The following is a 288,358-nucleotide window of genomic DNA, read 5'->3' as shown; positions in this document are numbered from 1 at the left end:
TTTTCTGAAAAGTAGATCACAACAGGGGACAGAGTTGATCTGACTAATGAGTGTCACTAAATGGTTTGAGAGGGATAGTTTCAATCGTTCAGGGAAGTTAGTGACCTGTAAATGGTCACGCAGCTAGTAAATAATAAAGGAATGAGACTGGAGAAACAGAAGCCCTTGATGGCTCTCTAAATCTATGAGCTTGGATATAAGAAGTAAGATTTGAACCTGGCTTTCTACCTGACTCCAGGTTTCAATACTCTCCATTGCACCCCACTGCCTCTTATGATTAGATACATTAATTTGAAACATGGCCACATCTTATAAAATATTGTATGACTTTGAACAAGTTACTTTACTTAGAATATCAACTTTCACATCTAGAAAACATTGATCTATGACTGAAGCTTATTATATCTTTAAATAATTAAATCTCAGGGCCTATGGCTCTGGGTTGAGAGGTGTGATAATATGGCAAGGCATTACTGTATGTATTATCCATCTACTTTAAAATATTCAGTATCATTATGTCTTTAAAATGTTCTTAGGAATTATGTTGATTATACATGAGCATGTTCTGAGTGATTCCAGGAATGTAAATGATGGCTTGGTTGGCTAACTCCAGCTTGAATTACTTCAAGAAAGATAAGCCAGAGGAGAGTGATGAAAAGTTTAAAATCTTCCAACCTCTATAGGCAGCTGTCATTTCATTTTATATTCTTTGGATAATGGGCAACTGCGGCAAAGTCTGCTGCCTCAAAGTTTGGAAGTAGAATTGGAACATTTCCTCAGCCTCCCCTTCATTCCTATTACAACCAACACATTCCTCTCTGAGGATTTAAGAGCTACTACTTGTCACCTTTATATCCCCAATCAGGAAGGAAACACACATACCACAGCATTTAATCATTAAAAGATTTGAATTACATTCTCCTCAAGGATGCATATTTTATCAATAGAATGAGACAAAGGATCATTTCGTACATTTTAATATACTTGTGTCTATAATTTGTACAGGTTTATGTGTATCTTTCAGAATAACTTGGGTTCCTTATTGATAACAGAATTGCAGTTTCCTCTCCCTGTTCTTTTTTTCCAATTCATGAATTTGATGATAAATACAGTGTCCCCTAAAATTCCTATCTTGTTGCCTCATTATTCTGTGCTTTCTCTGTTCACAGAGACATAGTTTTAAAGTATGTTCTGCATGAAAGCTAGTTGTGTTCTTTCCTTTTTTTCATGTTGTTTAAGACTGTATGGTTAAATAGAAATTCTACTCTAGTCAGAAAACTTGGTTTCAGTCCCAGCTATATTGCTTCCTGGATGTGGGACTATAGGTAAGTTCCTAACCTTGTCTCTGTCTTGTTTTCCTCAAAAAGAAATGCGGGTGATCACCCTGTTCAGATCCTGTCCTTTCCCTTCTTCTTTCTTTCCATCCCTCCATGATGATGAGCCAAGGCCAAGATTCTGCTATTGCCTTCCTGAAGTAATTAGTTGAGTGAAGCCAGGATTCTGGACAGGCATCAGGTGCCTCTTTTCCTGCCAGTGCCTGGAGTTTCAAGCTTTCCTCAACCTTCTAGAGAACACCTACCATCAGCAATCCTTTGCCAAAGATCTATGTTTTCAAATCTCTGATAGGAATCTCTTGGCAATAGCCCTAGTTTACTTCTAAAAAAAAGCTGGCCTGGCGCAGTGAATATACCCACCGCAACCTCTTCTTAACCTTGCATATAACAAATGACATGAAGGAAGACAAAGAGAACACAGAATATGAGATTTCACCCAGGACCCTGGGTCAGGGTTAGTGGAAGCTTGTGTCCAGCGTCCTTAACTAGAGGTAATAGCTGTGGGCACAAATGGGCTATCTGTCCACTGTCAGTTGGCATTGTTATGAAGAGACCATTGCAAAAGAACCATCCCATTAGACTTGGGCTAGAGGAAAACCAGTGGTAAGTTAAAATTAATATACAATAACTGCAAACATTATATTTTATAAGATTTATTAATAATCACTAGAAGTAAAGAAATAAAAAGGTAATTATCTAATAAAATAAAACCATGTGCCCAAGCTAATCAACATTCTCAAAAGGGACTGCTCCACCAAAGCCACCACAGGAAGGAAAGAGGAAGAGTGGTGGAAACAGGGAGAATTTATATCCTGCCAACATCAGTACATAAAGACAAGAGGAGAGTGGAGTGCTGGGTAATGTAGTTCAAAGGTACAAAATATCAAATTACACAACCCCCCCCCATGTTTGTTTGAGAGACCTGTCTCTCCAAAGGATCATTTTAAAAATAATCAATTTAAATCATTACATTCTGATGTTGACAGGATATAGATTGGGTGAAGTTCCATGTCTAGCACTATTTCCTTCTTGTTGGCAGCTTAGGTAGAGTGGAGATTTTGAGGAGTATAAGGATAATTTTAGTGTTTTGACTTAAAATCTAAATAAGTGGTCACCATGGGAAATTCCCAAATATGAAAATACCCCAAGTCAGCTGGGGATTATGGAGATTTTAATTAATAACAAAAGAAGGAATTAAGGGAAGGAGAGAGAGAGAGAAAGAGAGAGAGAGAGAGAGAGAGAGAGAGAGAGAGAGAGAGAGAGAGAGAGAGAGAGAGAGAGAATTAATTTAAACTGCTCTGGCTCAGGCTGAGCCAAGCAGTAGTTAAAGACCTTGGCCAAAGTGGCCTCCCTGAGCCTAAGGGAAAGGGAGTCAGTCTTATCACTAGCCACAAGATCATCCCCAAGCAAGCTCAAGTCCTCCACTGAATCTCCTGAACTGAGTTCAGAATCCAATTTCACCCCAAACTCAACTTCAGCCTCCTTTTAAAGAAAATTTTCTCTTATATCATCTCCCCTAAATTTTCACATCTACCAATCACAGTAGACACTTTTTTCCAGGACTATCCATTCTTAGTTCTCACCTTCTTTGGTTCTCACCTTCTCTGGTTAGATTATTTCTTCTGAGTATTTCACCTCTTTGTTAAGTTTGCCTTTTGTAAGTTACTTGACCTTTTTGTGATTAATTTAACCTTTACAGGTACTTTTTGTATTAGATCTAAAAATAGACCTAGCTTAAGGTTCTAGCTTCACTATAAGGTATGAGTTAAGTACCTTCATTGTTCAATCAGGAGTTTACAACTTTTATCTTCCCCTAAAGTATGTCTAATTAGGGTAGAGTAATTTTTAAAGTTCCCAATACATTCCTGATTCTTGTTAGAACAAGTATCTCCATTGTTACAATAAGGGAGTAGCTAAACCAAATCTTCTAAGGTATAGTTTGAGTAGTTTTTAAGATTCACAGCAGGTAGATTAGCTTGGGCTCATGGTTTTCTTTTGTTAGATGATTACCTTTTCATTCCTTTAATTCTAGCGATTGTTAATAAATCATATGAAATATAATATTTGGAGTTATTGTATATTAATTTTAATTTTACAACAGTTCATCATGGCAGGGGTCATTGAGGCTCCCCAAGCAGGACCAGAACTGCCCTTCTTTCCTGTCCCATGTCTTAAGACTCTCTCCACTGGGCTGCTCCATTTGTGGTTATTGGGTCTAGTAGGGCCATTTCCCATTTCTTTCCAAACAGCCTTCCTTTCCCCAAGCATAACTCCCTTAAACAGCATTCCCCCTATTCCCCAGCAGCAATCTCCTAAATGCCCTCCTCCATCACAGTTTCCTCCCATGCCTTCTTTGGCCCTTTGATATGGGAACTTTTCCCTCATCCTCCCTACAATGCTGCTACTATAACCTGAAACCTGTATATTGCAAATCATGCCAGTGCTGGCAGCTGCTGCCTCCCATGGTTCTTGGCAGTCAAGGACTGTCATTTCTGTGTGGGGTGACTCTCCTCCATGACTTCAGGAAGGCATAGGTACTGCTCTCATCTTCTTTCTTCAACTTCCCTGCTTATTAAACCTTAGATTTCCTTGCTATAGAACTCCTATCTTTCGTGACACCACGGTGGTCTTGGTTTCTTCTTTAATAAATTGGAGAAGAGAAAAAAAAATATTGTGTATATTGCTCCCTCATTAGAAGTGAGGAGGGGATTCATTGATCTGACATGAAAAAGTAGGAGATATGATGTTATTCCAGGGAATGCATTTTGGGCATGTCAGCTTCATGGCATGAAGTCCATAATGTGACATCAATAACTGACAATTTTATAGCACTTTAATGATGGCAAAGTGATTTTAATAGGGTATGGTATTTGGCTTTCATAAAAACCCTTTAGGTTATTGCTACAGGTATTAGTATTATTATCCCTTTTTTACAGATGAGGAAACTAGTGGGTCAGAGAAGTTAATTGTTTTGCTCATAGTCATACAAATAATTATAAGATGTAAGATTTAAAGTCCTGTCTCCAAGTCTAGTGATTCTTCTGCATGTCCATTATGATTTTTACTTGTGCTAATTAATGTTGAGAGAGATGACATTTCCAGAAGGTATCTCGAGGGGAAATGGCTAGGGATTTTCTAGACCTGGGCACATAAAATGTGTAGGAGTTAAAGTGTTTTGTTTTGTTTTGTTTTTTATCATGCCTACTCTTTGAAGGTGGGGAATTTAGAAAACAAATTAGGTCACAGGAAGTGAATGGCTGGCTAAGAAGATGGTGTCACTGAACAGGACTGATTTCTGGATCATGGCCTAAGACTCTGATGTGATAGGCTCTTGAATGGGTATGAATTGCATATTTGAGAGGCAACAGGGCATAGTATGGAGAATAATAGATATAGAATCATCAAGACCTAGGTTCAAATCCTGCCTCTGACATTTAGTAATTATTATAAACCTGAGCAGATCATTTCATCTGTTTTTATTACCTGCTGAAATACATGACATCTAAGGTCCCTTTCACAATAAAAGCTTATTCTAAGGAATATCTGGGGTGGGAGGTGGGGGAAAGTGTTTCCATAGAAACCCACTGTTTTAAGAAAGATGTAAAGATTAAGGAAAGAGGGAGAAAAGACCACTATACCAAAACCAAATATATATAGGAAATAGAAAGTTTGACATATAAAGAGGAAGAGTAGTCATGGATCAGCCCATGAAACAAGATGGATCTTCATCTCAAATCACTAGGTGTCTTCCCCCCAAATCTTCATTCACCCATTTTACACTAGCAAGATGGCACTTCTTGCCAAGGCAATACTCTCTACCTATACCTTTGATTCCCTCACTTTTCTTCAGAAAATCGTCCCCTACCTTCCTTAATCTCTCACTATTCTTGAATTTCTTCCTACGTACTGACTATTTCCCTTGCTGCTTACAAATAAACTTATGTCTTTCTGATTAAAAATATAAAATAAAACAAAAGAATCCCATTCTTGATCCAACTATCCTTGAGGGATATTTTCCTAAATCTCTTCTCCCATTTATGTTGAAACAAATTGAAAAGCCAGTCTATATTTGATTCCTCCACTTCCTTTCCTTACACTCCTCTCAATGTCTGGCTTTGGTATTTATTATTTAAATTGGGATTGCTCCATCTGAAGTCACCAGAGATCTCTTTACTATGAAATTCAGTGGCCCTTTCTCAATCCTCAACACAACAGATCTTCTACTGGATAGTCTCTATTCTTATGACACTGACATTGCTTTCTTTTGGTTCTCTTAACTGTTCAAGTAATCCTTAGCAGTCTTAGTTTTTAGATTTTCATACAGGTTATGCCTACTAACTGTAGGTGTCTCCTTCCTGACCAAAAAGGCCTGTCCAGGGACCCCTTTTCTTCTTTCTCTAACATGTTTTGCATATTGATTTCATCAGATTCAGTAAAGTCAATTGCAATCTCTATGCAAATTATTCTCACATCTATTTATCCAGCCCTAATATCTCTCCTGACCTTCTGTCCCACATCACCACCTATCTATTGGATATGTAAATTGATTGTCCTATAGCAATTGAAACATGAAATGTCTAAAATAAAAAGACTCATTATCTTTATACATACCTTCCCCTTTCTCCAATTTCCTTATTACTACAGAGGGTAAAATAATCCTGGCAGCGACCCAGACTCCCAACCTAGACATGATTCTCAATTCCCCTCTTTCATTCTATATATCCAAGATGTTACTAATATTTTTTAACTTTAAAATAATTTATGATTTACATATCTTTTACAATCTCATAGCTACCATACTGGTGCAAGTCTTTATGCCTTGACTAATGTAATAGTCTGCTATTTGAGCTCCCTTCCTCAAATCTCTTCCAACTCCAGTTTATTTCCTACTCAGCTGCCAAATTGAACTTCTCTTTTTGAAAATGTCACTATCACTACTGCCAACTCCTACTCAACAAACTCCAGTGATTCCCTATTACTTCTAGGATCAAATAGAAAAGCCTCTGGCTTTTAAAGCCCTTCACAATTAAGTTTCTTCCTCCATTTCCAGGCTTCCTTATATATATATGTGTGTGTGTATACATACATGTACATATACATATATATTTATATATTTTTATTTTATATTATATGTGTAAACATATATAGCCTTAATTCCCAGTATCTTTTCATTGCTAGAGCCTTTTCTTTGAAATTATCTCCATTTATGATGTATGTATATAGTTGTTTGCAAATTACATTTTTAATTTGATTATGACATCTATCAAAGATCTGCCTGTTTTATTATTTGTTTTGGATTTTTGCTTTTTATATTTGCTTTTGTATTTTATATTGCTTTTTTGTATCCTCAATGGTTAATAATGTCTGATATATTATAGAAATTTATATGTACTTGATGGTAACTTTATTTTCAAAATTACAATAACTGTGAAATAAAGAAAAAGACTATGGCTAATGTTATATAATTTTTAAAAATCCTTACTTCATATCTTAGTATTACTTATAAGACAGAAGAGCAGCAATGGCTAGGCAATGAGTTAAGTGACTCACCCAGGGTCACACAGCTTGGAAATATCTGAGGTCAGATTTGAACCCAGCTTGTCTAGTTCCAGGCCTGGCATTCTATTCACTGTGCTAACTAGGTACCCCAAGTTATATAATTCTAACATTAAGGAACCATTACTTCATCCAGAACCCATGAGAGCACTCTATCAGTAAAGTAGCATACAATACTGATGAATGTTTCTACACAGCCAAATTTCGCTAAGATCTTCCACAAGAACTCATGAATGACAATATCAAGGGCCTTGTTCAGGTCAATAAATGTTTTGTATAGACCTCTGTTCTGTGCCTGGTACTTCCCCTGGGATTGCTGGGCAACAAACATCTTATCAACCCTTCCTTAGATCTTTCTGAAGCCAAGTGGCTATCAGGCAGATGACCCTCTTGCAGGTGAAGGATCAGTCAATTAAAGAAGACTCTGGTATGAATCTTTCCAGCAGTGACTAAGAGAGAGATCCTTCTGTGATTGTCATAGGACAACCTATTTCTTTTTCCTTTATGGAGACAAACACTGGAGGCTTCCATGATGTCCTGGCGGATACCCTCCTCTTGCCATTCAACTTAGAAGAATTCAGTCAGCTCCTAGCTTGTGGGTCTCTGCTGGAATGGATTTAGCACCATGTGCTTTTCCATGGGAGAGGAGCCTAATGGGTTTAGAATATGCATATATGGGCATATATATATATATGTATATATATATATATATATAATACACATTCACATTCATGTGATTGAAAGAAACATCAAAAAGCTGTCTAATTCACTTTAGATCATTTATTTGGTATCTACAAGTAACAGTTTAATAGAAACTATGATAGCTACTAAAGGAAACATTTTTATATGTGTGTGTATATGTATGTATATAGACACAGATATGTCCCTAAAAAGCAAAGAGAACAAATAGAAATAATACTACTAGTGAAATGAACATATTTATCACAACACTTTAAGCTTTCATTAATGCTTTCTTCAGAACAATTCTATATTCTTCAGAACAATTCTATCAGTTAGATAATGAAAACATCTTTATTCCCATTTTCCAAATGAGGAAACTAAGACTCTCAGAGGTTAATTGAGTTAGATGTGGACAAATTATCATTGGTATCTGAGGGAGGATTCATCTTCAGATGCCCTTAATTCACCTCCAGTCTAATATAATGCAATCTAATAGGCAGTGATTGACCAAGAATCCTCGACATCAAGACCCTTTGTTAAACACCATGGCTACAAAGACAATAGAAAGATTTCCCTTCCCCTTGCTCAGGAGCTTAACCCACTCTCAAGAAACCAAAGATGCAATGATGAGAGCAGTAAACAAATGTTAAGGAGATTAAAATTATGGTGAGACTAGCATGGGGTAAGGTTAATTGTGGAAAATATTTTTTGTAAGAATTACATCTGGACTTGGATTTTGAAGAAAATGATTACTTACATTTTCCTTTTTTATTTCATCTAAGTTGTTTTATTTCCTTATTCTGAAAAAACCCAAAGGGTTGTATTAATTAGAATCTTGAACCCTTGATTTTAGTTATTATTCATAAAACTTAATCACTACAGGGCAAACATTCAAGCATCAGTATTTCCATTTGACACATGAAGATATTCCATCTCTCTGAGCTTTCGTAACTCAACTTTTATAAGAAAAACCTTTGCATTTGACCTCACAATGCAAATATGCATATGTGCTATAACCAAGTAACTCAGAAATCTAGTAGGTATTTTGAGGAGAAGGCCAAGAGGTCAGTGTCACTTGGGGAAGAAGACAATTTAATTGGAAGGTAGGAGAAAGAAAGAATATGCTCAGGAAACATGAGTCACCTACACCAAACTGTACTATACTGATTAAGAGTTAGGCTATAGCTAATTACTGTTCTGTTTTGTTTTGTTTAAAAATCCCTTTTTGTTAGATTTCCAATGAGATGTCCTTGGGATTACTTCTGATGGGAAAAGAAAAGAATTACTACATATACCATAAGCATATCAGTTGGTAAAGCGTTTTTCTATTTTTGAGACATACCTACTATAAAAATACCTTCTCATTGTTTGTCAAAGTACCGACTTCCAGATGATGCTTTTAGTAAGATTTGTTACTGAAGTTCCTGGACTTGACAGCAGATGGCAATATGGAACTTTTTCTCTTAATAGGAGCCCAAGGAAAATGAAGGAAATTAAAACATAAAGTGAAAGTATACTTGTGCCTAAATTTGGCATTCATTTCTGTTTTTCTAAAGATAGGGACCACTATTGTTCAATGCGTATTTCAGTTATATGCATATTTCATTGACCACTCCCCTTCTTCCCTTGAAATCGCCCCATCTCAGTGCAGCTGAGTAACTAAATCAGTTCCCTCTAGTTAAAAAGTCTTGGACGTCCTGGATTTCACAATGAGATACTAAATTCTCTTAGATTCCCATGCCATAAATGCCCATAAGGTAGGACTTCTTAAAGTTCTTCCTTAGATGCAAGCAAGCCCCATTCTGGATCAGTTCAGGGATTTGCCAAATTGAGCTTTTATTTGTGGATGCTACGACTTCATCTACATTTTTTAATCATCTGCCTAGTTTTCACTTAAAAACAAGGGCACAGATCAGCATAGCCTCAGAGTTTAAAACCACGTGCATTACCCTTAAATCTCGGTCTTTTCTCATCTTTATAGATTCTGAAAAAGTAGAGACAATGCAGAGAAATCCTACTTGGAAGGAGGATCTGGTTTTTAGGACAATTTTAAGAATCTACCCTAGATGGTTAAAAGAACAGAGCAACATTAGGATTAATAACAAACAACAATCTACCTTCTCTTCAGTTTTCTTCAATCATTTGTTCAATTTCTCTTTCTTTAAATAATGGCCTTCATCTTTGGTACAGAAAATTGTATTTTCCATTACAGTAAGAACAAGATTGCTTTGCTATGTATTTGGATGTTAATATTAGCAACACAGACTTACAGTGACAAAATGAAGAAAGTAAAGGCACATTTTTTCTTTTGCTGTTTAAATTCATTATTTTACATGGACAGAATAATGGAATATTAGGTTTTTGTAAACAAAAATTATATTCACCTTGGGGATATTTCAGTTAATATACTATTCATGCATATATTCATTCATTCATAGACTAAAATATTTATTAAGCACCTACTATATGCAATAATGAAGCATATGCCCCATTTAAAAACTACTGCCTTTCTCAACTGCAGCAGGTACTAATTTAAAAGCTGCACATTGTTGAGTGAGGAAATATATTTTTGGAAATAGTCTCCCTAAATAGTTTATGTTGGAATAATCACATTTAGCCTTTCAGGGTATATAATGCTTTATGGAATAGCAGTCTAGGGAAACAAAACAAATGGGAAAAAATAGAATGGGAACTTAAAAAAATTTGCTATTATAAAATCCATAATTGTTTTTCTAACAAAATAAGCAAAATATTTTCCATTCTGTATGTTCTTATATCACAGAGTCTAAAGAATGACTAAAATACCACTGACTTTTAGTTATGTAACTTAAGGGTAAGTATGGTAGATGTCTCTCAAACTATAAAAAGACGTAATAAAAGATTTTCCTTCCACTTGACATTCTATAAATAGGACTTCTATAATGGAGAGCTTTTTAAGATAAAGGGAAAACAAGACATACTGCTTATTTGGATGTTTTGGTAGAATCAAGTAAAGGTTACAAGAGAAATAAGTTAATGGACTGAAGTTTATAGCTGTGTGTATAACTGTCAAATCTTTCTGTAAATTACCTTTCTCTTCTGCTGGCTGGAATGCAAAAATCCAATAAACTGTTAATAAAAATGGAAAGGTCATATGTAAATTATCACAGATCTTGAAAATGAACCAGAAAAGATGATAGTTTGCACAAAAATATCATTTCATATTCTGTTTCATTGTATTTCAAATGTGATTTGAGTTGCTATATGCGAATGCCTTAAAAAAAATGAATGAAAAAGTTTCTATTAAAAAGAGATTAGCTTCCCATCTGGAAAACAGGAGTTTGAGTACTAATTGGCTGTTGGTTTCTGCAACTTCAGAAGATTGCAAACAATTAAACGCTTTGATATTTTCTCTGATTAAGCAAACTCCTAATAGGGCCTCGTGGAATTATTCCAGTTAACTCTGAGAGAACAAAATCTGTATGGGGTGTACCCATGTGATGGGAAGTTCATTGCTAAGGGCCTAGGAGGCTCTTCTTCAGCCTGCAGTCAGACACCTCACAATCCTGTATTAGCTGGCCAGCTTCCTGAGTTTAGAGGGAGACAGAAGCTAAAGAACGTAGAACAGCAGCGGTCTGTGCTTTCTCCAAATAGTTTGTCCCTCTCCTTCATTCATCCAAAGGCAAGATAGCTTTCTGGGAAGCTGATTTGAAAGTTGTACTCTCATAAAGGGAATGCTTTCTGACCTCAGGGGAAACTTGGTTTGAAGACTGGCTGGCTTTGATGTGGCCATGCATCATGCTCTTGATCTCCAAATTCTCTAGAATTTAAGATATATATATATATATAATATATATATATATATATATATATATTTATATATATATAGAGAGAGAGAGAGAGAGAGAGAGAGAGAGAGAGAGAGAGAGAGAGAGGACTGAGAGAGTGCTAAAAGTAAAAAAGGAATGATTATGTTCATTGACTATTTTGGTTAAGAGGAAACAACACCTTTTCTCTTTTACTTATATGTATTTTATATTTGCTCACAAATCCAATCTATATTTGCTGTTCTGGAATTTAAATTGAATTTTAGTTCTTCATAGTACTATACTGGATTGGCTTATTCATTCATCCAATGATAAAAATTGAAAAATGGGAAGGGATCTCAGAGGTCAGTTATTACAACTCATACCCAGTTGTCATTTATAGGATGACATTAAACTGAAGAGACAAATTCTTTGGATAATTTAGGCAAAAAATTTCATGTGTTCTTCAGTGATCTAAATGAATAAAAATGCTGACTGTTGGTGTTGTAAAGAAGACTGATACAGTGTTACAGTAGATTTGTAGTTAGAAAATCTGCATTTGTAGTTAGAAAATCTTTCTAGTCTTCACTTGTTTCTTTTATGACCTCAGACTTTTGACTTAATATACAATATATATGGTTCTCCATTTTCTTTTATCTAAAATAAGGGAGATGTACTAGGCAGTCTTTTAGATCCCATACAGCTCTAAATTATGACTTTACAAAGATATATTTTTCAAATCTCTTTTTTACCTAAATTCTATTACTCTAAATTCTTGTTTTCTCAAAGGTTTTTAAATTGTACACTTTGAAAATAAACACAGGTAACAGTAGTATGAGAATTAATTGGGTTATCTTGGACTCTGATGTTTTGATCAATTAAACAATAAAATATTTTTAAGGTATATATCATGTGCCAGATACTGTGCTAAGTGTTACTTTAGAGGAATAAGCCTTTTCCCTTCAACACAGAAGGAATACTTGACTCTCTTGATTAAGCATCACAAGATGCCAATCATTTCTCAAAACCCTATTGCATTCATTTATGTTTGATTAACTAAAAAACTGAAAATTATATTTCAAATGGAAAAGTCACTGTACATTTACAACGTAAATGAACATTTTCAAGTTCCTACTTTATATGTGGAATATATCATAGATTCTAGGAATAAAAAGGTAAAAGACCAAATAGTCATGGCCGTCAAGAAGCTTATATTCTACTAGAGGGCTGGATGTGAATTCAAGTATGAAAATACAAGGTCTCTACAAAGGAAATAATTTCATGTGAGAGAAACTGCTTCATCTTAGAGGTGAGAAGATAAGAAAGATCTCCTGATGAAGGTAAAACTAAACTAAATTGAGTTAAAGGAAGTTGGGGAGGGAGGAGAAGTACATTGGTGATTAAGGAATTGAATATTCAACATAGGGAACCACAAGCTATACCATCAATTATCAAAGTGAGAAAAAAATCACCACAAAGTACTGAGGACTGCCTTATCTTTCCTGAAGGCTGCTGTCCATCATCCTCTTCTCTGTGGTACTTTCTTCTCTCCAGGATTTCATGAAACTAATCTTTCCTGGTTCTCCTCCTTTCTGACTTGTCCTCAGTTTCCTCTTTTGCATCTTCCTCCAGGTTATACCTATGAGTGAACATCAAATCTCTGTGCTAAGCCCATCTCTTCTTGTATGCAATACCAGTTCACAATCATCAGCTTTTATACATTCAAATATCATCTCTATGCTGATGATTCTCAGATCTATTTTTCTAGACCTTTTTTTTTTTAAACTGAGCTCTGTTTCCAACTGCCTATTGGACATTTCAACTGGATATCTCAAAGAAATCCTGTTCAACATGTCGAAAACTGAACTTGTCTTTCCCAAACCTTCCTCCCTTCTAACCTTCCCTATTACTTTTAATGATATCAAACATATTTCTCATCATGCAGACTCAAAACCTAGGTGACATCTTTAATACTTTATTCTCCCATTACTCTGTATCTAATCAATTGCCAAGTCCTGTCATTTCCACCTTTATAAAATCTCTCCTGTTTGGTCCCTTTGTTGTTCTGACACCTCTGCTATCCTGGTGCCAGATTTTATCATCTTACTGATGCAGTTCATATTATTTATTGCAATAGCGCATCTTAAGTCTGCACTTGTTATTGGCACTGTATAAGTTAATGGGATAGAAAGAAAAGCAAAAAAAAAAAACTTCCTGCTCTCAAGGAACTTGTAGGCTAAAGGGAAATATAGATGTGTAAACAACTATATGATACTAATAGGGTAAATTAGAAATAGTCACAGAGAATAAGTATTAAAGTTAAGGAGTATTGAGTGAAGAATTTTTTTAGAAGGGATGGGAGTTAGTTGACCAACTCAGTTTCAAGTCTCTCCCTACTCTAGTTGATTCTTCATTCAACTATAAAATTTATCTTCCCGATTTGAAAATCTCACCATGTTACCCTCTTTATATAAATAAATATATATTTTAATAAGCTACAGTGGCTTCTATGGCAACTGTAAACTCCCCTGTTTAAGTTTTAAAATTCTCCAAAATCTAATCACTTTCTACCTTGCCAGTCTCCTTATATCTTACACCTTTCTGCACCTTATACTCTATGATCCAGTGACACTGGCTTCTTTGTTGTTCCTTGATCAACACCAGTTCACTTCTCCACTCAGGTCATTTTCAATGTCTATAGATCTCACTCCTGAAACTCTACCCTTTCTCATCTCTGCCTCTTAGTTTACCCCAATTTCTTTCAGACTTTACTATTATTACTATTATTTCCTATTTTAAACCATCTAATTGTGCAATGAAGGAAAGAAAGAAAGAAAGAAAGAAAGAAAGAAAGAAGGAAGAAGGAAGGAAGGAAGGAAGGAAGGAAGGAAGGAAGGAAGGAAGAAGAAGGAAGAAGGAAGAAAAGAAAGAAAGAAAGAAAGAAAGAAAGAAAGAAAGAAGAAAGAAAGAAAGAAAGAAAGAAAGAAAGAAAGAAAGAAGAAAGAAAGAAAGAAAGAAAGAAAGAAAGAAAGAAAGAAGAAAGAAAGAAAGAAAGAAAGAAGAAAGAAGAAGAAAGAAAAGAAAGAAAGAAAGAAAGAAAGAAAGAAAGAAAGAAAGAAAGAAAAGATTTAAGGTTAAAAGAAAGTGGAATCTTTCACTTAAAAACCTTGCTGTCTCCCTGTGATCACTTTTCAATCAGACAATGGAAAACAATTTAGTTAGTGCTCAGCTTAATTGGTCTGCTTCTACACTTTGACCTCCAGGGCTTCACTTACATATTCCATGCAATATGCTTGTACAATTATCTGCCTCTTTAGGATGCACATTTATCATGATTTTGGTGCATGCCTGTCTGGTTTCAATCACTGTTAAATATTCTGGCCTCCTTTTAGAGAGGGGATTAGTGTTCTGAGCACTGGAAAAGAGGACTTTAGAGCTGCAAGGGACCTTAGAGATTATAATGTGTAACTCCTTATTTTCCATGTGAGGAAAAGGGCCCTGCAAGGGAAGTGGCTGGCTCAAGGTCACAGAAGTAAGGGAAAAACTGAACTGAGATTTGAACCTATGTCTCCTGACTCCAACTCTTGTGCTCTTTTCACTTTACCACATGACCTCTTGGCTAATCAGTCAAAAGAAAGAGCACATAAAGGGCAGTGAAGTGAAGGCTTATTTTTTTTATCTTGACAATTACTTTATTCAGATAGGATAAGATAAATATTGCATAGTAAAACCTAATTGGTTCCAATATTAGTCAATTTCCAAAGAATATATAATTTAAAGCAAATGAAATTGCTTACTAACTGGTTGCCCTATTTATGTTTAATAGATGCATTAGATAATATAAATGTGGTAAATTAAAAACTAATTTTTTTGGTCTCTTTTTGCTGAAAATTACTGTACTAATAAAATGCTACTTAGTAAAACCAGTTTTGAAGCATTTCTTCCTATAGACTATTATTATGTGAAAAGTGTTATGTCTAGGATATGCTACACATTTGGAGTAAGTCTTATATATATACCCAAATGTATTTGGGAAAACTTAAATAAGTGCTTTAAAATAAAATTAAAGGCTCTCATTGAAAATTACCCTTAATCGTGTAAAGATTTTCACACTGAGAAAAGAGTGGTAAAATATATTTGAAAATGCTCATCCAGTTTTCTTCTAGCCTCCAATTTACTCCCTAGGAGAAGATTGACTTCAGTAGAATATCCCAAAGACCTTGGAAGTAGATAATACACTTCCCCAAGTATCTGTGCTTCTGAGGAGTGACCTAGCAGTGAAAATCCAATATTTGTTGGTTAATTTGTTGGTCTATTTATTTTCCTTTTTCTAGCTCCTGCCTTTTTGCTTTAAGTGTCTCTGATTATATAACTTTTATGTGTATGTCTTATTTGGTACCAGTAAGACAATAATAAGACTCAGGTTCAAGTTATGGCTCTGCTACTTACTATAATCTTAAAGGGTAAGTCCATTTAACCTCCAGTGTCTCAATTTCCTTATTCTAAAACTCTAGATATGAATAACATTACCTACTTTACAGGGGGTTTTGTTATTGTTTTTAAAACAATAAAGTTTTATTCCATGTTAACTTCCTTTTAAATTATTTCTATGTGAAATGTACATATAATGTAGAGTTCATCATTATTTTCTTTCAAATATATATGTACACATATACATATATTTGTCATGGGTTTTTTTTTCTTGACTTGTCATTTATTTAGCCTTCTTTTCACCATTTGAATTGATCATTTTAAGTGGCATATTGGTACCCCCTGGGATACTAGGAGTGAAGTCTTCCACCTACTGGGCAGATATCTACAGATGATTTTTCAGTTGGTAGCTCACACTTTAAAAATCACTTGTATCTATGGTATTTTGACTCGTTTTATTATGTAGCTTGGGCTATAATGGGTTGCAGTTGCCATACTTTGAGCATCTATACCTCTTCTGCCAAAGACTATAGGATCCACCCAAGTTATTTCCATGCAGTTACAACTGATTCTCAGAGTCCTGTGGGTAACCCTGGAATAGGGGAGCTTTGACTAACTGCTGTTAACTCTTGAGCTCCACTTAAACAAGTCAAGGCAATGTCATTGCCTCTTAATTGAAATTATTTACCAAATTCAATGTAAATCAAGAATAATTATAAAATATACCTTAGAAACAGAGGCAATCATCTCCCACAAACACACAGAGTCCATGGGGGAGAGTAGAAACAAACTTACTGAAAACCCAGCATGAAGTTACATGAGTAGGCCTATAGGCAATGCAGTTCATAGCTATAGACTACAAGCTTTGATGATCTTTTCTTCTTCAGGAAACCATCTAAACCTATTACTAAAGGCCACCTCTTTGGTGGGGTGGACTCCTCTTCTAGGACTCTGCATTTTTCTTCTCTTGTTGACTTATTCTCTGGCCTTTGAAATAGTGTTAAGTTCTTTTAAGTGAATGAAAACAGAGACCCTAAAGCCAGAGTTATAATTAAGTATATTCTTTTGTCTAACCACTGATTTATCATCAGTTTTCCAAGAAGAAATGAAAACAAAACACCAAATTTTTTAAAAGACAAAAACAACTTTTTAGATAAATTCCTGTGGGGTTGAGGGTTGGCAAGCAATATAGGGCAATACAAATAAACGTCTTACCTTTCTCACAGTACAAGTGACAGCAAAGGGCAATGCAGATAAGCCCCTCCTTTTACAAGTCAGCTCTTGTTCAAGAGTAGAAAATGTATCCTCCCTCTCTTCCAATCAGCTCTGAGTCTAAATATTTTCTCCCCAATTGACTTAGCTCTAAGAAAGATGCAAAGTCCATCTTTTTCCAATCTTCGTGTGTTTAACGATTTTCGTGGAGCAAGGGTCAGGTTTGCTCACCATCTGCTTATATCTTGTTCTGCTTCTATTTTCTGCATTGGGCTTTTTTTTTTATTATTCTTGACTTCCACAAAGCAGGATCTTCTCATGTTTAATGACTTATGGACACATTACAATTAAAATCTGAAATTCACATTTCTGCCTTATGCTATAGATTAGCAAAATTTAAGTGCCACGTGATCACCAAAAACTCTTTGGTGAGTCATTTCCAAGATCTTACTAGCAAAGTTCTTATAAATGAGAAACTCAGAAATATGTCACTTGCCAATTTATGTGTTCCGTAGCCTATTCTCCAAAGGGCAACTATTTCATATTAGTTCCTCTCAGAAATAATCTATTGGTTTTTTTCAGATAATTTTCTTTGTGAAGCTGTTTTTTCTCCATGTTTGGTTCACAGTGATCACACTTGGTGTATATTAATGCTAGCTTAAAAACTAGGAAGACCTCAGGTCAAGTACTACCTCTGGATATACTGGCTCCATGACACTGAGCAAATCTCTTAACTTCTTAGCAGACTAGAAAATTCTCTTAAGGACAAAAAAGGGTTACAGAGAATGTGGTGATCTGAATTGGTAGAGGGAATTCTCAATATCTGTGAAGTCATGGGTCCAGTGATTCTTCTTCTTTTTTGTATAATATTATTTTTCCCCCTGTGGCTTTCAACAAATAAAATTTATAAAATCCAAATAGTAAAATGATACCTTAAACATGTATGTCATCTATTTGGTAGATTATAAACTCCTTGATGGAAAGAAATGATTCACTATTTTCACTTCTGTCATGGTATCCCCAACATCTAGCTACTGTCTGACACATTTTAATTCAGTTACTTAATAAACATTTCTGATTAGGTTGTGGTTGATTGTTCTACACACAGTGAAGACCCAATAAATAGCATCCAATTGTACATACAGATTTCTTAAATATATCTCCTTCAAATAAAAAAAAATTATATATCATTGTTTTATAGTAAATGTGTTTAAATAAAAAATGAAATACACACCAAAGAAAACAAGAAAAATGTCATGTCTTTTCAGCAATGTCTTTTGTACCTTTTGGGGTTAAATCTTTGATGAAAAATATATCTTTTGACACCAATTGTAACACCTTTAAGAACAGATTCTATTTCGCATTTTTTTAAATTGGTATACTACAGGCAATTAACATAACTAACTAAGTTATGTAACATATGTAACATAACATATGTAACATAACATAACTAATGTTAAATTTCTCTCTTAGCACAAATGTAAATATAGATGTAATATAATCTGTTAAGGCTATGATTCTTATCATGTTTTGACCATTTAGATTCTTCACTAATTATAGGTTAAGTATATAACAAAAAAGAACACAATGGAAGAGTTTATCCTAGAAGTCACTAAGCCTATGTTCTGGTACACTGCATGATGGATGGTGGTGATCTCCATAAAGGACACTGATGGAAAGAAAGTCCTACTTAGATGTTGTTTTCAATCAGGACTCCAGAAACAACTCTGGGTGGGAGAAAACTCCACAGATCTCCAATTAATCTTATAAATATCCTTTTTCTTGTTTCTCTATCCTACATGTTCCCCTAAAAGTTACCCAAATGAAATCTACCTAAAGTGCTAGGGGCCTTCCTCACATTCTATAAACATTTCAAGATAACAATAGAATATGTAAATTGTCTACAGATGAACCTTGTGTATTCCAAGATGACCAAACAATCTTCATTTTTTTGGTCATGACTTCCTTTGATAATTTCCTCTCAACCTTTATATACAAATCCTTTCTTATGTTATGTTGCCATTTTATCACTCCTTATTTTTTTAGAAGAACTTGAGAAAACAGTAATCTCATTGGTGAAATACAAGTATATCCTTGAAAAAGAAACAAAAGGGATTACTCCATGACGTTCTTTAAAAGATTTTCATGCAGAAAGAATCTCCATTAGAGTCATAAATTTGAAACTTGAAGAGACCTTTCATGTCATTCTAACCAATATCTTTAATTAACATATGAAGAGACTATTTTTGAGATGGGAACTTATAGAAAGTGATAGAACAAAGGTATGAACATAGTGCCTCTGATTCCAACAAATTTAATTAATAAATCAATGAGCCATATGGTGAAGCCACTCCCTTACCAAAACAAACAAACAAAAAAGTAACCTAGAAATACAAAAACAGCAAGAATTTGTTGTGTGTGGTATGTTTGTGATTTAATGAATAAAACAAATCAATCTTAAAAAAAAGAAAAGAAATGGTCTATCATGTGGTCCTATGGAATGGCACAACAGTTGGAGATACTAAATATCTTATTCCTTCACATACTAATTGTTTAATCATTCTAATCTTTCCTATTCATCTTACAATGTGAAGAATAAAACCTGTAACATCTAACTCACGGCATTATGTGGAAAAACTAAAAAAGATAAAGTGTTAAAATATAAATTTGAATCATCAAACTACAAGTCTGATTCAGGGCTAGACTTTTTCTTGTGAAGACACTGTATATAATTTAATACATTAAGTTAAATTCATTAAGCATTTAAGAAAGAACCATGATATATGAGGGACTGTGTCAATCATGTCAAGAGCCCCTTCAGCTAACATTAGGAACAGAGCTTTGTGTCACTTCCCAACACTATAATAGGGTCTTCTCTATGGACATTCTTGAAAACCAAATAGAGTTGGTGACTATTTTCAATCAATCAATTCACTTGTCTCTTCCCGATATGTAAAGTTGAATATAGTATGACATGATAGAGAAAAGATTTGTCCAAAACTCAGGCTTTCTACATTGAAGTGACCTTGGGCAAGTTATTTTAACTTGAAGGGTCTCAGTTTTCTTATCTATAAAGTGATAGAGCTAGATTCTTACATTTGAATTTCCTTTATATTCTAAATCCCACAAACCTATTAACCAAACTAAAGGTTTATACACAGACACACACACACACACACACACACACACACACACACACACATATATATATATCAATTGGTTTCTTGAGCTCTAATGATCTCCTAATTTATCAACATGGACTTAAATACACATGGTGTGTACAATAAAGTACATTGGGAGTATTTTATAATATTATTTCTCAATATTAAATATAATAGAGAGAAGCTTAATATAAAATCCCAGAAAGCAACAGTGGAGATTTCATTACTGGAATAAGAGAATACTATTAAAAAGTAATTTTACCCCCAAAAATGCATTTTCAAATGGGAAAAGTTAAAGTGTAAACCTATTGTATTTATTGCAAAATAAAGAATTCATTCTGATTAATTCAGAAATTTCCCTTTCTCTCCTGGCTTTGTGGAGCAATACAATGCATCTGGGATCCTTTGACTGTCCCAGAAGTAGTCAGCAGTATTGTTAAAGCACTCTCTGAAAGGCTATCCAGGATTCAACTCTGAACTCTTCTTATAATATAATTATATGAAAGCAGAGCTGGATTAAAGAATGCACCTCTACTCTAAAGCTTTTTTTTTTTATTGTTGTAGACCTCTGAAATCAATGACACAGGGAATTCCTACAGAGAAAATATCATCCATCAATGCAGTCTTTTAACTAAGGATTTGTAAGGTTAAGATCTAGTTAGTTTAGATTAAATGCCTAAAATGATACTTAGTAAGTTATTCAACAGTTAATATAAGAACATTCACTTAGTTAAATCATAGAAAGAGTATCAAAGGAGTATATTGAAGCATTTAACTTGGAGAAATAGTTCACTCACCTACTATCATTTTGACATAAAATAGAAGGACAGAGTATAACTCATCCTCCAAGTATTGCGGGTCCAGGTTCCATGCAAACTTTCAAATTCCCTTATGTGACAAGGAAGCCATAACCATCAGCTAAAGAATACTAGGAAGTCTCCTATCAGGGAAGGTTGATAGGAAGTGATGTGAAATATATAGGTGGTTCCTTACATTATTTCCTGTGTCTCACATGTACCAATGGTAACTTAAGCTTGACTTAGGACTGCCTGGGGGGTCAGTCAGTTGTTTCTGATTTGTCACTTGCTAGCACATGCTGGTCATAGGCCTTCCTCCCCAACACTTAATCATTAAGTGGGGGTGTATACATTCCTGGTTGCTAAAATTCTAAAGACAAAGCAGGGTGAAGTAAATCTAAAATTCACAAGATAAAGGTTGATCCTTTGTCTCTTGGGTTAATCAAGTCTAAGTGACAGTTTTGCCACCTCTCAAGGGCAAATAAACCTTTTTCCCCTTCCCATTGGAGAATACTTGGGGGGGGACCCTTAAAGGTAGCTTTCTTATCAAATGAAGTGGCTGGAAAAATTTTGTTGGGATTGTGTTGATGTTGACTTGTTTTTCGGTTGTGTCTGGCTCTTTGTTAGTTTTTCCTCCAGCTCATTTTACAGATGAAGAAACTGAGGCAAACAGGATTAAGTGAGTGCTAAGTATCATACAACTAGTACATGTCTGAAGCTGTATTTAAATTGAGGAAAAGGAATTTTCCTGAATCCAGACCTAACATTCTATCCACTGGGCCATCTGAACAGATAACCGCATTATTTGAAAATAAGGAGTGGTTAAAAAATTGCTCAGAATTATACAACTAGTATGGATCAGCATCAAGAACCCATAGCTTCCTGACTGAGTGGTCAAGTCTTTATCCACTATACTATCTCTCCTTCCTCTCTGAAACATGTCTTGGAGACAATACAATTTTTAAATATCCATTTTAATGTCATTTCCTCTACTATATTCTTAGTTTCATTCCAAAGTTGTTTTTTTTTTTGGGGGGGGGGCTTTTTCTGAGCTCAAAATAATATTCTTACCCCTTAGTTGCTATGACATTGAAAAAAATGGTCAAGGGTATGGGGAAGCATATGTAGTTTATAAGCTAGGAAATAAACAAGGGCTAGAAGTACCTTCTGTTTCATCCTGTCTCTTACATTAGCTTCCTTTGCAACCATGGGCAAACTACTTGTCTCCCTATGCTTCAGTAAGCTCATCTGTAAAATGAGGATGGTGGAATGTCATGCTTACTGAAGCACTTAGGTCAGATGATGATAGGTGATGCTTCCTAGTATAGAGGTTTGTTTTAGAAATAAGGTCCTGGGAAATTTAAAATTAGTTGATGTCAATATAAAGAAGGTGGTGCTGTGAAGGATTTGGCTTCTAACCATTTTTTCCCCTCCAGAGCACATCAGCATATAAGCTCTCTGACTGCTTTAACTCCAATGAATTAAAAACATAATGCAAATAGCAGAACTGTTTTCTTCCTTTAAAATTTAGATTGCTAGCATTACATGCATTGAATACTGGAGAGAGGAGAAAGCCTGTTGATCTTTTCTTTTTCTTCTTTTGCATCAAGTAGGGTCAGTAAGTATAAAAGATACATTTTCTAAGAAGGGCAAAAGTCAGCTGGATTTTTACTACATTTTGCCTGTGTTATCTCTTGACTATTTATCCAGGCTTCTGATGCAGCACAATATGGCTAGCAGGGCAGAAGGAAAAGGAATTTGCTGGTTTTCATTATTCTCTGGGGTAGGAAAAATAAGCCAAAGTAAAGTCACATGAGGTAGTCTAAAATGAATTAGACTCAAAAGCACCTGTATATAAAAGCGTGGAAGGGATTTTAGAGATCATGTCATTCAGGGTTTTTTTTTTTAATTTTACAAATAAGGAAACAGAGCCCTACAGGGGTGAAATGTCTTACACACAGATACATACATTTGTGGCCAACACATAAAAATAACTCTATCGTTATCTGAATCCCTCTTTGGTACCCTGCTCATCATCAATACTGTATCTTGAATTTTTAGGCGATGGTACATAAAACATTGATCTAAAGCTAAAAAAGACCTTAGAGGTTGTCTAGACCATTTGCTTCATTTTAAAGACTAGGAATCTGAACCACACAAAGATTAAGTTATTTGCCAATGATCACACAGGTAAGCCTATCAGAGAAAGGATTGAAACTTATATCCTCTGCAGAGTCAGTACTCTTTCAAGTATACACCACTAAGCAGAAGGGAGACTTAGGAATCCTAGGGCCATAGATCTAGAGCTGATAGGCACTTCCAAAGCTAAGTAGTCCCCTCTTTTTACAGATGAGAAGACTGAAGGTAAGGGACTTGCCCAAGGTCATATTGTTGTGGGGGGTGTAGAGGTGAACCCCTGGGATTCGAGAAGGATGCCTTTTGCAAGAATGAAAGTCTCTGAATCTTAGCTTAAAAATAAAAAGAAAAATTAATTAATTTAGAAAGTAATGTTGAGAATGGCCAGAAGGATAGTACAGATGGAACAGCAAGATGGAAGGCTGCTCCTTGGGTGGACAGAATGGATGGAAAAGCTGTCCCCAAGATGACATAAATTCTGGGGATTTTATACTCTTTACAACAGATGATGTGTCATGGTGAGGACATGACTCTAGAGTGGTAAACTCTCAGGCATTCGATGGGGGGGTATCGAACTGGGGTCTACCTGGAGTCATAGGGAATGATCCTCATAAAAGACGCTTTAGTTTTAGGGAACAGACGGATGTCCAAGACACAGCCCAATGGTATTGAGATGTAGCCTGGAGGCACATCTCTCTGTCCATCTTAAATCTAAAGGAGGATTAAAGGAGGACAATTTTCTCAGGGTTTTATAAGTTATTAGATTTTTTGGGTTAAGAGTCACGAGGATGTAAAGAATCAAAAGAATTTTCCTGATAATAGTTGACCTGAGTTTCTGGGGTACAATGCCCATGTCAATATAAACAATGTTTCAGAGGAGTCAACTTGATCCTCAGTCCTTTGTCTTAAGTGTTCTTTTCATTATTCCAGAACAGAAGAGAGACTTCCTTCCCAGTGTAGAAGCATAGGGATATTCCATGGTAAAGTTTTTACCTAGATGTATTCTCAAAGGGCGACTGGGCCTGGGACATATCAGGTACTAGATGTGATAGAGAAGACATATGATAGCTAGAAAAGGAATGTTTCAGCTATGTTGCCCATAGGAATGGCAGCAACAGTCATAGCTGAAGGGCTACTTATTTAATATTTGGATAGTTTGAGGATCTGTAATTTTGGCACTCTGGATATGCCCTTTACTAATACAGATCTCAACTTCTCCACACCACCATAGATGGCCCTCATAAGCCACTAAAGAGAAATATTATTCAACTGATATCCAGGCTTTTGGTGATGAGTCTCTCCAAACTTAGTTGGAAGATTATCACATATATTTCTAAAGCCTCTCCAGTTTGGTAGATCCAGCAAGTTTGTATATGACACTAATTTAACTTGGAATTCAAGATCACCTCTAAACTACAATGAAAATTCCTCCAATTTAGGAGAAGATATTGGTCATAATAAGAGATGAAAATGGATAAGGTTCTATAGTGGGTCTTATACTGAGGAGGACTATTTCCAGTCTTGTATCAATCTCTATATCCTCACATTCCTCTAAAAATACCATTTTTTTCTGATGAAAAAAATATTCATTGAGAATTCTTTGATAGGTTCCTTGGCAATGTCAGACAAAATATAAATAGAATTAACACTCAGTTGACAGAATAGCATATAATGATGTTAATGATAGTTGATATTTATACAACGTATCCCATGAGTTTTTAAGTTTATCCTAAAAATTTAATACAACCCCTAGCAATCAATAAGAACTGAGTAAATGTTTGTTGAATGAATTAATGAATGAAAATGAATAGGTAAGCTCTGGGATCTTGTTTATTTTGTACTTCTTAGAACTTCCCCTTAAGTACCAGGGGACTTCTCACCCAGGAACAGTCTTACATGGCCAATCTCTATCGGACAAGTTTAAGATTAAGTAAGCTAAAAACAACACTGAACCTTTTGAGACAATGTATAATACTTTCAAGTTTGCAAAATATATACATAATCTCAATTTGCGACTGAAACAAAGCCTGTGGGTTAGTGTTGTTTTTTGTTTTTTGTTTTTTTCATTTCTATTTTATAGCTAAAGAAACTGAAGTTCTATCTAGTAACTTTTTCTTCCTCACTCAAAGTCTGTCATTTTATCCATACCATGGTGGCTTTCTAAGAAAGGGAATGGATTCTGTGAACAGAAGGCAAACATTTGAATGCTGCCATGTTCCTTTATGTGTGCTGTGTTTGACCTTCTATGACTTGGGTCTCAGGATCCTCAGTTATAAAATGAGGTTTCAACTAGACAGTCTTCAAAATGGTTTCCAGTTTTAATTCTGGTCTTTTCCTGAGAGGAGTTGACTTGGTATCCATTCTCCCCTTCTGGTTTCTGAGAGAGAATACAAAGATTCTGTTGGAGTTTTTAACATTGGGGCACCCTTAAGGAGTCCATAGATAGATTTCAGTAATCTGCAAACTTGGAGGGGGCATTTAGGTAGAGCAGAAGATACAGAACTAGTCCTGGAGTTAAAAAAAAATATCTTCTTGAATTTGAATCTGCTGTCATTTACTATGTGTTCCTTGGGAAGTCACTTCACTCTATTTGCCTCAGTTTCCTCATGTATAAAATGACCTGGAGAAGGAAATGGCAGTATCTTTGCCCAGAAGACCTCAAATGAGGTCAGGAAGAGTCAGACATGACTTAAATAAATTAACAGCAACAATGAAGAAGGAAGATAAAGAAAAAAGAATGACTCTTTAGTTGTATTAACTTCTAACTGAAACTTAACATTTACCTAAATTACTTAAAGAACTATTCTGAGAAGGGGTCCATAAGCTTCATCAAATTTCAAAGAGGTCCATGATAAAAAGAAAATAAATATTGACTCTACAAATGCTATTTTTACATACAAATTCACTAGCTATATCAAAGTGTAATACTTTCAAAGATATGCAAACTCTCAGGAAACACTAGAACTTTATATGGAACAAAAATGGCCATTGCTTTAGAATTTTTAACTTTCCAGAAATTTCAATTCAATTCAACAAACATTTATTAAGTGCTTACATTGTGTAAGATACAGTTTCCCTGGACAGTAGATACTAAAATTTATTTGGAAGCTCTATACACTATTCCATTAATTCAGTTTGGTTTTGGTCTAATAATGTTCTTGGTCTATAAAAGTGACTAAATCTCTCTCTCTCTCTCTCATTGGCATATTGAAATGTCACCATATGGAGATCTATAGAATTTCTATCATATTGATCACCTGAGATCACCATTGCAACAAAGCATGGTTTATAAGAGCTGAAACAGATTCGAAATCCTCTTTTCAGAAATAAATATTTAAAGAAGTTGTAAGTTAATCAAGAAGATAGGATAAAATATTCTATTTGATCCTGTACTCACATTTGCCACTGCAGAATGGCTGAGAACTTCATTATGGAAACAAGTTAATACCCTAGGTTTGGAGTATAGAGCCCCAATGTCTAAATTGTGAGACAAGTTAATAGGTGACTTTCTAGATGTAGCTAGTCTTTCCTATGTGTTATTTTATGTTTTATTCCTATCTCATGAAAATTATCATGGTTTACCTTACATCATTGTTGTTTGTGTACAACTCATCTCTCCTACTAGAATATAATTTCCTGAAGAACAGAAATAGGTCTTATCCATCAACAGTCATTTATATAAGTGAACCAAAGTGGTACAGGACTCTAGGTTTACCTTGCACCCCCAAATTATAGAAGTGCTTGAGGTCAAACTATAATCAGGAAAATCACTTTCCTTCCTTGCATTTCTTATTAATGCTGAGGAAAGGGTAACCTTGGAACTTCAAAGACTTAATGATAAGAAATACCCTTGAGAGATTTATCCACCTTGGACTCTTCCCTAGGCTTTGAGATGGACATAGATATACATATTCTGGTTATGTCCCCATATAATCAGTTGTAATCTAGGACATCTACTTGCCTCCTAAACTATGCCCAGCTAAACCCTATGTCTTCAGGACATAAGGCAACACTCTGAGTCATTCAGGGGGACCAACCTACCCCCACTTTTGCCTGAATTCATACCCTCATTAAATAATGTATCACCCGCTATCAACAGAATATTAAAAAAAAAAAAACAGAATTCTTCTCTTTGAGAAGGCAGCATCCCATCTATGCTGACCTCCCAGACAAATACAACATAAATTCCAAATTAGTAAATTTCTCTTTTATATTTCTAAGCTAAATTATGGAGTCTTTCATTCTTGCAAAAGGTACCATCCTGAACTTCAGGGGCTCACTTCAAGCCCCCCCGTGAGAAATACATGGGGAACTAGATCATTACATATATATATATATGTATGTATGTATGTATATACACATATATGTTACTTTGAATACCTATTTGCATTGTCCTTCTTAATTTCCTGCAATTGTATAATATTGAGATTTCTAGTATGGATCCTGCAACAAAAGGATAGTCATGTGAAGACCTATTGGTCCCTTTCTAGTAACTGATACCTGGTATGATGATAACCCATAGTTCTTTGTACAAACCCTGGCATTTATTAAAAACTGAGGAAATGCTTGTTGAATGAATAAATAAATGAACAAAGAGATAAATTCATGGATTTAGGTTATTTACTTTGTGCCTCTTGGAACTTCTTTTAGCACATGGGATTTCCTCACCCAGGAATAGTCTAAAATGACCCACTTAACTATAAAATATCCTTCTGCATGTTTTAATCCTTTTTGTCCCTTTAAAGATTCCTCCCAGAGCCTCCATTTTGTGGAGGAGCCCATGCTAGCTTTTTTCCCCCTCTTTTTATTTCTCTACCAGTTCCATTCCTGACTTTCTTTTTACTTCAAAATCATGCATGAATCTCTGAGGATTATTATCATTTCTCCTTTCCCAGCTGATTCCTGGATTTTCATCACCATTTTCTGTGTCATCTTTCATTAGTATATAAAGTTTTTTTGAAGGTAGATAATGTCTTTCATTTTTTTTTGTGTTATTACCCCTAGTACCAAGCACAGATTCTAGAATATATCTTCAATAAATCCCTTCTTCCTTCCTTCCTTCCTTCCTTCCTTCCTTCCTTCCTTCCTTCCTTCCTTCCTTCCTTCCTTCCTTCCTTCCTTCCTTCCTTCCTTCCTTTCTTTCTTCTTTCCTAAAGCATTTAGTGCTTTATATAGTAGGAATTCAATAAGTCCTGCCAAAAAAATGCAGCCAATTGACTCCAGAATTGTTATGAAGTTGTCATTATTCTAATAGGAAATTTGTCTTTTTCAACATTTGTATACTATGATATATTCCAATTTTAGTAACAAAATAAATTGTCCTCTGTAATTGGTAAGGTGATATTGAGCGTTAATTCTTATAATATATGTCAATGTATGTAATGGTGAAAAAAATCACTAATGACCAGTATTCCTTTCTGTATCCTTTTTATATTTTATAACTCAATGATTCAAGAAGGAAGGCATTATTTTGTAGTGCTCATCAATTCCACCCATTTTCAGCATTGTTTCATTTGGAACTTGGTTATAGTGTATCTAATTTGTTTATAATAAAATTCTACATAATGCAAGAAATCATAAAGTGACAGGAATAACAGTGAAATGGAGACATAATTTTTAAAAGAGGTAAAGGTATATTCCTAAAGATATAATGTTGTTGTTACAGCCCATAGCCCAACACTATAGAAAAAATAGGACCATGGGGAGGTTACCTCTGAATACTGTGAAATAACTCCTTACCTCATTTCAGACACACTACTAATCAATTTCAGCAAGCAGTAATGGTTAAAATATAAATAATATTCAATTCAATTCAATAAACATTTATTAAGCACCTGCTTATGCCAGGCACTGTGCTAAGCCCTGGGGGATGCAAATAAGAAAATGAAAGACAGTTCTGCCCTCAATGAGCATCTTATTATTATATTCATGTTTTAATTCTAGTATTTTATTCAGAGCAGATTCTAAATGGAAGAAATACTTATTCCTTATTCATGGAGAGATTGACCAGATAATTCTTTTCTTAGGTGACTTTGTGCTGATTACATCTAGTCCTACATTACTGAAGAATGCCTTGCAATGTAAGGTTCATAATCTTTCCAAAGAATTAGCCCTAACCATCAACACTAGGGGGGAAAATGTGACTGAAGGATGCCTATTATAGAGGATGCACAACCTATAAAGTATCCAATGGCATATATCCTTTTCTGACCAACTTATGATTTCTATATTCAAATATATTTGAAGTCAGCTTGCCCTCTACTTGTGTATTTGTAAAAGGATCCAATTTCCATCATCTATTTTATTATAAACCTCAAAGCACTTTAAAGCCTCAGGGCATGAGGAATGTTTGGACAGAGCAAGGTTGTAGTTAGCTCTGTATCTCTATTTTTCAAAGGAAAGCCAAGACTGAGACTAAGTATAAGGAGGTTGGTGGGGAAAGTAGAAATGCATTCTCGTGTATTTGTTTTACATGATGTGAGGGTCCCCCCATTGTTTTGTATGCTGTCAATAAATGCTTTAGTTAGTTGAAGATGATTGTAACTGTGATTATTTCTCCATTCCTTCACATAACAAATCTGCCTGGCAGACTTGATTGCATACACTAGAATTCATATGAGGAGGAGATGTCACAAATCAGCCTGTTACCATAGTATGAGATGGGCACCTATTATTTAGAGCTGTATGGTTTTACTACTGAGCACAGGTCTATATCAGATTTGGACAATGGAGTCTTTCAGAGACATTATCCTTTTAATCTTACATTTGTATCAGCAGTGAGAAATCCATGTCCAAATCCTTATTCCCTCATTTGGTTCACACTTTAAAAAAATAGATTCTTCTTATCTGATATTGAAAGAATAGCATTAAGACGCCAGAGCTCACTGACTTTTGAAAGCACAGGAAGCAAATTGATTGAGTAATCTTCCTAGCCACAGATCAGTATTGTGTATCATTTTGGTCTGAAATTATCTATTTGATTCAGCTGCTGGGAAATCAGATGGAACAATTTAGGTAATAACAATCAAAATTAATGAATATGTTTTCATTAAATTGAAAAACATGGGATGTATTGCCATTGAAATAAGTTTTCTATATCCAGAGGGATACTTTTCAATGCCTTTATTTCTAGTTTATCTTTCCAATAATTTTCAAAAATAATAACCTAACATTAATCAAGTTAGCCAGGTGTTTGTGGAACTAGGTGTTTTCTAGTCAAATATTGAGACTGATTTCTGAGTCTCTTCTCCAGAACATACTGTAAATATCTTATCTTTAATAAGATAAGATCTTGTATAACCTCAGTGCTTTTCCCCCTCTATTCACATTTTTGGCTATTTCTAATTTTAAAAATCTAAATATTGATAATACTACCACTACTACCCCCCAACAACAGTGATAAATCATCTGCCTGTGAAGCAGGGAGGATGAGTATTATCATTCCACTTTTATGAATGAGGAAACTGATGTTCCTCAAGTTTAAATGATGGGCCTTGTGACACTTTAGGACTATAGCATTTGACTCCTAATAAATTATGTTAGTCCATGTGACCTTGACATATAACTCTAACCTGCTCTTGCTATTGAGGGTTTTTAAATTAATATTCAATAACTAAGTATTATATTTTATAAAGTTTCATAAAGTTTTATTTATAACAACTAAAGTTAAAGAACTAGCTAAAAAAAGGTGCTAAGGCAGTCCACTTGCAAAAGAAAAATACAAGGGAGGAGTCACAGCAAACCTAAATATAAGCACATAAACTGGAAAAGGGAAAAATGATTCTAGGTAATACAGAAAGGAATTTTGGGTAATGTAGTTTTTAGGGGTTCAAGAATTTCCAACTGTACACTACCTTTAGGACTGGCAGGATTGTATTTGAACATAGTGTCATTCTGGGAAGTAGGAGCATTATTTCTTTGCATTGGCCAGGGTGATATAACATATCTCTTCTCCCAAAATTCCTTGTATGTTTGCCATAATTTACCCTATGTTTTCTGTGGGATATGGGATCATTAATAATTATGACCTACATTAAATAAGGAAAGCAATTGTAGTCAAATGAATGTCATTTGACTTGGAAGACAAATTGGATTATTTATTCTAACACTGAATCTTAAGAATTGGCAAAAACCTTAGAAGACTATCTGGTCCAACTACTTTCAATTAGACATGAAACAAAATTTACTAAGCACTGTGTTCAGAGCAATACATAAGGCCCCACCCAATGTAGATATATCACATTTTTTTTAAAGGTATTGAAACTCTACTCAAGATTAAATGCCTTGGATGAAAATCCATCATCTACCAGATATTAGGTAGGAGACTGCAAGTCATTTAATCTCTCCATATTTTAAACAATTATCTAAAATGCTAATTTGCAGAGAAGAGTGTCATCTGTAATTGTTAGGAGTTTCCCCATGCAGGACCTCTCTAAACCACTGAAAACACAGGTACAACCCTTGTCCGTCTTTGTCTTTATAAAAACATTCAGGTTTTTAAAGGTCTGGAATTCCTTTCATCAGCTCCTGAACAAGTGACAAATACTTTCTTCCCCTGATATGTCTAAGTGTGAATTTCAAAACTATTCCACCCTAATCAGACCATTCTTTAGAAGATCTGATTTAGCTATTTCCTGATCAGTAACAATGGAGATACTTGGAATAACAGAATCAGGTCTTGGAAACTCTACATTCTCCACCCTACTCAGTATAACAAGATTTTGAAGGTCTGTATCAAATTTAAGATTTAATTATCTGAGGAGATGGCCTTCAACAGACGTGCAAAAAAAGGACAGATCTCTGGGCTGTCCCAAGTCAAGCTAAGTCCTCACTGGTACAGATGAGATGCAGAAAAGTGATGTAAAAATGTCCATATAAGGCACGGCACTTCCTGGCCCCTCCTCTTTCACTGGAGAGACTACTCTGGCTGGCAGCATTCAGACATCTTGGAGTATTTGGTGGTGAGTTTTACCCTGGAGCTGATTTCAGGTTCGGGCATCTTAGCTTAACCCAGGTGGAGGGGGAGAGGGGGAAAGAGGGAGAGAAAAAACCTACTCCTTCTTCTTCCTTCTTCTTAATCTTCTCCACTATCAATTAAATCACCATAAAATTTGGCAACTGACTTGGGTATTTTATTATTTGAGATTTCCCTTGGCGACCACTTAAATTTAGATTTTTTTTAGTCTCAACCATAATTTCACCCTTTATATAAGAACATCTCCATTTTTTTTTGTTTTTTTGGCTGGTAAATATTCTATGGATATCTAGGTTGTATAGTAGATAGGGCACTGGAATTGATATCAGGAAGACCTGAGTTTAGATCCAGTCGTGTACACTTATTAGCCATTTGTTAGTTACTCTATGTCTATTTCAATGTCCTTATCTAAAAATGGAAATAGTAATTAATAGCATCTGCCTTTCAGGGTTGTGTGAGGATAAAATAAGGTAACATTTATAGAGTGCCTTCCAAGCTTTAAAGCAGTACATAAATGATAGCTATTACCAAGTGTTTAATTTTGTTCACAAGTCCATTCTAAACCACCAAGAAACTGGCTTGAATAAGACCTGACCTTCCACAATAACTTTCTCTGATTGTAACTTTGTGTTAGGCAGCAGGAGCAGTACTCCAAATGTATTCTCTGGTTTTATGGCTCTTCCATTTCAGTAGAGGCATATGCCAGAATCTCTAGAGTAATGCAGGAATACTTTCAACAACACCCAAGAGAGGTGATTATGGAGCTCATGCTAAATTATTTCCAATCCCTAGGAATCTCATGAGGTAACCTGATCCATTGATGGAGAGTTTCAGTTGTTAGAAATGATCTCATACTATAATTAAAACTAAGTGTAGAATAAAGAAGTTACTTTCCTATAATTTATTTTCATTGGTCCTAGTTTTCCCAATGAGGTAAAATAAAACACTTCTCCAGCCTCATAAATGATAGCCCTTCAAATATAGAACAGTATAACCATGCATCTTTTTTTTTTAATTTTTTTAGCCTTTCCTTCTTTAGACAATTTTTAGGATCCTGTGATTTCAAGTTGAAAGGAGGCTAAGAGATCATATTGTCCAAAAACTTCATTTTTCTGGTGAAGAACAAGAAATCTCCAAAGGTAATGGATTTGTCTAATAGTCATACAGTTAGCCCCAGGGAGACCTGACACACGGCCCTATACCTTGCATTCTAACTCCAAATCCACTGATTTTTCTCTATGCCAGTCACCAACAAATACCAAGGAGAGGTGCTCATTTTTTCAGGGAGTATTTAAATTATTTTTATCTTGTCTATAAAAATTTAGCCAGTATATTTTTAGCAAAAGAAAGCATAATTCAATAAAAAGTGGTTTAAAATAATGGGGAAATAAAAATAGCATTGTTTGGTTTTATTCAGGAAGCATTCATATGTTTATCTTCTGCTTCTCTGTGGTTGTGGTCATATTTTATCTGTTTGCTTTCTACTGAAATATCAATTTTTGTTTATTCTCAGAGGCATAATAATAGATTAATATTGATATCTTGTATGGCAAATTCCAAGTACTTATCTATAAACAAACTGTGGGAAATGAGTTGAAAAATGTAGTTGTTCCTAGATTATCTTATTGAGTCTTAATTATCTTCTCTAAGTGCACCTCTGTGTAATTTTCTAAACCAGTCAGCTTGAGGAATTGTTATCATAGCCTTAGCATTTGATTTTTTTTTTTTCATTTTCTCTTTCTTTAGCATTCTCATGCAAGAAAGACATAAGACTTACTAGTCACATATTTTTTGTTCTGAGCTTTTAAGGTTCTGGTTAAGGTAATATTGAAACTATTGTCATAGTAATTTGGTTTCAACCTTTGAGAAAAATGTTCTATGGAGCCTGAGTATGTTGTATAGCTTTCTGCAGGCCTAAATCAGAACTATTTTAAGGACAATTTAGCATTAAGCTACAAAATGCTTTGAATAGCAGTGGCATGTCTACTAAAGTTAATGGCTGTATAACTTCAATCACCAACACTCACTCAGATTCTCTCTCAAACTGTAACCTTAAGGAGCAATAAGCATTCCAACTCATTGAAATTTTGAAGAAAGTTTTGCACTGGATATTGTGTCATTCATTAAGTTGAATCCAATTCAATATTATTGTGAATGTCAGGTTGAATTTGGCATTGATACAGCAAATATTTTGCTTGAAAAAAAATGTGTATTTAATTAGCTGAGCCAAGGAAGCAGCATCTGGGTAGCATGTTACCAGCTAGAGCCCCAGAGCAGGTCAGACTTGGGCCTCCTAGGCCTCATGCCAACAAAGCCTTCTGTGCTGAGGATGAGACAGGGTCAGTGTCTTGGGAAGGGTGAAAGTACTAGCCTTGCAGATTCATTGGATGCTATCTCCTGCTGTGTGATGCATAGGGGATGAATGAGGTAGGAGCTAGCTCCAGATGGTGAGTTTTGGATAGAACTGTATGAGATCAGTTTTGTTGTGATGATTATTTTTCCCTTCATTTCAGGTAAAATATAATGATTGGAAAAAGAAAATTGGGGGCCAACACATCCAACATACTAAAAGGCTAGATCAGACCCCTTCATAGGGATAACTGGAATCATTGATAAATATTCATGAGCACATCCCATGACTCCAGCCAAAATCTATGAGTTCCTATCTTTAATTATCTTATTGACTTGAATGGGGTATTCAAACTAGTCTGTGGGGAGGAGGAAGGCCTAGCTTCTTCTAGGTCAGGACATCCAGCTCCTTTTTGTATTCAATATAAACCCTGAAAGCCCCTGAGTTCTGTGGGGTTCCTGGTAATGGGGATATTATTTTCTGGTTAGAATCAGCTTTCCTGAAATTATGTATCCCTTGGCCTTTGAAGGATAGGGTCTCATTGGAAGCATACTCATTCTTCATGCATGAATGGATGTTTCCACCTTGTGTGTGTTTGTGTGGGTATGTATGTGTGTATTCTCCTAGAGTTAAATTTAAGTATATCTTTCTTGTAATCTCAAAACATCCATCTGGTTAGGGTTATATCATCTTTTTTAGAAGTCACAAAAGAGAGATTAGATCCCTATGGGGCCCAAAGCCTTACCACCAAAAGGACTTTGGTACCCTCTAAATGTGTGATTAGTTAGTAAGTAGAAAAATATGTCCCACCCCTCCCCATGATAGTGAATCATGGCCTTGTCACTGATACAACTATATCTACCCTTCTCCCCCAATACCACTCCACAGTGGTTTCACACTTCCATATGCAAATTATATTCTCACTCCTTTTGAGGGGAATATATCCCCTCAGGGCAGCAACTGTGTAGGTGTCATTGAGAAAATTCTGTGTCCTACTCCACCATATTACTCCACACCCTATATCAAGTGTCCCTTTGGCAATGGAATTATGCTCTAGAACATGCATTCTTTTCATTTGGTCAGGAAAGAGTGAGCCATACTGGATAATTAGACATGGAAGAATTGGAACAGTTTGTCCCTCTCTTACTTCTTTCTCAAACACACCTCTCTTTTGGAATCCCAATTATTTTATAAGAATATCACCGGCCTTCCAGGCATCCAGATTCACATTAGTTTCATCTTTTGACCCTCTCAACTAACTCCTCTTCTGACATATCCAATCAGTTACTAAAGCTTGTATTTTTTTTCTCATATCCTACCCTTCCAGAAGCAGTTATCTTATGCCTACTGTTAACCTGGAAAAACCACAGAACTATTAAATAGTTTTTTTTAAAAAAAAACATGTATTTAATCAGGAGAGGAGTGCAGTATAATTTCCACAGGCCTCCACACAGAGTTGAGTGCTGAAAACCCACACAGAGCCCTGAGACTCTGGCTACTCTGGCTACTCTGACTACAGACCCCTGGGAGTACCATCCATGCTGGATGGAGAGCTCCAAGGAACCATGAAAATTAGGAAACTTATATATCTCTTAGGAACTAAGGATGGGAGAGTATAGTTGATAGGCTTTACAATGGCTACAAAGAAAATGAGGAGTGCTGGACAGGATTATAAGGGAGAGGCTGTTGCTTTACCATGGACACAAAAGGAGAAGATCCAGCCAAGGGCAGGGCTACCTTAGAAAGGACTTTGACACAAAGGGAGAAACTACTCGGACAGAAAGAAGAGTACTTCACACTTGAGTAAGGCAGCTAGCTCTACCTAAAGGACTTTTAGGTCTATTAGTCTTAAACTTTTGAAGTTGGAATTTCCCTGAGAAATTCTCATGGGACGAAATCAAATTTGAAGTCTTCAACTTTCAAGCTGACTAAACTGGAGGGGGGTTTTCAGATCCCAAGTGGCTACAAGTTTGGGGGTTTATACATCCCAAGTTGACATTACTATGTGTCAGGCACTGTTTAAGTAACAGAGATTCAAAGAAAAAAGAAAAAAAAAGAAGAGAAAAACAGTCCTGCCTTCAAAGAGCTTATATTATAATGGAGGTGACAACATGCAAATGTCTATGAACAAACAGCAAATATAGAGGATATATCAATGATCATTTCATAGGGAAGGCATTAGCATTAAGAGGGCCAGAAAGTTCTTATTGTGGAAAGGGACATTTTCAATTACACTTGAAGGAAATCATAGAGGACAGGAATTGGAAATGAGGAGGGAGAGTATTCTAGGCATGTGGGGTGGCCAGTGAAAATTCCAAGAGTTAGGAGATGAGATTATATTGGGGAAGAACAGAAAGGAGGTCAATGCCATTGAGTTACAGAATTTGGGAGGATGGGAAATCAATAATAACAATACTGGAAAGGGAGGAGGAAACCAGGATATTAAGGGCACTGAAAGCCAGAGAATTTTATATTTGATCTTAGAAGTGATAGCTTCTGAATTTTATTGAACAGTGAGGTGACATTCAGATATGTACTTTAGGAATATTGACTTAATAGGGTGAAAGATGGACTGGAATAAGGTGAGACTTAAGATAGAGAGGCTAACCAGGAGGTTATTATAATAAATAGGTTTTAGGTAATGAGGGCTTATACCATCATGGTGTTGTCAGTGCCAAAAGAGAGGAAGAGGAATATATGAGAGATGTTACAATGATAGACTTAATACTACTTGACAAAGGATTAAATATGTGGGAAGAAAGTAAAGGGTGACAGCTAGGTTGGGAGGCCAGGGAGGATAGTGATTCCCTCAACAATAAAAGGAAAATTAGGAATGGAATAGGGCTTGGTAGGAAAGAAAAAAAAAATTTTTTTCATTTTGAGGTATGTTAAGCTTAAGATGTCTATCAAACAGCCAGTTCAAGATGATTAAAATGTAGTTGAAGATGTGAGACTAGAGACTAGTAAAGAAATTAGGGCTAGATAAGAAGGTCTGAGAATCAGCAGAATAGAGTTGATTATTGAATCCATGAAAGTTATAAGATTATTGCATAAAATAGCATAGATGAAAAAAAAAAAGAGTACCCAGGACAGAGCCCTAGAAGATAACTACTGTCAATGGGCATAACTTAGATGAAGATATAACAAAGGAACCTGAAAAGAAGCAGTTAAAGAAAGAAAATCAGGATAATGTCACAAAAACCTTATGGATAGAGAATATAGAGTGTGACTGAGTGCCAAAGGCTGCAAAGAGGTCAAGAGATTGAGAAGGATAAGGATTCAGAAAAAAGCTATTGGATTTGGCAATTAAGATTTCATTGATAACTTTGGAGAGAGGAGTTTGGGGAATGATGAGGTGAGAAGCCATACTGCAAAGAGGTTTTTTTTTTTTTTTTAAGTGACAGAAAAGTGTAGCCAACTGATAATAGATAGCCATCTCAATCAACCACTAGATGAAAGAGAAATATGTGATGATAGTCTATAGATATAGATGATATAGATATAGATATAGATATAGATATAGATATAGATATAGATATAGATATAGATATAGATATAGATATAGATATAGATATAGATGGTTCAAATGTGGGTTTTTAAAGAACAGGACATTTATGTAGGCAGTGGGAAAGTAGAGATTAAAGTCTAGTGAAAGAGTAGAGACCATAGAGGGGGTAATCTGATATAAAAGATGAGATATAGTAAAATACATGTAAATAGAATGGGATAGATAAGGGCCACCTCTTCATGGGAAAAAAAAAGGGTGAAGGTAGTGGCAGAAAGCATCTGAATTATATGAGGTTTGAAAGGATGATAAGAAGGGGTCCTTAGTGAATAGCCCCATAACTTTTCAATGAAATATCAAGCAAGATTCTTAAAAGAGAGGGTTGGAGAAGAAAGTTTGTTTGGGAAGGAGTAAAAAAAAATTAAAGTTTTGTAGTAAGTAGGATAATGAATCAATTAGGGAGATAAAAAAGAATTGCTTTGCCACAATGAGGAGTCAATTGTAATGGGTCTACTCAGCATTATCCCACGATTTTCTTGAGCTTCATTCAGTGGTACCTAAATAAAAGTGAAAGCAGAGCATATTGGGAATAATCCAGGCCCAATGCTTAGCAGTGGAAAATCATTTTTAGGTTAAGAGGAGAAGATTTTCAACAGAAGAGAACAGTTTAGAACTGGAAAAGTTGGGTAATGTTTCGATATGGGGAAGGAAAAGAAATAGGTGTGTATAAAGGATTTTGAGATTTTGGGAATATGGAATCAGTACATTTGTGGTAGATTACAAAATCAAGGATTTGACTCTCTTTATGTGTAGATGTGGGATGGATGAGTAGGTTTTAGGAATTGGCCAAATTGAGGAATTGGAAGAATAGGAGTTTTGAAGTCTCTTTGTATGAGGTCAGGAACCAATGTCTCTGAGTCAACAGGGGGGAAAAGAGTATATCAGAACCTTTATTGAATATTAAATATGGATTTAATGAACCTCCTCAAAGGGGAGAGCCTATTGCCTAATATAGATAGAAGAGCCTGAAAGAGGAAATGGAGAGTAAGGAATGTTCTAACTCCCTAACCTGGACCAGTAGTTATCAAGGTATAAGTAAGAATTGGACCAATGCTAGAAAATTGGTCAGGAAACCTGTCATCAGGAAATAGCCAGGTTACTTTGAATAAAAGAGGAAAGAATCAGGAAAGCTAGTTTTAAGATAAAAGTAAATGCATCACTTATAGAACAGGCATTCCAAATAGTGTAGTAGAAGGTATGGGTAGCTTTAAAATGGGATACTGAGTGAAGTATGAGGGGTTGGATTAAAAATCAAGGGAATAAGAGAATGGACATTCAGTTGGAGATAACCATTTTAGAATAATAACAGGTTGGGGATCCGAATCAGTAGAATGGGGACTTCATGATGGAGAGAATTTGTTAAGATTTTAGCAATAAGTTCAGTTAGAGTATCGACATCTATAGGCTTTTGGCCTTAGAGTGAAAAATTCTCAAAGTGTTATGATAGCTAAGTATAATTAGAAACATATAATGGTGGTGGGCCTCATGAAGGGGATCAGCTCAAGCAAGTGACTGAGGAAGTAACTTTGATGGAATGGGGTTTTCCTCCTTCCACTCTAGTTCAAAACTTGTCATTTTTTCTAATGGATTATTCTTATAGCTTTCTAATTTATTTCTGGTCTCAAGTTTCTTCCCACTCCTATCCATCCTTCCCAATGTCACAACTGTAACTTTCCTAAATCTTAGCTTTTACCATGTCTCTTCCCTATAAGTAAAATCAAGTAAGTATCCAGTGATTATAGGTTTAAAAATAATTTCATATTGTAATAAATAAAATTGAACTTGGAGACTTATAATATTTATCATTTCCTTTAAAATGATTAATGCATGTATTTGTTATGTTCATAACTATTAAAAGAAGAGAATTTGTATCTAATTTATAAATAAATATACAGAAATTGGGAGGGAGGAGTAACATTTTTTTGAACTGATAACTTTGAGGGATCAAAAATATTTAGAGGCCAATAATGTTAGACACATTGCTCTTTATAAAACTTTATTTTTTCCAATTATCAAGGATTTAATTTTCCTTCTCCCACCTCACCTTCCTATCTCCATTGACTAGTGTGATTAGACTTTGCTTAGAGAGTATTGCCATTTTGTTCTAAATATCATGTCTAAATTCCTTGTCTAATGCTCTTTCAAAAATGCCTTGACAAAATAAATATTTAATATTTGTAAAAAAAAAAATCAAGTACCTTATAGATACAATGTATTCAGGAAGCAAAATGAAGACTTTAGAGGTAATCCAGTTCAATCTCTTCATGTTTGAGATGGACACGTAAACTATGTTAATTGCAGTTAGGTAAAAACTAAATTTACCTTGAAAGATTAAGTTGACTTTCTGAAGGTTAAAGTGGTGCATAGTGGGAGAGCTACTTTAGACTATATAACTAATGTGGTTATTTACAGTTCTCAAATTCTGATTCTTTGCAGAAAAAAAAATATCTATGAGAACTTACTTTGTTCAAAGAATGATATTAGTTTCCTGAGATAAAGCAGTGTTTAGATACTTTGGCAGAAAGTATCTATAGTAATAGTCTTGTTTTTAAGATATATAAACAACTCATTCAAATTTATAAGACTAGAAATCTTTCATCAATTTTTGAGTGGTTTAAAATGAATATGAGAAATTTTCTTTAAGAATTTGAATGATCTCAGAGTTAAACTAAAGCAAAAAATGCTGAAATAAAAAGTGCAGGAGGAGCAACCATGATATCAGACAAAATGAATGTCAAAAGAGACAAAAGAAATGAGAAGGAAAAGTACAGATTGCTGAAAGGCATCATAGATGATAAAGTAATATCGATGCTAAAGTTATATGTACCAGATGGCATACCATTCAAATTCTTAAAGGAAAAATTAAATGAATAGCAGGAGGAAATAGAAAGTAAATTTATGTAAGAGGAAGACCTCAACTTTGCCCTCTCTGAGCTAGGGAAATCTAATCACAAAATAAATAAGAATGAAGTTAAAGAGAAAAGAGAAATTTTAGAAGATAGAATACTGTATAAAATTAAATGGGAACAGAAAGGAGTCTACCTTTTTTTTTCAGTGATATATGGCATCCAGAAAAAAAAATGACAATGTATTAGGACATAACAACATCACAAGTGACTTCCTGGTAAACATGGCTGCAATCTAGACACGACTCGCTTCCCCTCCCCGGCACCGAAGAAAATAGACTACCTCAAAAGAGCAAAAAAATCACCTTTGGAAAAAAAGAGGGACTCTGCAGTACCCCCAAAGAAACAAAAGTACATGGGGTTTGAACATTCCCACACTATAAGGAGGAAGAAAAGCTCGCACAAAAACGTGAACTGAGCCGCCCCTCCCCCCTCTCCCCACCAAACCAGAGTGAGCTCTCAGAGTGCTCACTGGGACAGCGAGTGAGTGAGGAGCATCTCTGTCTTGGGGAGCACACCAGGATCCTTGGGATCTAAAGATTGCAAGGAAACGACCTCTCAGGGCGGTTTCAAGGGAGAATCTTGCACTGAGCGCAGGGAGCTGAGGAGCTGAACTCCGGGAGGTTGCGTGGAGTATCTGGGCGGAGCTAAGGGCAGTGCTGATTGCCTGGGCAGTTTTGCTGAATCCTCTGCTCTAAGAAACCTCGGAGGCTGGGAAGAACTAATCTGAGGCAACCTAAATTCTCAGAAAACCCTCCCATATCACCCAGACCCCAGACCAAAAAAAGAAAGTGTTATAAAACCACTAAAGGGATGGCTCACATGTCCCAAAATCAAGCCTCCAAGAAGAAAAGAGGGGAAAAGTGACTATTGAAAACTTTTATGGAGGGAGTACCCAAGGAAAAGAAGAGAATGAGAATGAAACCCAAACAAAATCAGAACATGCCTCCCAAAATGGAAACTATCCACAAGCTCTGGAAGATCTCAAACTGGAACTTAACCAAAAGATGGAAACCTTTTGGAAAAAAAAATGGGAGAAAGAGCTCAGCAGTCTGTTAGACAAGGCTTCAAAATTGGAGAAAGAGCTGGAAGCATCTAGTAGAAGGGCAGACAAAGCTGAAAAGCAAAGCCAGTCCCTAACAACCAGAATTAAGCAAATGGAAGACAGCGAGATCACAAAACAGCAAGTATCAATAAAGCAAAGCCAAAAAATTAATGAATTAGAAGAAAACATGAAATATTTCACTGAAAAGGTCACAGACTTGGAAAACAGAGGAAGAGACAACCTTAGAATTATTGGTCTCCCCAAAAAAAACAGAGATAAAGAAAAACCTCGATGCTATTCTACTGGAGATTATAGAAGATAATTGCCGACATATTCTGGAGCAAGGGGTCAAAATAGAAATAGAAAGGGTTCATAGAACACCCTCTATACTAAATCCCCAAAAGACAACCCCAAGAAATGTAATTGTCAAATTCAAGAGCTTCCAAAAAAAAGGAGAAAATATTACAAGAAGCCAAGAAGAGGAGCTTCAGATATAGGGGGGCTCCCATAAGGATCACACATGACTTAGAGGCTAACACACTAAGAGACCACAAAGCATGGAACATGATATTTAGAAAGGCAAGAGAGATAGGCCTCCAACCAAGAATCAACTACCCAGCAAAACTGACCATATACTTCCAGGGGAAAGTATGGGCATTCAACAAAATAGAAGAATTCCAAGCATTTGCTAAGAAAAGACCAGAACTTAGTGGAAAATTTGACATCCAATCACAGAAAGCAAGAGAAACATGAAAAGGTAAATATGAAAGAAAGGGAAAAGGAGAAAAATCTTATCTTTTTTTTTAAGTCAAACTCTCTTCTATAAGGACTACATTTATATCAAAATATATATATTAATATGTGGGGAAAATGTATTTTTTAACTTGTCAAAATTGTATTCATCATAAGAGTAGTTAGAAGAATCATACATAGGTAAAAATTGGGGCATCAAGAAGATTTGGTGAAAGGGGGGCAAAGAAACAAAAAGGGAGGGGGGAATTGTCGATAATACTAACATTTACTTCAAGAAATGGGGGGGTGGACTAAATAGAATAATCTTTCCCATACAAGGATACACTTGGGAAGGGAAGGGGAAGAACTCTCATATGAGAAGGAGAGGAAGAGAGCGTGAAGTGGTATTACTTAAACCTTACTCTCGGTGAAATGAAATCTGAGAGGGAAGAACATCTAGATACAGTGGGATCCTGAATTCTATCTTATCCAACAGGGTAAGAAAGAAAGGAAAATCAAGGAGGCAGTGGGGGGAGGGAGTATATAAAGGGAGGGAAAGAGAGGGGGGAGGGGAAAGGAGCATAAAAATGGAGGGGCCAGAAAGGGAAGCATATCAAGGGAGGGGATTAGAGGGACTGACCTAAAGTAAATCACTGGTTCAAAAGGATATAGCTAAAGAAAAAAGGTCAGAACTAGGGGAAGTTATCAAAATGCCAAGGAATCCACAAATAACAATCATAACTTTGAACGTGTATGGGATAAACTCACCCATAAAATGTAGACAAATAGCAGATTGGATTAGAACCCAAAACCCTACCATTTGTTGTCTTCAAGAAACACACATGAGGCGGGTTGATACTCACAAGGTTACAATTAAAGGATAGAGTAAGACCTTTTGGGCCTCAACTGATAGAAAGAAGGCAGGAGTTGTAATCATGATATCAGACAAAGCCAAAAGAAAAATAAACCTGATCAAAACGGATAGGGAAGGTAAATATATTCTGTTAAAAGGGAATATAGACAATGAAGAAATATCACTAATCAACATGTATGCACCAAATAATATAGCATCCAAATTTTTAATAGAGAAACTAGGAGAATTGAAGGAGGAAATAGACAGTAAAACCATATTAGTGGGAGATTTGAACCAACCACTATCAAATTTAGATAAATCAAACCAAAAAATAAATAAGAAAGAGGTAAAAGAGGTGAAAGAAATCTTAGAAAAATTAGAGTAAATAGACATATGGAAAAAAAATAAATAAGGACAAAAAGAATACACCTTCTTCTCAGCCCCACATGGCACATTCACAAAAATAGATCATACACTAGGTCACAGAAACATGGCACTCAAATGCAGAAAAGCAGAAATAATAAATGCAACCTTTTCAGATCACAAAGCAATAAAAATATCAATCAGAAAGAGTACATGGAGAGCCAAATCAAAAATTAATTGGAAATTAAATAATATGATACTTCAAAATCAGTTAGTTAGAGAAGAAATCATAGAAACAATTAATAATTTCATTGAGGAAAATGACAATGGTGAGACATCCTATCAAACCTTATGGGATGCAGCAAAGGCAACACTTAGAGGAAAATTCATATCCATGAGTGCATATATTAACAAATTAGGGAGGGCAAAGATCAATGAATTGGAAATGCAAATCAAAAAATTTGATAATGAACAAATTAAAAACCCCCAGAAGAAAACCAAACTAGAGATCCTAAAAATTAAGGGAGAAATCAATAAAATAGAAAGTGATAGAACTATTGAGCTAATAAACAAGACTAGAAACTGGTACTTTGAAAAAACAGACAAAATAGACAAAGTACTGGTCAATCTAATTGAAAAAAGGAAAGAAGAAAGGCAAATTAAAAGCATTAAGGATGAAAAGGGGACCTCACCTCCAAAGAAGAGGAAATTAAGGCAATCATTAAAAACTACTTTGCCCAACTATATGGCAATAAATATACCAACCTAGGTGATATGGATGAATATCAACAAAAATATAAATTGCCTAGACTAACAGAAGAAGAAACAGATTTTTTAAATAATCCCATATCAGAAACAGAAATCCAACAGGCCATCAAAGAACATCCTAAGAAACTATCCCCAGGTCCTGATAGATTCACAACTGAATTCTATCAAACATTCAAAGAAAAACTAACCCCAATACTATACAAACTATTTGACATAAGAAGCAAATAGGGAATTCTACCAAATTCTTTTTATGACACAAACATGGTACTAATTCCAAAGACAGGAAGGCCAAAAACAGAGAAAGAAAATTATAGACCAATTTCCCTAATGAATATAGATTCAAAAATCTTAAATAGGATACTAGCAAAAAAACTCCAGCAAGTGATCAGAAGAGTCATTCACCATGATCAAGTAGGATTTATACCAGGGATGCAGGGCTGGTTCAATAATAGGAAAACTATCCACATAATTGACCACATCAACAAGCAAAACAACAAGAACCACATGATTATCTCAATAGATGCAGAAAAAGCCTTTGAAAAAATACAACACCCATTCCTACTAAAAACACTAGATAGCATAGAAGGTTCGTTCCTAAAAATAATAAACAGTATATATCTAAAACAGTATATAAATCTAATATCATCTGCAATCGGGATAAACTAAATCCATTCCCATTAAGATCAGGAGTGAAACAAGGATGCCCATTATCACCTCTATTATTTGCCATTGTATTAGAAACCCTAGTAGTAGCAATTAGAGAAGAAAAAGAAATTGAAGGCATTAAAATAGGCAAGGAGGAGACCAAATTATTGCTCTTGGCGGATGACATGATGGTCTACTTAAAGAATCCTAGAGATTCAACCAAAAAGCTAATCGAAATAATCAAGAACTTTAGCAAAGTTGCCGGATACAAAATAAACCCACATAAGTCATCAGCATTTCTATATAATTCCAACACAGCTCAGCAGCAAGAACTAGAAAGAGAAATCCCATTCAAAATTATCTTAGACAAAATAAAATTCTTAGGAATCTATCTCCCGAAACAAACACATATATGAACACAACTACAAAACACTTTCCACACAACTAAAACTAGACTTGAACAATTGGAAGAACATTAACTGCTCATGGGTAGGACGAGCCAATATAATAAAAATGACCATCCCACCCAAATTCATCTATCTATTTAGTGCCATACCCATGGAACTTCCAAAAAATAAATTTTACTGATCTAGAAAAAACCATAACAAAATTCATTTGGAAGAACAAAAGATTAAGGATATCAAGGGAAATAATGAAAAAAAAAATTCAAAGGAAGGAGGTCTTGGAGTCCCAGATCTCAGACTATATTATAAAGCAGCGGTCATCAAAACAATTTGGTACTGGATAAGAGACAGAAAGGAGGATCAGTGGAATAGACTTGGGGTAAGTGACCTCAGCAAGACAGTATATGACAAACCCAAAGATCCCAGCTTTTGGGATAAAAATCCACTATTTCATAAAAACTGCTGGGAAAATTGGAGGTCAGTGTGGGAAAGATTAGGTTTAGATCAACACCTCACACCCTACACCAAGATAAATTCAAAATGGGTGAATGACTTGAACATAAAGAAGGAAACTATAAGAAAATTAGGCAAACACAGAATGGTATACATGTCAGACCTTTGGGAAGGGAGAGGCTTTAAAACCAAGCAAGAATTAGAAAGAGTTACAAAATGCAAAATAAATAATCTGGAATACATCAAATTAAAAAGCTTTTGTACAAGCAAAACCAATGTAACTAAAATCAGAAGGGAAGTAACAAATTGGGAAACAATCTTCATCAAAACCTCTGACAAAGGTTTAATTACTCAAATTTACAAAGAGCTACATCAATTGTACAAAAAATCAAGTCATTCTCCAATTGATTAATGGGCAAGGGGCATGAACAGGCAGTTCTCAGCCAAAGAAATCAAAACTATTAATAAGCACATGGAAAAGTGCTCTAAGTCTCTTATAATCAGAGAGATGCAAATCAAAACAACCCTGAGATATCACCTCATACCTAGCAGATTGGCTAACATGACAGCAAAGGAAAATAATCAATGCTGGAGGGGATGTGGCAAAATAGGGACATTAATTCATTGCTTGTGGAGTTGTGAATTGATCCAAATATTCTGGAGGGCAATTTGGAACTATGCCCAAAGGGTGATAAGAGACTGTCTGCCCTTTGATCCAGCTATAGCACTGCTTGGTTTGTACCCCAAAGAGACATTAAATAAAAAGACTTGTACAAGAATATTCATAGCTGCTCTCTTTGTGGTGGCCAAAAATTGGAAAATGAGGCGATGCCCTTCAATTGGGAATGGCTGAACAAATTGTGGTATATGTTGGTGATGGAATACTATTGTGCTAAAAGGAATAATAAAGTAGAGGAATTCCATGGAGACTGGAACAACCTCCAAGAAGTGATGCAGAGCAAAAGGAGCAGAACCAGGAAAACATTGTACACAGAGACTGATACACTATGGTACAATCGAAGGTAATGGGCTTCTCCATCAATGTCAATGCAATGTCCCTGAACAATCCGCAGGGATCTAAAAAAACACTATCCACAAGCAGAGGATAAACTATGGGAGTAGAAATACCGATGAAAAGCAACTGCTTGACTACAGGGGGGAAGGGGATACGACTGAGGAGAGACTCTGAGCACTCTAGTACAAATACCAACACCATGGAAATGGGTTCGAACCAAGAACACATGAGACACCCAGTGGAGTCGTGCCTTGGCTATGGGAGAGGTAGTGGGTAGGGTGTGGTGGGAGGAAAAGAGAATGATCTTTGTTTCCAGTGATTAATGTTTGGAAATGACTAAATAAAATAACGGTTAAAGGGAAAAAAATAACATCAGAAACAAATGTAGAAAAACAGAAATATTAAGTGCATCTTTTTAATACAATAATATAATCAAATTATTCAATAAAGAGCCATGGAAGCATAGGACAAAAATAATTAGAAACCAAATAATCTAATTTTTAAAAAATGAGTCAGAGATTAAATCACATAAATAACCAATAATTTCATCAAACAAAATGACAAAAATGAGAAAATATATCAGCATTTCTGGGATGGCATCAAAGTAGTAGTGTAGGGGAAAATTTTAAAATTAAATGCATATATTAATAAAGAGAGGAAAAACCAATCAATGAATTGGACATGTAACAAAAAGAAAATAGAAAAAGAACCACTTAAAAATTCACAATTAAAAGCCATGATGGAAATCCTGAAAATCAAAGGAACGATTAATAAAATTGAAAGAAAAATAGTCATGGAACTAACAAATAGAATGAGGAGCTGTTTTTTTTTGAGAGGTGTGAAATGCACCATGGATTAATTCAATTTTTTTAAAAGAAAGAAGAAAACTAAATTAAAGTATCAAAAATGAAAAGGTTGAATTGTCCAATTGTATGCCAGCAAAACTGACATTCTAAATAGAATAAATGAATATATATTTTTAAAAAATAGATTTCAAGAGCAGAACCCAAATGTCAAATTAGAGGCAACCAAGCTAAACCTTTCAGCATTTCATTCCAAATAACTTTAAAGTAACACATCAAATTAAATTTTGGAGTGGAAAGTCAAAAATAGATTGCAATGATAGATATATCTGGCCTGAAAAAACTTGGGATATCAGCAAAAATCTGTGACAATGGACTGGAAACTTGTGCAGAACTCATAGAAGCAGCAACAATAGCAAGAGCTTTGGAAACTCTCCACCCAGAGATGGTATTGTGAAAACAGGAACTCTCCCCTTGCCTATTTTTAGCTAATCAAATTAAGAACTTAAAGGACCCCTAACTGCCATTAAGTAGGAGAGTTCACAAGTCACTTATTAGAGTAAGCTCACATCTCCAAAAACCACTGTCCTCTAGGCAAATTGAAAGACTGCCACTGAATTTTGTGAAGAAGGGGGAGTGACAGGAAGTGACATGGAAAAGAGGAGCATAAAAGAAGAGACCAGCATGGTCTAGGGATCACTCCTTCCTGGATTTTGGAGTGAGTGGCTGAGATCCCTGCCTTTGCTGGGAGGAGACTTTTTCCCTGCATTCTGCTTTGGCTTGCTGGCTGAGTGACTGAGATTACTGCCTTGGCTTTTGGAGAAGGCTACACTGATGGAACTCTGACTGAAGAGTCCACAAGGACTTCTGACTCAGGATTACTGAGAAATCCATGCAGAGACAAGGGACTTGGGGAAGCCCCTGCAGGGGCTGAGTCAGACTTCACCAGAGAAACTTGTTACTGGAATAAAATAAAGTAAAAAATTATTAAATACCTCCTTGAAAAAGATAGGCCAAATGGAAAACGAGATACAAAAATTCACTAATGAAAAGAATCTTAAAAACAGAATCTGCCAAATGGAAAAAGAGGTACAAAATCTCACTGAAGAAAAACATTTCTTAAAAATTTTGAATTGGGCAAGCAGAAGCTAATGACTCCATAAGACATCAAGAAACAATAAAATAGAGTCAAAAGAAGAAAAAAAAAGAAAATGTGAAATATTTCACTGGAAAAATAAAAACTGTAGTGCTGAACAAAGATGGAGTAGTAGAAACCAAACTCTCTCAATAACTTTAAAATAATATATCAACCAAATTATGAAGTAGAATATTCAACAAAAGGTCAGGGTGAGACATTTTTATAAAATAAGGAAATTTAGGAGGTTGATAGGAGAGGTCTATTACAATAGGGGAATGATTGGCCTAGAGTGCATATAGATAGCAACACCAGCAATGGGCCTTAGAAGAGTTAAAAGGGGTAGTTATATTATCAAGAGCACTCAGCCCAGAGATATTAAGGGAATTGAACAACTTGTCAGGAAGAAATTACAGATGGTTAGGTGGTTCAGTAGATTGAGAGTCAGGTATAATTTTGAAAGGTTTTGGGGTTCAAATATTTCTTCAGACACTTCCCAGCTTTGTTACCTTGCGCAAGTCATTTAAATCTCATTGCCTAAGCATTACCATTCTAATTCCTTGGAACCAATACAAAAATATGTATAACAATTTTTTTTTCAGAGAAAAAGAAGTAGAAACTAAGGGCACACCTTGGGGAAAAGCTTAAAAAATTATTGAATATGAATATTATGTAGCAGTATTGTGTCATTAGAAGTGAAAGTTACAGAAGAGATAGTTACAGAGAAACCTTGGAACAGTTGTATGAATTTAATATATTAGGATTAGAATAATTTACATGACAACAACAATATTATAACCACAAACTACTTTAAAAGACATTTAAAATTCTGATCAATGGAATGACCAACCATGATTCCAAAGAATCAGGGATATAGAATTTTGACTCCTTCCTGACAGAAAAGTAATAATCTTAAGATGTAGAATGAAATGCATTTCTGAATATGATCAATGTGGGAATTTGTTCTAACCACACATATTTGCATAGGAAATGTTATATACATATAGTTTATGATTATGTCCAAGGGAATCTATTTCAATGCAGCTCTCAAGGACACCTAAGTAGATATCTCTGGAATTCTCCTAACCCCCTCCAAAAGGCATTTTGATTCATTCCAGAAGGGGAACAGGAGATTCTATTGTTCTGCTCCCCTAAAAGCTTGGTGATGATTGATAAGAATTATGTTTATCTGCCTCTTAAATATTGTTAGCCTAGGAAAAAATAATTTCTAGTTTTAGGCTACTCTTCTGATAACTGTATTTTAACAGAGTTCCTCAAGCTATATCAAAAGACTTAACCCCTTCCAACCAAATGCCAATAAAATAATGAATATCGCATCATAATAATGGGGGAATAATCCCATTTATCCAAGCTGATAGAAAACAGAAATCATAGAAATTATATACATTAGAATATACCAAAGTGAATGAGCTCAGTTCCTTGTGGCAAGATATCTCAGAGAAATGAGCAGGCTAGAAATAGAGATATGCTTGAGGCACTCTGGTACTAGAGGATAGCATTATGCAAATGCCTAGATTTGAGCCCCAAGTTATTTTCATTATAACTTTTTTTCTTTCCTTACCCCCCTCCTCCATAGAGAACTGAAGGTTTTAGAGAGAAAAATAGATCCTTGTTGATAGATTTTTTTAATTAAAAAAACAAAGTTAATATTGTACCCTCATAGAAATTATACATAAGCAGGATGACATATTTATAAATAATTATGATTCATAACAAAGCAAAATGAATGAGTTTATTAGAGAATTTCAAAAGAGAATTGTATGAGTTTTAAAGGAAAAAAATAGTTAACCAATGAAAAAAATTGGAGAAGGCTTCATGGAAGGAAGTGACATTTCTGTTAGTATTTTAAAATTTAACAGGCAAATTTAAACTGGAATTTAACAGGAAAAGAGAGAAAAAGACACTGAAGTCATAGGAAAAATGCTGCAGACATAGAATGTGTAGGGGTGGCAGAGAGGAAGTTTAGTTTTGTTAATATACCAAATATGTGTAGAAGAGTAATAAGGGATTATATATATGTGTGTGTGTGTGCATCTACATATATATACATACATACATATATTTATATGTTTCAAATGGAAAGGCAGGGTGGTTCCTGAATGTGGAAAGTCTACAATGTCAGAAAAAAGTATTTTAATTTTATTTCATAGACAATAGGGAATTACTGAAGATTTTTGAAGAGAAGTATTACTAGAACTGATCTATGCAAAAGTAATGCAAATGACTATAATTTTGTCTCTTTAACCTTTCCTCTTTCATCATTTACTGGTAGAGATCAAATTTAGTGGGGAACTGACTAAAATAAAAATTAAATGATCAGTTACTGAATCACTGAAAATTAGTCTGCTTATGATTATACTGTTCCCACTATAGAAAAAAAAATGTTGGTTTCAATTTTTTGTTTTGCTTTTCTCATTTTCCATTCTGGAAATGCTTCTAAACTGAGTTTTTATAGCTAAAGGATCTAAACTAAACACAGAAACAAATAACAATATCTAAAGCTGTGATCACTTGATCAAACTATATTGGTTATAACCATCAACAAAGCAAAGCAAAACACAGATGAAAGCATTTGACCTTGGTAAGATCATAGCTAAGATCTATCTAGGACTAGGGAGCACTGCTTATTTTGATTTTGAATTAATTTTCATTGAAAATGTTAAGATGTGGTCTAGTGCTAGGTTTAATATTGCAATTAGGCAGTGAGCCAATCAATCAGCATGAACTGAGCACTTCCCTATGTATGGAGTGCTTGATCAGGACTGCCTTACTGAAGATGTCCTTCCTATTACCTTAAATAGTTTGAGGACAACAGATGTATCTCTGTGAGTCTTTCCCTGACACAGAACTTAATGGTAAAGCATAGGGAGAGAAAGGGAATAAAAAGAAATTTCCATTCAGAATTTTAAATCCAATGGGTGTTAGCACATCACTGACTCAGACACAGACTCCTTCCTTTCCCCTGGGATATGAACAAAGTTTTTTTTGTTGTTGTTGTTGTTTTTTCCAAATAGCTTGCAGATGTAGTGGGAGGATGATCTACAAATAGGGGTCAATCATATGGTGACTCTCATCCTAGTGCCAAATAAGCTTTTCTCTTGGTGAGTTAATTATATGAAAGGAACCTAGAGTGTACCATCTTTCCATAATGTCCACATCTAATCAGCCAGTCTTGACAAAAGTAGCTAGACATATGATCTATTTTGGGTGAATTCCTGTTGGTCTTTTTTTCTAGCACCACACCATCTACTATTGATCCTTCACACTGTCTATGCTTGAACTGTGTACACTAAAAATTCTGTTAATCCCCATTCCTGGAACTCTCATTCATTCTTATGTTTCCTTCCCACTTCATCAACAGTCTCCTGAAACTTCATGATTACTTTTTTCTCTGTTTGCTGTACTATTTCCTGAGGATATTTTTCTTCTTATGACATGACTTTGATATTTCTTGTGGCTGATGGAACTTGCACATTAACTGGAATTGGAATGGCAGAAGAACATGAAGTTTTCATCCTTTTTTATTGCCTAGTAATGGTGGCTATAGTTAAAGTTTCCAGAGCAACACAGTTTGTTTGCATTCTTCTCACAAAAAAGAAATAATCTGGGTATTTCTAGTCACTTGTTTATGAAGAACATGGTCCCATATTTGCAGTAAAGGACATATAAAGTGCTGTAGATCAAGAGGATTATGTTTCATCATTTGGAAGTTTTCCTTAGAACCCATGTCTGAAGAAGACTGGCATTCACAGGAAAGAGGTATGAGAGCTGTGGAGTGGAGACAAGAGCAAACTCTACAAGGAGTCAAGTGACTAAGGATTCTAGTTATTCTAGTTTTATTTCTGGAAATAACTAGCTCTGTGACCTTGGGCAATTTTATTCAATCTTTCTGGTCGTCATTTTTTCTTCACTTGAAAAATGAAGGAGTGGGACTCTTCCAAATCTGACCATTTTTGAAAAATGAAAAACAAATTGCTACATAACCCTATATCAGGCATTCTATTGGTGATAATGGAAGTGTCAGATTAGCTTGTGGATAAAATCTAAAAGTTTGGGTTGTTTTTTAAGTGAATATCACAATTTAGATTCTTAGAGAAAATAAAATCTTGGGAAAGGCAAATTTATTTGAATTTACATTTTGTATGTCTTCAGTGTTTGAAATTGAAATTGAAAATATGAGTACATGACCTACACGGTTTGCTATGATGGCAAGTTCCAGGTAATAATCAGGAATTAGCTTTGAAAGACCTATATCATTAATCAGGTAAAGAGAAAAATAATACAGGTTCAAAATCTTAAAAGAATTGAGGGCAACAAGCCACATACATAAGGAGAAGAAAACATTGATCTTATCTCATAGTCTTTCTTTTGCTATTTTTTGTCTTATCCCTCTCCCTTGTTCTTCCATGGGAGATCAAAAGGACTGTTATTTTTTAAACTGGGTAGGAAAGAGCATAGGATAGGGGAATGAACATTAAGATCCCTTGGCATTTTGTCTGGAAGGTCCACCTCTAAACTGAAGCTTGGTGAATACAGTATAGGAAATATTGCATAAATTAAACTGGGAGCCAGATGGCACTTCTAACCTTCAGTCAGAGTGAGTCCTCTATTAAAGATCCTCTTCTTGGTAAGTAAGGAAACTGAAACTAAATCAAGTAGTGTTAAACCTGAATATTTGTTAACTATATAGTTGAAACTGTTTTGTACCTTGAAGTAACAATGAATCTTATGATGCACCAACAACTAGAGACCACTGTTGGACAGAGAGTAGACATGATCATTATAAATTGAGTAAAATAGACTTTTCTAACTGAGACTATATGTCTCATAGCACCTATACATTATGTGAGATCATCTTTCAGAAGGAGAATATATATTGATAATTTTTATATTCTATTTCTTTAAATATATTTGCTTTGAATTGTTTCCTCTGAATGACTAAGAAAAATCAAAGTATTGATCAGGGTTAATCTTGCTAAAATTCTATCTTGTTATGTTTGCACCAGACACCACCTGAGCTAATATAATAAGGAGGTCTGTGAATAGCCAGTGTGAGGTAACAATAAATAAGGAACAGGAATTAAGAGTCTAAAGGGGAACATAGCAGCCACTTGCAAACACATACTCCTAAATTAATTAAGGTCACCTCTGAAACAAAATTAGGAGAAGGCAACTAGACCCCAGTCTGAGAGCCTTTTATTCCCAATAACAGCCCTTCACTCTGTAAACTGCAGATAATCTCCAGCCATGCTGCAATAATACCAGAGAAAATGTCATGCAATCTAAGGAATACTTAGTTTGAAGCTGGCAGTGATTACTTTGAGGTGATATGGATATGTACGTAAGTGAAGCCCTAGATGGTACAGATCAGAGTTAGATTCTCTCCCTTTCTAGGACCCTATAAGAATGAGACCTCCCCTTAGAGCTGGGTTACAAGAGAACTCTGGTAAAGTCTATTTTCCTATGTTTAGAGTACCTGAAACTCCACAGAGCACTTTGAGCCCTTGGATTAGCCTTGGGGACCCAAATGCAAGTTGGGAGTGTTAATGTGAGAATCTAGCATTTATACATGAGTATCACAGAGTGACTAGTGTTGAACTTCATATCATACTGGGGTTGTACGGGAACTTCTAATATCTACTAGATAGATATGCAACCATAGCATTTCCTTATCTATAAAATGAGTATTAATAGAATAGAATGTAATATAATATAATATGATGTATAATATAACATAACATAACAATATATTATGTTATGATATGACCTAATAGTATAACATAATAAAATATAATATACTTAACTCATAAGGTTTTTGAGACTTAGATGGAATAATGTCTAAAAAGTACTCTGTAAACCTTAGAGAACAATGTGTGTTGACTATTATTATGAACTGCTGAGCAAGGAGTTATGAAGGTTCAAGAACAAAAAGGACTGCTTTATTCATGAAGGAGTAGAATCAAAAAATAAGCTGACCTGTTCAAATGCTTGATGCCTTAAAAGTCTTCCAGTAGTTGTAAGCTTTAAAATCTTCACTAAGACTTTTGGGTCTTCCTGTAACTAGTCAACAACAGAAACAAAAAATTTTGATTCTAATGTCAAGTTAAGGAAAATATTTCACTTCAAACCAATATTTTACTAGAGTAATACACTCTTAGTTTAGAAGAGGTCACATCTGCCCCCATGATTATACATTTTCTCTTGGATAAAATATAAATGCCATCCTTTGGTTGGCATTTAATGTCCTGCACAATCTGGTGCTAGCCTGTTTTCTCAGGCTAATTACACATTATCCTTCCACTAAACCTTTACCTTGTATACCCTCTGCAGAATCCAAATTGGATAGTGTACTATTGTTCAGTTCAGCTCAAGATATTTCCTTCAAGAAGACTTAAATATATTTTGAATATGTTCTGCATATATTTATCGATGGTCATGTTTTATTACACCTAAGACATTTTCCTTTCTGAAAGTAGGGCCATAATTTTTTTTTTAGCTTCTACTCTAATATGGTACCTGACACATATATTCATGCTTTATTTGACACTTTTAATACTTATAAGTTGATTAATTTAGTCAAACTTCCCTTTTAAAGTAAAGTTTTTCTCTGCAATATCCCTAACAGCTGACAGTCATACTTTGTTTTAATATCTTATAGAACGGTTTTTAACCTGGCGACTGTGAACTCTAAAAAATATTATAAATAGATAGAACAATGATAGATAGCTACATTTTTTCTTATTGTACTTTAATAGATTACTTGATTTTTAGCATTATATATTCTGCATTAAAAAACCCAATTTTGAGACAATTCTGTAGATTTCACACAAGTGCCAAAGGAATGCATGGCCCCAAAAAGTTAAGTGCCACTGCTTTAGTGACTTGAGGACTCATTGTTAAATAGCAAAGACAGCAGTCCATTTTAGGAGATTTTAAGTTAGAAAATTCTTTCTTCTTTGGAATGGCAAACTGCCTTACTGAATCTTGCCTTAAGTTTAGCATCATAAACTCAATTTAAAGCTACTAGATTTTCCTTTGCATGCTTTGGTAAGCATTTCCCATTTTGCTTTCTTTTTGTTATTTATTTCTCCATGGCCCCTCAGCCACTGCATTCATTTCTTTTAGGTTTTCCACTCTTGGTTGGAACTTATTTCCCAGGCCTACCCTGTTATCAATTTAAGGAGTCAATTTTTAACCTAGGGAATTAGTACAGACCACACCATTAGTGATCTGAAACAAAGAGGTATGTTTTATAACACTTTAAAGATTAAATATTTTTCAGTGGACAAAGAATATGGATCATATGGCAGCCTGATATAATCCAAAGTACTAAACTATATATGTGTATCTATGAAAGCAAATTAGGATTCCAGATCTATCATTTGCTAGCTATGTGACCTTGGACAAGTCACTTGTTTGTGCTTCTGATTTTTTTTATTTGTAAAAATGACATCAGTACTTGTACTCTACTTCTCAGAGCTGTTGAAAAGAAAGGACCTTGTCAATTATTAATAGGCATATAGGGGCAGCTGGGTGGCTCAGTGGATTGAGAACCAGGCCCAGAGATGGGAGGTCTTCAGTTCAAATCTAGCCTCAGACTCTTCCAAGATGTGAGACCCTGGACAAATCACTTAACCTCCATTTCCTAGCCCTTACTTCTCTTCTTTCCTTGGAGCCAATACACAGTACAATTCAAAGACAGAAGGTAAGGGCTTAAAATAAAAAAAAAAAAGAATTAATTTCCAAGAGCCAATAACTCACAACCTGTATGTTAAAGGTCATACCCAAATTCTTTTAAAAATTATTGAATTTTGATCCTATATCTCAAAATTAAAGAATATCAAGTTAGGTTTTATAATCTATAACTGTGTTATAACTTAATTCTTCTAATAAAATACTTAATATAATTGCCATGATTGTGGGTATAGCATAGGTTTAAAATTTACCCATGTATTATTTTTATGTTTTTGTGAAAAGTTAGTGTAGAATATGTACCTTTTTTAAAAAACTCAAATAATAGGAAGAAATTTCACTCTATCCTTTTTTCAAACTTGTTATTCTATTGCTCAAGGGAGGCCCATGGTGACAATGGTCACTATGTGGCAGGTATTCCTGATATGGGATAATAAAATCCCAATGGGGAAGCCATGTATTATCTGAATTTCATCTCCCTGGCTGCTCCAGCTTTTGCATGATGAGTGTCACAATTAAAACTGTTGAGTTCGGCATAACATTACCAGCCTCAATCCTATTTCCAATTATGGAATCCATAATCCACTCATGACACTATTAAAAAAAATTCTGAAATCTCAAGCCTTGACAGAGGTCCCAGTCACCAACATCCAAAACCTGGTCATTATCCTTGACTTTCCAAAGTCTTCAGATTTTAAATCCTGCCTTAGATAGCTGTCAGCTTTGTGATCTCCTCATTATAAATCTATATCATCTATAAAATCAAGATAATGACAGAATTTACATTATGACAGAATTGTTGCAAGGATCAAATAAGATGATATTTAAAATACTTTGCTAATTATAAAGCTTTTTATCAATGCTAGCCATCAATATTATAATAGTTACTACCTTAGCTTTCATCTCACTCTTCCCATAGTGAGTTGAAAATCTTTTCTTCTATCATACATGTGTGTCCCTTTCTATTCAATTGTGCAATCACTACCATCTTTTGACTAGACCATTTCAACAACATTCTAATTTTTCTCCCTCTCCAGGCTCTCCTGATTATAATTCATTTTCTACACAACTGCTAAGATGCACTTCCTAAAATATAGGCATATATATATATATGCATATATATATGTCTCAATAAAATTTAAGATCTTATAATTACTCCTAGGTTATAATATAAACCTCCTGTCATTTAAAGCCTTTCTCAATGTGGCATCTTCCTATTTTTCCATTCTCCTTCCATTTACTTGCCTCTACACACTCAAAGTTGTTATTCATAGCTGCCATAGCTGTAAAAGCTACTTTACCAAGATAATTAGATTGAAAGGAAGAGATGCTCATCAGCCACATTTTCTACATAATGATGATTATTTCTTTGGTCCATCCAACACTTTTACAAAGATCTATGCTGAAACTTTACTATTAAATTCTTGAGACCCCTGATATGTAAACCTTAAAATTTCTTAGACTTATAAATGTTGGAAATTTCACCATTGGGAAATTTCATACTTGGAAAATTTCTTACTGATAGTCTATTGGAATGTGAACCCCATTGGCATGGGAGGTTCCTCCTCCTCCCTTCTTAAGATTACTTTAGGACAGAAACCTTTTGCTGAACAATGGAAAGGGCTTTGACCTAGGCTTAAGCATAGAACAGGAAGTTCTTTGAGTCATGATTGATTTTAGAATTGATACAATAGAGATACTTGGAATGACAGAACCAGGTCTTGGAACTTACAATCTCCACCCTACTCAGTCCTAACAGGATTTAGGAAGGGCTGCAGCATAAATCAAAATTTAATTATTCCAACCTCCACCCTACTCAGGGTAACAGGATTTAGGAAGGGCTGCAGCAAAGGATCAAGATTTAATTATTTGAGAATATGACCTTCAACAGACATGTGCAAAGCCACAGACCTCTGGGCGGTCCTGGGTTAAGCTAGAGCCACCATTGGCACAGGGAAGACATGGACAGTGATTGGTAGATGTGAGAACTGAGGGGAGGGAACTTGGATGGTTTCCTTAAAGGTAGCGGGATCTGAGGACTAGTGGTTGGTTGGAGAGGTTTTGCTCTGAGAGGTTGTGCTCTGAGAAGCTTGCTCTGAAGGAAGCTGGAGGTGGAGGCCCCTGAGACTGTTTCTCCATTTTGGTCACGTGAGTGATAGGGACTGATCTCTTTCTTTGCCTCAGCTATCTAAGGGCTTGGGCCTTTTGGCCCAGCCTAAACAGAAGGGGTATTTAAGCCCTATTCCCTTCTCTCCCCTTTCTCTCTCCCTCTCTCTCTCTCTATCTCTAATACCTTTCTTCCTCCTGTTTGTAATTAAACTCCATAAAAGGTTGACTGCTGACTTGAGTTTTCATTTAGGAATTACATAGCTGAATTCCTTGGAGACCTTAAATTAATATATATCAGTCTTTTAAAGTGATTTCCTTGTCACAGATACCAATCAGTTGTTCTTGCAAAATAATTAAGTAACTTTTTTTACTTATTGTTTTTAACTTATTAACAAAATGATTCAAAGCAACTGAATGTCTTGATTTGTAATATGTACAAGTAGTTTAGAATTTTATTCTACAAAGTTTAAGAAGTGTATAGACAGAGGTATTGTTTTCTAATAGATTATATATGTTGCTTTCAGCAATGCAAACTTAGTTTTGAAATATTTTCCTAATTACGCTAGAGTTTATAATCAATTAACTTTACCTTCAAGAATCCAGAGTCACTGCCATAAAGGATTTTAATAGACTATCAGTTTTTGCATAAACTTATTTTTAAAGTCACTCCAAATTTTTCTATTAGTGTGATGCAATTTTTTCTTTCTCCTACATGTTTTTCTCCCAACTCCTCTATTTCTTCAACATTTTGTATTTTTTTGTAGATCCAGCATAGCATAGTGTTTGAAACATCATAGATATATAATAATTTTGTTAATTTTGTTGATATTCACTTTACTTATATGTACTGAGCAAAAGATAAAAGGTTTGATCTGAGTAGAATGATTTATTAAACAATACATGCCAATTACCTAAGAAATTGGGACTGGCCCCTTCATTTTAGGGCTGGATGCTGAATATATGAAGACAGACAAAATTATATACATTAAAACAATCACATGGCCAATTAGTTAAAATAAAAAAGGTAATCTGATTTCTAATTGAATGAAAAGATTGGGCATTTTCCAAGTTGGAAGGGAAAGAGTGAATAGTTAATCCCTTAATTCAGGAAAAGAGATGCCCAAGAATATGTAAACAATCAAAGAAACAGAAAAACAATAACTAATTAGTCAGTATGTGGAAATTTTTCAGATAAGACATATAGGTTTCTTGGGATGTACAAATATGAGAAAAACCCTTACACCAGCCTTAGGATTTGATTGTGTTTCTAGTCAACATAACCTACATCCTCAGTGAACAGAATCTAAGGAGAAGATACAGGTGGTCTGATTTCCCAGTCAATTAGGGCTAGGTGCAAACAAAGCAATAAGGTTTTCTCCCAGTTCCCACGATTGAATAAATTTCCTCACAAGACAGAATTTATACTAGGCTTATTATTCAATCGAAAAGGAATGGACCTATCTCCAGATCTGAATATAAGATGGAGTCATTATGGTTCACTCAATTCCAACAATTAAGCAGTTGCTGTCCTAAATTCCACAATTTCCTTGCAGATTACAAATTTCCTTGAAATTCTTTGAAATAGTTTTAGATAACATCCTAATCCTTCATAGGAATAATGTATAAGTAATGGACTGTGCCTCCCTTCACATCACCTACTAGGGGATATAATGGATAGAGTACTGAGCCTAGATTCAAGGAAGACAAATCCAAATCTAGCCTCATACTAGATGTGTGACTGTGAACAAGTCAAAATCTTTTTGCCTTTGGTTTCTGACCTTTTAAAATGGATATAATAATAGCACCTAACTCCAAGGGTATTATGAAGATCAAAGGAGATATTTATAAAGTGCTCAGTACAGTGTCTGGCACATAGTAGACATTATATAAATGCTAGCTATCATTATTAGTATTATTCTCCTTTTTGGTTTGATCTGCTTTGAAATGTAAAAAAAACATAGAATTTATAAAAGTATTTTTCTCAAATTTATTAGTTGCAAATAATAAAATATGAAGAAATGAACATGTATCTTTATTTGTTCAAATTTTCTTCATTACTAACTTTTTGCTAATATACAATCATATGTTCCATTTAATTTAGCAGTTCTCTCCATTGATATAATTCCACTGAGTTATGTTAATTCCATTATTTTTAATGAAAAACATTTATTGATCATAAATCCTATTATTTTGTTATTTTAAATAACCATTGGCTCTGTTCACATTATCTACATGTGATAGGTAGTTCCTTATCTATAATTAATAGAATCCATAATTAAAATAAAAATGAAATTTTTTCATGAAGATATAATATTCAAAATTATTATTTATATTGAATGATGTTTTAGTGGGTCTATGAGTTTGTTTGTGTTATGTCTACTTTAGTTCCCAAGAAGACTGACTACTTTATTAATCTAAGGCTCTCTTGTTGTATCCTTGTCAGAGTGGATTTATGATTTCAAATACTTCATGGGGACCCTTTTCAAATTTTCCTAAATCAGTAAAGAGTTTCTAGATCAGAGAATGACTCTAGTTTTAGTCACTAGTATACAAATTACTAGTTTATGTATAAAATGCTCTATTTTGATTTTTGCCAAAGAAGATGATTTTTTTGGCTTCATTTTTATAACATAAATTTTGAAACACAGATGTAAAGAAACCATAGTGAGCAATTTACTTTTGTAGATGCTCAAGTGCATTCATTTCAAGAACTTTCTTCAAGGTGGGGAGCATGGAGTGATTTCATGTGAGCATACTTCTCCTATAAGTCACAGGACAACTCCTCATCTCTGGTTCACTACTTTGAAAACAAACCTTTACCTTTAAACCATACCCTTTTTACTTTCCCATATTTTTTCATTGCTTTCTAAAACTCATTCTCTCCTTGAACCTAATATTTTGATTTTATTTTCACTTAAAATCATTAGTTAGATTAAAGAGAGAAACTTTTTGAGACTACATGGCCTTTGAAACATTTTTTTAAATTAACTGACATGCAGTTTTCAGCTGATCCATAAGTAAACTGACTATAAGATAGGAATACTTCCTCAGTTATTAATAAGTGACAATATTACCATAGAAACATTGCTTAGCATATCAGAGCAATGGAGTCTTAAATCTTAAGCTTTATGTATTTTTCTTCTTCCATGTGAAGGCTTGTGTGCTTGAAGCAGGTTTGGGGGTGATGAGAAAAAAAGCCAAGGGACATAAATCACTGTTATCCCTAAGGCAAGTTACTGCAGTATGTTGGCTGACGCTTTGGCATCAGTATTTCACTTGCATATAAAAAAGAAACTTGATTATGAGCTAAGCAATTTAACCAGGCTCAGAACTGTTGAGACAACTTTTATGTGTCCCTGTTTAAAAGGGCACATTTTATCACTGCTTTGTTCACAATTAACTCCTTTCATCTTTCTTTGAAACTAAGCCTGGCTGTGTTGGCTGGCACCTTGCAGCAGATTTGTACCTCAGAAATCAAGTGCTTGTCATGTGTAGGAACCTGACGTTTCTTCCTTTTAATTATAAGTTCATGCCAGTGCAGTGTGCTGATGTGAATATTTTGAGAAATTTCTAAATGACATTCCTATTGATTTGTTTCATGTATCATGAGCAAAGATCTATTGGATTTCACGCAGAGAATTATGTAGCATAAAAGGAAAGAGAAAATACTAGGGTGAAGCTAGTTACACTGTAATTGTTTGCATAGCAAGAATGTCACATATTCTGGAATGTATATTTTATATTTTTTAACCAATTAAAATTCCATAACACAAAACCATAATGCAGCGTAATTATCACTTACAACAATCCTACAAAGATTAAGTATCCATTTTACTTTCTTTGCGCTTTTCTGTAAAGTTCTAAGAATAAGCTATCAGAAGGGCACTATAGGATAAAGGATATATAGATAGATAGATAGATAGATAGATAGATAGATAGATATAGATATAGATAGATAGATATAGATAGATAGATAGATAGATAGATAGATAGATAGATAGATAGATTTATGAATTTTCATATTATCATGGCCTTAGAAAAGGCACCTTTATAGAATGGTACTATTTCCGGTGCCCAAGACCTCCATCCTACTTTTAAAAAAATTTAGAATAGCATCTGAGGCTCTGGTGGCTCTACCCCCTACCCCCACCCCATTCCTCCAAAAAAACCTAAACCAGATTCCAGATAATTTGTGGATCAGCACCTTCCCAAAACCAAAGTTCACATCTCCCCCTGTGCATTTATTTATATTGATGAATGTGAAGACCCATTAGTTCAAAAGAAAAAAAAATAAATTAAACAACAGAACAAATAAAATGAACAGACATGAGATATATGCTCTTAGCTCCACGTGCTCTCCAGACTTTCCTGCCTCTTGACTAGAAATCTTCCCACTCTGGATGGCTCTTTTGATTGGTGAGTTCTAGCCTGAACTAACTTTGAGGGAACCTAGCTATGTTCATTTTGCTACCCAATTTATATTCTGGATTTCTCTATCTCCTCAAAAGCACTTATTGTCTCTGCTCAGATACCACTACCTTCTCCATCTTGCTATTCACTTTTATGTCTTGTTTTTAACTATTGGAATGTAAGGTCCTTGACAGTAGAGATGGTATTCTCTACTTGTATGTATATCCCAAACAATTAAAGTTCCTGACTCATAGTAAATACTTAAAAATGGTCTTTCTGTTTTATCTCTTTCTGTGTCTCTGTCTCTGTATCTCCCTCTGTGTGTGTGTCTATTTCTTCCTTTCCTATCTGTTATCACATTACCATTGTGGTAAAAATATGAAACACACAAGAAGATATCAGATAAGTTAGACACAAGAAAAAATGCATTTAATCAGAGACAAATATGTATAAAGGGCCACATTCAAAGAGTCAGTGAAAGGCCTACATCTTATGATGGCTTATGCCAATAGGGACAAATATGGGCTAGCTGCATGGATGGTGGGGAAAATTTGCATTTTCAATATCACAATGTTACTGCTGTCCTCTGGGAAGGTAAGCACAAAAGGCGACAGATATTTTTAGAGCATGGATAAGGACTAAGAGTCATTATACCCAATCAAGAAGCTGCATGGGCCAATAGCAGACTGACTGAGTGAATCTAAATTTATAATTTTTTAAAAAAATAATAAGTAGTATTTGTGTTTTTAAATTGCATTTAATTAGTCAATTTAGAACATTTTCCACTGGTTAAAAGAATCATGTTCCTTCCCTCCCCTCTCCTAAGCCCCTCCGATAGCCAACATGCAATTCCACTGTGTATTACATGTGTCTTTGATCAAAACCTATTTCCATGTTGTTGATGTTTGCACTAGGGTGATCATTTAGTCTACATCCCTAATTATATCCCCCCATCAACCCATGGGATCAAGTAATTGTTTTTCTTCTGGGTTTCTACTACCACAGTTCTTACTCTGAATATGGATATGGATAGGGATCTTTCTCATAAATCCCTCATGATTGTCCTGGATTATTGCATTGTTACTAATAAAGTAGTCCATTACATTTCATTGTACCACAGTGTATCAGTCTCTGTATACAATGTTCTCCTGATTCTGCTCCTCTCATTCTGCATCAATTCCTGGAGGTCATTCCAGTTCACATGGAATTCCTCCAGTTCATTATTCCTTTGAGCACAATAGTATTCCATCACCAACATATACCACAATTTGTAAAGCCATTCCCCAATTGAAGGGCATCCCCTCATTTCCCAAAGTTTTGCCACCACAAAGAGCATAGCTATGAATATTATTGTAAAAGTCTTTTTCCTTATTATCTCTTTGGGGTACAAACCCAGCTGTTCTATGGCTGGATCAGAGGACAGATAGTCTTTTAATGCCCTTTGGGCATAGTTCCAAATCGGCCTACTGAATGGTTGGATCAATTCACAATTCCACCTGGAGTATATTAATGTCCTGACTTTGCCACATCCCCACCAGTATTCATTACTTTCCATTGCTGTCATGTTAGCCAATGTGTTAGGTGTGAGGTGATACCTCAGAGTTGTTTTGATTTATATCTCCATAATTATGAGAGATTTAGAACACTTTTCATGTGCTTATTAACAGTTTACATTTCTTTAACTGAAAATTGCCCATTCATGTGCTTGCCGATTTATCAATTGGAGAATGGCTTGAGTTTTTGACCAATTGATGTAGGTCTTTATAAATTTGAGTAATTAGACCTTTGTCAGAGGTTTTTATTATGAAGATTATATACCAATTTGTTGCTTCCCTTCTAATTTTGGTTGCATTGATTTTGTTTTTACAAAAACTTTTTAATTTAATGTAATCAAATTATTGATTTTACATTTTGTGATTTTTTTTCCTAACTCTTGCTTGGTTTTAAAATCTTTCCTTTCCCAGAGATATGACACATAAACTATTTTGTGTTCACTTAATTTACCTAGACTTTCCTTCTTTATAGTCAAATCATTCACACATTCTGAGTTTATCTTGGTCTAGGGAGTGAGATGTTAATCCAAATCCAATTTCACCCATACTGTCTTACAATTTACCAGCAGTTTTTGTCAAATAGTGGATTTTTGTCCCAAAAGCTGGGATCTTTGGGTTTATCATAGACTGTCTTGCTGAGGTCACTTACTCCAAATCCATTCCACTGATCCTCCTTTCTTTCTCTTAGCCACTACCATATTGTTTTGATGACCACTGCTTTATAGTATAGTTTAAGATCTGATACTGCTAGGCCACTTTCCTTCACATTTTTTTTTTCATTATTTCCCTTGATATCTTTAATCTTTTGTTCTTCCAAATTAATTAGTTATTTTTTTTTCTAATTCAGAAAAAAAGTTTTTTGGTAGTTCAATGGGTATGGCACAAAATGAGTAAATAAGTTTTGGTATGATTGTCATTTTTGTTATGTTAACTCATCCTACCAATGAGCAATTAATGTTTTTTTTTTCAATTACTTAGGTCTAGTTTTAATTGTGTGGAAAGTGTTTTGTAGTTGTGTTCATACAGTTCCTGTGTTTGTATTGGCAGATAGATTCCTAAGTATTTTATATTGTCTAGAATGATTTTAAATTGAATTTCTCTTTCTAATTCTTGCTGCTGAGATGTGTTGTAAATATATAAAAATGCTGATGACTTATGTGGATTTGTTTTGTACCCTGCAACTTTGCTAAAGTTGTTGATTTTTCCACTGTCTTGTTAGTTGATTCTCTAGGATTCTTTAAGTAGACCATCAAATTATCTGCAGAGTGATAGCTTGGTATCCTCATTGCCTATTTTAATACTTTCAATTTCTTTTTCCTTTTGTATAAATGGAGATTTTGAACCTTAGAATTCATTCCCCAGAAGCCTTGTTATTTCCCAGAATTCCCTATAATCTCTCCTGCGTCTCCACATTGGCAAGATCACAATTTAACTGGCAGTAAAGCCTCCCACATTCTTCCTTCCTTTGCAATGATGCAGCATGTATAGTGGTAAGCTAGGTGTAGGGATTTTAAATGGGCTAATCAGTCATAGACACATCGTTTTTATTTTGTATCCTCTTTATTCCTTGATTTCTAATGATCATTTAATAAACCTCCTAAAATATAATATTTTATTATTAGAGATATAAATTTAATTTTTACAGGTTCTAATTCCTACTGCTAGTGTTTCTAGTACAATGTTAAATAATAGAGGTGATAATGGGCATCCTTGTTTCACTCCTGATCTTATTGGGGAGGCTTCTAGTTTATCCCCATTGCAGATGATGTTTACTGATGGTTTTAAATATATACTGTTTATTATTTTTAGGAAAGGCCCTTCTATTCCTATATTTTCTACTGTTTCCAATAGGAATAAGTATTGTTTTTTTAAAGGCTTTTTCTGCATCTATTGAGATAATCATGTGATTTTTGTTGGTTTGCTTGTTGATATGGTCAATTATGTGCATGGTTTTCCTAATACTTAAGCATCCTTGCATTCCTGGTGTAATTCCCACCTGGCCATAATGAATAACGTTCATGTTTACTTGCTGGAGTCTTTTTGCTAGTATTCTTTTTAAGATTTTTGCATCTATATTCATTAAGTATATTGGTCTAAAGTTTTCTTTCTCTGTTTTTGACCTGCTTGGATTTGGAATCAGAACCATATCTGTGTCATAAAAAAAATTTGGTAGAACTCCTTATTTGCTTTTCCTGTCAAATAGTTTGATTAGTATAGGGATTAGTTGTTCTTTGACTGTTTGATAGAATTAATTTGTGAATTCTTCTGGTCCTGGGGTTTTTTCTTAGGGAGTTCTTTGATGGCTTATTCAAATTCTTATTCTCATCTGGGGTTACAAAGGTATTTTATTTTTTCTTTTGTTAATCTAGGAAATTTATATTTTTGTAAGTATTCATACATATCACCTAGATTGCCATGTGTATTTCCATATAATTTGGCAAAATAGTATTTAATGATTGCATTAATTTCCACTTCATTAGAGGTGAGGTCTTCCTTTTCATCTTGAATACTGTCCATTTGGTTTTCTTCTTTCCTTTTTGTAATTAGATTGTGAGATTTAAAATGGTTGAGGTCTTAAACTGTAGTGATTAAAATAGTGGAAGATATAAATTGTGAAATATTTAAGAGAGGGTGAGTAAATTTGACCACAGAAATATGTTTCACTACAATGTCTTGGGTTTTAAAATCAAATATAAGGTGGTCGTCAGGGAAACATTCCCAATTATTCAAATACCCAAGTCAATTGGGTTTTATAGAGATTTTAATTAACAATACAATGAGTAATCAAAGAAAGAGAGAGAGAGAGAGAGAGAGAGAGAGTAAGAAAGGAATAAGTATGAAGGGCCTCAAGCCAATGTGGCCTAGACCTAAGTCCTGAAAGAGAAATCAGTCAGTTTTTTTAGTACTCACCACAAGATCTATGTAAGGATTTCTAATGACACCAGGCCAGCAGCATCTCAGCTGCTTTCACCAGCTCCCTCCTCCATCTGAATGTTTCAGAATCAGTCTCCTCAGAATGAGTCTCTCCAATCTGAATGTTTCAGAATGACTTTCCAGCTCTTCCCTGAGCACTTATTTTTTAAGGGCAAAATCTTCTTTGTCACCTCCCCTAAGTCCTTACATCTACCAATCACTGTAGATGTTTCTAAAGGACCGCCCATTCTTAGTCCACACCTAAGAAGGTGTGGATTTTTGAGTAATTCACACCAGGAAAGCTCTGAGTAAGTTTTCCAGTTCTTTGTTCCTTGTAAATTCACAAGTTGCTTGACCTTTATAGGTACTTAGCTTAAGAAAAGTATGGGTTTAAGTACTTTTCATTGTTCAGAAAAGAGTTTACAACTTTATCTTCCCCTAGGGCAGACCCAAGTAGGTAAAGTAGAATTCTCACATTCCTGCTTTAAGTAGAGTTCACTGCCCAAATGGGGAATGGTCTTAATCCAATTTTATAAAGTAGGGTCTGGGAAATTTTAAGGTTTACAAGATTGACCAGTATTTTGTCCATTTTATTTCTTTTTCCAAAGTACAGGCTTCTAGCCTCATTTATTAATTCAATAGTTCTTTTACTTTCAATTTTATTAATTCCTCCTTTGATTTTTAGGATTTCTAATTTAGTCTTCCTCTGAGGATTTTTAATTTTTTCACTTTCTAATTTTTTAATTTGCATGCACAATTCATTGACCTCTGCCCTCCCTAATTTGTTAATATATGAACTCAAGGATATAAATTTCCCCCTGATTACTGCTTTTGTTGTATCCCATAGATTTTGAAAGGTTATGCCATCATTGTCATTTTCTTAAAGGAAATTATTAATTGTTTCAAAGATTTGTTCTTTAACTAACCAATTTTGGAGAATCATATTATTTAATTTCCAATTAATTTTTATTTTCCTCTCCATGTAACTTTACTAATTATTATCTTTACTGCACTATGATCTGAGAAGTTTGCATTTATTATTTCTGTTTTTTTGCACTTGTTTGCCATGTTTTTATGCCCTAGTACATGGTCAATCTTTGTGAATGTACCATGTGCTGCTGAAAAGAAGGTGTATTCCTTTTTGTCCCTATTTATTTTTCTTCACATATCTACTAACTCTAATTTTTCTAAGATTTAATTTACATTTCTTACCTTTTTCTTATTTAGTTTTTGGTTTCATTTGTCTAGATATGATAGAGAAAGGTTCCGGTATCCCACTAGTATAGTTTTACTATCAATTTCATCCTTGAGCTCCACTAGTTTCTCCTTTAGAAATTTGGATGCTATACCATTTGGTGCATACATATTGAGTACTGATATTACAGCATTGTCTACCCTGCCTTTTATCAGGATGTAATTACCTTCCCTATCTCTTTTAACTAGATCTACTTTTAGTTTGGCTTTGTAGTCCTGCCCTTTCTTCTTTCACTATTTCCTTCTACACCAGTGTTTTGTTTTTAATCAATCCCCCTATTTCCCACCTTTTTTTGGTTCACTTCCCCTCGTCCTATCTTATTCCCCTCTTATTTTTCTTTAGGGTCATTTTAATATACCCCACATACTCTACCTCCCTTGTATTACTTTGCTCTCCGCCAGTCAGTTTGTTACCCTTCTACTTCTCTATAGGGTTCAGATCAATTCTCTGATCTAATAGATCTGATTGTTCTTCCTTATTTGAGTCAATTTCAATGCACTTAAGAATTAAGTATTTCCTGTCTCCAACCTCTTTACTCTTCCACTGTATTAGTATTCTCCCCTATATGTTCTTCATGAAATATAAATTTACACCCATTTTTCTCTTTTCCCATTTCTTTTAGTATTAACCTTTTTACCTCTAGTTTGACATATATATATATATATGTATATATATATATACATATATATATGTATATATATATATACATATATATATATATATCTTGGAATTTCATCCTATGTAGTTTGTCACTGTTCCCTTTAAGTATAATTCTTCTAGCTACCCAGATAATAATAACAATTTTTAAGTATTACCAATTTCTTTTCTTGTAGGGATACAAAGCATTTTCACTTATTGGGTCCCTTAAAAAAAGTTGATTTTTTGTTTGCTTTTTCCACTTTCTTAATTATCTTTTCATGATTCTCTTGAGTTCTGTGTTTGGGTATCAAATTTTCTGTTCAAGTCTGGTCTTTTCTTTATGAATGCTTGAAAGCCTTCTATTTCATTAAATGACCATACTTTCCCCTTCAAGAAAATAGTCTTGTTTGTAGACCTAGTTCCCTTTCTTTCTGGAATATCATATTCCATGCCTTTTGATCCTTCACTGTAGGGGCCGTGTGAATTTCAAATGGTCACTTTGGTACCCAGGGCATCGTGGACTCTGTTAAGAGAGTATGGATAGCCCCCGGTATAACTACCATAGTCTCTAAAGTGTGGTTAGTCTGTTCTACCTTCCAGCCATATAACCAACATGCCTTTCATGGCAAAGTCTTTGGTGGGTGTCCTGTGGCTTACACACCTTTTGAGCACCTGCAGATAGATTTTCTGTAGTCTTGGCTGCAAATGGGTAAGTGAAATATTACTGCATTCTGTCCTACAGACTTGTGGGATAGAAAATTACTTTAAATTGGATCTGTACAAGGGCCTATTATGAATTTATTATTGTTTAATAAACATTTTATATACATATATTTGGTACTTTGATTCTGATTTTGAATTTTATTTTTTGTTTCTCCCAAAAGTTTAACTTTCTCCCATATTTTTTCTCTATATATGTTTTTGTTTTGTTTTTATTGTTTTTGAATGCTTTTAATAACTGACTCATACACCCTCATAACTCAATAATGCATCCTGAGTTGAACTGGATGTTTTTTTTTTTAACACCCATTTCAAGGGGGGATTGTATTTAAATAAAAATCCAAGATTTTGAATATTTTTTTGTTTGTTTGAGAAAAATCTTCAAGGACGAAATTTGCTAACTCCTAAATCCAGAGAATGAACTGTTGCAGAAATGTGCCAGAAAATATACATTAAATCAAGATCAAGAATGAATCTTGGGGTGTGGTTGTTTGAACTGAAGGATAATTGAACATATATTTTGAATGTACACTCTTATGCCAAAGGGGTCTGCCCCCTAATTGGCTTTTGTAAATGCACCCAGAAAAAAACATTGTTTTTGTCATCTCTCTCTATCTCTCCTATTTTCCCCTTATCTCCAACTATTGTAATTTCACAGCTGGTATGTTTACAAGACCCATCAGAGAGACTAGTCTTCCTTGGGCCTCAAGGGGAAGGTGAATTTCAAAACTATTTCACCCTAATCAGACCATTCTTTAGAAGATGTGATTTAGCTATTTCCTGATCAGTAACAATGGAGATACTTGGAATAACAGAATCAGGTCTTAGAAACTCTTCATTCTTCACTCTACTCAGTTTAACAAGATTTTGAAGGACTGCATCAAACTCAAGATTTAATTATCTGAAGAGATGGACTTCAACAGACATGTGAAAAAAGAAAGGACAGACCTCTGGACTGTCCTAAGTCAAGCTAAGTCCTCATTGGTACAGATGAGACACAGGAAAGTGATATAAAAATGTCCATATAAGGCATGGCACTTCCTGGCCCCTCCTCTTTCTCTGGAAAGATAACTCTGGCTGGCAGCTTGCTAAGCGTTCCAACATCTTGGAGTGTTGGGTGGCGAGTTTTGCCCTGAAGTTGATTTCATTTCAGGTTTGGACTTCTTAGCTGAGGCCCTTTGAAGGTCAGGCTGATTCCTTCCTCCTTCATACTCCAATGCCTTATTCTCTTATCTCCTGATCTCCCTGCCTGAAACTAATCAGGGTGGGAGGTGGGGGGTGAGAAGGAGAAAAAAAAAACCTACTCCTTCTTCTTCTTCCTTCTTCTTAATCTTCTCCTCTATCAATTAAATAACCATAAAATTTGGCAGCTGACTTGGGTATTTTATTATTTGGGATTTCCCTTGGTGACCACTTAAATTTAGATATATTTTCAGTCTCAACCATAATTTCACCCTTTACAGCAGCCAGGTTCTGTATTATCCTAACTGTGGTTCCATTATATCTGAATGACTTCTTCTTAGCAGCTTGTATTATTTTTTCCTTGGTCTGGTAGTTCTCAAATTTGGCTGTAACATTCGTGGGTGTTGTCATTTGAGGATTAAGTACAGGGAGTGATTTATGGATAAATTCAATCTCCACTTTTCCCTTTTGCTCTAGAATATCGCATAAGTTTTCTTGGATAATTTCCTGTTGAATAATGTCCAGGATGTTTTTTTTGTCATGATCTTTTGGTAGTGCAATTATTCTTAAGTTGTGTCTCCTGGACATGTTTTCTAGTTATTTCATTTTGTGGATGAGGTACTTCATATTTGCCTCAATTTATTCATTCTTTTGATTTTGTTTTATAGCTTCCTGCTGCCTTGCAAAGTTATTTGCTCCTCTTTGTTGGATTCTAGTTTTTAAAGACTGAATTTCATCCCTGGCTTTTTGGTCATCCTCCTTCTGATCTTTCATTTCCTTGGCCTCATTTTCAAGCTAGTTAATTGTGGCTTTCAAGACACTGTTTTCAGTTTCCAGATGACTTATTTTGCCTTTTAAGTTTTTTTTTTTTTCCCCAGTTGTCTTCAGCCTCTCTTAATTGTTTTTTGAATTGTGTTTTGATTTCTTCCAAAACCTGTGTCCAATTCTCTGGAGTTTCTGTGATTTTGCTTGGTGTTCCTTGAATATCTTCCCTTCCATTTGCTTTTTGTTTATTGATGGGCTAGAAGCTGTTGATTATAATTTCTTTTTTCTTTTTCTGTTGTTTACTCACATTTTCCCCCTTCTTTCCTCCCCCTGTAATTGCCTGTAGTCTTACTCCTCTCATTATTTGCTGAATCTGTGGTGTTGTGCTGTTCTGACTTGAAGGGGCTTCTTCTCTGCTCTGCTGATTGACCAGGTTAGGCTGATGGTATTAATGAGCCCTGAGTGTTAACCCTGAGGTCAGATCTTTCCCCAGATGACTGAAGAAACTGAAAAGGAGCTAGCCCTCTTGCTTGCCTGTAATTTGTTGCAGCCTTTGCCTTTGAAGCTTAGTCAACAAGGCAATCAGATCAGTCTCTGGAGGAGGGGTGTTGGAGCTTGAGCTTCCCTGCCCTCTGAAGGCTTCTAACCTGCCCTATTGATAAGATTTAGCCAAGTCAGAGTTGATCTATAAAGCTGGCTGTGCACCGAGGCCAAAACCTCCAGAAGGAAGGGGGACAAGATGGAGTGTCTTGGCTGTGACTAGGCTGCCTGCTCTGCTCTTTTCTTCCATATGCCTCTATGCTGCCTGTGTTCAACACCCTGACTCTGGCACAGTTGTGCCAGCAAGGTACTCCCTTTGTACTAGAGCCCTTGCCCACCCAGAGATTCCAGCCACTGCTGGAGGCTCAGCACTGTAGGTGGGGGTGGGGTCCCCTTAAACCCATGTGTTCTAAAATTCAGGGTTTTTTTGAGGCCTATCTTTTAAATTGGATCCATCCAGAGAATTTTCTAGCTCTCTCCTGTTGTCAGATTTGGTTTGAAGCATCATGTTTTTGATTCATGAGGAAGGGTTTGTGGAGGTCTAAACTTTTGTTCTCTCTAATAAATCTCAAGGATATTTTTGACTGATATTTTTCTGATATAAATTTGAGGTCCTAAGTTGAAGCCAATCACCTGACTTTTGGTGTTTATATTATTTTTTAACTCCTAATCAATCCCTAATTATGAATCTATGTCTCCCAATAAAGTTTGGGAGATTTCATCACCAGAAATATCACTAGAGAGTTATAAAGGGGAACTCCCTGATCTGTAAGAAAAAAGATATTAGAAATAAAGACAAAGGCTAAATGAAGCAAGGAAGACCATCTCCCTCTATACTCCTGATATATAATCCTGCCTTTATATTGCTTAATTTCCAACAACAAAAATAATAATTTTATTTTTCTTCTGAATTTAGGCTAGTAAAAATCTCACTGTTCTCTTCATACTGTCACAGTTTGAAGTATGCTTAAGACTTCATATTTTCACTGGGTCAGAAGAGAATTAGAGATAAGACCCTGAAGGCTTTTGCCACTTTGAATGTCCATGTTCCTTAAATAGAATCTTTAAACTTTTTATTTGTATTTACACAAAATATATAGGACAAGTGGGTACTTCAGTGGATACATTATGCTTGGAATTAGGAAGACTCATCTTTCCAAGTTCAAATCTCTCCTCAGATACCTACTAGTTGTTTGACCCTTGGCAAGTCACTTAATCTCTGTCATAGTTTCCTCAAATGGAAAACCACTATAATAATATCATCTACCTGCCAGCATTGTAGTGAAAATCAAATAAGATATTTGTAAATCAGTTAATATAACATCTACAACATAATATGAAATTAATATGTGTTTATTTCCTTCTATCTTTAATCTTTAATAACTTAAAGTGGTACAAATGCTAAAAAATTTTCTCAAAGACATTTGAAAACAAATTTATTAATGTTTTGGAGAATCATGGTCTGTATTCTTTTATTCAGATCCTGCGATAAACAAAAGATCTCTACTATAAAAGAGAAAGCAATATGTAGGTAGTTCAGCATTTTCCAGAAAAGGGCAATTTGAAATATATATCAGCAGGTAAGTATAAATAAAGATTTAATATTATTCAAGGAACTCAAAACTCAAGTTTTGTGTATACCCAAAGAGAGACCTGGGTGAGATCTAGGTATTCCTTGTAGCTGTCTGACTTCTCTGGAGCATCTCTGAGAACAGCCTGATGTCGATTGTAACCCTTGAGTTAGACAAGTTCTAGTCACATAAAGTTAGGATCAAACAATATCAATAAATAATAAAGTATTTTCCCACAGCTATGACCAGCAGAATGGAAGTATCTAGGGGTATGAGAAGAAAAGTGAATTTCCTTTAAATTACATTCACAGGTCATCTCTATCATGTCAATAAGCTCTAGTCACCAAAAGTAAAACACTACATAAGGACTTCATAAAGACAATGTATTTGATCCAGGATATATTTCTGAGAATAGAATATGCCATGTGGCAAATACATTTCTAGTCAGTTTAGTCAGATTACAGTCAAGTGCCACACATTGACATTTTTAACAGATGAGATAAAGGGCCAGCTTTGAATTGTCACTCTGCCTCCATGTGCATATAGATCCAAATATTTGAGCAAAATGGTTTCAAAGTCTTTGTCATTGATTTGGTTTTCCAGTTTTTGTGAACCTATTTGGAGCTTTTTTCTTGGTAAAGATAATGAAATGGTTTGCCATTTATTTCTTAAAGTCATTTGAAAGAAGAGGAAACCGAGGCTAACAGGGTTAAGTGACATGTCCAAGGTCACATAATTAGTAAGTGTCTAAGGCCAAATTTGACCTTAGGAAGATGAGGTTGCCAGATTTCAGGCCTGGCATTCTTTTCAATGTTCCCCCTAGATGCTCCTGCTATTCATATACACTTTCCTATTTACATGAGTTTTTATCCTTTTACAATAAAAAAGTCTTTTAAAGGCGTAGCATTAATAGGAAGTAAAAGTTTATTTTCTTTCACAGTGTCATGAATCTAGAGCTGTAAACCCTCTGAGTCCTTCAGCTCCCCCATTTTACAGATGAGAAAATTCAGTCTCAGATAGATTAGGTGATTTATTTAAGGTCATATAAGTAAAAAGCATGAAAACATATGAAATTGTTTTGTCAATATTATAAGAGAATGCTACATAAAAGTCTTGGAACTGTTTTAATTATTAATTTTATGTATAAGGGATACATAAGGGATGTGATCTCTCCTACTCACTCAATTCAAATGGCATGATTCCCTTGTAACTAAGCTGATGTAGTTAGTCACAGAAGATCCAGAATATAATCATGAAGGTGATAATTACATGTTCAACTAACTGTAAAAGTTGTTTCTACTCCCTGTTCCTAGCAGAAGGCACGTGTACTTCTCTGATTAAGTCAAGGGAACAAATGGATTGGCTTAGCAAACAAACTAGCCATACCTCTGGAGAATTCAAATAGCAAAGCCCTTGAGGAATTATGGTAAGTAGGCTAATTGAAAAAATGGAAAATATTTTCCTTAAATTATATCTGGTTATAATCACAGGATTTATAGATAGTTCAACATTTTTATTTTGAGATAAAGAAACTGAAGCCTACAGAGATGAAGTTGCTTGCTTGACTTAACACAGATAACATTTTACAGAGCCCAAAATTAAAACTTGGGTCTCCTGACTCAAATTCACTACTCACTTCACTGTACCTCACTACTTCCCTTATATTTTGAAAAATACAAACCTTTATCAGAAAACCATCAAGAAAACAAATACACAATAATATTTTAATAGATGATGGTATTAGTCAGTGTATAAAAGTTAGAGCCCTTATATTCACCTCTATTGTTTTCTTTTACTTGGCCCCAATATTATGGCAATATGACCTGGAACCATTGGCACAATTTTTGATGGACTTTTTCTTTTCATGATTCCAATCTACTGATCCTTTTAATTGGGCTTTAAAGATATTTTTTCTCTCATTAGATAGCTAATATAACACAGGTCTTTATATTCTTATTAGTCTTCATATTTCTGTTTATGATTGCATCTTTGATTTTCATAGTTACCACCTTCTAAGATTGATTTTTTACTAGTGTATTTTACAACAGATTCTCTTATCAATGTGCTTCTCTTTATCCATTACCTAAAAAAATTGGTTATTAGAGTTCAGGAAGCTACAACTCAGAGTCATAGGGAAAGCAGTCAAATCTATTGAAAGATGAGTCATATTTTTATAGAATGGGACCCAAGAATCGAGTGATTAGCACTTATGGCTCTAGACTGTATTAGGGGATTATTTTAAGTGGGAGATGATAATTTCAAGATCAAATCTGACAATCTCCTCCCTCCTCCCTCTTTCCTCCCTTCAACCCCACCTGTCCTACCTCCCTCTTCCCTTCTCCTCCTTAATTGATTCTTCTGTTAGTAACACTGAAGTCAGCTCAAAGTGAGTGTCTCGATATACTAAAGTACTCCCTCTCTTTTCTAAATTAAGTAAGGGGCTTTATTTGGGAAAAGGAGAAAGGTAAGTAGTTGAAGGGAGAGAGGGCTTAATGTTTTCCTAATACTGAAACAATTCCTGAGTTGGAGGATGGTGGAATAGAGTTCAGATTTGGGAAAATGGTCAACAGTTTTGAAGATTCAGTCACTGTAGTATAGTAGAGAGAAACCAGAGAGCAGGACGTTTGTCCTTCCTCCTTTCTGTCCCAAGGGCAAGAGACCAAGTTTTTCAGTTTGCCTCTTCCTTTTTCCATGGTCCTTCCTTGTCCCCATTCTATTTAGAATGTCCATCTTGATTGACAATTTCTACAGTCCTGGCTTCTCCAGCTCTACTGCAGACTTTTCCCATTTTCTCTCCTCAACAACATTACAGAACCAAATTACATGAGTGGTCTAAATATCTACAATGTACATGGCCTAGGAAACAATCCTGTAAACCAGTCTTAGGCCATGATTGTAATGGCAGTTTAATGCAGAGACTGTAGCCACAATAAATTATGTTAGAAGCAGAACATGAATGTCAATGAAGATTGATGTTAGATAAAGCCAGTGGTTTCTGTGAAGAAGATGTTCATTCACCTCTGCTACTCCAGGCAGAAACTCAGCATCAAGTTCCTGGAGACATGATGTTCTCCGAAGAGGCATCTTTTCTATAAGTGTGCATGCATGCACATGCACACACAGATATATACACAAATATGTGCTATAAAATGACACACATTCTTCCATAAGTCCCCCATAAAGAATCTACCCAAAACATTGAAGACCTTCCTCTAGTTTAGATCATAAATGCTTTTAATATTTTGTTCATACCAATGAAATATTCAAGCTGACCATAAGTAATCTCATGCTTTCATTTTGTGACTGAACTACTTCTATTTTTGGTCCTGCATGTCTTTGATGGTATTTACTATACTACATCATACATGCGAGTCTTGGGTTATGGAAGAGAGATATTGGAAAGGCATGCAGCAAGCAGCAAGACAGGAAACAGCTGAGTGAAGACCTAGCAGTCAAATGAGTGTATTCTGATTTGTAATGTGTAAAAAATAGACTCGAATACAGGACTACAATCCCCACGAGCCTTTGCTCCACTTCCCCAGAATGCCTTGTAATCTCACCTGGGCCGAGATGGAGAAGATATTTAAGCTGATTCAAAGGCTTTTGAGGGGCTCTCTTGGCTCTTTTTGGACTTCCATTTTGGAGCAGGCACGTCTCTTGCATGATGTGAGGTTATTTTGTCTAGGCCTCTGGCCTAGGCACATGTTTCTTACTTGTATATTCTTTAATCTTTAACCTTTAATAAACCTCTAAAAAAGATAATACTCCTTGCTGAGAGAAACTAATTTCTACCTGCCTCAGTCTCCCCATCTCCCCTAAATTTTAACTGTTACAGATGGCAACCACGAAGGGATGAGAACTTCTCAAAATTTTTTTAGCCTAGAGAATTTTTTTTTAAAGCCAAGGTTCTCCGAGATGCTCTTTAGAAAACCATCTTGATCAGCTCCTGCCTGCGGCCCTCTCCAGCTCCTGCTTCTGCTCCTGGCCTCTCACCTGGTGCCCAAGCTGTGCTCCAGCTCCCAGCCCGACCCACCCTGGTGGTCTGTCTGTCACCCATCTGGCCTCAGACCCAGCCGGCTCATCACCCAGATCCTTGGAGCAGATCGCTCAGGACTCATTGGGACCAGCTGGTAACAGTATTGGCCACATGGGCGGAGGGGAGAGGAGAGGGAAAGGAGACCGGGTAATTTTCCCTTAGGCTAAGCCTCCACGTGGCTGGGGGTATTGGCCACAGGGGTATCAGAGAGGGGAAAGAGAGAAAAGATGTTACTGGGAAAGGCAGTTTAGAGACAGACCAACTATGAATCCTGGTTGCCTTGTATCAGGGAAGAAAGAAGCTTATTTCTCTCTTGGACTTGGGATAATCAAGCTGGAGGTGGCCTGGTGACTTTGAAGGCAGAAGAAAGAAGGACAATCATCCAGATATCTCTCTGACTTACTCTGCTCATCATAGTGACTGAACTCTAGACTTATCAGACATTTTTCTCAATATCCTCCAACCTGTGGTATAGGGAAATCCCCAACCCTCTTACCTCCATTCTCTATCTTTTCCTGTCTTCCCCAAATAAACCCCTTACTTAAGATAAAGAAGAGAAAGACTATTTCATTTGAAACATCATAGTTCACCCTGAGTGATTTAGAAAGAAGAAAGGGGGAAGGGGAAAACTACATCATACATGCGAGTCTTAATGATACACTTCAGTTGGCCCCATCATATACTTTTCTTGGTTATATATTTAGTCCCACCATGTTTCTTTCCTTTGTTCTTTGAGATCATCTGTAATGATGATTCCATTGAGATTGTTCTGTACAATGAGTTACAGTCATAGAGCATCTCTCAGTAGCAGAATATTAATGTTTGAAGGGGTTGCTTTTAGTAGTAAGAAGCAGCTTGAAAAGAAATGGAATTTTAGAAAACTGGAAATTAGCAAATGCCCTATACCACAATTTTATTTGTTGTGGAAAAGAACATAAGAATTCATAGAAAGATATGAATGTACAGGTCCATATAAGTGCTTGTCTGATGGACACTGATAAGTTTATTTGTTTTCATGTCAAATAAGGAAGGTATTCATTAAAAAGTCATTTGTGGGGATTTACCTGTTAAATTAATGGATTAAACTTTAGTCAAGCCACCTCATTCTGCCACAGCAGAACTGTTAAGCAAACAGATATATATTAGACAGACTAAATGGGTTTATTCAGCTGGTAAGGCAGGGATCTAAAGGGATTTTCCTCTCCCACCATAACTCAGGGGAAGGAGATTCCTGGAATTTCGGAGAAAATCTTAAATAATCTTACCTTCTCAGCAGTTTGCTAATTGACTAGATATTTATTTTCTACCTTCTACTACTTTCCACTTCAGCAAAGCTCATCTTTCCTCTTAGCTCTATTACCAGATTGATTGATAAACTTATTACTCCTTTTATTAAGAAAGGCTTTTCCCTCTTCACCAATCTCAACATATTACTTCTTTCAATATCTACCTCAAAACTCATCTTCTCTAAGAATCATTTTCTAAGTAGGAGTTCTAAACCTCTAATATCTTAACTTGTTTTTGTAATAATTTGGTAACTATTTTAAAATATCTCATTTGTTCTATTAATATATTTTATGCATTTAAAAATATTGTTCTTGAAGGTGTCCATAGATTCTTCCAGAAAACTAATGGGCTCCATGACATAAAAAGACTTAAGAAACCCTCATGTAAATGAGCCTATATCACTTTGATCAGTCATTGTTAATCCCCTCAATTCCTTAAAAAGTGAGTTCTTCTATCATTCTATATGCCAAACGATCTTGTAGTTATCTATGTGTCACTTTATAATTTTGGACTGTTTAATATGTGATGTGTACCTCATATTTGAATTGACTCAATGAACAAAGAATCTGACACTTTGTGATTGATATATGTTTCTGTCCTATATCTGAAACATAATAATTGTGTGATTATGAACAAATCACTTAACCTTTCCCAACCTTAGTTTCATCTGGTGTAAAATGGTAATGAAAGTAAAGAAGTTCATATAACTCAAATATAAATGTGACATGATTATATCAAGTTTTACACTGGTTTCATGTTACTTTGATCAATATTTTAATATAATGTCAGTCCCAAATATTTTTCATAGACTTAAATTGTGCTTTATTATCTTAATCAATATGTAGGGGATGTGTGATATAAAAAATGATGACTCAAATAAACAAATAAACAAAATCTGGAATCAAGAAGATAGGAGTAAAAAGAGGCAGTTTATTTCCTTCATAAAAGAGGCCACTTCAATGATGGGTTAAGAAGTGCCAACTGACTAGGCAACACAACAGTCAATATGTACTATATACATACATATATATATATATATATATATATATATATAAATATATATATACACACATATAATCCCAACACAAGGCTTCTCTCCTCTCTCCTGTCAGGTCCCCACATCTAAACTCCAATCCAAAACAACTTTAAGTGGGTTGTAGATCTTCCAACTCAGTTCAGGTGAGGTAAGGGGAGCAACTGAGTTGTTCATTGCCTTTTCTCTCTTTCATCAGTCTTCTTCCCAAGTTTGTCTCAGAATTCTCAATCAACAAAGGGTAACAAACTAGCCTTTGTCAGTTGAATACTCCTTCTGAGAATAACACACTCAATTCTGTCTCACACAATGATTCCACCATCAAATGTTATATTACCCCTCTATTTGGAAACAAAATCAAAAAAGACATCTTTGAAAAATCATGTAAATGGTACATTTTGTATAAAAATCATTTATATTCCAAATATGAAAGAAAATCAGATAACCAAAACTAACCAACATAGTAACCAAAATTGGCAGTATGCACATTTTTCCATACTTCCACTTCTGCACAGAGTATTATTTGTAATAATGAAAGCAATAAAAATTGATATACAATAGAAGAAATGAACCATTTGCAATCATATCCTAACCTGGGATTATTTATGAATTAATGACTTGTGAACCAATCATGTTTCTATATCTTATCAAAGAATTGGGATAAAGGTCAAATTTGATCAAAGAAATTAAAAGGAAATTCATGCAATATAAACTGGCATCTAATCTGAGAGTTTACAAGACTTTGCCAAGGTCATCCAAGTAGTTAAGCGAGAGAATGTAGAAAAACAAAAAAACAAAAAAAAAACCTTAGTGTTTACTGGATAAAGGAATGATAGCCCTGTGCTTTAAAATACTTAGAAAGTTCTATGGCTGATGGATATGAGAAGGGAGGGATTTGAGACAGAGAAACTAATCATGAAGTCAGGAAAGACGTTATAAAGACCTAAAATGGAAGCCATGTGAATAGTAAGATGTAAGAAATCTTACAGAGATAGAAAAGGAGGAATTTCACCATTATTATATGTTTGATTCACTTCCATTTTTTAAATCCACATACTCATATGTAAAATGAGAAGGGATATTTGGATTAGGTGGCCTCAAATGTTAATGTTTTTTACTTTTAGTTTTTTCTCTTTCTTTTGTTTTCTTCCTCTCTTTCTCCCTTCCTTCCTTCCTTCCTTCCTTCCTTCCTTCCTTCCTTCCTTCCTTCCTCCCTCCCTCCCTCCCTCCCTTCTTCTTCTTCTTCTTCTTCTTCTTCTTCTTCTTCTTCTTCTTCTTCTTCTTCTTCTTCTTCTTCTTCTTCTTCTTCTTCTTCTTCTTCTTCTTCTTCTTCTTCTTCTTCTTCTTCTTCTTCTTCTTCTTCTTCTTCTTCTTCTTCTTCTTCTTCTTCTTCTTCTTCTTCTTCTTCTTCTTCTTCTTCTTCTTCTTCTTCTTCTTCTTCTTCGTTCTAGGTCCATAATTTCATGAATTTGTGAATCTGGCTAAGGTGAATCCATTCCAATGTGAATGGAAGCTCCTTCCAAGATCAATTGATTAAATCAGATTGCTGAATCCCAATATTATAGAGATCTTTGATTTCACCAAGATTCAAGATCCTGTGTCAATCTAAAATAAAGAGGCCAACCAAAGTAGCAACAACAAGGGTCTTTAACATAGGCAAGGGAATTCTAATTCAGGATCAAGAAGCACCTAAGGACTTAAGTGCTTGAGAGGGAAAGTAGAGACAGGGTTTAAATACATTTTCACTGAGTGGGAATCTCATAGAATGCATAGTCTCTCATAGCTGTTACTAAATTGTTTTGCAAAATAGCTGAACATCCAGGGAAGACTGGGAGATTCCAGAATTGATTTTGCCTCCATCTGAACAGCTGGCTCCAGGTACAAAAATAAGAAGTTCCAGAGAAACCTCAAGACCAGATCCAACTAGTTTGAAACTCCTCAGACCATGGGGTCAGGGTCAGGTAGCCCCTCTAATGGCTGCATTCAACACTGTGATGTCTATCTTAACTACAAGAGCTTTCTACCCATGAGTTCCTAAATTCTTAGACCTATTTCTTTCATAAATGCATAGTAATTTCTGTTTGTGGGGAAGGAGCATGGGCAATGCCTTTGCACTAGAGGAAAAATTATGCCTTTACTACTACTTCTACAAGATTCTTGAAGTCAGGGCTTTTTCATATTTAAATTTGGATCTATCCTATACTGAAACTTCCCTACATATTTGTTGATTGTGTTAAAAATACTTAAAGACTAGCACTCTCTACACTTCTCCCAATTAAGCATACTGGTAACCTCATTGTTAGCTGGCTACACCTCCTATTGCTATTGTGAAGGTCTGAATTTGACTTATCTGTTTTGTAGCTCTCAGTCAACTAACATTTATTAAAACCTACTATGTGCCAGACACTTTGAGAATCTCTGGATGTATATATAAAAGCAAAAATCTGTCACTGCTTTCAAGGACCTGAGTCTAATTGGGAAGACAACATTCAATCAACTGTGAGCAAATAAATCATATGCAGGGGGTTGTAGTAGGGGAAAAGGGCCTAATATTAAAGATCTGAGATATGGCTTCTTCCAGAAAATGGGTCTTTCACCAAAACTTGAAGGAAATCTGGGAGGCTAGATAGAGATCACTCTAGCCTTGGATTATAGCCCATAAAATCTCCCAGAGAAAGAGATGAGATGGATTGTCTGGTGCACAGAATATATGGAGGAGAGTAAAGTAAAGTAGACTGGAAAGGTAATATGGGGATCTGGTTTTGAAGGGATATAAAAGGGGAATAAAGGATTTTATATTTGATCCTGAAGGAAATGCAGAGCCATTGAAGTGTTCTGGTCAGATCTGTGTTTTAGGAAGATTAATTGACAGTGTGTGGGTGAAAAATTGGAGTGGGTAGGAACTTGAGGCAGGAAGACCAGGTGGATAAGCTACTGTAATAGTCCAGGTATGCGGTAATGTCTCTTTTGGGATAATAATCTCTCAACTATATAACTAAATTGGGAATTGAATATATTTGGATACCTCCTATAATAAAAATATAAAGATAATCTGGGATTTTGGTTATCATGGAGAACTTCTTGTGTAAGAACTCCCAGCACTAATGCAGATTACAGTCATCTCTGACTTACTATTGAAGGTTAACTGAAGTATAAACATAGAGGTTAAACAGCATGTCCATGGTCATATAGCTGGTATCAGAATGAGGATTTTAAACTAGGACCTCTTGACTCCAAATCTATCCCTTTTATCCTCTACACCATTCTGACCCGTGTTTTTTATAAAATTACATTGCATTTTGAAGCTGAGTATGATTTGTAAATTTTAATAAAAATTTCTTCTCTCCCAATATCAATGTCTATATTCATATGTAGAATGTTAGAATCATGTAATATGATCATTTATTTTTTAATTAAATAAGAGAAAATGGGAGAGGTGGAATATTGATGGAGAACTCTATAAGCTTGTCCCAGCAATATCTTAATATGTAGCTTTGCTTCAGCTCATATAACATTAGGGGAACTGGTTAGAATTCTAATACCTTTTATGATTACCATACTAAGCCCACAAAATGCATAAATGCTTACTGCCAAACAATCCAACTGTTTTACAGCCAAGTTCTAACAAAGGAATGAAAAGATCCAGCCAACCACCAAACCATGTCAGGAAAAGATAAGCATTTTCAAGTTGATTACATGCTTGTCATGTCAATTAACCCAATGGCTCATTAAGACGCTACTCATGTGGATTTCGTTGCATCATCAGTAGCACAACCACCAATTTTGCTGCCAAAAAATATTTGTAAGAGGTTGTTTGGACTAGAATTTTCATTTCCCAATAGAAGAGTGCATTTTAAAACTTCTCTATCCAAATGTTGCCAACATGTTGCATATTATTATTATATGATCAGGGAGTCCCAGGTACTTCAGTACTCCTTAAAGTTAGAAAGACAAATTGCCGAGTTGATTTATTTTAAGAAAATAGTATAGAGCTGCTTTTAGACAAAAGAAACACAGACTGAGGACTGGACTTTGACATTAGGAATTCTTTTTAAGTAATGTTGGCTAGAATAAAGAAAATCACAGATTACTACATATATAAAAACATTGAAAGCCACAGGAGGCATTCCAAAACCTCTTCAAATTCATTCAGTTGATTTGAGTCAGAATCATCTCTTGAAACAGAACTTAAACTGCCAACACTCAACTTCTTAAAAGTGAAGCTGTTCACAGCTTCCAAAAGAAATCAAATCTGTGTTAAAAATCACTAATAATTAGAGAAATGCAAATTCAAACAACTCTGAGATTCTACCTCCGCACCTATCATATAGGCTAAAATGACAAAAGGAAAAAGGTTATATTGGAGGGAATATGGAACTATTGGTGGAGATGTCAACTAGTCCAAGCATTCTGGAGAATAATTTGAAACTGACCAAAAGTCTATAAAACTAAGTATATCCTTTGACCCAGTAATACCACTAGTAGGTTTCCACATCAAAGATATCTAAGGAAAAGGATAAGGACTCAGATGTACAAAAATATTTATAGCAGCCATTTTTATGATGATAAAGAATGGGAAGTGGGGGAAATTGAAGGGATATTCGTCACCTGGGGTTGTGGTATATAATTGTGATGATATATTATTGTACTGTGAGAAGTTATGAAGGAGATGATTTCAAAAACATTTTACATACTTCACATACATAATGGATATTATATTTCTTATCTTCTCAGTGGACAGGGAAGGGGTGGAGGAAGATAATTTAGAACTGAAAGTCAAAATTTAAAAAAAATTAAAAAAAGAAAATGAAGCTGTTCCATCAAATATAAATACACTGATATGTTCAATAATTGACCAGAGTGACACTCTGGATAGAGAAGTCTAATGTTATTGTTTCTTAAAACCTCTTTTAAATCAAGGGCCACAACATGTTACTAATGCCACAAGACATTTCTCTGGTTAATAAAAAAGGGCTGATGTGGAGCAGTCCACATTATATTGCCTACTCTAGAGAAGAGATGCAAAATGTGTGGTAAGAAATTTTTAAAGTGGATTCTCAATTGCTTAGTATCCTCTATGTTTATGTTATCAATACAGTGAAGAAGTCTTACTAAATAACAATAACAGATTAATAGACTATATACTACTTAAGGTCAGGGACCCTGTTTTAGTTATATCCTTGGGGGAAATGAATATTGAATTGCAATGGTTTTTGTGATACCTTTTTTAAACATTGGGCTTTGAGGGACACCCAGCTTCTAAGATAAAGTGATTTACTCGTAGGCCTCAGTGCATCTCACCGGGTTTGTTTTTGTTGGAAGCATGGTAGACCTTCTTATTTATCTGTAAAGAAAAAGTCTCTTTGATGTGAAAGTTCATTAGGTTCTAACCACTATTTTGGACTGCAGTGACTAAGCCACAGGGTCAAGAGCAAGGGGTGTCCTTAAGACTCATCTCTTCCAATTATGAAGTAATGGGAAGAAATTGGGGTCCCTAAATCCATCTCCTCCATGGATATTTATCAATCAGAGACCTCTAGGTGGTTACTGGCCAGTATGAGAGGAGAGGTTCCATTTAACTCCTTTGCTATTTTCTTTTGACTGAGCTCTCTTGGGTCCCTCTTTTTTTGACCTGCTCACACTCTTTGCTAGCTGTTTGAAGAGTCCACTGGCTAGTTTAGATTGTTGTGGGGGTCAGTTAATAAATTACCTCAAAATTAAGACTGTCTCTTGAGAATTTCAATCATTACACTCCTTGGTCTTTAGCACAATGTCTTGCACATGGAATGTATGGATAAATGAGTGAATAATGCAAGAATGAATGAATGGTAACTGTTATCAGCAATGCAAAGACTCATAATGAAAAAAAGCTATCCACTGCCATTGAAGGAACTGATGGAGTCTGGTTGCACATTGAAGCAGGTCAGTTTTCACTGTATCTCCTTAATTAGTTTTTTTCCCTCTTCAGTAAGTGATATGTGTCTTCTTTCACAACTTGACTAACATAAAGATATGTATTAAATGATAGCACATTTATAACTTATCTCATATTACCTATCATATCAGGGAAGGGAAAGAAAAGAAGAGAGGGAGAGAATATGGATTATAGAATATCAGAAAATAATAAATAAAAATTGTATCAACATATACTCTAGAAATATATATATGTATAAATAATTTTAAAAGAATGAATTAATGGATGCAGGAATGAATAAATGAATGAAAGAATGAATGAAACAATGTATTAAGCAATCCATGAAAAACATTGTGCTAAGTCATAGGGACAAATGGTAAGAGCTCTGATAATATGGACTTCAAATTTCAGTGGGGGAGATAACACATATAGGTTTCATTTAGTAGTTAATAATACCAATGATAATAATTGATTATTAAACAAATGGATGAATATGTGAATGAGTGAATGGACCACAGGGTAAGTTAAACATAATATAGGATATATTATGAAATAATATCAAAGTAGTATTATTTGGCCTTTATCTTTTAAAGTAATGAACATTACTTTGCTACTATGAATGCAAACTCCAACAGATTAACAAGAAGAGATGGATGTACTTTTTAAAGGAATAGACCCAATGTTCAGAGGGTGAAAACTTTGAAAGAAAAGTAGCTCTGTAGTAAATGCCAAATTTTCATCATTGAAATCTGACACTGCACTTTCTTCATCATTTTCAATAGACTTCATGCTGGTCTTCATTTTCATTTTGGTACTAGTTAGAATGTTGTTCTTAAAGTCAAGAAGGACTAGAGTCAAAGTTTACCTTTGATACTGACTAGATCTGAAACCAAGAACAAGTATCTAAACTCTCTGAGCCTGTGGAAATTTAAAAATAGCCTGAACCCCTGTTCTTTTTCTTGGTACCCAAAGATCACTTTTGGATTTTAAAGGGGGAAATATCATATTGTTTGAATACAGCCCGTTCTCAGAGGTTGCAATTCAACTGCACCTTTTGATTGGATTAAGAACAAACCCTGGGGCTTATCTAAGGCAGACTCTGGGAGATATCAGAAGCCTCTTGGAAACCCAGTACTTGGAAGATGATTGCCTCTTCTTCCATGTGACACCTAATTTCTGAAAGATTGACCTTTGGTCTGGACTGAGGCCATCTCCACCAAGTCAGAGGGACTAGAAAAAGTGATGCCACTGACAGATATAAGTTTGAGTCTGGAAAGGAAGGAAGTTTCTTTTGTTCTGGAATCACATTGAGAGGAGGCAGGTAGGGGAGATAACACAGCAGACTAGGGGAAGGTAACTTGAAGTCAGCTAAGAAATTGTGAGCTCTGCCAAGGGCTAGGTAGGGAAGGAGACTTGCAAATACCAGCCAGCTACATGTGACTGAAGCTTTTTCTTTCTCTGACCTGCTCTTTTAAATTACTCAATAAATTAAAATAAATTAAAATACCATCTCCAGAGAATTTTAAACTAAAGAAGTCTCAGTTTCTTCACATGTAAAATAGAAGAAATGTCCATTGTATCTATTTTAGTGGGTTGTTGTGAGATTTAATAAATTAATGTATATAATGTGCTTTACAACTGAGGTACAAGAGTATGGATCAATTATTTGCTGTTTGTGCTAATTTTGGCCTGATAATTAGCAATAAGAAAACAGAGGTTCTCCACCAGTCAGCACTATGACATTGTTATGTAGAACCCTCAGTTAAAGCAAATGGATGAATTTTGAATACTGTAGATAAATTTACTTACCTTGGCAAGATACTTTTGAGCAACGTACATACAAAGGGATGATGCTGGAGTGTTTGGGAGGTTTTGAAGAAAAATGTATTAGAAAGAGGTATCCTTTCTAAATGAAAGCCTACAGAGTCATTGTGTTGGCTTCATTGTTATAAGCACATCCAAATTGGACAACATATCATGCCAAAAAGGAAAGTTGAATCTCTCCATTTGAATTGTCCAAAGACTCTGAAGATCACCTGACAAGATAAGATATGAGCCTCTGAGGTCCTCTCTTGAGTTGAACTGACAAGCAGAGAGCACAACTCTTGATGATCTGGCCACACTGTTTGAATGACAAATATACCTTTGCCTAAAAGACTATTTTACAGAGAACTCAAAACATCAGAGCAAGTGTTCACCTAGATGTCAGAATAGTGATATGGAACAGGACTGCCCAGGAGCATGACATCATCAAGGAAGGCATTGTGTTCCCTGAGCAAAGAATTGCAGTAGCTCAAAAGAAATGTGAGATGTGCAAATCTAGAGACATTTTTAACCCAAATGTTCATTCTGGTTATTTATGCCTGAAGTGCAGTAGAGCCTGACTAGCTTATACTAGCCTGATCAATTACAGTCAGATACACCCTTCATTGATCTCAACATCAAGATGTCATTTTTTTCTTCCTCTAGAACAAAGAACAACAACCAATATAGCAACTAAAAAAATAATTATTGGGCCTTGTCCTTTGTGATCTAGGCTTGATCAATGACTTTCGGGAGTAACTGCTAATTCAGGTGAGAATTAATTCTTCTTGAACAATCTTTCCCAGTTGGAGTCAATATAGTATTCTACCATTTTGATCTGATTATATACCTTCTCCTTCTATTAGCACCCACCACAAAATGCAATATTTTTAAAAGAAAATGTATATCCTCTCTCTCTCTGTCTCTGTTTCTATCTCTCTCTCTGTCTCTCTCTCTCTCTCGCTCTGTTTCTCTCTTCTTCTTTCTTTTTCTTTCAGGAACAGGTTGGAGAATAAGTTCAATCATATACATCACTCAGATTTTATACAAGCCAGATTTTGTGAAAGTATGTGTTGAGACTAAAATGGTAGTATCCTTTTGCCCTGTAAAATTAAAAAATTTAAAAAAAATTTAAAATAAAAAAAATTTATATGCCAGGAGAGTTTATTCCCCAGTATTTCTGAATTTTATTCATTTTATTTACCATAAGGACCATTAAAACTGATGTCCACTATCTGTATCTCTGCATCTGCCAACATTACATAAAAAATGGAAATGATCTTCAGCTCAATACAACAGAGACATTTTCATAAAAAATAAGTAACATTAATAACTTTAATTCTTCTATCAGCATACTTGTTTATAATGGGATTTCCTTATTATACACATAAATATAGAAGGATAGAGTGGGCACTAAGAGAACATTCAGCTTATTTTTTCATTTTTTCTTAAATGTTTTCTTTTCTTTTCTTAGCATATACCCGATTCATTCCAAATTGTCAACATAATCTTTGCTTAACATTGAATATTTTATTTTTCCTTCTGGCTTCTTCCTTTATTAATATTTTTGCTTTATCTTGAATTTATGCAAAATCTTCAGGGAAATAAAATAGGTACACAGTCCAATTTGCTGCATTTGAATTGACTTATTCAGAACAGATATAAAATGAAAGAACACTCTAGCTAATGTTATTAATTGATTCAGAAAAAAAAAAAACAACTTTCAAGCGATGTTCCTATGGGACAATAAGTTCTACAGGAAGAGTATAATGAAAAATATTATGAAGAGATATGTTTCTAGATGACTAAAATTCAAATAATTAAAGCTTGATAATGGTCTTTTCAGAGACCTCTGATGGTAACAATTAAGAAACCTGTACTGAGGAGAGTAGAACTTTTTAGGGACAAGGCTCACTTTGTGTCAGGAACTATGATAAGTGCTAGAAGAATACAAAAATTAATATAATCCCTGACACCAAAGAGTTTATATTCTACTGGAAGGAAAATAAATGATTGGGATTAGTTGAGATTCTAGACTGAGTTAACTAAGGATGCTGGCTTAGTTTGGTTTAAGTGGGGAGTATCAGGCAAAAAAGGGTTGTGTGTCAATCATTGATATTTATAAATAGCCTTTTATCTTTATCTATTCATTCTTTGTTTTCAAAGTGGACCAATACTATCATAAGGGTTCGATTTCAGTTAGAGTTGCAGAAAGTCATTGACATCACTATATCTTCCAGAATCTTCAAAGTCCAGTGGCAGGATAAAGATCAAAATGACTGGCAATGCCCAGGGATACAATGGATCATCTTGGCATCTTTGAGGTCTGACTGAGCTCTAGCATTCCACAGTTCAGCCACCTTCATGACATTTGGAACAAATTGTTCTCATCTGCCAATTCCAATATGCTTAGGGTGGACATTTTCCTAACTGAAATGTTTGAGGTCTATTCTTTACCCTCAACCTGGCTTAGCTGAGATGGCCAGGATGTGGTCTCTGGGCATGCTATAATAGCTTTTTGAAGCCACAGGTAAAAGTTGGGTGAAAAATACATACTAAAGTTAGATGAGCATTTATAGTATAATGGAAGTAACACTAAGGCCTTGAAATCTTAGTTTAGATCTCTGGATTCAATACAATAATTGTGTGTTCCTTTGCAAAGTCCTTTAGCATTCCTAAACTTAAGGAAATTCCTCCTGGGAATAATTATAACTGTAGTATCTATTTCATAGAGTTATTGTGGCAATCCCAGAAGATTATAGAAAATGCTTGACAAAATGGACAGATTTATAGAAATACGTGAACTTTATTACATTTTGAGAAGAGGTAGTAGAGGAGGGCTTGAATGCAAAAGTAAATAAACAAACAAATGTGGAAATGGAACTCACAAGGCTTAGAAAATAATTGGCTACTGTGTGGAGGAAAAGGGAGATTTGAATGGACATTTTGAACCTAATCATCTGGGAGAATAATAGTGCTATCAGTAGAAATAAGAACCTTGGGAGCAGGATAAATTTATATGGAAAAAATAATGGGCTAGTTTTGGGGATTTTTTTAAGTTCTAATTCTAGCAGGATATCTTTGTGTAGAGGTGTCCAGAAGACAGGTAAAGAGGAAGAACTGGAAGTCACGAGAAATATTGGTGTTGGCTACAGGGAGATAGGCATAATTTTCTTAACTGAAGTGAGGGGATCAAATGAAATTATCAAAGGATGAGATGGAGCCTTCAGAGGAATATATTGTAGTAGAAAAACAGTTGAATTTATAGTTAGATGACATTGGTTCAAGTATCATCTCTTTTGCTTAGGATCAATGTGACTTCGAGAAAGTCACTTAATATCTCCAGGCCTCATTTTCTTATCTATAAAGATAGAGTGGAAACTGATGTCCTCTAAGTTCGCATTCAGCTCTAAGTCTTCAAAACTATAGCATGATACTTAGGGGCAACAAAGAAATGATTTGCCACAAAAGACTGTGAAGGAAGAGTGATTAGACAGATCAAAGAACCAAGCTAAAACTGTATGTTGGAAGGCAAAGGAAATAGGAATAAATGGAGAAAAGCAGGAAATGCTAAGGAAGTTCACTTTTGAAAAATAAGAGTTTGATCTTACACTTCAGCATTACTTGAATAATGTTATAGCAATGCTTTTTATATAATCATTTTTATTTTGTAATCATTATTTATAATATGTTCTGGACCTGTGATTTTCTTGTATTTAAAACTCCAGGTGTGAAGATACCCCAACAGAATCAGATCTATAACTCCTGTATAATTTCGTATTTTCATTGTCTAAGGAACTGAGAGATTAATTGACTAGTTGTTTATAATTCATCTATCATTTGTCAGAGGCAGGATTTGAACAAAGGGCTTTTGATTCTTTAAAGTCTAGAATGACCATACCACTCAATGAAGAATTCAAGCTCAATAAAATCAACTTAAGGAAGCTTCCATTTCTGTATTTGGTAGCTGGGTTTTATAATTGATAGAACTCTGGGCTTGCAATAGGAACATGCAGTTCAAGTCCTGCTTGAAATATTTACTTTCCTATGGACCAGAGGAAAAACTTTTAACATTTTTTTTCAGTTGAAAAATGGGTTAGTAAAATCATAGACCTCTCAAGGCTTTTGTAAGTATCAGATGATAATATTGGTAAAACATTAGTAATTATTTCTTTCCTCTTGTCTCGGTTTATCTACTCTTCTCTCAACTGGACACCAAACTCTTTTATTTCTCCCTCTTTGTTCTCCACATCATATCTAGGTAACAGCTAGTCAGCTTCTTCAACTCCCACAGAACAATGATTTTCTGTTTGTATTTGACAATTTCTCTTTCCCAAACATGTTCTAGCTTCTGTTATGCTTCTGCTTAGTTCCTGTTCAGATTTTTTCTTCTTCTTCATCTTACTTATAACTTATATACGTTCATCTGCCTCAGACTATCATAGATTCTATTGACCAACGGCAGGAGTTTCACATTGGTCTGTCCCAGCCACAACATACTTTCTGAGAAAATGAATGGAATGTTCATAGATACTATTAACTTTTATTTCAAATATTTGCTGCATGCTTTGGTACCTTCATTACACTTCTGTCATTAAGCTTTAAGTAACAAATGTAGTGCTTTTAAAACTACTAAGTAATGCAGTATTATAAAGTTTCTAAATCTAATTTTTAAAGACTTACAAGATATTTAAAAAGAAAATGGGCATTTTAAGCCCATTATAGTCTTGTTGCCTGTTTTTGTATTGAGAAAGACTATTTCCCAAAAGTTAATTAGATAGTAGTGTTGCGGAGGTGAACCCCTGGGGTTCAGGAAGGATATCTTTTGCAAGAATCCAAGACTCTGAAACTTAGCTTAAAAATAAAAAGAAATTTATTAATTTGGAAAGTAATGTTGAGAATGGCCAAGAGGTTAGTATAGGTGGAACAGCAAGATGGAAGGCTGCTCCCAGAATCCATTAATTCTGGGGAGTATATATTCTTTACAACAGTGGGGACATGATGCTGTGTTATGGGGAGGATATAATTCTAGAGTGGTGAACACTCAGGCATCCGGGGGGAGGGGGGTTGGTCATCTGACCAAAGTCTGCCTCAATATCCTCATAGTTTAGGGGACAGATGAATATCTGAGATACAGCCCAATGGTATCCAGGTATAGCTTGGAGGTGCATCTCTATGTCCATCTCAAATCTAAAGGATGGCCTAAGGATGATAATAATCTCAGAGTCTTATAGAAGTTATCAGATGTTCTTGGGTTAGGAGTCACAAGGACAAAAGGGAACAAAAGAACTTTGCTGCTTACCGTTTGCCTGAGTTTGGGGGTATGATGCCCATGCCAGTAGGACTGACTCCACAGCAGTCTGTAGATGGAGAAAGGATTTCTCTCCCCCAACACACATATACATGTATACATGTATGCAGGTATGTATAAATACACATGTATACATATATACATTCACATACATATAAAGACCTTCATTCATCTATGTAAACATATATGCATGCATGTGTGTGTATATTTTATGGGCAGGATACAAAGTAGGTAGCAGGCAGAGGAAATTCCACATGTTCAGCCCATCAGTTTATCTGTCCTAGATATTTAGAAGATAAAATATTTGAGCATCTGGAATTATTTAAAAGTAGAATAATTATTCAAATCATTAACATTCCATAGGCATCTTAATTTTCTATGCACAAAGAAACACAGTTCATTTATTTAAAATCATCCCTTTTCCCTGGGAGAAAAAAAAATCAAGGTCACATTCCTTTGCTTCCTTGGTAATTCATATCTACTTATTTCATTTAAAATGCATTCATTTTCTATAATCCATTAAAACAAAGTTTTTTTTTTTTAAGGGACCATTTATCAAAGTGTTCAAAGACCCCATAAGACTACTGAACCTCTTGATACTTTTCAGGTCATGTGTGCTATTTGTGGTCATTAACTATTTAAAAATTCTACCTGAAGCCCTTACCAATACATCTCTATGATGGACCATAAAAACATATAATTCTTAAAAGCAAAAGGCATTTTATTGCAGAAGAATAGGAAAGTAAATAACAGGGGAGTGTATCAGACAGTAAATATTCTGGATTCCCCTCTACAAAATGACTGAAATATCCCCATTCCTGTGAAGGAGCAATCATTCCTCTTTGATTGCTCTTTTTTCCCTTCTTGAGAAAGAGGACACAGTTCAGAATCATCACAATGGTGAAGGCAAATAGAATCTGACATTGATACCACTGTAGTTTCTTTCCTTTCATCCTCATTGAGACAGATTGGAGCAATATGATCTCCTCCTATCTTCTTAATAGCTTCCTGCTGCTCTTGTGCCAGCTTTTCTCTTGTGAAAACACCATAGTTTTTACCATGCTTAGCTATCATAATTCAAAGTCCATATCCTGAATAATAATTATTACTCTAAGGTTCTTCTTTTTTCCTTCTTCTGAGTCTACATTTCCTACTTTCTCTCCACTGAGCCATGTCCTTACTTAGAGTCTACTGACATTCCTCACGTCCAGAGACATGGCATCTCACAGCTATCTTCTGTGAGATACAACTCCACTTGAATTGGAATGATGGAAAAATTGAAGGTTGTCTAAGTGGAGACTACATTCCCCCATATGACAGGGGTGTACATGTATGCCTATGTAAGATATTTATCTGTCTACAACTTTGGAGAAGTTAAATGAAGAATTTCAAAATTTTAAAATACAGTACTCAAAGGAATACACCTTTTAGAAATATCCTAATTAGGTACCACCTTACACCTAGCATAGAGGCTAAAATGACAGCAAAGTAAAGTGATAAATTTTGGAGGGGTTGTGGCAAAATTGGAACTCTGATATAGTGCTGGTGAAATTGTGAATTACTCCAACCATTCTGAAGGGCAATTTGGAACTATGCCCAAAGGGTGATAAAAGACTGTCTGCCCTTTGATCCAGCCATAGCACTGCTGGGTTTGTACCCTAAAGAGATAATAAGGAAAAAGACTTGTACAAAAATATTCATAGTCATGCTCTTTGTGCTGGCAAAAAATTGGAAAATGAGGGAGTGTCCATCGATTGAGGAATGGGTGAACAAATTGTGGTATATGTTAGTGATGGACTATTGTGATGAAAGGAATGATGAACTAGAGGATTTCTATGTGAGCTAGAAAGACCTCCAGGAACTGATTCAGAGTGAAAAGAGCAGGACCAGGAGAATATTGTACACAGAGACCGAGATAATGTGTCACAAGTAAATGTAACAGACATTTCTACTAGTAGCAATGCAATGATCCAGGACAATCCAGAGGAACTTATAAGAAAGAAAGCTATCCACATCCAGAGAAAGAACTGTGGGAATAGAAATGTAGAAGAAAAAATATATGATCAATCATGTGGTTCAATGGAGTTATGATTGGAGTTTTGGTGTTAAAAGCTCACTTTATTGCAAATATAAATAATATGGAAATAGATTTTAAACAATGACACACGTTTAAACCAGTGGAATTGCTTGTCAGCTCTGAGAGTGGGGAGGGAAGAGGAGAGGGAAAGAAACATGAATCATGTAACCATGGAAAAATGTTCTAAATAAACACATTTTTAAAATATCCTGTTTGCTTATAAATATTTCATCTACATAAAGGTGACTATGAAATCCGAAGCAATAAATGGGACAAAAGATTATAAATAAAATATAACAAAATATCTCCTGAACAAAGCTATACAATCTTAACCACAGAAAGACACAGTGAAACTAACATGAGGAAAAGTAAAAACTTAGAGAGTCATTGTTAGAGAGGTTAAAATATGTTCATAATGAGAAATTCAATTTATAGCAAAAGGGCCTGGGAACGAAATAGAGAAAGATAGGAAAGGAGATTTCTCTTAATAAATAAAGGCCAAATAGAGTCACATTCCCAGAGGAAGTTTTTACTGAATCTCCAACCATCGAGTAATTTAAAACACTACCTGTCATCAGATACAATACAAAGCTAATAAATCTGGTTATTTTCAGCTAATGTCATAGTTCTCTTAAAAGATCCTGAGATGTTATTATCAAACTTCCCCTTCAGGCTTCAAGATAAACTAGAACAAGGCAGAGGTCATGAATTCTATTTACTTTTTTTTTTTCTTTGCCTGAATAGTATATCATTTGAAGCCCAGAAAATACAGGCTACTTCAAAATATAGGTGTCATCATGGAATTGGCATACACTAAAACTGATTTGACCAGTTAACCTGCTTATATTTTTCCTAATTCATTTCTTTTTATAAGCATCCATCTGTTATTACGTTCTGTTCTATTCATACTTTTTTAGTATTGATTTTCTAAAACTATAGTCATTGATAATTTTCTGATTTATTAGTGATATGGAGCTGAGAGGATTAGTTAGCATATTGGATTACGAAGTCAGGATGTAAAAAAATCTCAAGAGCCTTATAAATGGAAAGAATATTGAATCTATAGTGAGATCTGCATTCTGAATCTAGTTATGCTACTGAATTATCTGTATGAGCTAGGTAAATCACAAACCCTGGATCTTGGGATTCCCATTTTTAAAATTACGGTTTGCCTAAATGTTCTCCAAATTTTGAATGCTAAATTTTACAATGAAAGGAAATTAAAAGAAACATATATAATACATATTTATATATATTCCTACCTAAGTTCAAAAAATCAATCACATAGGTAAAAGAGGAAAGGTTTAGAAAAATAACAGTTCATATGATGACCTGAGGGATTATTTGAATGCACTCCCCATCTTCATTAATAAGGTATAATTAATGTCAGCATAACAAAAAGTTAATACCATTTTAGACTACATTAATAGAAAAAAAATGTTCAGAATAAAAGAGACGATAGTCCACTCTACTCTTCCCTCATCAGATTATATATCAAATACTATTCAATTTGGGTGCAAATTTTAGAAAGGCCATTAACAAACTGGAGTAGTATCTACAAAGGATTGTATGAGGGACAGGATGAAAAAAGATTTGGGAAGATATGAATTAATCCCTTGAAAATTCACAATATCATCCATAACTTTTTTTGTAAAAGGAAGTCATAATATAAAACTGAGGCAGATGCAATTAACTTTTTCCCAAGAGGATTTATATAGGATCCATCCTAAGCCTTATTGGATCCTAAGAACATAAAAGTAGTTTTTTAGGATTTTAGCAGGTAGATCCAGAGTTTCCAGGGAATCTGTTTTGTTCAGTTATAAACCTCCTTGCCAGTGGCCTTAATCTGTTCTTATCTTTCTAAACTGCTTTCTGTCTCAGAGACTCTTTTACTTTCACATATACATATGAAAGTAAAAGAGTCTCTGATACACATATATATACACATATATAAGCATGTATAATATATACATATATATGAATATATGTGTGTACAAATATACTACACATATATGTATATATAGAATATAATAATTTGTTTAAGCCCTAATCAAGACCAGAGGTTTCAAAATATGCTACTGTGGATCATGCTGGGGCTTACAACACTCTCAAGTGTGCCCTAGACCAGATAAAAATGTCTTTGGGAAAATTTATCAAAATAAATTAAAATAAAATAAAACACAGGCAACATTAGTATTTCATTTTCTAAGTCAACATAATAGTCCTGATCATGATCACTTGGTTCGGATACCTGTTCCTATTATCTACCTTGCAGTACCTCTCCCTATCTTAGGACAAAACCTTGACATATCTTGTTACTTCTAAAGACACATATGGAATGTCATTTGAATGAGAGATAAAATGATCCCTTATATTGACCTAAGGAGAAAAACATATTCTAATCATGTACCAAAGAATGATTGAGCCCCACATAAAGAAGTAAATTGATGTCTGGGTTCTTGGTTCATTCAAAAAATCAATTTCTGGACCATTCTTTAGGTTGTATAGACTAACCAGCAGGAAGTGAAACATCCCTCTTTATATTCCTAGCAGAGACAATAGTGCCCCCTTGTCCTTGAGCATTCCCTATCTGCCCTCAGTTTTTGAAATTATACCATTAGGAAATGATTTTTTATCTCTATCCCTACTCCTAAACTCTAAAGAGACTGAAGGTCTCTTAAAGAGGTTCTATATTCTTACCTGGATAGATGATTCATTTATTTTCAAAGCTTTATTACTAAAAGGGGTATTATGGTATAGTAAAAAAAAAACTCACTGAATTTTAAAGTAACTAGGTTTGAATGAGAGATCTGTTGCTTACAAATGTGACTGTGTAAGTTTCTTAACCTCCCTGAGTCTCAGTCTCCATCTCTGAAATGAGGAGCTTGGGCAAGGTCATATATAATCTTCCTTTCAGTGTTAAATCCCGGATTTATTTAAACTGCTCATTCTTATAATTGACTTCCATGGAAACACCCAACAGCTGTTCAATAGCCATTTAGATACTTGGGAGTTATTATTAAGTCTCCCTTCAGTTGTACTTTATCTCCAAGTCAAATAATTGTAACTTCTTTGACCTTTTGTACTAGGGCCATTTTTTTGTTCTTTATTAAATTTTGTTGATGTCCTGTGGACCCTGAAGAATAATACTGGATCACATTAAAAAAAGAATTATCTTTAAACAATTTTTTTCCTGATTCTGCTAAGTAATTAAATCCTACCCAGACTAAAACAAGATTTAATTTGTGCCAATTGATACTAAGGGATCTTACACAAATGTTCAAATATGGTGCAATTAGACTTTTCTAATTTTTCTTAAGCTTCTTATATGAGGTAGTGAGGTTTTTAGATTCTTTTCCAATCAAATCAGGAAATCTGTCAATGAAAGCCACAGTCAGCAGGGGTTCAATTTCTGTTTCAGTGGGAATCAAAGCCCTCCTCCAGCTTAAATGAATTGACACCTAAAGTCTCAATATATTCTCCAAACATGAACAAGAATTAAATATGATGTTTGGTGGAGTTAAATATAAAGCTTGTTAAAACTTCCAGATGAATAGCCCTCAAAACTGAAACACCAATGAATAGGAAGGTAGCAAATCAATGAGGGTTAGGGTTGAGAATGGGGTAGAGAACCCGCTGAAAATGGCAATGAAAGATTTTTTACAATGAAAGGGAATTCAGATTTGTCAACTAGTTAAGTAATCATTGCATATCATTTAACATCTTTGATCCTCAGTTTCTTCATATGTATAACTTGGAAAATAATGCCTATTATATTACCTAGCACACAGGGCTGTTGTCAGGAAAGAGGTTCCTAAATTTCAAAGCATCACATAAATGTGACAGTGTGACTTATTGTTGTAAAGTAAATATTTCGTCTTAAAATATAGAAATTTCTTGAGAGTTGCTCTTTATGCTTTATATGTAGTGGTTCAAGAAAAATCTTTCACATTAATATTCCAAAGGGTAAAAAAAAAACTCATCTCCATTCTCCAAATATAGAGACAATTTAAAGACACGTTCTGTTTTCACATTTTTTTTTAGGGAATGAGTGAGGGGAAAGATTAAAAGGGGGAATTCCACTGAACTTTAATCACATTTTTTCCAAAGACTATTGAATTAATTTATTTTCCCTCAAACTCTTCTCTTTTCATTTTAATTCAGATTATTTGTCAATTTAGCATACTCATTTTCAAAATTATAATTTCATCAATTTGATGTAATAATAATAATAAAGTATAAAATAATTACAAAAAGGGATGGGCTAGTCAAAGGGCATGATAATAAAGGACCCTTCGTATCACAGATCATAGAATAAGATATTTGGAACTACAAAAGATTTCAGAGGTCCAACCTCTTATTTTATAAGAAAGGAAACTGAGGCCCAGTGACAGTCAGTGTATCATGAGTATCATGATTCCAGAGGTATTAAACAGCAAAGGTAGACTTTGGACTTAGGTCCTGACTCCAGAGACAGTGTCTTTCTCTGGTACTATACGTGCCAATGATTCTCATTCAATTTTTTCATTAGTTTGTTTGTCCTTATCCTTCTCTTACGCTGCAGTCTAATTATTTCTATGATGCATATCTCCACTGCCATTTGAGGGCCAAGAATTTTGATTTCTTGAAGGTTCACAGCATATTAAAAATAAGAGCCTCTGTTTCAGACAGAAGCTCAAAGTAATAAACAATATTAAAGTTCTTTAATATTAGTCCACTTTCTTCTTTCAGTGAAATTCTCAATCTAATTTTCAATCTATACCTTTTTATCCCTTATAGATTTACTGATAGATGATGTGCTTTGCTCTGTGTTTTTAGATCTCAGTATCCCAGACTGGAGAACAGACATTCTTTATCAACGGTGTTTGTTCTGTGGCTTTCTTTTACTTTCTGCTTCCATTTTTATCACAATAACACTGGTAGGAATGCATGTATATTGCCAAGAAGGGTAGATACAATTGGTTGGCCAGTGCTCACACCATTCCATTCTCTCCTCCTTTCCAGAATTATTCTCTTTTTTCCGGGCAGTGGTTTAGGTTGTGATCTTGTCTCTAGTCACCTTTTAATCCCCATCCCACCTTTTTCTTTTTTCTATGGAGAATTAATTAACCATATCCTGTTAAAACAATTGCTCTAGAGACAATATAATGACTCTCTGATACATATGATTCCATCCTCTGCTGTTTAAAGGAGTGTGTATCAGATCAAACGGTAGTAGTACAATAAGAGTTGTACAGAACCTCAGGAAAGAAAATTACTAGCATACATACAGATGTCCTATCTCATTTTAAATTCATGTTTCTATTCTGCAAACTCCTGACATTTTTATGTTTGGGGAAAAAGTCAGGACAGGAACTATTTAGACAAAATAAAGTAAAAGCAAAAATCACAGTGTTTATTAATGGACAGGCACAGGATGATGGGAAGTTGAGGAAAGGGCAGACCTTTTTTTTTAATGAAACTTCCTTCAGTCTTTGAAGAAGTGGGTATAACTGCTAACTTCAACCTGAATCTGTTCCTATATGCTTATAAGGAGGTTAATGGCCCTCTTTGATCTCACCTTTCTCTGTCATAGTTTAGCCCTTCTTTCATTTTTACAGTTCAGGTTTTTCTTTTAATTTTTTCTTTCAACTGTTTTTCCTACACCACCATTTCTATCTGATTCAGTTTATTAAGCCCTCTCTGGGCCTGGAGGTGCTCTCTCACCACTCCAGCTCCTACTCAGCTCTTAAAGTCAATATTCTTTCCTTTCAGTGTGTTTCACAGACTATTTGTACCTTTAAAAACTCCTGGCCATAACTCAAGTCTGCTTTTCAGTGCAAAGATCTCAATAAGTTCCAAATTATAATTAGAAGTGAGAAGGATTGATTGTCCCAAAATGTCAGTTATTTCTCCAACTCCTATTATAGCTAAAATGGCAAAGTTAGATTCATTTCCTACCATAGAATACCAACACACTAGATAGATGGATTCTATGCTTAGGGCACCAATAGTGAAATAATGTTATTTTTTGTGTGCTTTGTTTATTCACTGTTATGTCACCATCAAGACCAATGCTACATAAACTGAGCCATTTGAGGTTTGCAGGGTTTTTTTGGAGGTTTTGATGGCCAAATGATTCATTGTCTCATGACTGGCCAGCTGAGGGTCTCTATATTTTTAAAAGAATGACTAGTTTGGCTTTGAAGGCAGATACAACATTCCAGCATGGTAGATAGTGTCTGCTAGAGTTTATTGCTGCTAGCATAGAGAATGCAAGAGTAGCTCCATACCAGTAAGAAGTAATGGAGTAAGACTTTCATGGATATGAAATGGGTGTCCAAAATGCCAAATTCAAATAATTTAGTTCCTCACAGGGCATCTGAGCAAATAAATATATTATAATGACATAGTTTTGCCTGAAATAATTCAAGTTGCTAAATTCCCTAATTAATTCCCAAATTACATAGTTGATTCATTTGCATGTATTTATGTATTTTAAAGTATGGCTCTTGAATTAGTGAATTTGAAGGTAACTGGAAAAGTGAAACTTTTATGCTATAACTTATAAATTACACAAAAGTTAAAAGCTAAAGGGAATGAGAAATCACCTTGATAATTGACCCAAGGTACCCAAATTCCTAGATGGCATAGCAAAAGTTGCTTACTCTCATTGGCATCTGGAAGCTTCTTCTACAGGGTATAGAACAATCATTGAAAGTTGATGGGAAGGCTGATGAGAAGGGTTATTGATGGCAACATTATTAACTGCTCTCTAGAATTCTCTGGAGCAGAGAGCAAGATGTTCAACCTTCAAATATGTCATTGTGTGACAGGATATAATAACATATGACAAATTACTCAGATGTTAAACATCTGTTTTGTTTCTTTTTTTTTTTAAGCAGTACGCTTAAATCCTTTTTTGGAGATAGTAACCATTGTTTTACTCTGCCAAATTCTTCTTTGTTTTACTTTGTACTAGTTCATGCCTTCAGCATTCTGGAAGACGAAATAAACAGTCAATAAAGACTACTAAATGGAAAAAGTGAAAGAAGTAACAGTTAACAGCTTTGAGATAAAGTTAGAAAGAGGCAGAATAATTCATTTTGTATTTGTTTTTTCTCTTTCAGCTTGTAAAATCAATGGATAAAAGTCACAAGCCAAACCATTCTTTGTCTTATGTCCATTAATGAAGATAATGTTCATAATTAGTAATAGTCAACTAATTAGCATGATCTTATTATTAAAATTAAATAGCTTGTTTTCACACACAATTACCTGGGTTACCAGGACTTATGCTCTTGCCAAAGTGGAAGGTTTTCTTCATGAATGAGAAAAATATTTTCTTTTATTTTTGCTGATAAAAATAGTATTTCCCTCAGTTAATTATATTATGCATTTCACTTGACTGATTGCATCTTAAATATTTAAATATAAATGAGAGATAGCATGTTTTACTAAATAGAAGGCTATCTTTGGATATAGGAAGACATCCATTCATTTTTTTTTCTGTCACATATTAGCCATGTGGCCCTGGATATATTATTTGCTTTTTCAGGCCCCAGGTCACTCTTTAATAATATAAATTGCAGACTTGATTGTATTGATCTGCTTCAGTAAAGAGAGATTCCATTCAAGAGATCCCTATGAGAATTAACTTAGCAATTTGGATATCAGAGGAAGTAACTATAAATTAGAAAATAATTTCATGAAGACAATGGCCATTCTCTATTAGAAATTGCTTTACATTTTAGAGATCTCTGTCCACCACTTCTTTGTAGAATTTTTACTGTATATTTTTATGACATAAACCCTAGGATTTCTTATTATTCCAAGTCATAAGAGATGCAGGTGCAGGCCTACTTTTACTGTCTTAGACAAGAGTCCCCTAAAGACTTTGGTCTGAAGGAACAGTAGTTTAACTAGAAAATCATTTCAGGTATATTATATTATGGTGCAGCATCTCCTACTGGGATCACCTGCAAAGATTGCCTGCTGAAGTAATGCCATGGATCATTCATCCTTCAGCATTAGAAATCATCAGATTGAAAGAGTCATGTAGAGCAGTATATTCAAAATGGATATCTATTTTGTTGCAATTTCCTTCACTCCAGTATAGAATGTAAATGATAAACTCTGATTTTCTTTTTAAAGTTTGAGGAAGGAGAATAAGCACCATCATATTTATTTTTCCATAGAACTCCACTATGATAATAAGCTAATATGGTGAGGAGAAGGGAAAGTTTTGTTTATTGTTTCCTATCAACTCATGCCATAACTGTTCTATGGCAGTGATTATATCCTAAGATGTTGCCTATGGCCCTTCTATGTTAAATGACTCATTCAGGGTCAAATGATTAGAAATAGCTATTGGTACAGTGGATAAAATGACAAGTTTCGCATCAGAAAAACATGAGTTCTAATCTGGTTTCAGACACTTATTAGCTATGTGACTCTAGGTAAATCCCTTAATCTCTCTTTACCTCAGTTTCTTCATATATAAGATGAGGAGCACCTGCTTCACAGGGTTGTGAGAATCAAATGAAATAATACAAACTAATCCAATCAAATAAACATTTATTAAATGATCCTGGGGGACACAATTAATCAAAAGAAAGAGTCCGTGCCCTCAAGAACCTCACAATCTCAAAGGGGAGACAGCACCCAAAAGGAGTAAGAGGGCAGGGCTATTGGTGGCTGGACACAAAAGGCTGCTGGTATGGGGACATCTTGTTCTGTGCAATTGAAACCAGGAAGAACAGCAGATGCAAAGTAGAATGAGCTGGTGGTCCAATTTCTGCCCTTATAAAAGAAGGAATTGAGAGGAGTTTGGTACTCTGTCCTCCAATCAGAGAGAAGAGATGACTGAAGGAGAGAATGCCAGGGGAGGCTTAAGTTAGCAACAGTTCAGAAATGATGAACTTAAAAGGGAGAGACAACTTGCTCTGTAAAGTTGAAACCAGGTAGAGCCGCAGATCCAAAATGGGAATGGTATTTGTAAGAAACTTAATTCAGGGTCTGACACATCATGATAAGAATTATAGAAATGTTTATTCCTTTTCCTTTTCCACTCCAGGGGCATAGAGTTAATAAGAATCACTTACAATACTTGAACATTGCTATGTCTGAAGTCAGGAAGACTCATCTTCCTGAGTTCAAATCTGCCCTCAAACACTTATTGACTGTGTGATCACGAAAAAGTCACTTAACTTTATTTGCCTCAATTTTTAAAATGAGGTGTCAGACAACTAACTGTCTCAGAGTTTGCTTTTGTTTTTGTTATATAGGCTCAGTTGAAACATTGACCCATATTAAAATGACTCTTATCAAAGTTAAAATTAATGGGAAAATTGACAGTGAAACAAATTACATCTTTAGTATGTTTTCAATATTTTGATAAGCCATAGGATGTTCTTCATATAATGTTGATGCCATATCTTCAGAGCAAAAAAATCATCAGGGAATTTCTCTCCTAACTACCTGTAAGAGAAGTAATAGTCTCCTAGAAAGAGAGGGGAACTCAAAGGTTATTTTGCCCAGCCACATTATTTTACAACTGAAGAAACTAAGACTTTGTGGGGTGATGCAGTTTGTCCAAGATGACACAGTTAATAAATGATGTGGTGGAGATACAAACACAAATAGACTGATGATATCAAACACACACACACACAGACGTGTATCTAATTAGCTACATGGAAATAAGATAGTCTTTTTTTCTTTTAATCTAGTTACCATTTATATGCTTTTTACTATTTTCCTTTTCATTTAAAATATATGATTTGCATTGGACTAATAAAGATATGCAATACGATTTGCTTTCAACATTTTTTTTAGGGTATGGTTACCTATAGGTACTAAAATACAATTATAAACTCACATTATGAGTGAGAAGAATTTTTTACCCACATTCATGAAGTAGGAAGTTTAAAATTTGTTATTTTTGTCCAGTGAAAAAATGAAAATTCCTTCAGTAAGTTGATTTAATTAATAATCAGAGAAGTGCCGATACAGTGCAATTGAAGTGTAGTAACAAACAAAATTGATACTTCACTTTTTTCCTTTTATATTTTTACATGTTGATACAAATTTTAAGAATTGTTTTGAAACATTTTGCAATCCTTGTTCTCTCCCTCCCTCCCACCACTCTTTTCTTTTCATGATGTAAGGAATTATGTAGGTTATACATGTGTTACCATGCAACACATTCCCATATTTGGCATGTTGTGAAAAAAGACATATTGCTTACACTGAAGAAAAATTCATGGAAGAAATAAAGTAAATAATGGTAGGCTTCAATCAGCATTCACACTCCTACATCTCTTTCTATGGCGGTCCATTGTGTTTTCATGAATTTCTAAGAGGTATTCTGAATCTTTGTATTGCCGAAAATAATTAAGTCATTCATAGATGATTATTGTACAGTATTGCAGTTACTGTGTACAATGTTTTCCTGATTCTTTTCACTTTATTTTGAATCATTTCATGTAGGTCTTTATCTTTTTTTTGTGACCATCTTGTTCATCATTTTTATGGCACAATACAAACAAATTATATAACACAACTTGTTAAGTCATTCCCCAGTTGATGGACATTCCTTCAATTCCCATTTCTTTTCCACCAAAAAAAGAGTTTCTATAAATATTTTTATATAACTATGTCTTTTTGCCAATCTTTGCTCTTTTTGGAATACAAGCCTTAGGAGGGGTTTTGTTGAGTCAAAAAGTATGCTCATTTTGATGGTCCTTTGGGCATGGTTCCAGAGTGCCCTCCAGAATGGTTATATCACTTCATAGCTCCACCAACAGTGTATTAGTGTCTCAGTTTTATCCCCTCCCTTTAAAATTTATCACCTTCCTTTTTTGTCACATTAGCCAGTCAAATAGGTAGAAGATGGTAAATCAGAGTTATTTTAGTTTGCATTTCTCTAATTAATAGTAATTTGTAGCAATTTTTCATGTGACTGAAGATAGTTTTAATTTCTTCATCTGAGAATTGCCTGTTCATATTCTTTGGCTCTTTGTCAGTTGGGGAATACTTTGCGCTCTTATAATTTTGACACAGTTTTCTAAATAGTTGATACATGAAGCTTTTGTCAGAGATACCATGAATTTTCCCTCCAGTTTTTGCTTTCCTTCTAATCTTCATTGCAGTGGTTTGTTTGTGCAAAACCTTTTTTAATTTAATATTGTCAGTTATCTATTTGACATGTAATGTTCTCTGTTTTGTTTGGACAGAAATTCTTCCCCTATCCATAGACCTGATATGTAAACTATTGCATGCTCCCCTAATTTGTTTATGGCATCCTTTATTTCTAAATCATTTATCCATTTTGACTTTATTTTCTTATATGGAATGAAGTTAGTTTGTGCCTACTTTCTTTCATATTGTTTCAAGGGTTTCCAGAAGTTTTGAGAAATAGTGAGTTCTTCTTCTAAACATTTGGATCTTTGGGTTTGTGAATTGTTAGGTTACTATGATCATTTACTAGTGTGTGTTGATTGCCTGTCTATTCCATTGATCCATTACTCTATTTCTTAACTAGTTCCAAATTGTTTTGATGTTTGACACTTTATAATACAATTTGAGATCCACTACAACTAATCTACCTTCATATTTTTCTTCATTAATTTCTTTGATTTTCTTGATCTTTTATTTTCCAGATAAATTTGTTATCACTTTTTTTCTATTTTTATGAAATTACATTTGGGTAGTTTGGTATCAGACTGAATAGATATTTTAAGCAGAATTGTCCTTTTTATTATATTGGCATGGCCTATCCATAAGTACTTAATATTTTTCCAATTATTTAGATCTTATTTTATTTGTGTGAAAAGTGTTTTATAGCTGCGAAATTATAGTTACTGGGTCAGGCTTGGCATGTTGATTCCCAGGTATTTTATATGGTTTAAGGATATTTTAAATGGGATTTCTCTTTCTATCTCTTGTTGTTGGACTTCACTGGTAGTGTGGAGAAATGTTGATGATTTATGTGGGTTTGATAAATCTCATCATTTGACTTTTAGTCTTGCTTTCTGAACAAAGGAAGACAAAACGATGGTAGGAATCAAAGGGAAATGTACCTAATGATAGAGTAATGCCTTTCTCACATTTATAGTGGAGTATTTGAAGATAATCCAAAGGAATCAAGTGAAATTGATTTGAGGTCTTGTGGACAAAGGCCATTTTTCAAAAGTTCAGTCACAATTTAAGCATCTTCCAAGTTCTCTCCATATATCTTATATAATCTACATATAACAGATATCATTTAGAGGCAATGTTTTCAACTTGCTGGAATTTTTTTTTTCAACTCCAAGTTGCAGAAGAATTTCACGAGTCTCAGTTTCCATAGACAATAGACCCAATCCTTTTGTTACTGGGAGGGGATCCAACCTCCTTTAGGAATATAGCAGCTGTAGCTGGGGCTCTACCATCCAATCTCATTTTGATGTTCTGATGGAGGATAGAGAATTTGAGGGGGACTCCTCCATATATCCCTGTTCTTAAGAAGCTATGTGGTATAAAAATAATAGCTAATATTTATATAGTGCTTTATAATTTAAAATACATTTTTACATATATTATCTTATTTGAGATTCAAAATAATCCTCTGAGTTGGCTGCTATTATTATCCCCAATTTAACAGATGAGGAAACTGAGAATGAAAGAAATTAAGTATCTCGCCTATGGTAAAATAAGTGGTGTCCAAAGGAGCAATGAAATGGTGGTCCTCATGATCCAAAGTCAAGCACTCTCTCTACTATAACACTGATTTTGGAAATTAAAGAATATTTCAAATCTCAGATTTGCACCTTTACAAAAGATTCTACTTTGTGCAAGTTGGTTCCCCTATCAGAACTTTAGTTTCTTCATCTGTAAAATGAAAATATTAGATTAAATGATCTCTAAGCTTCCTTCTAGCTCAAAAACTCTTTGATTATGATTTATGATTATTTAATTGGAGTGCTCCCCAGTTTCAAGGACCTCTCCTGATTACCATCTGATTCTGACTCTTTTATAATATGCTAAGAATTTCAATGCTTAGGTGGAAATAGAGGGCTTTAGTTGTTTTGATAACTTTGTATTAGCATTCTATCTTCCCAAAGAAGCAAATGAATAGCTGTTGCCAGTGAAGATTAGTCAATTTGTTGACAAGTTTGTTCCTAAATAAAACAAGGATAAAAGCAAAGTCCTTTACTTGGTTCAGTTCTCTCCAAGCCTATTGCCACATGAATTGAATTTTAAATGAGAGCCAACTACAGTCTTATGATTCTATGAACAACTTCAAAGAGACATTATTGTTGAAAGAGTCAAAGGACTAAGGTGCCATTCCCATGAAGGTCTTGTCTGTGACTGTATTTCATTGGCAGTGTTAGTGGGATTGCTATTGACTTGGCATTAAACATTCTATTTGATCTCTGTGTAGCTTAATTCCTCCATTTCTATTGGCTATTCAAATTCAGCAGAGGATCAAAAATGTAAATTGAGTGCTGGGATAGAACAGTATAAGGGATGCCACAGAGATGTTCTTCAAAGAGACAATGTATCTTGGCTTGCAGAAATTGTCTCAGGGATGTGGCAGTGCAATGATGAGGTAAACAATTCTGGGAAGTAGAATGTGGGGGCTCAAATGAGTTTTTCATCTATTTCCAAGCCCAGAAGCTATTTCAGCAGCTTTTATCACATTTAATAATACCCTTCTCTATATATGAGGTTCTATGAAATTATATGAGGTGGTATTTTTTTTTTCTTATTGGATGCATCCTTGTTTACTTTAAATAGCAAGAGATAAAACACATACTAGTCAGGTCTATCAAATATCTTCCCAAAATAGTGATAGAATTTAATTGGTTAGATGAAGTAAACTAGTAGGATTCACATATATTTTTCCACTGGAGTTTTTGTCATTTCTTCTTTTTTTTTTAAGGGAATGGAATAATGCATTTTATTTATTTATTTATTTATTTTTTAAATATATTTTATTTGATCATTTCCAAGCATTATTCGTTAGAGACATAGATCATTTTCTTTTCCTCCCCCACCCCCCATAGCCGAAGCGTAAACCCACTGGGCATTACATGTTTTCTTGATTTGAACCCATTGCTTTGTTGATAATATTTGCATTAGAGTGTTCATTTAGAGTCTCTCCTCTGTCATGTCCCCTCAACCGCTGTATTCAGGCAGTTGCTTTTCCTCAGTGTTTCCACTCCCATAGTTTATCCTTTGCTTATGAATAGCGTTTTTTTCTCCTAGATCCCTGCAAATTGTTCAGGGACATTACACCGCCACTAATGGAGAAGTCCATTACGTTCGATTATACCACAGTGTATTAGTCTCTGTGTACAATGTTCTCCTGGTTCTGCTCCTCTCGCTCTGCATCACTTCCTGGAGGTTGTTCCAGTCTCCATGGAATTCCTCCACTTTATTATTCCTTTTAGCACAATAGTATTCCATCACCAACATATACCACAATTTGCTCAGCCATTCCCCAATTGATGGGCATCCCCTCGTTTTCCAGTTTTTGGCCACCACAAAGAGAGCAGCTATGAATATTCTTGTACAAGTCTTTTTGTCCATTATCTCTTTGGGGTACAGACCCAGCAGTAGAGTTTTTGTCATTTCTTAAAATATCCTTGAAACAACCCAAGAAATACTCCATTTAGGGGCTATTACAAAATTAAACAAACTCCTTTATGTATACATTATGAGACAGTAGGAATTTTAAAATTTGATTTTTTTTTGTTCTAGGAATGAAAATTAAAAGGGAAGTTTATTTAATCTTAAGAGCAGCTTACTTTATAGAGGAATATACTAATTCTATATCTGAAGAGAAAGGGATTGTTAGAGCAAAATCTTTAACCATTGGTATTGTTATATCAGCAGAAACAGGCCCCAGCACATTAGTTGGATCTTCCTGCATTAATTATGGAAGAACATAGACAGAAGGGGAAAGCCTATAAGAATTTGATCTGTACCCTTAGAGGCAGTAGCTCTAGCAATGAGACCACCAAATATTTGAATATCACATTATCAAATCATATTGAGCTTGTAGTCCAATAAAATCCTGAGATTTTTTTTTTCCATTTGAACTCTGATGTAGTCTTGATACCTCCTTTTATAAAGTACTAAGTTGTTTTGTTTATTTAAATGTATTTGTTACATTAAAATATCCAGATAACTGTTTTCCTTCTCATTTGAGAAAACATATCATTTGAGAAAAAAAAAAGGTATATGTAGATAAAGAACTATGTCTTGATTATTTCTATTTATAGGTTCTTTCTTGGGAGGTGGCTATACACAAGTCATTCTTCAAACAATATTTCTATTGGTGTATATAAGAATATTGTTTTCTTGGTTCTGCTTGTTTCATTCTTCATAACTTATGTAGGTCTTTCCATGTTTTTCTTTAAATTAATTTGCTCATCATTCCTTATAGTATTGTAGTATTTCATCATAATCATATTGTTTAATTTCCTATTTGTCACCATGAGGAGAGATGTTATAAATATCTTTGAACATATAGACTCTTTTCTTTTTGCCCTGTTCGGCCTAAGAAATTAACCTATTAGTGGTATTGCTGGGTCAAAATGTGTAGTGTTTTATTACTCTTTGGGCATATTTTTTTACCTCAAGTATATATTACATTAATTCTGATGAAATTTCATCTTATAAACTAATTGTCAAATCTGTCAAGAAACTTTGGATTTTGACTGCCATTTCTTGGCTTATATCTTCTATAAATTCTTAGTCACCATAATTGCTATTTTCCTGTATTTTACCCGTACCCAATGGTATCCTGCTCCTTCAAGGAGCTCAGTACCTTTAAAATTAAATTAAAAATAAACTACTTCTTCCTTTAAATGATGATGTTTAATATAGTTATATGGGTTGTTTGAGAATAATATTTGAGAATTCCTCATTTTGTAGTCTTATTTATATCTAGTGTCTTGCTCTGGTTTCTTTATTACCTATGTGTGGATTTATAGGTCTTTAGTATTTTTAATGATTTTGGCATTATTTTTTTGAGAAGGTAATATTTAATGAGTTGCAACTTGAAGCTCAGAAAGCTCTTATGTATTGGCCCAGGTGGACCTCATCTTGATAACTAATTGGGTTGTAATTAACTTTCCTTTTGATAACTGTGAACTATAATAGAAAAAAATATAGATATGGCAAAACTCCTGAGAACAAAGCACTAAAACCATTTCCTCATAAAATTGTGGAATTGAGTTGTCTTGTTTCCAGGTTCAGTGATGTTGAATCTTTCCTTTGTACTCCTTTGCTAATGTTGTGAATCCAAGATGGTAGCCCTGGGAAAACAAAAGTCCCTGGGATATTATAGAATGGAAATTTGTGTGGGATCAAGCTGGTGTTAATTAGTCTATAATTTAACTGCTTTTACTTTTGCTTCCTTTCTTAATAGTTATCTTCAACTGAGGATAATAGAATTCTCCATAGTTATTAACTTTTTAATTTTTTGAAAAACATTTACCTTATGTCATAGAATCAATACTTGAAATCTAAGGCAGAAAAGCAGTTATAGCCAGGCAATGGAGGTAAAGTGGTTTACCCAGAGTCTAGGAAGTATCTGAAGCCCAATTTAACTAGGATCCCTATCTAGGCCTGGCTCTCAATCCACTGAGTCAACTAGCTGCCCCCTACCCATTATTATTAATGAATTCTTCTTAATCTTCCTTGGAAGTTTATAGGTAATAAATATATTATAAGGAAGAAAGTAAAAGTTCAAGAAATGAACTAATTTATATTGGTTTTCACAGAGGCATATAAAATAATATGGAGACTTGTTAATTATCTAATTAATTTTCTATTAATTGGTAGATAATTCTTATGACTCTTTTCTGTCTTTTTTCTTTCAATTATCTTAATAATTCAAATGTGAACCAGTTCTAAATTTTCCCATCCCACTAACTCCAGGCCAATGAGCAATGGAATGTACTAATTTAAAGTTAAAATCTTATGGAATCAAAAGCTTTTAGAGAAAAAGACCTAGAGGTATCTATCATTTTTTTATTTCTTTTAATTTAATTTTCCCCCTTTTGTGTGTCATTTCATGTGAAATCAAAATTAGCTTAGTTTTCTACATAAGATATATTTACAAGGAAAATCTAATTCTGTATTACATTACAATTACGTTACATTACAATGTATTACATCGTCTGTTGGGTACCTGGCATAAGATCTAGATTAGGTTATATCCTTTTGGAACCTGGTCTCTAATGCAAGGAGTTACTTTCCTTATTGTCACTCCACTTCAATTTATCAAAATCTCATCCCAGAATGCTGAGATTTATTATATGTTTTGCCCATTACCTAAAATGTTACATATGTATAAAATCAGTGTACAATATGAATTAGGCAAGAGATAGGTAATTTATTCATAGCCCAAAATTATTACCATGGCCTACATTATGAGAAAGACTAAAAAAATTTAGTAACTTAATATATACTTACTCTTACAATATGATGAGATACTGAAAATTAAACCTCATAAGAAATAGCAATTTATAGAATTATTAATTAGGTATTTTACATTTTACCTCAGATCTACTCAGTCTACACATATCAAGTAGCTATCCACTGGTAAAAAAGCAACACTTAGCCAAATTGTCTTGCCTCTAGCCATATTATCCATTTCAGGATCTTTTGCTTCCACCAGAAAGTTTAGTCTGATGGCACTGAGGACTTCTAGATTTCTCAAGCTCAGAAGATCCTTATAAACCCTAGTAAATATTAATGCAAAGAAAGTCCCTACTCAGGAAAAGAAAGAGAGGTAGAAGAGGAAGCTAGGGGTCTATGTGCATTTTCAGATTGTTGAATCCATGCATCATATGTCAACAATGATGGTGTAAGGGAAAATTATGTCACCTATTTTCAAATCTCCCTTCAAAAGCCATCTAAAGACATAAGACATGATATGTCATGGGGGCAGCTGGCTAGCTCAGTGGAGGCCTAGAGATGGGAGGTCCTAGGTTCAAATCTGGCCTCAGACACTTCCCAGCTGTGTGACCCTGGGCAAGTCACTTAACCCCCATTGCCCAGTCCTTACAGGGTTTAAAAAAGAAAAGGCATGTCACATGAGAGAGTTAAAGCAAGAACACAAATCAGAATCTTGATCTTTTGGCTAATGGAGCATCACTCTCTCTCCCCCAACTATCACTGTCACTGGAAGGAAGATTAATAAACAAATAGATGTCCCTTTTACGAGTATAATCATGTCTACCAATATTTTGGGTATAATGATAAAATAATCAAAAAGTAGGATGAGGTTAAAGTTGATTTTAATTACAAATGCTTGAATATAAATATGTTTCATTAACTATTCTATATGATTCCTATCCATGAGAAACATTGTAACATAATGGATCAAGAGATATTACTAGGGTTAGGAGAACATGGGTTCAAATCCCATTTCTTAGAAAAACTGGTCATTTGTCAGTTAAACTTTTAATGTCCAAGATATTTATAATAATATAGACTACAATTTATAGAATAGTAGTAGATTGTATTGATGGAGCTGTTTTCCACACTGGAAGTTCCTACACTGAAGAAATCACTACTCTGTCCTTATTCCTACCCAGCCCCTTTCTATTCATTTTCCCCACATATGTATACAACAATGGAGATCAAGTTTAAATAATACATGGTCAAAAGTTCTCATTTTAATCTAATTTTAATAGAATATTACCCATTCAATATCTGAATTAAGTGCTACTTCTTTTGATCCTTAGAAGAGATAGTCCCTTATGATATGATATGATAGAGAACTTGAGAAACTTTTATTGAATTATAAGACTCAAGCTGATTAGTAGCTGTTGATCAACTTTAATTTTTGGTTTGGGGAGTTAAAACAGTCTCTTAAAATATATTTTCATAAGACTTTGTTCCTGCACCAGTATTGTTTAAACATTTTGGATGAAGAAGTAGATGACATTCTAATCAAATGTGTTGTTGGAACATACATGGAAACATAGTTAATATGAAATATTAAAGAATCAGCATTTTAAAATATCTTAAAGAATAGATAATAGACTCAACAAAGAACACTAGCGATAAAATAAAGGTAAATACTTGAATTTTTAAAAATCTATTGTACAATCAAAGCTTTAAGGATAACTAGTTTAATGGTGATTCATGTGAGATAAATTTATTGAACTCCAAGTTATTCAAACACTTGGGTTTCACTAATCATATGCCCCATAGTTAGCTTTCGTTCTGAGATGCTTTTTGGGGACCATGGGATTCAAGTTTATATGTAGGTTATTATATATTTTTTCTTCTTTATATTCTATTAATTAAATATTGTTAGGGATTACTTTTCTTGTCTTTTTATTTGGCAAAAGTTTCATGTTTAAGAGTTAATTATATCATTGTGACTACTTTATATAACTTTGTATAAGCCCTGCCAGTGTTAAGGCAGGTTGGGTGTGAATAAGCCAGCACATACCAAGAAAAGGATGGCAAGCTGGATACTATAGTTGTGGAGTGCACTAGCAGTGAGAGTGGTTGCATAGTCAGTTAGCCATTCTATACAAGTAAATAGAGTCTAGCATGTAATAAAACCTGGTTCTAGACCATTCTCTGACAAACTAACTATATGATAAAGGATTAGCTAGAAGGAATTAGGCGGTATGGTGAATAGAGCACCATGTCTAGAGTCAAGAGGACTGAAGTTCAAATCCAGTGTCAGATATTACTAGACAAGTCACGTAATCTTTGCTACCTCATTTTCCTTTATTGTAAAGTGGAGATAGCATCTTCCAAGGTTGTTGTGAGGGTCAATTGGGGCAATATATGTAAAGTGCTTAGCACAATGCCTGGCACATAGTAGGTGCTTAATAAATACTTATTTCCTTCTTTCCTTAGTGCCAATTTATCACTCAGTCCCCTAGGAAATTCTCTGAAACTCTAAGTTACCAATGAGCTATAGGTCAGCACTGAAGGAGGGGGTTACCATACCAAGATGTCTTTGAATGTGTAAAATTTAAATTAATATCAATAACTCCAAGTATAAGATTTATTAGTAATCACTTGAAGTAGAAGAAGTGAAAAAAAGATGTACAAAGCTTAAGTAAAACCACATGAGAAAAATTCTCCTGCCTGGTTCTTACTCAGCCTCCACAACTGCCTTATTGGGAGCAGAGAGAGAGGAAGGAGCTATACCCATAAGTTTATCTTGAAAGTGTAAGCACATATCATGAGAAGGAAAATGGAAAGCTGGGAAAGGGAATTCTGGAGAGGAAATTCTAATCATATACATGAATACAGTCAAAGTTCTATATTAAAAATAACATCCAGAACAAAAGGAACAGATATCCCACAATATTCTTCCATGCCGAATGGACCACATTCATAGTATTCAGGTTGCTAAAATTTAATTTGGCAAGCAGGAGAATGACCAGAATAGTGAAGGGACCTTAAAGCCATGGCTTTTGGAGAATGCTTAACAAAAAAAAAGGCTACCTAACCAGGAAAAGAAAAGTCCTAAGGGAAACAGAAATAATAATAACTTAGGCAAATAAATAAATGTCTTTTGAAAAGGGTTTAAGACTGCATACCTTCAGAGTATAGAATGAAGACTTAAAGTAAAGGGCAAAGACTAGCTAAAGATACATAATACAACTTTCTGACAACTGGCAAAGATAATGGGTTGCTTATGAAATAATGAGCTCTCTATTTCTGTTAATTTTAAGGTCAGACTAGATGATCATCTGTCTTCCATTTTATATATTTAATGTTCGTCAATTATTTGAGAAGGAGCCTAGTAAAACTGAGCTAGGACATCAATAATACATGGAAATTAATTGTTGAAGAATTAACATTCTCAAGCACTTGCTGTTTAGTGATCCACACCCCCTGCCCAGATTACTGAGCTTCATGCCTCCTTTAAAATCAATATACATAGTCACATTCCTTCTATTTTTTTTCTTCCTTCCTTTTCTACTTGCTTTAAGAGGTGGTAAAGAATATTTCTTCATACTTTGGTCTGACCTATTATCTCTTCTTAAATATTACTTTTATATTTAAATGAAATTGCTTCCTTTCTGTTGATGACCAATGAATGACATGCTTAGATCCAATTGTTGATGAGGCATATGTTTCTGGATTTAAATTCTATCCTATGCAGACTCACCAGTTAAAAAATGGGGGGAAGAGCATTAATTAAATGACCTTACAGCTCACTAGACAGCATAACAAGCTCATGTGTGGGAGAACAAGATTTGACAGCCAACTTTAGTCTTTTGATCCTTGGGCTAACAACTCCTTAGCCCTGGTATAAGAATATGAAGTGACTGACTGAAAGCTAGCTAAATAGTTTTTAGACTAAAGATTTGGAGAAAGGTGATACATGAATAATGTCACTAAATTCAGCCTGGGGGTGGGGCAGAGAGGGCAGGGAAGCTCTATTAAAGAGGTCTGAAGAAAATCTGATGATTTAGTAGAAACCAATAATATGAAATATTTGAATTGAAATGACTGGCAACCTTTATTATAGTTGCCATAACAGAACTGGTGTTATCCTTCCTTGACTTTTATTACTTTGTATGGCTGTGGCCCTGTAAAAAGATATAGACCAACTCCATACCTCAGATAGAAAAGCTGCCATATGTCCTTTCATGTGTTTCCTTTGCTTTCACTGTCCCCTTATGTGCCTATACCGTATTCTTTGTCTCCATAAAATTCTTTAGAGTCAGTTGCCTTTTTGTTGTTTGTTCATTTTTCCTATCTGATTATAGGTAGGCTTGGGGGATGATATGATGGTCTGAGGGATAAGAGTTCTGAAAGCCCCTTCCCCATGATTATTCAATTAACCCTTCAGATGATGATGGCTTAATGACTTGCCTCAGGCTTACATATAAGCTTTTGATCTCATTCTGAACTTGATCAGATCTGGGGCTGATCAAATTCTGGCCCCAGGCTTAGGCTCAAGTTTTTGATCTCACTGTGCACTTGAACCAATCAAGCACAGCCTTGATTGTCCTATCTTGGAGCTCCACCCTAAGCTTTAGGCAAAATGATCAGTACTTAGTACTTAGGACTATCAACCACTCCAAACTATGTACTATATCCTTATCCCAAGCCCAGACTAGAATTGCTGGCTTAGTTCTGGACTGGCCAATTAGCCCATTTCAACCCTGACTGCCCTGGGCTGGGACTCTGAACTTCTTCACAGTTTTGAAATTTCAAGCAGTATGGGTTGACTTGTACCACCATTTGTCCAGGCAGGATCTGAGGTTCTGGATGTTGGCTTGGACTTACGTTCCTGCACCTGGGATGGCAGATGTGGGGTGGGTGGGTGTGGCTTGCTCTTGGTTTTCTCTTTCCTCCTTGCTACAGCCTCTTGCTGGCTCTGTTCTCCTTTCATCACAGTTCCCCAGATGATCTCTGCCTAACTTTTGGGTTTTCTTTTTTTTTGAAAGTTGTTTCACTCTGTCTCCTTGTTGATTCTTTCACTCCTGTATTCATTTTGTGGTGATATTTTAATATTGGTTGGAGAGGATACTCATGGTGGCACAGAGCTGCTCTGGATTACTCTGCCATCTTGGCTCCACCCATGGAAGTCTTAGATGCCAAATATAATATGCTGTGTTTCTCCACCATGATCCAGATTTTTTTCATTTGTGATTCCTCCACTTAAAAAAGAGCTACATTTCTTGTCATAAAATAGTCCATCCTCTACTCAGTTATCAAAGTGATCTCTCTAAAACTTAGGTCTGACCATATTACACCTCTATTTAAAAAATTCCCCTGGCTATCTATTATTCGTAGAATCAAAAATAAAAATTTATAATTATGGGTTATGAAGGGCTTTAAAATTCTATAATCTTCCCCCTTCTTACCTTTTCATTTTTCTTACAATGAAACTTTCTTACATATCCATATACATTGTGATTATCTCTGATTATTATCCCAATTTTTATCCCAATTCTACTGATTAATTAAGTTCTGTATACCACATCTTCATATTGTTTTGAGCCCCATTCAGATTCATTCTTCCTAAAATTAACTGTCAGTGTTAAGTGCCCTAGTTTCATAACCAATTCAATAACCTGAGTTAATTTTTCCAAAGGAATGCTTTGTAAAAAAAAAAAAAAGTATCACAAGAACAAATATTCCTCAATTTTTTTTTTGGTACACAGTCTTCTCTAGACCTCTTTAGTCCCAATGGAGAATGATCTCAACAATAAATCAGTTTCTATAAAAAAAATTAACTCCCACCATATTCAGTGCTCAATTCCTTGCTAAAGAAAGGATGGGTATGGTCCTCTCTTGGCAGTCTTCATCCTATGCTGTTTCACAATGATTTCATCAGTATTTTGTTCCTCATTGTTTGGAGTGGCACTGATTTCAGACCTTTGATGACTTGTCATTCTAACCTTCTCCAGTACTCATTCACCTAAAAGCAAGTAAGGAATCAATCAATAAACATTTATTAAGTCCTTGCTCTGTGCCAGGCACTATTGTGGTAAGCACTCGGGATACAAAAGGAGCTTATAATCTAATGAGGGAAACAACATGCAAACAACTATATTGAAAATAAGCTATCTATGAGATGAATAGAAAATGACAAGAGGAAGAAGAGAGGTTGGAGAAGTCTTTGTGTAGAATGAGGGATTTGGGGTGGTACTTAAAAGTAGCCAGGAAGGTCAGAAGTTGGCAAAGAGAAGAGAGAGCATTCAGTGCATGGGGGAAAGTGAGACAGAATGCCCAGAGCTGAGATATGAAGTATCTGGTTTGTGTAGCACTGAGAAGGCCAGTGTCATGGTACCAATGAGAACTTATTAAGGAGAAATGTGTGAGAGGACAGGAAAGGATTGAGGCAGCTAGGTTATAAAGGGCCAGGCAGAACATTATGTATTTGCTCTTGGAAGCATTAGGAAGCCACTGGATTTTATTGCATGGGGAGAGGAGTAGTGGTAACATAATCAGTTCTGGGCTACAAAAAAATACTTTAGTGGCTACATGGAACTTAGATTCAAGTGAGGAGATATTTGATGCAGACAAGGTATTGCAATAACCAGGAGGTTAATGCAATTACCAAGGCCAGAGATGATGAGGACTTGTGCTAGAACAGTATTGGCAAGCCATTTAGAGATCAGGTGCCCAAATTGCACCCTCAGATTGCCTTTGAGCCCCCTGCATTACCTCAAAGAGTGGAAGGAGGAAGTGCTTGCATTGGGATGCTGAAAAGAGGGATATGGTATGCAAAAATGTCAAGAGAGGTGAAGAGGGGGGATGAAGCAGCCCCTTTTGGTTCATATCTTTATCGACATGCCACTAGAGTGTTGACAGTGTCAGAGGAAAAAAAGGGGAAATGTTGGGGAGATGTTGGAAAGATGAAAGCAATATAGGCCTTGGAAACAGATTAGATATAGGGCAGTAGAGATAGTAAGGAATCTAGGATGATTTCTAGGTTATGATTCTGAGGAAATTAGAGGATGATGTCCTACAAAGTAATAGGGAACAGTAGGAGGGGAGAAGAATTTAAGGGGAAAAGACAGTGACTTTGTTTTGGATATATTGAACTTAAGATGTCTAATAAACAAGTATTTTTAGATGTTTGTAAATCATTTGGGATTCAGAGATTGGAGGTCATCAGAGAGATTAGGGTTGGTTAGGAAGATTTGAGAAATTTCAGCATAGAAATTGCAACTAAATCCATGGGAACTAATGAGATCACAAAGTGAAGTAGTAAGGTGGAGAAGAGAAGGAGGCCTAGGCTAAGAACCCTGATGGACACTTGTATGATCTATACAAGGATCCAGCAGTGGAAAAAGAGAAGGAGCAGGTAGGCAGAAATTCAGGAGAGAGTGGGGTCCTGAGTAGCTAGGGAGAAGACAATATCAAGGGGGTGAAAGTGATCCACAGAGATCAAGGAGAATGACTGATTCAGTAGCTAAGATCATTAACAACTTTGGAGAAAGTAGTTTGGGTGGAATGATAAGGTCAAAAACCAGATCATAAGAGGTTAAGAAGTGAGAAAAGAGAAAGTGGAGCCACCAATTTTAGGTGACCTTTTCTTACAAAATGCAGAAGATATAGGATGATAGTAGACATGGGAGGATCAAGTGAGGGAGAGTAGGCAAGAAAGGGAGAGAAGCAACAGCAGGAGAATATTCTCATAAGGCACAGATATCACTTTAAAAAGCAACAGGAAAGAGTAAAAATAAGTACATGCTGCTATACTTACACTATGTAACTTACTCCTAAAAGAACTTATCAAATGGCTAAGATATAAGAATGGAATCAAAAAGCTGTTTTTAGAGAAACAGAGAGCTCTGTTTAAGATGAGAATTCAGGATCAGGACACTGTCATCAGAAATTATAGAAAAATTAGTCAGTCAATAAACATTCATTAGGTTCCTGTTTTGCACTAAGCACTGGTTACACAAAATGATACAAATAAAGGTAAAAAATAGTCCTTGCTCTCAAGGAATTGTAGGAAACAACATGCAAATAACTAACGGAAGCTAACTGGAGGATAACTATAAAATAATCAACAGGGAGAAGGCACAAGAATTAAGGGAAGTTTGGGGGGGAGGACTCCCTTTCTAAGGTGGGGTTCTAACTGGAACTTGGAGGAAGCCAAAAAAGCCAGGAGGTAGAGAATTCTATGGTATGGGGAGCTGATTAGTTAAGTGGAAATGCTATCTCTCTTTTGAGAAAAGAAAAAATAAAAAGAATGGACTTGCCCTATTGCCAGTAGACCATTAAAGTCATGTTGGCAAATGAAGGATAGCACTTAGGTTTTATTACATTATTGCCAGGTTCTAAAACATGATTGTCTTGGTCTTCAGTGAGTGTAGTTCAAACAAGGACTAGAGGTTTCTACTGAGAGTTAGGAAACAATCATGGCATTTGATCAATTTCAGGATGAATCAATGACAATTTCACTTTGAGGTCCTTTCTCAACTCTTTTTGATCATGACCTTCTACAATGTTCAGAAACACTGAGCTACCCCAAATCGACCCACTGTCATAGAAGAAAAAAAATACAGTATCTGTAGTGACTGTGAAAAGTAAATGAAATATCCAATTATACAAAAGGTTGAAATTGTTCAACTCCCCTAAACAGAAAATGTAAATGCAAAACTGTTAGACCTTGGCATTTCAGGGTTTTACTGAACTCCATTCAGAAAGCATCCCTGAAAATTTATGACTAATATAACACACTAATTGAAGGTAAATCTTAGAAACACACCTGGAGATTTCTGCTAGTTACCTTTAACTTCTGTTATAGTGAACTCTAAGAAACTATTTTTGGAGATCAAATGGGTAGTACTTTGAAAAGCTCAGCTTGATTAAGAACAGACAACACACATTTAGGAAATGAAAGGAATTGCTCTCTATCTCTTTGAAATCTGTTAGGGACCTCACTCCAGGTAGACAAATGGGAGAAAAAAAGTTAAAGAGCATTTTAAACTTAGATGTTTGGAAAACCTTTGACAAAATTCTTTACTGTCCTGTAAGATCTGAGGTACACACCAATAAAAGTAACAGGAAATTGTCTCACTGGACAATGATTTATGGAAAGGAAACAAAGTTCCTGGAAATAGCTTTTCAGGTTCAAATCTATTACCTTTTTTTTGGGGGGGGGTCAACATGTGTAGTTCAGGATTTAGCAATAAATGTCCAGCCCTGTAATAAAAAGAATAAAAACTTCTGTGATTATTGCTCCTAAAAATGACTTAAAAAAAAAAAAACGTACCTTCAGTCTTAGAATCAATACTATGTATTTGTTCCAAGGCAGAAGAATGGTAAGGGCTAGGCAATGGGGTTAAGTGACTTTTCCAGGGTCACATAGCTAGAACATGCCTGAGATCAAAGTTGAACCTAGGACCTCTCCTCTCTTGGAATGGTTCTCAAACCATTGCGCAACCCAGCTATCTCCTTAAGACATGACTTTAAAGCATATAATAGTTTTTAATATCAATATAATTATAGCCTCATTTATATAACACATTAAGATTTAAACATTTTTTGTATATCATAATTGAGGTGACCCTCATAACTCTGTAAGGAAGATGTGACTACCCCATTTTAGAAATTATAAAACTAAATCCCCAAGAGATTAAGGTACTTACCCAGGATCACACAGCTAATAATTGTTTTCAGCAAGACATTCAAACTCCCTGATGCCAAGTCCCACAATCTATTCACTGTGCCGTAGCTGCTGATTTGATTAAAAAATAGTGATGCAAATGATTTATATATCATTTTAGATAATATAAGTGATAAAATATTATTAGATCATGAATCAATCAATAAACATTTATTAAATGCCTTTTATGTGCCAGACCCTGAACTAAGCTAGTTCTCTTTAGGATAAATTGGAAGTTTTTACTAGAGGGAAGGCACCATGGCTAAATGGAGAATGGATTGGAGTGGTGGGAGACTCTTACTAGGCAGAACCATAAGTAGGCTCTTATAATAATTCAGTCATGAGATTATGAGATCTTACATTAGGTGGTGAGGTGTGTCACAGAATAAAAGGAGCCGTATTGGAGAAGTCTTGCAAAGATTAAATTGATAGGCATTGGCACTAGACTCCAGGAGTAAGAGAAACATTCCTCAAAATGATGCTGGGTATTAAATTCTATTATTATCCCCACTTGAAATTTAGGCTGTCAGAGGTAAAGTGACTTGCCCAGGATCATACTTCTAGTATGATCTGATGTTGTATTTAAATTCAGGTTTTCCCAACCCAAGGTCTAGGACTCTATAGAGTATGACTATAGATGACATTTTTATCCTTGGAAACATTACAATTCTGAGAGGTTTGGAGCTCCCAAGTGCATGCTGCCTAAAAATGTGGGGGGCACTTTTATGAAATTATTATACTTTTTTAGAAGACAAGATGATCACTGACCTTGCCTATGTGTACCTAGAATCAATTCCCCTCCTTCCAGCTTGTCCTATCTTGATGTGTGGCTGGATGTCACATGAACATTCCAAACAGAGGTCACAAGTGAACAGCCCTATGAACATGACCCAGAACTAAAGGTTATGGGTCTGGGTTCAAGAGAAAGGATAAAGGTCTGGTGGGAGATGCAGTAGACCTCTCTATTACCTTGGAGGAGATCAGGTAGGACCATGGCTGAAAGAAAGAGAGCCATGTGAAGAACCACAGGGTCAGAGTTAAGTTAGATTAGGCATAAATCTCTACATATATGCTTTTTTCTATTTCTAGTGATTATTAAGAAACTTTATGGAAAATAAGAAACTGGAGATATTAATTTAAAATGCAACAGCTGGCTTCTATGCCAAAGGACAAAGACTCTGAGAAAGATAGAATGAAGCCAGTCAAAAGTGAAATTTTGATTCAGCAGTGCTCCAAAAATGCTTCGTATGCTTTTAGTGTTTTATGTGTCAACTTCTAGGGAGATTATAATAACATTGTGATTATGATTATACTGTTATTTTAATCAGTGCTCTGAGCCAGAAGCTTTGTCTCTTATTTTGCCTTAGTACAGGAACTTCTACCAGCAGACATTTTAGGACAGGGCAACACTGAAGCAGGAATCAGTCCTTGGATAGAGATATATAGTCACTGGCAAGGCATTGCATCTTAAGTCACACCTCTCACTCTTCTCTGCTTTTGAACATATCCAGTTGTTAAATAGATTTTCCTTCACTCTTTGCAATTTATGGTATCATAAGGTTATAGATCATCGCATTATCTTCCTGATGGGAAGAAAGTTGCTATGAGGAAACAACTCTTTTTTTCCCCCAAACAATCAGCCTCTACACTGTTCTATTGCCTTCCAAGGGGATCTATAGAAGGGAATGGAGCCATGAAGATGCTTTTGTCAATGGTGCATGAATTAAAACAAGGAAAAAGATGATCAGAAATTCCTAAGTTATAGAATTATAAAAAGGATGAGTTTTTAGGACAAGTTTAGTAAGGAAAATATTTGCTGATGTGGGTCTAAGGATATGAGATCAGGCTTACAAGATCTGACCGAGTACACATGGTGGCTAAGAAAATAAAGGGTGGAAGGGCAGTGGATGTCTTTTACCTAGATCTCAGGAAGACATTTGATAAGTATTTATGAAAGATGTAACAAAGGGAAATCAAGGACTAGGAATTAATGATCTAGGAATGAGTACCCCTTTATGAACTGGAGAAAATGTTTGCTTGCTTGTTTTCTTCTTGGTTTATCTTTGAAATAAATGCTTTCTTGTAAAAACTAATTGTTGACAACTAAATAGAAGGGGACCAGTCACTTTTATCTAACAGCTGGAAGAACCTACTTAGAGTGAAGGCTAGTGCTGATAGCATTGAAGAGACTCCCTAACCCCACAGAGGCACCACTAGAATCATGAAGGGGTGATATAGACAACCTGATTCTGGGGAAATGTGCTATAATAACACACTATAATATTTGCTATCATAGTTTATATTTCTTCTTTTGAGAACTTTTTATTCACATATCTTGATCACATCTATTGAGAGGAGATTTTTGATCTTATAAATTTTCATTAATTTCATTTAGATTTCAGAGGTCAGAAATTTAGGAGTAGAATGTGATGTCTTTGAAATTATGGACTTTTATTATTTGTCTTTGTCCCCCATTCTAATAATGACAAAAGAACTTGCAACAATAATAATATAGCTAATATAGTCCACAAAATACTTGGCATGCTCTCTCAAACAATCCTTAAAACAACTCTATATCATAGGTACTCTAAATATCCCCATTTTATAGATGAGTGAACTGAGGTTGAAAGGTGAAATATTTTATACAGGATCACACAGGTATTCAGTGTTTGAGAAAGGAAAGGAACTCAGGACTTTTTGACTCTAAGTCCAATAATCTATCCATTGTATCACCTAGTTTCTTTCCTTCCTTCCTTCCTTCCTTCCTTCCTTCCTTCCTTCCTTCCTTCCTTCCTTCCTTCCTTCCTTCCTTCCTTCTTTATTTATTTATTTCTCTCTCTCTTTCTTTTTCTTGCTTTCTTTCTCCCTTCCTCCCTTCTCCATTTTTCCAAGTACCAATGAAGATCCACTATATATTCCATTAATATGCATTATGAATATTTGCATATGAATATCAATAAAGGATGAGCCTCACAGGGCCAGCTCTCTCTTTCCTTTCTTCCTTCCTTCCTTTCACTCCTTCCACTTATCTCTCTTGGAGCTCCGCTTCTGGCCATGCTCTGCTTTTCTTACGTAGTTTCTTTTGTCTCTCTGAGGCACCTTTCCTGCTCTAACCCCTAACCACTAGCCGTAAAAGTCCGTGCATCAAGCGAGGCTTGATGGGACTGGGCTTTGCTCTTTACCTATTTCTGAACACAGTTCTGATTCCCATGGTGTTATAGTCACCCCATGGTCTCCTGTCCTTGGGAAATGGGGGGCTGGCTGAGCTATCTATGTGGCTCAATTATCATTTATGATTCGGTGTCTGATTCTTTCTTCCATCCCTCCCAACTTCAGATCCTTCCCCCAAGCGGTAAAACTCCTATCTTTCCTTTCTTGAGGGAACTGCTGGCAGTCTCCCTCATATTTCAACTTCATATTTCATCCTAATTTATTTAAGGATGATAAGGCTAGCTATGAATATTGATTTATTTTTTACTTTATTTTTATTGTTTCAGTTACATGTAGAAAAAAATTTTGACAGTTGCTTTCTAACATATTAGGATTCATATTTTGTCCCTTTCTCCCTTCCCTCTCCTCCTCAAATAGGTAGTCAGATATAGGTTTTAATAGTGATTTTGTGCAATATATATTTCTATATATACCTCATTCCATGACAGAATACATGTATCACATGTGTAATAAAAAATTCATGGAGGACTTCGCTTTGATCTGTAACAATTATTTCTTTGGCTATGGATATTTTTCATCATGGAGCCCTTGTGGATGTCTTGGGAACTTGTTTTACTGATAATAGTTCAGTTCTTCATAGTTGACCATCCTATAATATTTGTAGATATATATATTGTTCTCCCAGTTCAGCTCACTTCACTGTGCATCAGTTCATATAAGTCTTTCTAGATTTTTCTGAAATCATTCTACTTGTCATTTCTTATGGTATAATAGTATTCTATTACAAACATATACCATTACTTGTTCAATCATTCTCCAAGTGATAGACAACCCTTTAGTTTCTAATTTTTTGTCATTAAAAAAAACTGATAATTTTTTTTTTTTGGTATAGGTAGGAACTTTTCCTTTATCTCCAGTCTCTGTGGAATTCTGAGCTAATAGTAGTATTGCTAGGTCCTCTGACCGTTGTATGTATAGTTCCATATTGCTCTCCAAAATGGTTGTATCTGTTTACAGTTCCAGTAACAGTGTATTAATGCCCTGATTTTCCCACATCCCCTCCAATATTTATCATTTTTCTTTTTGGTCATGGTAGCCAATCTAATGTATATATACATTTACAATTAATTACTAAAATATATTTAAAATAATATGTGACATTGAAATTAATATGCATTAAGTTCATAGAGGAATAACCTATCTATAGACATGAAAAAAACTCCAAATAGTTTTGATTACAGAAATGAAAATTAAAACAAGTCAGAGATACCACCTCATATCTATTAGATTGGCTACCATGACCAAACTATTTTTTTAAAAAATTAATTAGTTTGTTATATTAAAATATCAAGTTAATTCCCTCCCTCCTTTCTTCCTTCCCCCATTAGAAGTATCATTTGATAAAACAATATTGAGACATAAAACTATAGGTGGACATATACAAGTCATTCTTCAAACAATATTTCTGTTTTTGTATATAATGTTCTCTTGATTTCTGTTTGTTTCACTCTTCATAATTTCATGTAAATCTTTTCATGTTTTTCCAAAATTAACACAACTATAGTATGTCGTTAGTAATAGGAAGAGCACTGGCCTTGGGGTTGCAAGGCTTCGGTTCATATCCTAACTATGCTATTAACCTGTTATGTTACTACTAAAATCAATTTATGTCTCTGGGGCCTCAGGTGCACCATTCTTTAAGACTGACCTATAGGATCCTTTAAATGTCAACCCTATTGTCTCCACAAATACATCACATATTGCTATCCTTCACATGGGACAGCTGCTTTCTAATTTAGGTTTAACATAACAACTTGTGTGAAGACATCCAGACTATTCATTCAATTCATATCAGTCTATACCAAAGGAGCACCCCATCCCATATGCTGCCTGCAGTTTTGATTTGAAAGGATTTGCTTTAAATTCCTTTAGCTCATGTTTAATATAAGTTGTTTTGTTATCATTTGTATATGGTAATCAATTGTTTTTTTGTTTAATGAATGAATGAATGAATGAACGAATGATCTGCCTAGTGCAGGAAGAGGTGTGGTAGGAGTGATTCTGCTACCAACTTTATTAATTTGACAATTGAAATATCCATTTTGGTGAATATGGCAGGGATTAGCTATAGCTATAGAATGAAAATTGGTGGTGTTTTGTCATTTATCTATGTCATAGAATAAGATTTCAGTTCAATTCAATGAGTATTTAATTAGTTTATACTATTTGGCCCTGATGAGCTTATAAACAATAATTGTGGAAATCATAGTATTTAGAAATGCATAGGGAATTAGAGTCCAGCCCCCTCATTTATAGATGAAGAAATTGAGCACCAGGGAGGTTAATGACTGGCCTAACATAACACAGGTTGTAAATAGTAAAGTTAACTTTCAAATCCAAGTTTTCTGACTTCATACAAAATTGGCTATGATTCAGGGATTGCTAAAAACTCACTTAAGGCATCTGATATCTTAAAGGTGGCCTAATGGCAAATTTCTTTTGGACTTTTTAGTCTTATTTCTGAGCCAGCCAGTTTCTAAGTGAGGAAGTAAAGGGAGGTAATGACAATATTTTCTAATAGAATATTGGTTCCAAATCTCAGATAAGACCCAAATTTGTCAGTTACATTTTGGAAATTAAAGTGGTCAAGAAAAAGCTTTAAAAAGTGCTTGAATACATCTGACCAAGGTAATTCTTGGATCATATATAGGAAGGACATTAAGCCAATGCTGATTAGGAATTCCTTTTCTTTCCTATTCTCTCCCCTCTTATATGAGGTGGAATTAGATTCCCTGCCTGAACTGAGGCAGAAATGAAGGTAACTAACCTTTCTACTGATACTGTGAATGTACCCTCAGCCTTTTTTTTTCAGTTTATAATCTTACCCCTTATTGATGCCTGCCTCCTAGGATGTCAGTTTGGTTCTATCTGAACAAAATAATAAATGACTTAAAATGTGTCTGAGTATTGCATATGCATCTGGACACTAATTAAATCTAATTCTTCCTTTTATAAATTATGGCTAATGGTCATGTCACTGATAGGTAATTACAATCAATATTTAATTAGCTTGGTCAGTTGTGTTTTTATAATATTTGTCCTCCGGAAAATTTCTCTGCTTCATAATAAGGATGAGAAATCCTATAATTAATAGCTCATTTTTTTTCTGATGAAAAATACATTGTAGAAAATTTTCTAGGAAATTTTGGAAATTGACTCCATTTACAGGTTTATCCCCCATAATGTTTTGCTCTCAGAATTTAAGTGAAAGTGTTCAGATTTCTTGAAACTTAATTTAAGTCTGAGATCATGAAAATAATCTAATCTTTCATTATAAAGAATCCTCTTTCTATAATACTTTCTTTTCATGTCATGTATCTATGTTTCCATTTGATGTCCTGCTCAGATTCAGGATGGATAGAGGGATGATGGGAGGGTGAGGCCAAAGAGGAGGTTATACATATTTAACAAGGGACTGGCTATGTAATTTTCCCTGACAAATACAACACTGTGTCTTCTGGAATTTTGCAGGAAAGGCATTTAGCCCAGTCAGCACTGCTGTAAATTTCTAAACACCAGCTAGACAGAATTGAATTCAATCTTTTATGTGCCTTGGGACACATCCAACCCATTTCTGATTTTTCTCAGAAATCCTGCTGACTTGGAGCAGGTGTGCCTTAAAATAACAAGAACTCATCAAGGCACGATTGTTATCATTCTGACGGCTTCTTCTTAACTCCTTCCTGTTGCGCACACCTGGTCACACAGGCATCATGAATTTTTTGGAGTGAACGACAGTCAACCCCACAGAAAGATCTTTTATTTTCTTTTTTTGTGGAAGGATGAAAGAGATTGTTGTATTAACAACTGATGATGGACATTGAAAGTGGAATTGAGCTAAAAGGGGGAAGTTTTCAGGAGAGTTCCACCTGTGTTTGGTGTGCCATACTATCCTGACTTAGCGCTTCACTTTGGGATAGCAGGTGCGGATTCTTTGCTGTATCAAGAGATCTCATAAGCCGTGTTCTCATTACTAATTATATAATTTCTTTCATTTTAATTGAAGCACTTAGAAATCTTCTCAGTCTAAACATCATAAAATGTTATTGGAAACTAGTTAACATTGTAATTCTGTTTTTAGCTGATGTAAACAAAAGCCATATTCCTTACCATTCCCCAATCGTGAAAGAAAATAGAAAGTAAAAGAGAAGGACTTAAAAAAAGTAGTCATATTAATTTAAGGCCTAGCTTCTTCTTTCATTGAGGGTAAATTGAAGGGAATAGATCTTTAACTGGTTTTGAATTTCAGTGTTAGGTAATGAGAGACAGCTAAATAATACAATGGAGAAAGTGCTAGGTCTGGAGTGAGGGAAACCTGAATTTAAATCTAACCTTACATGTTAGTTCTATCATCCTGAACAGGGTTCTTTCCTCTGTATGCCTCAGTTTCCTTTCCTGTAAAATAGGGATAATAATAGCAATTAGTTTCTAGGATCATTGTGAAGAAAAAAGAAAGTAACATTCGAAAAACATCAAGTACTATGTAAATACCCATTTTTATTGTTAGTGTTATTATAATCACAGCTTAATGAAATGCTGAGTCACAATAGATGTGTTTAATGTTGCAAACAATTGACAAGTTGATTTATAGGAGAATGTGGACAAGAAACATTCAAGATAGTGAGGCATGGATAGGCTTGTACTGACTCACTGAAGGATACAAATAAGTTTTACAAAGCCCTCTCCTCAAATTGATACTTTGGCGTAATCAGAATAAGTATAAACACCTGCATCTTTGCAGATGAGTTCAAGTGGACTGAGAAGGACTGAATAACTTGCCCATGAGCATGTAGCCATTTTATCATTGCTATCTCATTTACAGATTTCTCCTCCATTCTAAGAATTTCAAACAATTATGCTTTTCACCCACCTAAATTGAATAAAGTTATTAAGGCTACTTAAAATATACATATTATAGACTCTTCAGTACCTAAAATAATGGATAGGAAATCAAAGGGGTATCTACTTGAGTAAAAGCGAGGGTCATTTTATGTAGATAGATAGATAGATAGACAGATAGATAGATAGACAGACAGACATACAGATAGATAGATAATTAAATAGATGGGCAGTGTTAGACAGAGAGATAGATAGTGATAGACAGGCATAGATGGACAGATAGATAATTAGATAGTGATAGAGAGGCATAGATGGATGGATGAATAGATAGATAGATAGATAGATAGATAGATAGATAGATAGGTAGGTAGATAGGTAGGTAGGTAGGTAGTCCTAAATTAGGAAGCGTCTGAGCCAAGACATAAACTTGGGTCTTTTGATTCCTACTTAATCCATTGCTCTTTCTACTACATAACCCTCTTATGTTCATGATAATTTGAAAAAAATGGCACTCATCTCTGCCTTTACCCAGATACTATTCAATGAATAGGAGAAAAGACTAGGTTATGTTTTCAGGTGATAGAACATTTAATTTGAGATCTGAAAGACATCTTCCTAAGTTCAAATGTGGCCTCAAACACTTACTAGCTGTATGACCCTGGATAAGACACTTAATCTTGTTTTCCTCTCTTTCCTCATTTGTAAAATGAGCTACAGAAGGAAATAGTAAACTACTCCTTTCCCCAAAAGTCCTAAATGAGTTTACAGAGAATAGGATACATTTGAAAAAGAATTAATAATGTTGCATTTAGAAACAATCTAAAACAGAATTTAATGCCTCAAGCTGCCTCCTAATCCAAGAGTTTTCATTTTAATATTGGTCTCTTCCCAGGAATATCAGAGGGCAGTGAGTCATGAAGCACTGTAATCTCAAAAAAAAAAAATTCTAGCTAAAAAAATGCAAAGAAATGTGTGAAATTATTATTGGGAGACTGTAGCATATTAATAATGATGACTTACACATGAGAACTCATGTTAAAAACAGAAGTGAAATGTGTTAAATCTGTCAGGTATGTTGCAAGAAGGTGGATTATGAAATGAATACACTTACTATTGCATTTGTATTAAGAAAATATTAAGGTTTTGAAAAAAATGCAAATGAGTTTAAAAACGTCTTTGTAGATGACTTAAGAATAGATATAGTCAAGCATGTTACAGATTGAGAATATCGGGATGATTTGTGATCTGAATCATTTCCAGGAATCTACAGGTCCATTCTTTATTAAACTAATAGAATTTCCTTTCCTAATCCTGATTTTTTGGTATCAACCAAATCATGTGCATACATATGCATATATTATGTATCTACATGTATACATTGTCAACACAGATATAATATTTACATGTATCAGCATGTTTCAGTATGTGTGTTTGTGCATTATACATGTGTGTGAATATATGTACACACATATAAACATTTACACACATATCTTGTGAACTTTTTGTAAACTCCTTAGGGGCAGGAATATTTTCATTTTCGTCTTTTTATTCCCAGCACATGATACATAAAAGGCTCCAGAAATTTATTTTTAATTGAAATGCATTATTGGAAATATTACCCATACTCATGAGATCATGGATATAGAAGTATATTAAGAATAAATGAGGAAAAGAATGAATGAACCTATGACTGAATTAAAGAGCAAAAAAATACACAAAGAGAAATTTTATTCAGTGTCATATTGTGGAACAGCAGTAAACTCTACCCAGAATCAGAGCAAATTAGTACAACATGAATTCCAAATCAACTATATACTCTGTTCAGGGATAAAGTTAAAGGTACTACAATAAAACATATAGATTTGAATAAAGAAAAGAAAACCTATGAGGAAAAAAGAACATAAATTTGAGACCTACAGTAGTATGTTAACCACTGAAAACAACTCTTACTTCTTGAAGGCCAAACTTCCTTACTGCCATTCTAAAATACCTTTAATCCTCTAAATTCTTACCTGAAATTAACTCAGTATGCTGTTTTAACCAACCATGTAGTTCTAGGAGTCTGACAAATGTGAACACACCTTCCATCAGATGAAAATTATAGAACACATTTTGTTCTAAGTAAAGCTGAGAAAGATATAAGACACATGGGGGTGGTTCTGTATTTTCTGTAAGGATTTGAACACAAGAGGCATAGTATTATATTTCATTTTGATACAGTAAACATTTGAGGAAAATAAGTGGAAATCATAAGGGACTTAATGTTTCTAAAAAGAAGTACTATAATATGTTCTTTCCACTTGAAACATAATTAATATAAAAGATCAACTTTGAAGAGAAACAACACAGTAAATTCTTTGTAAAAATAGTTTTAATCCCATCACTAATCAAAATTGTTAGATGTATAAAGGCACAATAGTAGTTCAAAATGGCTTGGTCATGTTTTAGTAATAGTGCTTGAGTGAAGCATTTTATTTTATTTTTTGTTTTCTTAACTGCTAGAAAAAAAAAATATACTGAATTACCACTTTCCTGGCAGCTGGAATTCCATGAATGAGGATTATACCTTCTCTCCCCACACAGTGGGGAATATATTTGTTAAATGATGATACAGTGATTAGAGTGCTGGGCCTGGAGTCAGAAAGACCTTAGTTCAAATAAAGGTTCACATTCTAATCACAGCCCCCATTTGCCTTGTTTTCTCATTGTAAAATGTGGATAATAATAGCACCCGTTTCCCAGTGTTATTGAGAGAGTCAAAGGAGATGATAATTGTAAAGTGTTTATCATAGTTCCTGGCACATAGTAAGTTCTATGCTAGCTATTAGAGTGAGCTATTTTAGTTAATTGATCTCCAGATAGAATATGCAATCCTTGAAGACAGGGATTGTTTTATTTTACTTTTCTTTGTAGCATCAGAATTTATTACAGTGCTTATTATTTAGTAGGCACTCAATAAATTATTATTGAATGAATGCATAGACATTGTAATGTGTCTAATATTAATTATTCCAACTGTACCAGTAGTAAAAGAGTTTTTCTTAGTTTGAAAATTTAGTTTGTTTTTTTTTCCAATTTGGGATTTAACCTTCTATTCTCTTAATATGTGTAAGAGAGAAAGTCAGATTCAGCATGGAAAAAGAGCAACCCAAGTGGGGGAAGGCGAGGAAGACAAAGATTTCCAGGAAAGAACAGAGAAGAGCAGAGGTAAAACTGCCATATCACCTCACTTCTCTTTGGGAGCTCTCCTGAAGTGGTTGGTCTAAGAGAAACCTCTGAGACAAAGGACCTTTCTGAGCATTGACCGCCTCTCAGTGAATGCAAACCCCCTTGGGTCCAGCTGAAGATAAAGGAGTGGATGGGACTTTGTTAGAAAACCACTCACCCAAAGGAGAATTCTCTCCGTTCCCTAAAATTTGTCCTGTGAATTTCAAGCCACAATTAGGGTAGATAGAAGTAAGGACAGATCTCACAACTGACCAAGGAGAATCAGGCAGATAGCCTAAACCCTCAGGAACTGGAACTGGGGAGGGGGTCAGTTGTTAGCTCATAGGGATATTTCCCAGTTCCCACTTTCCTTACCTTGTGTGTCCCTTAGAATAAAAGAGTTATTCCTCTTAGATCAAGTCTGTCTGCCTCATAACATCAAGGAAGGGAAGTGAAGCTTGGTGGGGAGAACTATACCTTTCTTCTCAAGGGGGGAGAGCCAGCTCCAGTCTTTAACCTCTATACTCAACCCAGTCTCTAAGGGGACATATTCTGTCCTAAACCCTAAGGAGTTCATGAAAAGTTCACAAGTAAGAAATGTGTGTACATATATAAACACATGTGTATAATGCACAAACATATATAGAAACACATACTGACCTGTTCAAAAGATATACATTAGATACACAATATATGCATATGTATGCATATGATTTGGTTGATACAAAAAAATTCATGTACTTTTCCCAAGGGGAAGAGAGGGGAAGACCAATCTCTCCCCTCTCTCCATGTCTTGGACTGTTTCATACCTATCTCTCTAGTCCCCAAATTAAATGTAGGTGACCCCATTCTGCTTATCTATTACATATGTGACTACTTTCCTTTTACTGTCCCACCATATCTTTTCCCTCTAGGACTGATATTTAAATCAACTTTGCTATTAAAAAAAGAATAACAAGTTACTGTCTTCTGCCTTATGCCCCCTTCCTCAGCATCCCTATGCTTCTGAGCTGGTAGAGGGCTAGGCAGAACTTCCTTTTTCTGAACATTCTCCCACAAACATCTATCATCTATCAACTCATCCCTCTCTTGTCCTAAATGAATTCTTCTCTACCCTTTCATTGTGTCTTCTAGAATCCTCATTCTGCTGTTTTTAAAAAAGATGCCTTTAACATTAGATCTGTGTCCTCCACAAAAGAATGTCTGTATTCATGCATGTATGTTCATATAAGTATATACATATATATTGTTTAATAGAAATTACTAGGTATATAGGAATAAATACATATCTACCTATTTACATTAATTTAATATATGCATATTTTAAATATTCCTATCTTTGGGGCAGAACACAGATCTAATATTAGAAGCAGGATTTTTGTTTGATTTTTATTGGTTTGTTTAAATAAACATTTAGAACAAAGATGCTAGATGGCACAATGGAAAGGTAGTGAAACATGTATAAGAACATGAAAGGGATGAAAATGACATAAAATGTGTGTGAAGGAGGAGTGAGGAAAGGGAGTATCTTCCTAGTCAGTGAACGAAGAACAGCTAGAAGCATATGTGTATGTATACACATCCATCCATACATACCCAAATATATTTATACACATACATATACATATGACTCTATAAAATAAGTATGAATTATATCTGTTGTATGTATTTATATATATGTCTGTAAATATATATATATATATATGTATATTTCCATATATATATGCATGTATACTTAAGTGGACTTGTTTCCCTGCCTTTTCAGTTGATTCTAAGCTCCTTTAAGTAGGCAGAGACAAATAGAATTTGAATTCATTGTCCAACACTTAACCCAGCACATAGAATTATAGATGTTAAATGAACGTTTGTTGAATGGAATTGAATTTAAGAACATCAAAGCATAGAATTTTCAAGCTCCAAGGATCCTTTGAGGGCATCTAGTCTAGGGATCTCAAATTCGACTTGTACATTTAAAAAATAAAGCTGATTCACTAAAGTAAGCTATACCATTCTTAATAATTTATTTAAAAATGTATTCTGTGAATAATATATTTATCTGAATAGAGGGTAAATTGCTATCCGATATCACATGGGATTGGGCTCCTGTAGGTAGCTCAGGCTCTGTGTTGGATTTCCATGATGTCCAATGCCTTCATTTTACAGGGAACTACATTAAATCTTGGAGAGATTTATGTAAAATTATTGAATTGAACATCAATGAAATAATGACACAGGGCAGACACATATGGTTCTTTGGATACTCACTGTGAAAGAGCATGATGGGCAATGGGAAGTGAGGCAGCAGTCACTTTAATAAAGCAAACTAAGTAGCCATGGAAGAAGTTCAGAGGAAGGTGGCAATGTGGTAAGGATGGCAGGATACAGGAAGGAGACCAGCTGGGAAAAGTAGGAGTTGGAGGTCTCTTTTTATAAAGATTTTTTGGGAAACAGACTAATTCCCACATATTCTGCCTTAGGGTCAGTTCATTAATATATTCTAATCATCTCAAAGTCATGGGCAAAATTTCAAAGTCAGTATCTCAACATTCTCAGTACCACTGGTCTGGAAATGTAGAGGTCTCGATTTTATCTGGAATTTCCATATCAAAAGGATGATCATTTTGAAAAGAAGCACTGAGATGGTTTCTGCTTATTCCTCACATATTACCAGGATGTTCATTTTGGTTAATATATGATGAAATTATAAATTATGATCCTTCAGTCTCTGGAATGGTTGGTACATGATTTCTAAGTTGCCCTTTGCCACCTTCTATTTTTTAACTATATTTTTTTCTTCCAGATTACATGTTGTTACAAATTTCAACATTTATCATTTTCCTTTTTTGCAATGCCAGTCTGATAGGTATGAAGTGGTAACTGATAGTTGTTTTAATTTTAATTTCTTTAATTAATAATAATTTGGAGGGTCAGCTGGTACCATCATGAAGGATGGTGCTATTTTTTCCTGGCTCTGTTTTTTTTTTTAATTGCTCTTTGCTCTAAGTAGATTTTAATAAATAGTATTAACATAAAAATAGTAATTTGGAGCATTTTTTCATAAGAATGAAGACAGTTTTAATTTTGTCATCTGAGAATTGCCTGCTCATATCTTTTGACTATTTGTGAATTGAGAATACTTTGTGTTCTTATGAATTTGACTCATTCTCTATATAGTAGAGAAATGAGAACTTTTTCAGAGATACTGGCTATAATTTTTTTCCAGTTTGTTTTGTTTCATTCTAATCTTTGTTGCATTGGTTTTGTTTGTGCTTTTAATTTAATGTAGTCAGGGTTGTCTCTTTTTTATCACATGTTTTCTGCAATCTTATTTCATGCTACTTCCCCTTCCTATTATCTATTTATAAACTTACTATGTTGACTAGAAGGGAGTGGGACAGTCAGGGATCCAAAACAAGACACAATTTTAATATAGTGTTAAAACCATATATTGGCACGGCTCAAAGTAGAACCTACAACTACTTGTTAATGACCCTTTTTGCACCATAGATCCCTGTTTCAGTAGGATTATTAAATCTCAATGGTAATGATAACACCTTAGTATATTACAAGAAAACATTTTTCTTATTTCTAAAACTTATATAAGAATAGGAATTGAACCTGCAATCTTTTAGGCATAAGAAAATACCAACTGATGAAATTACTTGAACTAATTAAAATTGGTGTCTTCTCTGCAAGTTAGAGTTGCCTAAATGTCCAAGCAGTGAGGTGACTAGCCCAGGGTCAGCATAATATCTTTTAGTCATGAGACTTGATGAAATTTGCCCTTGCTTTAAGGGGCCAATTCTCTCTCTACTTTCTTTCTATTTGTTAGATAGTAGACCTATTTTTATTTTGTAACTATTCCATATTTTTAAGGTTATTCTTCTTTAATATAATTTACTTATCTTACTTTGCCTTAGTTACAACAACTTCTTTGCTATCCTGTGTTGTCTGACCTGAGGCTTACTGTCATATAAGGGAAAACAACATTTTCATAACTCTATATTTAAAAAAAAATACTTTTGAGTATATGTAGCTTTAATGATCTCATGCTTCATTTCCTTCCAAAATTCTCTTTTTCCACAATATATATATCATCTGTAAAATGGGTATAAGAAACACTAGTATTACCTACCTCATAGGCTTATGATTAGGAAATCACTTTGCAAATCTTTGAGTTTTATAATTTGAATTACAATAAATTATTTCCTAGACTAGAGAACACTCCCTGACAACCCTATTATTCTGACCCTTTCTTAATCTGATCTAGTTAAAATTCCTCATCTAACAAATCTACATTTCAATATCCATTCATAAAATGACTGCTTTATAATAAAGAGGTGAAATAGTTTCATCTTTGAAACAGAAGGTGGTCTATCTTTGGTCTTCTTTAAAAATTCAGTTGTCCTGGAAATAAATTCTATTAGTATTTTTTTTAAAAAGTATTTATATGGGAGTCATTGGTATTTGGAAAATATTTAATGAGAGGTTTATAAATTTAACCATTCATCATTCATCTGCTTCAGTCTAGGAAACCTCCAAGCTACCATTCTTGCTTATGCATATCCAAAGTTAGTCTATTCATTATAGTATAAAGGTTTTGACCCAAGAAATAAAAGTGGAAAGACCAGAATTTCATTGGAGTATGGAAAATAAAAAATAAATCAGGATTATAGATTTATAAATAGGAAGGACATAAGAAACAATTTGATCCAACCTCCAAGGAGGTTAAGTGATTTCCCCAAGATCATATAAGTAGCAATAGGAGAATAGGCATTTTAATAGAAATTTATAGAATCGAAATGCAGCACTAATTCTACTTTACAAAGTTGTTTCTTAGTTCATAACAATCCTTCTGTTTTTAGTATATTTTGAGTTTGGGTAAAAAATGTCTTCATTTTCTTTCCACCATATTAGGAGCACAGGATCATAGATCTGGAATTGAAAAGAACCTTAGAATTTACTATATCCAACGTCCTAATTTTAAGTATGAGACCAGAGAGATTAAGCTATTTTCCCAAAGTCACACAATATAATAAAAAAAAATTCAAATTTGAAACTAGATATTCAGACTCAAAATGCAATGCTCTTTCTAACATTCCATGCTGATTCTAAAACATGTGTCAGGATTGTGGAGCATATATTTAACCTTTCTAATGCCGTGACCCCGCAATACAGTTCCTCATGTTGCAGTGACCCCAAACCAAAAAATTATTTTGGTGGCTACTTCAAAACTGTAATTTTGCTACAGTTATGATTTGGAATGTAAATACCTGATATGCATTATGTATTCTCATTGCTACAAATTGAGAGCTTGAGAACTGCTGATATAGATGATCTCATCTTGTCCCACTTTAATATAGTAGAAAAAGTAGTGGGCAGTGGCATGCACTTTGTGGAAGAGGCATGAAGAGAGAAAGGTTTTGAAGGACAAGACAAGATGCAAGAGAGGAAACTGGGGACCTGTCTTGTCAATCAAGAGGAAGATTCTAAAACTGAATGTTCCCAGGAGGAGTGGCAGTTGAGCTGACAAGGAGGAGGGGCTGGGAGTGCTTCTTTCTCTCTCTCTGGCAGTTGAGGCTGGCAGTTGAGGCTGGCTGAAGACCCTGATTGTGCTGGCTTGTTTTTGAGGGCTTTCTGATCAAGGGGAGACCCCTGCACTCTCTGAGATTTTGACTGACCAAGAGTTGGGGTTTTTCTGGTCATAGAGAGAGGAGAAGGAGAAACTTAGCTTTTGAGTTGGTTGTCTCTCTCTGAGAGTTTAAGCTGGCCAGGAGAAAGTGAGAGACCTTGATGGTGTTGTAAAAGAAGAAAGAAGATCTTAGCTGTTGTCCTCCATTTATCTAACTGTTCCTCTTCTCACCTTTGTCACTGGACTATTTCTATAACCCTCTCAAATTCCCCTCATAGATTAGGGAAACCCTCATTCTACTTTCCTCAGTTTCCCATCCTGTTATCCCAATAAACCCCTACTTGAAAAGGGAAAAGAAAAGAAGATCTTCATAGTTCACTTAGGGGGGAGGGAAGAAGCCAAAGGCTTCAAGAAGAATTGGGAGGTGAAGGATGACAGGGAGCAGAGGGTTGGAGAAGGGAGAGAGTGAAAGGGAGGAGGAGGTTAGAAAGATATACTGATCCATCAGCCATCAGTAGGGATCAGTAGGCAAACCCCAGAGTATTCCCCCAGTATTTATCTAGAGCAGTGGTTCTCAACCTCTCAATTTGTAGCAATGAGAATACATAATGCATATCAGGTATTTATATCCCGAATCATAACTGTAGCAAAATTACAGTTTTGAAGTAGTCACCAAAATAATTTTTTGATTTGGAGTCACTGCAACTTGAGGAACTGTATTGCTGGGTCATGGCATTAGGAAGGTTGAGAATCATTGATCTAGAGCATTCCCCTGTACTAGCAGTGTCTCTCATCTATCACCATTGTGACTAGGAGATACTCAGGGTGGTTCCCCTCTAGCAGCTCTCTCTAGTCATAAGCCAGAGGACAGCAGTCAGTTCAAGAAGAAACAGTTTTCTCTCAGTTTACTTTTCTCTATCTCAATCAGTAGTAGTTTCCCTCAGTTCCCCTCAGTTTCCATATTCTATTTCAACTTGTATGTGTGCTAATACTGTATCATTTCAAGAAGATTTGGCATTTCTTCATCATAGATTCTCTCTAGAAAAACAGATTATAATCTCCCATTCACCATCTTGGTAGATTATTTTATGGATTGTTATGATGCATTTCCCCTCAAATATCCCCCCCAAAAAACTACCATGTTATGGTCATTTTTCCACATAGAAGACATATATTTATTTGCCTGTGTGTTCTCATACATGTCAGGTATCCAACTGTAATTGAATTAGCAAGCACTTCTACACTTCAAATAGGACTGAAATGTAAAATTATGTAGAAATCTAAAGTACCTCCACAAATAGTGAAATTATTGCTTATCAATTGTAATCTGGTGTCTAATACTAAGGCCACATTAATAGAGAGAGAGAGCATAGTATAGAGGAAAGCTGTGTTGAACTTTCCCGTAGAGTATGGAGTCACAAGACTTGAATTTAAATCCTGCCTCAGCCACTGCCTCCTTTCCTGGCTTTAGAAAAGTTACTTAAGCTTCTTGGTCTAAGTTCCCTTAGATCATCTGAAATTAGGGCTAGAGTAGATGACCTCTCTGGTTGCATCAGGTTCAGGATCTGTGATCATTTTAGCTTCAATACCAAAGAGAAGTCATTTATGCACAAGAACTTTTGGGAGATTTTTTTTTTCACTCTCAATTTAGTCCTTGTATCATGTTTGATGTGACCATGAAGTCATCGCCTAATGCCTATTGAATGATAAATCTCCACAGATGCCTTTAACTTTGGTTTCCCTCAGGTACCTGCAAATAAAGATGATCTCGAGAATCTGGTTTTGACTAATTAAAACTTACCTGATTCAGGTAAACCTTTTAGGCCAGATTAACCTAAACCTGACATGAGTTTACTTTTTGTTGAAGATAGCTTGGTCACACAGTATTACACTCTATCATAGTCTTCTCTTATATTGAAGTTGGATCTGGCTCTACTGATAAAAGTAGGGAATCCAGCTCATATTCATTAACTAGCTGCTAACTTTCCTTAATTCTGCACATGTACTTTAATGAATTTTATTTTGATTGATTACTCTTTATTGAGAATGGGTTCTGAATCTCATTCGTTTATGCTTGTTCTCATAAAGCCCAAAAAAAAGTGTTTTGCATTTAGTTCATTATCAAGAAAATTCTGACAAATACTATTTCATGTAAACTGATTAAAGTCCAAACAACTATTGAATGGAGTCTTAGAAAACAACAGAAAAGTCTCTTTCTTAGGAGAAAATCCATCATGACTAGTCTGGGTAATAAGTTCATTTTTTCTACAAAGAGTAAAATGATTCATTTAAAATGTCGTGTGATTTACTACTTCCTGAGAGAGATAGAAATGTGATAAAGACTTGTCTCCTAACATGGAGACAACCCACATGGAAACAGATATAAATAGTAAAAGTTCAGATATATTAAAACTTTGAGAGATTACCTGTCTACCTCACGGAGATTTATGGCTCTGAAAAAAAAGGAAATTAATACATTTTCATTTGATATTTTTAGCAATTCTCTAATGATAAGTAAGGTTCTCAAGGACTAGAAAGTGGCAAACATAACATGATTATTCAAAAAGTGGGACATAGAATACAGCAAGCAATTATAGATAGGTTAAACTTTCATTAGCTGTGGGAGAAAAAATAGTAGAAACAATTTCCCAAACTATTTTGAGGCATTACCTTCATTGGCTGATCTAATTAGAAGCAATCAAAATGGATTTATCAGAGGGACATTTTCACTGTTTGGACGTTTCTAAAGTTATTAAATACTGCTAGACATGAAGAGGTACCTATTTTTCTACATGGATTTTCAGAAGACAGTGAATTTATTTATTTTAAATAAAGAGAAAGAAAACCCTATCTTTAAAACAAAAGCTAGTAAAGCATTGTGTGAAAAAGAATTGAAATAGATTGAAAAAGCTCTTCTTTGTTAGCGAATGCATGTGAATGATTTGGATAAGAATTACAAATGCAAAATAACCATGTGCTACTCAAATAATTAGGATTAATACCATCACAGTAAAGGGCTTTATATCTTGGGGTTGATTTAGACAGGACACGGAAATGCAGTATTACATAGACAAATGTGAAATAATTAGCTTCAAAATAAGAGAGAATAGAGACTATGTATTTAATGAAATAGAATAGCCATGCAGTGTGTTGAACAAAAATGGGATTATTTGCAGCAATCAGCAATTAAAAGGAAGGAAGAAAAATGCCTGTCCCACACCCCCTCTACAAGGAAAACAGATCAAACTCAGAGGAATAGAATGAACACAAAACAAGAATGCCTTAGGGTAAAACTAGAGCTTCTCCTCATTTAGAAGTGACATTCTCTCTCTGTGTTCATTTTGTTTTTGTAGAAATAAAAAGAGCCTATAATACAGAATTGGTAAACAAAGATCATTCATCCTTAAACACATGAGACAACTGTATTGAAAATGGCCCTGAACTTTAGATGTCATATGACCATTCAGTCCTATGAACCAAAAGACTACTACTGGCTTCATCTCTGTACAGGAAATAAATGGAAAATAATATACATAGGGCAAATGGGCACAAGAAGAGGAGAAAAAAGAAGTCGAACAGAATGCACCTTTAATGCAGTCGACAGAGGAAGCAATGTCATTCTAGGGCATGCATTATTGTTCAGTAGTTTTAGTTATGTCTGACTCTTTATGACCCCTTCCTGGGGTTTTCTTAGCAATGATTCTGGAGTGCTTTGCTACTTCCTTTTCCAGCTCATTTTATAGATGAGGAAAGTGAGGCAAGTAGGGTCCTAAGTGACTTGCCCAGGGTCATACAGAGAGTGTTTGAGGCTGGATTTGAAATCAGGACTTCCTGAACCTAGATCTAGCACTTTATTCATAGTGTTGCTTACCTGTACATAGGACATATGAAGTTTCCACATTCCTGAAGTATTGACTGTTTCTGTGGAGATAGGAACGACCCAGGCTTGTGTGATGCTGGTTGAATTGGAGCTCAACTGGGGTTCATACACTGGGGAAAGCATTGTAAAAATGAAACCCAGAGCTGGATTTGAACTCAGTTCTTCCTGACCTCCTGTCTTGCTTCAATTTCCTTATCTGTAAAGTGAGCAGTAGAAGGACATGGCAAACCACTCCAGTATCTATGCCAAGAAAATCCCAAATGGGGATTTATGAGATAGAAGGCTATCCACATACAGAGAAAGAACTGTGGGAGTAGAAAAACAGAAGAAAAAGAATTGCTTGATCATATAGGTTGATGGGGATATGATTGGGGATTGATCATCCTAATGCAAATATTAATTATATAGAAATAGGTGTTGATCGATAACACATGTAAAACCCAGTGGAATTTCACAATGCTAGGAGAGGGGGGTTGGAGGAGGGGAGGGAAAGAACATGAATCATGTAACCCTGGAAAAATTGTCTTAATCAATTAAATAATTCAATTAAATACAATTTTTAAAATGGGGTCACAAAGAGTTGGGCACAATTGAAATAAATGAACAACTTCCTGACTCCAGGTACAGTAATCTCTTTACTTCACCACCTAGGTTCTCTTGAAAAGTCTTTGGACAGTTTCCTAATCAAAATGGTAACCATCGTGTTAATGAAAACTTTTTTAACAATGTATAAAATCTTTTGAACTAATAAATCACTCAGTGAGTGCCTTTATATTGTTTCAAAATTCAAAATCCTTTTTGGGGGGCTATCTTTTAAATAACCAGTCTTTATAGTTAATATTCCACTATAATTTCATTCAAGTTCTGCAAAATGAAGGCAAATTTGGGTTTGGGATAGCAAAGTGATGTTTGGGGAGGCCTTGGAAATGGGAAGGCCTTGGGAATGTAATGGTTCATCACCAGATTAGCTTATGATTATGTTTTGTTTTGTTTTTTGGGAGGAGGCTATGACAACTCTTAAAAAGTGACTATCAGAATTAGATAATAAAAACATAAATGTTCTAAAGAATCAAAATATTAAAGAGATAAAGAGGGAGAAAGACAGGAAATATAACTCAACATGAATGAAAAGAGAAAGGAGACTCCAGGTAATAACACTGTTATATACAAGATAGAATCTTACTCTTTTAGCAGTGATTTCTAATGGTATATAATAGAAAATCATTTGAAATCATGTAACAAACAAAAAGGCAATACATGAAAATATGTACCTGAGGATCACCAGAATGGACTGTAGAATCAACAACAATGTTTATAGAAAAAAATTGACCTGTGAAATTGAGCAAATGGTTTTACTGTGAATTTTAGATTTAGTCCACCCTGCTTAGTCTTTAGAATTTTGGTCATAACCCGCATGTGCTAGCAAATGACAAATCAGAAACAACTGACTGATCCCCTGGGCTATCCTAAGCCAACTTTAAGTCACCATTGGTACATGTGAGACACAGGAAGTGTTGTAAAGAACTGCCTTTATATTTCATGTCACTTCCTGTGAGAGAGACTTTGGCGGTCTTTGGAGGTGGAATGGGACTTCATGGTGCATGGGACCTCAGACTGCTTCCCTGAAACAACCATGTGGTAAATGATAAGGCTGATTCCCCTTTCCCTTGTTCTTTCTAAAGGTACACACTTCCAAGGAGGCCCCTCATCTTTAAGGAAGCCTCATGACTGGAAGCCAAGCTAGATTTAATCTTCTGGGAAGGCCCCTTGACTCAGGCCTCTGAAGTCCCTGTGGCTCAAACCAAGCCAGAGTAGAATTTTTCCTTTCTCTCTCTCCCTCATTCTTAATTTCTTCCTTCTATTGTAAATAAACCACCATAAAATTCCATTCTGACTTGAGTATTTCATTGAGATTTAGAATTTAAATCCCTGGAGACCACTAAAAATATATTCAGTCTCAATCCCTAAATTTTACCCTTAACATTACATTTAAGTAACACTTTTTTTTTTTTTTAGTTTTGTGGAATTCCATGGTTGTGGACAGATTTAGTTTGTAAACACACTCAAGAACATAAAAAAAAATAAAATGATTAAATAATTTTTAAAATCATAGTATATAAAATAAAGAAATGAAACCCAAAATGTTTCATTTTCATTCATCTATTTTTCAGCAACCCAGAACAAAGACCTGTTGTCCTGCGTTAGCAATAGTTCAGGTAGCTGTTAATATTTTTTCTTTACAAAAAATAAAAAAAATGGCTAATAGAGAAAGAAGGCACCTCAGAAGCCCTTTACTATTTCTTTTTGACTCTTACTTTCTGTTTTAGTAATAACTCTAACTCTTAGACAGAAGGACAAAGGCTAGCCAAAAATGGTTAAGTGACTTGCCTAGAATCACAGTTAGAAAAGAATGTCTAGGAGGCCAGATTTTGACTGTAGGCTCTATCCACTGAGCCAGGCTTTTACTATTTATATCTAATCCAATACTTGCATTTTACAAATGACAAAACTACAGCCCAGAGAAGTGAAATGATTCCTGTTAGATGATCAGTGACAAAAGCAGAATTTGAACTCAGGTTTTCTGACTCTAAATATGATGGTGTTTATACTATGATTAGTTTTAAAAAAATTATTATTTTAACATATATTAAACTGCTTCTGATTTTTAATTCTGTTTCATTCTCAGCTCATAGCAATATTTTTTTTTAAACTGTAGGATGGTATAGATTAAAGAGTTGTAATGACACTCAAATAAATCCTCACTTTATTTCAGTCTGCTTTTCTCACATTATTTAATTTTAAGCATTGCCATTCAGAGACATATTAGGAAAAAAAATATATATACATATATATCACTTTCTCCTCCCCTGTTTTTGAGGATTTATAGATTCAGTTTGGTGGAATTATATAGTTAAAATTATTTTAAATACACCACAAATCAACAAATCTTAATATCATGCTACTTTCCCCCATATAATTCATTGGGCATAATTTAGCCTTTAGAATAATGGAAAAATTTACCACCATAAATGAAAACTTAGTGAGGATATCCCATCTCACCCCCCACACAAAAAAGAAATGTAAAATAAGTTTGAATTTTAAGAAAGTATTAAAGCAGGTCACCTGATATTTGAGAGTCTCCACAAAACTCATTGAACTGTTCTAACTATAAAAAGAGACAATAGACACGAATATATTTTCAGAAATTAAATGGGATTATGTAAATTATTATTAAAGTCAACTTTCTCACAAATAAACTTTTATGGTAATTATGGACTATATAGAAAATGAATTTTTTAAATGACTGGAAAAATATCTCAGCTCAATATTAGTTATTCCTTTTACCCCTTGGGTTATGAGTTGATATACAATGGTTGCTTTATAGAAATCTGTTAAAATTACTTTTGTTTGGTAAATTGTAATATAAGAGATTATAATTAGAATAGGTATTGTTGACTGTAGCTTTGCAATGGGATGTGATTGATTATTATCTGATAAGATGAAAGTTAAACCATAAAGACAACTTTCAAGAATAAAATAATTCACAGTTGGAGATAAATTTGTAGTTGCAGAATGCTTTATGTCCATTGAAAAATTCACTATATCATTTGTTCCTCACATTTACACTGTGAAATAGGTCATACAAATGATTTCTCCACTTTATGGAGAAGGAAACTAGCTGAAAAAGGATCAATGACTTACTTTAAGTTATTCAATCAGTAAGTAGAAAGTGAAATGGACTTGAACCCATGTCTTGTATCTACATCTCCAGTTCTCGTTCTTCTATTTCCATAATCCCAGAATTTAAAATTGTAAGGCCCCTCCAAAATCATGTTCCAAAATACCCTTGAAAAATTAGTTATCCAGGTTTTAAAAGAAGAAAAATTTTTGTCAATCAATAAGCAGTTCAAGTGCCTAAGGGTCAGTGTTAAGTACTTAGTTAAGAGTATCTTATTTGTTCCCCATGACAACCCTGTGAAGTAAGGTGCTATTATTATTATTAATTATTATTATTACTATTATTCCCTCTTCACAGTTGAAGAAAGAGGTAGAGGTCAAGTGATTTTTCTGGACTTACACAGATATCAAGTATCTGAGGCTGGATTGGAACTCAGTTCTTCCTACCTTCAGGCCCAGCATTCCAGTCACTGTGCCATCTAGGTGGCCAAGAAGAACTGATTTAAGCCTTTGCTATGGGGTCTGACACTGTTTAGAGATGAGGGGTTAAAAAAAAGTTATACTCTAATGAGGGAGGCAGTAAGCAACAATTTAATAAATCTAAGCTATATAGAGAGTAAGTAAAAAGCACTCTGAGAATGCGCAACATTTGCAGCTGGGGGTGGGAAAATGTTCTGGAAAAACTGTCTATTCCTCTTGGGGATTACGTCTTTTTTTTTTTCTCCCTTACAACCACAAATTTGCTTCTTGCCAGATTTCTTCTTTTTATTCCTAGTCCTGTTCTCTGGGACCAAACATAAAAGTCGAATCCCCCCTCCATCTAACAGCCCTTCAAATATTTGAAGACAAGAATCATGTTCTCGGCTAGGTCTTCTCTTTTCCAGGTAGGATATCCTCACCTCCTTCAACAAATCTTCAAATCATCCATCACCCTTGTCACTATCCACTTGTGTAGCTTTCCAGTTTATCAGTGTCCTTGCTATAAAATGTAGTAGTCTCAACTAAATCCTTCAGGACAGAATACAGTGACACAATCACCTCCCTAGTCCCAGAAACTGTCTCTCAATAGAACCTAAGATAGCAATGTTCTTTGACTGTCATGTCACATTGCTGACATACTCTGAGCTTCAGATCTATGGAAGACACTAGCTCTTTCCCAGATAGCCTGCTGTCTAGTCATAGCTTGTCTTCTTCCCTACCATGCTTTTCTCTCTCTCTCTCCCTCTCTCTCTCCCTCTCTCTCTCTCTCTCTCTCTCTCTCTCTCTCTCTCTCTCTCTCTCTCTCTCTCTCTCTCTCTCTGTCTCTCTCTCTGTCTCTCTCTCTCTTTCTTTCTCTCTCTCTCTCTCTCTCACTGTCTCTCAGTTCAAATCAGTTACATTAAATGCAAAATACCTAAACACTGATATGCTATTTTTGGTGGGATGGGGTTTTGCTAATCCCAGATCATTTTGATAAATAATACTTAATGATGTCATATATAGTCTGACAAGGGAAATATCTTCTCTGACATTATTGTTCACTTTTCACCATTTGCAATTTTGTGTCATTTTTAAATCAGTTATATAAAATAACCCAATAAGATTTTAACCATCTTTGTAGTTGACTGTTACTTGGGGTGAAGGTAATGCAGAACACATTGATAAATTCTGTTTAATGATGCTTTATATATATATGTAGATATATATGTAGATATATAGTGTGATACTCTCATTTTGTTTAATATTTTATTTTAATGACTTTTAAAATTATGAGAGTTAAACCTTATGGTTCTGTTTTATTTTATTTTCAGTTATCTGCCTGTTCATGACCCTATTTGGATTTTCTTGCCTAAGATCTTGGAATGGTTTGCCATGTATTTCTCCAGTTCGTATTACAAATGAAGGACCAAGGCAAATAAAAGTTGCTCAGGGTCACACAGCAATTACTCTGTGGCTACATTTGAATTCAGATCTTCCTGCTCTACCCATTGTATCACTTAGATGCCCATTTCTTAATGATCAGTTTTTTTCCGTCTTGCATAAAACCACAATTTTCTTTTTCTTTTTGTAAGTTTTCCAATGGCTTATTAGAAATTTATTTCATATACTGTTTCCCTAATGTTTGATGCTTCTCTTAAGGAAAAATGTATGGACTTCCAGGGGTGGAGTCCAGATGGAGGAATAACTAGGGAGCAGCCCTGGTTCACTATGACAATCCCCACAAAATAAATACAAGAGTGAAGAAATCAACAAAGAGAGAGAGAGTGAAACAACCCTCAAAAGAGTAGAAATCCAAAAGGTAGGCAGAGACCATCTTGGGAAATGGGGTGAGGTGGAGCAGAGCTAGCAGGAGGCATAGCAGGAGTGAAGAGCAAGCCAAAAGCAAGCCAACACATCTGCTCTCATAGGTTCCAAGCTTAAGGCCTGTCTAGCAGGCAGACCCTGAGATCCTTCTGGGCAAGTAGTGGTCCAAGCCAACTGACACCCCTTGAAATTTCAAACCTATGGAGAAGTCCAGAGTCCCTGCCCAGAGCAGTCTGGGCCAAAGGGGGCTGATCCATAAGGGCTCAGAGTGAAGCCAAGAATCCCAATCTGGGTTAGGGGTGAGGACATAATCAACAATTTGTGGTGAGGCACAGTTCTCAGGGGGAGCCTCTCTGGGATCTTTTTGCCCAAAACTAAGGTTAGAGCTCCAGGACAGGGCAATCAAGAGTATGCCTGATTGAATCAAGAACACCTTGAGATAAAATCTGAGCATATTCCTTGGGCTAGAATTTTATCAGTACCTGACCTGATCAAGTGCAGAGTAAGATCAAAAGCTTATACTCAACCCTGAGGAAGGTCTTTAAGCTAACAACATCTTAAGGGTCAATTGAATCATCAGGGGGAACAGACTATCAGAGCTCTTAGCTCCCAGATCATTTGGTAAACTAATAAAAATCCAGAAAATAAAAGTAAAATAGCATCACGGAAGGACTGAAGTTTAAGAAGGTACCCCAACTTCCCAGAAAACAGAGTCTACCTATAATTAAATAGGAAAAAAACTTCTGATGGAGACAATGAGCAAGGTACAGACACAGAAGGGGACAGGGAAAGGAAAAGAAACACACACAAAGTCCAAAAGAAAAATATGGAATGGACAATAGTCTGGAAGAGCTAAAAGGTATCAAAAATCAAATAAGAGAGACAGAGGAAAAGTGGTGAAGAGAATGAAAGTGATACAAGAAGAAAGGAAAGTAATGCAAGAAGAAATGAAAGTGATGCAAGAAGAAATGGACCACCAGAATCAATAAAAAGTCTTCTGCCATGCAAAGTTGTATGAATTTAATATAAATTTGTATCCTTATTTCCTTTTAGTAAGGAAAGTTTTGACAATATTTTTTGGTCTCAGTTCTACTCTTTGAATGTGCATGTATGCAAACTATGAGGACACTAGAAGACTCATGACTCCCTGGTGTCCTGGAAGATGCTCCTTGTCACTCTGCCCCACGTGACTTCTAATTGTCTGGATGATTGGCCTCTGAGAAAAACTGAGAACAAGTCTATCTAATCAGGTAACCCCAGAAAAAAGTGACATCACCAGGGTTATGTTATGGATCAAGGAATTTTGTGGTCTCTTGGCTAGAAAGCAGTGGGAATGAGCATAGATACTAGGTGAGCAGCAAACTCAAAATGTGGAATATGTGGCTGAATTCTCTCCAATCTACTTTCATTACCTAATAAATAATTATAAATTAATATATAGTCTCTAGAGAATTTTAATCTTAACATCCTTTATAACTTGCACCCTCTCCATGTTTCCAGTCCTCTTACATTTTATACTCCACAATGGACTTTTCAGTTCAGTGCCTGGTCTTTTAAACTAACATGAAATCTCTTGACTTAGAGCATTTTTACTGGCTGTCCCTCATGACTAGAATGCTCTCTTTTTTCATCTTTATTTCCTGGTCTGCTTCAGGTTCCCACTTAAATCTCATTTTCTATAGGAAACCTTTCCAGCTGATCCTATTTCCAATATCTTTCCTCTGCTAATTTTTCTAATTCATGCCATGGAGAGCTTGTTTGTACACAGTTATTTGCTTTTTGACTCCCCTATTAGAATGTGAACTATTCAGAAGCAGAGATCATATTTTGCCTTTCTTTGTATCCCTAGCACTTGATCTAGTGTCTGTCTTATAAAAGGTAAGTAATAAATATTTATTGACAGATTCACTGACATAGAAAGAGGTATTCTAGTAAATGTTTAACAACCAGTGCTGGGAGGTGTAATTTTGGGGGACCCTCTCTCCTTAGATGGAGAAATAAGGTTTGAAGGCAGTGAGGAAAGGGTTAATGAAATGGCTTCCTTACTACCCACTCATGGAGTCCCTAAATTACTTGAGGAAGACAAAATGGAGACCTCCCCTCAGTGAAGGATTGCCCTATGGTGGCCCTGCTGGCCCTGAACGGCAGCAGTGAAGTCTTCTCTACAAGGAGATGTATGAGGGACCTCAATCCGGATACTTGTTAGTTTGGGGCATTCACAAGCCTCCCCCTCATGTATTCTTGAAAACTGGCAACAGAATGGAGTCTGCCAATGGGCTTATTTTCTAGATGTAAATAAACAAGATTGAATTCACTATCTGACTGCTTGTTTGATTTAATTGTTGATTGGGGCAAAGGGTAAAGGTTAGAGAGGTTTTGGGTGGCCCTAAATTTCTTTCTAAATAAAACCAATTACTGAAGTTAAAAGTTTTCTTGTAAGCAGGGGAGAGGTAGGGTGCTGCTCACAGATTTGGGTCCAGTATCTCAATAATTCATGGAAATTAAAGTCTTGGAAGAAATTAGGTTTCTTGACAGGAACCAGTGTTTTTGTAAACAGGAATCCTCAATGCTAGGATTTCTGTCAGTATCAGAAATCCCCAAAAGTGATACTGAATGGCCTTGAGAAACAGGTCCTCCCTCCAATCCCCTCTGTGTCTCTGCACTCAAGACCCTGCTCATCAGGAGAATTTCCCAGAAGTCCTTGTTCAATTTATAACTGCTGTTTCTGCCTCAATCTCTGTAACACTCTCCAAATGGTTCTTTTTTCCCCATAGTCCCCATCATTACAGAGGGTAGAGTATTTGAGAAATACTTTGAAATTTATTCTGTATTATTGGCATTTTTATGATTTTCCTATTGTCTAGACAATTAAAAATAAGCCCTGATTTAAAACATTTTATTATTTCTGATTTATAAATGTTCACACTAATTCTCAAGAACTATTTCAAGCAGGCTCCAATAAGTACATCCTTGGGTCATATTATCTTTCCTACAGTTTCAGCAGTTATTCATGTAACAATCTCCTTCCTTCTTTTACTTATTCTAGCACTATTTTCAAGGCACACAAGTCTTTTAATTCTTAAGTGATGTCTGTATTGAATCTTCTCTGAATATGACTACTTTTTTCTTGAATTTTATCTAAAGTAGTTTTATGTATCTTTCCTTTCTCAATTAGTGAAAATTTTAGTTTTAATTTAATTCAGTCACTTGAAGGAACAGAAGCAATGTGTCTTCCTTTGTTGTTCAGTCACATCCATTTCAATGCATCTTTGCCTGGGAAAAATGAAGAGATGGAAATAGATTTGTAGTTTATTTGAATGATACTCTAAAGAAACAACTCTTGTATTATAATAAGACCTGAAGTACTTTTCCCCCTTGGTTTTTATTATGAGAATCTGACAGATTTAATAGCTGTGAGAGTTGATTAATTATTCTTCAGGAAAAAAAAAAACTCTAGAAAGCTGAAAGTGTAAATGATTCAATGATCCAAAATGGCCATTTGTAACTTCCAAAGCATTCAAGAAAGAGAAAAGCAAAAGACTAAAGAAGATATTGTTAAGGGTAAATTTTAAAATTCTAAATCCCAATGAAATACTCAAGTCAGAATGGAATTTTATGGTGGCTTATTTATAATAGAAGGAAGTAATTAAGAATGAGGGAGAGAGAGAGAAAGAGAAGATACGTTGTGGCCTGGTTTGAGCCAGGGAGAGTTCAGAGCCCTGAGCCAAGGGGACTTCCCAGAAGATTAAATCTAGCTTGGTTTCCAGTCATGAGGCTTCCTCCAAGATGAGGTGCCTCCTTGGAGGCTGGTGCCTTCATAAAGGTCAAGGGAAAGGGGAGTCAGTCTTATCACTCACCACATGGTCTTTTCAGGAAATCAGTCTGAAGTCCCATACTCCACAAAGTCAAGTTCCATCACAAAAGGCCCTCTCACAGGAAGTGACATAAAATATAAAGGCAGTTCTTTATATCACTTCCTGTGTCTCACATGTACCAATGGTGACTTAAACTTGGCTTAAGACAGCCCAGGGGTTCAGTCAGTTGTTACTGATTTGTCACTTGCTAGCACATGCAGGTCCTAGACCTTCCTCCCCCACAGTTAATCCTTAAGTGGGGGTGTATTCATTCCTGGTTGCTAGAATTCTAAAGATTGAGCAGGTTGGAATAAATCTAAATTTCACAATATTTTAAATTAGAAATCTAAAAATGAACCCACCTTTTTATACTTACTAATTTGGTTCACATCAGATAGGGAGTCACATGCACAGAAATGCTTCAGAAGTAATCTGCTATTTTGTTCATCAACAAATATTTATTTTAAAAAAGCTTATCTTTCCAAAGAAAAATCAATTCATTAGCAATATACTATTAGCCTGCACCTAAATAAATGTTAATCCTATAATATTTTGACAGATTAAAAAAAAGGTGAATATGAAAACTCAGAGAGGTATCATATAATAGAAATCAGAAAACTTGTATTCTAGCACTTGATGCATAACTTGTACCATCAAAATTTGCATATGGTCTGTATCTTACATTTTAAAAAAATCATTTGATTTTTCTTGAACAGGGCAGAATTGAAAACAGTCTTGTAATTCTCCATAAAGATTGTACTCCGGCTTGATATCAACCCATAAATTATCACTTGAAGGAGGCAGTATAATATAGTGGTAAGATTCAAAGGATTGAGAGGCAACAAATTTGGGTCTGAATGCCTACAGGATCTTTAAATAACTCACAGTTAGACATTTGGACAGTTACCTTTATGAGCCTCAGTTACTATATATTGACAATACTGATGTTTACATTACCAGGAGTATTTGTGAAAAGGTTGTTTCTTAAATTTTATAATAATGATTGATTGGTAATTTTGTAAAGCTGTCCAATGATTATAAATCCCAATAACTACATTGCCATTTAGCCCACATCTCTTGATCTATTTCAAATGCTTAATATTCAATTCAATCTGATTTAATAAGTATTCAATAAACACCTACTATATTCTAAGTTGTGTTAGGTATTGGTAATAAAAGACGAAAATGAAGAATTTCCTACCCTTTATTACTTTATACTATAATGGGTATCCTCATATTTGATATTTATAAGATACATTTAAAATAGAAACAAGATAAGCACAGAAGACTGAAAATAATATCTGGGCAGGACTGAAAAAGGAATCTAGAAGAAGTTAATGTTCAAGCTGAGTCTTGAAGGCAAATAGGTGTTCCAAGAGGCAGAAGTGAAAAGGGAGATTATTCTACGGATGTAGGATATGGAAAGTGGAACATATGTGAGGAACAAGTAAATGAATATAGACTTGCAAGGAGGGAAGTAATTTGTTAGGAGACTGGAAAAGAAGGGGTCAAGTTGGGAAGAGCTTTAAATGCCAAACAACAGAATTAACAGTTGATCTAAGAAGTAATGAGGAGATACTAGAATTTACAGTGTAAAGAAGTGGTGTCAAACTTAAACAGAAACAAATCTCTGTGGGTTGCATATTGACTTAAATACAAATCAACATTAGTAATGCTATATTGTATTTTAGTTAATTTTATTAAATATTTCCCAATCACATTTTAATCTGGTTCCAGAAATATTCAGGAATCTTTCTGGCTCTTATCTGCAAGTGGGAAAGAATAAGGTTTGGATAAGGGGTGATAGTCAAACCTCCTTTTAGGAAAATCACTTTGGTGGATTCTTGGAGATCTAATTGGAGTAGAGAGAGACCCTTGAGGCATGAAAACAATACTAGAACCACTCATGCTAATCCTGTTTCTACACAGGCTATTACAAATAGAACAGAAGAGAGACGATAAGTCAAGAACAAGGGGTGTTTGTGAGGCCTTATATGATAGATGTAGGATTTAGCAGCTGACTGGATATGTAAGGTAAGCGTGAAGTGTGAAGGAGAAGAAGGTTGCAAGCATGGGCCATTGGAAGGGTGGTCAAAGTGGCATAGGAGTACAGTATAACATATACAGATAAAGAAATGTAAACATATGAATAAGATAAATAAAATGGAATTTTAGGGGATCAAGAGCTAATTTATCATTTGTCTTTCCAAATCCAAATATACTATGTCTTCAATATGCTTTATCTTCAAATATCATTAATATGAAAATGATGCAAGGCAAACCGTCTAAATAAGGTATCAGGACATCCAGATCTCTTGCTCAGATTAGTGCTTGAAAGTATAAAGAATTTCTCAGATGGTGTCAAAGTGGTCGCTTCCATTGGCCTTGGTGACTCTGACTGATCTTAGTTAATACTTTCATTATTCTGCAGAAGCTCAGAGGCATATATAAAACACACAATTTACCATTAGGGAGCACAAACATACTGTTAGCCATATTCCGTTTTTTTGTTAACTTTCATGATGGACTTTAACAACATTTATTGCGAGATTTGGCTGAACTTTACTGAGACTGAGAAAGAAGCAGATGAATTTTAGTCCAACTTGCTATGGGTCTTGACTACAGGAGGAAGGAGGGAATTATGACTGAGCTGTTCTTAGGCTAGCCATTAAAAAAAAGTGTCAGACGGAGACATGTGGTTTCTGGTAAGGAGAAAGAAAGGGAATGGAGCTGAAGGGAATACTTTCACAGAGCTAAAGCCCTATGTGTATCCTCATCTTTAACATCTCCACAGCAGTACTTGCAGTCAATTAAGATCAGAGGCTTTTCTTAGTTTTCTACAGCCTGTTCCAAAATTTCCTCCAGAGAGCTGGAAGATAGATTGAGCCATCCACATATTGAATTTTATTCTCTATTGAGGGTCATTGAAGATACTGATCCATTTTTTAAAGAAACAATTTGAAGTTTGAACTTTAAAAATATTATTAAATTTCTTTCTCGATACATTTTCAAAATCTAGAGTCCTTCTTCCAAATCTTATTGTGTTGGCCAGTGCTGAATGAAGTTTATACTATGTGGACTGAAAATTAAGAAACCAGAAACCTTATAAGAATAGCCAGCAAAGGGGTGTGGGGGGGAGAGGAGAGGGGCAGCTGAGGGGGGGGAGGAGAGGGGCAGCTGGGTAGCTCAGTGGATTGAGAGCCAGGCCTAGAGATGGGAGGTCCTAGGTTCAAATTTAGCCTCAGACACTTCCCAGCTGTGTGGCCCTTGGCAAGTCACTTGACCCCCATTGTCTAGCCCTTACCACTCTTCTGCCTTGGAACCAATACACAATATTGATTCCAAGACAAAGGTAAGGGTTAAAAACAAACAAACAAACAAACAAACAAACAAACAAACAAAAAAAACCAAGAGGTTTGACCTACTCTTTTTCTCCCCTTTAAGGACAGCCAACTCTTCAATAGGAAAACAATGGACCAGGCTATTTAAACTCCAGAAAAGGCCAACTTTTTTCACCTTTGATGTGATGAGTGCAAGTATCTCCTTTGAGTGGACAAGGTTAATGCCCTATTGTAGGTGAATGATAGTAGTGAATGACCTTCTCACTGCAAAAATTCAACTGCCTCATGACACTTCCTATACTGGACAGCAATGGATTTAACTGGGAAAAGCCTTGCTATTATCAGAGAAAAAAAAATCCTTTCAGCTTTTCTTAAATATATTTTTCTTTTTTATAGAAAATTAGAAAGTTATGCAAACAACTCTAATTAAGATACTTTTTTTCAGGTTTTTAAGGCCTCAGGAATTGAGAATAATTTACTAAATGTGCATCTAGCTAAATTTCAATATTATTATAATTACCATTTGAAACAAAACATCTTTAAAAGTCCTTTAAACTAATCTCTTCACAGAGCTTCAGGAAAAGAATGCTGCTTTGGATAGGACTTTTTTTTTCTTCCTCATTTTCATTTTTTATTGTGGATTTTTTTTTCAGAAACCTCCAGCAACTCCCTTCTTTTGTCTTTTACCTTTAACCTCTGGTTTTCAAGGGCCTCTTCAATTTTTGAGTAGCAGCAACAGCACAAGGAACAACAACAGGGAGATTTTGCCTGGGCAGCAATGAGAAGCATTTCTGTAATGAAAGAGATAATTGTGGCTCCCTGCCTCTGCTATAATTGAAAATCGAGGATAGAGTCTATTCCATTTAACTTTATTGCCTGAGTTCAAACCACTGTACAGGAGGGAAAGCAACACTAGAGTAATTCCTCTAATGTCGCTTTCCTGTCCATACACCAGTTTGAAACCCAGCATTAAAGTTAAGCAGAAGAGGCAATTAGATTTATTCAATTACAGCTGTGTGAAAGAAGCATAATTATCCGTTTCATTATTGGAAATGCACTGCTTGCCAAATATTTTCCTTGCTAGCCTGGCTACCAAATTCACTCTGTCAGACTAGAAAACTGATAACACGTCAACAGTATGGTCCAGCTAATGAATACTGAATTACAACAAAAATCCTGTTACAAACGTGGTCATTGTCATATCCGCATACATGTGATGTGTCTTCTAAATGAACCCCAGATACCTACCTATTAAGTGAATGTCATGTGACTTGCCTTTTGGGTTAGGTAGCCTATGTTTTATACCACCCCTAATGTGCTAACAGTCTTCTCTTGGGACAAAAGTTGGAAGCAAGCTCAGCTGGTTTGATTCAGATAAACAATACGAGCCAGGGTCTGTTCTCACAGCTGGTAGACTCTTGGGATACCAGGAGGAAGAAAAGCTGGGCATCTGAGACAGAAGAAGCATATGGTTGCTTTTAGCTAGCAGCAATCTTTTGGACATTTAGGAAATGTTCAGATGTAAGCTAGGAGCTGGCAGTAGAGGTGATGGTGGACAAAACTAGTTCAGGGGTTGTGAAATCAGTGTAACAGACTAGAGAACCATGATTTTGTTTGATGGAAAGGGAGGCACAAGACAGAGAGAAAAAGAAACAGAGAGAGAGGATGACAATTGGCATATGGTAGAGGAATCATTCAGGGACAGTAACCAGAGAAAAAAAGTTTAGGATTATCTGTGCTTCGAACCCTAGTGGGCCTATTTGACCTTATGTAAATCTGTCTTGGGTCTTGGCATCCTCCATTCTTAGCTTGCTCTAAATCTTTGATTGTACATAGATATTTAGAAAGACCCTTTTTAGACTTTGACTAATTCCACCTGTTAATGAAGAAGTCAGAAACATGGCTGAACAGGTGGCAAATGCAATGATGTTGCCTCCTGGGTATGGTCGGTATCTCTATGATTTTTTTTTTCCCTAGAATTGATGAGGTTTAAAATTTGAAAAACTTCGAAACCTAAATCCCTAGAGCTGCTAATTGTTATACATGTAACCATTATCTGGGGTATAGTATGTTTTTCGGAGATTAAAATGTAAAGTATATAAAATGTCCAACATAAATTAGAAGGAGACCTCCAGTGAAGGGGTCACCCTCTGGTCCTCAGAGAAAAGACCCTGAGGGGATGACCTTACCCTCTATTCTAAAGAGGTTGGCACCTGCAGCTAGGAATCTCCTGCTGGGCAGATGAAAAATTCAGTAATAGCAAAGACTGGGGGAACAACAAAGGGTGGGCTTTCTACTGGTTCAAGGGCAAGGATTTTCTCCCCTTTCCTAAAAGAGCTGGGAAAAGTCTACATACATATAGGCTTTAAACTAAAAGAGTATGGCAGCCCCAAAGTTAAACATTGCAAGTGGGTCAGAAGTGGATGGAGGTGGAGACTAGAGCCAGGCAGTGTCACTATAGAGATAAGTTTGGCTAAAAGCAGTGTCTCACATCAATTCAATAGAGGAGCACACAGCAGAGCAATGTCCTGGGAGATTAGCAGAGCCACGTGAAGCAGAGGCTGTGAGACGGGTGAAAAATAGCCCCATCCCCTAGAGATTATAAATGATTACAGTTTCATTGAGGGTAACATGGGAGCGTCACTAGAAGACTTCAATTCATCACTGCAAAGCATCAATCTTGAATAGCCGGAGGTAGGGATGACCTTCAACACATACCTTTGGCCACACATGTCACTTATGTGATCCTTCCATGAATAATCCATATGTGGCTCAACTCTTTAATTGATTTTATTCATATTCTAGAGATAATATGCCCCTGCTTTAGGAGATATATTTTTGCTGTTTTTTTTTTTTTTGGTGTGTGTTGCCCTTTCAGTAAATGCCTTTGTTTTATACTAATTATCTCTTCTTCCTAAAAATATATAATAATAATAGCTAGCATTTACATAGCTTTGTAAGGTTTGCAATGTACTTTATTTTAACTCCCGTATTATGCTCTGTGGGAATTCATGAGCTGAATGATATATATCCAGAGTACAATGGAGTACATGGAGTACATTTCTGCATTGTGATTTTGCCCATTGCAAGCTTCAACATATTGTGGGGCAGTATAAGTAATTAAATAGGAATTTAGGGGGAGTCTTTTGAAAGTTGTAGACAACACATGAAGGCCAGTAGATGACACAGAAAAAGTATAGAGGCTATATAGCTTATGACCAAATACTTAACCCAAATTTTCCAACAAGGTATTGTAAACACCCCATAAAAGAGAAAGAAAACAATTCAGAACTCTTGTCTTGTTAAAAAGAGAGCCAAAAAATTTAACATGGATTTTCCAGATCAGTGCACCCCTAACCCTTGCAATGTGGAAAGGATACCTGTACTTTAAACTTGAGGTAACCTTCTACTAGGGAATCTGCCCTCTGAATTTTGAGGTTTTGTCCCCCAGATGATACATGGATATTTTATTTAAAGGAGGAAATATATTCTTTCCACTAAATTAAAACTAGCAAATAACCTAACTACTAATACAAAATATCCTGATTTTTGCTAAATTTAAATTATCCCAGCAGTCACCTGATTATATCTTGTGAAAGGTTTGTGAAAATGGGAAAGAACAGTCTGCTTTCTCTGAAATTATAATTGGAATTATATTTTTCTTAAATTATTTTTCTATCTTAAAATTATTCTAGGGACTGGGACTATTATATCAAAATTAATTAGAATTGTCATGGAGTTTATTTCAAGGCAGCAATCACAATAAAAAAGGAGCAAGACGAAGTTGCTATTAGAAGTGACACTCAGCATTTCATCTCCAAAAGAGAAGTGGGTGGACACATGAGCATGTCGTCACATGCCTGGACTCTCTCCAGTCACAGTTGCTGGAGTACTAACAAGTCACTGGAAATCTGATCTGGTCAATACATCTAGCAGTGATCCTTAGTTGTGACAAAACTGCCCTTCCTTACTCCTATCCAGATCCCCACCCCACCCCCAATGTCTATCCCAACCATGTTATTTTCCTAATCCACTATAGAACATATGTATTCTAACTTGAATGATGCAAAAAAGAAGGCTTGTAGAAAAGCAAAAGTCACAGGAACTTTTTTTACCTATTTAAGTATTCTTTAAATTTTCCAAGTATATTGCAAATACAGGGATAAAATGCTATCTTAACTCATCAGAAGGCATATTTTTATTTTATTTTTATGATTTGTGCATCCCCAGCAGTGACAGCAGGCTGAATGTGATAATAGCAGCATAGGTATTTGAGTGTGAAGATAAAGTGAAATATATCACAGCTTCAAGACACTGTGCATATCAAAGTGATGGGCATAAAAATATTGATTTTAAACTATGATTCAGCCCAGACAGTGAAATTAAAAATCACAGAACTGTAGTTAGTGTCAGCAAATTCTCATCAAGTGTTAAATGGCAAGGAGTAAGAAGACAGCAACAATTTCACACTTTAACAGGAACAGAAGTTTAATTTTTTAACTTTTTTTGTAAAGGGCCCTGCCATTGAGCTAATGAGTTCGACTTCTTTAGTCTGAAGATCATGGCCTAAACTTGTAAGAAGTCATTTATTGAAGCTGAGATGTTCAAATAAAATTTCATTTTTTTTTACATTAACCTGACAAATTCAGTGAATGTACATCACTGTGGAAAATTCATAATTATCAATCTGTGATTTCATCTTATCCTCAAAACAAACCTATGAAACAGGTACTACAAGTATTATTCTTATTTTAGAGATAACATAATGCTCAGTTGGAGAAATAAAAACTTTGCCCATGATGAACTTTCTATTTATTGTGTCAGAGGATAGATGAAAATGAAGGTCTTCCTCATCCTAGGTTCCTGAGCAGGAACTAAGGACAAAATATCTAGAAGTGATAAATTGAAGGTAAGATCCTCTTTGAGCAAAGGCATTGATTTATGTTTGTTTGTTTGTTTGTTTGTTTTTTTGTTTTGCTTTTTATTATCATTGCCTAGGACCAGGGCTTGAGATCTTGTGTTTTTTAGTAGACAATTAACAAATGTTTTTTAATGAACTACTCACAATGAATGAACTCAATGTTTTGGCATTAGGTTGTATGAAGACTGAATTTAGCTCTCCCCTGATTGTAACAATGAAGGTAATTTAGCTCTTCCTGTATTGTGAAGATTAAATTGTAATCTTCTGTCTATTTTATATTTTAATCGCCAAAGTGTAAACCCAGTATTTAAAGTAGATCTACCCATTATGACCACAAAAAGGTATGAACTAACTACAAAAAGGTGTGAACTAACAAAGTATTGCATACATTGAGTGGGAGGTCTGTGACCCACTTGTGAAAGAGTGGGCAGTCTTGGAGAGGAGCATCAAATTTAGGGGAGGTGAAACAAGAGAAAAAGGTCTTTAAAAGTGGAAACAGAGACACACATCAATAATCAATCAGTCACTCCTAGTTAGACTGGAAGACAGACACTCAGACTTAGAATAAAGACACTTGGCTGTGAAAGTGGGCCCCTGGAGGAGTTCTTGCAGGAGACCCCAGACTGCTTCCCTTTTAGATGGTCACCATGATGAGTTTAAAGGCTGACTTATTTCCTTGCCTTTTTGGAGGTGGGAATCTTCTAGAAAGGCCCATTGTCTTGAGACTTCTTTACCCTGACCTGTACCTTAGAATTTCTAACTGGTTTAGAGGAAGCCAGAGCGCTCTCTCTCTCTGTGTCTCTGTCTCTCTCTCTCTCTGTCTCTGTCTCTCTCTCTCTCTGTCTCTGTCTCTCTCTCTCTCTCTCTCTCTGTCTGTCTCTCTCTCTCTGTCTCTTTCTCTCTCTATCTCTCTCTCTCTGTCTCTCACTCTTTCTCTCTCTCTCTTCCTTAAATCTTCCTCTATAATAAATTACCATATATTCAGTCAAACCATACATTTCTAACAGTTGTCTGTAGTTTTCATTTGTAAACCCAAACTATGCTAGGTGATGTAGGAAATGAACACAGACCTTTTCTTTTTAATTGTTCTATAGTAGACTTGCCAAATATTGCAATAATTAAGCCTGTATCCATTAAGATCTAGCTTCAAACAGGATGCAGAAACAACAGTAACAAAGTTTACAATATAGACTATTGATTGGCTTTCGATCTTCATCTTCCTTTACAATCTGCTGAACTGAGCTATAAACTCATTTAAAGAAAGGCTCCTGAGAGATCCCTTGTCCTTCTCACCTGGGGAAGTGCATCAAAACCATCCATATGGCCTTAGATTTCTGCAGGACCTTTGTTTATAGTTTCTTTGCTCCTTCTGTCTAGGGTCTCACACCTCCTCTTTGTAGGATGGGGATCTAGTAATGAAAAAAAATTCTCTTTTCCTGTATTTTACTAGGGTAAAGCACTTCTCTATTTTCTAGAGGATAATTTTGTAGTTAAATTCTAGGAAGGACTTTCTTTACTAAAGTGCTTCCAAAACAGCCTTGCTTGGGGGAGGGTGAGAGCATCATGATATTTTGGTAATTCTATGAATTTTTAATGATAACAAAAGGCTTTTAGGATTCACTCCTTACCTCCTCTAAAGGATCCAAGTGGGGTCCCTGGTTTGTAATACTGACTTGGGGAAATGTTTAGGCAGAAGAAGGGAAATGTGTCAAATATTTATTTGGTTTCCAAGTATGTCTTTCAGATGAGCTCAACCAATAATAAGGACTTAGAGACATGCCTGCCTGGGGTACAGGTTCAGTATATAATTGCTTCAGAAGCAGCTACAAAGTAGGGTTGTGGAAGCCCCTAGGCTCCTATCTGGGTGTAGGTAATAGGATCAATCATCTTGGAATGAAGTAGCTAAAATATATGTCTTGAAATCTTCTTCAGTGATTCAGCCAGAGCACAGAAATGGGCCAATATGAGGTGAACGTTTTCTGAAGGACTATGAACAGTGACAGCCAGTATGGAGGCAACAAGGGACTTCTTAAACCTGAACATGAAGGAAGGTAGCTTTAAGGTTCATAGAGCAAAAGTCCTGTCTTAATGGAAGTTCAAGGTTGGGGTGGAGGAGAGAAATTTCCCTAAGCTTTGGCTAGGGGTTTGATCACAACTGATTTTAGGGACTGATGAGTCCTTACCTTACTGTTTTCAAATTCTGCCCTTTCTCCTCCAGCTCCTGTTCTAAAATGAAGCTTAAGCAAATTCCAGGAATATATTAAAAAGAAGCTCAAATAAGAACAAGATAAATTTAGCAAAAGAAAGTTATGGAAACAGGAGTTAAGGAGGGTTGGTGTCAAAGAATCCTCAGTAAACCTCTCTTTTGGTGACTATTTCCATAATCAGTATATATTCCTATGCAGTGCTTTCTAATCATTTTAAACCTTGTAGGAGGTTCATGTGTCCATTGGGCAAGTTGGCGTAAGGGAGATTTCTTCAGTTTTCTCTAAAAGTTACCACCAAAAATCAAGGTGAATGTGTGAGTTATATTTGGAAATCTTGAGATAGTAGTAATCAGAAATCTGTGTGTGTTGATAGAGAAAAAGTAATGAGTTTGTGCTTTTTGAGATATGGGTCCTGTGATGTCACATGAAAACTTCTCCTATATGTCTGCTATTGCTTCCCTCTCCCCCTCCTTCTTCCCCCTTAAACTTGATTATCCAGATTATCCAGTTTGTTTATTTTTATCAATTGCTCTTCCATTGGGTTCTTGTGCTACTTTTCTAGGACCTACTTACCAAAAGCTAAATGTTAATCAACATGTTAATTAGCTGGCATTTATATCACATTTTAAGGTTTGAAAAATGCTTCATATTTATTTTCTTTTTTGATCCTCATCTTGTTGTTAAAAGGATTACTTCTATTTTAAATTAGGAGGAAGCTTAGAGAAGTTGTTTTATATCTATAGTTACATAGTTGACATGCAAGCATTAGAAGATGTACTAATGTGTAGGTTTCTCTTGAAACCAAATTGATATCTTGTTTTTTCTCTCATTTTTAATTGCTTACTATGTTTTTAGGGATAATGGTGATGGTCTTAGGTATAAAGTAGTATATAGCACTGTTATTTCCCTTAAGCATCTTGCAGTATAGTAGGGGAAAACAAAGATATATGCTAAATAGAGCACTGAAATGAAATGAGAAGACATGTTCTAGACCCAATTCTGTCACTTACTAGCTGTGCTATTTGGTGAAGTGATTTTGCTGTTCTGAGCCTTAGTCTCATCATTAGTAAAAATGAGGAAATTAGACCACTCCTTTAAAGATCCATTTCTAATATAAAATTATGATTTTCAAGTATGTATAAGTCTTCTATAAGTTTAATCAATCTTATATAACACTGTCAGTATTATAATCCTCCATCCCTGCTTGGTAAAAATCAATCCCACCTTAGGAAGAAAAAAAATCATTACAAAAAACCTTAAATACCTCTTTTCTTTCAAGAGATTGTAGTCCATATTTTTAACTTGTCATTCAAGGTCCTCTGCAATGCCCAGAATCATCAACATAATGCCTCCTATTATTTCTTCCTATGCCCATTAATTGACCATTGTTGTTCTTTGTTCAGATCATTCTCTCTTCAAATACCTGAGCTTCATTTAGTGCCTTCTGCTTGTCTTTCAGTAACTTCAAAGTCTATCCTCTCCCTGGAACCACATCAAATTAGGGAGAACTTACTTATTTTCTACCATTGATTTGTCAATTAGCACGTGCTAACTTGTCTGGTGATTGTTATACAAAGGTGGATCCATAGACAGATGATAGAAAGATAAATAAATGATAGAGATGTGGGTATGCAATTTTTCAAAAGCCAGTGTAGTTTGGTATGTGTGTGAAACTATAGGAAAAAGCTATTAACATTTTAAAAACATATACATTTAAGCTTTAAATATACATATAATTAAGACTAGAATATTACACATGTATAGATATATAGATGTAGTTTTCCATATATGCATTGGTACACATTTATATTTGTGTACATGAAACATTCTACATATGAATATTAAATATATGTGTAATATACATATATATTTTTTACCCCTTAGTCTCTCCAACTGTGTTATAAGCTGTGAGGACAAGTTCATTTTTCTACCCCTTTCACATGTTCATTGGAAGTACAAATAGTTCTCCCTTAATGTAAATTTGCATTATAGAAATTTGACTTTACATAAAAAATTCTGAGAGAAATATTTTTACCCAAAATTGTTTATGTGAACTTTTCTGGCTAATACTCTCTCTACTCTAACCCCTCAACTAGATACTCTGTGATTCCCATCTGCCCTCCCTCTCAAAAAACAAACACAAAAGCAACTAACACACACACACACACACACACACACACACACACACACACAACAACACCACAACCAACAGCTTAAAAACCTTCCAAGTGAAAGAAGAAGAATGACTTGCTCCCAGGGTCAGGCCACCACATGTCCTTGAACCCTCCATTCCTTCCTCTCCCCTCCCCTCTAGTTCTAGGAAATTTGTACTACTGGAGGAGTGGTCTTCACTTACTAAAGCAAGAACTACCTAACTAAAGTTGTCTGAAGATAATACTAAAATAAAAACAAAACTAATTGTACAAGGCAATAATCAGTCTCCAATATGTCCAATGAGAAATTCAGATATGTAATCTGAAAGTACCACAGAATTTTACATGGGAAAGATCTTTCTAAGTTGTGATGATCAGGGGAGCCTATAGAAGATTTAGTAGGAATTGAGGTTTAAAGTGTATATTCAATGAAAAGAAGGGAAGTTATTTGTGGTGATAGGACATTGTGAAAAAAGATTTTAATTGGAAAATGTATGTGTGTCAAGGAATAAATAATTTATTCTCATGGTCTATTAGAATAGCCTCCTGTTCATCTCACTGCCTTAAACATCCTATTCCAACCTTCTTCTGTACTGCTCTTCATGTATAGGTCAAACCACATCATTTTGCCCTTTATCCTGATCTCCCTCCACCCCCAAAATAAAAAAAAAAATCTGACATGGCTTCCTAGTACCTCTGATTTTCTGTTTGGACCATAGTCTTTATGAAAGGGAATGGTGGGGCATAAAATTAAAAAGATAGGTTGGTTCTATGTTGGGGTAAGTCTTAGGTGCCAGAATAAGTGTATCATACTTTAATTGTCAGATAATGAGGAGGTTTTTGATTAGGGATATGACCAAGGGGAAAATAATCTTTTAAAAAATATGAAATGAAATAAAAGATTATCTTCAACATGCATCTAATGGGCCATAAACTACAGCTGAAGCCTTAACACTTTGTTTCCATTACCCCTATCCATACTCATGAGGTTGGTGGTCAGTTAGAGAAACGGAAAAGTAAGATCAATGATAAGATACATTTATAAGTGAAATGATAGGGGTTTTTTTCCCTTTCTCTTATAATAGAAAAGTGTTTAGAAGCAGTAAGTGTACTATCATTAGAATTTAAGATCCATAAAGGAATATACTTTTAAATTATTTAAAAATTCAAATACATATTTAATTAGTGATGTGTCATTTTGAAAATATCAAGAGAGAAAGAATAATACCATATGTCTAACATTTTTGAAATGACAGCTCTGGACTGTATATATAAATATCTACTTGAAAAAAAAGTATGAAATTTTACTTCCTAAATGGCAGAGACTTTGCTACTTGACTCTTCTTTTCTGGTACAGTATAGACATCAACTCTGTTGTGTAAATATGATGTTTTTATCTCTTTATTTTATCACATTCTTTAAGATATTCCCTTTCCCAGCATCCTAGTGGTTCCAGAAAACTTTGGTCTGTGTTTCATTTGTGTGACATATTTGGTTTGTTTTGTGTTGTTATGAGTTACGTTCTCAAAATACCCACAAAGTTCATGGGTATGTTGTCTTAAGGTCATAATAGAAATACATTCTAGATTAACTTAAGAAGGCCATATCATCACAGAAATAATGTATGCTCTGATAGTAAACCCCCAGCCACCTTTGGATCCATTATCTTTTGAAATTTGTAGAGGGTTAAAAAAATCTCCAATATTTGCCATACTATTACAATTGGCTGTTTGCTCAACTCTTCTTTAATTTTTCATGGTACACTCCCTCTCTACCATCATAATACATCACAAAGTCTATACCTTTCTATGGAGATAACTCAGCTCAGTGCTGTTGGTCAGTTGCCCTTTGCTCAGGTGCTCAGAATAGTCACTTTCATTCCCTCAACTTCTTCCCTTAGGAATGGTTGCCAAAAGCTCTTTGGATATTTATGATACAAGTCCTTAACCAAACAGGGGGCCAGGATATATACTATCAACTCAATAGGACAGTTTCTAGCTTCTATGTTTTTATTTTGGTCCACATTACAAATTTCTTATGCTTTTCTCTTAATGATCCCCATCCTCTCCTGCCTGGACTATATAACCCTTAGTCTGTTGATCCCAGCTCAGAGTGCACCATCCAAAAGCAAATACCGTGAATTTACTTTAGTAAGAAAGAAATGAGGAAAGAAAGATTTGGGAGAATTTTGTACACTCTCTGAGGAATGTTGACTTTGGGGTAGCTATATTTACTTTTGGCCATGAAAAATAGAATGATTCTCTTTTTTATAATTAACAGTCAATGCCACTTACACGTGAATTTCCTTGAGAAATAGATGTGAGTGATTGTAAAGGGTAGAAGCATCATAAGTGCAATAGAGGGAAGGTTTGCCAATAGGTTGTGGAGCCTGCGGGTCTGTATGACAGAATTAGTCATAGTAATTCACTTCCTGATTCAGAAGTTTCATTCCCCAAAGCAGGCTCCTCTGGGGTTGTGTAATTTTTGTTCTCAAGAGATGTGTCTTTTCTTAAGACATTTGTAGATGAAAGAAGCAATTTCATTCATTTCCCCCCTTTTCTTCCCTATGTCTCTTTCATGTGTAAACATGGACTAACTATACAACAGCCTATATGTTTGTGCAAGGTTATCTGTTCCCTTCTTCCTAGGGAGGAGAGAAGTTGCATCAATAGATTTGTAACATAGTTCCAGTTATTCAATAAAGATATCCATCGAGTTCCCACTAGAGAGGTCAGTCTCTTAACTACATTCCCTCCAGTGCAAATAATACTTCTAGGGGCTACAAACAGCGTTTCCTCTTTATACCAATTCCAACAAATAGTTCACATTAAATTCTCCAATTTTACCTGTATTATGCTATGAAGTACAGCTGCTGCTGAGAACATTTATAGGTCACTGTAGAACACCACAGGCACTGGCATCTGTCACAGAGCAACCATTTCCCACCTATGACCAACAGCCCTGGTAGAATTGCAAATGATCAGATTTTATGTTCAACATTTGGCTAACAGACAAGGCTTGAGCTTTTGAGAAAGGAAGTTGATGTGAAGGTCAAAAATTTTATGGAGGATGTAATTATATGTTGCATAACTCTAGTTGATGATATTACAATGGAAGTAAGGCAAAGAATGAAGATCTCTTTTCTTTCTGTCCTGTGGTTATCACAGAGAAACATGACTCGTGGTTCATAGCCTGTAAAATCTGTAAGATTTTTTATTTTACATATACAACATTTTAGGGTGAGCTATTTTTAGGAATAGTTTTACTTAATCTCAGGCAGTTGGGTTGCTACAAAAAAAGCATTTGAAGCCTAGTGTTTCTAAATTGGACAGATTACCATACATAACAAATAGAAGAAAGTTTCCCTGTGGTCAGAGATTATACTAAAATTGTTCATTTGATTTCAGAATAGAGCAAAAAACAGAAGGCATATTTTCAGTAAATTTAAAATAAAGAACGTTACTGGAATGAACAGAACCCCTTAGACTGGATTACTAATATTCTCATTCCTAGACATAAGGAATGCTGAAACCAATATCATGTAAAAATGAATATGGATAATATTTATCTTCTTATCCATTTAATGTGCTGGGGATTAAATATACTCATTTGAATGGCATGGTTGAAAAATGTTTTTTTTTCTTCTAATAAAAGGAAATTAACTACTTGGCAAAGATTGTTAAAGGAGCCAGAGATCCTCTGTTAAAGGGTGATCTGGGGGAAGCTAGGTGGATCAGTTGAGAGCCAGGCCTGGAGATGGGAGGTCCTGGGTTCAAATCTGATCTCAGATACTTCCCAGCTGTGTGACCCTGGTAAAGTCACTTAACCCCCATTGCCTAGCCCTTACCACTCTTCTGCCTTTGAACCAAAACACAGTATTGATTACAAGAAGGAAGGTAAGGGCTTAAAATTGAATTAAATAAATAAATAAAGGATAGTCTGACATATTGTCATTTAAATTATCCAAATTCTCTCAGGAATAGTAAATCTACAGGTTCAATTATAACCTTTCTCATGTACTCCTTTGCTTCCATTTGGTCCTTCATCTCCTTAAATATGTGAATATTTTAGTGAATCAGTTGGTGATTCTGCCACCTCAACAAGATGTGCAGGGTCAGAGTGAAGTCAAATTGAAGATTAAGGGAAGGTAGCATTTGTGGACATAGCTAATCTCTACATACCCTTCCTCTTTCCCTTTGTGATACCTTTTCTCCTACTTCATTTCTTCATGATTCTCCTATCTTTGTTTCTCTGAAATCCAGTTCACATTTATAAAGCACTTAATATCTTCAAAGCATTATCCTCACAATAATCCTATAATATAAGCACTGCAAAAATTATTATCCTTATTTTACAAATGAAGCTAGGGTTGCTTACATATTATATATGCAAGCTAGTATTCAAATACACATATCTCTTGATTCCTCATCTGTCTCTCTTCCAATATATGATAGCACTTCTCCAAGAATGAGGTGATACATTTTAAAAGAAAATAAATATAATGACTTGGGTTTAAATTGTTGACATTGAATGTAACATGAAATCACTGGAACAAATCTCACATTATGGAATTTTAGGTATTCCCCTGGCTGAGGATTTCCCAACATTCTGGATTTATGTAGATTTTGGGATTGTAGCCCCTCTTAGAATTACCTAGAATTACAAAGAAAATCAAAAGACATACTGTAGCAGTCCAGCCAATATGTATAATTAAGAGGCAAGGATTGTGTGTGGGCACATGGCCATTCTGCGCATGGCAATAAACTCTGTTCCCAGCATGGCTAAGGTTAGGGCGCAAAACCTTGCTTCCCTTTGTCTTACTCACCTGAGGATAAAAACTCCACCTTCACCTTGTCGTAATTTGCAATTATCCAATGGCAATACACTATGTAACTCATCAATATGTATTGAGACACTATGTAACTTATCAATATGTATTGAGTACATTTGCGTATCAAAGAGATTAAATAGGGAGCTGTGGCCATCTCTCTCTCCTCTTGGACCATCTCACAGGATCGCTGAGCACTGTCTTTCCACCTTTCTCTCTCCTCTCTATCTCTACCTGAAACCTGGCCTTCGGCCAGGTGTCTCTTTCTTTTCCAATGCTAATACCTAGCATTCTCTAATTCTTCCTATCATTCTCTATTCATTCTCTTAGCTGAGCTATATCATCCTCTGACTAGTGTAGTGTTAAATTGGGGTCTTTGGACGGGAAATAGCCTTCCAGTGACGTTCATTGATCGGAGCTTGGCTGCGGCTCCAAGATATTATTAATAACTGATCTCTGACTCATTTTTGACATCTCGAACTTGGCTCCCTCACGCCCTTCGCAGCATCCAGAACTTCTATCCTTTTTCTATCTTCCTACCTTGGGGCTTCCCGTGGGTTTGGAAAGCCTTACAAACTAAGTTCCTGAAAGAACTTTCAAGATATAATTTTTAAAAAGGTATATAGTTACCTTTATTTCACTCTATTTGAGGTCACAAAAAAACAATAAAAACCAACAGATAAAGAAAATCCATAAAACACTCATTTCATGAGTTTCTCCTGGAAGGGAACTGAAATTGAGTTGCTTTTAAGGCATCTCTTTGATATTTTGTTGACTCCATTCCTAGAATCCTAAACATTCCCATCAAGAGTATTAGTACTATGCTCATTTTAGATTCTCCCTAGAATACTGAGGACTGCTGAACATGCAAACCATTTCCCATTGGTCCTGCATTAAAACTGAAATTCTTTGACTTTGCATATTAAGCAGAATGCTTTATGAAAACTGTAGAAAATCCACTTCTTTTTCTCCAACCCTGTACTGATTTTTAGGATTTCAAAACTGTGCTCCTGCACCAGCTATATTCCTTCTCTCCCTAATTTACTTTTGTAAGTGACTTTGCTTACTTTTCTGCAGTCTTCTTTCTTTAGAATATAAACTCTTTGGGGGTAGCTGGGTAGTTCAGTGGATTGAAAGCCAGTCCTAGAGAAGGGAGGTCCTGGGTTCAAACCTAGCCTCAGATACTTCCAAGCTGTGTGAACCTTGGCAAGTCACTTTACCCCCATTGCCCAGCCCTTACCACACTTCTGCCTTGGGACCAATGAACAATATTGATTCCAAGATGAAAGGTAAGGATTTTTATTAAAAAAAATAAAATCTTTGAAGGCAGAAACTTAAAAATTTTTTTTGCTTACATTTTTCTCAATATAGTAAGTGCTTAATAAATATTTCTTTCCTTCCATAGGAAATCATCTCTCTCTCCCTCCCTCCCTCCCTCCCTCCCTCTCCCTCTCTCTCTCATCTCGGCAACTAGGAAACTATTTGAAGTTATACTCAAAACAAATTCTAAATTAGTTCCATGTGAAATATCTCCTTTAACCTATTTGAGAGTTCTTGCTTGATGTTGTATAGGAATTCAAAATTCCCCCTCCTACATGAAGGAGATGGGGTTCAAGAAAACTATTTAAGAACTACCTTCTTTGGCCATGTGCAAATACATGCTTACCTCTGCCATGTTTTCCTGCTTTGTTACCATAAATTGTTCCCAGGTAAAAAACAAAAAACTTGTACATGGGCACTGGCTTACTTCTCATTTTTTCCAACACATAACATAGGTATATTTTGCTAAATACTATTATATTCTTTGAGTCTAAGAGAGAGTGAAAGACTAATCCTTGGTTTTTATATAACATGAAGTGAGACTTTTCCACTAAGTGTTTGCCTTCTGAAGACTCAGCAAGTCATAATATGGCAATGCCAATCTCTGAAACTTCATCAGTAAGGCAATAATAGGTAGGTCAACATTGCATGCAGAGATGCCTTACAAATGCCTCTCAAGTCCCATATAAAATAAGCTTGAAATTTATCATGAACTACCTGGAGTGATTCTTTGGTGATAGTGGACTTATTTGTACCCTTGAAATCATACATTGTAAGCAACTGCCTACTTTTATTCATTCATAGAAAGCTGAAATAACTGTAGTGAGAACCGTAGCAAGATTATCTTGACTTCATGCAAACATTTTTTTTTGTTCTTTCTGTAGTGTTGAAGGGGAAGGGCAGAGAGTCCTTATGTATAAGGTACTTAACTTATAAACACATATACTTAGAGGAAAGGGGAAATCACTATTTCTCAGGTATAGGCAGAATCATTTTGCATACTTCTCTCTATAAATATCGTTTTTTTAAAGGATAACTGTAATTTCTATGTATTTTCAAAGAATTATTTCAATTCTTCCTCTGATGTCCACAAATACATTAACCTTGAGGGCAGGTATGGTTAATTTCATAGAGCTCCATCATAACAACTTGCCCTAAATTATATTACATAAATTAATGATAATAGAATAAATCATCTTAGGTTAATTATATCAGTCAGTTATGAAATCAACTGAATTATTTTACTTTTTATATAATTTAATTATAACAGTGTATTTAAATTATTGATTGTTGTGACTATTCCATCTGGATATTATAAGTACTTAGGAGAATATTGGACTAGAAATCTTATGCCTAGGAAGAGGATATATTCTTGGTGGTCCTATGTATTTGCCAGTCTAGATTCAGAACATAATGCTCAGTTCTTTGCACAGCATTTTAGGAAGAGTATTGAAAAATTCAACTTTGTCTACATGAGAATCACCAACATATTGGAAGGTCATTAACTAATTCTGTATGGAAATTGCTAAAAAAATGAGGACATTTAAAAATGGAAAGTGAAAATTAGGAGGAGCATGAAAATTTTGCTATAGCTTAAAAAGCTGCAATTGAAGAAAGATTAGATTTTATTCTAATCTAAGAGTAATCTAAGAGTAATAGGTAGAAGTTTCATAGAGACAGCTTTAGGCTCTAATATGCGGGGGTGGGGGGTGGTGGGAACCTTCTCCCAAATTAGAACTATGTAAAAGCAGAAGGCACTAGCTCAGGACATAATGAATTCCCCTAGTTGGAAGACTTCAAGCAAATGCTAGACATCCACTTCTCAGGTAGTGAGAGTAGAGGAGATTCTTATTCATGTACAACTAGCTGCCTCTATATTCCTTCCAAATCTGAGGTTACATGACTTGGCAATCAATTTAATTAAATTTGACCATCATTTATTAAATACCTACTAAATTATCATGTGACATTGTGCTTAGTGGTGAGAGGAAACAAGAACAACATTGAGATATCTTTTTCCTTGAAGATTAAACACAAAATGTGCACTGATACAGAAATACAAAATATTTTGGAGAGGAGACAGTAACAGCTGATGTAGCAAGTTTTATGAACGTTTTCCCCCTTTAAGCTCCAGCCACAAAATAAAGGAGATTTTTTAAGCTTGACTTGTAGATTAAGTTCCCCAGAGATCTTTCTAGTTATATGTTGACTTGGAAAAACACAGAACCACTTAAGAAGTCATAAAACCAAATCTTTAATCAGGAAAAAACAGATCCTTAATAATCAGCCACTACACAGAGCCAAACACTAAATAGTATACAGAGTTGAAACCCTGGGGACTCTATGGGCAGTGTTTCTGAGAGAATCACCAGTTGGATCATTCTCCAAAGAGCAATAGAACTTGGAGATATATACCTTTTGGAGAATTAAATATAGCAAACAAACACTGACAGTTTACAAGAAGGCTTGAGAAAGAGGCTATAGCTAAAGGCTAGGATATCAGGGAGTGGCCTAAATTACAATGGGATTGGTCTTCTTGGGAAAGGATCTCTGATACAATGGGGGAAATTTCTTAGAGAAAAGGGGTGATTGAACATTTCTATTATTTCTATTTCTGTTATATCTATTTCTATTACTCCTAAATTCTATTACTTCTATTACTTCTTAATGGACACTTGGTAACCCCTTGTTCCGCCTAAGTCAAAGTCAGTTTGGGACTTCGGTTAAGGCAATTTCCCAAAGGACAGAGACAAACTTGGGATTTCCAGAACTCAAGTTGCTATATGTAAAGCGTACTTAAGCATCAATCTCTGATATGTGGTATATTCAAATGTAAAGGGCAATAGCCCTTTTGAACACATATCGACTGTAGTGAATTTTATGTAATTTCAGTCGGGTAGCATTCTGCTGATACATATTAATCTAGAAGTTCACTTATATGCTCCCAGATCTATTAAGACAGACAAAGTATTTTTTATCTCTTCATTTTCCATTTGGTATTTTGAAAGTTCATTTTTGATTCTAAATCTAAGACATAGTATTGATCCCAATTAAACAATGTATTTTGAATTTGGCCCAGCGATCTCTGTATTAGTCTTTTTATAGGTTCTAATTCTGTTAGATATTCTTTCCAATTTAGAATGACCTGGAAATTTGATTAACTTAACATTAGCTTTCATCCAAGTTTTGGCATAAAACTGCCAAACAGTATAATGTCAAACATAGATCCCAGGGATATCCCTTTCAAAATGACATTCAACCATCCAAAACCATTTGATGATTTGTATCCAACTAATCCAACATAACTCTGCAACTATATAGTCCACAGTTTATATCTATCTATCTATCTATCTATCTATCTATCTATCTATCTATCTATCTATCTCTCTCTCTCTCTCTATATATATATATATATGTATACATATATACATATATATGTCACTTAAATGAATAGCATAAAAGACTGTCAAAATAATTTGCTAAAATTTAGGTAAACTATACTTTCAAAATTCCTTTTATGTGCCAACTAGAAATTCTGCTAAACTATTTCCTTTTTAAATTATTCACTGACCATTCCTTTGATAACCCCTTCTAGGATTTTACCAAAAATCACCTTCACTGTCCTACATTTTGCTGACTCTACACTCTTAAAAAAATCAGAACAGCAATTGACCTTTTACAATTTTCTGTCATATTTCCTCTTCTCAAGGATCTCTCAAGGGTCATGAAGCTGGTCCAGTAATGATATCCACAAGTAATTTCCCTAACTTAGGATGCAGTTCAGCTGTTCCTAGTAACAAATTCTTTGAAGGCAGACAGTTACCCTATTACATTCTCCCTACTAATTCTATATATCTAAGCCTTCTTAACTATTTTTGTTCTTCAATTGAGCTTGCAAAGTTATTCATGCAGTCTATTGTAAAGTTCATTCTTATTTAGATAGATTCTGGTCTAGATGGCTTTTAAAATTCTTCCCATTCCAGAGGGTGTGGTTCTATTTTGTCTATTCCCAATATATATTCAATCATGTCTTTTAATGTGTTAAATATAATTACATTTATTAGAACATTTCCATTTTAAGTAGAAATTTTATTTGTTTAAATATTACTTTCTAATTTTATCTTTTTTGTATTCATCATTTCTAGTTTTTCTGCTTCCAAATTCAAACCTAATTTTAAAAAAGTGAAATGAATTCTATCAAGATGAAAGACTTTCTAGTATATAGCATATTGGTGGTGACTTCAGTAAACAAATATGCAAATAGGCATGCAATGAATGGTCAAAAGTAGAATACATTGTAAGCCAGAAGCCAGAAACTGAATTAAGCTAAAGGTAGCAGAAATATGGAAACACTGGGTATTATAGGATTAATGTGGGACCCTAGGTTTATGTTGCATCCCCAAATTATAGAAATGTTTCACACCAAACTATAAGCAGGATAATTCCCTTGCTTCCTTGCATCCTTGTGACTACTAACCCTAAAACATTTAAAACTCCTTATAAGACCCGGCAATATCAAAGGAAAAGTCCCCTGAGAGAATTATCCTCCATGGATCATCCTTTAGGTTTTGAGATGGGCACGGAGATACACCTCCAGGCTATGCTTTCATACCATCAGGTTGCATCTAAAACATCTATCTGTCCCCTACACTATGAGGGTCCCCCCTGTGTATTCAGGCTGACCCAACTCAGATGACCAACCCCCCCCCTTGTGCCTGAGTGCATACCCCCCTGAGTCATGTATCACCTATTATAAAGATTATAAAGACCCCAGAATTGACGTTCTCCAGGAGGCACCTTTCCATCTATGCTGTTCCCCCAGCCAAATTCAACATGAATTCCAAATTAACTATAAATTTCTCTTTTTATTTTTAAGCTAAGTTAAGGAGTCTTGCATTCTTGCAAAGGGTACCCTTCCTGAACCCCCTCACCTCAAGCCCCCCACAACAGGATGAGTAAATTGCTTTTGGTTAAGATCTATTAACAACTTTAAATTTCCAGGATTTTATTTCATACCTTAGTAGATATCTGTGCCTTCCCTTAATAAGACACTTCTGGTTTGACTATTATCTAGTAGATTATACAAACTAATACAAAAATATTTTATCCTTTACTCTCTGATAGGATCAATATTGCGTTGCAAATAGGGCAAAAAAAAAAGAAAGGGATGTCTGGATAATTAGAGAGCAATGAAGAAGATAAATTTGATTTTTTCCAAATAGAAGGCATCACTGCCAGTGAAATACAACCAATTTGATTGACCTTCTTGGAGATAATGCAATCCATGAATAAAATTAACATTTGATTTTGTAGATGTTCTTTGGCACCATTGTTCACCTATCTGCAGACTGTCTTAACCACAATCAAAACTTCCCTTAGGGATGGTTTTATTTCTGTTCAGTTCATAAGGATGATGTCTCTGGCTCTGTAGAGTGATGAAGCATGTGCTCAAATTATTGCAGGATATTTGTCAGTAAGAAATACTGGTTCCAGTGACTGGTAATTCTGCCAGGTATTCTCTGAGGTAATTAATCATCACCACTTATTTTCACTAGTGACTAATTTACATTGTCAGAGATATACTGCCTGTGGTTTGGCATGTGACAAAGTGATTCTAAACTTCACCCTCTGAGTTACTAGTGTTGGAAGAGGTATTCAGCAATTATCCGCGTTATAAGTAAAATCCAGGGTGGAAAATGATAAAATGAGCCTAGATAACTAAGAGGGACTATTTCTTTCATTGTCATTTGGTTGATCTGTTGTTCTTATTAATGCTATTACAGAAATTACCAAAATAAATCATGATCTCAGGGTTATAATATTGTTTGTTTTCCTCTATGGTAATTTTTAAATTTTTAATGCATAGGGCTAATTTTAGCTTATCAATTAAGTGAAAAGAACCAGAGATCTTGAGGGCTCAGCTACAGACTGCATATTGAGGTATTTTCTTGTGTTTTTGTTAGAATTGATTGGCTTCCTCCCCCCCAATAGACTCGACCCTGTTAGCCTTAAATTATACCTTATTTTGCACTGAATTATAGATGGGACTAGTTGCAGTTCAGGCTGGCATAAAGACACTATTTTATAGTTGAATGGGAATTTGTTTCTAACTACATTAATCTTTTTTGCTTTTAATTCTGTATGATTTTTCCTCTGAGACACTTTTAGTTTGTCAGTTCTTCACTAAAGCATATATATGCAGCACAATATCATATGATTGCCTGACTGGATTTCAAATTAACCTTCTATTAATGCTAAAATACAATGCTTGACCACTAAATGTACTGTTAATGTCTCACAACCTCCAAATGATATTAAACTTAAAAATAAATCAGCCATTCTTCATATTAGGATCAGATTATGGATTTACACTTGGTAAAAGGTTAAGCAAACCTTTATGCTTTTTGATATTTTTAATTTGCATCTTTAATAAGCTGTAGCATCACCAGAGGTACTGGGTTCATTTCTTTATACTTGGAGACATGAAATTTGCTCTTTTCTCCACAGTGCCCAAAGTCACTCCCTAATCAAAAGTTAGATTCTTAGGTATATTCACTCCTTGCAGCTAGAGGCAGTAGGCAACTGATGCATTAAGGTATCCTATGTAAAAGAGAGAATATACACTGAAGTATCACTCTATTACACCTAATACCCAGGACTGGAGTTTAAATTGGGGTTTCTGAATCTCACATTCAATTCTCCATAGCACCTATTATATATGTAGTGGGTGTTCACTGTGGAGTTATAGGCTACTTTCCAGCATTTGTTGAAGCTTTGCTTAGTGTCCTGAAACCTTTGTCCCATCTCAAACCCCTTACCCCTCCAAAAGAGGAACTGATTCAAGAGCTGGAGAAAATCTATAGCTATGTACTATGAGATTTAAATCAGGATTAAAACTCTAATTATTAATTTTATAAAGTTTATTAATAATCATTTGAAGTAGAAGGATTTAAAAGGAAGTAGAAGTTTAAAAACTTAATTATCAAACACAAATAAGACCACATGAGTAAGTTCTCCTGTGTGTCTCAAAGCCAGCTTCCACAGCCCTGATCAGGAAGGAGAGAGAGAGGGAGGGGGGGAGAGAGAGAGAGAGAGAGAGAGACAGACAGACAGACAGACAGACAGACAGACAGAGGCAGAGAGACAGAGAGACAGAGACAGAGGCAGAGACAGAGACAGAGAGAGGCAGAGACAGAGACAGAGAGACAGAGAGACAGAGTCAGAGACAGAGAGAGAGAGAGAGACAGACAGACAGACAGACAGACAGAGAGAAGGAGGGAGGGGGAGGTTTAACCAGAACTTTATCCTACTTAAAGCAACCAGTGTTTTCACTCAGTGTGAGGACACAAATGCACAAATCACAAATTGGATGCTGGGTAGGAGAGTTCTGGGGAGCAAAATTCTGATTACACAATACCTTAACTCTTTCAGATCACTAGAGTATTGTTTGGTAAGTTTCTACTATAGCTTAATGCACTCCTGTAAGGTGCCTAACTTATTTCCTGGGAATTGTTTAAATAAAGGAGCAATCCATGGGGTAAATTTTCTTGCAAGCCTAAATCACTCCCTTGCTAGGTGCCAGCACATTAACTCTTTCAGGTCCCCAGGGTATCATTCAGAGCACTGGGGCAGTGAGAAGCTCAGGAAAACCTATTAACTCTTTCAGACTATTATGGTGCCATTGCTTTTATACAGGAGTTAATGGGCTTCCCTAAGATATTTATTTACTGCCAGGGCATATTGCAATACAGGATACAAGATGAAATGTTAAAACGTGTTTTACCTTTTGGAGACTGAGTTCTTTGTCTAGAATAACAACCCAACAACAATGAACAAAATTAAAAAAAAAAACAAACAACTGATTTCATTTAAGAGTACAAATATACAGTCATGATGTATGAGTATCCAAAGCAGATTTCCTTTGGTCCTATGGCAATATGGATTTTTTTCTAAAAGTCTAGACTTGTTGTTTTAACTGGGCAGAGCACTCAGGGTAAGGGAGCCCTTACTACCAATGCAGATGTGAAACTATCCCACTATTTATTGCTTTAGAGAGTTGCCTGAGGGCAATGATGATGTAAGTGACTTTTTTGGTGATGCAGGTAAGATGTGTGAGAGGCCACATTTGAATCTAATTTACCATGCGTCTAGGGTCAGCCTTTTGTCTGCTATGCTAGGCTGACTGTATCACTCTTATTTAACTTTCCATTTTGAAAGAGATTTGAAAATATGAATGTAAAGGTGAGGCTGAAAATAAGAAACCAAATGCTCTCTTGAAAGCATTATTTTCCTGTTTATTCTTAGCTATTCTATTAGGCATTCAGTAAGAAGGTATAGCAGGTAAGGGCAAGCACGGATTAGCATGTCAAGATATGTGATAAAGTGAGTTGCTATTGGAGCCAACACTAATGTATGCCCTGCAGTGAGCAGAAATTAAGTGTCTGACTTAACTCCATGTGTCCATTTACAACTCCAGATATAACTGTCCCAGACTCACTTTTCCATAAGATCAAAAAGGACTTTAAATATTGATTTGAATGTGTCCCAGAGTTATAGAGAATGGGACCATGCAAAAGTGAACTTGCCTGCAACCAACATATATATATATATGGTGAGTTTTGATGCAAGCCCATCATGTTTTGTTGTTGTTTTGGTAGGACAGTATAAATAATGTTTTGTATCCATGGTTCTCTACATTACTAGTGAAGAGAAAAAGTACATTTTCAGATTTTTAGCATTATTGTTATTAAATTATCATATATTAATTATATATAACAATATGTATCAAATTATTATAACTAGCATTATAGTTATATTGAATTAATTTTTTCTTCTTTCAGTTTATGTTATCCTCATGCTGATTATTTCATTCTTTATCTATTTGTATAGTCATTCCCTATGTTTCTCTGAGTTAGAAACCTATCAAAGAAAGGTATAATCAACAGATTGCATTTGAGAAGAGAAAGGGGTAAAACCCCACAATATTTTGTATTTTCTAATCTGAATTCTATTTTATCATGCAGTTCCTTTGATTCAAGAAATAAAATGTTTTCTTGGCTCTAATAATATCTTCCTTTGAACACTTTTTTTTTCCCTGAAAAGGTAAGATTTTGCTTGCCTATTGCTGGCTTAAATTCTCCTAATAATTAATTTGGAATGATTAAAACTCTCACAGTGATGATTGAAGGTTATCAGTGAAGAGAGTCAAGGTATGTAAATGAGTATCTGTGTGTGTATGTGTATATGTGTGTGTGTGTGTGTGTGTGTGTGTGTCTAGCTCTACCAATAGAGAGAAATATGATAGAGTATTTAGGTAATGTAGGCTGTAGCATGTTAAAAGCAATGCACATGCAAATAAAAAGGAAAGTAAAAGGCATGATCAAATAAATGCCAGCTTGGAGAAAGAAGTGACCCAGTCATGAGACTATAGACGGTGGAAAGGCTAAGTGTTCCATTCATAAGCCAGAGATAGTATATGACCATTGAAGTTTTCCAGAGGATTACATGGACCCCCAATAGAGGATTTATAGGGGAAAATGATTAACTTCCCAAAGATTGAAAAGCATGAGCAAGTTGTGATCAGCATTTGGGAAAGAAGCAAATACTGCACTGGATCACAGATATATTAATTAACATATGCATAGATAATTATGCAATTGGACTTTAATAAGTTTAAAAAGTGGAAATTATCAATGCTGACAAACCAATGACCCCAAGTCCAATGCCATTTTACATTTTTGTCACATGTAATGCTAAATTATCTTTTTTCCCTTCTCTTGATGGTCAAAGTTGAATTTGATTGATACTTTCCCATGGCAGATTTATGATAAGGAATTATAGGAAAAAATTTAGATTTCATAACTTTAAGGAATTATAATCATCATAACAGATCATCATATCTCTGTGTCTTAATAGAAGGTCTCTGGGGAGTTACCTGAAGTACACAGAAGTTGTCACTTTTCCAGTGTCAAGTAACAAGATACTATAAGAGGTGATATTTGACTCCAGGTTTTCCCAAACTTAAGTTCAAGTACTCTATTAATCATACATGCCTGCTATTACATCCATGTAAATTTGTTATATGAATAACAATTTCAGATATATAGTGTTTTAAAAATTTATAGTCATTTCCCCCCTTAAAATGACATTTAAAAGTCTTCCAAAGAATTATAGTCCACCATAGTTCTAGTAAAGCAAAAATCATTGAAAATAGAAAAAAAAAAAACTCAATCAAACAAACAATGCTAAAAAGATCTCATCATCTGAATTAAGCCCTGGGAAACTTTTTTAGGAACACTATGCTGACATATTTTTAGCACCTGGTTTTGCCATTGTAGATCAATCTTTGGAAAAAAATTTAGACTGACTGGCACCAGTTTTTAATCCCTTGATATACAATAGTAGCTAAACAGGCAGATTTCCATACCCAATTTTTTAGATGTCTCCCAAAAAAACTTATTAATATCTATCTCCATATATGTGTATATAGATAATACATACAAACAGATCTCACTCAGATATGCAAATGCATCTTCAATCTCATTAATCCAGGCTTTTTCTCTAATAAGGTAGCTCATGGGCTACTCTGGGCTGCCCTTTCTCTTGATGTCCTTTACATGTCCTCCATGCAATGGAGAGAGGCTAGCGCTCATATTGGAGACCCTTTTTGCTTTCTCCTGATATTGAAAGGGGAAATACCATTACATGTATATACCTGAATATGTTGGTGAAGTTATGATTTCATTTGTTTATTAGAATTTCAGTTGGGGACACTATACCATTTAAGCTACCTGAAGAATTTTTTTTTTATGTAATATATAAAAGTAACAGAAGCAAACACAGGGGGACAAAACTCTCCATAAATTCAAAATTGGAATAAGAACTATATAAGAATACTCTTAAATTCTATATTTTATAGCAAGGAAGAATTGCCTATTTACTTATTTTTATATGTTGGGGAGTATACAAAGAAGTCTTATTAGAGTCACTGTTGGTCTCATTTTCTTTTGTTTTAAGAAGTACCCTCAGATAATTTAGGAATCTCATGCAGTTTACTGAGGATAGCAGAAACAGCTGGGATGGCAGTATACTGTTCTGCCAAATCTCTATATATATAGGCAATGGTGGAATAGGCCAGAGGTATACTACCTGGCTTGTAGGGAAGAAAAGACATTAAACATTGATGAATCAGCATGAACCAGGTTGGAATTGAGTAAAATTCTAGGGAAGGTGGCTACTCACATGAAGTATGGAAATTATAGTAGTTGCAGTACAAAAAAAAATAGCTTAGAGAGGTAACAGTTTTGCTTCTTGCCATGGGATTATAGAGGTTTCTGAGATGGGAATTTGGTCTCCAAGGAAAGATAATTCCTATTGCCTGCTGCAAGCTGAGGAGAATTGTAATAAGCTGATAATATATAAAAAGTCTAGAGAAAGGAACCTAAGACAGAAGCAATAAAGTGATATGTCTATTGAAAGTGGGGAAAGGTGTGGGCTTTTCGAAAAAAAAAACACTCATGAAAGAAAAAAGAGACATAGAGGGAAGGACCCCAAGAGATTCTCCATGACTGATTTTTATGACTAAAGTCACTGAAACCATACTTTCTTCTGAAGGTGTTATTTTCTTTGGTTTCTAATATGATCTGTTTTTACCTAATCTGTAAATAAATTTGTTTAGGCTTTGAGACTTGTGAATCAGTGTGCCTGTAAGGTGTGTGTGTGTGTGAGAGATAGAGAGACAGAGATAGACAGACAGAGAAAGAAAGAGAAAGACAGAGACAGAGAAAGGGAAAAGGAGAGGGAAAGAGAGAGGGAGAAAGAAACAGAGAGATAGGACAGAGACAGAGAGAAAGATGTTGATTTTACTTTCCCATTTTAAATATAGTAAATATCAAGCATAGGGAAGCTTTTCTTCTCAGCCTCTCTTCTAATGCAAAAAATTTTAGGGTAATATACAAGTGAAATGTCATTTAAGTATTTTGAGATACTTCTATAGATTCCAATTCACTTATTTTTCTTTTTAATATAAAAGGGGAATATAGAAGTCTATTACTGGATGTGTTTGTATCTATATGCTTCAATCCCATAACATGTACAGTTAATGAAGAGAGAGAATTCTGAGACTAAGAAGTAGGAGGGGAGAAACTTGACAGCCAAGCAAGGACAAAGGGAAATGAAAGTAAATAAATAAATCCAGAGTAGAGGGATATAAGAAGTTGAAGGACAAAGAGAAGACAGAAAATGCATAGAGAAAAGAACAGTGGAAAGGAAACATAGCAATATATAAGAATGAGAGAATCAACCAAAAATGGGGAGCACATAAAGGTGAGAAATATTAAGATGAAAGAAGGAAAAGAGAAAAATTTGGAAAATGCAAGGGAAAACAGCTAAAGAGATAATGAAATCTTAAGCAATAAAAGTTGTAAATACCATCCTGGAAACAATATAATCCAAGGGTCAGGCTAGTAAAATATCACAAAGCTTATGCAACCCAGTGATTGTTTTATTTTTTGACCACAAAAATGCATAAACTCATTTACTAGAGCAGTTATGGTGAACCTTTTAGACTCAGAATCTTGCCTTCCCTCCCACTGAGTGCTGTGCCTATGCCCCTCCCTCTACTGAGTGCTGGGTGTGTTCTGCTCCATCCTAACCCACACAGGGGAGGGAGAAAGTGTTTCCATCAGGCTGCTGGGTGGAGGGGTGGGTGAAGTGAGAAATGTCCTCAGCAAGTATAAAGAGGGGGAGGGGAGTGGCCTCAGTGCTCTGCTCCCCTCCAGCTCCACCACCTGTGAGCTTCCCACCTTACCTACTGTGTGTTTCCATTGGGTTACTAGGCAGAGGGATAGGGAATGTGAAAAACTGTCATCAGGCATGATGGAGATGGGGATGGAAGTTTTTCCCCGGTCTCTCTGCCTTTCCAGTAACAAACTCTAGGGAGGGGGTGCAGCCACCTGTCCACAAAAGAACTCTTTGCATGCCACCTCTGGCACCAGTGCCATAGGTTTGCCATCATTATATTAGAGTATGGAGAGTTTGCTTTCTGGTTTGATGGGAGGAATTGATGAAATAACAGCCTATTTTAATATATTAATTTTAAAAATTCTGTTATTCATTTTATCTGCCAATTTCTCTCTCTCTCTCTCTCTCTCTCTCTCTCTCTCTCTCTCTCTCTCTCTCTCTCTCTCTCTCTCTCTCTCGTGTGTGTGTGTGTGTGTGTGTGTGTGTGTGTGTGTGTGTGTTGGGAATGGAAAAGGAACTTCCCTCATCTGACTTTATATTATCATTTCTTATAAGAAACCTCATCTTCAGCCCTCCAACTGAAGCTAACAGAAGACAAAAGCTATGTTTGATCTCAGGAACTTAAATATAATGCTATACTACAGGGAGAGTTACTTTAACTGTAGAGAGAGAAAATATTTATAGGGCTAAAAATTTCCCAATAAAGATTGTGTATGTGGTAATCGTATAAAAATAGATGAAATAACAAATGATGTATGATCAATCCGTTTGTTAGCATTGAATTCTCAAACATTTGCATTGAATTACCCCAGAAGACAACTGTGTATTTTGCCATTGACCCAAGTACCCTTCAAATAGGAACTCAGGAAGTTCTCCCTAGTGATAAAGATTCATAAATAATAAAACTAAGTTTACTATTGGATGTTATTTAAAACTTACTTAGTTAAGGATTTAGAATCAATAAATGAATAAGCATTTATTAAATTTTTATTTATTGTTAGGCACAGTCCTAATCACTGAGAACAAGTGCCAATGAGATAGTCTTCAAAGAGTTTTCATATTTTGGGGAATTGGCACATATACATATAAATAAAATATGTGTAAAGATATTTATATTTATACTAATCTATATAAAAATTACATACATCTAAACACCAAGTACATTTAGAAGGGACAATAGGTGGAGAATGTATGAGGAAACTAACTAAATTTTGAAGTTAAGGATTTCATTGATTGATTGATTGATTGATTTTTTAAACTCTTACCTTCTATCCTCTAGACATCTTTATGTATTGTTTCGTTTGTGGTCACTTTTTCTATTTGAATTTGATACCACTGATATAGTGGATAGAGGTGGATTTGTCTTGCAGTCAGAAAGTATTTGAACCCAGAAATACCTGAGTTTGAAACAATTTGAGCCTCAGTTTGCTTATCTGTACAATGGGGTGGTTGGAATTGCTGATCTCTAAGGACTCTTCCCACTCTAAATATATGACCCTCTTAGGCTATGTTTTGCTAATCTTTAATGATTTTGTGTGCACGACATTTTGCTGACTATAATGCTTTTTTTTATAGTAACTAAAAAAATATAAGTGTAATAAACACATAAAAAATAAAACCCAAAGTAGATGCAAAGTCTTTATTTTCAGTTAAGACAAGTATTTAGATGGGTAAGCCATAACATAAATATGCCATTAAAGATGATCTCGGGTGGCACAGTGGATAGAGTGCCCAGCCTGGAGTCAGGAAGATTCCTCTTTCTGAGTTCCAATTTGGCCACAGACATGCACTAACTGTGTGACGCTGGGCAAGTCACTTAACCCTATTTGCCTCAGTTTGCTCATCTGCAAAATGAACTGGAGAAGGAAATGGCAAACTACTCCAGTATCTTTGCCAAGAAAACCCTGAAATGAGGTGATAAAGAATCAGACATGACTGAAATGATTGAACAATCACAACTTCTGACTAGAGGCAGTGAGGTGGTGCAGTAGATAAAGCAGAGGGCTCAGAACCAGAACCGTCTAAGTTTAAGTCCACTCTCAGACACTTACCAACACTATGACTCTATGCAAGCCACTGAACCTCTGTTTGCCTCAATTCCCTCAAATATTAAAACAATATAATAATAGCATCTGCCTCCCAGAGTTACTCTGATAAAATGAAAAATATTTGCCCCTCCAAAAAGTGCCTGGCAAATAGTGGGTATTAAATAAATACTATTCCCTTCTATTATATATATATATATATATATATATATATATATATATATATTACTCTTTTGACTTTACCAGATTACTTTAGTTTAAGTTTGAAGCTTCAGTTTTTTCTTTTTTTTTGTTCTGTCTTTTCATTATTACCTTTTCTTTTAAAATAATTCAATTTAATTTCAAAAAATAAAAAATTGTAAATAGCGTTCTAGGTCCATTGCTAGATTCTAGAGAAATGGATCCAAAAGTAGAAATTTTCTTGTCCTCAAATAGCTTAGATTCTAGGAAGGCTTTTCCACATGTCCAAATGAATGTATTACAAGTTATGTTGATGGAAAGAGACTATTAACTAGAGTATACAGGGGGCACTACAGCTGAGCTTTTAAGAAATTAAAGAATTCTTGGAGGTGGTGATGAGTAACTTTCAGGCATGGTGAAAAGTTTTTGGAAATGACTGAAAAGGCATTGGGATATCTATTTTAGAGAAAAGAGTTGGCTAGAATGTAGAGTTTAGTCGCCTTTATTAGGAAAGGGAGTCATGAAATAAAGCTAATGAGTGAACCCAGGTCATGAACTCTAATGCCAGATTATATTTTATCCTCTATCCAGTGGGCAGAAACTAACTATTTTTTGATCAGAAGATTGATGGGGAAGATCATTTTGAAAACTATATCAAAGATGAAATAGGGAGGAGGCAGACAGAACACAGTCATGAGGGTCCCCTTATTGATGGTTATCTCTTAGAAGACACAGTGATGAGGTGTGATGAGGTTAACCTCATCACTGTGTTTGATGCTGCTGGCAGTGTCCAAATGAGAAGAGTCCAGAACCTGCAATAGTCTTTGGATAGGACCTAGAGAGAAGTTTTATGGATGTTGTGACTTGGTGTCAAGATATAGCAATCAGGTTTGTGAAAGAAACTGGCAGGAAGGAGGATGTACAGGAAAGAAAACATTTCTGATATTAATTAAATCTTTAATTTGTACCCTGAATATATTGATGGAAAGAGAAGCCTGATCCTTCATTGAATTCCAATAGGTAACTGTCTTTCCACACTTTCCATTGTTTATGTGCTCATGTGCATTTGTGATCCTAGTAAGATTTAGCAGTGCTATGACAATGCATACAATCATATGAAATGGTCCTATTAAATGCTTTAATCACTTCCCATCTTGACTATTGCAATTAACTCCTTTATTGTCTTCCTAAATCCTCACACTCTGAACATCAGGGGGTCTAAAATGTTGCTTAAAATAATAGCTTTCGTTCTAATTCCAGGACATGGAATTGCAACATTCTTTTTCTTGTATTCTCTGATTAATTCAGTGTCGGCACTTAAAGTTAAAATTGCCTCATTATATGTTTTAAAGAAACAGTATCTTCACAAGGAAATTAGAAATAAGTCAAAGCATGGTGAGGTTAGAAAGAGCCTTAAAGAGAAGAGGAAGAATGGAAAAGAAAAGAGAAGGTAAAAAAAGTGGTTTAGAGATAAAGAGTAAAAGTTAAAAAATGCTTATCATTTGCTGTGATCTATAAATAGCAACAGAAAAAATAAACATATTCTTCCGTTCTTTCCTTTAATAGACTTAAAGAAAAAAGGAAAAAGACACTAATAGGAAAAAAAAAAGAAAGATGAGGGAACAGCTAGGTGGCTCAGTGGATTCAGAACCAGGCCTAGAGACAGGAGGTCCTGGGTTCAAATCTGGTCTCAGACACTTCCTAGCTGTGTGACCCTGGGCAAGTCACTTAACCCCCATTACCGAGTCCTTACCACTCTTTTGTCTTAGAAGCAAGGCACAGTATTGATTCTAAGATGGAAGGTAAGGGATTAAAAAAAGATGACATTGAAAAGAGAAATGAATGAGGGCTGTAAAATAAATAGTTAGGATAAGGTGAATATATGCTTCTTTCCCAACCTGTAGTACACAAGAATTAAGACCATGAAACTATAAAGAGGTGATTTTTAGGTCTAATAAAAATATGCACAACTTATACTGAGAGCTATTCCAAGCAGAAAACAAATATGATTTTTAAAATGTAATAAATTCATATGTGATTCCCCAATAAGTGTTTATTGGGTAATAATTATCCTAATACATGATCTACTAAATTGCTATTACTATATCTCACAGTTCATATCTTCCCATTAGAAACTGATAAAACTGATGGTGCTTAGGCTATAGTATTTAATATTTGAAAATAAGAGGGAACTATCCTCTCTGAAAAGGTGCACCTTGCTATTTTTATTTGAAAAATAATTCTAAACAGAATGGCTTCTCTATCATACTTGCTTTAGTACTTATAATTTTCTATGGGTCTATATTTAAATGTAGGATTTTTGCTTATTTAGATTCTTCACTCCTGTTCTTCCAATTTTTAGTTCTTCAAAACATAATCCATATTTAGATATGACTTCAGGCCATGTTCATTCTGAAGTACACTCTACTGGGTGCATTTTTAACAGGTGTGCAGTAGTGAGTCATGTGACTTCATTTATTAGATGCTATCTTACTAATATCTTTTATTACCGTGGCTTTATGATATCAATAATCTGTGTTTGATTGAACACTCTTAAAACTGACGGAGTTTCGAATTTTTACATTATGCAGCAGCAAAGCAAAGATAATTGAGATAAAAACTTACAACCTGCATTCAATTTAACAATCCTGAAATGTTTTCCTTTTATTATTCTCTCTTCTACTTGTTTTATTGTCTAATCCTTGATAAGTGTTTGTAACTACCTTAATTTTGTTGGTTGCCTGGGCTTTATTAATTTTTCAATTTCAGCAAACATTTGGGAATATAATTTTCTTTTGCTTTATTTTTCCATGTAGATATTGAAAATAATCACTTGCAAAAATAAGTCGTTCATTTGTTTTCACACTGTGACAGTTACATGACTGAGTTTTCTACACTAACAAAAGATTTAATAGTTTGAGGTCATCTATTGTAGCAGAAAAATAGTGTTCATTAATTAAGTGTTATTCTTTGAAAAGCACTATGGGAGTTTAATTCTTTTGGCCACTGTGGCCAGGAGAATCACTCCTCACATACCTCAGTCCCCAATGCCATGTAAAGTATTTTCAGGAATTGCTGCAGTGTGCCAAAGCAAAACATCAGACATGAGGGGAAATGTCCAACATGACAGTTCCCACCTCGTTTCTTATTATTTAATTATAAGGCTTCATACATTGCAAAGACAATGTCAACTTTATTTTAAAAAGAGAGAGAAGAAGAATATGTTTTATGATCTTACATGAAGTGTTTTTTAACTAATTAATTATGGAAGGGAAAATAACACCACATCTATGATGATTATTAATACATTTTGAGTGGTAGAGATTTTCATTATGGCTTAGTAGATAACACTTTTGAAATATGCTTTTGCTTTTTTTTCTCAAGTCATATTCATTTTCTCAGCTATTTGTCAATGATTGACAGTAATAAAATATTCTGTACAATATGTTTTGTGTCATTTTAGGAAAACTAATTGTGGTCAAAGGAGAGTCGGAAAGCATCCAACTGGAATATAATTACTTGCTGATGATTATGTAATGAGCTAGTTAGCTTGTATATATGTGGCACAAGGTGAAATATAGATTTTGTCATTACTAAACATATTGAATTGATGTATGTACTCACCATGAAAAAATGGTCATATAGTGCATTTTGAAACTCTTAAACATGAATTGGGGAATCATCTTTTTATAACAAAAATTTTTAAAGATGTGGTAATATTTTTAAAATTGGAAGGGACCTTGGAATGCCAACATTCCTTTTTCACTGGCAAGGAAACTGAAGGACAGAAAAGTTATGTGACTTGCCCAAGATGTCACATATTAAGTAGCAGAGCCAGAATTTGACATTATATTTGACACTTTGTCCATTACTTTATACTGTGATCTGTAGACTGAGGTTGTGCTGACATGGACAAATTAGTTGACTGATTAAGATATTTAGAATTTAGGGTTCTTTCAACTCCTAGAGTTGGCAGTTTAAAGAAGGACCTGAATTTTAAAATACCTAAAAGAACCTACTTGCATGAATTGATAAAACATACTTGCAGGTACAAGAGAGAGTAACATGATTTTTTTTAAATTCCAATTTACCTGCTTATAGTTATCTGTATTAAAAGGATATTTGCACAGATAGGAAATATTATAGGAAAATTATTCAAATATTTAAAGGTATTTGGAAATTTCCAGTGTCAGATTATATAATTGTTGTGCCTGATCCTAGAGAACACAGCAGAATTAGAGGTAAAAGGAAGCTAGGGTCAGATACTGGCAGAGTGCATTATATTATTGTTGTTTCTATCCATCTGAATACCCAGCCTGCTCAACCTTCCACGATGATTCTCACAGACCCTCATCAAGCTCATTTATCTCATCTGTCCCAAGGTCTTAATGCCATTCAATAGCCCGCGATGAAGGGAATGTGGCCCTGAGAGGCATGACAGCTATGGGACCATAAGGAATGATATTCTGTAGCAGAGATAAGTTAAAGGAAGCACTTCTCTGGATGTGATTTTAGAGCCAAAATCCTAGTTGACACTTTTACCTCCAGCTCCAGACATTCAGATTTATAACTAGTTTCAAATATACCAAATATATACATATATATATACATATATATGTACATATATATATATATATATAAATTAATGAGTATATTGAGAAAGTAGTTCATGTTTTTAAATTCAGCTATGCCTATTTTAAGGGCTAATGAAGTCAGTTTGAAAGATGGTTTTAAAGGAAAAGAATGAATAGAAATACAGGAGAGATCTAAGACAATAGTGACTGATCCTGGATCTTAACATGGCGTCTATGGACAGAATTAAAGATGTATATGAACTTGGAAAGAAGAAAAAATATGTATATATATATATGCATATATATGTGTGTATATGTATAATTTTGTTGATGTCTTAACAAATATATTATTTCCTTCAATTATTTAAAATATTCATAATGTTTTTCAGCATTTTGCAAGATATCCAGCAGATTGCAAGAGATATTTCCAATGTGATGAAAAGAGTTAAGAAAAAGTCTGACAAATGCCTGGCCAGCTCTTACTCTCTGCTCTAAATTTCCTCATCATCCCCTTCAATGTAAAGCATCATTTCTATATTCTTGATCAGACACTTATCAATACCTTCAAGCAAAATTATCTTTCTAGATAGACAGTGAGCCCCGGAGAGGGATGAGAATAACTTGAACCACCAAGTCCTAGGATCATGGCCCTTTGGTTAGGTCAGTCATTGTCTAGAGGCTGGGAAGGGTCAGCGCTGCAAGTCTTAATAAATACATTTCTCCTTAATTTGATCTCAAAGTTTATGCTTGATCCTAGATTAGATTTCTCAGAGGTAATTTCCTGGGTTAATTTTATATGCAAAATGTGCAGCAATTGAAGGATTTATTCTGGACTTTTGGGCACAGTAGTGATTTGGTAGCCTCTTCCTTCCTTGGGAACTCTTTCAGGGGAATGCATAGAAGTGAATAGCACTGCAGGAGTTTGATTTGAAAGACAGGAGGTGGGAAAAGAGGAACCACAATAAAAGGTGCAGTTCATGACAAAATGGGCCCTATGAGAGCCAGCACTACAAAGTCATTAAAACAAGAGATACAGAAAGAGAGCCAATCTGGCTCCTGGGACAGTAGTAAAGGCTCAAAATGCTATTTTAAAAAGTGAAAGTATTGTAGGATAGAACATAAAACAAGCAATCATCTGAAGATTTCCAAAGATGTAGGTGATCTATGAATAAGTGAGCATTGGGCTAACCCAAGAGAGATGACAAGGAGGGTCTTTGAAGCACCAAGATTATGCCTTAAGTCTAGTCCTCAATATGTTTGTTTTTAACACTTAACATTCAGTTGACATCTCAGCCCTCTCATCTTTAAGCCATCCTTCTAAGTTGAAGATCTAAACTTTGTGGAAAATTATAGCTGGAGGTCTCACTCACTCAGCCTGTGGCAAAGACCTCATTTAGATGTATAACAGTCGCTTTTATAGGCTTTCGACAGCCAATTAGTATGTGATTAATTAAACCAGATGAACAGAATATACAGAATATAAAGTTTAGGAAATATTTCCTAATAGAATTAATAAATTCCAAATAAAGGTTTAAGACAGGCATCTCCCATTTGTTCTTATCCTTCTGGTGATTTAGCACCGATCAAGACTTCTTGTTTGGACCTCTGAAGGACTTTCAAAGATCAGTGTCTGTTAAATGTCTCAATCCACGATGTATGATTCATGGTAGGTCACAAATACACTTTATCATTACAATTTGAAAGTAATGATAACATAGAATATGGGAATGAATCTGATTAGGATACGATTTTCAGTCATCTCTAATAGATACTAAAAATAACAGACTGAAATAATCAGATAACTTACTGTTAAAGATAACAGAGGTGCCTCTTTGGGACATAATCTCTGAGGAATCTATATTGAATATAAGTCCTTCACAAAAGGAAATGCCATATTGTCCTGATAATAAATTACCAATTTCTACTACTGACTCAATGATTGCTTCTGTTATCTTTATCAAGAATCAGGATTCTCCCAAGATGTGCACCTAACATTCCAAAGTAGATGACAGAAGCTCTTAATTTTATTGGTAGCTAAAATATTTTAATACCCCACACTATATCTTTTCTACTACCATGGTTAATATATTATTATAATCAGTATCTTATACACAATTAATTTTCTGACTGGGTCTAACTCCTAAAATTGCACTTGCAATTTCCTATCTAAAGCATTATTTGTAATTCCTTGTTTTATAATTACTGATTTAAAAGAAATAAAGACAATTCCCTTTTCACTACCTGTTCAAAAATATTTGTAGCAGCTCCTTCTGTGGTAGCAAAGAACAAGAAATTGAAGGGATGCCCATGTCCATCAATTGGGGAATGGTTGAACCAGCCGTGGCATGTGTTTTAATGGAATACTATTGTGCCACAAGAAATGACAAACCAGATTAAAAAAAACCTGGGAACTTATATGAAGTAATACAAGGTGAAGTGAGTAGAACCAGGAGATAATGGTATACAGTGTGTGTGTGTGTAGTAGTCTCTCGGTAACCGAGGACGACGATTGACTTTGTGCGTTTTTGTGCACAAAGACACTTGTACATGAAGATTTACGTGGAGGAGTCGATGCACAGAGACAGTCCCACTCTCTCAGCATTGGAAGCCTGGGTCCAGTGGCATAAAAAGTCGTTACACCTGGAGACTTCCTCAGCTGCATTGGATGGCCGTGTTGTCTTTTGTGCTCCAACACGCTCTGAGCACTCCACAGTGCTTTGCTGCGTCGCCATCTCAGCCGTTGAACCTTCTTGTTGGTTTCTTCCTTCTGTTCAGCCGAAGCAGTCTTCACATGCTGGGTGAGCAAAGCCCTAGTTCACCAGGGGTCCATGACAACCCGATGGCTACCCTCACAAGGTTTAGCCAGCCTGTCAAAGCCTTTGCCCGGGGTGTGGCCACTGCCACATGCTAGCAGCTACTGGGAGCCACAAGTGAGAGCTGGGTGTAGGTGGGGGTTAGAGGCTGGAGAGCTGCCCTAGGAGGGCACGACAAGCCCTCCATACCAGAGATATTACTCCTCCCTGAGCACTCCATACACCCCAATACACCCCATAAGTAACAATACAAAATACAATACAAGGCTTTGAATGTCTCCATACTCCTAAACTTACATCCTAAGAGTACATGCCCTAAGGGTTAGGTTCTTCCAATGAATGGGGTAAGAGGAAGAGGCAGTCTACATTTTGGATATACTTCTTGAGGCTGTAAAAGTGTGCAAGGATATTCTAATTGTTGGTTTGTGAGAATTAAAAAAAAAAGATGCCTCACATTTTTATTTAAATACTTACATTAAACTCACTTACTTAGAGCTCCTTATATTTTTCCTTTCCAAAGCATCTTCAGAAAAGTATTCCACTTGGTTAAATAGTGGGAAAAAACAAACAAACAAACAAAAATAAAGGACAAAGAGTCAAAGTACCTGTGATTGAATTTCAACTTTGCCTTTTTTATCTTGGTAATACTAATAATGATGAGTAGCATTTAAAGCACTTCAAGGTTTCCAATATTCTTTACAAATATCTCATTGTATCCTTACAACAACCTTGAGTGGTAGGTGCTATTATTATATTCATTTTCCATTTGAGGAAACAGAGGCAAATAGAAATTCTGACTTGCCCAGGATTAAACAGCCAGTAAATATCTGAGGATAGATATGAATTTGGGTCTTTTTTTGACTACATGTCGAGCTTTCTATTCCAGCTACCTCTCTTTGACTTTGGCCAAGTCATTTCACTTCTAAGTTTCATTTTCATTAAAATATATCCGTAATTATACTAAATATATAAAAATTATACATATATTATTTTTCTAAGGCCTCTTCTAGACTATGTTAGACTATGCTCTTTTCAATAATCCTATGAGAAAATTAGAACATTTGAAAAATAGGAAAACTGAAATTACAAAGTTAAATATTTGCCTGAGTCCAGGGTAAGTGACTGACAGCTAGCTGTATCTAGATTCCAAATCTCTCTGCACTTCTGCTTACCCCTTTGATCCTGTACCTTCCACTGCCTTATACAGTAAATGCTACATAGCCTTGGTGGAAGAGATAATGGGAGTCTCTTACAAGGAAGTAAGTATAGGACAGATAATTTCCCTTCTACTCACAGGTAAATGTGTGCTCTTGTGAGTATATATTTTTCTGATCTCCTGCCTTCAATAAAAGATATCATGAACCTCAATTTAAGTCATTTGTCATATATTTCATTATACAAAGTTACTTGTGATGAAAGTTCTTTGTAAATAATAGGAAAAATATTATCCTACTTTGACTACCATAGAGGTATGCAAATACCCCTATAAACCCTTTCTTTCTACTCTGTCAATATAAATTCTTCCATTCCCTCCAGGAACAAGCAATTGTCTCTATCTAAGGCTTGTATTTAATCTGTGTCACAGGCTTTATTGTATTGACAGTAGTTTATTATGGACATCATGCATTCGCAAAATGCCTACAACTTTTCCAAAGACTTCACTATTGACTTCACATTAAGCCAGCCTGGTTCCTGCATGACACTGAAGGATTAACAGATTATTTAAGCAATGGAGATCATGATTAGTCTGATAACACTTAAAAATAATGTCCTGCTCATTAAAGGCATGGTATTTATTCTAATGACATTTATCATGAAGAACTCATTTGCTTTTAATGTAGGTGTCATAAGAACTAATATGGGATTTCCAGTATAATTCCAAATTGATTAACTGGACTATTATTTTAATGTATTCCAAATGTATTACAGAATATCTGTGTATTCTCAAATTGCTTTTCTATAGTTTTCAAAAAATATTTTAACAAGATAAGCATCCAAATGATCATTTGTTAGGAAATGAATCAGAAAAAAATAATGATGACTCAAGCTGTGCCAACAGTATATAATATCAATTCTTTTTGAATAGTAAGGTCTTATGAAGATTACTTGTCTTCGTGTTATTCTTAGTATTATTTCTCTCATTTCCAAGTTCCACAGAATAATAAAACTTGCCTTTTAGACATTCTAAATGATAGACCTTATAGGAATCTTTGCTTTATCTATTCTTCTCTTTTAGTATTCATACAAATCTTATTCTAAATACTGCTTACTTCTTGATATTTAACATGTCTTTTTTCAGTTCCATCACTGTTTTAGACTTGGATTACTCTTTGTGCTACAAGGCAGCTTCTGACTTAGAGCAACTCAAGTGTGTTTCATAACAAACTGAGAAGTTTTGTTCAGAAAAACAATAAGATTGGTTTTCCACTTGTGATGTCACATTCATGGAGACTATACTTAGCAAACTTTCCAGAGAAGGAGAAACCCTAAAGGGGCAGGACAGGACTCCAGGAAGATAGAGGTAGCACAAAGCAAGAGCCAGAGAGCATGGTCAAAACAGAGACAGCTTATTTGATGTTGAAAATCTAGGTCTGAGAACTGACACTATTTTTTGTATTACATCTGACTGAGAGATCACAAGGACAATAAAAAGAGGAAGCAAAGGATTCCAAAGACATTTTACTTTTTAGTTTAGCTGTGGGATATCCTGGTTGTAGGTGGAATTAATCAAGTCATTTATTAAGTAATTACTACGTGCCAGACATTGTGCTAATTTTAGAGATTCAAAGACAAAAATGTCTTGACAACAAGTAGCTTAAAGCCTAATCAGGGAGACATATACATAAATAATAATGAACAGGATATAGGAATGGTTTCTTTGACTCAAGAAAGTCCCACAAGAGTTAACTGCCTTGATGAAAGCAGGTGACCATTTTCTCTGCAATTTCTTATCTTAGTGTTATCTGAAACACTGAAAATTTAAATGACTTGACAAGAATTACACAGCCAATATGTGTCAGAAGTGAGGTTTGGACTCAAGTCTTCCTGGCTCTGAGACTGACCATCTGTCCAAGTCCTTGTGTTTCTCATAGGATAGTTTAAAAAGGAAAGAAAGAAAGAAAGAAAGAAAGAAAGAAAGAAAGAAAGAAAGAAAGAAAGAAAGAAAGAAAGAAAGAAAGAAAGAAAGAAAGAAAGAAAGAAAGAAAGAAAGAAAGAAAGGAAGGAAGGAAGGAAGGAAGGAAGGAAGGAAGGAAGGAAGGAAGGAAGGAAGGAAGGAAGGAAGGAAGGAAGGAATAAAAAAGAAAGAAAATATAATAGGTGGGAGGTTAGATGGAAGACCTAGCAACTCAGGGGAAAAAAAGGTCTCATATAGAAAATAATGTTTCAATTAAACATTAAAAGAAATTATAGATTTTAAAATAGAGAAGTGAGGTAGATGAACTTTCCAGGGATAGGCGGCCAGATCGTGCAAAGGAATAGGGGGAAGTTGAGCAGTATGTATTGAAGAACCATAAGAAAACCACCTTAAACAGATAATATTATTTGGACCCTACAGTTTGTGATCTGTAATATCATAGAAATATCCATTGAGACCAGATTGTAGGATGTTAAATGACAAACAAGACTATATAGTTGTTCCTAGCTTAATAAAAATTGTAGTTTTTGTAGTAGAAAGTAATGTGTTATACCATATGTTTTTAGAAAATCACTTCATTTTCTATAAAGAGGATAGATTGAAGGAAGAGTGACTAGAAGGTCAGATGTAAATTAGGAGACTATATCAGTAATTCAGGCAAGAGAACATGGGGGTTTACTAAGGGTGGTGGCTATGTTAGTAGAAAGAGACATGTCAGATATGTGGTATTAAAATTTATAAAACTCGGCAATTAATAAAAAATGAAGGGTAGTGAATATCAAAAAAGACAATGAGATTGTTATCCTGGGAAAGAGGGGGAATGGTTGAACCTTAATTGAAATAGGGAAGTTTAAAAGAGGAATGAATTTTGTGGGATGTGTTCTTTTTAATAGATGTTGTTTATTTTCATATATAGATATAGATATATAGATTTAGTGAGATAGAATCCTGGGCTTGGGGTCAGGAAAACTTGAGATTGAATCTAGTCTCAAGCTCTAGTCTGTGTGACCCTACAGAAGTCACTTAACCTGTTTTTATTTCCCTAACTGACTTCCCAGAATTACTGTGAGGATTAAATGAGATTATATTTCTAAAGCATGTAGCATAGTGATGTCATATGCATGGTACACATCAAATACTAGCTAGTAGTAGTAGTATATGCATGAGCTATCTAGTCTATGAAGTTTAAAAAGTTGAAAGGGGCTTTAAATAAAGACATGGGAATTCCTGCCCCCTCCAAAAAATAGGTCCATAATGAGTTCATCAGAGAAAGAAAAATAGATGATCTGCCATTTTGATATGCTGAATAGGAGAAAGTACACTGAATTTGGAGTCAGAAGACTGGAGCCTGAAACCCCATTTTGCCATTTGCTAAATGTGTGATGCTGAGAAATTCTTTCACCTCTTAAGTTTGGTTTCCTCTTATGGAAAATGAAGCTCCAGCACATGTAATACCTCATAAGGCCATTGTGAGCAAAGTACTTCATACTTTAAAATACTAAGTTAATGCTAACATGAACAATTAATTTGTGGTGATAACTTCTGACCTAGTCACATCAACAGACAGTATAGGAAAGTGTTTGCTATCATATATCTGGATAGAAATTTCTCAATGGAAAATTGTCCAGTATTCAACATGACTCTTGTCCATATCACTTTTCTGAGCTCTCTCACCCAGCATTAGAAGTGGGTTTATTAGTGACAAAGAGGGATTGAGGAGAGAATCAATTCTATTACTCATCCGTTGATAAGCCATATATGAAAATTTGCACATTTCCCCTCACAGAATAATTGGATATTCAATCTGAAGAGAATATAATTTATTTAATGTACATAAATAATTACAGACAGTGAGGAAGGCTCAACTTTCTAAAGGGAATGTGAAATAAAGTTAATGGAGGAAATGTCAGTATGTCACAATATCATAATGCATATGTCAAGTCATCATTCTAAGATTTGGACTTGTTTCCTCACCCCATCCCCCATTTTTTTAAAACATTCATTGCCTGAAGATTTATATTCCATGAATTTTAGAATTTGGTTCTATAGCATCTATTACCATGAATAAAAGATGTTGACAGGCAAATTATTCTTCCTTTGTGCTATCCAGGGTTTGTGTGGGGTCTCACTTAATGTAGATGACAGTATAAACTTCATGGAAGGCTGTTCTTTAAAACTCTTTATCAAAACTTTTAAATTAAGTTTCTGTTTGATTTAGGTAACTGCTCCAAAGTTTTAGGGTCTTCCTTCCAGTTATAATCAAAAGAGGGCAATTAAGTCCTTACTTTTGTATATTTGGAGAAAATATTAATATAAGATATAATAATATGTACTAATCTAATCTGAATACACAGGAAAAGGATAAACAGATTTTAAATTATTTTACTAGGAATGCATGAAATTTTCCACTCTCATATGTTGCAAATAAAATTAAATTTTAATAATAATTCTTCATAAGATTGCTAGAATTATATTTATTTCAAATTATGGATTTTATTATAAAACTATTTAGGAACATTCAATTTATTTAGAGAAATGGACAGGTTGAAAGTCTTAGTTGTATAAAAATTACAGTGAATAAAATAAAATACATGCAAGATATAGAAAGTCAATCAAAAGTGCTTTCAGAAAGTAACATAACAACCATAATAATAACAATAGAATTATAAAGGTTTTAAAGTTTACAGAGCTCTTTATGCATGTTATTTCATTTGAAACCCACAGTAACAATGAAACATAGTTACTATTTTAATCCCCATTTTATAGATGAAGTAATTTAGAGAAGTTAAATGATTTTCCTAAGAAATTACCCTTTATTTCTAAGTCATATATCCACCTTGATTTTACCTTGGTATATGGCATGAAGTATTGGTCTATATGTAATTTCTGCCATAGAGGTTTTCAGTTTGCCCAGCAATTTTTTTCAAGTTGTGAGTTCTTTAAGAAGCATGAATCTTTGGGTTTTTCAAACATTTACTAAATTACTATCATCATTTACCATTGTGTTCTGAGTACCTAGTCTATTCCATTGGTCCTACACTGTATTTATTAAATATTGGCAGATTATTCTGATGATAGTCACATTATAATATAGCTTGAGGTCCTGTACTGCTAAGCCACTTTCCTTCATTTTTTTTCCATTAATTTCCTTGATACTTTAGTTTTTTTTTTGTTCTTCCTGAGTAATTTTATTCTTTTTTTCTAGTTCTATGAGATAAGATTTGGTAGTTTGATTGGTATGGCACTGAATGAGTAAATTTATTTTTTTTTAAATATATTTTATTTGATCATTTCCAAGCATTATTCGTTAAAGACATAGATCATTTTCTTTTCCTCCCCCCCACCCCCCATAGCCGACGCGTATGTCCACTGGGCATTAGATGTTTTCTTGATTTGAACCCATTGCTTTGTTGATAGTATTTGCATTAGAGTGTTCATTTAAAGTCTATCCTCTGTCATGTCCCCTCAACCTCTGTATTCAGGCAGTTGCTTTTTCTCGGTGTTTCCACTCCCATAGTTTATCCTTTGCTTATGAATGGTGTTTTTTTTCTCCTGGATCCCTGAAAGTTGTTCAGGGACATTACACCGCCACTAATGGAGAAGTCCATTACGTTCGATGATACCACAGTGTATTAGTCTCTGTGTACAATGTTCTCCTGGTTCTGCTCCTCTCGCTCTGCATCACTTCCTGGAGGTTGTTCCAGTCTCCATGGAACTTCTCCACTTTATTATTCCTTTGAGCACAATAGTATTCCATCACCAACATATACCACAGTTTGTTCAGCCATTCCCCAATTGATGGGCATCCCCTCGTTTTCCAGTTTTGGGCCACCACAAAGAGCGCAGCTATGAATATTTTTGTACAAGTCTTTGTGTCCATTATCTCTTTGGGGTACAGACCCAGCAGTGCTATGGCTGGGTCAAAGGGTAGATATTCTTTTGTCGCCCTTTGGGCATAGTTCCAAATTGCCCTCCAGAATGGTTGGATCAGTTCACAACTCCACAAGCAATGAATTAATGTCCCTACTTTGCCACATCCCCTCCAGCATTCATTACTTTCCTTTGCTGTTATGTTAGCCAATCTGATTATAAGAGATGTAGAACACTTCTTCATGTGCTTGTTAATAGTTTTGATTTCTTTATCTGAGAACTGCCTATCCATTTCCCTTGCCCATTTATCAATTGGAGAATGGCTTGATTTTTTGTACAATTGATTTAGCTCATTATAAATATGAGTAATTAAACCTTTGTCAGAGGTTTCTATGAAGATTTTTTCCCAATTTGTTGTTTCCCTTCTGATTTTAGTTATATTGGTTTTGTTTGTACAAAAGCTTTTTAGTTTGATGTAGTCAAAATTATTTATTTTACATTTTGTGATTCTTTCTATATCTTGCTTGGTTTTAAAGCCTTTCCCCTCCCAAAGGTCTGACATGTATACTATTCTGTGTTTACCCAATTTACTTATGGTTTCCTTCTTTATGTTTAAGTCACTCACCCATTTTGAATTTATCTTGGTGTAGGGTGTGAGGTGTTGATCTATTCCTAGTCTCTCCCACACTGTCTTCCAATTTTCCCAGCAGTTTTTATCGAATAGTGGATTTTTGTCCCAAAAGCTGGGATCTTTGGGTTTATCGTATACTGTCTTGCTGAGGTCGTTTTCCCCCAGTCTATTCCACTGATCTTCCTTTCTGTTTCTTAGCCAGTACCAAATTGTTTTGATGACTGCTGCTTTGTAATATAGTTTGAGGTCTGGGACTGCAAGGCCCCCATCATATGTGTTTTTTTTCATTATTTCCCTGGATATCCTTGATCTTTTGTTCTTCCAAATGAACTTTGTTATGGTTTTTTCTAAATCAGTGAAGAAGTATTTTGGTAGTTCAATGGGTATGGCACTAAATAGATAAATAAGTTTGGGTAGGATGGTCATTTTTATTATATTGGCTCGTCCTATCCATGAGCAGTTAATGTTTTTCCAATTGTTCAAGTCTAGTTTTAGTTGTGTGGCGAGTGTTTTGTAGTTGTGTTCATATAGTTCCTGTGTTTGTCTTGGGAGATAGATTCCTAGGTATTTTATTTTGTCTAAGGTGATTTTGAATGGGATTTCTCTTTCTAGTTCTTGCTGCTGAGCTGTGTTGGAGATATATAGAAAAGCTGATGATTTATGTGGGTTTATTTTGTATCCTGCAACTTTGCTAAAGTTGTTGATTATTTCAATTAGCTTTTTGGTTGAATCTCTAGGATTCTTTAAGTAGACCATCATGTCATCCGCAAAGAGTGATAACTTGGTCTCCTCCTTGCCTATTCTGATGCCTTCAATTTCTTTATCTTCTCTAATTGCTACTGCTAGTGTTTCTAGTACAATGTCAAATAGTAGAGGTGATAATGGGCATCCTTGTTTCACTCCTGATCTTATTGGGAATGCATCTAGTTTATCCCCATTGCAGATGATATTAGCTGTTGGTTTTAGATATATACTGTTTATTATTTTTAGGAATGACCCTTCTATTCCTATGCTTTCTAGTGTTTTTAATAGGAATGGGTGTTGTATTTTATCAAAGGCTTTTTCTGCATCTATTGAGATAATCATGTGGTTCTTGCTAGTTTGCTTGTTGATGTGGTCAATTATGTGGATGGTTTTCCTAATGTTAAACCAGCCCTGCATCCCTGGTATGAATCCTACTTGATCATGGTGAATGATCCTTCTGATCACTTGCTGGAGTCTTTTTGCTAGTATCCTATTTAAGATTTTTGCATCTATATTCATTAGGGAGATTGGCCTATAGTTTTCTTTCTCTGTTTTTGACCTGCCTGGTTTTGGAATCAGTACCATGTTTGTGTCGTAAAAGGAGTTTGGTAGAACTCCCTCTTTGCTTATTATGTCAAATAGTTTGTATAGTATTGGGGTTAACTGTTCTCTGAATGTTTGATAGAATTCACAGGTGAATCCATCAGGCCCTGGGGATTTTTTCTTAGGAAGTTCTTTGATGGCTTGATGGATTTCAATTTCTGATATGGGATTATTTAAGAATTCTATTTCCTCTTCTGTTAGTCTAGGCAGTTTGTATTTTTGTATATATTCATCCATTTCTCCTAAATTGGTGTATTTATTGCCATATAATTGGGCAAAGTAATTTCTAATGATTGCCTTAATTTCCTCCTCATTGGAGGTGCTGTCCCCCTTTTCATCTTTAATGCTGTGAATTTGCTTTTCTTCCTTCCTTTTTTTAATTAGATTGACCAGTACTTTGTCTATTTTGTTTGTTTTTTCAAAGTACCAGCTTCTTGTCTTATTTATTAAATCAATAGTTCTATCACTTTCGATTTTATTAATTTCTCCCTTAATTTTTAGGATTTCTAATTTGGTTTTCTGCTGGGGGTTTTTAATTTGATCGCTTTCGAGTTTTTTCAATTGCATTTCCAATTGATTGATCTCTGCTCTCCCTTGTTTGTTAATATGAGCTTTCAGGGATATGAATTTGCCTCTGATTACCACTTTGGCTGCATCCCAAAAGGTTTGAAAGGATGTTTCGCCATTGTCATTTTCCTTGATGAAATTATTAATTGTTTCTATGATTTCTTCTTTAGCTAAACGGTTTTGGAGTATCATATTGTTTAATTTCCAATTGGTTTTAGATTTGGTTTTCCATGTACCATTACTAATCATTATTTTTATTGCCTTGTGATCTGAGAAGGCTGCATTCATTATTTCTGCTTTTTTGCATTTGTGTGCTATGTTTCTGTGACCTAATGTATGGTCAATTTTTGTGAATGTGCCATGTGGTGCTGAGAAGAAGGTGTATTCCTTTTTATCCCTATTTATTTTTCTCCATATGTCTATTAATTCTAATTTTTCTATGATTTCATTCACTTCTTTTACCTCTTTCTTATTTATTTTTTGATTTGATTTATCTAAATTTGATAATGGTTGGTTTAAGTCTCCCACTAGTATGGTTTTATTGTCTATTTCTTCCTTCAATTCTCCTAGTTTCTCCATTAGAAATTTGGGTGCTATATTATTTGGTGCATACATGTTGATTAATGATATTTCCTCATTGTCTAGAGTCCCTTTTAACAAAATATAATTACCTTCCCTATCCCTTTTGATCAGGTCTATTTTTGCATTGGCTTTATCAGATATCATGATTACCACTCCTGCCTTCTTTCTATCAGTTGAGGCCCAGAAGGTCTTACTCCATCCTTTAATTCTGACCTTGTGGGTGTCAACCCGCCTCATGTGTGTTTCTTGAAGACAACATATGGTAGGGTTTTGGATTCTAATCCATTCTGCTTTTCGTCTACGTTTTATGGGTGAGTTCATCCCATTCACGTTCAAAGTTATGATTGTCATTTGTGGACTCCCTGGCATTTTGATTGCCTTCCCTAATTCTAACCTTTTCTTCTTCGGCTCTACCTTTTAGTCCAGTGATTTACTTTGAATCAGTCCCCCTTGTCCCCTCCCTTGATGTTTCCCTTTTTAGTCCCTCCCTTTTTGTTCCCTCCCCCTCCCCCCTCTCTTTCCCTCCCTTTTTGTTCTCCCTCTCCCCCTCCCCCCCTTGGTTTTCCCTTCTCCTTACCCTTGTTGGGTAAGATAGAATTCAAGATCCCAATGGATCTGGATGTTTTTCCCTCTCAGAGTTGATTTCCCTGAGATTGAGGTTTAAGTACCCCCCCCTCTCTTCCTCTCCTTCTTATAGGAGTTTTCTTCCCCTCCCCTTCCCCTGTGAATCTTTGTGTGAGAACCATTATTCTATTTGGTCTTTCTTTACCCCCTATTTATACATTACATTTTCCCCACATATTAGTATACATAGGTTGATATAAATGTAGTCCTTATAGAAGAGAGTTTGAGTAAAAGAAGATAACATTTTTCCCCTTTCCTTAATATTTACCTTTTCAGGTATTCCTTGCTCTTTGATTTTCGGTATCAAACTTTCCACAGAGCTCTGGTCTTTTCTTTGCAAAAAGTTGGAAGTCTTCTATTTTGTTGAATGCCCATACTTTCCCTTGGAAGTATATAGTCAGTTTTGCTGGGTAGCTGATTCTTGGTTGGAGACCCAGCTCTCTTGCCTTTCTGAAGATCATGTTCCATGCCTTACGATCATTCAGCGTAGAACTTGCAAGGTCTTGTGTGACCCTGATTGGCATTCCTTTATATCTAAATTGTCTTTTTCTGGCTTCCTGTAGGATTTTTTCTTTTGTTTGATAGCTTTGGAATTTGGCAATTACATTCCTGGGAGTTGTCTTTTGGGGGTTTAGTGTAGAAGGTGTTCTGTGAGCTCTGTCAGTGGATGTATTGCCCCCTTGTTCTAGAATCTCTGGGCAATTTTCTTTGATTATATCTTGTATCACCATGTCCAGTTTGGTGTTTATTTCTGGCTTTTCTGGGAGTCCAATTATTCTTAAATTTTCTCTTCTCCCCCTGTTTTCCAGATCTATCACCTTGTCGGTGAGATATTTTATGTTCTCTTCTAATTTCTTGGTGTTTTGGCTTTGCTTTATTAGTTCTTGCTTTAAAGCCTGGTTTTCTTTTACAGTTTGGTCAAACTGGTTTTGTAGATGCGTGAATTTCTTTTGCATCATTTCCCACTTTTCCTCCCAGAGGGCTTCCATCTTTTTGGTCCTTTCTGATTCAAATTCTTCATGGGTTTGTGGAGAGTTTCTATTTCCTTTGGAAGATTTTGGAGAATTTTCTTGTATATCTTCTTCTATCTGCTCTGTATTTTGTATTTTGGCTCCATAGAATGTGTCCAGAGTCGCCCCTTTCTTCTTATTTTTCTTGGTATTTTGGGGCTTCTGTGCTTCTGTGGAGTTTGTCATCTCTGAACGTGGAGGATTGGCTTTTCTTGTCTTTGTCTGGTGATCAGAGGCTTTAGTCCTGGGCAGATGTTGGTTCTATGAGCGTTCCCTGGGTTAAACTGAATATGCCTCACTGGAACTGGAATGGAAGGGTCGGACCACGAGGCCACACTCTCCCCCTGGCTCGATTTCCGGAAGTTGCCTTCTGAATCCCTGGCCGTGAGGCTGTTTCGTCGGCCTGCGGGGGGATGGGCTGCCGCTTCCCCAAGCTCCGAGAGCACAGACTTTCACTGAGACTTGGATAGCAGGATCCAGCCCGTGAGGCTGTCTTGCCCGCCCTGAGGGTTGCTGTTGTTTTGACCAGCTCTCTGCAGCGGAGGCCCCAGGCAGTAACTTTCACCCGGACCGACAGGCTCTCTGCAGCGGAAGCCCCAGGCAGTAACTTTCACCCGGACTGGGACTTGGGTAGAAGACCCTGAGGGTTGTTGTTCCTCAGACCCTGCTCTCTGAGCCCGGCGCGGCTGCCGCTTCCGGGAGCCTTGGACTCTGCGCTCCTACCCCTGAGGTCCGAGGGATCTCGGGTTCTGGCTTTTAAGGGGAGCCGTACCTTTTGAACCGGGTCCAGGTCCAGGAGGAGGGTTCCCAGGGTCTGTGCTGTTGATCGTTTTGAATTTCGGCGCCTTAGGAGCTTCTAGTTTGAGATCGGTCGGGAAGGGTTTTCCGGAGATCTGAACTTCAGCTTTCTCTAAGCCGCCATCTTAACCGGAAGTCTCGAGTAAATTTATTTAAGAAGAAAAATATTTCTTTATTGTATTGGTTCAGCTGATCCGTGAGCAATTCATGTTTTCCCAATTATTTAGATTTGATGTTATTTGTGTGAAATGTGTTTTGCAGTTGTGACCACATGATTCCCGAGTTTATCTTGGCAGGTTGATTCCAAGACATTTTACGTTGTCTACAGTTATTTTAAATGGGATTTCTCCTTCTATCTCTTATTGTTGGGCTTTGTTAGTAGTGTATAAAAATGCTGATTATTTTTGCAGATTTATTTCTTATCCTTAAACTTTTCTAAAGTTAATTATTTTAGTTAATTTTTTGGTTGATTTTCTAGAAATTTCTAGATATACCATAATATTGTCTACAAAATGTTATAGCTTCATTTCCTCATTTCCTCTTCTTATTCCTTCAATTTATTCTTTTCTTATTGCTCTAGCTAGCATTTCTAGTACAATACTGAATAGTACTGGTGATAAATGGATACCCTTGTTTCACTCCTGATTTTATTGGTAAGGCTTTTACATATAATGTTTGCTTATGTTCTTAGATAGATGCTATTTATCATTTTAAGGAACATTTCATTTATTCCAATGTTCTCAAGCATTAGATAATTTTCTCTTTAATCCTAAGCCATACAAACTAGGCTAGCTTTTCCCTTAAAAACTATTGGAACAGTAGTCAAGGGTTCATTGGTTTAGGGATCTAAGGCTCTTATAATATACCTAGGTTCCTTGATATCTAAATATATTGTTGTACAAAAATTCATTAGGTTTCTGACCAGTATTCTAGTAAAGACACTGCCAAAGTAGGGAAGTTGTTCCTTCTTGAACTGATGTAGTAACCTTGCCAACTATTCGTGTCATGTTAAGACTAAGAAATGTTCTGTTTCTGTTTAAATATTATGTCATAATGCTCCATTTCTAAATCTTAGCCATCAAACTAGATGTAATGGATGGTATGATATAGATGACAGATAAAATGGACATTTGTCCCCAAATTTCTTTCACTACTTTTGATTTAATGAACTTGACAATTTTTTTTACCTAGGCAGTAATTAAACCATCAATTTTTATTAGCATTTGATTACCATAGATTGTAGAATGAGCAGAAGAAAATGGCAAACTACTTCAGTACCTTTGCCAAGAAAACCCCAAATAGGGTCAAACAACAGGACATCAAAAAAGTATGTATTTATTTATCAAAATGGTTAATAAAACCTTGAATGAAATTAAATTTATTAAAATTTTCATAAAGGGAAAGGAAATAATTCTAGTTAGCTGAGCAAGAAGTTATACTTAAATGAACCTTGTCCTCATGATCTCAAAATATCAAGAAATCTACCCCAAATAGCAAAATATCAATAACAAAATAATTGAAAGAAATATTAGTAAGGAAATGCTTAATATAAAAACTGTGGAGAGGGGAAATTATGAAATGCAGTAGGCATATCTGGTTCTTTGGGTACTAGCTCAGGGAAATAACTATTACAGTAGGAAGTGAGGTTGCAGTCGCACATTAGAAATGCCCAAAGGATGTAGTGGAAAATGACAGAAAATATAGACAAGCGATAAAAGATTGTTGCAAAGAATTGTCAAGTCTCCAAAGAAGAATTATGAGAAGACACCAACTACCCTACTCCTTTTAAGAGATGGAAGATCTGCAGGGAGTGAAATATTTTCATATTCTTTCATATATTGATTGGTAGTGATATTTTTTTTCTCTTTCAGTATTTTTTTATAAAATTTTATGTGACATGAATAGGGAAGGGGAGGTAGAGGTACATGGGGAAATATAGGGTTGTAAAGCAAAATGTATAAAACTTATTGTAAAAAAGGAATCATATAGCACTATACAGTCTAATTTAGAAAGAAATAAAAGCAGTTTTCAGGAAAGAATATGGGAAAAGCCTGAATGCAAAATTAATTTACTATGCAATGTAGAGCATATTATACCATAGTGGGGAAAAAGGATGTTTAATAAAATTCATGACTTCAATTGCATAGTCTCTTAACTTTAAACAAAACATAAAAATATATTTAAAAGTAATTACATCTTAATAGCCTGAAAGAACTGGATGGTGATGCAATGCTTAAATAAGGAAATTAAAATTTTGTATACTGAATTTCATGTTGTCTAAGATAATTGAAGGAACAAATATCATACAAGGATTTAATAGAAAGAGAAACATTGAAAACAGACCCAATAATCAATGTTATTTGAATAAACAAAGCAATAAAATAGGTGGCAGATTATAAAGATTCATATTTCATGATAAAAAGATAATTTACTGTAGAATTTTTAGACCCCAGAAAAATTTGGGAATGACCCTGAAAATTCCAAACAAGAAAACAGGAAAAATTCTCCAAGAGAGTCCAAAAGAAAACATTGTTTAAAGACATCATGGTAGTTGAAACAAAGAAGATATGGTATGTACAAATTGCCTAAATATATACATATATATGTTTATACATGCATCAAGTAATTTTATATCTAAGTAGTTAATGGAAAACTAAATTCCAAAAAAAGCTATGTATGATAATTATATGTGAAATCAATGTGCCTCTTTTAGACAGGCCAATATAATATAGATATAGATATATATTTGCAGGAAAGTTAGTAACCATGTGAATAGATGTTATAAAAATTAAATATGATAAGATCTGAATATTATTGAATGGAAAATCAATAGGCATAACACTTTCAACATCTAAGTATTTATATAAAAATTGCTCACTTACTAAGGCATAAAGAACTCTAATGTAAGAAGTTAGGAATATTTTAAAAGCTCATTACTAACCACAATATAATAAAATTTTACAGGCCATTGTGCCAATGGATCATTGACCTTATAAATTTGAGTATTTCCAACTATTTAAGGTCAAATTGCATTGCTTATAAATAGTTATGCCTGATCAACCTCTGCAAATCCTCATCCTTATCCTGCCAGAAATCTGAGAATATAAAAAATCTGATAGGGACCTTCTTTCTATTACCTTGATATAATGAAAAAAATCTTGCTGATGGGTTGCCAATGGGTCATTTTTGGAAATATACAGAAGAAATGATAATTTGTGAGGTGTATTCTGTATCATGAAACTCTGATGAAAGCATTGCTTCAATTAATTTTATTTGACTCCATAGATATCTTTAAAGTACATAATTCTCTCTTCCAAAATAATAATGAATCTTCTTTAACCATATATTCCCTCATTTTTTTTCTCTTGTCTTATGGATATAACCACCATTTCTAGTTGTTTGTCAAATAGAAATGATGATAAAATACATGTTTTGTGTGAAGTAAATTATTTAGGTGACTTAGATCCTGTGCACATTAATGGCAGGACATAGTTGTCACAGAATCATATGTCTGAGGCCCTGAAACTGTCAACAGTGCAATATTTGCCACAGAGGGAGGAGCTAGAGTATTTAAAAAGCAAGCTAGGGCAGGAGAGTTGCCTTTTTATTTAGCTTTCTGCATCCATAACTATCTCTGAGCTACTCCTAATCTCATCAGGCCATCTCTGGTAAGTTGTGGCCTGAGTCAGCTAAATGGAGAATCAGATCTATCCCTAAAGTTAGAAAGACTGAGATCTCTCTTTACCTCTATCAATCATTCTCTCTCTCTCTCTCTCTCTCTCTCGTAGTAAATGGTTGTAAATCTGGTAATAAGCCTCCAGATTAATTTTTATTTATAACTGTTTCATATCTGATCTTATTGAAAAATGGATTCTCATTTATCCTCATTATATTCAATGGTACCCTTTGGTATTAATTACGTACTATTTGTTGTTTTAAGGAAAGACCCATTTATTCCCACTTTTCTAGCTTTTTTATCATTATAATTATCACCACAACCATTATCATCATCATTTTTAAAATGGGTGTTGTATTACATTTTTTTCTTCTGGAAGAACCACAATCCTCTTTTTTATTAAAATAAATATATAAAGTTTTTGTTTCATGTAGAAACAATTTTGACAATTACTTTTTTGACATTTTAGAATTCAGATTTTCTCACTCCCTGCATTATCCCACCTTCATGGAGGTATTAAATACTCTGATATAAGTTATGCCAGTACTTTCACATAATACATATCTCCATGTTACTTATAACATGATCAAAGATACATCTCACACTTACAGTAAAAATCTCATGAAGCAAATAAAGTGGAATGCTTTAGTCTCAAAATCCAACAGTTCCTTCATTGGTTTTGGAGAGCATTTTCATTTTGAATCCTTGTGGTTATCTTGGAAACTTGCTTTGCTGATAATGGTTTACTCCTTCACAGTTGATCATCTTATCAGATTTCTGTCACTGTATATATTATTCTTGTTCTGCTCACTTCAATTTTCTTCATTTCATGTAAGTCCTGATTTTTCTGAATTCATATTGTCCATTGTTTCTCATGGCATAATAGTATTCCACTAACAACATACAACATAACTTGTTCATTCATTCCCTAAGTGATGGACAACTGCTCCATTTCCAGTTCTTTGCCCCTATAAAATGATTTGCTAAAATATTTTAGTAAGGGTAGACCCTTTTCTCTTATTTCTGATCTCTTTGGGCTACAAATTCAGTAATGACACTGCTGGGTCAAAGAATATGCATAGTTTTACGACTTTTTGGGCCTGGTTCCATACTTCTCTCCAGAATGTTTTTTTAAGTTTATAATTCCACCAACAGAGTGTTAGTGTTCTAATTTTCCCACGTCACCTCCAACATTTATCATTTTCCTTTTTGGTCATGTTAGTCAATCTTATAGGTAGGAATCAGTAACTCAGAGTTGTTTAATTTGCATTTTTCTAATCAATAGTGACTTGGAGCACTTTTTCATATGATTATGGATAGTTTTAATTTCTCTCTCTTAGAACTGCTTGATTATATCATTTGAACATTTTTCATTTAGGGAATGCTTTGAATTCTTATACATTTTTCTATTGATTCAGTACTTCATATATTTGGAAAATGAGACTTTTGTCAAAGATATATGCTGTTTTATATTTGATATATATATATTGTTTCCCTTTTAATCTTGATTGTTTTGGGTTTATTTGTTAAAACCTTCTTAATTTGAGGTAATCAAAAGTGAGCAGGTAGAAAAACTTAATCAAAATACTTGCTCCATCAAAGCCACCAACAGGAAGTAAAAAAAAAAAGCAAGACATGGAACTCCATTCAATTTATACCATCTACTTCAGCATATAACAATAGGAGATGAGTGGAGTTCTCGGAATTGGAGTTTTTGCTGGGGATCTTAGTTTGGCTGGAAATCATCATTTTTAGGGTTATGCTTATGTAGATGCTGGATTTGTTTTGATAGGGATAAGTCTAGATACTTTATATTGTCTAGAGTTATTCTGAGCAGAATTTATTTTTTCTGTGTCTTGCTATTGGATTTTATTGCTGTTAATTAGAATGGCTGATAATTTATGTGGGTTTATTTTGCACCCCACAACTTTGGTAAATTATTCCTATTGGGTTTTTTTGTTTGATTTTCTAGGTATAACATCCTGTTGCTGTAAAGAAAAATAATTTTGTTTTTTTCATTGTCTATTTTAATTACTTCAATTTTTTCTACTTTTTGTTAAGGCTAGCATTTCTAGTACAATATTAAATAATAATATTATAGTAGACATCCTTGCTTTACCCTTGATCTTATTTTGATGGGTTTTAGTTCATCTCCAATAAAAATAATGCTTGTTGCTCATTTTAAAAAGATACCATTTATCACTTTAAGGAAGGTTCCATTTATTTCAATGTTTTCTAATTTCTTTATAAAATAAGGAATAGGTGTTGTATTTTTTCATGTGTTTTTTTTTTTTTTAAAACCCTTACCTTCTGTCTTAGAATCAATATTGGGTATTGGTTCTAAGGCAGAAGAAGGTTCTAAGAACTTAAGGGCTAAGCAATCGGGGTTAAGTGACTTGCACAGGTTCACAGATAGAATGTGCCTGAGATCATATTTGAACCCAGAACCTCCCATCTCTGGATCTGACTCTCAATCTATTGAGTCATGGAGCACCTCCCTTGTCAGGTGTTTTTGCTGCATGTGTTGAAATAATAATATGGTTTTTATTTATTTGGTAAATATTCATCTATCACTTAGGTAGTCAGATTTAATTTCATATAGTTGGCCATAATAACTTCCAATAATTGCTTCAATTTCTTCTTCATCGGTTATATTTTTACCTTTTTCATTTTTGATACCAGTAATTTGGTTTTCTTCTTTTCTCTTTTTTCAAGTTAACCAATGATTTATCTATTTTTTTTTTCATTGAGCCAACTCTTTTTTTTTCTTATGTATGGTTTTCTTACTTTCAATTTTATTGATCTGTCCCTTGATTTTTCAGGCTTCCCAATTTGGTGATCAAATGGGGATTTTTAATTTGTCTTTTTGTAGTTTATTTTTTTTTATTCCAAGTGAAATTAGCAGGTCCAGGTCCATTGTGTGTTGCAATATCAATATTTAACAATGATCACACTTGAATGAAATATCTATTCTCAGCAATACAGTGATCCAAGATAATTTTAAAAGATTCAGCATGAAAAAGTGCTATCCACCTGCAGAGAACAAATGGAGTCTAAATGTATATCAAAATATGCTTTTAAATGTATTCTGTATTCTTGTTTGTATGTTTTTGGTGGGGGTCTGATAATAGATTTTTTTTTGCATGACTACATTGTGAATACTCTATATCAAATTGCTTCTCTTCTCAAAGATCATATTTTGTCTCTTAAGTCATTTGGGAATATCCTATTGTGATTCCTATGCTCTTTTAGGAACCCAAAGCATTCGCTTATATTAGGTTTTACTTTAATTTCATTTGTTTTGAAATATTTATTTAGGGAAGTTTGAAGTCATATAAATGTTTCAGTAACCGTCTTTCTTTTCTGTTTGTCCTTCTCCTGTGATTTGTTTACATGTTCTTTTGGTTATTAACTAACTGGATGTCTGGTCTCCTTATGTTAAGGCTCTCCAAAGATACATAGTTAAGAAAATTGAGGCATGAAGGCCTTCCAGCTTAATTTAATATAGTAGAATATACATCATGATGCCCTTCAGCCTCCATACCTTCACCTACACCTTCAGCTTCTGCTGCCAGCTAGGGAAGATCTGACCTCAGGGCTCATCAATACTCCATCAGCCTAAATCTAGTCAACCAGCAGAGAAGGGAAGAAGCCCCCTTAGCACAGAATAGCCCAAATCTACATATCCAGCAAATAATCAGAGGAGCATAATAACAACCAATGACAAGGGGCAAAAAAGGAAAAAATATGAGTAAATAACAGAAAAGGAAAAAAAAGAGGTTTCAATCAACAGCTTCTATCCAGGTAATGAACAAAAAGCAAATGGAACAGAAGAGGACCAAGAAACACTAAGTAAAAATGTAGAAACTCCAGAGAATTGGACTCAGGCTTTGGAAGTACTTAAAATACAATTCAAAAAATAATTAAAAGATGCAGAAGACAGTTGGGACAAAATTTTGAAGAAAAATAAGTCATCTGGAAACGGAGGTATATGAACTAAAATAAGAAAATAGTGTCTGGAAAGCCAGACTTGAGCAGGTTGAAAATGAGGCAAAGAAAGTGAAAGATGACCTACAACAAAAAAATAACCAGAAGGAAAAGGATGACCGAAAAGCCAGAGATGAAATTCAGTCTTTAAAAATTAGAATCTCAAACCTAGAAGCAAATGATTTCACAAGCAGTAAGAGTCTATAAAACAAATTCAAAAGAATGAAAAAAAAATGAGGAAAATATGAAACATCTCATTGATAAAACTACAGACCTGGGAAATGAGTCCACAAGAGACAATTTAAGAATTATTGGACTCCCAGGAAATCATGACAAAAGAAAAAGCCTAGACATCATTTTACAGGAAATTATCCAAGAAAACTGCCCCTACATTCTTGAACAAGAGGGAAAAGTATAGATTGAAAGAATTCACAAAACACCTCCTGCATTTAATCCCCAATTGACAATGCCCAGGAATATTATAGCCAAATTTAAGAACTACCAGACCAAGGAAAAGATACTACAAGATGCTAAGAAGTAGTAGTGGTAGTACTCTCTCAGTAAACGAGGATGACGATTGTCTTTGTGCGTTTTTGTGCACAAAGACACTTGTGCGTGAAGATTTAAGTGGAAAAGTCGATGCACAGAGACAGTCCCACTCTCTTGGCATTGGAAGCCTGGGTCCAGTGGCACGAAAAGTCGTTACACCTGGAGACTTCCTCAGCTGCATTGGATGGCCGTGTTGTCTTTTGTGCTCAAACATGCCCTAAGCACTACACAGTACTTTGCTGCGTCGCCATCTCAGCCGTTGAACCTTCTTATTGGTTTCTTCCGTCTGTTCAGCTGAAGCTGTCTTCACATGCTGGGTGAGCAAAGCCCTAGTTCACTAGGGGTCGAGGACCCGATGGCTACCCTCACAAGGTTTAGTTGCCCGGGGTGTGGCCACTGCCACATGCTAGCAGCTACTGGGAGCCACAAGTGAGAGCTGGGTGTCAGGTGAGGGTCAGAGGCTGGAGAGCTTCCCTAGGAGGGCACGACAAGTCCTCCATACCAAAGATATTACTCCTCCCTGAGCACCCCATACACTTCCTGCTAAGAAGAAGCCATTTTGATATTATGGAACCACAGTTAGGATAACACAGGACCTGCCTGCATCTATACTGAAGGCATGGGATATGATATTCAGGACATCAAGGGAATTGGGTCTACAACCAAGAATCAACTAACCAGCAAAACTGACTGTATTCTTGCAGGGGGAAGTATGGTCATTTAATAAAATAGAAGTCTTTGAAGCATTCCTAGAGAAATGACCTAACTTTAAGAGAAATTTTGATGCCCAAACACAGAACTCAAGAGAATCACCAAAAGGTAATTAAGAAAGGGAAAAACAAACACACAAATAAAACTTTTTAAGGGACCCTATAAGTTCAAATGATTTCTATTACAACAAGAAAAGATGATATTGATAACTTAAAAATTGTTATTATCATCAGGGTACCTAGAAGAAGTATATTTAGAGGGAACAGGGACAAATTGTATAGGATGAAATGTAAAAAACTATATATGTATTTAAACTAGGGTTAAAAAAAGAGGATAATACTAAAAGAAACATGAGAAGCAATAAAATGGAGTAATTTTATATTTCATAAAGAAGTGCATGGGAGGAGGAAGGGAGAAGATCAATACAATGGATGGGTGAAAAAGGTTTGAGACAATCTTCAAGAAAATTTTAATTATTACAGTGGTAAAGGTCAGAAAGGTTGAAATGGAAGGAAAACCTCCAACTCCAAAAATCATCATCATCATCATCATCATCATCAACATCAACATCAACATTATCATTGTGATCTTCAACAACATCTACATCATCAACATCAATAACTTCATTGACATCATCATGAACATCAACATCAGCATCATCTTCAACACCTACATCATCATCATCAATATAATCATCAGCAACATCATCTTCATCATGGACTTCATCAACAACAATAAAATCATCAACATCATTAACATAATTGTTAACATCATCATTAATGTCTAACTATCCATCTTTTCCCAAGAAAGATTTTTTGCTGGGTGGCTGAACCTAATAGCAAACTATACAGAGTACTGAATGAGAGCCAAAAGACCTAACCTCTAGGCTTGAGTGCTACTAAAAGAGAAAGCCTTCTTTTTTCCTGGACTCAATTTCCATATTTATGTATGAGTGAAGCTTACCCAGTCTTTTCTTTAAGTTAATCAATTAAATCAAAGAATAAACCAGATGTAAACAAGATAAAAAAGCTTTCTTAAGCATGGTAGCAAAGTGAAGAAAATAAAAACTCCTAGTATAGCTTAGTCCCTTGAGTCCTTGCATGACTAGGGCACTTTGTTCCTTCTCAGGTTGTAGATATTGACTCGGACAGCAATTTTTCATTTCTACACCTAGAAACTCCTTGTCAATGTAGTTTATGCTTAACATGTTCAAATAACACATTGATTCAATGCAAAGACCACAATTAAAATGGAATAAAATATTAAATAACAAGGGGAAAGATCCCATATTCAAACAGGCATGATTTCCCAGAGATTTCCCATGTTGTCAGAGGGAAAGAAACATTTCCTGAATACTTCACCCTATGTTCCAAACTCAAAGTCTTCTTACAGCTTTAACTATTAAGGGTCATTCCTCATTGGAGTTCTTTTTTGTTTTTAATACTTGTTTTCTACAGGGTTTTTTTTTTTTTTAGCTGGCATCTATGACTAAGTTGCTTTTCTACTGAGTTATCATCTCTCATAGGGCTTCTTCTATTACTTGGGTTACTTCTTCAAAGGGGAAATTATTAGATTTGGAGAAGACTACTATTCCTATAGCTATCTGAGGTCTTTTGTTAACAAAGTACATAGATAAACCCGACCAGTACAGAAAAGTGTCCTTAAATTCCAGATTTTATTTTTGGACAGACTCCCTCCACCATCATAATTACTCCAGTCCTGCTTAATGTGTGAATTGTGGTGAATATCATTTCCTTTTAAACTTCTTTAATTTTCTCTCCATTCATTCAGCCAATATCTTAAGTTAAGGCCATTATTCTCTCTTACCTGTACTATTGAAATAGCCTCCCATTTGTTCTCTAAACCTCCAGTTTCTCTCCTCACCAATCTATGTTCCATTTAGTTGCCATGAATTAGTACTCAAGGATGCCAGTCCGTGTTACTTCCCTACTTAGTAAACTCTTAGTGTTTCTCTCTTGCCTCTATGCTTAAAAAATACTCCTTTAGTTTCTTTTGTTGGGGGAAAGTCTTTCATAACACAGTTCTATTCTTCTTTTCAAGATTCATTTCTCTTTCAGGTACTCTACATTCCAGTTAACTGCCTTGCTTCTTGTTCTCTATATACAGCATCCCTTTTCTTGGCCATCTCATAGACTTTCTCTCAGACCTAGAATGCATTTCTACATAACTTCTACTTTTTGGTATCCATGACTTCTTTCAAAGTTTAGTTACATCCTCTGAAAGAAAAAAAAAATACCTGTCTGGGTTACTCACTGAGCGAGTGCTACCTCCATAAAACAATGTTGCTTATATTTTATATTTAATTTTCTACATATGTATTCTTTCCCCATTGTAGAATATTAGTACCAGAGAAAATTTGTTTTTGCTTAATAAAATAATTTTAAAAAGAAGTAATGGTTTCCTTTACCTCAGGAAAAAGCAGGTCCCAAATAAAAATTTTTATTTTAATACTTATTTTCTTTACCTTTGTTAATAGATTTAACAAAGTTAATGGGGATTATTTTATTATACTTCTCCTTTATGAGAGGCACCATACTGTCCTAGAAAGAATCCAAGATTTGAAGGCAAAGGATCTCTGTTTGTATCTTAGATTTGCTACTTAAGATTTGATGGTGTGTCAGTCTTTCAACATTATTTATCCTCATTTGAAAATGAGTTGGTTGAAATGGATTACCTCTGAGCTCCATTCCAATTCAAAATATATGATCCTACATTATATTAGTCTATTTAAACATCATGATACATTTTCCCTCACATTATTATAAAACCTAGAAGTCATTAAAGTCATTAGTTGAATCAATATAGACATTGTGAAGTTTGAAACACACTCAGTTATCTGAATACTTCATAATGAATTACTTTATAACCATTGGCAAGTAGGTGATAAGGTATCAAGAAGGTGGGATCTGGAGTGGGGAAATAACTGAGTTCAAATTTGGCCTCACACATCAGCTGTATGATCCTAGGCAAGTCACTTAACCTCTGTTTGCCTCGCTTTTCTCAAATGTTCAATTTATATAACAATATTGCATACCTAGGTTTAGGGTTAGGGTTATTGTGAGTGTTGCCTGATTCATAGTAGGTGTTTGTCAAATAGTAATTCCTTTCTTTCCTTTCCTTCCTTTCATTAAAACTGAAAAACTCACCCTTGTTCTTTTTCTTTCTTTCTTTCTTTTTTGTGGACACTGTCTATGCAAAGCAGCATTTGTATGTCAAGGAACCATGGATATTTAAATAAATGAAGTGCCAACTTTTTTCTCAGTAAAATCTGTGCCAGAATAGTATTTTGGTAGGACTGATTCTGTTTTAGCATTTTTAAACAGGTGTTTCCATTAGGTATATTGCTTAAAGAAAAATATACTTAATTGCAATATTTTGACTTGCAATAGAACTTTTTCTGAAGTGTTGGTTAATCACCTTTAATAATCACAATCATCTTCATTTGCATGTGTTGTTAAGTGTTTTCAGTCTTATCCTATTATTTTTTACTATTTGGGATTTCCTTGGCAAAGATCCTGGAATGGTTTGTCATTTTCCTTCTCCAGCTTATTTTATAGATGAAGAACTGAGGCAATCAGGGTTAAGTGACTTGCCCAGGGTGGCACAACTAGTAATTGTCTGAGACTTGATTTGAACTCATAAAATGAGACTTTTTGATTCCAAGGTCAGTGTTTTATTGACTAATTCACCTTGTTTATTTCATTTATATGCTAACTGCACTTAAACAATGGCCCAGCTTGTTTCCTTTACCAATGATATATTTACATGATTTTTAGATGAAATTCAGTTATTTATAGATGCCTTGAAAGCAAGCTCTCAATTGTTTTACTCATTTAAGTAGTTAAACAACACACTACAAAATACTGAACCATTTATAGGTATAAGTGATATGGTTTGATATATATAAATGATAAATATAATTATGATTTTTTAAATCTTGAACTTTTATTCTAGTAATAAGCCAGCCCTAAATATATTGTTTATGAATTTTATTTCTGTATTTCAAAAGATTGCAATAGCATGAGCATCCCAACTCTTCTTGTTGATTATAATTTATTCACTCCTTTTTGCTAAAGATTTTGCTTAAGAAGTACAGGAAATGATCATTTATATCTTTATCTGTTTTGTGAGTACCATTGAAGTCCTTGGGCTATATATTTTTGAGAATCAGCTGGAAATAGTAGAGAGAATTTAGGATATAGAGCAAAAGAAAACTTGAGTGTGATTCCATTCTCAGCATTTATGTGTTGTGGGACTTTGGATAAATCAGCTAATCACTGTTGATTTCAGTTTCCTCATGAGAGGGCTGGATTTGATGACTTCTAAAATCTCTTCTAGCTCTAAATTTATGATCTTATTTGTTTGTGACACCATTTTCTCAGGGTCTATTCGTCATTCCTTATTCTTGCCATGTTATTCATCCACCTCATATTTTAATCATACATTTCCTGGATGAAATCTCTTAAGTAACTTGTATATGTTGTTATGGGAATACTATTTCTCCCCTGGATGGGTAACTGCTGCCAAATAATGTGTATATATATATATATATATATATATATATATATATGTACAAACACATATTTTTCCTTTTAATTTTTTACATGTTGACACAATTTTAATAATTTTCTCACATTTTGCAATTTCTATTTTCTTCCTCCCATCCATTGCCCCTGGCCAAGATGTACAACATATGACATGTTATACATATGTTATCAAGTAATATGTTTCTATGTTCATCATGTTGTGAAAGAAGACACATATTGTTTACATTTGAGAAAAAATAATGGAGGAAATAAAGTGAAGAATGGTATGCTTATATATATATTTTTTTTTCACAACACAGAAATTACAGAGTTTAAAACCTAGATTTTATTATTATGCTCAAGCATAGATAGGTTCAGGCTTCAGAGAAATTGAAAATTATGAAAATTCTGACAAGGCTTCTTATAGGCAAAATTACATCATAGTTATAGAGAAATATTCATTTATATATTGCAAACTTGAATAGTCCTCTTAGGCAGTGTGATAGAGAAAGTAGAACTATAATCTCATACTTCCATGTCATAAAAGTTGAACAAATTTAAACAGATTTATCATTTCATATACCCCCTAAGGAAATAAACCTATCTAAAAAACTCTATAAGTAAACTAAGTCAGATTAAACTATATTTAGGGGACTCACAAAAGGCTGATTGAGGAAGAGGATTTACATGTGGCCTAGAAGTCAGGGACTCTTGAGATTCTTACTCTGACTTCTTATCTAAGTAAATGTCTATATCTCATAAGACAACTTTTTTTCAGATGATGTTAGTATTAAAACAAACTTTAATTAGTCAAAAAATGTAGGAAGAATGACCCTGAGTCCCAGACATTAAAAAGTAAATTAAAAAATTCCCTTTATATTATTGACCAGAATCTTCTGCAGTCTGCTTATATCTGCCATTTTGTATGTCCATTATTTTTTTAGGTCACCCAAAATTTTGAATCTTTGGATGATGGACTTTTCCATATTTGTAATCCTATAGCATTCCTGGGAAAATGTGAATTTTAAAAAAGTTCTTATGCTGGGAAAAAATTACACAATTTATCCAAATGCCATCTATCTTCTTAACTTCCTAGGGTAGTGACAGTTAGATGGTATAGTGGATGAAATACTCTGCCCAGGATCAGAAAGACTGGAGTTTAAATTTTGCTTCAGTAACTTACTAGATGTGTAACTCTGAGCAAATCAACTAACATTTGTCTGCCTCAGTTCCCTCACTTGTAAAATGGAGATAATAACAAAACCTACCTCCCAGGGTATTTATGAGAATTAAATGAGATAGTGTTTGTTTGTAAAGCATTCAACATAGTGTCTAGCACATCATAGGTGTTTTAATAAATGCTTGCTTCCTTCCTTTCCTTTCTTCCTCTTCTAATCAGGACAAAATTCACAGTCCAAATGTAGTGCTTGTTACAAGTATTTGGACTAATATAATATCTTAGGGAATTGGCCATTCAAGCATAAATCATTGATATGTTGAATGAGTAGCTTCACAAGATTTCCCTGGAAATTATTTTTAATACATTCACAAGGTTTTAATTGTGAAAAAAAGAAAGAAACCAAAACATTCTCTCTTCCTTTCTCCTTTTTTTTTTCAGATCTCTGAACGGATTGCCACAAAAAACACCTAAATAGGAAATTAGGAATAGGATATACCCCTGTAATACAGATTTGAAACTGTTTTACAATTTAGAGATTGAGGGTTAACTGGAATGGTATAAGATTAAAGAATCTGCTTAAGATGTAACAGCCAGTATGGGTTAGAAAAAGAATTTTAAAATGTATCTTTCTTGCACTTAGGTCAACTTTTTATGAATTACATCATTCTGCCTTGCAGACAACCAATGTTGCCTATTTAATCTGAAATTATATATGTATATATATATATATACTCATAATGTGTTCATATATTCCCTTGCATCTTGCATTTTGAAGGCAAATTTAAAAATGATATTTAGTAATCCACCCCTTTTTAAAGTTATCCAAAGACTCCTTTGTCTTACTAAAGAAAATGAGAACTTTTTGGTTCCATATGTATATGAGTATGTATTTGTATATGTATGTATTTTGTACATATCTTTGTAAAAATACTTATATATTTGATGATTTGATCCAGTCTGATTTCATCAATAATAAGAAAATTCCCTATAGCGAAGTCATCCTAAGAGTGATTTCTCTGTAGCCTTTAAATAAAAGAACTACAAAATCAGACCCTGTGACATGGAATGTCTAAAACTGTGCAGATTTAATCAAATTTGGGAATATTGCATACCTGAAACTAGGGAATTTATGACTGTTCCCTCTGATATTATAGGATATCATCAACTTTTTACATTTCTTCCACTATTAGGGGACTGAGTCTGAAGGTATAATTGAACTGGTAAACTTGCATCTTCACTCAACACACTATATGGTCATAAGATGAATGAATCAAATTATTTCTTGTTTCATTTCCCCTCCACCCCAAATCTCTTCCCACTGAAGTCCTGTGTTGTTGCTTCATCAAAGACTGGAGGACTTTAGACTAGCAGGTCAGGCACTCTTTTTTGGGTCTTGTTTATTGGGAAAGATTTCCAATATAACCCTGACATCTAAAGACCAGCCTCAATAAGTTTCCAGAGGCTCATTACCAGAAAATTGATGATCAGGTGACCTTTCTTTCTTTCTTCCTTTCTTCCTTTCTTTCTTTCTTTCTTTCTTTCTTTCTTTCTTTCTTTCTTTCTTTCTTTCTTTCTTTCTCTTTCTTTCTCTCTTTCTCTCTTTCTTTCTTTCTTCCTTTCTTTCTTTCTTTCTTTCTTTCTTTCTTTCTTTCTTTCTTTCTTTCTTTCTTTCTTTCTTTCTTTCTTTCTTTCTTTCTTTCTTTCTTGCTTTCTTTCTCTCTCTTCTTTCTCTCTCGCTTCTTTCTCTCTTCTTTCTTTCTCTCTTTCTCTCTCTCTTTTCTTTCTTTCTCTCTCTCTCTCTTTTCTTTATTTCTCTCTCTCTTTTTGAATCTGTCTCTCTCTGTTTCTGTCTATCTGTCTGTTTTTCTGTCTCTGTCTATCTATCTCTGTCTCCCTCTCTCTGTCTCTCTGTCTCTGTCTCTGTCTGTCTGTCTGTCTGTCTCTCTCTCTCTCTCTCTCTGTCTCTCTCCCCCAATTCATACACATCATCCAAAAAGGTACAGAGGAGTTTGCTATCAGTACTGAGAAATATCTTTAAATATATTTAGGTCCCAAAGCCCCGAAGATAGTGGAAGATGAAGCCCTATTTAAACAGATGTATTTTTGTTTTGCCATTCTGGGCAGGAGAGTTAGCAGTGGCAGTAGTGGAAGGAACAGCAGGTTCCCTGTGTTCAACATCGCAGGCAGCAGGTATGGTCCTTGGCAACAAGCACATTCCATTAGGGCTCGGAGGGCTGCTGCTGTGCAGGTGACATGGGTTACCCATCAAAGTATCTTTTCTTTTTTTTTCCCCTCCCATAGGCTTTTGTCAGCAATTGGCAAAGTTCCACACAGTAAGAATGCTCTCAAAGACGAGCAAAAAGTAATGAGGAATAATTAAATATGGCCCACTGCCAACCCAAGTCTGCTTTTGAGGGGAGCAGAGCTGTTGGGCAATAGGAAAGATGCAGCTTCGTGCCCACACTCTAAATGAAAATTGCTGGGGAGGGTCAATAAGATAATACAGTGGAAGCATAAAAGTTCCCCAAATTAGCACTTCCTAATGACTGTGGCATATTTTCTAAAAGTTATAATGCTGCGGGTTGGTAGCTGCGGCACTGGCATATGGAACTGAGAACCATGAACTCGCTCCTTCTTTTCCTCTGACAATTCCCTCATTAATGCACAGCCAGGAAACCTGGAAAAATGTGTGCTTTCATTGAGTGGGAGGGGGATGACAGGACTGTCAGCTGCTAGGCTTTTGTTCCTTTGCTGGTCCACAGGAAAAAAGAAGGAAAAAAATAGAAAAGAAAGGAAGTAGTGATGAGTTCTGTCTTTTCTCCAAGCCAAAGGCCTGAAGGATTTATAGGACATGTGCTTTTCCATTGCAGTCTTTGAAAGGTTTCCCCTCATGTCTAAAAGCACAAACATTAGACAATCACATCAGGAATCAAACATATTCAATTAATTCATAGTTTCTTCACCTGAAAGCATTAGGCATGAATGAGACACACAAGGGCAAGGGTACATTAATTAACTCTTTCAGGACAGGAAGATAGCATATAATAAAGCAAATTATGCAGCTGCCTACTATTCTCCTCCTAAACCCATCAGACCTTAATCAAAATGAGGCTTCTCTGGCCACTTGAGTGCACATTTCAGATTTCTGTTTTTGTGCTCTACCTACCAGTCTGATTCTCCGGTATCTTCCAGCCTTATTGGAGAACAGACATCCTGTGTCTTGTGACCCAACAGAAACTTCCTAAAGTCCTAAGGTACTTGTATGAACTATTTTAACTGAGGAGTCTAATTAATTTAAGGAAGGTACAACTACCAACCCTTGTTCACCCAATGCCAGAGTTTCCAAATCCCTAATCTGTCTTCCATAGATACCTAATCTATCATCAATATAATTGCATTAGTGCTCTGAAATCTAAATGTGTTTCCTAACAACCTATCTTAAAAAGGTAGCTAGGACATTTCAAAGAATTAAAATTCATAGGATCATATTTGAAAAGTACCTCAGACGCCTCCAAATATGAAAACTTAGCCACCAGAACTCGACCTTATCTTTGTTTTGTTCTTTCCTCTTCTTTTTTTATTATGTAAAAGAGTGATTACTTCCTCATGCATTATTTCCAGGTGTCTCTACTCCTAATTTTTATTACATTAAACTGAAATTTGTTTCACTTTTGCCTTTTGATTTTATTTCTGTCATCTGAAGCCAATGGAGTAAATGCCTCTCATATAATAACCATTTAGGTATTGTATGAAGGAGGCTATCATGTCCTCTTCTCCCCCAGACTAACCAATCTCGATGTCTTAAATATAGTTTCCTGTCACTTTATCCTATTAGGTTAAGAAATCCTACATTTGTAAAACCCACCATTTCTCAAAATTCATAAGTTCTATGGTCATTTGGCATCATGTCTATTTGCCAATGTGTTCCAAAATTTGACACTCAGAATTGAACTGAGTACTAGATATTGAAGCTTTTCAGATAATAGTATGTATGGTGCAATGTGATAGAGACATGAAGAGAGAGAGGTTTTGTAGGACTTATGGTCCAAGATGTGGGGCTGGAGACCTAGCTCTAGCTGTCAGTCAAGAGAAGACTCCAACTGAATGTTCCCAGGAGGGGCAGTTGGGGGCTTTGGCTGGCCACACACTCTCTAGCTTCATGTCTCTAACACAGCAACTATCATTGGAAATTAATTGTGGTAAAATATTTCTCTGTATTGACATACAATAAATCATGATATTTTATATTCTTAAAATATTTTAGTATATAACATGTCCTTTTGTTCCAATCACTTATATCACATATCTGTTATATATAGCATTTGCCAGATTTTTACACATTTTAAAATTATTTTTCATTAAACTATATATAAGCTATTGAATATAAAGTGTACTTTCTGATTAAAATACAGAAAAATTCATTGAGGGAATAATTTGAAGAATGGTATGCTTCATTTGGCATTTGGACTTCTTTAGTTCCTTCTATGGTTAATAGTCAAGTCACTCACAGTTAATCATTGTACACTATTGTTGTTACTGTGTAGAACATTCTTCTGGTTCTTCTCACTTCACTTTGCATCAATTCATATAAGTCTTTACAGGGTTTTTATGACCACCTGGTTTGCCACCAAAAAAAACCAAAACCTTACTTCTGTCTTAGATTTTTAATAATAAGGATTGTTTCCAAGGCAGAAGGGTAGTAATGGTTAGACAACTGGTGTTGAGATTTGCCTAGTTACACAGGTAAGAAATATCTGGGGCCAGATTTGAACCCAGTACTTCCTGTCTCCAGGGCTTGATCTCTCTCTACTGAGTTACCTAGCTGATCCTCCTTGTCATTTCTTATGGCACAATAGCATTATATTATAATTATGTACTACAACTTGTTCAGCCAGTTTCCAGTTTTGTCCCCACAAAAAGAGCTGCTATAAATATTTTTTTGTGCAGGTAGGTACTTTTCCACTGTTTTTAATGTCTTTGGGATACAGATCTAGTAGTGATATTGCAGGATCAAAAGGTGTGCAATTTTATGACTCTTTACATATGGTTCAAAATTGTTCTCTGGAATGATTGTATCAGTTCACAGCTTTACTAAGAGTAGAGTTCCAATGCCAAAAGCCAATATAATGGAAATGGCCTCTTTAAGAACTGTAACTTTCACGTTTCCTTAGTGTAAAAAACATTCTTGAGTAGAAAAAAATAAACTTTAAAACAATAGAATTAGTTAAGTATATGTATATGTAATGTCACTGACCTGTCAATGAAGAAAGAGCTAACTAAAGATTGAAAATCCATCTCCTATCAATTTCCTTTGGTTAAAGTCAGATTAGTTTAGTATAATTAGCAATACATACATATGACCATTATGTTCACAAAATAAAAATAGCTAAGAAAGTCTTTTTTGTAATGCTCCAAAGTATTCCTAACTACAGGATGCCTTGAAGATCAAAAAAAATTGTTTTTGGCAACAATTACTATTGACTTAAATGGACTTTTAGCAATCACTCAAGTAGAACTCTTGAGTTGTTGTTGTTTTTTACATTAGCCATTTCCTAGATATATCTCCTCATCCTGTATTTGTATATTTGATCACCTGAACTCAAAGTCAGAATCCACCTTACATTTGTATCTGTTAAATGTGCATCCTTTGAGACAGCTTATCATTTTGGCTGATTGAAATGTTCTGGGATCATTGAAATGTTACTTAATGTATCTCCCAACTTCTACAAATTTTCTTTAAAATTCATTACTTGTTTTTATTCTAGTAACTGGAAAAAAAGCCTATAGTATTGAACAGACATTAGAAAATAGTGCCAGAGCATATTAGTCACTTTTGCCAGATTGATGCCAATCTATCCTAACAAAACTGTTAGGAGGCAGTTCCAACAGATCTGAATATAATTATTATCATGTAGCTAATGATTACATACTTAGAAAATAATTTAAAGCAAGAATGATCAAATATAATTGTTGAGTACATTTTATAACTATACTTGATCATAATATCAACATGTTTAAAATAAGAAAAAATAAAAATAGAAGGATCTCCTGTATATAAGCTTGCTCTACTTATTCTTTGTTGGCCATCTTGTATTTATATATATATATATATATGTATATATATATATATACATCTATATAGATAGATATACATATATATATACATCTATATAGATAGATGTATATATAACTTTTGAAAAAGATATATATTAAAATGATAGCTTTCTGAGTTAGTATCACATTAAAAAGAATATGTAATTAGTAGCATACATAAATTATGTGAATATCCTTGAAGTATGAGTAAACACTACTTAGAATGTCTCCCATTGGATTCATTTTTTCCCTTCCACTCAATCTATTTCCTCTATCAAATTAGAATTTTATATATCAGAGACATATTTAATTCTTTCTATTTGTTCTTTTGGCGATATAGTTAGTTCCCATGGGATCAACTATCTTTTCTAATCATATTTCTCCAAATCTAACATATCCAGACTTTATCTCTCTCCTGAGTTCCAGTTTCACTTCACCAACTTCTGGCTTTATATACTAGTAGAACATCCATTGGCATTATAAACTCAACATTTTAGAACAGAAATTATTACTGAAATGAACTCAACCTCCTAATTTCCTTACCATGGTCAATATTATTAAATTTTGTGTCCTCTTAGACATCATAAACTTTTCATTCTTCTTTGCCCATATATTACCAGATTAAAATTCTCTTAATTCTGCCTCTGACATATATTTTCTGAATCAATACATTGATTAATAAGTATTTAATGAGAATAAAAAATGTGACAAATTCTCTGCTAGGTGCTGGAATTGTAAGGGGAAAAATAAAGAAAAAGTTCCTGCATTTAAGAAGTTTTACTCACACAACTACCATGCTGATTAAGGTCTTCATTACTTCTTATTAATTTTCTTATTTATGTTCATATATTGTCTGCACCACTCTCATCCTATCTTCAATTCATCTACCATATATTTTCTAAATGGATTATCTTAAAGCAGTGGTCAGATCATGTCAGTGTTTTGATGAAGAATATCTGTGACTTTATAGACTTTTAGTAAAATATAAACTTTTCATTTGAAATTTAGAACCCTTCACAATGTGACTCTAATCCACATTTCAAGATCAATTTCATGTGAAGCCACTCCATAAATTCTGCATTTCAGGCAAACTGGCTTATTTTATCCAAAGACTTTTGATCTTCATGAGTTATCTCCTACTCAAATTTGTTTGCATGGAATTTGTGAGTGCCCATCAAGGCTCAGTTTGAATGTTACTTATTTTTCCCTCAATACTGAAATTTGTATGTATTTGTCAGTTTGCTTATTTATATTGTTTTCTTTGTTCTTCTCTGGGTATATATTGGTTATACCAATAGAATGTAAGTTCTTGACTCAATGAGTACCAGGAGTGTTTCATTTGTGTCCATGTATCTCCAGAACCTTGCATAGTGTCTGGCATATAATAGACTCTATCAATATTTTTAAATTGAATGAAATGGAATATTATACCTTTTTTTCTTTTAGCATTATGAGAAAGATTAGAGCAATAACATATTTTGTTGCCAAATTCAGTTTAGAAAATTAACACAATTTTATGATGATATTCATTTCTTCCATAGTTTATTCTTTGGGGCTTGGTTAGACTAGTTTAATAAAGAAAAATATGACAGTATAACGTGTTCTTAGTTTTACTTGAGTTCCAAGAATATCAAGCATTGAAGCATTGAATACTTCCTGATGAGATTATAATGAGGTAAAAACAGCAGGTAAGAAAATGGATAAATCATTCATTTATGACATTGGCAATTTTATTTCTTTTTCTATTTCTATTCTCTGTGACCTTTTTTTCCCCTTGCCCATTATATTATATTATATCTGGTTTATACTGAACTAGATAATATTGGTGTTGATTCAGGGAGTTGGTGGTCTGTTTTGCTGGAATGATAGTTGACTTTTTACTAGAATTGATATGAGAAAAATCAAATTCCTATAGATATCATCTAAAATTATTTTACAAATGAAAATTGTCAACAACTGAGAGTCATCACTAGAATAGGATTATATAGGAAAGTAAGAACCATTTACACTAGGAAATCAGCATCTATATTTTCCCACTGGTGCTAGATGTGCAAAAATCATTGTCCATGATAATTATCAGAGGAAACAGAATGCCATGTCACCTAAACAAAAGGAAAGTTAAATAGTGGGTACATTATCAGTGATTCCTAATGTGAAAAATTATGTACAATGGGTCAATAGGGATCTGAATGTCCAGAAAGAAGTGAAACTGGTCATGTAGCAAGAGTTAGGATTATAAAATAATCCATTTTCAAGTATAATACTTATTTACAAAAAATTAAATATCTAGAAGAAGAACTTCTTATGTATTATGTATTTTTATTCTTATGTATCCAGTCTTATGTATTGTGCAGATTGTCATAAAAATATGTTGGCAAAAGTCTCGCAGAATGAGGATCTTTATGGATGGGGGTGATTGTCCACATCAATGATATCAAGAATTTATCATTTCTATATCCAACATCATTATTATAATCAAAACAAAATGTAAGTGATATTTATCTCATGTCATTCTTTTCTGAGTTTAGCCTCTACACTTGAGCTTCTCATCCAACTGATAATGAACTTGAATGTAATTCTATTATTCTGTTCTTTTCCTGACAGTTGTCTTTTATGTAACTACAATGCTTCTGCTTCTCTGGGTTTTCCATTAATTAATTTACCTGTTGAATTGTTTAAAATATTTTTCCTAATATTAGATTTCAACTTCTATTACCTTAGCCTTAGGCTACTGCTATTTAATTACCATTTTATGAAACTCTGACTAATTCTGTGCTTTCATTTGTATTGCTAGTGCAAATTTGTAAAGAATTTGTGAACTGTTTTCCTACCTCTGCATCTTTTTTTTCCTTCTTGACTATACACACATTTCTATGCTTTTGCTATTTCTAAGAAATTGCAGTCCACTTTAATCCTTTGAGTTGCCTTGGTTTCTATTTCTCCATGGTTCCCCTCTGCAAAAACCATTACCTTTCCTTATTTTCTTATATTCTATTCCAGTAATATCTTTTTTTAATTTTTAAATTCAAAGCCTTACCTTCCATCTTAGAATTGATCATCTCAGTTCCAAGACAAAGAGTGGCAGGGGTTAAGTATTTGGGGTGAAGTGACTTGTGGATGGTCACATAGCTAAGAAGTGTTGGAGATGAGATGCAGGACCTCCCATTGCTAAGTCTGACTCTATCCACCAAGCCACCCAGGTACTCCATTACAGTAATATTTCGATGAGAATATAAAGTTTCAAGAGTTATATGGAAGATTGCTTGATCTTTCTGATTCCCCAAATTTTGGAGATCCAGTACTCCTATGATTATTTAAACCTTCATAGCAATCCCTACAAAGACATACCTTTAAAAATAACTGCAAAATTTAAAGTGACAAGAAAATTCATGGGAATTAATAACAAATGGAACTGGTGGAATTCCTAGCCCTTTCAAAGGTATCAATCTATTAGAGGTTTAACTACTAGGCTCACAGGCTATTTGAGAAATTATATTTTAATAGAAAATGTATAAATTTATCAAACCCTAATCCTATGTAATTAAGATGAATAATTATCAGTATTCCTAATCATTTAAAGCAGATATTTTTTTCTTACCTACAGGACTCTAATAGGCATATTTGTAATATTTGGACACAAATCTCCATGGACTTTTCAGCTCTTAACAGAGTGAGTGGGAAATATTCCACTATATGGAAAGATAAAGTAGAAAAAAGATGAGAATTAACAGCTGTTCTGTTCAAATCTGGGGGATGTGAGGGAGAGAAACACAGGACCAAAACTATATTCATCTGGGAAAAGGGAGAATGAAGAGTAGGGGCAGAACTTAGAGGACTTATCTGACCTAGAAGAGAAAATAGAAAAATAGGATGAGTCAAACTCTAAAAGCCTCTCCTACTACTAATAAAATCTGATCACAAAGCTTCTAATCATACCTCTCCTTCTAAGATATGTCTGTTTCTCATCTATACCTTCTTTGTTATTGTTTAGTCATTTCAGTCATGTCCCATTCTTCATGACCCCATTTGGAATTTTCTTGGCAAAGATTCTAGAATGGTCTGATGTTATTTTTTTCCCTCCAAGTCATTTTACAGATGAGGAAACTGAGGCAAACACAGTTAAGTGATTTGCCTAAGGTAGTACATGTTCAAAGTAGGATGTGAACTTAGGTCTTTCTGACTCCAAGCCTGGTGCTTTATCCATTGTGCCACCTAGCTGCTCCATATACTTTCTGGGATGTGAGGAAATGCTTACTATACTGGTAGTTTAAAAAGGAAAAAAAAAAGGACTGGGGTCAGTGATCATTAAGACCGATGGAAATTAAAGCTGCTTCTACCAGAGATCAGATGACTATCTGGTCTAGTTTAATAAACAAGAAAGTTCTTCTCCATATGCCAAAGGAAAATTAATTTTCCATTCTTATAACTTTGTAGGATAGTCCTGTACTTCAGGTAGAAGAAAAAATGACTAATTCTCTTGCCCTCAATCTTCTTTATGCAAATATAAATAATCTTTCTTTAACGTTGGAAGAGATAATAGAACTTGGATTGAAAAATATTATCGGTTAGTTGTTAGTGATGGTATTACTAAGGAGGGTGGAAATGGAGATGCCCTATAAATGGATAAAGTAAATTCTCTTTCTTTAAAAAATCTAAAAAAGGTTTTTCCATCTCAAACTTTTGTTTGATAGAGCTAAATGAATAGTAATATCATTTTAGGTATAAGAGAAAAGATTAGCATTTTGAGGACCACTAGCATCTGTTTAGAGGATTGAGCAACTAAAATGACACCAAAAAACAACATTTCTTTAGGTTTCCTATAAGTGTCTGCACAAGATAAGTATCAAAATTAAATTGTTTAACTTAAGGTTAGCAACTTTTGCTTTCTTGTTATGCTTATATGAATGATATTTTTAAAAACCATTTTGCCAGGTAAAACTTGGGTGACCTTTTCTACATGATTTTATCCTATAAACTATTGTACTGTAATCATTTCTGCATCCTGGGAATTGTAAACTTGACATCTTTCATGGTTTTCTTTATCTAACAAAGCTGTTGTTTTGTTTGTTTGTTTTTTTCAGAGTAACAAAACACTTGGGATTCAATAGTGATTTTGTATATATCCCCTTGTCACCAACCTTGTTTACTTTCAACATTTCTGTTTCACATTAACTATTCTGGTTCAGGCAGAAGATATCAGTTGAAACAAAGATTAAAATGATTTGGGGGAAAATTTAATGTAAAAGATATGATCCATATGTATCATTTACAGCATTCCAGGCTGAGATTATTATTATTTATTAATGCATTTTAAAATCCAGAAAATAATTCCATCTGCATTACTTTTTACCGTGATGTTTCTTTGAGTTTCTTAGAATATTTTCATGTCATTATTACATATATCATTGAAGTATATATTAACTGATCTCAGTATAATTCTTTCTCATACTCGAATTTCTCACTGTAATAGTATAGAGAACGCATTTTTATTCAGTGAATAATTATATGCTTCAGCAAATGCTAAATCATTTTTCCCTTTATTGGATACTGTACATGATATGTTAAGATTCTCTTCTCTCCTCAGCCTTGCTTCTCAAAAGCATTTTGTCTCAAAGGAATTTGACTTTACTGAGAAGTTCAAGACCTTTATTGAAGGATTAGATGATAAAGAGCTCATAGGAGATCTAGGTGCATTGAACGATAAACATCTCTATCTAGAAAGTATGATCATGTCAGCATACACAGAGGGCTGTTAGGTAGATGAGAATATTTCGGCTTTCTGCTAATTATGCTATAATGCTAATTAATCAGCACCATTTATAGTCTCACAAATTCTGGGTAGCTTTGTGGCTAAAAGGATATGTGGCATGCCAGGGATAAAGCAACTTATTATTTTCTTATCACATGCACAGAGTCTGTTTCAAAGTCTGTTATGACTGTTATGACCTGGCTCATTCTACTGCCAACAATATTACAAATAGTAAGTCATGTGATTCTTGCAGTGTAGACAAATAGGCTAAACTCTTTTGAGGTATATAAATCTCAGGGAGAAAATTCTGTAAGGTAGACTTTTATGCAATTAGCAAACATCTTGAGGATCTGACCATTTATATGGAATCTGTTGATTAGGACACTGATGGACATTCCTCATGACATTGGGAGACACTGTTAGGGAACACATATCTTCTTGGTTTTTATTTGCTCATATACTTATTTGTTTCTGTGCTTGTGTGGCATTAGTAACTAGAGAGCTGTTGAATAAGTTTATCTATATTGTTACATCTTTCAAGGAATTTAATATGATTGTTGACATATCAATGGAAATCAACCTTGTTGAAGAAATATTTTAGATGGCATTTTGCTTGACAGCTAAAAAATGTTATTACAAACAAAAACAACAATGGGATATTATATTCACTGCTCATTTCAATCAGTTGCATCATTGAAATACTCTAACTATTGTTAGGTAAAGTCTACTTGTTAACATCTCTTAGTTGGACTAAGTGTGTCCTTAATGAATTTATGGATTCTTCTTTTTTTTTTTAAATGAAGATAGAAAATTAAACCTATGAGTTACTTTTCATGTTTTTCTCATGATAACAACAACATCCATGACTTTCCCTCCCCACATCCCTTCATATTCTTTCTTCCTTCTACTATTTTAAGAATCAGCACCTCAGTTCTCTGGACAGTGTTATTTCCAGGACAGAATTCTTCTATGTGTACTTGGTCCTGTTCAATTATTCTTTCCATCTTTGTTTTCTGAAATGCCTTTACCATTTCCTCATTTAGCACAGTAGAGATTGTGGAGAAAGAGTAAATGTCATGGCTTCACTGTTTTTGAATATAACAAAGAAAAGCTTTCTAGTAAATCTTAGTAGATATTTTCCAATAAAAATATATTGTCTCTTTTCAGTTATAATCAGAAAATATTTAGGATTTGTACCTAATATTACTGGGTCTGAATCATGGATTCTATTACAGACTAATCTTGGACAAATCATTTAGCTTCTTTGATGCTCAGTTTCCTCATCTCTAAGATGAGAATATTGGGACAATGCTTTCTAAGGTCCTTTGCAGCTATAAATCTATAAATCTATAACCTCTAAAAATGATACAAATTGAGTGTCTTTCCAAGCTTTTTAGTAACTTTCATTTTGCTTTAGTCAGTTATCTTATATAGAACTTGACAAATGACCTTCTTCCATAATATTTTTTCGAAATATTACAGATTGTTTGTTTTGTCCCTTACCCCTCCACTTACTGTCTTAGTAACTATATCACTATTATTGGCAAGATTTGCTAATTGGGGTAGTTTTAGATATTTTTTTGGTTGTCCCTGCCTTAAGTCTCTTTCCATTCCAATCTGTTCTCCACACAGTTGCCAAAGTGATTTCCTAAAGGATAAATCTGAACATGTCCAGAAATGCTGACTGACATATTTTGTGGCTCACACACAATGCTTCATCTCTTATTCCTGTGCCTTTGCTCACAATACCCCCATTCTTTAAATTTTTAATATTAATTTATTTTAATTAAAACCCTTACCTTCTATCTAGGAATCAATACTGTGTATTGATTCCAATGCAGAAGAGCAGTAAGGGCTAGGCAATAGGGGTTAAGTGACTTGCCCAGGATCACACAACTAGGAAGTGTTTGAGACCAGATTTGAATCTAGGAGCTTCCTTCTCTAGGCCTGACTCTCAATCCACTGAGCCACCCAGCTGCACCACAATGCCCCCATTCTTGAGAAACTTCATTTCCATACTTCCATATCTTGAATTCATAAATATATATATGTATAAACATATATATGTATGTATATATATATATATATATAATATAATATAAAACCTTACCTTCCATCTTGGAATCAATATTGTGGATTGGTTCCAAGGCAGAACAGTGGTAAGGGATAGTCAATGGGGGGTTAAGTGACTTGCCCAGGGTCACACAGCTAGGAAGTGTCTGAGATTAGATTTGAACCCAGGACCTCCCATCTCTGAGCCCAACTCTCAATCCACTGAGCTACCTAGCTGCCCCCAAATTTCTATATTTTAAATGAATTTTAAGTTTGAGTGCTATCTCATTCAGGTAAATGTTTCTTGTCCCTCCAGGTAATGCAACCTTCTCCTCTAGGATTTATATCAACTCTCTTTTTTGTTTTAGACCGAGTAGTATAGTGAATAAAAAGCTAGTTTCAGAGTCTGAGTTCAGATCCTACTACTAATCTCATGACACCATGATCTTGAGTAAATAAGTTTCCCTCAAAGTTGCCTAAACAACTCTTTTAAAAATAGGTTACAAAGAAAGTGCTGTCATATATTGACAGAGGGAGTATCCTCATATTAGTCCCATATACCAATAAGATCATATTTTTCTACAAATATAATTTATATCTCTTTATGCACATGCCATTTGTCCCATTAAAATGTAGGATACTTGATGTATTAGAATTGTTTTTATATTTTTATTTGTATTTCCAGTCTTAGCCTAGCTTTTAGGAAATGCTTAATAAAGGCTTGCAGATAGATGCATGAAATGAAACTTCTTTATAAGGCAATTGATTTACATGAGGTAAATTTACTTAAGAAAAAATAAGTCACTATTGATGACTTTTCTTTTCTTTCTCTACTTTCATCATCTAGAGTTTGTTTAAATATGTTGGAGTTGCCATGTGTTATATATTTTTATTCTTTCATCAATATCAATATTTATTTTGACTTTTGGTCTAATATGACAATGATCTAACTGGACCTAGACAGCTACTTTGAAAATGACTCTCACAATAATAACCAGTGCAGTCTCTGTCCAAAAAATATGAGTCATATTTTTTAATGTATAAGGATCACTAAGGGACCATATTTCACTCTATCTTTGGCCAGCCACTTGCCACATGATATATGAGAAGTTGGCAGTTCATAAACATGAGTGGAAAGTGTGTTGCTTTGAAATCAGAAGGCCTGAAAAACTTCTCAGGGCCTCAGCAAAATGAAGAGGGTGAACTAATTGACCTGCAAATTAGGGAGATTCCTTGTAGCAATATGGGTTCTCCATGTGGATTTTAGTTTAGTTTAGTTTTGTTTTTCAACTAAAGAAACACGATCACTTGTTCACAAATGACGATGTAATTCAGTTTCTGGAGTACAATAAGGGTCATCAGGAGAGAAGAAAACATATACAATTTTGTATCCAAAATAGATTTATTAGACAATATTTCATTTGACTCGGTTAGACCTGGGAGAGGGTTCAAATACTCTAAATTCATATTTATATGGATAAATGATTTGGCAGCTCCCTTGAGATGACTTATCCATTTTCCCTATTGCTTAGAAAATGTCCCATATCTTACACATTACAGATTATTTTCCCCATACCAGCTGTGAGGCTTCTAAGATGATGATTGGTAGGGAACAACATGCTATCTATTACCTCCTCCACTTTCAAATTCCACTTTGAAATCTGAACCCAGTAATTGGTTGAAGTTAATGAAAGTATGAGACTGAATGTTTCCTCATTTACTTGAGTACATTGTGGAGGGTCTTATCTATGATCCACAGCGCTATCGGGCCTTGTGGACTCAGGTGGGCTCTTATCTCTGCAATTATAATTAGGGAAACTTTCATCTGGCTTTGGAGATGAAAAAAAATCATACGCAATCAAAACTTTATAGATAGACAGAATAGTAGACATTCTGAAGTTGTGAGGTCTTGAGTTGTTCTCTCAGAATGATGCTGAAGGTCTTTGTTGTCTCTTTTCCTTATGATTCTATTCTTCAATGCTAACTGAGGCTTCATCATGAAATAGTATTAAAATCCCAGTACATAAAATTGCCACCTTAGAGAGAAGAGTCTTAATAAAATATGTTTGCTTGGTTTTTTGGACTAGACCTGTGCTTTTATTGGCTTAGGGGACTACAGGTAAAGAATTTCTACCAATGTGAATCAATGTTTCCATAGTTTATGGTCTTAAAGGAGTTGCCTGAAGCACTCAGAGGTTAAATAATTTGACTAGTCATTATGGGGCTCATGGGGGACTTAAAGGCAGGTTTCCTGACTTCCAAGGCCAGCTCTATATCCTCTATTCCATGCTTCTTCTTGCTATTATTTATATACATATATACACATGTATATATGTATATATACACACTTATAAACAGAGGTATATATAGATACATATGTATAATTTATATACATATATTATGAATCAGGAAACAAATTCATTTAGATCACACAGGAGAAAAGTTGCTTTGTACGTTTTTTATATTTTATTTTTATACAATATTGTTTCTTCTCAAAAGAATATAAATTCCTTGAGAGCAGAAATTATGATTTTTTTGCCTTTGTATACACAATGCCAATTATGACATGGAAAAATGTTAAAGAACTACTTGTCATAATTATAGATATAAAGAATTCATCTGACTACTTACTGAGGGTCTTTTGACAATATTATGCCGTAAGTCTTTATATTTGGCAGCCTTAATTCTGTGATGGTATAGAAGAAAGTGGTTTGCTTTCCATATTACTTCTGTTAATTTTTGACATTATTTCAGGTCATTTTCTGCTGGAGGCATGAAAACTTCAATATGTACTACAAAGAATACCAATCTGCTTTTCTGTCTTTGGCATATTAAAAAGAAGATTTAATGTCTGTATTTTAAAAATCAAAATTCTATTATGTTAGGAAGGACAATAAGTCAGTGCTCTCCAAAGGCAGATGAATTTTGCCTTAGAATTCTTATGCAATTACTCTCTCCATTTTAATAATGGGAATTCTTATATCAGTGACACCCATTTCAATTGCTCTTTCTTTTTTCTTTTTTTTTTTTTGACTTTTTAAACATTATTTTATTTGGTTATTTACAAACATTATTCATTGGAAACAATGATCATTATCTTTTCCTCCCCCCTTCCCCCCTCCCACCACTTCTCCCACAGCCGGCGCACAATTCCACTGGGTTTCACATGTGTTCTTGGTTCGAAACCATTTCCATGTTGTTGGTATTTGCACTAGAGTGTTCATTTAGAGTGTCTCCTCAGTCATTTCCTCTCAGCCCGTGTAGTCAAGCAGTTGGTTTTCATCGGTGTTTTTACTCCCACAGTTTATCCTCTGCTTGTGGATAGTATTTTTTTTAGATCCCTGCAGATTGTTCTGGGACATTGCATTGTCCCTAGTGGAGGAGTCCATTATGTTCGATTATACCACAGTGTATTAGTCTCTGTGTACAATATTTTCCTGGTCCTGCTCCTTTCACTCTGCATCACTTCCTGGAGGTTGTTCCAGTCTCCGTGAAATTCCTCCACTTTATTATTCCTTTGAGCACAATAGTATTCCATCACCAACATATAGCACAATTTGTTCAGCCATTCCCCAATTCAAGGGCATCCCCTCATTTTCCAATATTTTGCCACCACAAAGAGCGCAGCTATGAATATTCTTGTACAGGTTTTTTTTTTTTTCCTTATTATCTCTTTGGGGTACAAACCCAGCAGTGCTATGGCTGGATCAAAGGGCAAACAGTCTTTTATCGCCCTTTGGGCATAGTTCCAAATTGCCCTCCAGAATGGTTGGATCAGTTTACAACTCCAACAGCAATGAATTAATGTCCCTACTTTGCCACATCCTCTCCAGCATTCATTACTTTCCATAGCTGTCATGTTAGCCAATCTGCCTTCTTTCTATCAGTTGAGGCCCAGAAGGTCTTACTCCATCCTTTAATTCTGACCTTGTGGGTGTCTAACCGCCTCATGTGCGTTTCTTGAAGACAACATATGGTAGAATTTTGGATTCTAACCCATTCTGCGATTCGTCAACGTTTTATGGGTAAGTTCATCCCATTCACGTTCAAAGTTATGATTGTGACTTGTGAATTCTCTGGCATTTTGATATCCTTCCCTAATTCTAACCTTTCTTCTTTAGCTCTAACATTTTAAGCCAGTGATTTACTTTAAATCAGTCCCCCTTGTCCCCTCCCTTGATATGTTTCCCTTTCTAGCCCCTCCCTTTTTGTTACCTCCCCCTCCCCCCTCTCCTTCCCTCCCCTTTTGTTTTCCCTCCCCCCTCCCACCCTTGGTTTTACCTTCTCCCTACCTTTGTTGGGTAAGATAGAATTCAAGATCCCAGTGGATCTGGATGTTTTTCCCTCTCAGAGTTGATTTCCCTGAGAGTAAGGTTTAAGTGAAGACTCTCTTTCTCTCCTTCTTATAGGAGTTTTCTTCCCCTCCCCTTCCTGTGTGAATCTTTGTGTGAGAAAGATTATTTTGTGTGAGAAAGATGATTTTTCTTTTCCCCCTATTTACACATTACATTTTCCATATATTAATATATATAGATTGATATAAATATAGTCCTTATAGAGGAGAGTTTGAATAAATGAAAAGATAACAATTTTCTCCTTTTCCCTTTCCATCATATTTACCTTTTCAGGTATTCCATGCTCTTTGTTTTTCAATATCGAACTTTCCACAGAGCTCTGGTCTTTTCTTTGCAAAAAGTTGGAAGTCTTCTATTTTGTTGAATGCCCATACTTTCCCTTGGAAGTATATAGTCAGTTTTGCTGGGTAGCTGATTCTTGGTTGGAGACCCAGCTCTCTTGCCTTTCTGAAAATCATGTTCCATGCCTTACGATCATTGAGAGTGGAACTTGCAAGGTCTTGTGTGACCCTGATTGGCATTCCTTTATATCTAAATTGTCTTTTTCTGGCTTCTTGTAGGATTTTTTCTTTTGCTTGAAAGCTTTGGAATTTGGCAATTACATTCCTGGGAGTTGTCTTTTGGGGATTTAGTGTAGAGGGTGTTCTTTGAGCTCTTTCAGTGTCTGGATTGCCCCCTTGTTCTAGAATCTCTGGGCAATTATCTTTGATTATATCTTGTATTACGATGTCGAGTTTGCAGTTTATTTCTGGATTTTCTGGTAGTCCAATTATTCTTAAATTATCTCTTCTTCCTCTATTTTCCAAGTCTGTCACCTTATCAGTGAGATATTTTATGTTCTCTTCTAGTTTTTTGATCTTTTGGCTTTGCTTTATTGATTTTTGCTCTTTTACCTGCTCGTTGTCTTCCAGTTGCCTAATACTGACCTTTAAAGTCTGGTTTTCCTTTTCAGTTTGGTTAAACAGGTTTTGTAGTTGCATGAAATTCTTTTGCATTAATTCCCATTTTTCCTGCCAGAAGGCTTCCATCTTTTTGATCATTTTCGATTCAAATTCTTCAAAAGTTTGTGGAGAGTTTCCATTTCCTTTGGAAGGTTTCAGAGCATTTGCATGTGTTTCCTCTTCTATCTCCTCTGTATTTTGTATTTTTGCTCCATAAAATGTGTCCAAAGTTGCCCCCTTCTTGTTTTTCTTGTTGTTTTGATACTTTTTTGCTTCTGTGCTATTTGCCATCTCTATCTGAGTGAGGGGGGTTGGCTCTTCTGTTATCTGTCTGGTGTTCAGTGGCTTTAGCCCCAGGCAAATTGTCTGTCTTCCCCAGGAAGCCCGGAATTGCTGGTGTTTTCGGTGTTTTGGTGTTACTACCCTCCTCAGTTCCCTCTGGATGCTTCTCTGTTGCCTTACTTCTATGCTCTGTGCCTGGCTTGACACTCTCAGATGTATTTCAATGCCTTTGCTGTCCAGAGGAGCCTGCACTCTGAGGGGGAGGGGCCATGGCTTCCAGGAGCTCTGAGGGCTGGTGATAGGATTAACCTCAGACTGAGTATGCCCTGAGGCAGGGACCTTCTGTGAGACTCAGATGGAAGGATCTGGTCAGGGGGCTACAGGCTCCCCCTGTCTCTCTGTTTCCCTGCCATCTGGGTGCCCCCTTGACTGGGTCAGGTTGTTTTCAGGATGTGGCCTTCAGCTCCCAGTTCCTTTTGCTAGCCCTGAGGGTTACTGTTGTTTCAGATGAACCTACACTCTGAGGGGGAGGGGCAGTGGCTTCCTGGAGCTCTGAGGGCTGGTGATAGGATTAACCTCAGACTGAGTATGCCCTGAGGCAGGGACCTTCTGTGAGACTCAGATGGAAGGATCTGGTCAGGGGGCTACAGGCTCCCCCTGTCTCTCTCTGTTTCCCTGCTGTCTGGGTGCCTCCGCGACTGGCTCAGGTTGTTTTCAGGGTGCAGCCTTCAGAATAGCCATCTCCCAAAGCCCTTTTCCCTGCCCTGAGGTTCCTGCTGCTGCCTTGGACTCAGAGCTCTGGGTTGTGGGGGATCGGTCCTGGGACCTTCCTTTTGCTTACCCTTTATATCCGAGTGATCTCAGGGGGTTCTGACTTGTGGGGGGGCGTACCTTTTGATCCAGGTCCAGGAGGAGTGTTCTCGGGGTCTATTCTGTTGTTTGTTTTGAATTTCAGTGCCCTAAAAGCATTCAGTTTGAGATCTGTAAGGAAGGGTTTCTGGAGCTCTGAACTTTAGTTTTCTCTAAGCTGCCATCTTGACTGGAAGTCCCCTCAATTGCTCTTTCAACAAAGACTGTGAACACTCTTACTATATCTTTAAGATGGAATGGAATTTTGGAAGAGTTGATTTTAATATATCTCCTTGCTTATATCCTTTCAAATGTGTTCATTCATTTTAGTCTTGTCTAACTCTCTGTAGCTTCTTTTTGGTGTTTTCCTGGCAAAGACACTGGAATGGTTTGCCATTTCCTCCTCTAAATCATTTTACAGATGAGAAACTGGGACAATCCAGGGTAAATTACTTACCCAGGATCACACAACTAGTAAGTGTTTGAATTGAGATTTGAACTCATGAAGATAAGTCTTCTGATTCTAAGCCCAGTTCTCTAAGTGCTGGGCAACTTAGTTACCCTACCTTACATACTATTTCATCCAAAATATATTGGTTGATTATTAGAGCAAAGAAGAACTCAACAGTAAAGAGAAACGACAGTTAAATAGTAACAAATGTCATTGTCTCTGTGGTGATGGCTATTAAAGCTGGTGTTCCAAATATAAATGTTTTATTCTGACATCAGGGGCTTTACATTTTGTTGGGAGATATGATCCAATGAAAGGAAAGCTCAGAGCTTTGTTTTGTTTTTCATGTTGGGGACATTTTTTTCAAGATAGCATAGATATGAAATCAAAATTTATGTAGTCCGTTGTAGTAATATACAAGTCTTTGTCAAAAATCCTTACCTAAGAAGTTTTATGATGAAAGAAATACAGAGAGACCAAGAGACAGAGCCACAGCCAAATGGAGATGATTTTGTGTCCTGTATAAGTCCAGATTCTACAAATAGATTCTCTCTAGATAAAATTAAACTGATTGTAAACAGAAAACAACTTTCTTGGGTTGCTTTGCTTTGTTTATAATTCTTACCTTCCTTTCTTGAAATCTTGCTTCTCATCTTCTCACTCTTACCAATCTTCCCACTATACATTATAGTCCTATTTTTTAAATTTTCTTCGTATTGGAATGGTTAATTGATCATTGTGGAGAATCCCTGGTGTGGTATTGTCCTCTGCCTATAACTCAAAACCTTAAACAGTTTTCTGGGAGTCATTAAGCTGCTTGCTTGAGGTTGTTGTTCAGTTGTCTAAGTTTTGTCTGTCTCTTCTTGACCCTTTTTTAGGGGTTTTCTTGGCAAAGATACTGAAAGGTTTGCCATGTTCTTCTCCAGTTCATTTTACAGATGAGAAACTAAGGCAAACAAGGCTAAGTAACTTGCTACGGGTCACACAAGTAATAAGTGTCTGAAGCCAGATTTGAACTCAGAAAGATGAGTCTTTCTGATTTCAGCTTAAGCACAAACTGCACCATCTAGCTGCCCTTCCCCATAATCACAAAGTCAGTACAAATCAGTGGCAGACCTTGAACCAGGTCTTCCTACCTTGAAATATTTTTCTAATACTCAAAATGGTTCAACCAAAGAGAGTAAGGGTTGACTCCTATAATGGTTTTGCTACATTTAACTACAGCCTTTTTCTCAAAAATAAAAAATAAATGATTTTGTGCCATGCTGTGAAAGAAGAAGGATCTAGTTATGACTTATTCTGGATCTATACTTGATGTTGCTTACCTCACGTGCAGATATATTGGAAGAATTTATGACTATTTAAAGTACCTTACTAGTACACTTTCCATTAGAGAGAATGGTTATACATATTACAAAAATCACCCAGTGGAAATTAGATTATACATATTTTCATACTCACCCAAACTTCCAGTTCTGTAAATTATTATGCAATACATATTACAGAAATTGCACACTACAATACTCTTAGCAGCCAAAAAGAAGTTCTAGAAGTATTACATGATTTTAAGAGGTAAAATAAATTATACTTCACTATTATCATGTGTATTAGGCAAATAACATTTTTAAAAGACTTAAGATGCTCACATTAAGATTTTATAGTCTGTCACCCCTATGAAAAAATGCATTTCTTAAAAAGTCCCTATGCTGCTAATTTCCCCAGATATTGCTATCTTTCCATTATGAGAAAGCATTTAAGTAGATCATAAAAACCTATAATAATAATCAGATGCTATGCCTTTTGGCCTGAGAATTGCCATCTAGTGACTATTAAAAAAATAAGGATCTCATACATAAGGAAGCAAATGCCTTAACAAACTTTGTTGTCATTTAGATATGTTTGCCTGTAGGTACTTGACCAAACACAACTTTAAGTATGTCTTACATTAAAATATACTTCTTGAGACTGATCATTTTCCCTCGGGGGGGGGGGGCCGGATATCCCTGTAGTAGTATAAAATCAGATTGTGATAGTACATTGCCATTTTGTAGCTAGTGAAATGTCAAAGTACTATGACATTTTTAGTGAAGACTTCATGGTATTGTCTTATTTCATATGCAGGGTAAAGATGAACTTGTTATGGGTACCAAATATAGAGAATTGCTTTAGGGTGTCCTGAGGGCATGGTCCACTGTTCAGATCCCCATCTAGGCCATAGTTCATGTTTTATCAAGGAAATTTGAATATGGAAAAGGAAATATATATGAATTGCTAGGTAAAAAAAATAAGGTTGCTAAATACAGCTATGCCCATGGCATAGTTGAGCTAGTATATATAGAGGCCAGCATTTTGTGGGGATAATAATTTATTTTATAAGTATAGGCAAGGTAAAGACTCAAAGCAGTGGAATATTGTTGCTTACCTTGGTTACAAGTAAATTTTGCATAAATCAAGGAATAATTTTCATTAGAATCCAAGATTTGTCATTATCTGTGTGACTTCTGGCAAGTTACTTAACTTTGGTGGTCCTCAATTTTCTCATATGAACTATAGGCATTGGACTATATATCTATTAAGGATATTCCTGCTTAAAAAATTTTGCCCTTATTCATATAATCATTCTTTATACTTTTATCTAGTACTTTTCAATTATAAAATCTTTTTTCCTATACATTCCAGGGGATTGTCACAAAACATGTTAGTATACTAATTGACAAATGAGTCAGTTAACAAGCAACAAATCTTTAACTACTTCTCTTCTAAATTTCCGTATTATTGTTGAGAGCATCACCATCTTGTGAATCATCCAAACTGAAAACAGGTGGTATCCTTAACTCCTTCCTCACTCCTTACCTCATCCTCCTTCCCCAATCCGATCTGGTTCTAAGATCTGTCAGGTCTACAGCATCCCACGTATGTCCTGCCTTCCTCAGACACTTCTCCTCTGATGTTGCCACTGCTCACATGCAATCCCTAATCATTTCAAGCCTGGGCCATTGTTATAGTCTTCTCATAGATCTCACCCCCACCCCAAGCATCTCCCTATTCCAACATCCCCTCTTCACTTTTCAAAGTGATCTCCTTAATTAATTGTCTGTCTGTTTCACCTCCCATTCAATCAAGCCCAATGTCTTCCAATTAATCTACAATATGAAATACAAATCATTTGATTTGCTTTTTAAACCTATTTATAACCTAATCCTGGAGACAGAAGACCTGAGTACAAATCCAGCCTCAGAAACTTAATGGTGGGTGACCCTGGGCAAATCACTTAACTTCTGCCTTTGTAATGGCAACAATAATAGTATCCACCTCCTGGAATGATTGTGAGAATAAAATTAGATCATACTTGTCAAGCAGTTTGAAAATCTTAAAACACTATATAAATGATATTATTGTTGATGCTATTAATTTTTCAGTGTTTCAAACTATGAAAAAATATGTCAACATCTTTGAATATCAGTGGCTCTGATTTCTTTGGCTTATTTTCCTCCCACTTATTTATTTTTTAATCTTGCTATACTTTGAATATGTAAGAAAGGTAAAGAAAATGATTCATGGAAAAGTTCCCAAGATAAAATACTCTAATTAAAATCTATGTCAAAATTAAGGAAGAAGAAAATAAATTGTTCTTCCCTTCCTGACACTTTGATGATAAAAAATATTAATACCTCAGCAGATGATTTGGAAACGTGAGGTAAGTTTATAGAAAATGATATTGAAATAATGTGAAACAATTGAAATATTCCTAATAGCATCCCCAGCTTGAACCCCAGGAAGCTGATGAAAGGATCCTGATATATAATGATTTTTCTTATAGCATTTGACATTCTTATAATAGAGGATGTGAACAAGGCATGCTCATTCTTCCTAGTCAAGGAAACGGCATTTATATCTCAATGAATTAAGTTCATATCTGACAAATTAAGGAAAAAATGCATCATCCTTTAATCTATTTGTTTGATTTCCATATTATAATAAGAGAGAAAATATGTAGGCTTTTAAACATCTTTCATTTATTTTGAAGGTAGAAGAATGTTATTTATGTTGTGATAGTTACTCTTTTATGGAAGAACTTTCAAATTTATTATTGTTATTTAAGAAACAGATTTAAGATATAGGCATTCAAAACCTTGCCTTTACATGAGAGATAATTTAGTTGTTCTTAAAATACTGAAATTTCAACTAGAAAACCTGAGTTCAATTCCATTTCATACATTGATATGCTGTGTCTGTGATACTGGACAAGTTTTTTAAGCTCCCTTAGTCCCAGTTTCCTCATGAATAAAATGAAGCTGATAGCAACTACCTCCCCAAATTGTTTTGAGGATCAGATGAGACACTAAAACCTTACTATATGAATTTTAGCTATCATTACTATTAAGCACTATTTGACATTTGATTCTATCTCTGTTCTACCAAATTCTATTTTAGAAGACTTAGTAAATCTATTGTTGTAGAAAATCACACATCAGCGTAAAAAGAACCTAAATAAAATTATGTAATTAAATGATGTATTATGGACATTTTTCCAGATGAATATGATGCTTATTTAGTCAAAGATGATCATGAATGTATTATAGAATAGGAACAATTATTAATATGATAATAAATCATAAACAATTATATCTTACATATAGTACTTTACACTTTACAAAATGTTTTGCATATTTTCTTAAAACACTATATATATATATATTTGATTCTTTGACTCACCTTATGAGATAGACACTATTATCATCTGGAGATAAGAAAATCAGGACATAAAATTTAAGTTACTTGCTCAGTCTCACAACTATCAAGTGTTAGAAACCTGATTTGAGTCTTCCTGATTCTACATCCAGATCTCTATCTCCTATGGCACCTAATCATTCAGTCATTTCTTTCAGGATATGACTCTTAATGATTCCATTTAGTATTTTCTTGGCAAAGATATTGGAGTAATTTGCCATTTCCTTATCCAGCTTATTTTACAGATGAGGAAATTAAGGCAGATAGGGTTAAATGACTTGCCTAGGGTCATACAGTTGGTAAATGTCTAAGGCTGGATTTGAGCTCAGATTTTCCAGATTCCAGACCTGGCACTCTATCCATTATATCACTTAGCTGGCTCACAACACCTAGTAGCCTTTAGAAAATTGGGAAATCTATAAATAACACTGGTCCTCAAATTTCCAATTATTCTGAGGAATCAACTTAATTAAAATATGTATGTAGAGTTTATGTGCATTTTATTGTATATATGTGTGTGTGTGTGTGTATGTGTATGAAGAGATAGTACATTACCAATGATCTGCAGAAAGGAAGTTTTTGCTTAGTAGTAAAAATGGTTAATTTAGAGTTGGGAAAAGAATCACAGGGCATTCAAACTTCTTAAATATGTAGGAAGGAAGGAAATAAGTATTTATTAAGTACATACTCTGTCTTGAACACTATGCTAAATACTTTACAAATATTCTCTCCTTTCTTCCTGATGACAACCATAAGAAATAAGTGCTATTATTATGCTCATTTTTATAGTTAAGGAATCTTAGGCAAACAAGTTAAGTGACTTGCTCAGGATTCCACATTGAATAAATGTGAGAAGATGCACTTGGAACCTGTCTTTGTAACTTTAGGCATGATGCTCTATCTAATATGCTAGTCAGTCTCTTCTTTATAGATAAAGAAACACAGGTATAAACAAGTAGAATGGCTTGCTCAAGATCACATAAATATTAAAAAAAAAACAGAATTGGGTCTTTAATCCATATGCCTTTGTTTCCAAATTAACTGCTATTCTACCTTCACCAAATGGTTGGCAGAATGTAAGAAATGGCACTTTTACATAGGTTTTTGTTTTTGTTTTTGTTTTTTTCCCATTGAGAGAAGGGAAGCCATTTGGAAGAGTACATAAATTAGATAATTAAAACATATCTTAGTCACCAGCATGTATTCTCTCTTTTTTCTATGAAACATTCTAAAACTCCAAATTTAAAGCATCAGTGTAGATTTTTGTATCTGTCTTTTAAATTCCCTATTTGGCCGTCAATCATGTTTTCGATGGTACCTATCGCCATGCTGGGAGATTTGCAGAATGATAGATACAACCCATCTCAAGGGCTTAAAATACTTCATTTTTATAGCACTTTTGAGGAACTTGGCAGTGCTTTATGAGCATTATCTTATTAACTTCCACAATATCCTGTGAGGTAGATAGATGGAAATTATTACTCATTTTACGGATGGGTAAAGTGAGGGACTAAGACACCAAATAGAGTACTGTGAGAATAAAGAGAGGAAAGTGAATGAGATGCCATTTTGTAAAAGACACATAAAAAAGTATTGCACTTCCTTGGAAATTTTACTTTTTTGTGTGTGTTTCTGAGAATGTTTCCAGGGATTTGGGACAGGACTTTTCAGTACATCTGAACTAGCACCTTACTTTTGAAGATTATTCTTCTAGCTACAAATCCAAAGTTTTTGGCATGACTAAATTTCTTCACATATGTCATAAGTTACAGTGGAATTATTGGTAAAATCTGACAAAATTCAAAATAATGAACAAAAATAAAGTCATGTAGCATTTGGAGAGGGCAAAAGGACATAAACACTATCTCTGTATATGTATAATATACATACATATTTAATGTGTTTGTGTTTATGTATATGTATAAATATCTCACCAAGTGAAATAATATAGAGAAAGAAGAGAAGCAAAAGAAGCATAGAACACTGTGGGATACCTGTAGTTAGATCTGGATAAATTCCCAGCAAAAAACACTGAGGAGTGGACAGATTGATAAGAAGAGAACCAAGAGAGTGGTGTCCTAAAGACCAAAGAAGAGAGTACCAAAGAGAAGAAGGTAATCTGCAGTGGACAGAGTAATCAGGGGAAATCGGTGCTGAGAAAATTTGACCTTTGGATTTCGCAAGTATGAGAGATCATTGGTAATATAAAAAAGAGTCCTTTTGGTGACATGATGGTAGGAGGGGAATTCTGCTTTAATCTTGACCTCAGTTTCCTTTCTACTATCTTATTGAAGTCTATAGAACCCATATCAGAATGTTTTTAAATGCATAAAATGATATAAATGGAATTAGAAAAGAAAGCAATCAATTGGGGTCAGCTGGGTTGCCTAGTGGATTGAGAGCCAGACCTAAAGATGGGAAGTTCTAAGTTCAAATTTGACCTCAGACACATCCCAGCTGTGTGACTCTGGGCAAGTCACTTGACCCCCATTGCTTAGCCCTTACCACTGTTCTGCCTTGGAACCAATACACAGTATTGATTCCAAGACAGAAGATAAAAGTTTAAAAAAAAAAGAAAAGAATTGTATTGAAATTTAGCCACTGAAATTTAAAACAAAAACTTCAAAGACCCTAGATTAAGAACTCGTCCTCTAGAGAAAAGTCATGTCACTGAGTGCAATTCTCTCCTGCTAAAATACACTAAGAATTTCTGGTTGATAAAAAGAGCTATTCTGAATCTCACAAGTCCTTCCTTTAATAGTGTTTTATTATTCACACGACCTTGTTCCAATAACCCTTCCATCCCCTTCTCACCTAACTCTTAAAAATACATTTAGCAGTCAGCAGAACTGAAATTCACAAGATCATCGAGTTTCAGAGCTGGAGGTCTCCCTAGATGTCACTTAGTTCGAGCCATTTCTGAATAGGATTTCTCTCTTCAGCAGAACTTCTTAGCCTTGCATCAATGAATCCCTTAAGGGGTTTATGGATACATTTCAGGAAGTTCTTTGATTTAAATATATGTATATAAATATATAGACATAAATGTACATGTATTTATATCTAGATATAGTTAACTATTTCAACATAAATTTTTGCAATCTTCTGTATTTTATTTTATGTATTTGAAACATTATTAATTTTTTTCTTTATTTTATTCCCGTAAGAAATTTTCATATCATTGTTTCATGGTTACATGATTTGTGTTGTCTCCCTCCCCTCTTCCTACCCCCTTCCAAAGTTGACAAGCAAGTCTACTGGGTAATACAAGAATTATCACTCAAAACCTATTTCCATATTATTAATTTTTGTAATAGATTAATGTTTGAAAACAAAAGACCCAAATCATGTACCCAAATAAACAAGTGATAAATCATATGTATTCTTCTGCATTTCTACACCAATAGTCCTTTCTCTAGATATGGATAGCATTCTTTCTCCTAAATCCCTTGGGATTGTCCTATATGATTGCATTACTTTTAGTAGCAAAGCCTATTACGTTTGATCATACTACAACATTTCAGTTATATATTCAGTATATAATGTTCTTCCTCAAAAACATTCAAAAGGAATCAATTGTCATCATCCCATTACCAAAGGGGGTCATAATACCAAAAATTAAAAACTTCTCCTTATTATTTAATGTTACTGACTTCTACTTGAAGACCTCTAGTGATGAAGTCTTATCTCTTCCCAAGAAAATCCATTTCACTAATGGCAGTAATTGCTGTAAATTTTTATTGCTGTAAAGTTTTATCCTTAAATCAAACCAATATAAGCCTTACTTTAAGTTTTACCCATAACTTCTACTTCTGCCCAGCAGAACAAATTGAAATCAATTAACAAATGGAAATCCTTCAAATACATGAAGAGAGTTATCATTTCTTTTCTTCATTTCTCCTTTTCTCAAGTTTTCCGTACCAGTAGTCTAAATATTCCCTTTATTCCTTTAACTACTTCTCATACATGGAATAGTTTCTAATGTCATCAACATGCTTGTCATCCACTCAGATGTGTAAATGTATTTTTTAAAAGTGGTATCCAATATGATTCACCATAGTTATGGTGATCCCTGATTATAAGAAATGATAGTTTTATAAAATTTCTTGTTTTAGTATTAATTTGCTATAGTAGCTTAAGACTTCATTTAGTGGAAGAATGATATATGGAGAACATCTCATACAGACAGGACTACCTGGAATCATGTCCCATGAAAGTCATGTAAACTCCTAGTGTCCTAAACCACTTTCTTAGACTATTAATTGCAGACTGTACGTTTATTAACAGTGACATAAGATGTTTCTTCAATGAGAATTCCCTATGCCAGTGAAATTACAAATCTAGTCTCAACAAAAAAAGTTTTGATTATTTTTTTCATCAGTCATTTTATATGTCTAACTAATGTTGGTTTGCAGTTAACTTAAGCCCTCAGATTTTTTTCTCAGCAAAGTATGAACAATTCGCTGAATTCCCTTACTTATTCTTCAATGTTTAAATTTGTGTGGTAGACTATTTTTAAGCCCGAGGATTTACAATTATCCCCAATATATACCATTTTTGGCATGTCATCCTCCAATCTATTACTTCTATGTCATCTAAAATTTTGATAAGTATGACATCTTTATCTTCCCCAAAATCATTGATTAAAAAATGAAAAGAATCAGTGACCTCCCCCACGCTGGTAATCTACTACATTTTGAATATGTTCATTCAGAATTTTCAGAATCTACCAGACTCCTCTGTCATCAAATCTACATCTTTCCAATCTTTTCACTGGGAAAATGTGAAATTTTGTAAAAGGTTTTGTTGAAATCTAGTTATATATGTGTGCTATTCACTTATTCTAGCAATTTACTAATCCTATTATGAAATAAAATGAACTTAGTCTGACATGATCTGTACAACAACATCAAATCAATCCTTTTACAACCAATTCTGGAACTTTGCAAGAAATTGAAATCAATCTAATATACTTTTAATTTGTTGACTAAATAGTTCCCATTTTGGATAATTGACACAGTAACTAGCTATCAATGTGCTCTTTAATTTTTTTAATTTAGTAATCCATATCTAATAGGATTCTAGAATGTACTTTATCATGGAGACTTGCACTTATTATGGAATTGAGATAAACATTCTCTTACTAAACTTTCATTTGTCTTTCTGTTTGTTGTTTGTTTGTTTGCTTGCTTTGTCTTTTGCTTCATTAGCTGATTTTATGTGTAGTCTTCCCTAACCAAAGATTACTCTCCTAGGTAAAGAAAACAAAATAAAAATAATAGGTGATTTTTTTTCTGTTCTCTTTATATCATCCAAAATGATCATAGGGTATAGGCTTCTTGAATGCAGGAATTATTGCATTGTTGTCTTTCTGTCTCCAGTGCCTGGGATACTAAAGGTCATATAATAATCATGGAATAAATTCATTCCATCCCCAAAGCAATGCCATACTTAAGCCTTTTTGGAAGAAAGAGGCTGTAGACATCACCATTTCAGCTTATTTGCTTCAACGCACCTCTCCCTAATACCTATATTCTGTGAAGATTAAAATGAACTCTCCCCTTATTGTGAAGATTAATTTATAACTCCTGCCTATTTTTAGATTTAATCACCAGAAGTGTAAACATCCCACTTAATCATTAAGTGAGAGGTGTATAACCCACATGTGCATCCAGAATTAAACTAACTACACCTGGGCAGTGCTAAAGCACAGCTTCAACTGTGATTGGTAGACTTAAAATTAAGGAAGACACAGGAAGTGACAGGAAAGAAGTGTATTTAAAAGGAGCTGTCACTTCTTGTGAAGAACAGTCCTTCATTCTTTGGAAGTGGAGACTGGAGACAATTCTTCATTCTTTGGAGTGGAGGCTGGACCTGAGACCCTGTTCCTGGTGAGGCTGTTCTGAAATCTCTTCCTTTGAACTGACACATGGTAAGTGAAAAGCTGACTCTTAACTGCTGGATTTTCTGAAAAAATTAACCTCAGGAAAGACTTGTCTCTTGAGAGAAACTTAGGTATCTTACCTTATCCTCTTTTTCTGGTTTTCTTACTTCATTCTTTCTACATTTTGTAAATAAATTTTAAATGGATCTCTTTGGAATAAGTTAAATTCCTGGGGAGCACATTCTTAAATCATCCAGGCCAACCCTTTTAAAATTAACCTCTTTCCCCCCTTACAATACCATATATTATTACCATTTCTTTCGTTTTTGTACTTGTTATTTGTGGTTATGGAGTTTAAGAAATATATTTTCTTTAGCAATTTCTAGAAATATTAAAGATTCTTGAAAGTTTTTCAAGAAAGAAAATGTATTTTAGTAGAGGGAACATGACACAGGATTTTAGCCTGATAGTATAAGGACCTGGGGTCAAATTTCACTCTGATATTTATTAACTACATTACCTTAGGGGAGACTTTTCATAGCTTTGGGCCAAATTTTCTTCATCTGGGACATAAGAGGGCTTGATTAGCTGACCTTTATAATATGGTCTTCTTCTAGATCATAGATTTTTGGTAGAGAGTTAAGTAAAAGGGTTGCCAGATTTTTATTGATTTCCATTTGAAGTTACCTAGATCTGTAAGGATCAACAGGAGAGAATCTATGCTGTATTTCTTCTAAATCTATTCAATGTAAGTTGGACTGAGAACTGTCAAATCCTCATAATATTCCTGATTGCTTCATTTTATGCATGTATTTCAGATTTAGCTGACAGATACAAATACAGAGAACAGCCGCTTTTTAGCAGATGCTAAACGCTGCAGGTTATTCTTGTCACTTGTATTTCTCCTCTACCCCACACCAGATTTTTCTTTCTCAGAAATAGAATATGGTCTAGTGCTTTAGATTTTCTTCTTTTAATATTGTTCACTTTTCATCAAGACATTTAACCAGTCATGTGATTTATTCAGTGTCTATACTTGGTATAGCTAAAACCTAGTTCTACGATGGTGGCAAATCTAGAAATTGTATGTTAAAAATTGCCCCAAACATCCACATTAGTTACCAAATAACCTAGAAAAACATGTAGAAAATAATAGGGTGGCTAGAAGGGAATATGGTACTTATGTTTTAAAGACAATGAAAATTATGATAATTCTGAATCTATGACAATTGTATTCTCCATTACATCTAGAAAAATGTCAAAGTGACTTAATTAGGGAAACCATAACAAATGTGTGCCTCTTTGAATGAATTAAGTGTAAAAACCATGAGAAAAATCATATATTGTCAGATGGGATCAGAGAATTCTGCTGCTTAAGAGCTTGGCAAATATGACAATTGTAACAGAGGGAAAAGGTGCTTTCACATTACTTGAGTTATCCACTGTCTATAATGTACATAGAGATTCCTGAAACAGGATCCCAGCTAAATAAGAAACATAAAATGTCTAGTATTCTTGTCTGAGTTACAAAGATAACAAAGAAAAATGTACTATTCTAATTATTTCTTTAAAATAAAGTATGTGAGGTATAATATTGTTTGTTAAAATAATAATATAAACAATATCTATGATGGTTTTTCTTTAACAAAATGGGTAAATTTGAGGCAGTACTAAATACATTTTCATTAAAATTAAATATTTTATTTTAAGTGGAAGATAAGGAATATCACAAACACTTAAGAAGACTGACAGTTTGTCAGTTACCACTACAAGCATTTTCATTCCTCTTTGTTGAATTCCAAAGGATGATTTCTCCTTGGATTAAGAGGTTTTCTAGAGATCTGGCCTTGTGCTCACCACTTGAGTTACCTGTAAACTTGCGGATTGATTTTAATTTGAACTTGATAGCTTTTATAACCCATGTTGGCATTAAACTTGCAATGCTTGAGACATTTTCCTTGAACTCTGCCTTTTTAAACTGGCCTCCTTGTCAAGGTTCTTCCAGTGGACTTGGGGTTGGCTGTCAATCACAGCTTTGTTGGTGATGACCTAGATGGAATATCAAACCACTTAGTAGTCTATTTTATTATAAGAAGAAATGGTGCATTGTTGTTCATAACATAGCTATATCTTCTAAATATTTTTCATATTGTCTGAAAGTGATAAAAGAAAATGTGAATTGATAAAATAAAAATATGATGTTTAATTTTATGTTTTAATTTTTATCAATATTGTCTAAATACTTTGATTTTCTATGAGGAATTTCTAGATAGACTCTCATAACAAATAAGACTTCTTTGTTACAAAAGTAAAAGAGTTAAGTCAAACTAAATAGCTCATAACTCACTGTTTACATCTAGCATCATCCTGCATTATATGGCCTTCACCCTTCTCCTACCTAATCCAAAAAAAAAGAAGTAAGGCTCATTTCTTCAACTCTAATCAGGGGCTAAGATGAATTATTATAATTGCATATTGCTTAGCTTCATTTTAATATCTATTTTTGTTACTGTTATTATTGACATTTATTCTGTTTGTAATTTTTCATCAATTTATTCAACTATTCCCATACTTCTCTGAATTCTTCATATTTGGAATTTCTAACAATATGTCTTATGCTAATATACCACAATTTATTTAGCCCTCTTCCATGAATAGACAAGTTTAACTTTTTGTATCAATATTTATTTGGAAAAGTTGTCTATAGTTTTCTTTCTCTGTTTTCACTCTTCCTGATTAATTCCCAAAAAGGGAATTTGGTAGGAGTTCTTCTTTGCCTAGAGATAACACTGAAAAAGAGAAGATATAGGGGTCAAGGAAAAAATGAATTAATGGAATCAGAATACCAAACATATTAGGTCCCTCAAAGAGAGAATTGGTGCTATGACATATAAAGCAACTACTAAAATCATACCATAAGTGATTTAGGCAATATCAACTTGATAAAGATAAAATAGTCTGAAAAGATAGACAGCTGGGTATCAAAGAGTGAGTTCTTGTCCATAGGAATAGGGAAGGCAGAGGATGAATCTGCACGATACCAGAAACTTGCATTGGATTGTTTCAAGCAAAGCAAACCTTGTAGTAGTATGCCCTGATGTTGTTAAGGACATATTAGATTTGAGGGTAGGACAGTCACACTTAACACTTAAAGTTAAATGTCAATTTATCACACTTGCCCATAAGCAGTTATAGAATGGATTATAAAAAAAAACACAATCCTCTCTTTTGATGTGTATAAGAAACAGTTAAAGAGATCAAGATTACAAATGCGAAGAATTTCATAGTGAATAAAGAGGAAATAAATAAAATGATCAGAAATTAGTATGTTGTTATATATCAAAAAATTGAAAACTTACAGAAGAAAGAGAAGAAAACATATTCCTCAGGATTTGAAGATATTGAAGAAATCCAAGAAATCATCAGTATGTCTATGTTACTAACAAAAGCCATTAAGTTTGGCTAGACAAAAAAAAAATTCTGTTTAAAATAACTATGAATGCATTTAACATTTGGAAATTAAACTAAGACAAATAAACAGATGGAAATATGAATGCAAAACAATTTTTCCAGAAATAAAGGAAACCTAAATAATTATAGCAATAGTAAATGTTCATGACCTTCCTCTTAACAAATAGGAAACAACAAAGGTGAACTCTGTGGCATCAGATGTAATCACTCTTAGGAAATTTTGCTTAACTTTTGTGGAGATTTTTGTGTTGTGATGTCTTATGTAAAACATTTATTTATTTTATAAATATACTTTATTTCACCAATTGAATGTAATAACAAATTTCCACATTTTCCAAAGTTATTTGATTCAAATTTTCTTCCACTCCTCTTTCCCCTCCCAGAGCTGGCAAGCAATTCCTTCTTGGTTATACCTGTATTATCATGTGAAATTTACTTCCCTGTTGGTTATTTTTGTAAGAGAATAATCATAAAACAAAAATTTAGTTCCCTATTGGTTATTTTTGTAAGAGACTAATCATAAAAACTCAAAATAAAAATGCAAATAAATGAAAGGGAAAAATTGCATTCTTTGATCTGCATTCCAAATGCAACAGTCCTCTCTCTTGAGATGAATAGCAAACTTTGTTGTTAGTCCCTCAGAATAGTCCTGTGTCATTGTATTGCCATTAATAGCTACCACCATTTTTTCTTTGCCTTTTAATTTTTTAAATGTATTTTTAAGGGTTCTTTTTTTTTAAAACCATAAAACATCATAGAAATATCAGTGGTTAATTTGATAATTGTAATGATTCTGATTCTGAGGATTTTAAAGAGTGAATGGGCCTTTTCCAACTGTTTTTTTTTCCCACTCCTAGTCCTGCCCTTTCTTCTTTCACTATGTTTTGCTTTTAATCAGTCTTCCTAATTCCCACCCTTATTTTATTTTCCTTTCTACCCCCTCCTCTTCTTATTCCCCTCTTATTTTCTTTATGGTATTTTTAAACTTAACCTCACCCTCTCCCTCCCTTGTATTGCTCCCTTCCCCACCAGTCAATTTGTTACCCTTCTATTTCTCTATAGGGAGCAAATCAATTCTCTTCCCCAAGGGATCTGCTTGTTCTTACCTCTTTGAGTCAATTTCAATGCACATAAGAATTAAGTATTTCCTGTCTCCAACCTCTTTATCCTTCCCGCGTATTGGTGTTCTCTCCCACTCCAGGAATGCACTTCTTTATGACATATAAATTTATCCCATTTTATCTCTTTTCCCATTTCTCTTAGTATTAACCTCTTTTTTTTACCTCTATCATATAAATGACATATAAATGTCTTGACATTTCATCCTATACAGTTTATCACTGTTCCCTCTAAGTACAATTCTTCTAGCTACCCATATAATAATAACAATTTTTAAGAGTTACCAGTATCCTCTCTATTTGTAGGATACCAATCATTTAAACTTATTGTGTCCCTTAAAAAAGTTTATTTTGTTGTTGTTTTGTTGTTTTTTCTCCTTTCTTAGTTACCTTTTGGTGATTCTCTTGAGTTCTGTTTGCACATCACATTTTCTGTTCAAGTCCTGTCTTTTCTTTATAAATGCTTGGAAGTCTTCTATTATATTAAATGACCATACTTTCTCCTGCAAGAATATAGGCAGTTTTGCTGGGTAGTTGATTCTTTGTTGTAGACCTAGTTCCCTTGCTTTCCAGAATATCATATTCCCTGCCTTTTGGTCCTTCATTATAGATACAGTCAGAACCTGTGTTATCCTAACTGTGTTTCCATGATATCTGAATGACTTCTTCTTAGGGGCTTGTAATAGTTTTCCTTGGTCTGGTAGTTCGTGAATATGGCTATAACATTCCTGGGTATTGTCAATTGAGGATTAAGTACAGGAGGTGATCTGTGAATTCTTTCAATCTCTACTTTTCCCTCTTGCTCTAGAATATTGGGGTGGTTCTCTTGGATAATTTCCTGTAGAATTATGTTCAGGCATTTTCTTTTGTCATGATCTTCTGGTAGTCCAATGATTCTTAAATTGTCTCTCCTTGACCTGTTTTCTTGATCTTCTGTTTTGTGGATGAGGTGTTTCATATTTTCCTCAATTTTTTCATTCTTTTGATTTTGTTTTATAGTTTCCTAAAGCCTTGTAAAGTCATTCGTTTCTAGTTTTTGAATTCTAACTTTTAAAAACTGAATTTCATCCCTGGATTTTTGGTCATCCTTCTCCTTCTGATCTTTCATCGCCTTTGCCTCATTTTCAATCTCATTAATTTTGGCTTTCAAGACACTGTTTTCCCACTTTAGTTCAAGTGCCTCTTTTCCCAGATGAGTTACTTGCTTTGTAAGTTCTCTTCCCAGTTGTCTTCAGCCTTTCTTAATTGTTTTTTTATAAATTGTAATTTGAGTCTTCCAAAGTCTGTGTCCAATTCCCTGTAGTTTCTGTGTTTTTGCTTGGTGTTCCTTGATCTTCCTCTGTTCCAATGATCCCCTTTGTTCATTGCTGGGATAGAAGCTGTTGATTATAATTTCTTTTTTTTTTCCTTTTTCTGCCATTTACTCATATTTTCCCCTTCTTTCTCCCATGTAGTTGTCTGTAGTATTGCTCCTCTCATTATATGCTGGATCTGTGGGTTTGGGCTTGTAAAAAATAGACTTGAATACAGGACTACAATCCCCATGAGGCTTTGCTCCACTTCCCCAGAATGCCTTGTAATCTCACCTGGGCCGAGATTGAGAAGGTATTTAAGCTGATTCAAAGGCTTTTGAAGGGGCTCGCTCTTTTGGACTTCCGTTTTGGAGCAGGTGTGTCTCTTGCGTGATGTGAGGTTATTTTGTCTAGGCCTCTGGCCTAGGCACATGTTTCTTACTTGTATATTCTTTAAACTTTAACCTTTAATAAACCTCTAAAAAATATAATACTCCTTGCAGAGAAAAACTAATTTCTACCTGCCTCAGATGCCTCAGTCTCCCCAGTCTCCCCTAAATTTTAATATTTACAGTTTGGCAACCACGAAGGGACTAAGTGCTGAGAAGGTAGAGTAAAAAGGCAAGGAACTTCAGAAGTTTATTTAGAGAATTCTTTAGACTCCCATGTGGTCATCCACAATGTGACAAGGAAATCACTTTAAAAGACTGATATATATTAATTTAAGGTCTCCAAGGAATTCAGCTATGTAATTCCTAAATGAAAACTCAAGTCAGCAGTCAACCTTTTATGGAGTTTTAATTACAAACAGGAGGAAGAAAGGTATGAGAGAGAGAGAGAGAGAGAGAGAGAGAGAGAGAGAGAGAGAGAGAGAGAAAGGGGAGAGAAGGGAATAGGGCTTAAATACCCCCTCTGTTTAGGCTGGGCCAAAAGGCCCAAGCCCTTAGATAGCTGAGGCAAAGAAAAGAGATCAGTCCCTATCACTCACGTGACCAAAATGGAGAAACAATCTCAGGGGCCTCCACCTCCAGCCTCCTTCAGAGCAAGCCCTCCTCTCAGAGCAACCTCTCAGAGCAAAACCTCTCAAACCTCCTGAAGGGTCTTCTTCTCTGTCCAACTGATTGATTGGGTTAGTCAGATTGGGTTAGTCAGATCTTCCTCAGCTGACAGCAGAAGCTGAAAAGGAACTGGGCTTCCTGCCCTGTTATCAAAATTGTTGCCTGTAGTTTGTTACTGCCTTTGCCTCTTGGAGCTTAGTCAACAAGGCTCTCAGACCAGTCTGTGGGAGAGAGGTGTTGGAGCTTGAGCTTCCCTGCCCTCTGAGGACTTCTTATATGCTCTATTGATGAGATTGAGTCAGGGTGGAATTGATCTGCAAAGCTGGCTATTCCCTGAGGCCAAAACCTTGAGTATGTGTGTGTGTGTGTGCACGCATGCAGGGGTGGGGGGTGGGCACAAGATGGAGAGGCTTGGCTGTGACTAGGCAGTCTGTTATGTACTTTTCCTCCAGCTCCCTATACACCACCTGTGTTCAGAGCCCTTAGCCTGGCAAAGCCTTGTCAGGAAGGTACTCACTCTGGTCTAGAGCCCTTGCCCACCCAGAGATTCCAGCCACTGCTGGAGGCTCAGCACTGTAGGTGGGGTAGGGTTCCTGGGACCTTCCTTCTTTCTTCCCCTTAAACCTCCATGTTCTTTAATTCAGGCTTTTTGGGGGGTGTACCTCTTAAGGTAGGTCCAGGCTGAGGGTTCCTTAGTTCTTTCCTATTGTTAGATTTGGTTATCAGTCCCCTCAAAGCATTTTGTTTTTGATTGGTGAGGAAGGGTTTACGTAGGTCTGAGCTGTTGCTGTCTCTAAGCCACCATATTGGCTCTGCCTCCCCCCAAGTGTTTTTTTAAAGGGCCTTATATATTAGACTCCATTTTTCAAGGATTCCTTATTCTATGTAATATCTAGAATACGATCATTGTCATTAGGGGTGCTGGGCTCTAACCTAAGGAAAAAAGAAAGAACTTAACTTTCTAATAGAAGAAATCATGAACTTGTTTGGTTTCAATCTCATAAATGCTTTGTTGATAAACCTGTTGTTTCATCTACTCATATCTACCTCAATCTCCAATGAGTTTCACTGAGGTATCCCTAAGAAAAGACTATAAAATTTAAAATGATGATTGGAAAGAGGCAGCTATAAGAAATAGTCTTTCTGCCACAGAGATCTTGACTTCAAGTACCAAAACAGTAGCAATCATAAATAATATTGGAATCTATGTTACAAGTTCTGAGGATTTTATAGCACTCAAATGGAATTCAATCAGGAAATAATAAAGCTCTCCCCGGGCATTTTGGAAGTTGTGAGAGTGAATTTGACTGTGTGAGAATAGCAGGGCAATTCTTCTTTTGTCTCCCCATGTTCAGAGACACTTGCACAAGATGAGTTCAACTCATCTCTGTTTTCTCTAAAAAATTTATCAGTTATAACATTCAATTTAATTGGGCTTCTGCTTTCAAAGAACTAGAACAGAGTAGTAGGAGTGTCTGAAGACTTCATTGTACTTGATTACTTAGTCTAAAGCTTTATCTGAAAGGATTTCAAACCACTGGACATTATAATACTGATGTTCTGTGCCTAAGTCTAATATGTCTGAGCCATAGTATTTTAGGAACTAAGTTTGATAAAGTTACAGTCAGCTCTTCCAAATCAATCTTAACATTGGATCTTGAGAGAGCAGAAGATATTTGTTCTGTTTTGGGCTTTCTTTTCTTCCTCCCCCAACCTCCTTCCTGTGAGTGCTGAGCTGCATTTGAGAGAAGCATGTCTCCTAGTTCATGACTGAGGTCAGGATTTAATGTACTGAGAAAGCTGGAAATGTATTTGTTCCCCTGTGCCTCAGGCACTGGAGGTACATGTTTCATTTTTGCTCATTTTCACGAACACATAAAGATGCTGGCTCAGAGTGGTTGACATTTGAAACATGCAATCTTTTTTTTGTTCTTCAAGTTTCCTCTGAATGTTCCTCTACTGCCTGAAACTCTATAAAAGCTTTCAAATTAGAGTCATTCAGAGGAAAATTAAAGATCCCTGCTTTTGTTTGTTCCATCAAACCCCAGAGGAAATCTAAAAGGAGGGAGGGAGAAAACAACAAAAACAAAAGTTTAAATGTGATAAAGCTTTTTTTTTCTCTTTTCTCTCTCAAAAGTCCTTGATGATTGGTCTGAGGGCTTGTTTTTCCTGAAAAGATGAGATGTGCTGCCCTGTAGATTAGAGAAAGATATAGATAAGTTATAGATTAGGGGGGAGGATGAGGAAGGCAGGTAGGAAGGCAAGGAATAAGCATTTGTTCAGCACTTACTAGGAGGTAGGCACTGTTCTAAGCACTCTATACGTCTTACCTCATTTGATTTTCTGAAAACTGTGAAGCAGACACTATGATTATCACCATTTTCCAGTTAAGCAGCATGAGTGATATAGAGTTTGTTATATGCCTCATGTCACATAGCTAGGAAGTCCTAGGAAGTCTTAGAAGTTGAATTGAAACCCATATCTTCCTAAGTCTAGGCACAGCTCCCTATCATTGTGCCACTTGGTGGTTGATATAGAGATATAGGTAAATAGATAAAGATATGAAGGTATAAATGTACCCCCATGTATACACATACACATACCTATACACATATAATATATATGTATATACTTTCCCTCTCTTTTTGATATTTTACAATATAATTGTAGCTTAGTTATCACCAAGTGTTAATCATTGAAAGGATAAAAGAGCAAGGCATTAACATCTATTTGTCATTCTCAGAATTAATGCATGTAAAGAACCTTAAAGATTATCCAGTCCAGATCTCTCCTATCTGTTTGTGTATACATACATTTATAGAGACAGAAACATAAATACACAGACATGCATAAGCCAACCATCTTGGCAAGTGGATTGCCATTTTCTTCTTCAGTTCTATGAAGGGAATGGTTAAATGACACACCCAGCATTATATAGCTAGTAAGTATCTCAGGTCAGATTTGAACACTGACCTTTCTGGTTTTAAGCTTGTTGTTTTTTATCTACTGTGCCACCTTGCTGATGTACATATATACATGCATACACATGTATGTACATATTTATATCCATGTGTGTATACATACCCATGAACATGCAGTTATGTGTCAACATATCTACACAGAAGTACCTGACTACTAGTAAGTTCTAAGTAAATATTTATTGAGAAATGGACAAATGGCCATTTATCCATTCTTATTCTTGACTTCTCTGCAGCCTTAGCCTTGAAACCCAGGTATCATCTCTGACTTGTCCTTATCTCTTATATCTTATAACTAATATCCTCCTAAGGCTCCTCTATTTCACCTTTGCAGATTCTCCTTCTCCTGCCACCTTTACAGTCTATATTACTCCCAGTCATGTACTCTTTGTTCTACTGAAGCTTTCTTCCTTGTTTTTTTTTTTGTTGTTGTTTATGAACATGTTATTGCATTTCTCAGCTCTAGTCATTTTCTCGGACAATTCTCACTTCTTGGAATTCTCTTCCTTCTCATCTCCATCTCCTATATTCCCTGTCTTCCTTCAAGTCCTAACTAAAATCTAATCTTATCCAAAATATTTTTCCAACTCCTCTCAATTCTTTTACCTTCTCTATTATTTCCTATTCATCCTGTATATAACTTATTTGTGCCTTTTTGGTGGCTTGTCTGCCCCCCTGTCAATTTATGAGTTCCTTTAAGGAAGGGACTATCTCTTGACTATTTTTGTATCATCAGAGTTTAGCACAATGCCTAGGACATAGTAACTACTTAATAAATACTTATTGGTTGTCTCAGAGATATATGATAACTAGCCTGTCAAACTAGTCAACTCTGCTGGAAAGCATTCATTTCCCAAAATGGTAAACATTTTGCTAAGACAAAAATTGAGTATGAAGAGGTAATATGATACAGTGGAAAGTTCACCGACTTTGGAGTCAGAGGAAATTTAAATTTTTTCTCACTTTACTGAGGAGAAACTATCTAGAAGATAATGCACACATACTTCCATATAGACTATGGGGCTGCCTCTTCAATAAAGAGATATTTTCCAGCTACTGATAGTTATTTGGAACTCCTCTTCCTTACCTCATCTGATATAGCTTTCTCTTTCTATTTTTTCTTGCATAAGATTTCCTTGAGATGTTGTGACATGAAGATAATATATTAATTGTCAACTTAATCCTCATTCTCCCATAATGGAAAATATCCTAAAACCAGGACATTGGCTCATATGCCAATGCAAATTCTAAATGTTTGAGAGAAATCACCACTGGCAGCTTAATAAAGTTCATTAATCTTTGTTTTAATATATCATATTAAGGATTCTGTTACATATTTTTAAATAGTGGAATGAGTTTATAATTGTAAATCCTTATAATTTCTTCATAATTACCAAGTATTCTATTTTTAAAAGATTTTCACTGTTGCAGTACTTTACATGGAATTTTCTCTACCCTTTAAATTAATCTATTCACCCACATATCCAAGATGAGCAAATAATTATAATACCTTTAAAGTTCATTCAACATATGATGTGTATAATCATTATTTATACCTACAACTAGATCATTGTGGGATTTGGATAATAAATTGATCACATGACATTTACAACGCGTATGATTAAAGCTATAACATATTTTATTTAGAGCTCCATTTTACCATTTAACGAGTGTATTTCCATTTTTAGTTAACTACCACCAGGTGGCAATATTGATTTTCATCTCTGGTGATCTGTCATTCAAAAAAGGTTATAATTTGGTTTCAGTGAGCATGTAAAATTTCATTTGGACTTCATATAATATATAGGCTTCACAATGGACAGTATTCATTATAGGGGTCAATGATTTGGAGGTAGGGAAAAAGATATTTTGGGTTTGATATGTAGATTAGTAACTGGAAGGGATTCTTTTCATAAGGGAAGAAGAGAAAAGAAAGTTATGACTTGATTAGGAAGCTAAGGATTTCAGGCTTTGTCTTTTGGGCACCATAGAGCCATTGAAGGAGTTTGAGTAAAAAAAAAAATTACCAGTTCAAATTCCATGCCCAGATGGTTAATCTGGCAATACTTTGTAGAACTGATTATAGTATTGGCATGGAAAGAGACTGGAGACTGAAAGGCCAAATGAAAATAGTAAATTGTTAGAGTGATCAGTAAAGCAGAATGATGCTAATGGGAAACTACAGGAAGGAAAAGTCGTAAGGTATAGTTTCAAGGAAGAATTAATAATATTATTTAATTTGAAGTAGAAAGGCTAAAAAAAGTAAGAAGTAAAAGATGAAAATGAGATCTTTAGTTTTGATGACTAGAAAAAAAACAAGATCAGAAATTAGGAAGATTGGAAAAGAAACTGATGAATGGTAGATGATGATGAATTCAAGTCTACATTTCTTGAGATAGTGAGAGGCAAAAGGCAAAAGTGTGGGGAAGTTAAATATTCTAGGTTAAGAAGAATTTTCAAATAATTAGACAGAGGCTAATTAGAAAGAATTGAATTAGAGGTTAAGATAGGATTATATCAAAGAAATCAAGGGAGAAGAAAATTTGAAGAACTTGGTCAATAGTTTCAAGTCTTATGCAAATCAAAAAGAACAAAGATAACAAAATATTATTGGTTATTACTGATAATTTTCAAGGACATTGTTTTGGTAAAGTGGAGAATATGTAAGCCAGATTTTATGGATTTTAAAAATAAGTAACATTGCAGTATGGTGTTTTATAGTACATACTTTACCCCGGGCAACGGCTTCGACAGGCCAGCTAAACCTTGTGAGGGTAGCCCTCGCGTTGTCGACCCCTGGTGAACCAGGGCTTTGCTCACCCAGCATGTGAAGACTGCTTCAGCCAAACAGATGGAAGAAACCAATAAGAAGGTTCAACAGCTGAGATGGTGACGCAGCAAAGCACTGTGGAGTGCTTAGGGTGTGTTGGAGCACAAAAGACAACATGGCCATCCAATGCAGCTGAGGAAGTCTCCAAGTGTAACAATTTTTCGTGCCTCTGGACCCAGGCTTCCAACGCCGAGAGAGTGGGACTGTCTCTGTGCATCGACTTTTCCACTTAAATCTCCTTCACACACAAGTGTTTTTGTGCACACTTGTCTACATCACAGATGAAAGCGCACAAAGACAATTGTCATCCTCGGTTACCGAGAGACTACTACTACTTCACTACTACTTTTTAAAAATTATTTTGAATCTAAGCTTCACTTTTTTCATCTTAAAAATAAGAATTTTGTACTTGATGTTTGTTCATGTATCTTATTTCTTTTATTGTTTATGAGATTGTTCTATATAAAAATGCAAGGATATATTGACCAAGTTTGCAGTAATGAAGCCATAGCAGTCGGAAAAGAGAGATGTTGCAGAATGAAAATTGATAGGATTTGACTAGTAATTAGATATGTCAAGTGAAGTAGTTGGCAATCAAAGATAACCCAAAGCCTAATAATAAAGGATGGATATGTGAAACCACAAGCTATGGGAGCAATAAAGATTGCCAAGTAAGTTTCTTGGAAGAGAAATTAGAACAATAGAACACTGAGGAAGGGAGAGAGTGACATAAAGAAGGTTAGGAATTTGCAAAGGATATATGTTGAATGGTGGCAGAAGTAAACAGATCAGAAGAATGCAGTACCTCAGAAGCCAATTAAATGAAAGAGTACCCAGAAGTCTTAGGGGGGGGGGTGGAGAGAGTGTCTATAATGTCAAAAGTTGCATGCGATTAAGATGAATGAAAATTGACAAAAGACCACCAAATATAGTAATTGGGAAATGGGTATTCTATGCCATTTTAGAGGGAAATTCTAGAAATATAACAGATGCAGAATGTCAGTGACAGTAGTAAGAGAACAATGGAGGTCAAGGAAATGGAAGGACCAGAAATCTAAGATTTTTCAATAGAGGGTATATGAAATAGAAATGATAGTTGAATGGAGTAGAATGGCTGAGAAAATGCTTTTCTCTCCCCTTTCAGATGGCAGCAACCTGATATGTATTTAGGCTTATGGGAAGGATAAAGTTGAGAGGGATAAGTTAAAAAGGCAAGAGAAAGATGAAGACTGAAAAATGTCACAAATGAGACAGACAGAAATGAGACAGGGGTGGAGGGATTAGCCTTATTAAAAAGTAGGGCTAATTCATTTTTGACTAGAAGAAAGGAGGGAAGAGGATGATGCTGAGAAATTTTAGTAAATTGGAGAGAAAAGCTGAGTATGGTCCTTGTTGGATCAGGGGAAAAAAGAGTGTTGAACTGGGCATCTTGGAACCTAAATGTTAGTTCTGGCTCAACACACATTTGTTACATGAACAAAATATGGAATCTGTTTACTTGTATAATATTTACCAATGTCTCTCTCTCCTCCAAATCTCCATAGGAAAACCAATTCATGACACTTTGGAGTTCCTTATATAACTTTTTTGATTCTTCTTAAGCATCTTAGTTACACCTTCTTACTAGTAACATAATCAGTTCAACACCACAGATTCCCTTGATTATCTTAAAGTATCTTAAAAATCTCTTGTACTATAAGTATCTTAAGTATTCTACTTATCACTTTCCCATGAAAAGAAATGTAATTAGCTTAACCCCATTGTCTCCCTTGATTACTTTAATTATATTAAATACTTTAGCTATCTCTTGCACTATGGGAATCTGGTGTATTCTAGTTATCACTTTCCCATGCAAGGAACTGATCAGTTTACCTCTATTGATTCCCTTTGTGCTTTTTCCCCCTGTTTACCTTTTTATGCTTCTTTGGAGTGTTAAATTTGATCTTTAAATTATTTTATTTATTTATTTTTAGCCCTGGTCCTTTCATCATGAATGAATGGAATTCATCTATTTCATTAAATACCCATTTCAGTTTAGTTTTACTGGGTAGTTGATTTTGGGGTATAGGCCTACATCCTGTGCACTAGGGAATATCAATTCTTTTGACTTGTGATCCTTTGTTGTAGAAGTTGCTAGGATCTGATTAATTCTGATTATGGTTCCACAATGTTGAATTTTTGTGGATGTTTGTAGTATTTTCTCCTAGGATTGGGAGTTCTAAAATTTGGTTGTAATAGTCCTGGGCTTTTAAAATTTAGGATTTCTTTGAGAAGATGAGCAGTGAATTCTTTCAATTTCTATTTCCCCCTCTTTGTTAAAAAACATTGGAGCAATTTTCTATGATAATTCCTTCTCTAAGAATTAAATTTAAGAGGCTGGTCCTTAGAATTTTATAAAGTTTATTATAATTACTTGGATAGGTAAAAGCAGAGAGATAGAGAGAAACAAAAAAAAAACCTAGTCTATCTAGCCACATGGCATCTACAGCAGCACCCCAACACTCAAGTTCCTTGGCAGAATACCAGATACAGAGAGAGCCAACACTACCTGGATAATCTCTCTTATTTCTTCTTTTTTATAGGTGGGTCAAATTCAGAACTATGTCCAGATCAAGTGAATAGATCACAGTCCCATTGTGTCACCCATCCTAGGTGATGTAGGTGATTCATACTCATACAGATTCATGTAGAATCAAGTGATCTAATTTACCCAATTCTTTCCTTCACACAGTCCTGGCTTCCAGGTCAAATATTTCATAGGACATGAGGTCAAATGTGAGAACCCAGAAAAATAAATTTCTTAAACACAATGTCTAGGTTCCTTTTTTGATCATGGTTTTCAGAAAATCTGATGGTTCTTAGATTATCTCTCCTAGATCTATTCCATGTTTATTGTTTTACAAATGAGAAATTTCAAATTTTCTCCTATTTTTTCATTCTTTTGGATTTGTTTTTATGTTTTCTGCTGCCTCATAAAGACATTAGCTTCCATTTTCCAATTCTAATTTTAAGTAACTCATTTTCTTCTTTGAGGCTTTGTACTTCCGTTCTTAGGGGGTTGTTTTCTTGTTTGAGGTATTGTAATTCCTTTTTTAAGGTAACTTTTCTTCAGTAATTTTTTGTTTTAAGTTTTCCATTATTTTCTTTTCTAATTTTTCTGTTAAATTTCTTAATATTTGTTTTTCTTTTCTTTTTGGAACTCTTCTGTGCTTGCCATGCTTTCACATTTTCCTTGGAGATTTCACCCATTATCATTTTTATATTTCTTTTCTCTCCTAAACTTGTGCTTTGGTCATTTATCTTGTTAAAATATTTTTCTAGTATCAGGCTTTTTCTCTGTCTTTTGCTCATGTTATTTTATCCCATGGTTTTGTCTATATGCTAAATCTTAGCTCCCTTCTGGGGTGGAGGGAGTTCTGTTTTCCACTTGTATTTTGCTGGGGTTGGACTCAGATGCCTTGGTCTTATATTGATCACTCTACAGAGGAAGTCATTTATTTAAGTAGATTTAAACTTCTTTTGAACAACTACAAAAAATAGAATGAATGTAGCATGTACATGACTACATAGTAAACAAAGATGATAGATGATTTTTTATTGTGATTAATGAAGTAGGAGGAAAACTTTGATCAAGCACATAAAGTTCCCATTTCATTTTAAGGAAGCAAACTTAAAGTAAATAAAAAAGGAAGAAATTGTATTCAGTGAGAGGTCATCATATTCCTCCATTATATAAGGTGATACTATTTGCCATCATCAAGAATGCATGAATTTTAAGCAATTTTCTTTTAGTAGTTAAAAAAGGATATGTGCCCATACCCTCTGGATCCATGCTCTTCGGAGCAATGATAATCATTTGAAAAACAGACAGCCAGAATTAAAGCTACAGTCTATAGTTATGGAAGAGAACAAAGGTAATTAGGCCTCAAGGGGAATAACATTTCTGAGCTAGGTTCCCTCAACACAGTGCTCTCATTGAGGTAACTGGGCTCTGCGTGGACAATAAGCAATCATATTAAAGAACATATTTTCAAAAGAAGCACAGCTTGAAAATGTAAATGAGTTCAATTAGGGTTAATAAATTAATGTTAGATCTTTGTGGACTCAATGGTATACCAACATGCTTAATAATAATGATTTTGAAAGGGAACAGACTTTAGGAAATTTTAGAATGGGAATGAACATTGTTAGTCCAATCTCCTTGTTTTATAGATAAGAAAACTGAGGTTCAGAGAGGATAATAGTTTCACAAAATTCTCACAGTTGGTAGACATGAGTTTTGTCCCCAGATCTTCTCTGTCAAATTAATTTCTCTTTTGAAAAGGACAAGAGAGAACAGACAAGCAACTATCAATAGACAAGAAAAATCACCCCAAACAAGAAAGAACACACGAGTCATAATCAGTCACAAAAAATAGAGCATAGAGCAGAAAAATTAAATAATATAAAAAGAGAGTACTGGTAGTATCTAGAAGTTAGAATTTGGAGTCAGGTCGTATCCCACTAATATCTACATTGAGTAAAGAGCAAGTAAATATATTGAAAATGATTAACTGATCACTGGAGATGTGAAGTAGTGGTACAGAGGGAGAGAGAGTTTTTATTTATGCCACAGCAAGTTGAGAGAGGTTTTTTCTTCTTTATACATGTATATATAATGGAATTGATTTGGCAATTGACACTTGCTAATCATTTGCATTATTTAGCTCAAAATTTATGCCTTTCATACAAAATTATGGCTTGATGATAGTAGTGGGAGGGTGAAATATGTAAAAAACTCTACAGTTTACAAATTCCTTTTCCTATATACTTCATTTTAGCATTGTGGACCAAAGTTTGCAACATTTATTGTAAGTGGTATTCCTCTTCTTGATGGATGGCCCCAGGATGAATCTCATGGTACTCAATGATCTAACCATATATGAACAGATTTGATATTAACAGCAATAACTAACTTAAAGTATAGTGTGTTAGAAAGAGAATTAGATTTAGAAAGAGATAATATAGGCTATGCCTTAGTATTTCACAGTGATGATATGTGACTTTGAGTATCTCTTAAATTTGGCAAGAAGTTCCTTACTTTTTAAATCTTCCTGTGGACATCTGTCTCTACAAGTAAGCAGGTACCCCACTGGAAAATAATTTAGTGGTTACTGCAGTTCAGATTGCAGCAAGTACCCTGGTCGTATGACTTCTGAGAGGCTCCCTCAACAAGTACAGCCAAAAGCACTGAAAAACTTTAAAGTGAGTTTTGGCAAAATGGAAGATGTTCAGGAGAGGAACATTGTTATGAAAAACATTGTCTCCAACCAAATTCAAATGCAATTATTTTATAAAAGAAAGAACAATAGATTCAGGACCCAAAGTTCCATTTGAGAATCCTTCCTATGCTCTTCACAAACCATAATATTGTGATTATTGACAAATCATTGAACTTCTCTTGAACTCAAGTTTCTCAATAGTAAAATAATGATACCTCATTGGTATCATTTGGATAATACTAACTCATAAGAATATGGTAAGAATGTCCTTTTATATGTTCATACATTTTAAAGCACTAAATAAATGTGAATTGTTTTTACTTATTGAATTAATGAACTTAGACTGATCATATATGCTCTTTTTCTTCATCTGCATATAGTGAAGCTGCTTTTACCTATTTCATAGACCTTATCCCTATCAATAGAAGAAAAAAGCATCTAAAGAACTTGAAATTGACAACCTCAAAGCAAAAGGCAAAGCTGTGTTGGACTATAACTTGTGAAAATACTACTTCTGATGTGTGGCTCAGAGGTCAGAGATAACAGAAGAATATGAATGGAGATGAGAATGTAAAAAGAATTGCAATGAGAGGAATGCTTATCCCTTTTTTGATAATACACTTGGTCTTCTTCACCTTAGGCTGAGGAGCTAATCAATAACTGAGTGCCAAGTTTTCTTTATGAGTGGAACTTAAGGAAGCAACCTGAAATTAATCTCCACAATCAACTTAGTCTGGGTTGGAATATTGTGCCACGTTAAACATATTATCATTTTGCATTGATTTAAAAAAATTCTTAGAAAGACTGGAAGCCATATGTTGATACTTTCTTAATATGTTGAGAAATACAGCAGCTTTGTTTTGTTTTCTATTCCCCTCTTAAGTGTGCTTGTAAGTTGTCCTGCCTATATGTTAATCGATGAAAGCCTGCAAAGTTGGTGTTTGAGAGCAGTTGATTGCTGGCAGCAAGAAATTCCAACTGTGTTGGCACCAGAGATAGTGTCTCCCAATTTTCTTCTAGGATCATCACCTTTGTTCTGAAAAGCTGTCTCACGTTGTGAACAGAAGTCATATGTTTGAGATTTTCTGCTTTGGCACCCAGGAAATCAGTGTGATTGAGTAAACATATTAAACTTACCCTGCATTTCCAGCCTGAACAGATGTTAAGTACAAGCTTATCCACCTACGTTCAACCCAAGAGAGTCCACATCCACAGACTGCTTCATTTTCTTCTTTCTTTTCATGTAGAGGCATACATTCTTACTGGCATATATAAATGTGGCATTTAAGGCAATCAGAAATGGTTCCACATCTCATTTGATTTCCACAATTGTTGCTGTAACGACAGACTACAGAGGAGAGGGGCTTAATTTCCCTGGCATATCTTCCCACGTGGAAGCCACAGCATTCCAGGAGAGCCAATATTTGATAATTACAACACAATTCCTCACAGCCTCACAGTCTGAGATCAGTACACATCTTCACAATATAAGGTTGATTTGCCTTTAACCAGATAAAAATGTAAAGAGATCTGGAAGCAATGGGCAATCTAGATCATTAGATGATTGATGTAAAATTAGAGTATATTTAAATGAGAATAGATTACAATTATCAGGAAGTTCAGAAAACTTGGAGTACAACATTGGTTTGTGAACAATCTCTGCTGCTTTATTTTCTACTCTTGGAAGAAATTTAACTTAGATACCTTAAATGACTACTTGAGTTCTTATTTCTGTCTATTCTCCACTGAATACCTTCTGTGTAGGTAAGACTAGTCTCCTTGCTGCTTCATGAACAAATAATAGTTATTCCTACCTCCATATTTTTGCACTTGCCTTTCCCCATTTACTTATCTACCGAATATGTTCTAATGATCTGATGTTTCCCAGGGCTTATCATGTGCCCTGCCTCTTCATGCTATTTATCTCTGACACTGTCATTTGCCCTATTGATGAAATTCAAAGTCTTCTGTACCTTTTATTTCCCCAGCAGATTACCTTTCTTTTATTTGTTTTTCTCTTCAAGTGAGAGTTTAAGCTTCTTTAGGGCAGGAACTCTCCTTTTTGTATTTATAATCAGAGTGCTTAGCATAATGTGTAGGACATCACATAGCAAGAACTTAATAAATGATGCTTTCATTCATTCATTCACTACATGAAAGCAGCTTTGGAATAAGACTTAAAAAAAAAAACAACTCCTTGTGAAGTGTGGTTCAGAGGTTATAGACAATAGGGAAGAATATGAATGGAGTTGAGAATGCAAAGATAATTGCAATGAGAGGAATGAAGAAATGTACCTAGAATGAGAATGAAGGATGAAAGCAGGAAGAGCACAAGAGACCAAAGGCAGTTCAGGCATCCTAATGAAAGATGTTGAAGTCAAGTGATAGCTACCATTTCCTTTCCGATGCATGTGGGTGAAAAAGACATGTACAGATTTGCTAGCATTTGGATTCTGAGTAGTGTATTTACATAGTTTCAATTGAATTAACCAGCACACATTCATTTTTAGAGCTACTTAGTTTAAGGGAACAAATCTACCAATGTCATTAAATAAATGGACAAAATGAGCAATGGAACATTTCATGGTTCTTATTGAAAAATGAACAAATGCTGCTCCTCTAATGAAAGTCAACCGTGTAATGCAATGTTAAAACTGAAGTGGCTCTTTCTTATCATTTAAAAAACTGGTCCTGGAAAAGACTACTGTGGTAAACAAAATATGATTGTCATGGCAACATACACTTCAGCTTTTAACCTTTCATCACATAGAAATGTCTTTTTTTAAACTTTTTTTTTTATTTTCATAGTTTTGTAATAACAGTGCTGACCTCCGAATCTGGTATTTTCTGGAAGGTAATAATTGGCAAAGCCTCAGGCTCTTAACTTTTCTAGCCAATCAGAAATTGGAAGTGTTTCACCCAGGGTTATCATTACTTACAGAAAGTATTTTATTTCATTTGCTCTGCAAAATAAAGAATAAATCAGTTCAAGGTTGTATTATTTGAATAATGTAACATTAAAAAATGCAAGCTAAGATACTGTTTAAGTTCCTCATTTACTTCTAAAATCACTTATATAGGTGTTTGAATGGGGGATGGGTGTATATATATATGTATATACATATATATATGTCCATAAATCTGCTTATAGTCAAATATTTAGAAAGTAGAAAATGTAAACTACTTTGTAAACCAAAAATATAAATTCTGATAACTCACAACTTAGATTTCAGATTTTTAGTATGCTTATTTAGTGATTAAGTGACACATTTGTAAGCCTACGACCATTACATATCTGACAACTTAGAAATGACATAGTAATTTTCCCACAAGAGGGCTAAATTCCCTTGATTTATTCTTCATTTTTAGGGCCATTAATATGTCTAAACTTTTGTTGAGACTTGATATACTGCAAAAGTAACTTATTTATATTTTTTTGTTAATGCATAGTTCCATGAGCTCATTAGAAAATCTAGATAACACATGTAACTTCCATCTCTAGCAATCTTCAATTTAGAGAGAATGTTATTAAAACCAAAACATTTAACCCACAAGAAAACCAGAAGCAAAGAAACAGAGGGAGAATGAGAGAAAGAAAGCACAAAAGTCCACGAATGTCTGCTTATCTCTCTTCTTTGCTCAGTTGAAAGGTTAAGGTTATATTGCCTACTCAATGGGAAACTAAGAAAGTTTCAGTGAGGATTTTAAAAAGTGAAAAAGAATAGCGTTCCTGAGTACACATCTCCATAGGGTGACTACATTTATTAAATGAAAGTGGTATAAATTTCCCAGTTAGCAGACATATCCCTGCCCAACTACAATTTTAAGCATGCATTTGTAAAGACATTTGTAAAGGAATTAGAATGGAGATGATCATAGATTGCAGACTAAATGGAGCTATTGGAGAGAGAGGGATTGTTTATGTAAGGAAGTGAAAGGTGAGTGAAAGAAGATGGTCTTGAGCTTATCAGGAGAATAGCAACAAAGGCACAGTGTGTGGGAGGGGTAGTTCTTGGCTGGGAGTAATGGCACCTCTTCCTCTGAGGCAAGGATGAATGCTAGACAACAGTAATGGCTGAGCTAGAGGTGTTTGTAATGGTCCTTACCATGGAGGCCCATGTGAAAACTTAATTTGTTTTGTATTTTGTCATTGTCTTTATGTATTTATTTATTCTACATATTATATTGTCTTATAGTCATTTATTCATGTGTTCATTTAGCCAGCATTCATTGAACCTCAATTATTTTCAAGAAGGATGATAAATACAATATTTTTAAAAGTCATATGCATTAAATAAGGTTGAATGGATATACTCAGTATATCATTTTTTTAAACCTGTACCTCTTATGTAGAATCAATACTGTGAATTCGTTTCAAGACAGAAGAGTGGTAAGGGCTAGGTGGTGGGGGTTAAGTGACTTGCCCAGGGTCACACAGGTAGGAAGTATCTGAGATAATGTAGGGCCTCCTGTCTGTAGGTCTGGTTCTCAATCCACTGACCTCCTCAGCAGATCAATTGTAAAGCACTTTAAAAATGTTAAAATGCTATGTAAATTTTTAGCCTATTTGTTGTTGTTATTATTGGTATACGTTTTAAAACTTTGGTATCATCCTGGAACCCTCTGTCTTACTCAACTCACACACACACACACACACACACACACACACAAACACACACACACACACACATATATATATATATATATATATATATATATTCTGTTACCACATCTTTTCATTTTCATCTCTAAATCATTTCTCATACATGGTTCAAGACATCAATCACCTCTTGCCAGGACCACTTTCAGCTCCAATCTATATTTCATTCTGCTAACAAAGTGATATTTCCTAAAGTAATTTTAACTATCCCAGCATACTTACCCTCAATACATTTCTACTAACTCTCTACTATCTCTAGAATCAAATCTAGACTCTTTCATTTGACTTTTAAAGCTTTCCAAAATTTGGTTCAGTCTTTCTCCTCTTTATTCACTCTATTGTCCAGCCATATTTGTCCCTTATATAAGTCATTTCTTCCATCTCTATGCCTTTTTCTCCTTGGTGCCTTCCTTTGCCATCTCTGCCTCTTAGAATTTTGGCTCTCTTTTAGGATTTAACTTGAATACCATCTGCTTAGGAAGTCTTCCTCTCTGAGACTGTCTTTATTGGAAATGGTCAACCACTTCAGTATCGTTGCCAAGAAAATTCCAAATGGTGTCATGAAGTATTAGACACAACTGAAATGCCTGAATGACAGCAACAGGCATGTTGTTCAGCAAATAAATATTTTGTATTGACTGAATAAGTTATAATTATTAAGATATGACATATATATCAGGCTTCTGAATAAACAAGATAGAGGACTAGAGAGTTTCTCTATTTCCCCAGACATTTCAGATCTTTGCAAATCAGAAAGTATGCCCCAAAGATAAAGAAACTTCAGATGTCTCTATGATTTGGGTAACTAGAATTCCAAAAGGAGATTTTAAAAAAAGTTCACGGACTGATGTCTACACTAAGCTCACTCAGTTCCCCATTCCATACTTGTCATTACCATCAGAGAGGTTGCACTAGCCAACCTACATAGGCTTGAAACAAAACCATTCCACATCTGGGTCTTCTCTCCCTCTTTTCTTTGCTGTGGAGATACAGGTTGTAATCTGTGAAAGCCTCCTCAGGCCAAGACAGATATTCTATGCTCCTCTGCAGTGTTCTGGGACTGGAAAAGTTTCTGTGGACCACACATTCAGTGTCTTGGGGCACAGCATTTTGTGTTGCAAAGATCTCTCCAGGGGTGACAGGAATTAAAGAGAATGCAAGGACAATGCAAGGCCTAGTCTTGAAACAGAACATACTACCACATCTCCCATACCCTCCTTTCAGAGATTCAGAATACCAACTACAAAAATGATCCCCATAGCAACAGAGTGGCAGCAAACTGAAATGTTGGTGTTGGGCCAGAGAACTCAACAGAGGAAGCAGGACAAGATACCAGGACAGGCTATGGCATGTGTGTTGGGAGGAAAGAGGGAGAGTGCTCTGAAGGAAGCCTGAGGGAAATTATTTAGCATCCAGTTAAAGCCAGTTCTGTCCACCCAAAGTCACTTGTGACAGAGACCTAGGCTCATGTACCATGGGAAGTGGTTGAGGTGCTTTGAGACTAAGCCTCCAAGGAAATCACCATCAGAGCAGAGGGAGTCAGAGTCAGAAAATAATCTATGGAGAAAATAAAGGTGGGAGAGGAGATGATAATGACAAAAGATCTCAGGAAGGAAAAACACAAACTGCAACCATAACTAAGTAGTTATATCAATGAAGAAAACATTAACAGAAAGAAATGTGCTTTCCATATCTACTAAACTGGTCCAAGCATTTATAAATAAATAATAAAAAACAAAGGAAAATGAACCAACACTTGATAAGATAGAGGATTGAGGAGAACATGGAATTACAGTATATTGTTCCTACATAGTTTAAAAAAGAAATGACAATTATAAGAGGAGAATTTAAGGCCTGAATAGCAAACATAATGAACAGAATAGAAAAAACTATAATCTGCAATGAAATCCACTTGTGAAACTCATGAATGTACAAGATTCACTAAAGAAATAAGAAAGTGAGAATGAACATGCACAGAAGTTAAAGGTACTCTAGAAAAGAAAAGAAATAAGACAATTACATTAAAAGAAAATATGCTCGCTATACAAGCAAATTATACTTATCTTATTAACAGGGTACATAGTGACAATCTAAGGATCTTGTGTCTCCCAGAAGAACAGAACAGGACAAAGAAAAAAACCGTGTACAATATGATATAGGGAATAAGATAAGAGAACTGACCATAACTTCTGATGATAGATATGAAAAGCCAATTAAAAGAAAAGATAATGCTGTAAATTGTAAGATACACAGTGGTTAGATTTAAGAATTTACTTCAGAAATAACAAGTTGTACTAGCAAATAAGATAAAGACCTTCAAATTCAAAAGAAAGGAAATATAAATAATACAGTTAATTTTATTATTTGTATATATTTATATGTGATATTAATACTTTTTCTTCCCAATAAGATTAGTAACTTAAAATGATTTTCCACATATTTGAATTATGCCACAGCTGATAGATATGATGGTCTCTAAATGAACAATGTGGTGGCCATCATAACTAACAATGTTATATCACCTAATTTTTCACAAGCACAACCATATTACTAGTGTTGAATGCCAAATGGCAGTATAGGTGCAAGTCATTTGGAATAATGCCTGGTATTATTATTATCCCAAATCAGAGAAAAGTTGTTTGACTTTTACACTTTCCAAAATTTGGTACAGTTCCATCTTTCATTTTTCTTATACGCTAATTCCCTCTATTCCCTCTCTTGTCCTGACACCCTTCTGTCTTCATGCCTTTGTACTAGCTCTTTTCCATACTTATGGAACTGACTTCATTTATTCCCAAACAAGCAGAATACTGGTTAGCTCTTTTCAATATCATTGTCTTTGTTTCCTATTTGTGTTCCTGCATCACGTTCTAGCCCTAACATTTTTTGACTCTTGGCTACTGAATAGTCATGAAATATAACAAACCATAGTTACAAGATGATTTAAATTATTTATTTTAAAATTATTAAGTATCTACATGGTAAAATTACTATTTTAAGCCATGGAAATATAAAAGCAAGCAAACAAAGATATTCCAGCCTTTAAGAAACTTATCAACTATTAGAGAATAGAACATATTGACAGATATGTAAATTGAAAGTGCAGTATTAAAAATAACACTTCACAAAGAAATTGTTAGAGAGGACCTATTTTTAAAAATATATTTTAATTATATGAAAGGGTGATATATACCTTCTGTATATCTGCTCATCTTTCCTAAATTAGGCAGTTGGATTTTCCTTGTCTCTTTGAGAGATCAGTTAGCTATTTCTCTCTGTAATAATATTTTGATATCTGATGTTTGATTCTAGGTTGATGTTGAATGAAAAACAAAAAAATAGAGATGGAATATAACTGTAAACGCAAATCCATATTGTCCCATGTATAAAATACTGTCCTTATGGATAAGTCACATTCTGCTGCCTTGCTTTTTTTAATAGATCAGATTTTCAGGGAAGTTTAGAGATCTGTGAATTTTTTTTTTCTGGACCTAAGTCACTAAAAGTATTTCTTCTCCTTTGTATTCAAGGGGAGGTTAATTTGTAACAAAGGGGTTCAGTCTTTCAGTAGAGAGAGAAAAAAAGAGTGGAGACTTCCCTTCTCAAAGCAGGGTTCAGGGGAGACAGCTGTTGTTTAAAGTTTGCTCAGAGAGAGGAGAGGGGGTTTGAAGATTTTCCCCCATCTACCTTCCCTCCTTAGCTAAGGATGCTCTCCCAGATTCTTGTCACTCTTGTCCCCCTCCACTACTCAAGAACAAGGGTCTCTCTTTGATCTGTTCACTCACACAATTCACAGCTTGGGGAAAAGATAACTATTTTAATGTCAACTCAATCAGGGTAATACAAAGGAATAACTAGCAGGGAAAGAATGGGAGAGGGAAGTGGGGAAAAGGGGGTCCCTCTTTTTAAATCCTTTCCCCTCCCTCCTCAAGTGTGGGGGGAACTCAAGCCTTGGCAGCCTGAGCCCCCTGAGAGAAAGTCAGGTTGACTCACCCTGGGTTTGGCCCCTTGGCCACAGTTCAGGCTCAGGGCAACAGGAGTTGAGGTAAAGTCTGACAGAGACTCAAAATGCCTTTCTTAGGTTTCTCTTCAATAGTCTTTTTCAATTTGTAAATCTTGGGGGAAAGGATTTCCAGCCACAGACAGGAAAAAGTCAGTAACCCTCAGGAGAAAGTCTTTGTCAACCTTCTCTCTTCAGTTTCTCCCAACTGAGAGACAATCTCCTCTACCAGCCAGAGTCTTCTCTTCCAGATTCCAAACTCCTGGGACCCCTCCTCCATTGAGGTGATCAGTTCCACACACATTTCAGCCTGGCACTTTTCTTATCTGCCACCCTCTGTCACATCTTTCCCCTGGAAAACTTATTATTAAAGCATACTTGAATCCAGTTTTAAAGATATATAACATATTAGAAATGATGCTAACCTTTAAGTAAGATACATTATTACTAAAAAGATATAATCTCAATGATACATACAGAAAAATTTGGATGATTAAGTCATATATATCATTCATGGTATGACATACAAGACTGGCCTATTCCATTGCATTGGTATGTTAGTATATATAATTAAAACAAGTCCCACAGATAAAACGAGTTGACCTATAATAATAGAAAGAAGGGAGAAGTGCATTGTATTTATATTGTTGTAGTACTAGCGATGATACTAAGTGGATTCTCAATACAAAATCTGGTCTTTTATTCTTAAGCTTTCAAGTTGGTCCAGTAACGTTTGATGGCTATTATTTTAGAACATGACAATCTCTGAAAAACTGAGATTGCATATGACCCACAGCAAAACAGAGTCAGAACATATGCAATAAGGCTTCAGTATATTTTAACTCTGACCTAAATGCTAGTGTTATTAAGGATATCATTCAAGCATAAGATATATTATCCAAGAAATATGATTGAGAAAGAAGTAGGCCAAACCTGCAGCAAGAGTGAGAAATACTTAAAAGTTGTGTTAGTATTCATGGAACATAAAAAATATAATGACAAATGTTTTCAGCACTTTGGATAGATCCCCTGAGGTGGTGCTATGCAGGATTTTGTTAATAATTGTTCAGAATTAGAAGGCACTGTTTGATTACAAACTGTACTGATGAAGGTAATGCCTACTTTGATATTAGTATGAAATCATTGTAGTTTTGAAAGATGAGTGTTCAGAAATATCAGTGAAGACAAGAAAAATAAGATGGTTTATTGCATAGTGCGATTGTACGGAGAAGAGTTGGACACACCACCATTTAATATTTTCTGAAACTTGTCTTGAGCTGGGGGTAGCTTCACTTCCTATAGACATAATCTTACCAATCTGGCATCATTCTGGATTCAACTATATTGATTGGATGATTAACTCAAATCCATACTTACCCAATCATTCAGGATTGAGGTTCTACTTCATAGTCATAATCACCCTTTATTGCTCAGCTGCATCTCCTTCGGGCATTTATAATTGTTCTTCTTTTACTGTATACTACTTGTGAAATAAGAGGCTAAGCAAATGAATTTATATGATGAGAGAAAAATTTACTTTTTTGAATAAATGCATTTGCATTTTATTTATAAGTGCACTTGAGTTTATGTATATTTCTTATATAGGCTTTTGAGTCAACTTCATTAATAATTCAATATAGTCATTAAGAACATCTTTAAATTTTTTAATAAAATCATTTAAATAAATATTTAGCTAACAGCTAAGTAGAAAACTAGTTGAGATTATGTCCTTCAGGAAGGGACAATTATTGAGGACATTATTTTACATCAAACTTGGGAACTCAGATCACGTTAAAGGCAGAGATTCTCTGTCACAGGTGTGGAATTAAATCTAACATGCTTCATTTATGTGACCCACTTAGAAATCAGCAGCCAGGAAAAAATGCAGGGAAAATTTACACTAAGAAGAGAAAATGAAGGTGTCATACATCATTTCTCTCCTGTTCAGGACTTACTGCTGCAGAGATAGGTGTGGAACATTGTCTCTTATGATGATTACATCCATACTCCCCTAAAGAGTTCAGAAGAGGTATTAAAGAACAAAGAGGATTCACTGGGCTGGATGGGGATGGGATCAAGAACACAGTTGAAATGAGGGCTCTACCTTGGCAAGGACTGATCTCTTCTCTAAGAGGATTATCAAACAGGAATGATAGCATAGCTAGGACTACTTGCACCTGGACCCTTCCCCTTCTAGTTCCCCCTCCTTAACTCTCAGCATATTACACATTTACCACCCTGCTTATCAACTCCAAGGTATCATCATAGCTACAAACAAAGGCAGGTTCCCTTAATTTTGGCCACTCCACTGAGTTCACAGAAGCAATGAATGATTTAACTCATATATCCATAGGATTAAAGAGTACTACAGTAAAAGGAGCATCAGCTTTGGAAACAGAGGACCTTGCCTCAAATCTTGCCTCTGAGAACTACTATATGTGATTTTGGGCAAGTCATTTAACATCCCTGTGCTCATTTCCTTATTTACAAGTGAGAGGATTGACTAAATGACTGGATTGTCTTAGAGGTTCCTTTCTGAATCCAAGATTCTATGATGTCTAAGAAAATTCAGAAGTGTACTTCATAGGTCACAGCATATTCTTCCTCTGTTGGTATGAATATGAATCACCTTTGGGAGCCATTGAATAGAAATGTGAATCCTTTTTATTTTCTTTTGACAAGCTCAGTCTGAAGGTTTGAGAACATTTAATGAATCTTCTTCAACTTTCAAAAGGAAAAATGAATGTGGTTGTGATCCCAAGGATTTGGATTTCCTTTATAAGTTTTCTTAATGGACATTTTACAAGAAAAGCTCATAAATTCCAAGAAAATAACCTGAGTGGAAATAGATTTACCACATTTTGATTTCAAGTATAAAACAGAGACTAAAATTCAGAAAATAAGAACATTTCTTTCTCAAGATATGAATGCAATGTGATTAGTAAAAAGAACATTGCATTTAACAACTTACAAGCAACTTAAATAAAAGGAAGAGGAAAAAATTAAAGTTTTCCATTACTTTATAGTGGGAAGTGAAAAGTAGAAACAAATGTGTCATCAGAACATTTAACAAATCATGAGTCAAGTCCTTCTTAGGGGAAAATAAGAACTTAAAATTTCCTTGTTCTGTGGAAATTGTAATGAAGATATACTTTACTTATAGCGTGTGTGTGTGTGTATGTGTGTGTGTGTAGTTCAGAGTGAAAATGCAATGTAGGAATAGGAGGAGTTTCTAGACCTATAACACGTAGAGAAGTCTGGGCGAGGACATACATTTCACTATTACAAATCAGAAACAACTAATAACCATTCTACAGCTTAGAGTTTTGGTGACTTCCTTGGATGCAAGAAAATTCAGAGGTATGACTGAGGAGGGAGAATATTAAGACAGGAGGACAACTGGTGCAAAGATATTGAGATGAGAGGAATGTCCTATATAAGGAATATGTAGACTAGCATGGTTGACCATACATTGAATTGTGGTGTAAAGATATGTATAAAAATAAAGTAATAGAAAGATTGTACAGAACTTTAAAAGTCAATAGAGGGATTTATATTAGATTTATGATCTATTATATTAGATCTTTGAGTAAATAGTGGAGTTTATTGAGTGTGTGGGAGGAGTCTGTGTTATGCAATCAGACCAGTACCTTAAGAAAATCATTTTGACAACTGTGAACAGAGCAGATTTGAGGAATGGAAACTATTTAGAAGGTTATTACAATAGTCCATGGAAAAGGTAATAATGGATTTGAACTAAGGTTGATGGTTGGGTAAGTAGGAGGATATAAAAGAGATATTGTAAAGATAGAAATGAAAGAGAGAGAGAGAGAAAGAGAGAGAGAGAGAGAGAAAGAAAGAAAGAGAGAGAGAAAGAAAGAAAGAGAGAGAAAGAAAGAAAGAGAAAGAGAGAGAGAGAAAGAAAGAGAGAGAGAGAAAGAAAGAGAGAGAGAAAGAGAGAGAGAGAAAGAAAGAGAGAGAGAGAAAGAAAGAAAGAGAGAGAGAAAGAGAGAGAGAGAAAGAAAGAAAGAGAGAGAGAGAAAGAAAGAGAGAAAAAGAAAGAGAGAGAGAGAAAGAGAGAGAGAAAGAAAGAAAGAGAGAGAATGAAAGAGAGAGAGAAAGAGAGAGAAAGAAAGAGAGAGAGAAAGAAAGAAAGAGAGAGAAAGAAAGAGAGAGAAAGTAAGAAAGAGAGAGAGAGAAAGAAAGAGAGAGAGAGAAAGAAAGAGAGATAAGACAATTGTTTCTACTTGAGCTGATGACATCAGCAAGTATGATATTATAGAAGGGAAGGAGACTATGTCAGCAAAGAGACTTAGAGGACATTCATAGTTATGGAGTTGAATAGATGAAGATTCAATAAAGGAGATTCAGTAGGAGCAATCACATAGATAGGAGAGAACCAAGAGAAAGCAGTGTCACAGAAATCCAAAAAGGAGATGTGGCATAGCAACCCTAAGGAAGATTAAAAAGGTTTAAACATACTGCAGAGAATGGGATAGTGAATGTATTAGGGGAAGTAAAATTTTTTTTCAATGAATCTCCACTTAAGAATGAGACATAAATCCATTCTGAAGTGAGTCAGAAGATTTTCATGACTTTTTCTTGCTCTATTCAGCAGCATAGAAAGAGGTCTGAAGTCATCAAATGATGGGAAGAATCCAAAGTCAGGATTGGCAAGGCAATATTTACAATAAGGTAAAATATTTAAATGTAGAGGATAGACTATAGTTAAACTCTTCTACCATGAGGTTTATATCGGGAAGGGAGTAAATGATAGCTAGTACAAAGAAGATAACTTAGTAAAGAACTGAGGGGTAGAGAGTTTGGAGGGTCATAATGATATCCAAAAACAAGAGTAGGATATAATGAAAAGAGAAATAAATAGAATGATAAAATTTAACTGATTAATTTTGAGTCGTGATATTAAGGAGCACCTTCAAATATCCAAAACATTTCCAAAGAAAAAAATCTTATGTATAGCACCAATTATTTCTATGAAAAAAATAATTTATTTTCCCAACTCATTCCTTGAATTGGATCCAATGCTACTTCAAAAAAAGACTTTTTTTCCCCTCTCTAGTTGACAAGGTAATGTCTTTATAAAAAAGTGCTGCAATTTCATTACAATTTAGCAAAAATTGCATGTACTTTTTTAGTTTCCAATGTATATTTCAGTTACCTATTTCATAATAAATAATTATGACTAGAATATGGTTCTGGAAATCTATGGCATTTTTTAGGAAACAAAAAGAAAGCAGTGAGGAGTGATTTATTTATTTATTAGAAAGATATGCCCAAGTGAGGAAATCTAGAGAGTAAAAGGTGGTAGAAGCAGTAGAAATACATGGTAGAAAGCATTGGGTATGGGAAAAGAGAAGATGGAGCATTTCAAAATAGAATACTAGCGACCATGATAATGGAAATGAAATTTGAGAAACCACTTGCATTCTTGACACAAGTCCGTGATATATAGTGATGGAGATTTTCAACTACTCTAGAAATCTATTAGAACTCTCTCTGCCCAAAGTAAAGCAGCTGATAAATGTTTCACTCACGATATTGATACTTTCATTTTTCAAAAGGTGGAAGAAGCTTTGTGGAGAACTCAGATTTTCCGATATGATTATGCCAAACAAGGAAGAGATGTTTTCTGAAGTAAAAATTCTGCAAATCTTGAGAAAGAAGGGGGGGGGATCATGTGTCATTTGATGTATACCTGAATCTAGAGAGAATAGCTCTGAAAGGACTCAGGTGGATACATGGGCTCTGAGGGCTTAAAATGTAATAAAAGGAGACTAGTCAGGAGGAAGAAAACCTCTAAACAAGAACATTCTACAGGAGTAGAATTTAGCCAATTTTATGTTTGATTTGAGGAAAACTTCCTATTGATGCAAACCACACCAAAGTGGAATGGGCTGCTCTCTGTGGTCATAAGTTTACTATCAATGGGCATCTTCAAGAACAGTTTAAATTCTATATGAGGAAACAGCTACCTAACAATTAAGTGTAGCAATTGTCAAATGAAAAGAACTGCTTTAACAAGTTGAGGACTCCCTCTTACTGTACATTTTAAAATAAAAGATAGACAATTGATTCCTAGTGATGTTATTGAAAGAATTTCTTGTCAGGCTCAGAATGGACTGACTGGTCTCTGACATTCCTTTTATGTCTATGATTCTCATTTGGGTCAAATGTTCATATTCCCTTTAATATAAATCTGACTTTGTATATAAGAATGAAACAAGTCGGATTCAGTGTTGAGCAGGCCTAGCAGAATGTAAGTTCCTTGAGGAACGGAACTGTTTGTTTTTTTTTTTTTTCTGTTTCTCCACCCATACCCCTGTGTGTCCAGTGCCCAATGTAGCACAGAGTCCAACATATAATAGTTTCTTAATAAATGCTTATTTAATTGAATTAAATTTTGATATTGTGACTATCTTAGTGAATCATTTGGGCCACTTGAACAATTACCATATAACTAACAATCAGATGGTAAAAGTCAAGTTTCTAATTGAAGTTTGTCATGAGCAATCTTCTCATGTAACCTAGATCTAATTTTCAATAATCTTCTTTAGCCAGAACCAACAAAAATCAATTCAAAATAATTTAAATGAAGTATGCTTCATCTTACTTGGTTTTTAGCAAATATCCTGACTTATTTATTTCCCTCTTACTCCCTTTATTCTTTAACTATTGCACTTGGCCACTTCTAAAAAAAAACTTACTATAAGAGAAATTTCAATAGCACTCTATAATTATTTTTCTCTGTGAAGATTAAATGTCTTGCACATTGCAACAATCTTTCTGCACACATATACAAAACCCTTCAATATGAGAAAAGCAAGAGGCATAATCCTAAAAATTCATCATCTCCTAAAAACTTCATATTTTCAAGCATAATGTCCTGATTTCATGTTAGACCAAGTTCCATTTTTATCAAAGCTAAGCCTATTTTCTAAATAACTATGCTTATAAAGCTCTTTACATTTTTTAGCATCATCTTATATTTGAATGGTTGGAACTTACTGTAAAAAGGTTAAGTTTCTTAGATGCATTTTTAGCAACCTGTGTCCTTGCACAGTTCCCCATGGGAATTTTAAATTAAATTACACTAATTAAATTACTCTAAGGAATATTAATCAGAAATGTGGAAATGATTTAATTAAATCAGTATTTCATATCTCCACATTGTAAGCTAATGGATACTTGCATAATTTTTAAAGAATATTGAAATTCAATTTTAAAGAGGTGAAAAAAATTAAATGCTCATTCTTATATACAATGTTTACTGCCAAATACATAGCTAAAGGACTCTTTTAAAAGTCATCTATAAAGAAAAGCCCAAAGGACATAACTGATAGGAAAAAGAAAGTGTTTTATTTAAGCTTATTGCTACAATCTCATTTTAAAAACAGCAGGAAATCTGAAGTGTCCGAAAGGAATAGGGATTTGACTTCAATCTATGAAGGAAAATGCTATGTTTTAAAGAAAATAAAATAAAAATAAGAGGCTGCCTTTTCTTATGAGAAAAAATGATTCAGCAATTGCTTAGTTTATAAAAGAAACTTTTATATAGCCATTGAAGATACATATTCTTGTAAAAACTGAAAGGGATAATTAAATGTTATAATTGTAAAGGTAAAATGTTAACCATAGAGGTGAGTATATAGATGTATATATAAACTATTTTTACTATATGTGTATATATTTTAAACTAAGAGATTAGTTCCAATAAATTCTAGAGAGAACTATTGACTGGCAATAATCAAATCCATGCAACAAATGCATACATGCCATCTCATCTTCCTATTAAGTTAAAGTCATGTTATTCTTAGAAGTGAAGATTTGTGTCAGGCCTTGTGGGTTTGAAAACTCCTTCATGGGGGATGTTGGCTTGTGAGAGGTGTTTAGAAGCTGCTTAAGATGTTCTAGCATTTGTTCAAAGTTGCTGTTTGCTCAAATAGACTCTTTGATTACCCAAGGAGATTTTGGCTAAGTGGTCAATCTCAATACTTCTGTGATTCCCAGAAAAATCTCCTTTTGAATAAGAGACTGCTTCAGGGCAGAAAATATCCCATCCATATAATCCAATAAATACCATAAATGATGTATCTTATGATTAATGACATTCAAACATATATAAAGCTTTATAATTCCAAGCATTTTATACAAAACATAATTTAGTTTTCACAGCAATGCCAAATTTATAATACCTGTCTCAGGACCTCAGGCCTTGTCCAGAGTTTATAATGAAAATAATTTTGTAAATTGTATTACTGTGGTCTGGGTTCTAATCTCAATTCTGCCACTTTTTTACATGTTAGAA

This window comes from Monodelphis domestica, chromosome 6 (assembly GCF_027887165.1).
Source record: "Monodelphis domestica isolate mMonDom1 chromosome 6, mMonDom1.pri, whole genome shotgun sequence".
NCBI classification, from domain to species: domain Eukaryota; kingdom Metazoa; phylum Chordata; class Mammalia; order Didelphimorphia; family Didelphidae; genus Monodelphis; species Monodelphis domestica.
The sequence above is the reverse complement of the archived record's forward strand: the minus strand, read 5'-3'. Positions refer to the sequence as shown.